Below are 281,674 nucleotides of genomic sequence, written 5' to 3' on the forward strand. Positions count from 1 at the left end.
ACCAAGGTGTAGACAAGAAGCTCAGTGTACCCTAAGTGGTATGATGAGGAGAAGGCAAGCATGCCTAACTCTGTTCACAAAGTTCTTAAAAAAGAAATGACACTTTAATTCTGTAATGGTTTTAATATTTTAAAGCACAATGTCCTAAATATTTTTTTTCTACTTACCTCTATAATCATAACAGACAGTTAAGGGAGTTTTTGAATATCTGGATAAAAGTGTAGAAATTTTTAGTCATGATTTTTCCCACTGATTATTAAGGTTGCTTTGCATCATCATTTTAAGATTTTGTACTACCTGAAGAACTGCCTGTATTTATGCTTTCTGATTAATGTAATCAGTTAAACCATCTTTTTTCCCTCTAAGCCATGCTCCCCCTCATTCCCATAGGTTCTGTAAATATTCTGAATTCTCATTGATATGTAAGAGTTGCTGAAAGATACGACTTTCTTCATTCTCCACTAGGAACCTGGAAATGTTTATTATTAGAAAAGCAAAGCCTTTGGCCAAACTGTCTTTCCTTAGATCAGACTTGCTGGCCAAGAACCCAGCTTTAGGGACCTTGGTAGCACAAAGGAGGGTGGAAAGGGTTTGCGATCTCCGAAGACTTTTTTAATGTCAGACAAGTAAGAGCAAAGCTTTAGTCCAAAACCATCCACAGGAGAGCAGTGAAAACACAGGGGTTCTTTTTATTGTTTCAGGTATTTTAAATGTGTTTTAAGAAGAGTGCCTGTCTGCCTGTTGCCGGCACCTCAGTCCCTGAGTAACAGAGGACAGGCATGATGGAATTTTCTGAGGAAAGCGTCACAGCAGAGCTCCGGCTCGGCTTTAAATACAGTGAGGTTGGGGTCGGGAACTGGAGAGAGCAGATCCTGAAGGTGCGCCCCTCCCTAAGCCCCTCTAGCCGTTTACTCCACCCCGACATCACCAGCAATGACTACCTGTTGGGATTTGCCCTGGAAGCAGGGAAGGTCTTCCCTCTCTCTCCCTAATTCTAGGCTGTGGCGTTGTTATGCCACAGAGCAGAAAACACAAGGAGTGCCAGGTGAGGGTTGGAAAATGGACAGAGCACCCAAGCCTGTTGAGAGACCCGGATGCTGCCATTGCCCTCAAGCTACCATAATTTCTCTGAACCCAGAACAGGAGAAAGACCTCTGCTGGTGCAACTCTCAAAAGAGAAACTTCCCAGTCCCATCTCGGATGGGACTGTGAGGTGTGTGCGGCAAGGGAAACCCTCCTGGGGAGCGGGGCCACAACGAGCCAGACCCACGTAAGTCCTTACTCTACTGCCCCGGCAGGCCCGCATCGCTCTTCCTTGAATGGAGGCCAGTCAGAGAAAGTGGCTGCATTTTGTTGTTACTCTTTGTGTTCCAAAAAGGATTTTAAAATTGTGTTTCTTTTCCCTCTGGTCCTCACACATTTGCTCAATGAATGAATATGTGTGTGTAAGAGGACAAGACGGAGGAGGAGCTTTCTCTTCTTGTGTCTCCTTTCTTGTGGAGTGAGGTACACACAAACACAAGGTCTCAATTAGTTATGAATGAGGGAGATAATTCGGTGCCCCCAAAAGGCTTTGTGTGGTCTATAATTTAGTCTAAATTACTTCAGTTCAGCTTTTCCTCAGGTGACCAGGAAGACAGCGGACGTTCAGAGTGAGCGTGCCTACTCACAACAGCCAAAAATCTTTCAAACTAAGAAGGTCCTGCTTGGAGAAACTGGCAAGGAGAAGCTCCCATGATACTATAGGAACATCGGTCTGGGTTTCAAGGTGCCTAAGGAGGTCACTGAGGCTGCCTACATTGACAAGAGATGCCCCTTTACCAGCAATGTCGCCATCTGAGGGTGGACTGTGTTTGGTATGGTGACCAAGATGAAGAGGGACAGGACCACCAGTTATCCAGCAAGACTGCCGCCACCACATCTGAAAGCACAGCTACTCAGAGAAACACCATAAGAACATGTCCTATACCTGCCCTCCGGCTTTACAGATGCCCAGATCAGTAACATCATCACAGTGGACAAGTGCCAGCCCCTGAGTCAGACCACGTACTTCACCATGCTCAAGGTCACCAAGCCCATTGGCACCAAGAAACAATCTAGAGGTTCTGAGACTGGATGCCTGCCAACGCCAGACAAAAAAAAAAGAGTTATTTTCCCCATTCATCGGTCAGTCAATCAATCACTTCAGCCCAGATAGAATGAGGTAAATTTTGTGGGCATCAATGTTAAGCTAAACCTTAGGAGCAATCTGTTAGTTTGCGATGTGTAATGGGTTCAGTTTTGCTCTGTAAAAGGATATATACAGTCTTAACCCCTCATACCTATGAATGTGACCTTGTTTGGAAATAGGGTATCATTAAGAGGTAATTAAGAATCTTGAGATGGAATCAACTGGATTTAAGGTACCCTTATAAGGGAAAGGAGGAGGACATCGCAGACACAGAGATGTGGAATGGAGGGCCATGTGAAGCCCGAGGTGGGCAGAAGGAGTAGGAGTGTCTTAAGCAGACTTCACACTGAATGTGGACACTGACATGGGGCTTGATCTCTGGACCCCAGATTATGAGCCAATACCAACAGCTGGATGCTTAACTGACTCCACCACCCAGGAGGTCTCAAATATGAGCTTTAATAATAAAATAATGCCAGATTGAAACAGTTTTCAAAATGTTTGATGTAGTAATATTTGTGCTTTTTTATTTGCACTTGAAATAGCAAATAACAATTATAATATTTTGAGGTTCTCATGGGTATTAATATTTTGAGAGATCTGTAACCATGGTTAAGAGCTAGGAATATGGCTGTGATTTCCAATGGCAACAAAGCCACAGGTCTAGCTAATGTGACTGGTCTGTTTGCTATGTAGTATTCATTACTCTGCCAACTGAGTGGAGAATGGATTTTATGGAAACAAGATTAAGAACAGTGAGGCTAGCTAGGGACAGTAATTTAGGTGTGAGATAGATGACAGGGTCTGGACAAAAATGGCAGCAGTGGAGATGGGGAAAAGTAGCCAGATAACAAAAATATACCGGAAATAAAATGGATATATCTTGTAGATAGATTGAAGTGGAGACTGAACAAGGAAAAAATACCTCATCTCTGGCTTGGACAACCACGTGAATGGGATGGCACCGTGGATACCATGAACCATAAAATTGAAAACACTGTCGAGACTGCAAACCCTTGTGGAGAGAATTTTGAGGTGACTGTTAATGTCAGAATGGCGATGTTGAGAAAGCAGTTGAATTTACTGGTTTGGAATTCAAGGGGAGCCCTAGACTGCAGATATAAATCTGTGAGTCTGCCACAGGTGTTTAGAGCAAGGGGTGTGGTTTTGGCTACCTAGAGTGAGTTTAGTGTCCAATATGGTAGTCACTAGCCATACGTCGTTACTGAGCACTTGAAATGTTGCAAGTCTGAACTAGGACATGCTATAAGTGTAAAATACACATTGGATTTCACAGACCTAATTCTTTAAAATGCAAATTATCATAATTTTATCTTTATTACATGCTGAAATTATACATTTTTGGTATATTGGATTAACTAAAATATTTGATTAAACATAATTTCACTAATTTCTTTTTTCTATTTTATTTTTTATTTTATTTTATTTTTCCAATATTTTATTTTTTTTTATATTTTTATTTATTTGACAGAGAGAAATCACAACCAGGCAGAGAAGCAGGCATAGAGAGAGGAGGAAGCAGGCTCCCTGCGGAGCAGAGAGCCCGATGTGGGGCTCAATCCCAGGACCCCGGGATCATGACCTGAGCCGAAGGCAGAGGCTTTAACCCACTGAGCCACCCAGGCGCCCCTCTTTTTTCTATTTTAAATGTGGCTGCTGGAAAGTTTCAAGTGACATATATGGCCAATGTTTGTGGCTTGCATTATATTTCTGTTGGACATTTTTGAAATTAAAAATGTAAGCTCGGCTAAAGACCCTGGGTAAGAGAATGAAAAGACAGGCCACAGATGGAGAAAATATTTGCGAATCATCTATATGATAAAGGACTTGTACCTAGAATATATTTTAAGAAATGCCTGAAACTCAACAGTAGGAAAATCAACCCAATTAAAGAATAGGCAAAAGATCTGGACAGACATCTCACCAAAAAGATCTACAGATGGCAAATAAGCATTTCAAAAGATCCTCAACATAACTGTTATTAGGGAAATGCAAATTAAAACAATGAGCTATTACACACCCATTATTAGAATGGCTAAATCCAAAACGTGACATTGCCAAATGCTGATGAGGGTTTGGAACAACAAGAATTCTCATTCAGTCCCTGCTCGTGAGAATGCTGAGTGGCACAGCCAGTTTGGAAGACAGTTTAACAGTTCCTTATAAAGCAAAACAGACAGCCCAGAAATTGTGCTCCTGGTAATTTTTACCCAACTGTTTCAAAAGTTATGTCAATATAAAACCTGCACACAAATACTTACAACTTTACTTACAATGGCTAAAAAGTGGAAGCAACCAAGATCCCTTGAAATATGTAAATGGAATTCAAGGAGAGCCCTAGACTGCAGATAGAGATCTGTGAGTCTGCCATAGATTTTTAGATCAAGCACAGTTGGTCTATCCACACAATAGAGTTATTCATTATTAAAAAGGATCAATATCGTAATCCACATAACAAAAATGGATAAATCTTAAATACATGCTGCTAAGGGAAAGAACCAGCCTGAAAATCAAAACTTCTCAGCTCCAGAGTTGATCAGGATTCGGGAGCTGTGCAGATACCTGCTGTTTCATAAGGTCTTATTAGGGCAGCTGGGACCCCTGACTGGAGATGATGCCCCCTTCCCATACAATGTGGCACAGATGTTCCATCTATTACCTCCTTCAAGGACTCCCGGCTAAGGCATTCAGAGGTTCTGCAGGGGCATGTGACACTTTTTTCCTATGAATTTTTACTATACGTATTCAACTAAATGGCATTTCAGTTTGTTTTTATTTTTATTTTTATTTCTTGTAAAGAAGATGTATATACATTAAATCTTTCTAAAAAAAGGAAGAAACTAGAAATTAAGAGTCAAACTGAGGATTCTAGCCGAACCACAGGTTTCTGGGAAGTAGTCATAATAATTTGATTCCTTCTTTTTTTGGTCAATTTCCATGGCCCTTTTCACTGATTTTTTAAAATGCTTGTGGGCTCTCTCAGAAGAGTCCAGATAATTATGACAGATTAGATCTTGTACTCAAAGTCTTCTGCCATGATTACTGGGCATCCTATTTTGATAAATTCTGTATGACCCGATTTGGAACATCGTGGTATTTGAGCCCAGTAGTACACGGCACAAACACAATTTAATGATCCAATCACAATATAAAAAACAATTGGCCCTATTATAACTTGTAATAAATGATGCAAAAAAAGAGTGAATGCATTAATGTTACTCGTTTGCCAGTTGATTGGGGTTAGCCAATTATCAGGCTCCAGTGTGAATTAGTTGGCACGGCAAAATGTCCACATTCCTGTCAACCTGCTCTTGATATGTAGCCAGTTTAGAAACCACAATAAGTGTTCAGATAAAATCAGACCAAGAAATTCTGGGCATTGGGCCTCAAATATCAGCAGCTTATGGGCAGCTAGCCTGACCCAAAGAATTTTTTTTTACACACCACAGCCAATGTAAAGAGGAAGTAAAGCAGCTGTTAACTAATGCTCCCATACTAGACGATCTTAAGGTCTGTAAATTCTGTCCACAGCTCCAGGCTTTCACTGTTATCTGATACAAAGCATTTAAAACTAAGATTTTTTAGAGAAAGGGAAGCCATATTCCTTATGGCTCTCATGGCCCATGGAAGGATCTCCCTGAGGACACGGGGAGATCCACATTACTGGAATTTTTTTCTGTTCAAAGGATTCCCTTCTCTGAATTTCAGCTGGATATAAAGTCTCGCTGAAAATGCTGTAAATGCATAAAGAATCCAGTTAGGTGTTTAGTATTAAGATAGTCATGCAACCACTCCGGTGAGACCTCATTATTTCTCAAAGATACGGTGTGAGCAAAGTGAAACTGGCAAAATGGACCAAGAAATCTATTTGCTTGTTACACCAGCAGTTTCCTAGTCAGAACACCTACCCACATACTTAACTAGGAAGAGCCTACAGTCTTTTGTAAAGTGTGGGTGGCTCTTAAAAGAGCCTTTGGGTTCTAAAGCTTGTCTAGTGACTGGAGTCCTTTTACTTGGAGCTGGTGTACTTGGTGACGGCCTTGGTGCCCTCGGACACGGCGTGCTTGGCCAGCTCCCCGGGCAGCAGCAGGCGCACGGCCGTCTGGATCTCCCGGGACGTGATGGTCGAGCGCTTGTTGTAGTGCGCCAGGCGGGACGCCTCGCCCGCGATGCGCTCGAAGATGTCGTTGACGAACGAGTTCATGATGCCCATGGCCTTGGACGAGATGCCGGTGTCAGGGTGCACCTGCTTCAGCACCTTATAGATGTAAATGGAATAGCTCTCTTTGCGGCATCTCTTACGCTTTTTCCCTTCTTTTCTCTGAGTTTTTGTTACTGCTTTCTTGAAACCTTTCTTGGAAATGGTCGTACCCTTCGAAGTCAGCTCTGGCATGGCTGGTAAATAGCTCCAATGTGGCCAACAACTGGCACTCGGGGAAGCCAAGTGTGGTATTTATAGGCGCAGCGCCCAATGACGCATTGGGCAGCCAACATCCGATTGGTCAATGGGTAGTGGCTTGTTTTAAAGTGAGATGATTCCAGGAACATCCTCTCATTGGTAGACTATCAGCCAATCAAATAAATAGGCCTGGTACCTGGCCTGACGGAAATTTTCTCCGTTATCATACAACTGTTCTTAAGCTATGCCGGGTCGCGGGAAGCAGGGCGGCAAGGCGCGCGCCAAGGCCAAGACGCGCTCGTCGCGGGCGGGTCTGCAGTTCCCGGTGGGCCGCGTGCACCGCCTGCTCCGCAAGGGCAACTACTCGGAGCGGGTCGGGGCCGGCGCGCCCGTGTACCTGGCGGCCGTGCTCGAGTACCTGACGGCCGAGATCCTGGAGCTGGCGGGCAACGCGGCGCGCGACAACAAGAAGACGCGCATCATCCCGCGCCACCTGCAGCTGGCCATCCGCAACGACGAGGAGCTCAACAAGCTGCTGGGCCGCGTCACCATCGCGCAGGGCGGCGTGCTGCCCAACATCCAGGCCGTGCTGCTGCCCAAGAAGACCGAGAGCCACCCTCATAAAGTCTAGTGCAAGTAATAACCTCAGAAACAGTAAAGCTTCGCGAGTGAAAACAAACCCAAACTGAACCAAAAGCTCTTTTCATATCCATTCACATTTTCTGAGAGAGTTTAGATTTACAAAAAAGTTAACAAAGTACAGTAACGGATTCACCTGCAATAAATACGGATTTAGTTGACCACAACTCTTTTTAACAGGACGCGGAAAATTATCTAGTTAATGGTGACCATGGCCTGTGAAGCAGTTCGCCTTAATGTGCAGTAATTTTTCCAACGAAACTGTTTTAGCCCTCCAGAGTACACAGAACAGCCATCTGGCAGGCTCTTGGGGCAGAAGTGCCTCTCCTTGGTGGAGCAAACTTAGATTAGGGCTGTTGTGACAACAAATTTAGCACCAAATAAGGGGGATGACTGGCCTTTTGGGCCTTTGTGGATCATCAGAACATTGAGACTCAGTTCCTTGAGGTCATTAACCCAATCTTACCCTCTGCTGCTAGAATCCATAAGACGGTACTGAGATAGGCTAGTCTGTCACTTATGGTTTCTTCTCTTGCCCCATGAGCCCTCTAAAATCCTGAAATTTATCAGAACTGGACCACATTGAACATTCTACCTAATAGAAATAAAACTGACATGTGACTATCTTCCCGTCTTAAACTATACATTCTTACACAGTCCAACTAAACTCACCAGTATGTTAATCAACAAATAATATATGACCATCATATAAGAATGGCACCCAAATAACACAATGCTGGAAATAAGAAGTAAATTTGTTGCCTTCATTGGAAGATCACAATATTATTAGATCACTGACCATTTTCTCTTTAAAATCTAGTAGGAAAATTTGGGTTTCCCAGATGAATCTCCTCTCCCTTTGTTATCACAGACAAATTAAATCCTACATGATATAAATAATTTTATTCCTAACACCTTTCTTTTGATCCTCCTTAATCCCAGCCATTCAGGTTCTGCTTAGATTCTAGGCTGCTATCTGTGTTCTTTTTGGGCAATTTAGGATCTTGTATTATCTTAAGGGCCCAGGTGGAGCCTAAATCCAGTAATAACTGGTTATAAGAAACCAAAGAGAAGGGAAGATCATGTGAAAGTCGAAGGCAGTTATTAGAAGTGATATGGCTACATGGGGTGCCTGGGTGGCTCAGTGGGTTAAAGCCTCTGCTTTCGGCTCAGGTCATGATCCCAGGGTCCTGGAATCGAGACCCACATTGGGCTTTCTGCTCGGCGGGGAGCCTGCTTCCCTCCTCTCTCTCTCTCTCTGCCTGCCTCTCTGTCTAATTGTGAGCTCTCTCTGTCAAATAAATAAATAAAATCTTTAAAAAAAAGAAAAGAAGTTATATGGCTACAAACCAAGAGACACTAAAGATTCCTGGAAGCTACCAGAAACCAGGAGGGAAGCATGGGACAAATTCTCTCCCTAAGCACCCAGAAGGAACCAGTTCTGTTATCACTTGATTTTGACTTCTTCCTGCCAGAAATATACAAGAATAAATTTCTGTTTTAAACCCTCAGTTTATGATTTGTTATAGCAGACATAAGAAACTAATACTCTCTTTTAAGAGATTGCAAAGACAAGCTATAGACTCAAAGAAACTAGCGGCAAAGCACGTATTTTACAAAGGACTAGTATTTAGGATATATAAAGAACTCCCAAAACTCAACAGTAAGAAACTAGTCAACAATCCACTTAAGAAATGGATGAAAACGTAAATGGGCATTTCACCATAAGGATATACAGATGGCAAATAAACACATGAAAAGGTGTTCAATATCATATGTTTTTAGGTAATTTCAAATTAAAACCACAATGAGATGCCATTATACACTGACCCGAATGACCAAAATCCAAAACACTGACACCACCAAATGCTGGTTAGGAGCTGAAGTAACAGAGAACTACTGTTCATTGCTGGTTGTAGTGAAAAAATGGGACAGCCACTTTGAAAGACACAGTTGGTTATAAAAGTAAACATTTGCTTACTATTTGATCCAGAAATTGTGATACATCTATCTAAGATTATGTGTGTGTGTGCATACCTCCCAAATGTTTAAAGCAGTTTTAGTCACAGTACAGTTCAATAGATGACTGGATAAATAAACTATGGTACATCCATAAAAGGAAGTTTTATTCAGTGATAAAGTGAAGAAGCCAGTCTGAAAAGATGACGTACTACATGAGTCTAATAACACCCGGGAAAGGCAAAACAGTAAGAAAGACCAGTGGTTGTCAGGCTTTGCTGGTAAGAGGGGGCAGGGATGAAGAGATGAAGCATGGAGGACTTTTAGGACAAGGGAACCATTCTCTGTAATACTATATGGTGGGTATGTGATTTTAAGCAGTTGTCAAAACCTGCAGAACTAACTGCACAACACAGAGTGAATGCTAATATAAATTATGGATTTTCATTAATAATAATATACCAATAGGGATTCATTAATTGTAACAAATGTGCCACACTAACACAGTGGCAGAGGAAGTATATTAGGTATATGCACTTTCTGCCCAATTTTTCTGTCAACTTGAAACTGCTTTTAAAAATAAAGGCCAGGGGCGTCGGGGTGGCTCAGTGGGTTAAAGTCTCTGCCTTCTGCTCGGGTCATGATCTCAGGGTCCTGGGATCGAGCCCCGCATTGGGCTCTATGCTTGACAGGGAGCCTGATTCCTCCTCTCCCTCCACCTGCGTCTCTGCCTACTTGTGATCTCTGTCTGTCAAATAAATAAATAAAATATTTAAAAAAATAAAAAAATAAAAATAAAGTCCATTTTTAATTTTTTTAAAAGATTTATTTATTTGAGAGAGTGTGTGAGAGAGAGATCATGAGAGGGGGGAGGGATAGTGGGAGAAGCAGACTCCCCACTGAGCAAGGAGGTGAATGTGGGACTCGATCCCAGGACCCTGAGATCATGACCTGAGTGGAAGGCAGATGCTTAACAACTGAGCCACCCAGATGCCCACAAAGTCTATTCTTTAAAAAACAAAACTCCAAAAGATTACCTACTATATAATTCATTTTACATAACATTCTTGAAATGACATAAAGAAACAGAAACTGTATTAGTGGCCCAAGAGTCAAGAGGGAGTGTGGGTGATAGAGAAGTGTCTGTGCTATAAAAAGGAAAATATGAGGGATCCTTGCCATTACGGATTGCCATATTGATTATCTCAACATCAACATCCTGGTGGTGATACTGTACCAAGTTTTGCAAGATGTACATTTTGGGGAAACTGAGTAAATGCTACACGGTATCTGTAATATTTTTTACAATTGCAGGTGAATCTACAATATCTCAAAATAAAGTTTACTTTAAAAATTTTGGGGGGCACCTGGGTGGCTCAGTCATTAAGCGTCTGCCTTTGGCTCAGGTCATGATTCCAGGGTCCTGGGATCGAGCCCCATATCAAGCTCTCTGCTAAGCGGAAAGTCTGCTTCTCCCTCTCCCACTACCCCTGCTTGTGTCCCTCATCCTGTCAAATTAATTAATTAATTTAAAAAATTTTTATAGGATGCAGTTGAAGTCATGCTGAGAGGGAAATCTAGCACTAAATGGTCATGGAAGAGGAGGAAGTTCTCAAATCATTACTACAAACTTCCACATAAAGGTATAGAAAAAGAAGAGCAAAATAAATTCAATGCAAGAAAGAAATAAAGATAAAAAAAGGATTCAGGGCACCTGAGTGGCATAGTCAGTTAAGCATCTGACTCTTGGTTTTAGCTCAGGTCGTGTTGTCAAGAGTCAAAGAGATCCAGCCCCAAGCTGGCTCCACACTCAGCATGGAGTCTGCTTGAGTTTTTCTCTCCCTCTCCCTCTGTCTCTCCTGCTCTTGCTCTCTCTCTCTTTAAAATCAATCAATCAATCAAAAAAAAAAAAAAAAGAGAGAGAGAGAGAACTCAATGAGATTAAAAGCAAACAAACAAACAAAAAAAACCAATAGAAAAACCATGGCAACAATGTTTTAAAAAAATCAATACAATTGAGAAGCTCTATCAAGACTGATAATAAAAGAGAGAAATTACAAATCTCAGAAATAAAACAGGGGTGTATAACAGATCATTAAAATGATAATAAGGGAATACTGCAGGCAACCACAAACTAGAAGAATTTATCCAAGACAAATTAGAAAAACGGAATATTCTTATAACTTTTAAAGAAATGGAAATAGTAACAAAAACCTTCACTCAAATAAGATCTGAAGACCTAGATGGTTTCACTGAAGAATTCTACCAAATGTTTAAAGAAGAAATAGCACTTATTTTATACAGTCTCTCAGAAAAATTAAAGAAAAAATAATTCCCAACTAAATTTATGATTCTAAAATTAGCTCAATACTAAAATCATATAAAAGCAGTATAAAATAAAATTACAGATCAATATCCCTATGAAGACGGAAAAGCAACAATAATAGCAAATCAAGTCCAACAGTGTATAAAGATCAAGGAATGCAAGACAGGTTCAATATTCAAAATTAATCAATGTAATCTACCATATTGACAGTATAAAGAAGAACACTATAACCATAGTAATGAATGCTGAGAAAGTGTTTGACAAAATTCACTATGCTTTCCTGACTAAAAACTCTCAACAGAGTAGTAATAGAATTTCCTTAGTGTGATAAACGACCTCTACAAGTATCCTACAGATAACATCATATTAATGAAAAGAGAGTCAGTACCTCCCCATAAGATCAGGACCAAGGCAAAGATATTCATTTTCACCATTACATTCAACTTCTGAAGAGCACAAAAGAAAATAAAGGCACATGGATTTGAAAAGAATAAATATAACTCTTATTTGAAGATGATGGGATTGTCCATGTGGAAAATCACAAGGACCCTACAAAACAAAACCAAACCAAAACCAAAAATCCTAAAACTTAGTAACTGAAATGTAAAAGAACTATAATATCAGTTTTGAAAAGAAAGAATAAAGTGGGAGGAATCACTCTTCCCAGTTTCAAAGCTTATTATATAATATGGTGATTAAGACTGTGTAGTAATAGGAAAAGGATAGATAAATAGATTAATAGACCAAAACAGAGAACCCACAAATAGTCCAACACAGGTAGGGCTACCTAGCTTTTGACACTGATGAAAAAGAAATTTAAAGGAGGAAGAATAACCTTTTAAACAAACAATGCCAGACCAATAGGCAAAAATAGGAAACTTAACCTAAGCATCACACCTTCCACAAAAATTCACTTGAAACTGATGGTAGATTCAACTGTAAAATGTAAAACCATGAACCTTTTAGAAAGGAGGAAAAATCTTTGGGATCTAGAGCTACACAAAAAGTTCTTAAACATGAAACCAAAATCATCCAGGAGAGAAAAAAAAATTGGTAAATGTCATCAAAAGTAAAAATGTTTGTAAAAATTAAAACGACAAGCTATAGATATAAAGAATATATCTGCAAACTATAAATATGACAAATTTACATTTAGAATATATAAAAACTTTTCCAAGCTCAATAGTAAAAAACAAACAACCCACCCCCCTCCCCCCCAAAAAACTATCCCATTTTAAAAATGGGCAAAAGTCACTAAGGGACATATCACAGAAATTAATAAACATTAACATTAATAACCACTAGGGATATGCAAATTAAGACTCTGATGTGATATCAATATATACCTATCAGGCAACTAAAATAAAGAATAGTGACAACATCGATTGCTGGCACAAATGTAGAGAAATTCCATGTCTCATATATTGCTAGTGAGAAAACAAAATGTTATCGTCACTTTGTAAAATTTCTTGGCAGTTTCTTAAATTGCGAAAGGTATTTCTTAAAATGCGAAAGGTATTACCATATGATCCCATACTTCCGGTAGTGAGCACTCATCCCAGTGAAATGAAAACTGACGTTTACACAAAGACTTCTATGTTCACAGCAGGGTTTTGGTGGTTTATTTTTGTTTATTCTGTAATAGTCGGAAAAGCTAGAATGTCCTTTAAAAGGTGAATGTTAAACCAGCTGTTATCTATCCCTACCACGGAATACTATTGAGCAATAAAAAGGAAGAGCTACTGACACACGCAATGCCCTAAATCCACCTCTGCGGAATTTTGCAGAGTAAAAATATGGTTGGATTTCATTTACAGGACATTTCAAAACAGAATTATTGAGTGTATATTAATGCTCACTTCCAGCTGGTGTCCTTGGTGGACATCACAAGGAAATAGCCATCTGATGAAAACTTCAAGGTCTGAAGAAAGCCTCTGCTTCCAGTGAGACTGCCCAACACGCCCCCAGGACCGCAGAAGAAGCATGACTCCCCAATCACCCAGGTTCCCCAGGAGAAACAACGTCCACGACCATCGCTGAACTTCAGAGCCAAGCTGCTTTAGGATATTGCCCAACAAACAAAACTCCCGTTTACAGTCCTCACATTCCCACTGCCTTCCCTAGAGACTCAGGAAAACCCCCTAGATGATCAACAACAGGAACACACTCGGCCTCTAAGGAAGACTTATGACTTTCCCGGACTTGGAGTAAGGGGTTCCTTTACAGTCCGTGTATTCAAATGAGTTTGACATAGCCATGTCTGATTGGACGAACGGTAATAACAGACTGTAGGTCAAAGCCGAACAGCCCCGTTCGACTCTCTGGTTGGACAGTAGCCTAGGTGACCTCAGCCAATCAGAACATGCCCCAGTGCAGTGACTGGAGGACCCTTCCCTTTAGTTGTGCCTGAAGTGCTCTCATTTCTGTTCCCTGTTTTTGAAGGTGGGAAGAAGTAAGTAGACCAGGCTGAGAGCAGGTGCACCGTGTTTCCTCCGGGGCTGGCAAGCGGCGAGCCTGTGGGGAGGAAGGTGGACTCAGGAGCTGGCCGACCTGGCAGCTGCCAGCCCAGCGCCGGGCAGGGATGGCAGTCTGTCCATCATCCAGGAACACCAAGGGCCACCACCACAGAGGCAAGTGCGATCCAAGTCTTCAGTTAGTAAAAGCCCAGCGAGTAATATGCACTCCTGGGAAAGGACACAACAGCAAAGCAAACATCAAAGGCTCTTTTTCAAAGGTGTGTGCCCAATTTCAGAGAGTGAGCTGTGGCCAGATTCCCAAGAACCATATATATTTCCATAAGTCAACCCATTTAATTATGTTTTCTTGATAGGTTTCCTGTAAGTTACTCTGTGAGAACCGGTTTTACTTGAAACTTCGATTGTCATTAGATTTTTAAATCCTGTTCTAACCTTTTCCATAAAAAAAAAAAAAAAAAAGCTCTAGGTGCCCACTAAGTTGATTTCAAGGCAGGGTAGGGCACTGACTTGAAAAAGTCTGGGACAGTCATTGCCAAAAGATAAGTGCCCACCCCCAACTTTTCAGCCAGTAGAACTACTGTCCTGGGTCCTGGGTCCTGGGTCACAGTTACCCCAAAGGTGGGAACACAGCCTGAGCTGATCTAATGAAAGAACTTCCTGAGATTTTTCAGCTCTGCCCCTTGAACACACTTTTTCTTTCTTTTATGGAGCTGTGAATAAAGCTCTGGAGCTGCTGAGGAAGGTCTCCTGGCTCTCAGAAGATTGAAAAGTGAAATGAAAGGGAACAAGAAAAATGGGTTTGGGGTGTCTGGGGAGAGGAAGAAAGAAAGCAGCCTTGACAACCAATCCCAGCCACTGAGTTCCAAAGGCCCTTAAATTTTGAGCGCCCCAGACTACTTAGCACTAAATCTCCCCTTTGCTTTTGGCCCTTCTTTTAAAAAATGCTATTCAGTTTGACTTCTGTCTCTTGCAAGAGACTGTATCTGACAAATCAAAGCCAAAACTAACTCTGCCCATGGGAAGTTCCACCCCCCATGTGCTAGCATAACAGAAAATTAGTGCATCTGCCCTTAATTCTGTCCCTCCTCTTTTGTAGCAAAAATACTGATGTCTTTGCTCTTCACCCTTATGTTTCATTCAAAGAGAAGTGAAAATCAGAGTGGGAGAGAGAGGAATATGGGGCATTGAACCCAATCAAGACTTTCAAGTAAATGGCTGAAGCAGAAAGTACTAACACAGAGTCTCAGGCTATGCCTGACTTTCCTACACTGGGTGTTAAGAAAAAAGAAATGACTCTTGCTTTGGTCTCCAAGCTAGGATTAGAAGAATGCTGAGGTAGTTGGATGAAGAGGAAGGAAAATACAGAAAATTTAAGGGAAACTCTTCTTTTCTAATAGGTGGCATTATGGCTAAAAAACCCCCCATGAATGTACCTTAATTTTAAAAATATTTTTTTTCCCTTTTTATTAATTTTTTCAGCGTAACAGTATTCATTCTTTTTGCACAACACCCAGTGCTCCATGCAAAACGTGCCCTCCCCATCATATACACAACGGAATACTATGCAGCCATCAAAAGAAATGAAATCTTGCCATTTGCGACGACGTGGATGGAACTAGAGCGTATCATGCTTAAAAATATTTCTTAAAAATGCTAGCCATTATCTGAGCCTCCAGCGAGTTGCAATCACTGATCACAGATCACCATAATGAATATAACGATAAAGAAAATGTTTGAAATATTGCAAAAATTACCAAAATGGAGATACAAAGTGAGCAAATGCTAATAGAAAAATGGCACCAAGAGACATGCTCCACACAGGGTTGCCACAAACCTTAAACTTGTAAAAAACAAAACAAAATGAACCACAGTATCTGTGAAGTAGAATAAAGTGAAGCAGAATGAAATGATATATGTCTAAACGATGAAACTGAGTGAAGGAAACCTCATTTAAAAATGGAGTCAGGAGGCCAGAAGTGGGAACTCTGATGTTTTATTTCTTCTGCTCCACAGAAGAAATTTTCTCCTGCTCCAACAGGAAGAAGCATACTTTACTACTTGGATAGGAGGAAGGAAGACTTTCTCTTTGCCCAGCAATAAGCTCAGCCAGTAAGAAAATACCACAACTCAGCCAGTGAGAAGCTGTTATCACCCTGAACTCTCACTTTCCTCTAATGGGCTTTCTTTCCTTTAAAGAAACCCCTTCCAACCTCCTCCTTTTCTCTACCCAGTAATGTTCCTCTCCTTCGATCTCCGGACTTGCCTATCGTTTGCCATAGCTTGCGTGTCCCAAATTACAATTCCTCTTCTACTCCCAAATAAACCCATTTTTCCAGTAAAATAACTGGTTGTTTCACTTTTAAGGTTGACAAAACCATACATTTGAGAGTGGCCCCTAAGTGAAACACACAATGACAGAACAAGGAGACGCAAAAGAATACTTTTAACACTCACTTTTTCTTTGGCTTCAAATCCCAACATGTTTCCTGAGAGAAGAGAGGCCAGATCATGGGAAGAACTTCTTTTCCCTGCACTAGAGAAAACAGAGAGGAAATAAAATCTGCTTATTATTCCCGTTATAGACTTTCCTAAGTTGAAGGATTTTCTCCAGGCTCCAAATCCTTGTATCTCAGACCTATGGAATAACAATCATTTAAGTAGCAACAACAGATGATATGGCCTCTTTCCAGAAGGGACTGACTCAGGGCTCACAATACTCTGCTCTTGCGGCTGAAAAATCTTTAAAACCAAAATGCATGGGCATCATGGAGGTATTTAACTGGTTTTTCTCATTAGAGCTTCTTTTATTAGAGAAACTGTCTCTCCCATACCTATTCCAGCTAACAAATCCTCAGAGGCTTTCCAGAAACAGTGCCTTTGCACAAGACTGCTTTGGCAGAGCTAAAAGACATGCCGGGAAATAAATTCACATGTCTGACTTAAAGACAGAGGAGATCACTCATGAGCACATTTTGCAGCCCTAAAAATAAGTACAATTAATGTAATCAACCTGGTAAACTCAAGTGTTTATCACATGTGCAAATAATAAATTCAACAAAAAGATGCATCAGGTCTTATCAAAGGAACTGTGTGAATCACAGCCATTATGAACAAGGAAGACAGTTAATCACAGCATGTATTTTGGAAACTTAGCTGTTTTGAGAACACTTTGGTTTCTGATGATCTTTAAGTAGCTTATCTGCAGCTGGAGGTCTTGAGAACTGCCTCCTGGGGTTCCTCCCAGAACACAAGGATGATTCAATACTGGTGCATCCGTAAAGATGATTCACTGACTTAGTGAATCAATACTGCTACAGCACTGAATTCCTAACAATGGTTACTAAAAATACATTTGACAGTGCTTGCTCTAGGTACTTTAAAGTTAAAAACCCTTAATAAACTGGGGATAATGGGATAAACTCTAAAAATTATTGAATGGACTAAAAAAACCCAAGTGTCATATATTTATGACACCACAATGAATGTAATGATAAAGAAAATGTTTGAAATATTGCAAAAATTACCAAAATGGAGATACAAAGTGAGCAAATGCTAATAGAAAAATGGCACGAAGAGACATGCTCCACACAGGGTTGCCACAAACCTTAAACTTGTAAAAAACAAAACAAAATGAACCACAGTATCTGTGAAGTAGAATAAAGTGAAGCAGAATAAAATGATGTATGTCTAAATGATATTTATTTTTATTTTTTTTATTTGTTTATTTTCAGCGTAACAGTATTGTTTTTGTACCACACCCAGTGCTCCATGCAATACGTACCCTCTCTATTGCCCACCACCTGCTTCCCCAACCTCCCACCTTCAAAACCCTCAGGTTGTTTTTCAGAGTCCATAGTCTTTCATGGTTCATCTCCCCTTACAGCTTCCCTCAACTCCCTTCTCCTCTCCATCTCCCCATGTCCTCCATGTTCTTTGTTAGGCTCCACAAATAAGTGAGACCATATGATACTTGACTCTCTCTGCTTGACTTATTTCGCTCAGCATAATCTCTTCCAGTCCCGTCCATGTTGCTACAAAAGTTGGGTATTCATCCTTTCTGATGGAGGCATAATACTCCATTGTGTATATGGACCACATCTTCCTTATCCATTCGTCCGTTGAAGGGCATCTTCGTTCTTTCCACAGTTTGGCGACCGTGGCCAATGCTGCTATAAACATTGGGGTACAGATGGCTCTTCTTTTCACTACATCTGTATCTTTGGGGGTAAATACCCAGCAGTGCAATTGCAGGGTCATAGGGAAGCTCTATTTTTAATTTCTTGAGGAATCTCCACACTGTTCTCCAAAGTGGCTGCACCAACTTGCATTCCCACCAACAGTGGAAGAGGCATATATTTAACAGTGAAGTAACAGTTTCATTGTCATCAGTGAACCTGCAAAAACAGTCCTTGTCACCACTGTATGTCCTGTTGTGGAATATTAGACACTATTATTAAGTAAAGCATGTAACCTGGTCAACTCTAAGACAACATCACACTTTCCCATGACTTACCTGTATACCTAGTGTGGTAGCCAGCTTCCAAGATGGCGGCGCTCCTTTGGCGATCAGGTCATAATAGATAAAGCAGCTTCTTCCAGTCAGAAAGCGTCAGAACATAGCAACTGTCCGATTCCCAGCAATATACTGACAATATGAAGAGATACTTCCATTTGTCGCAACTTTTATAAATTCAGAGTACTCTATAAAAACAATCTTTGATTTGGAAGGACAAGGGCCTCCCAAAGCAGTTCACTGAGACTATCACCGAGAGGAACTCCTGATGCCCGTGGCACGGAGGATGCAGGTAGGAAGTGAGCCCACCCAACAGGGTCTTGAGCAGCACTGCCATCCTTTTTGGTCAGGGCATTTGTGGAGCTACCCTAGGGTAACAGAGCAAAGTACTGTACCAAAGTACTTTTGGAATCATGACAACAAAACAATGCTTGAGAAGGAAAAATAAATATGTAGCTACTAGTAGCTGTATGGGGAACCTTATTTTAGGGCTTTTCTTTCAGTGATGTAAGGAGCTGGGCTTACAGGGTGATGGGATTAGCGGCAGTAGAAGGAGGTGCATCAACTTTCAGCCTTCAGCTCAACTGGCTCATGGCAGAGTACCCCCCAAGGTGGTCCATGGCAGTCTGTTGCTGGGAATCAGTCAGTTGCTATATTCTGACACTCTCTGACTAAAAGACTTATCTATTACAACCTGGTCCTCAAAGGCGGGCCACCATCTCAGAAGCTGGCTACCACACCACCACACTAGAGGCTGGCTACATGACAAGTACCATCTTACCTCTAAGGCTGTATAACTTCTCCAAGTATCTTCCGGTCAGGAATAACCTTCCAAGACACTTAGCATATATTAACATGGGGAAATGTATCATAGGGGACGTACAATACCTAACCAAAATATTTCCTTTCAATTTATCACCAACAGTATTGAGAACCTAGAGGTGGTCCTTATTCCTGTTTTATTAATTATTCTTCTCCATAAAAATTAATTTTGCTCTGGCATGTGGCTCTTGAGACAGTGGTCAAATGAATTATATGACTGTTTTGCTCTGGGTAAATATTAGAATGTAACAACTCTGTCTTGTAATTTTGATATACTGGTCATCAACTTTTAAATTTGAGAAAGAATCTTATATTTAAATGGTCTTAGGTTTATGTACATAAAATGTACTTCCGATTGAAAAAAAAAGTAAAAGATTAGTGATTTGAAGAGAAGGCAAAGCACAGAAAAAGCACAACCTTACAAGTGGTTAAGAAGTATCATGAAACCACAGGTGTCAGTACTGTGATTATAGTTAATCACACTTGGTCCCTAAGGCTACAGTGAATATAGAATCACCTAATATATGCCACATTACTGATATTTTTCCTTAATGAGATTTTAAATATTGCTCTGTCAAAAAGAATCCATTTTATTAAAAATCTGAACTTGTTCTTACTTAGAGGTATATGTAGTTTCTCTGACATAACCTCATTTGAGAGGGAAGTGACTAGGAAGCAGTGCAGGGATAGGACTGATATGTAAGACCAGCAGCTACAAAGACTTCTCAATTCTTCTTTTAGAACTAACATTTGGGAAATCTCCATACTGTTTTCCTGAGTGGCTGCATCAATCTGCATTCCCACCAACAGTTCAAGAGTCAAATATAGAACTACCCTACCATCTTGCAATTGCACTATGAGGTATTTACCCAAAGGATAAAACAATACTAATTTGAAGGAAATACATTCACCTCCATGCTTACAGCAGCATTATCTACAATAGCCAAACTATGGAAACAGCCCAAGTGTCAACGGACTGATGAATGGATAAAGAAGATGTGGTATGGATGTACAATGGGATATTCCTCAGCCATGAGAAGAATAAAATCTTGTCATCTACAACGACATGGATGAAGCTGGAGTGTATAATGCTAAGTGAAATAAGTCAGTCAGACAAAGGCAAACATCATATGATTTCACTCACATGTGGAACTTTAGAAACAAAACATAATGAGCATAGGGAGAAAAAAGGGGCAAACCAAGAAATAGACTCTTAACTCCAGAGAACAACTGATGGTTACCAGAGTGGAGGTAGGTGGGGGATGGGTAAAGTAGATGATAGGGATGAAGGGGGGCACTTGTTGTGATGAGCACTGGGTGTTGTATGAAAGAGGCGAGTCACTATATTGCACATCTGCAACTAATATTTTTTTAAAGATTTATTTGAGAGAGAAAGGGAGAGAATGCACATGAGCCAGGGGAGGGGCAGAGAAGGACACTCCTCGATGAGCAGGGAGCCTGATGTGGGACTCGATCCCAGGACCCCGGGATCATGACCTGAGCCGAAGGCAGATGCTTAACCGACTGAGCCCCCCGGGCAACCCACCTGACACTAATATTACATGTAGGCTAACTACTGACATTTGGTAGAAAGATTTTCATAAATTTGGGGGTTGCTTTACTTTAACAAATTGTTTCTAAAAGTGTTTTCATTTTTTTCCCAAGTGAATGTTATAGTTCCTCAGAATACCCTTCTCATTTTCAGAAGTCATTTTATATCTTAAGTTGCACACAAATAAATCATTTAATTCATTGCCTTCCAATACAATGTCCTGAAGCCCACTGTTCAATGAAAAGGGGCTGTATTTTTGAATATGAAGTACTTTAATATTGACTTGATAGTAACTAGTCTATTTTTTCCAGAAAACAAATTGGATATATATGTATAATGTATAAAATTTACATAGAAATTCCAAATAGTAGACCACAAAAATTACATCTAACTCAAAAATGTCATGATCAAATATCCCCTTCCCAGCCCTCTTGTTCACTTTTTTATTTTATTATTTATTGTTAAATTATAAAAGCATAAATTAAAATAACAGAAATTTTTAACATGGATTTTTGCTTCCAAATGAAATGTGACATTTGCGCTAAAAAAACAAAAAACAAAAAATCAAGATCCAGAAGGTGTTAAATTCAAAATTTGTTGAAAGGTCATATGTGCCTACTTATTACTTATGTTACTGAAAAAAGCACTTAGTAAAACAAGACTAATAGTATTCGTAACATATGGGCCAAAGATATCTCAACCTTAAGTCCAAGATCATGTTTGATGACAAAATATCATAGTTTTCAGAAGAGACGAGATGCAAAATGAATTCTTTATATCATAATCACTATTTGATGACACTTTGTGATTTAGAAATATCAATATTATATTAATATAAATTAATTAATATATTATAATTAATTATAATCACAACACAATAAATATAACCATAATATTATAACAATTGATTATATAAATAATATATTGATAAATATATTAATATAAATATTGAATATTAATATTTAATATTTAGAAATATTAGTCAAGGAATTTTCCAAGTAGTTTATTTATTGCTTGGCATACAAACACCTAAAAAAAAAAAGACATAAAAACCAGAAATGACCATTTTAGCAAAGTGGACAAAGACATTTCTGTGAGGGAAAAAAACCAAACAGACATGAAGAACTTTTTTTTAAACCATGAAGCTCTGAAGTAAGACAATGTAATCCATATACCCCATAAATTATCACACACATCCAAAAGTTACAGAGATTTGGGGCACACATAACAAAAATGTGTAGTAAGGGAAGAAAAGTCCACAGCTCTTTAAGAGGTTTAACCTAAGGGACACCTGTGTGGCTCAGTCGGTTAAGCATCTGACTTCAACTCAGGTCCTGTTTATCCTGGGGTCCCGGGATGGAGCCCTGAATTGGGGCTCCATGCACAGCGGGAGCTTGCTTCTCCCTCTCCTTCTGTAATCTCTCTCACTTTCGTTCCCACCCAAATAAATAATAAAATCTTTAAAAACAAAAAAGAGGATTAACCTAGGATTAGAAGAAGTTACAGAATTTGATAGTTAAGAATGATCACATTTGTGAAAGTCATTTGCTCCTTTAAGCACATGTATTCTCTGTCACACATACATGTGTGTATGTTGGCTGAGGGGCTCCCCCCGCAAAGAGGCAGAAAAATTCTGGAAGATATGAAGAGAAAATGGAACCACAACTAAATTACACAAAAATATATTTCATTTGTATTTATGTAGAAAACATAATAATAGGGTCAAACCTAATGAAGAACATGCTTAAAACTGATCAGTATGGATCAATATATTTCCCACATTAAAGATTGGATGTCAACTCTGGGAGAACATTAAATAATGAGCATGTAAGGCCAACCTGAGGAGAGAACAGAAGGCAAGCAGAGGACAAAGCAGAAGCTGACCCCCCTGCCATCCCCCCCAGCCCCCACTCCCCGGTGGGATATATGTGACGTTCTTCCAGGGATCTCCCAACTATCTTAGTGGTAATACCTTGCTAGAGGGAAAGAAGAACCTTAACTTGACAATGGCAAGGCCTCCAGTATCTTGTAGGTCCTCTTTAGCATAGGAAAGTTCTTTTGAAAACCTCCTTCTTCCTTACCTCCCCCAACCCCACAGTATATAATCACCACCCCCACACCCCTGGCGCAGCAGCTCTTTCTGCCCAGGGGTCCTGTCCTCATACTTTAATAAACCACCATTTTGCACCAAAGATGTCTCAAGAATTCTTTCTTGGCTGTTGCCTCCGGACTTCACCCCACCAAACCTCACCTATATTCCAAAACCCCATCGAACCTATGATCCAAAAGGTTCAATATCCAATAATAGGCGAAAGGACAAGTCAATGGTTGTATCAGTCCCTCCAATCAGGACATAGAAACCCCACAGTGAACTGAATGAGGAAGGTTGCACATGAAGAATTACTCTCTCAGCGCCCCGGAGAAAGGAGGGCGTAGCTAGTGAGAAGTAAGAGAGCTCGAAGTACCAGAGGAAGGGCAGAGGGAAGGGCCCACTGCCACCCCTGGGGCTGGAGGGAAGACCAAGCACGGGGATCCAGACCTTACTAGGGAAGGTGCCTATGGAGCTCACTGGGTTGCAGAGAAACTTCAAGAACTTGGCACTTGCCGGAGTGGCTGAAAACGCAGGCCCTGGGGTATGAGGGAAAGTGCCCCCCACCCCCCACCCCCGGGGTATGAGGGAAAGCTCCCCACCTGGAAGGTTCTGCTGGTGGCCTGAGAGAGCCACGTTCATGAGATGTGCAGCTCCACACCTCTCTGGAGAAGCTCAGGGTAGCCCTGGATCATGGTTGGGAGGGAATGGTGACTGGAAGGGGAGGGGGGTACACAGCCACATCCAGCAAGAAAATGCTTCTCCTCTAGGGTGTCTCTCCAGTGACCCCATCTCATGAGGCTTCGGTACCAGCTGACAAAACCCTAACATTTAATAAGGGCCAAGACCACTGCCCAGAGCAGGCCAAAGGGAATTGCCTCCGAAAGTAGTAAAATCCATTACTGACATCAGGTAGGTGGGCCCCTCTGAGGACAAGTGCGGGGAAAGCTCAGAGCACCCCTGACATCATCTCCAGGGGTCCCTTCTTCCAGTTCCCTCCACTGCAGCTCAGAACGACCCAAGGAGCTGAGACCACAGTTCTACCCCACCTACCGATGATAAAGGCGTCTTGGTTATTGTCCTGTTACTTTTATAAAGCTGCTCAGAACTGAACATTAATTCAACTAGTTTACTTCCAAAGCCACTCTACAGAGAAGAAATAGAAGCAACATTCTACACTTACTCTAGAGGAAATCATACTCCTTTCCCCTGGCCACCCCACATCACCAGCATTCCAGAGTAATTACAAGCCAAATTCAAAAGATATAATGCAGTAAGAGAGCCACAGAGTTGTGTCTTTCCAGTTGTATTTACTAACTCAGTTGAGAATTGAGAGCCCATAACTCTCAATTTATTGTTTATCGACATAAAAATTAAGATCCCTACAACAAAACGTCCTCTTCTTATTGCTGGTCACACCAAGCCACAGCTACTCTGATGGGCAAACTAGAAAAAATACATCTGTTCACCTGCTCAGAGAGACAAAAAGCTTTTCTCTCTTGGCCTATACTCTAGATGGTAAAAACAAAATAAAACAAAACAGACAAACAAAATAACAGAACAAACAAGAAACCCTCCCCAAAATATGAATAACTACAGGGTTCTACAGGCTTTAGTTTTCGATTCACATATATGCTATTTACATAAGTCCAAGAAGACTAAGGTCATAAAATGGACATACAAGTGGCCTCAGGTTGGTAGTACTTAGCAGAAGCAAACACAAAAATCTCTCTGGAAGAATAATCCCTCAACCCCCGACACGATTTCCTTGAGTAAAGTTTATTAACCGTGAGGCCACAATCTGGAATTACACAACACAGCCAGAAACACTCCAGCATGAGCAAGCGCCAGAACACAAACAAGATAGAACATCCTTCCCTAGAACTTCAGATAAGAGAACAGCGTAAGAGGTCTGACAAATTAAGAAAAGAGCACGTAAGAAAGCACAATAAGGACCTGGCGTATATGGGGGAAAAGCAGAAGGAACAAATAAAACAAAACAAAACACGAAAAAAGAGTCACTGAAAATAAAACTCAGTAAAAAAGGTGAGTTTTGTGCCAGATTAGAAACTGCCCACAGAGCAGAGCTACGAGCCACGAGGAAAGATATTCCGGGGGCACTGCTGTCCTCTACATCACCTGCAGAAGCCCCATTGGGAACCATTCATACAGCATGAAATAGCTGCCTACATGATTTCAGATTTCTTCGAACTAGCAACGACCAACGTGTGTTCCCTCTGTTTGCAGTTGCCTTTCTGTGTTCTAGCCTCACACACTGGGTGTGTGTTGAACAGAAGACAACTCGTTCATTCACGGCTTTCAGGAACAAGAGAAGTAACATCCTGTCCTGTGCTGTGCATTAATTTGGTCCATTTTGTCCTAATTTTACTGAGAAGGCTTTGGAAGACGTTAAACCAGTAAACGGTGAGTTTACATATTTACAGATTTATGTAAGTTACAATATATGCATTTACATTTTCAGTATTCTGCCTGCCATGTGGAGATGAACTGAGAAAGAGAGGAGAAAGAGTGGGGCCAGGTAAGAGTATGTTTTATTTGCCCCAGTGACAGGCGACTGTGTCAGGAGCGGAGGAAATGAAAAGCAAAGGCATTTGGGGAAAGGTCTGAAGGCGGAGCGACAGGACGTGCTGGTGGGGGGGAACACTCGCCGAGGGAAAGAACAGACTAACTGAGGAGGACTCCAAGGTTTGGGGCAAGGTGCAGTCTTGCCCCAGGGATGAAGATGGAGGGGGTTGAGACATTCTCCTTGTTGTCATGTGAAGACCGAGATACCTACTGGATACACCAGGAGAGATGATGGTGGCCGAAGAGCTGAAGTCCTGGCTCGGGAAGGGGTGTGAGGAAGGGCAGTTAGAGAAAGGAGACTGTGTGGGCTCACCTTGGGAGTGAGTTTGAATAGGGAAGAAACTCCAGACCACAGTCCTGGGGACACTGACATTAGAGGTTCCAGAAAACATGAGGACTTGCTAAAAGGATTCAGGAGGAAGACACAATAAGGCATGAGGAAAATCAGGTTGGAATCATGGATGACAATCAAGTGAAACAGTCCAGGGGAGGAATGAGAGATGAAAGCTGTCGAGCTTAAAAGGTAAAGTCTCGGGACTGGCCACTGGATTCACCAGAATGGAAGTCAGTGAAGGCTTTGCCAAAAGCTTTCTTGTCTTGAGTGGGGCAGGGAGACAGAGCACAAGTATGTGTGAGTCTTTTGAAATGTTCTGCCAGGAAAGGGAGCAGAATCACAGGCTATGAATGTTCCAGAGAGCTCAATGATCTTCATGCCAACAGCTATCATCAGTAAACCACAAAAGTCACTTGAGTCAACCCAAATGGATATTAAGTCTCTGCTTTGTGGAGAGCCCATTTCTACTAAACAGTTCTGGTGAGACAGGACTCAAAGGGACAGGACATACCCCATCCTAATGAAAAACACAATGAACAGCACTGCAAACACAGGGTATGTGGTGTCGGGATTCTGGCTGGAAGATTAGGGAAAATGGAAGTGATCTCAGCTGGCCTTTAAGTCTGAGGAAGATCTAATGAGTTTGGTCTACTTGTCAACTAATAAAAGTTAAAAATTAAACCATTCACCAAAAAAATCTTTCCATTGGGTAACATAAAGGCTAAAGGTTTTAAGGTAATCATTTACCTCCTGGGGATGTAGGGCCATGTCGAAAATTTTGAAAAGCTTAAAGGAATTTATTGGAAAGGACTGAGGACCCCGCACTCTGACTTCCTCAGGTTAGCCTTCAATCTTTCCTCCAAATTCTGCTTTTGAGATGATAGGAGAGGGACTTTCTTTCATTTGCTGCTCTGGGGTGGACGCTATGGGGTGCAGAAGAGAACTCCTCTTTCCCAAGATAATTCTGGAAAGTAAGAGAGGATATCACCTTCTTCTAAGAGAAACAAGAGCCCCAGAATTCCAGAGAATAAAATTTCAGGGAATAAATTCACCCAAAAGAACAGTTGCAGAGGCAGATTCGGAATTTTCTGAAGCATGTGGAAGTGAACCGGCAATTTTAAACTATGCCTTTAAGGCTTAACATCACCCAGATACTGGGACCAGTCGAGATACCTTCAGCTTAAGGTTGATATATGGGGCTCATTTTTGTGGGATGTGTTAATAATAATCGTAGTAATAAAGCAGTGACTGCATCTGTGGTGAGACAATAAGTGTAAAAGCTGAATTTTGGCAAAGGAATGTTTTTTATCAGGGCTAAAAGACCAAATTAGTCAAAACAGATGAGACCTCCCCAGTGAGCTGATGCAAATGGAATCCCATGGCCTAGGGCAGTAGTAACTGAAGGAAGGGTTTGGGGCCCAGGACTCTGATTTTGGAGCTATGAGTATGAGCCACAAGCTACTTCTTATATGGAGGGAATGTCCAGGGCTGAGACCAGATATAAAAATATGTGAGCTGCCAGGTCATGATCTCGGGGTCCTGGGATCGAGCCCCGCATCGGTCTCTCCTCCGTGGGGAGCCTGCTTCCTCCTCTCTCTCTGCCTGTCTCTCTGCCTGCTTGTGATTTCTGTCAAATAAATAAAATATTAAAAAAAAATATGTGAGCTGCTTACAGCTCAGTACAGGACCTTAAGGAAAAGCCTCACTCCATATGGACTAGTTTAGAGCAGAAAAGCAAGACACGGTTTCATGCAAAGAATAAACACAGAATCAGTTTTGGCCAGGGAATCAGACAGCAAGTTGACAGAATGACTCATTCAATATCTTTGCAGGTTGTTCCTCATTTACTTAGTCTGTAAGTAAACAGATAAAAGTGATGACTTTCAAATTTCTATTTCTCCCTTGGCCCCCTGCCTCAAGGTACAGCGTCATAGACACAATGCCTACTGGGCCATCGTTCCCTTCTGGGTCTAACAGGCATCTCAAAACCAACAGCACAGAATGAAACTCTTATTTTTCTTCTGGAAACCTGCTTCCCTCCCACTTGCTTTCCCATCTCTATGGAGCATAACACCATTTACTCATTTGTATAAGCCGTGAATCTAGAAGTCGCCAATGATCTCCCCCATTCTCTCTTTCCCTACCCATCTCATTAGCAATTCTTGCTGGCTTTCACTCCCAAACAGACCCCCAGTCTGCTCTTTTGCACCACGGTCGGCCTCCCCTATACATCCATCAGCTCTTGCCTGGGTGATTGACCACCACAGCCTCTTCTTGGCTCTCTTGGTTCCTGGTCTTGCCCCATAGAGACCATGCATCCCCCAGCAGCCAGGTGAATCCAGTCCCCTTACCTGGCCTGTAGGAACCCTGTGGTATGGCCCCTGATGACCACTTTGGTCTCCCTACTCATATCAACCTTCTCACTCACTCTGCACTGGACTGGACAAACTTGCTGGTTCCTTTTACTCAGAGCTCCATTCTTCTCATCTTTCCCAACTTAGCTCAAATAGACCTTCCCCAAACAACAGGGTAAAACTCTTGCCCTCTTCTTGCTAGTTACCTGGTGGCCGTCACTGTGACTCTCATTTTCTCCAGAGCAAATGTCATTCTCGCATTTTCCTTCTCATATTGTGCCTCTCCCAGAGACCTCGCTGGGGTTGGCGAGGCAGTGGAAGCTGGTAGTGGAGGAAGAAGGTAGGACACGTCTATGGAGGGCAAGGGACGCAGCCGTGGACAGCATGTGAGACATCGTTTCTGGTTACCAGACCACCTGGCATGTACTTCTGTCACAGTAAGCACAGAGAGGGGGCAAATTTAATGAGAACTAAACACTTCAGTCATAAATGTAATAGAAAGAGCAAAGACGTCTGCCTTTGGCTCAGGTCATGATCCCCTGTCCTGGGATCAACCCCCAATCAGGCTCCCTGATCAGCTGGAGTCTGCTTCTCCCTTTCCTGCTGTCCCTCCCTGTCATTTGTGCTCTCTCTCTCTCAAATAAATAAATATATTTTTTTTAAGAGAAAAAGCTAAGGAAGCATAATATCCACTGGTTCAACAAATATTTACTGAATCAATGAATGAACTAGTGATCAGTGAACTCTCAGGCACTGGTGTGTGAGAAAAGTCCTTCTACTTGTCACTGTGGCAAAAAAAAGAAAATGTTAGTCTGAAAGCTAGGGCTTCGGGTCTTGTGAGCTCAGTTCAACTGACAGCCCGAAATGTGGACAGACGTGATGAGCAAATTATTTTTACAGGAAAATATTCCATCCCTTCATTTGATGGATTTCTTCTCAGAATCACCAGGGCGACTCACTGGTTCCTTTCAGTTTCCAAATAATCTCATGTTGTAAATGAATAGGTCCCGTCTGATGAAAAGCACAAAACTCCAAACTTTATCTAAAAGTAGAGCTTCTCCCTAAATAGGGATTGAGAGCACATGTATCGTGATGAGCACTGAGAACTGTTGAATCACTACAATGTACACCCGAGATTCAAATAACGTATGTTAATTCTACTTAAAAAAAAGGGGGGTTGGTGCCTGGGTGGCTCAGTGGGTTAAAGCCTCTGCCTTCGGCTCATGTCATGATCCCAGGGTTCTGGAATCGAGCCCCGCATCGGGCTCTCTGCTCAAGCAGGGAGAGCCTGCTTCCTCCTCTCTCTCTCTGCCTGCCTCTCTGCCTGCTTGTGATCTCTGTCTGTCAAATAAATAAACCAAATCTTTAAAAAAAAAAATAGAGCTTCTCTCCATCTCCAGCTTGGACTTTGGTGCGGGTCAGTAGTCACTTGGTTTGGCTTCTTGTTCCCTCTCTCTGTCAGCTCCTCCCCACACCCCTCCTGGTAGCTGTGGCTTCTGAGTCTTCTAGTGCTGGGGGTTAGGGAGACGGAGGGGTGGCTGGGAAGAGACCGGAAGTGGTTTCTGGCTGGGACTCTTGTGATCTGGCTCTGGTGCTCTCTGGGCTCCGGTGGATGTTCACTGCTGAATCCTTCAGTCGGTTTCCCTCTGGAGACATCCCACAGTCTCTCCCTTACGGCGCCCGTCAGCCATCTGGCATCCTACGGTTCCTCCACCTCTTTGGGGCTCATGCGGCCCTTCTAGAGAGTTCTCTCGGGTATGGCTGTAAGCTGGATCCCTCCTGAGTCACCCACACCTGGTTCAGAGGAACCTGAAGCTCTGTCTGTGCATCTCTGCACCTGTCGCTGGGGGACGTGGAGGCATCACGACCTCTCAGTGGGGCGGGGGCCTCTGCTCTTCTCTGCCAGCCTCGTGCCTGTGGATGCGGAGGCAGGTGTCACTCACCGGTCTCCTCTCTCTCTCACACACAGGCACACACACAAGCCTCCAGGGGACATAGGTCAAGCTGTCTGGGTGACACCCCCTCCTCCCACAAGCAGCCCCTGTCCTCTGACTTAGAGTGAAGGGCAGCACCCTCCCTGCTCTCCCTGAAGGCAGGGTGGAGAAGTGACAGGCCACACCGGCAGCTTTCTCTAGAGATATTCTCTCCCAGGGTCCCAGGGTTGTCATCTCAGCCAGTTTGTGCCTCAGTGGTGGGCTCGACAGCCCTCTCCTCGAGTCCCGGGGGGTGGTCTCCCATGGCTTTGGGGCAGAGGCAACCCTTGCTGTTTTCTTCTCAGAATGGTCTGGGGGCAGTTGCACTAAGTGAGAGGCACCATTTTTTCTTTTTTAAGATTTTATTTATTTATTTGACAGAGATCACAAGTAGGCAGAGAGGCAGGCAGAGAGAGAGGGAAGCAGGCTCCCTGCTGAGTGGAGAACTCGATGCGGGGCTCGATCCCAGGACCCTGGGATCATGACCTGAGCTGAAGGCAGAGGCTTAACCCACTGAGCCACCCAGGTGCCCTAAGAAGCACCATTTTAACATCCAGTTATATACACAGACACACAGACACACACACTATCACACATGGACAAAGATGAACACAATTTGTAAAGCTGTTGTCAGGAGGAGAGATTCCCATGCCCCAGACACTGTGATCACAGGTTTTATGGTAGTTTTTTCTGTCGTTGTTGTTTTAAATGTATTTAAAAATTTATTTATTTATTTGACACAGAGACAGAGCGAGCGCACACACACAAGCAGGGGAAGCAGCAGAGGGAGTGGGAGAAGCAGGCCCCCTGCTGAGCAGGACCCTGGGATCATGACCTGAGCCAAAATCAGACGCTTAACCGACTGAGCCACCCAGGCACCCCCTAAATGTATTTTTGAATCCCAGTAATAATTTACAAAAACATTATTGTTGTAACTCATTTAAATACCTAAGATAAAGTGAAGTTCCCTCCTGGCCATTCCTCCCCAAAGGGAATGGTCCCCTGTATTCCCTTCTACACATTTGACCAGTGTTATCAGATTAATGTATCTTAATTTAACTTTTCTTTATTTTTATTTTTTAAAAGATCTGAGAGAGAGAGAGAGAGAATGAACATGAGGAAGGAGAGGGACAGAGGGAGAGGGAGACTCGGCACTGAGCAAGGAGCCCGATGAGGGACTTGATCCCAGGACTCCAGGATCATGACCTGAGCCAAAGGCAGACACTGAACCAACTGAGCCACCCAGGCTTAGCCAGCCGTGTATCTTAATCTTAAAACCAGTGCTAAGGACAATGTACAGGAGAGCTGTCATTGTTTCAATGTGAATTCAATGTGAATTCTCTTTTCACAATTTTCTACTCACTTGTAAACACATGAATTACCTAACGTAATGTTGTGTGCATATACGTTTTACTTATCACCTCGGTACTTACTGTTCTACAACTTGCTATTTTTCTTTTAAGTTTTTATTTTAATTCCAGGTAGGTCACATACAGTGTCCTGTGAGCTTCAGGTGTGCAATACGGTGACTCAGCACTTCCATATATCCCCGGGACTCATGCGAGAAGTGCCCTCCCTCATCCATCACCTATTTCCCCCATCCCTCCGCCCCTCCCCTCTGGGGACCCTCAGTTTGTTCTCTGTAGTTCAGAGTCTGTCCCTCCCTCCCTCCGTTCCTTCCTCCCTCCCTCCCTCCCTCTCTCCCTTTTCCCTTTGCATGTTTGTTTTATTTCCTAAATTCCACATAGGAGTGAAGTCATATAGTATTTGTCTTTCTCTGACTGATTTATTTCACTCACCATTAAATTCTCTAGCTCCACCCATGTTGTTGCAAATGCCAAGTTCTGTTCTTTTTGATGGCTGAGCGATAGCCCATATTTATCTATATGCCACCTCTACTTTCTCCACTCCTCCGTTGATGCACACTGGGCTGCTTCCGCATCTGGCTGTTGCAACTAATGCTGATATAAACACAGGGGTGCCCGTGTCCCTTCGAATTTACAACTTGCTTTTTTTCACTTAATATGTCCTTTAAATTGTTAATATGTATGTCGATTTTTAGTTCTTTTTTTTTTTAAATTATTTGACACAGAGAGAGAGATCACAAGTAGGCAGAGAGGCAGGCAGAGATAGAGGAGGAAGCAGGCTTCCCGGTGAGTAGAGAGCCCGATGTGGGGCTCGATCCCAGGACCCTGAGATCATGACCTAAGCCGAAGGCAGAGGCCTAACCCACTGAGCCACCCAGGCGACCCGATTTTTTAGCTCTTTTTGATGGCTGTAGAATGTTCCAAAAATATACGTACTTTGCTTTACTTAACTATTCAAACATTAATGACCACTAGTTAGCTGTTAATTTTTCACTTTTACAAATATCGCTACAAGGACTGTCTTGGGACATGCTTTTGGGTGGCTATGTGGATCATTCCCTGGTAGAGGCCTTGAAGCAGCAATACCAAGAGGAAAGTTGCCCTGACTCCCACAACAGCAGCTTAGTTCCCCACACTTTTGCCTAAACTAGAGAGAAGTCTTCCAAATATTTGTGGAAGTGGACAGGTAAGAAATAATGTCTTGCACTTCGAAGGTTCATGTCTTTGATAGGCAGGGCAGGTTCTGCCGTGTCTGTTCTCCATCTGTGCGTACATATCGTACTGACAGTTTTGTCCTCTTCACTCACTTTCTTCTACTTCGTCTTTTTATTATTATTATTATCTTGAAGTTTAAAAAAGAATACCGCTCCCTTCTCTGGTATTATATTGTAATTACTTTCTACCCCCTGCCCCCCGCCAGTGACCTCATATGGTATGTATCATTACAGATAAGTTTCGTGCTTTTTGTATTCTACAGGATTTTCATGCTTTATCTAAGTATAGCTTTAACTTCATTTTTCTGGCTTTAGACTCACTGTAATTCCTGAATCTGAGAAATCTCATTTCATCTCTTCTGGAAAAGCCCTAACCATTATTTCTTAAAGCATTGCCTCTCCTCAATTCTGTTCATTTTCTTTTCCCAGAAATCTTACTGAACATATATCAGAACTTTTAACTCTATTTTCCAAGTCCCCTAACTCTGCTACGATATGTCATTATCTGCCTGAGCTTTAATCTGTATAATATACTTATTCTGTTTAATATTCTGTATAATTATTCTGTATAAATCACTTTATTCTGTATAATTCTGTTCTATCTTCTATTTCACTCATTCAGTCATTAGCTCATTGTCTTTGTTTCTAAATATTTCAAGTAGTGCCTTTCTTAAATATGCCTGTTCTTTTGGATATCTTCTTACGTTTTGGTCTCTCCTTTATTTCTTCAGTTATTTTAAACATGCTTATAAAAGGCAGTTATCAGTTTCCGACTCTTGGAAGTTCTCAGCAATTTGATTGTGCTACATGTTGAGTCTGAGGACTTGCTTTGGATGGTTGCTTCTCTGAGTGTTTCTAATTTTGGATCTGGAAGTCCTATTAAGCGGAGCTTCATCAGTAACTCTGTGTGATCTGTGTTAAGGAAATCGGCCTGGGCCCAGTTCTTTTGTCCAGTTTTTCAGCCAAAAAAGAGTTCTCTCTCAGACAATGAAAACAGAGAGAATTGCAACCCCCAACTCCCCGAAACATAGTTGTGAATTTTTGGAATTTTAAGCAGAGGCTCTTTCTTTTCAAACCAGAGCTCAGGAGGATGTAAGCTATCACTGTCTCACTGTTGCAATGGACACAGCCTCTTTAGCTCAGTTTTGAACCCCTTTTAGGGTTCTGGCTCTATAATAGGCTCTCCATGATAATCGTCTTCCTGGCAGAGGTCTAAGGCTTCACCCCTCATCCCTAGGCACCTAGATCTCAAGACCCTGCATCACGGAAACTGATGTCTGCTCCCCACCCCAGTCCCAATGTCACTGAGGAGTTAGCTCATACTGTAAACTTTTCATTACATCCATGGGGATATCTCTTACTATCTTTGGAGCTATGTATTTGAAAAGACATTTGCCATATTTTATCTGGTATATCTGGTATATCTAGATGTTCAGAACAGGCAGTTTTCTCAGGTAATTTAAGAAGTTGGAACCTGGGGTGCCTGGGGGGCTCGGTGGGTTAAAACATCTGCCTTCGGCTCAGGTCATGATCCCAGGGTCCTGGGATCGAGCCTCGCATCGGGCTCTCTGCTCAGTGAGGAGCCTGCTTCCTCCTCTCTCTCTCTCTGCCTGCCTCTCTGCCTACTTGTGATCTCTGTCTGTCAAATAAATAAAATCTTAAAAAAAAAAAAAAGAAGAAGCTGGAACCTTCCCGATGAAATTTCAAAGAAGACTGTCAAATTTTAACATCCAGTCAATACATTTATCAGTGGAGAGACAAAGGAACACAGAACTGGGAAGAATATTACAATCCATTACGGCAATCTGGGCCAGACCCTTCATTTCAGAGAAGCAGGGGTAACTGTGACATTCCCAAGGTCACACAATTGACTAGCAATAGAGTCTGGGCAACAGATCCGGTCTCCTGAACCCCAATCAAATATTTCCTCCTAATTCACAGAATTGGGGCAGTGTCATGTGTGATACAGGACATTTGTCGCCCTGTATTTGCTTTTGCATTCTTTTATTTCAGCAGGTGAACGCCAGTCCCTGGGAGAAGAGAACCAAAATGCCTACTGGAGCAGAAGCCAAGGGAGTGGCAGCTATTTCCAGCGATGGTCATTTAAGCACGGCTCAAGAGCAAACCTCCAGGAAAGGTAAAATCATGTACTGGCTACAGATAACACTGGTGTCTGTGTCACCTCGACTTCCCTCTTGGTGACATAGAACATGAGGCTACCCCCAACTGCCAAGGGCTCTACATAGCTATAAAGCCTATTTTATGGAGAATTATTTCACTTCCTGTAAGAAACCTTGAAACTATATAGGACAGGTAGGTGTCAAGACATTATTAATAGACGAATGAAAAACTTCAGAGCAGATGCTAAGTAGAAAGTATGGAAACCAGTCGTGGGTTTTCCGACTCTAAGTCCAGGAGCATCCAGTTAGATCTCTCTGTTCATATAGATTCAGCCCTGCCTCAAAGAGAACAGGCTTTTCCTTTCCACTATGTCATAAAAGTCACTTTTCCTCCTCCACGTTGTCTATGTCACAACTTGGTACTTTTCTATAACATGTCCGAAGAAAACCTGCTGAACACCTTGTTTTCCCCTAAACTCTTAAGGGTTCATAATTACGTGATTCATTAATTCTCCTACAGAAATAGACTTTTCATAAGATAATGCCTTTGAACAGTAAAGCATTAACCAAGGTGGGATGCTTTACAAGCCTCAACATTTCAGCCAGTGTGTCTGTTGGGAAGTGAGCATGTCTCAAGGACAAGAGAATTCTCCTACTCTTTCCCATCAAAGGAGAAATAAGGAGATGTGCATTCTAATACTCTATCTATAGTTAACTAGGAATCATTTGACCTGGAATGCATACTATCCCATTGCCTCAGCTTCCTCATCTAGAAAATGAGAGAGCTTGATTCTTGTATCTCTAAGATCTCATCTACATCTAAGTAGTTAAGAGCCTATCGGTCAAATTCTCCTATCTTAATGCCCGTGTGCACTCTCTCTCTCTCAAAATCAGTAATGTGAAATACTTAGAGATAAAAATTTTCCATGTTTGCAATCCTGATTTTGCCATTTCTGAGCGATGTGACCTTCAAATTTGTATGTCTGTTTCCTTACTCATAAACACAGGATGATAATGGTAGCTGCCTCACAGCATCTCCATGAGAATTAAATTAGTTATAAAATGTAAACCACTTAGAACAATGCCTGGCACATAGTAAACACTATAAATTTTAGCTATGATAATCACTTCTCCCACAGTGTCCCCTCCTCAGTCATCTTTATGGCAGTGGTGGGACTCATGTGTGGTCTTTCTGGATTCTTCTATAGTCTTCTAGAACATCCATCCCACCATGCTGCTTAGTCTGCTGCTGACACTCCAGAAGCTCCAGAAGCTATACCCAATCCTTTCGTAAGCCATTTGACCTGTCATTACAAATGGCATCATGCGAATAATAATCCTTCTTTGGATAAATCTCGTCCCACTTGATAAGGCACAACCCCAACTACCCATGGTCCCACCTGGTTATTTTGTTAAGTCTCCAAGTACTTGTCACGGTGCTTGTGCATAAACCCTACTGGCTGCTTCATCCATAGGTGGCCAACATCAATTTCCACTCATCTCTCTTCCTCTCTGGAGCACACGACCTGGGCACTCCTGGGTCCTCTGCCTCACACCTTCAGGGCACTGCTGGGGTTTTCTCTAGGTCTCTCTGCCCCCAAAGGCTACTGACATCTTTGCTGAGTATGATCGCGCTTCTTAGAAACTCACAGAACCAAAGCCAGCTATTCTGTGGGACACACAGAAATGCCCCTCTCCCATTACAAGTCACATACAGTCACAAGATAGAGTTGCTTATGCTCCTGTACCCCTAGAAACCCAGGGAAAAGCTGAACCTTGACGTTCTGCCAGAGGTCAGTTGTTTCTATTAGGCTCAGTTAAGGGCTCTTGGGACTGAGTGGGGACAGACACCACATTGCCCTTCCTATCCCCTTATCTCCCAGAGGCCTGTGAGCTTCTGTCTGGGTTCATTCAGAAAAACAGAAGGCACTCTAGATATTCCAAGAAAAAAGAGGCTTAATATAGGGAACTGGAAGATTCCACAGACTTCGGAAGGCTGGGGAAGCAGGAGTCAGATTAGCCCTTCCAGAAAATCCAGGAGTCAGGATGGATGGGTCACTCTGATGACCACAGGCAGCCCCAAGTGGGCAATTTTCAAGGTGACTCCCAAAAGTTACAGGCAGAAGTCCCATCTCCACCGTCACCGGTCCTCATCCATGGGCCTCTAGGTGCCTCACAGCCATCATGGCTTCTCACTGCGTTCCCCCTTCCACACCTTGTCAGAAGGCCCTCATGGTTGGAAGCCTGTCTGTGTGAGAGACTGACAGTCGTCACTTCCAGGTATTTGTCTCTCCGTGGAGAACTCGGAAGGGCAAGGATGGCAGGGAGAACTCACAAGCAGCATCAGGCACGGCTTCCTTCCTCCCATCCAAAGCCCACGAGGAGGCGAATGTACTCCAACCCACAGAAAACATGTCACCCAGGGGCCAGGCTACAGTAATATCCCTCTCCGAAAGTTCCAGAATTAAATAAGCAAGCATGTCACTTGGAGAACGTATCTCCATCCAGGTTAAAACTAGGGAATTGCTCCTACAACACACTATGAATCCTAAGGCTCATTGATGGGTTTAATATATTTGGAATGAGATTGAGAGAGGATGCCAAGTGCTTACAAACCTCTCCTCCGTGGAGCATGGTATAGTCATTTAGGAAGAAAGGGAGGACACTCGTTAACTGTTAAGCCTCGGCTCACACTCCCTAGCTCTGAATGGCAGTGTCTAGAGGCCAGCAGCCCACCAGCAAGGTGAGGCCACCACAAGCAAGGGGAGTCTGTTGTGCTGAGATGTGGTAGGTGAAGCTCACATGGCCCACATCCTGCCATCTCCCCCTCCACAGCTTACCCATTTTTCTGAAGATCTGCATCTTAGCATCTTGGGCTAGGACAACAGATCAAGGCAGTACACGCGTGATGGCCAAAATTAACTTGGAATTCTGGGGAACCTGTCCTCAAAATCAACCAGGTCATTGCAAAATTCAAATGAACTGGCAAAAGAATTCTGAGATGTCCTCCTCCATCCCACCAGCGGTCACCTGTGCAATCATGCACGCACCATTACCACCACACGGCAGCAGGCCTCAAACCAGCAAAGGTGGCCCAGTACAACATGTGCCAAGGGTGTCAACATACGGGAACTAAATCATAAAGGACTGACCTTTACGGTCCAAGACCATGGGGAGGAGGTACATGTAAAGATGTTAGCACAAAGAAAAGAAAAGGAAAAGGAATGTATTAGATCAAAGAGTAATTGTGACATATTAAATGCATGTTTGATGTCAGGCACTGGTCTAAGCACTTTATGTGGATTAATTTACTGAATCCTCCCAACATTCCTGCAAGGAAGCTACTCCTTCCGGCATCCTCTCCACTGAAGGAGCCAGAGTTCAAGCAGAAAGGAAGAACTCATTTAAGTCACTGAGGCACAAAGAGGGGTCACATGGACTCACACCAGAGCAGTCTGACTGCTAACCAGCATATTACATGGCTGCACTTATTTTATCTGGGGAAACCAAAGAATATTTTCATTTCCAATTTAACATCTCAAGAATAACAAGAAGCTCACAGTGCAGGAAGGAGATCAACAGGAAAGTGTGCAAGAAGAGCCCAAAGTAAACAAGAAAGGAAACTAAAGAGGAAAATATATGACTTCAGAATTAAAGCGGAATGAGTAGAAGCAAGGAAAGACATGACCACTGCTGAAAATCACATCAGTGACATAGGGCCAAGGCTTCGAAAAATAAGGAAGGACGCAGAAGGGGAGTAAGACAAGTGACTCAAAAGATGATGAGTATGAAGAAGGGAAGAAAAGAGAGAGTGCATAAGAATAAATGAAAGCAAAAAAAAAAAAAAGAAAGAAAGGAAAAAGAAGAATAAATGAAAGCAACTTAATCAAGCATCCAGTTCACAGAGTCTACACCTTTGAGGAAAGGATGTGGAAAAGCAAAAGAGACAACCTCAATGTAGGAACAAAGCCAACTCAAATCATGAATGAAACTGCCATGAAAATATATACAAGAGCAGAGTCTTTGACAGCAGATACCTTTCACGGCAATAAAATAATTCCTGACTTGGATGGATCAGGCGGAGAGAATGAGCACACATAATCGTGGGGACAGAAGCACTTCAAATGTGTAAGGCGTTAAACACAGGGAAGGAGATAATGTCCATGATTTCTATGGAGATAACGTTTATAAATTTGAATTAAAAATTGCACATGTTGAAAAAACATGCAAGAAGTGAAGAAAGTATCAAAAAGCCCTCTTAAAACAAACAAATTGTGTCTTGGTGGTTTCACTAGAAAAATTCAGTGAGATTCTACAGCGCAGAAAACATCTCTGTACCCAGTGCATTTCTGTAGCTTCCCGCCTTAAGGGGGCGGGGCACAGTTCCTCACTCCCTACGTGCGGACTGTGCACGTGACTTCTTCCAGAGCACAGCACGGAACAAACAAGAGTAACTTCACGATGGAGAAACTGGACAAATACTGCCTCAAACCTGTCGTTGAGGGACATTCTACAAAACATCTGACTGGTACTCTTCAAAACTGTAAAGTCATTGGAAACAGAGAAAGTCTAAGAAACTGTCTTAGCCGTAAGTATCCCAAGGAGACATGTCAATTATTGGATTGTGCTATCCTGAATGGGCTTCTGGAACAGAAAAAAGACATCAGGTAAAAACTAAGAAGTCTGAATATAGCATGGACTTTAGCTAATAATCATACATTCTAGTAGGTTCGTCAATTGTGACAGACATACCATAGCAACAGGGGAAAACCTGTGTAAGGTGGACTTCAGGAACTTAATAGTTCAGGGGCGTCTGGGTGGCTCAGTCCTTTAGCCTCTGACTCTTGGTTTCAGTTCAGGTCATGATCTCAGGATCATCGGATCCAGCCCAGCGGCTGGCTCTGCCCTCAGCAGGGAGTCTGCTTGAGATTTTGTTTCCCTCTTCCCTTCCTGCTCTTTCTCTGAAAGTAAATAAATCTTTAAAAAAAAAGAAGAAGAAGAAGAAGAAAAGGAAGAAAAGAAAAAAGAAAAGGACTACATACCTAAAATACTTCAGGTCATAGATTGAGATGAAAAGCCTAAAGTCTTTTTCTTTATAAAGCTAGCATATCAAAAATTACACATACATACATATTCACAATAATATTCACCTGAATTCAATTACATATGCCAAAGTCAAGTTCCAGTCAAGATATTAGCAAAATAAAGCATGTGTTTTCATTACAACAGCCTATTAAGAGATCATTCCAAGAATGTAAGCACAGTCAGATATTATTAATAATTATAATGAACTTACACAAATGTACTCAGTCTCTATTTTTTATTTTAAAGATTTTATTTATTTATTTATTTATTTGAGAGAGAGAGAGCAAGAGCAGAGAGGGAGAAGCATGCTCTCTGCTGAGCAGGGAGCCCAACGTGGGGCTCAATCTCAGGACCCTGGGATCATGACCTGATCCGAAGGCAGGTGCTTAACCCACGGAGCCCCCAGGCACTCTGAGGTAGGCTCTATTATTAACCCCATTTTACAGGTGGAATACTGAGGCTGCAGATAGCTCAGGAATTTGCCCAAGAACATACAGGTCTAAATAGACCAGATCCCGGTGTCTGACTCTATGACTCAAACACGGTTTATAAAACTCCTGCATTCACATCAAAATAATAGGAAACAGCAATAGGACAGCTTCATACAATAAAAGTGCAAGTCCCACCAACAAGTACAACTCCCACGGCACACTTGCTGGTGTGGTGTGAGAAACACGCTCAGTAAATTCAGATAGGCTCTCACCACTCCTATCGGACACTGTTTACAAACTGCCAGTGGCTAAACTGCCCAAGAGGATGAAATATTACAAATGACAAAAATAACCATGTATTGTTTTCCACTATTAGTACTTGCCACCTGCTTGTGTTTGGCTTTCTGCTGTAAACCCAGAGGAAAGAAACATGAAAGTAATAAGGGGAGGACTCAGTTATAGAAACAATAAAAAGTCTCTGAAGAAACTTGTGTGGGACTTAACTGAAGAGAACTAACTGTAAGATTCCAGCTCCGGCCAGAGGAAGAGACCGGAATCCACAGGGAGCCACCCTGCTCTTGGCCGGGAGAAGACAACGCTGTCCATGGGGCAATCCCTCGCAATGTCATCTGCCCTCTCTATACAATGTTGATCAAAACTCTAATGTAAATTCGTGTGGATCGGGGAAGGGCAGTCTCAAGTGAATGCCCCCCAAGTTAAACCAAAGGTGGGGGTCCTGGAACTTGACAGTCTTGTCACCCCTCAACATGAGACAGCGTTGCCCATTTCAACTGCGTTTGCTCCCTCGTAGGAGCCAGGAAACGGGGCACCCACGTGCCTTGAGGGCGGGATCACACATTATCCCTCTGGCAGCTGATCAATCCTTCTAGCTGTTGCCAAACTGATGTACTTGGACTCAAGTCCAGGATGGCCCCAGACCCCTCCTGGACTGCTGGCAAATTTCGTGTGAGCCCAGATTACAGTAGCAAGATGAAGGTGAAATGCTTCTGGAGTCTAACCTAGCCTACCTCTCAAGTCTCATCTCCTCCCAGCCCCTAAACTGTTAATGTGCCTTGTTCCCTGGTAATAGGGTTGGGGACCTTGGGAGTCATGTCCAACAACTCCTCTCTCTTCCTATCCGTCTCCCCTCGACCACTACCTCCAGCCAGTTCTCCGTCCCATTTCACTTCTTTCCAGTCCCACACTCATGAGCTCATCCCAGAGCCCGGGCTTGAAACCCTTCCTAACGCTTGCTCTGGCCAGTTCCACACCTTCTTCAAGTCTCTGCTCTGCTCAAGTAATGATTCTAAGCAAGTGACTGACCCACTCACCTCCCAGGGGTAGGGGCGCTGGGTGTCCACCAGCCACCTGCAGAGCCACTCCCACTCTCTATTTCTCCTTCCACAGACTTCAGTCTTCTTCCTCTTCCAGACTTAGGGAAGGTGGGAGAAAATTACCCCGATCTTAAGACTTTCTGTGCCCCTTCATCCCAGGCTTTTGTTCGGTCCGACATGGGCTGGCCCTCCTTGTGCATCTCTGCAATTTTCTGATTAACTCCCAAAGGATGAGCCTGAGCATCGCCATGCCAGCCATGGTGAACAGCACGGCCCAGCTCAGGCCACTCAATGCCTCTGCAGAAAGGCCTCCTGCCGACTCCCAGGATGGATGGAATGGAACTCTGCAGCAGTCTGAGGCTGTGGTAAGTTTAATGAGACTCCAGACCCTTTCTCGGACTCAGATGGTTTGACCTACAGGGTTATTTATGAAGCATCTACTATGTTCGATGAACTAGACTACACGAGAACATAACAGGTAGCTAAGGAGAAGATATCTCTTCTCTATTTAGTGTCTAGCGGTGGAACCGGACCAAGCAGACTAAGTGAAAATGCAGAAAACCACTTTCATCTTTAGTGGACATATGTTCTTCACTGACAAGGATGAACATTGCAAAATAAGTTTCACAGATGTTTATCTTGGCTTTCTTTCTTCACATGTTTTTCTAGTTACCCCATTGCCTATAATGCTTTCTTATTTATAGTTTTCTTCCTTTACAGGATCTCTTACACTTTAATGGGTCAGTTTATTGTGTCACCAGGGAAACTGTGTAAAAGGAAAGAGTATGTAGTGCATAAGTTTGGGTTTTTGGTTTTGTGTTTTGCGTTTTTGTTTTTTTTTTTTGAATGAAATTGGTAGACTGGAGGAACTGAAGAGAAGTATGAGAGAGAACTGCCCATTTTTTTTTTTCCTCTCAAATTTCACATGATCAAAACTGTCAACTCTCTGGCCAAGATAAACAGTGAGATTCTCTTATCTCCTAGGCTCCCATGTATGACTGGAGTCCTGAAATTCAGGGGATCATTCTCAGCTCATACAACTATGCCTCATTCTTGGTTCCCATCCCTACTGGCTACATCGCTGGAATATTTGGAGCCAAGTACTTGGTGGGTGTTAACCTGCTTCTTTCCTCAGTCTTGGCCCTCTTGATTCCATTGGCTGCTGACGCAGGAGTGCTCTCGATCATTGTCCTGCGGATTTTTCAAGGCATGGCCCAGGTACCAAGATGCTTTCTAATTATAAGTGGAATATTAATTCCAAAATGACCTCAATAGCCAAGAATGGAACTTTCCCCCCTGCCCCCAGGTTATAGTATTAACAAGCCAGTTTTCACTTTGGGTCAAATGGGCTCCCCCACTAGAGAAGAGTCAACTCGTCAACATTGCTGTATCAGGTAATGTAATCGAGGCCCTAAACTGTTAGTTTGTATGCACTGTCCAAGAGTACTCTACAATGGCCTATCAACACAAGCAAGACCTTAGACTCCGACTACCCTGTCTCCCTGCTCCTGCTTGGGTGAGAGAGGACGCTGACTCTCTCACCCAAAACATCCTCACATCTTCTGTTTAGGGCAATTGATGGGATCCTTCATCACTTTGCTCATCGGTGGTTTCCTCTGCCAGACTAAAGGGTGGCCTTCTATCTTCTATATCTTTGGTAAGTTTGGGCTTCTCAGATCTCAGGATTTTTTTTTCTTTTTGTTATTTGTTTGTTTCATTTTATTTATTTATTCATTCATTCATTTAAGAGAGAGTGAAAGAGAGAGCATGAGCAGGGGCAGAGGGAGAAGCAGACTCCCCACCTAGCAGGAAGGCGATGTGGGACTTGATCCTGGAATCCCAGCATCTGGATCTGAGCCAAAGGCAGACACCCAACCGACTGAGCCACTCAGGCATCCTTCAGGATTTTGTTTTGCGATGGAGAATGCTGGGCATGATTTTCGTGATGCAAGTCATCTATGGTTAACCAAATCGTAATAGATATGAATATTTATATAATTATATAACTACAGGTGATAATGTTCACAGCTAATCATGTTGTGAATCATGCAAAATGATATTTAAATCTCAGGAGCCTGGATACATAGTCAGAATAACCTAATGACTTCAAAGGCATCGTAATGTTCTGTCCTGCCTCTAAACCAAACACACAATGAACCGCAGAGGGATTTCTTTCATAAGATGCTGAAAATGGTATCTTGATGGGATGATATTTTTAGTTATGCTTATTTATTTAATTCATTTTTTATAAAATTCTCCTATTATTACAACCAGAAAATTCTAAGACTGTACCTGATCGTAAAATGCTGATTGACACAGAATTAACCAGTAGAACCTGCAAGACAGGGCAGATCGTGGGAGGCTCCAGAGTGGATGTCATACATTAAGAGATGCCGCAGAAGGTCCCAAAGATGCACGGGGTATTCCAGAAGCCACATTCTACTACTTCACTGTTTTGCCTTCACCCAGCCCTGATTGCGATCTCCCCAGCTGCCTGCAGCTCATGTTTGTGTCTGAGTTTTAAAACACTCTCTGAAGTCCCATCTGCAACCTGTGTGATTCCAGTAAGACCAGTGAGCGACAGCGGTGTTTCTGTTAGAGGACAATGCTCTTATATCAAGGGTTCCTATAACATCGGGTCAATATATTCACTAGAAACAAAAATTGTGTGAAGATGGATTACTTTTGCATGGCAACCGCAAAGGCTCTGTCATGGAAACTTCAAAGGGCAGGTTACGAAAATTATCCAAGCAATGAGAGAGGTTTACTCTGCTCCTAGTTTTCGGAAAGGGAAGCTACAAATATAGATCTACAAGGAAGGAATTCAGTAAAATATTTGTTGACATCCTCTACTCGACCTCCAGCGGTGGAAAATTTTCCCATTCCTCTGTACTTGATTTTAAGTTCCTCCATGGCAAGATGGTATCTTTGTATTCTTATACTATCAGAATCTCACAAAACACCTGGTGTATGGTAGTTCTATACTCCATGATAGCTCTTCACTCTCTGTGAAGGCACAGGTAAAGGCCCAGGTGGCAACTAAAAAGAGCTGCTAAGATTAGGGCATGCATGGTGATGAGCACTGGGTGTTGTACACAACTGATGAATCATTGACCACTCCATCGAAAACTAATGATGTACTCTATCTTGGCTAATTGAACATAACAAAAAAAAAGTATTGGGAAAGTTGGTGATGTTTATATAAAATCTGTAGATTAAACAACATTTTCATTAAAAAATAAAATCTATATTCTGCTTCAAAAAAAGACATTTTCTTAAGATTCTAAAAAAGAAAATTTTAAGATGAATTTTATTGCCACTCAATACTGGTAATGTTGGGTTGTACAACACTGTCATAATGTATATACAGGTGGTGGGGAAGCACCCTCCACCAACGATGGGGGCCAGAGCATAGATACAGGTAGGAATGGAATATTGGGGTCAGTGATTCTGTCAAACACAGAGATCAGCTCAGTGCAGAGTCAAACTGAAAGAACTGCCATCAAGGGCTAATGGGATCCTCTTCCTAGGTGGAATTGGCTGTGTCTGCTCTTTTCTCTGGTTTCTTCTTGTTTATGATGACCCCATACATCATCGGTTTATCAGCGCTGATGAGAAGGAATATATTGTGTGTTCACTGGCTCAACAGGTGCGTTTGATGAACTTCTCTGCCATTTCCCTGTGTTGGTCCAGGTGTCTCGGGCTGAAGACAGCATTAGAGCAAATCTCTTGTCTTCTGATGGAGCAGTACTGATATGTGCTTTCTTCCAGGACTGTTCGCCAGGCTGGTCCCTTCCCATTAAGGCTATGATCAAATCCCTACCACTTTGGGGCATTTTAGTCTTTTATTTCACTGAATTCTGGATTTTTAATATTGTGATCACATACCTGCCAACATACATCAACTCTGTACTTCAAGCTAACATCAGAGACGTAAGTATAGAGAAAGCCTATTCTGTTCTTCTGTTTAAATGCCTCATTATATAATCCTCTGTCTCACTTACGGCCACAAAATCAGGGGATTAGGCCAAGGACCTTCGTGTAGGAAATGCAACCTGGTTGTACGAATTCTTAATCATCTCACTGTGACCTACCGATTATTGGGGAAGACTGGGATGTCTAGGTAAGCTTGACTTTCACAGAATGTCATACTTTTTAAGGGACCAATGTAAAACTTTGATGTTCAATCCAACCAACATTTGCAAACAAGATAGTCTGCATAAGACAGTGTTAACAAGACAAACTGTGCCCTCAAGAAGGCTTGACAGGGAGCATAGACATCATACGCTGAAAATAAGAACTTATGACTAGGATATAAAGTTCCAAATAGGACTCCTACCCAAAACTTGCAGATAACGTTCTTCTAAAAAATGTTATTCAAGTATGACGCATACCAAGAAAAGTGTATGTGTACAGCTGAATTTTCACAAAATGAACAGGTGCCCTGACAGGTGGACAGGAGCCTTTAAATTCTTGCAAGATGAAGGTCTTAGAAGTGGCAAAGAGTATATCAGATTTCAGAGCCTATTAACAGCAGTTCACAAAGTTATTGAGTGACTGATACTGTGTTTTGGACTCAAAAAGCAGTGCTCTCATGTTAACTGGGCTCCTCTTGTGAAAATGTGCTAACTGGCCAACAGGAAGCTGATTTTTGGAGCAGAGGTCAGAGTCTGGGGTGCACATGTGCAAACAGGCTGGAGGTAGTGAGGTCAGAAAGCCCAAGGGTTGAGTGGCCATGGGTCTTCACAAAGAAGAGGCCCGAAGCAGGCAGCAAAGCCATAATCTCAGGCGAGACCATCAGGGGACAGGAGGTCCAGACAGACATCTCTGAAGGCCAGCTGTTGAGGATGGTTTGTCTGTGGTGTGAGGCCAAGTGGGTTCCCCATCTCAGAGGCCAAGGCTAAGGACAGGGAGAAGGGGGAAAAAACTGGAGAGACCAGTGGAGACCAGGTTTATCAGCTTGGGAAGTCAAGAGGCCCCAACTCCCGTGGGTCTCAGGATGGCTTCTCCCTAAGTCATAAAACCGTGGTGGCTTCGGTCTACTCATCCATAATGTGAACAGCTGGGACATGGTGACAGTTAAAGCCTTTCCATTTGGGGAGTTTTACACATTTCTTTCCTTATATTTTCTTTAAAGCACTGTAATAGAGAGGCTGAGCTGATAAAACCAGGGTTCAACATTTTAAAAACTCTATCCAAAGAGAGGAGTGAAAAATCTTCCTGCCGTTCCCATCCCTGGTCTGCCCTGTGCCCTCAGCCCGTTCCCAGCCACAGACAACTCTTTTTTATTCATTTCGTAAATATTCTTCCACTGCTTCTTTATCTTCTTTATGAAGTTGCAGGCTTACATGAACATACCTTATTTTGTCACTTTTTTTAAAACACAAAACATTATGTGTTGTGTACATTGCTATTGTTTGTATATTACACCACAGTGATCTCTTCAGATCAGTACACGAGACTCTGACTGCGAGACATCAGGGTTGTTTCCAATCTCTGAGCAAAAAACCTTGCTCGTCAGCCACCCATCTATGCAACTCTTTCTGCATGTCTGAGTTCAGGGTAAACGCAGTACAGCTTTTGTATCTGTTGTTAAATTGCTCTCCACAGGGCACTGATATTTGTAAGTACCCAGTTTCCCAAGCATCCCAGTGGATCAGGTCAAAACACTGCTGGATTTTTGCCAGTTTGATCCATGAAAAAGTAGTTCTTTTCGCTACGAGGTTGGAGCCCCTTATTTTCCTTTTTCTATAAATTGTTCCTATCTTTTGCCCATTTTTCTATTGGGCTTTGCTCTTTTTTAAAATCTTTTTCCAGTTGACTTTACCTAAGATGAGAGCATTAATCTTTTTTTTTTTTTCAATTGAACTATATGCATATTTTCTCTTAGGCACCAAAGTTGTGTTCTAGTAATTCCAGTAACCTGAAATTTGTATTCGAGGAGATAGGTCGATATAGAGAAGCTCTACATGTAGACAAGCCACACAAGGGTCAGTGTGTGTCACGGCATACGAAGTAAGGCAGGCGCCTTCTCTCTGGTCCTCAGAGTGGAATCCTGTCAGCCCTGCTGTTGGGTGCTGCCTGTATCGGCACTATCCTTGGAGGTCTACTGGCAGATTTTCTTCACTCCAGAAAAATCTTCAGACTCGTTACCATCAGGAAACTCTCCACGGCCATTGGTAAGGACCCAGGGGGACTGTGGGATGGACGTGGGAAGCTCAGGACAGTTTTTATTCACTCTGTGTTTGTCCTCCTGCTGCAGGGGTTCTTTTCCCATCTGCGGCCTTCGTGTCCCTGTACTGGGTCAGATTCAGCTTCAGTGCCAGTATGGGCTTGTTGGCACTGTCTTCTGTCACCATCACCTTCTGCCAAACGGGAGCCCTTGTTAACATCTTGGATATTGCTCCTCGGTAGGGACCCCTTGGCCACATCCACATAGGAGCTCAGCTCGGGTCCTGCAACTCTAAACTCGCTCTGATGCTCCATTCCGTGTGTGTGATTCGTGCTACAGGTCACAGGAAATGCCAGCATTAGCCCTACATCGAAATAATTCCTGGAAGGGACCCAAAGCTAGCCCACCACTGTGCACTCAGTTTTCCGGGTGAAATGGGGAGGCAGTGGCCACACTCACAGCTCAGCTAGGGACGGGAGGGGACTCACACCCCCATCTGTTGGGGAATGCAGCGGTCCCGCAGGGTTGGATCGGTGAAGGACCCGTAAAATACTACTGTGCCGGCTCCCAAAGGCAAAGCTTGACTAATGGGAGAGTAAGAGAAACACTGACCTCCAAGAGAGCTAGTATCAAGGAGGACTGGGGACTTCCAAATGCAACCCCCAAGATCCTTTCACGGTCAGAAGAACATACTCTATCCTCAGATAACCAACCACCATGACCCATGGGAGATGCCTTGGTCTCAGGGGAACCAACGTCTCATCCAGTGAGGGGTCTTTTTTACCCAGAAACAAAGCTGCGAGATCAGGTTCCATAGCAGAAACTAAGAGAACATACAAATTGGTGCAAATCATCAATCTGTACATTTTGTAACAACAATGTTGACAAGTTAGTACAAATGACCCTTGGGAGCCTCAGACCCTTACACGGGACTGTACTAATCACTAGTCAGCATATTTCACTCAGGCTTGACCGAGGGTCGCCTCAGGGCACCCCCAGGGACAAGCACAGAATTACAACAGTTTGCTTACACTGGAATATTCTTTTCTGTCTCAGGTACACCAGCTTTCTTCAGGGACTACTGGAAGTCTTTGCGTACTCATCGGGAGCCATTTCTTCCACTGTTGCTGGATTTTTAATCAGTCAGGTGAGGTTGAATGCTCTGATGAAAATATTCATGAGAGACACCTAGAGAGGTCACTCAAGAGAAGTCAGACTGAAGATATTTTTGTTCACTCCCCAATGGAGCTCAGCTTAAAGCTCTAGAGTCCCAAGCCCCCTCAGGATCCCCCCCCCCCAGGCTCAGCTCATGCAGGACAGTTACCACAGGTTTAGGATGTGGAGTGATGAGGAGCGCTCAGACTTAGAGTTTATATTTTAAGAGTTTTTAGAAGTCTTTCATGCTAATCATCAAAATTTCTAGCAATATTCATGGCACTTCTTACAAAGTACAGACGGGTCAACCATTCTGGTTTGCCTGTGACTGCGGGGTTTCCCTTCTAGTCAATAATACTGTCAGGAAACAGCTTTTTTTTTTTTAAATTTTAAAAAGATTTTTATTTATTTATTTGAGGGACAGAGATCACAAGTAGGCAGAGAGGGAGGTAGAGAGGGTGGGTGGGGAAGCAGGCCCCCTGCTGAGCAGAGAGCCTGATGCGGGGCTCGATCCCAGGACCCTGAGATCATGACCCAAGCCGAAGGCAGAGGCTTTAGCCCACTGAGCCACCCAGGCGCCCCAGGAAACAGCTTTTAATAGGGAAATTCTCAAACTGAATTCGTTTCCCTTGTCATCCCTTCATTCATTCATTCGTTAATTCAAACTTAGCGTGTGCCATACACTGTTTAAGTGGATCAAATAAATGAACAGAAATCCCTGCCTGGTAAAGCTTATATTGTAGGAAAGCAACTGGCGGAAAACTAATGAAATCAATAACATATGAAATATACTGAATGATGGCAAAGTGTGAAGAGAAGAATAAAGCAGGAGAGAACAGGGCGTGCAGGAGGGGGTGGGATTTCCATTTTAAATAGGGTGGTCTTGGAAGGTAACATTTAAGTAAGGACTGGACACAAACCAGGGAGTGAGACAAATGGCTATCGGGAGGAGTACTGTTCTGGCACAGGGAAAGGCCAGGGCCCAGGAAATGACCCGCATATTCTAGAAACCACCAGGAAGGCCACAGAGGCTGGAGCGGGGTTGGGGCGCCAGATCTGCACCAGGACCTTTCTGAACAGGAGGACCAAGAGCCAAGAGACTGTTAACACTTTAATTTCCTCCTTCCAGGATTCCGAGTTTGGCTGGAGAAATGTCTTCTTGATTGCAGTTTCTATTAACATGTCAGGCCTGGTCTTCTACCTCATCTTCAGCCAAGCAAAGGTCCAGGACTGGGCTACAGAACAGATGTTCACTCAGCTCTGAGCAAAATGGATGCGTCAGATTCCAATGCTTAGCCATTCATCGTTTGCTGTCATGGACATTCCCCCAGTACCTGCTTGACTGGTTAGCCATTTGATTTGCATTGACTGTTTCCAGTATCTTCTCAGAGAGGTTGGCTGTGTAATACTGAAGGTTCCACCTGCAGAGGTTACGGTGGTTGGTGGGGGAAGGTCAGTTATCTAACTGTAAGCTCTGGAAAGCATAGGTGTGTCTGAATTTCTAAGTGTTCTCCACTCTGCCCATTATTATGACTTAATAAGAAATTATCAATAAGAAATACATATTTAGTCTCTGTCTCTACTTTCTGGAACAGAACTCCGGAATTTCGGATTAGTGAAATCTCAGATCTCTTGAGTGGTAGAGATGATAGGAGTACCTTTTGTCAAAATATTTGGACTTGGTCCCTAGTTCCCAACACAAGAGCTTCTAAGACCCGTGGAATTCCTGGAGTGATGAGAGCATCTTGGGTATTCCATGGAGATGACCGGTGGCTGGGGGACACTGAAGCCACCCATAGCTTCAGGATGGGAGCTGGTCTGATTCAAAGGTGGGAATGTCTAGCTCCACGATCCCACCTCCAGAGACGCGAGAAGGGCTGGAGATTGAGTTTTTCATCAGTTGCCATTTACTCTAATCACACCTATGCAATAAAGCCTTGATAAAAACTTAAAATACGGGGTTCTAAGATCTTTTGGCTTGGTAAGCACAGGGAGGTGCTGGGACGGTGGTGACCCGGAGAGGGCAAGGAAGCTCTGCAGCTCTTCCCATATTCCTTGCCCTGGGCATCTCTTCCTTTTGGCTGTTCCTAAGTTGTATCCTTTATAATAAAGCAGTAGTAATAGTAAGCAAATTGTTTTCCTGCATTCTGTGAATCATTCTAGCAAATTATCAAATGTGAGGGGAGAGGGGTCATGGGAACCCCCAATTTTGTAGCTAAATCAAACAGAAGTGTGAGTACCTTGGGTACCCACTACTTTAACTGGTGTCTGGGTGGGGGCAGCCTTGGGGGATGGAGCCCTTCACCTGTGGGGTCTGCACTAATCCCAGGGAGTTAGTGTCAGAATCGACTCACACGGCACCTGGCTGGAGTCCCCCAGTGAAAGAGAGAACTGTCTGGTGTTGGAAAACCCACACATTTGTTGTCAGAAGTGTTCAGGACAGAAATCCCTTTTGTTTAGTTGTCCTGGCAAAAGCATGAGGGGACAGAGGACAGTTTCTCACCACAGCAAAAAAGGAAGCTGGAACCATGGGAGTGAGGACAGGGGATCACAAGAGGAATTATGTCCAAACAACCAGATGACGAACGCTGAGAGCTACCTTCCAAAGAGAGCCCCAAACAATGGAAGCCGCAGTGTACACAATGCAAAGTCCTAGGCCAGGAAGTCAGAGCAAGTCAAGCTGACCTCACATTTACGGAGGATGGACAAAGGATACCCAGGAGAAAAATACCAAGGAGGGAAAAACGATGAAGCTTGAATCCACTGCATACAGAGAAAGGCTCATGTTTGCCACTAGTGGCAGTGGGGTAAGGAAACGTGGGCCCTTTCAGAGAATTTGCTTTCCGTGGACGACGGTGTAGGAATCAGAGTGGCCTCTGGAAGGTGCGGGGCGCTCGGACATGCCCTGGCCATCACTTTTCCCAGCCACTTACTTTCTTGCCATCGTGATCTCTGCTCCCCATCTTGTTTGTGGATCCCTGCAGATACCTCACACCTCAGGGACCAGACATCTGCCCTCCTGGTGTCACAGCTGCTCCTCTGACCGCTGGAATCCTGCCTACCTTCAGTGAGCCTCACTCCACAGTCGCCTCATTCACTTACCAGTTCTTCCTAACGTGTGTGTGCAAGACTCACGCTGGCTTGACTCCACTCCACAGTCTGCAGGGTGTGTGCGGTGTGTCCGCTTTCATTAATCCCCCAGGTGGGGAGGATCAGGATCATGAAACACAGCAGCAGCACTGAGCAGCGGGAAATGAGTATTGATAAAGATATAACATGCGTTCCTAGCAGAGGCCGAAGTCAGACCCAGCTTCAGGGAAGACAATGTCTCAGGAGAGTGGATGACACAAAGACATGTGGATGATGACTGTAGGAAAGGAAATATAAAGGGGTCCACAGGTGAGGGGTAAATGGATTATCTGCCATAGGGGATACACCTGACAAGACCCAGACACCAAACGGGCATAGGGCAACTCCCAGGTTTTGGTTTGGTACTGTCCAGATGGAGATGCCTAGGAGACGGAGATCATACCCAAGTGAAGAAGACAGGAAGGAAAGTAGACACGTGGGAGATCTGGGCTTCACGTGTAAATCTAGGAAGCTTCTAGATACAGGCAGTGATTGAAATGCTTAGCACAGTGGAGGCTGTCCCGGGCAAAAGGATGGCGTAGGGAGGGAACGCCTGTCGAGAACCTTACAGAAGTCCCAACACTGAATGGCCAGCCTGGGGGATCATTAGCCTTTTTAAGAAAAAGGAAAAAAGAAGAGACCAGAAAGAGAGAAGGAAAACCAAGAGAATATGGTGCTTCGAGAGGGAAGAGAGACATGTTTCAAAAAGGAGTGGAGCAGGAAAGGAGCTTAAAGTGAGCATGATTCAAACCTGGGGAAGAAACGAAGTGGACTCTTGAACACACACGAGCGCGGTTCCTGAGAAGGCTGAGGGTTCGGGAGGAACCTGGGCCCGAAGCCCAGTTGGGTGGATGACTGGAGATGCGTGAGGGCCTCTCCTGCCCTCTCACAGCCAGCTCAAGACCACGTCCTGCCTTCAGGGCACCTCCAACACCTCCCCTAGTTCCTCCCTCTACCCCCAGCCCCCACCTCGGTTCATTTAGGACAGTTCCCTCCACCCCATCTGACTACAGACTCTGGAATTGCGGGAACCACGACACATACTACTTTGTAGTGTCTTAAACACAACAACCACCTTGTCTTGCACACAGTATCAATATATTTGTGCGTGTGTGTGTGTTGGTGTTCAATCACTGTGTGCCTCAGTGCCAGGCCTGTGGTGGTGTGGAAGACCAGTTAGAGAAGAAATGGCTGAGAAGGTAAAGGACCCAATTCTTCTTTAATTTCCTTTGCTTTTCAGAACATAGCATTATCTAAACCTACCAAATCCCTTCCTTATCCCATCTGGTGTTGAGACTGAGAGATTGGGTCTCTCCATTCCATGTCTCCAACAATCACAGAGCCAACCCCAGGCCCTAAGCAGCGAGGATCACGGGGTTCGCCCATCAGGGCAGAGGCTCATACTTGCTTCTGAACGAACCCTGTTGGCATGTAATTCTGCTCCTTTCCTTCAGTGGACTCTTCTGGTTTTTCCTCATCTATCACTTTTCATTGCTTCTAGAAACAAGTTTGATTCCTCCCCAGGGCCTGATGAGTACAGTTTCCCCCAAATGGCTCACTTAAAGTACAGAAACCTTCTCAGACTTCCCACTGACCCACACATTGACAACACAGAGGACTGAATGCTGAAAAGTGGGGAAAGGGTCTTTCAGAAAATCTTAGAATAAAATTGATTTTCTTGCACTTGTTTATTGGTTGACTCAGCAATCATTTATAAAGCAAAGAATGTGGATGGAAGATGAAAAAAATCCACATTTAAAATTCAGACCTGCTAGCTGGTACAAACAATATATGGTACAAAAGAGATGCACACGGGGCGTGGGGTGGGACCTCCCAGGAAGGTGCACGCCATCTTCTTCCTTGGGCCGCTTACTGCCCCTCAGTCCCAGCTCCGGGGCTGGTCCCTCTTCCCTTCAATGAGGAGGTCAGTCCCAGGCTCTCCCAGGGTTCTGCTTTACACGAAGTTTGGTAGAGAAAGAAAAAGTGCACACAAATGTCACTGGTGAGTCCTGGCGGATAAAGGAAAGCTTTCAGAACAATTCAAAGCACCAAGTGTATTTTTCTCCAGCTATCTTCCTTGTCCTGATGACAGCTTATCCCAGGCATGTGCTACTCTGTTCTCCTCCTGACATAAAAATAAATATGACTGGTGAACAATTCCAACATCGTGCTAGGTCCAGGCACACAGCATGAGACCGTCCATCCCCTGCTCCCTGTCTCTGCCGTGTCCGGAAACATTGGGCAGCTTGGACTTTGCAGCTGAAGCCGTCTTATACTGCTGCCCTCTCTTACTGATATGAATACGTGTTATCCACAGCAACAATAAGGTACAGTCTGTGTACTTTGGCAAATGCCTATTTTGTGAAAAAAAGACTTCCGTTTGTGCCTCCACACACTCTGGACCTGCTCGGACGCACCCCGGCCTTTCAAAGAACAAACTGCCAGAGCCCGTGCCGACTGGCAGACCGGACTGCAACCCAGCTTCACCTGGTTACAAAATCCAGAAAGGGCAAGTGTTCTAGACACATCCTTCCTCTGCCTGACAGACGAGTCTAGGGCTGCCCAGCAGGCCGGGATGAGGAGTGTTGGAAGCCACGGGAGGTCAGGACTGTTGGGACAGGACAGCCTGGCATAACGTGCTGAAGTCTGACCAGGGGTGTGGACCATGTCTGCGCTGGCTGACAGCCTGGCACAGGGTCTGGAGGTGACGCAGGTGAGGAAGGCTAATGTCCATGAGCACCAGTTAGCCATCCCAGGTGACCCTCCCATGGGCCAACCCCCTTCCTGTTTTCTGTAATTCTTCACCTGTCTGACTCTCCTGAGCCCCTATTTTTCCCCTCTCCTTATTCCCTTGTCCTCCCTTTAAAATGCCCCTCACCTCTGTATGAATAAAAATTTGAGTTCGGATCTCTCTAGACTCATTTCCTTTTTGTAACAGTATATGGCTGATTAAAATCTGTCCTTACCACTTTAAATAGCGTCTAGCTTTGTTCTTCTTGGATATTAGGGTAGAATGTCAGCACCCAAGAGAGATGAAGAGGGTTTCCATGGTCCAGGAGGGGTGCCCCAGGGTAATGGTGCCAGAGCATGGGAAAGAAAGCAGGGAAGAATATACAATGGGGAAAAGACCCTCACTTCAATAAATGGTGCTGGGAAAACAGGACAGCTACATGCAAAAAAATGAAACCGGACCACTTTCTTATCCCATATACAACATAGATTCAAAATAGATTAAAGACTTAAATGTAAGATCTAAAACCGTAGAATTCCTAGAAAAAGACATAGGCAAAAGGTTCTCTGTCATCGGTCTTAGCAATATTTTTTAAAATCTGTCTCCTCAGGCAAGGGAAACAAAAGCAAAAATAAACAAATGGGACGATATCACACTAAAAAGCTTTTACACAGTGAAGAAAACTACCAACAAACAAAAGAGGCAACCTACTGAGTAGAAGATATTCACAAATGACATATCTGATAGGAAGTAAACACCCAAAATACATGAAGAATTCATACAATGCAATATGTTTTTTAAAAAACTAGGAATCCAATTAAAAAACAGGCAGAGGACCTGAACAGACATTTCTCTAAAGACATCCAGATGGCCAGGAGACACATGAAAGATGTTCAACATCACTGCTCATCAGTGAAATGCAAAACAAAACTATAGCGAGGTATTACAGCATAACTGTCAGACTGGCTATGATCAAAAAGATAAGAGATAACAGATACTGAAAAGAATGTGGATGGGAAAAAAGCCTCATGCATTGTTGGTGGAAATGCAAATTGGCACAGTCTCTACGAAAACAGTACAGCAGTCCCTCAAAAAATTAAAATAGAACTATCACAGGGGCTTCTGGGTGACTCAGTTAGTTGGGCATCTGACTCTTAATCTCAGCTCAGGTCTTGATCTCAGAGTCATGCGTTCAGGCCCCATGCTGGGGTCCATGCTAAAGAAACAAACAAACAAACAAAACAAAATAAATAAATAAACAAACAAGCAAACAAAGAATAGAACTATCACAGACTCCAGCAATTCTATTTTGAGGTATTTACCTGAAGAAAATGAAAACACCAATTCAAAAAGACACATGCATCCTTATGATTTGTAGCGTTATTTACAACAGCCAAGATATGGAAACAGCCCAAATGTCCATTGACAGACAAATGGATAAAGAAGATACGGCATATTTACACAACAGGATATTACTCAGCTATAAAAAAGAATGAAATCTTGTCATTTGTAACAATGGGGACGGAGCTAGACGCTAAATGAAATTAAGCCAGGCTGAGAAAGACAAACACCAAATGATTTCACATATCTGTGGAATCTGAAAAACAAAACAAGCCAACCAACACCACAAAAGAGAACCAGATTCAGAGATACGGAGAACAAGTGATGGTTGCCAGAGGGAAGGAAGGTGGAGGGATGGAAGAAACAGGTAAATGGAATTCAGAGGGATGATCTTCCAGTTATAAAATAAATAAGACGGAGGGATATAATGTACTGTATAGAGAATATAAGAATAATATTGTAACAATTTTATATGGAGACAGATCGCAACTATGCCGTGACCATTTTGGAATGTACATATATATCAAGTCACTACATTTTTTTTGAATCATATGCTTCATACCTTAAACTAATACAACATTGTATGTCAATTATTCCTCATAAAAAATTATATAGATAAAAATAAACAACTGACTTACTAGAGTAAAACTAGAAGGGGCATCTGGGTGGCTCGGTCAGTTAAGTGTCTGCCTTTGGCTCAAGTCATGATCTCATGGACCTGGGATCGAGCCCCACGTTGGGCTCCCTACTCAGTGTGGAGCCTGCTTCTCCTGCTCCCTCTGCCCCTCCTCCTGCCCATGCTCTCTCTCTCTCTCAAATAAAGAAATAAAATATTGAAAAAAGAATAAAACTAGAGCATATGTATTTAAAGGCATAAAGAATAAAAGGATACTAACATTAATCTATTATTTAAATTTGTTCTGGAAATTCTAAGGGCCATGAGTCCAGAAGGGGGGAAAAAAAGAGAAAATATCAAAAGGGAGGAAAGAAAATTATTATTATTATTATTTGCAAATAATGTGATTATCTACCTAGAAACTAGAGAATTAACTCCCAAACCATCCGAAGGAGACAGCTTAGCTACAAGTTAAATTTTTCAGTTAAAAAATAAATATATTCAAACAATACCTTCCCTACATCCCAGCCCAAATATGTAAGAAATTACAATAAATAAAAACACATTCAGGAACTATAAATTAAATTTTGTTAAGAAATGTGTACTAAATACAGGAAGGAAAGTGCAGCACTGGACTCCAAAACTGAACCCATATTCATCATGGCGGGGGGGACGGTCTCGATATGTACTCTTAAGGGAGAATGTGCTGGTCCAGGGAACTTAGCTTCTCCCAAACAGATTTAGTGCAATCTAATGCAATTAAATTGCAATTTGGTGCCATTTAAATACTGCAGTTCAGCCTTTATTATAATGGCCCAATGATTAGAAACTTTCCCAGGAGAATAAACAGCTGATATTATACAATATCATCTTCAAAAATACAAATGAAAAATGTTTGGTCTGGTATTTACATATATTAAAAATTTAAACCCATCTATATATATATATTTTTAAAAGATTTTATTTATTTATTAGTCAGAGAGAGAGAGAGAGACAGCACGGGCAGACAGAGTGGCAGGCAGAGGCAAAGGGCAAAGCAGGCTCCATGCCGAGTAAGGAGCCCGATGTGGGACTCGATCCCAGGACACTAGGATCATGACCTGAGCGGAAGGCAGCCGCTTAACCAACTGAGCCACCCAGGCATCCCATAAACCCATCAATATATTACACAACAGGTCCCAGTACCATCAGATCTTAAACTCTGTATTAAGCCCAGAAACACATATAAATACATATAAGTTTGTTTTACCAAAAGTTGGTATTTTAAGTCAGAGGAACAAATGTGAAGTATTTTAAAAAAAAATGATGTGGTTAAAACTCACTGGTTTGGGAAACAAATCCAAATCCCTACTTCAGCTGTCCACTAAACATCTGTAAGTGAAGTAAAGACGGTAAAGAAACCATCAATCCCCAGGAACTCTTCTTTCCCTGCTTTCCCCTCTGTGTGAGCTCGGACTCCTTGATGGTGGCAAGGCCGGGGCGCTGCCCTAATTGGCTGACACAGCGATTTCCAAAGCTTGTGGGAGTAATACAGAGGAGTCTGCAATCACCCTTTGTACACCTGAAACTAATACAACCTCGATGCTAACTCTACTGGAATTAAAATTTAAAAAAAAAATAAAAAGGAAAGAAAAGTCAAAGTAAAAAGCTTGCAGGAGCTTAAACTCTGCCAACAGTCCTCAGTATCCTGCTGGGCGATATGCCAGGTGGCTGACAGTGTCAGAGGGAGAAGACACAGGACCGAGTTCACCCATGGGAGCCCTGGCGAGGGGAGCCTTTTCTGTCCCTCCAGTGGCTTCACTTTGTCCCCGGCTTCAGAGACAGCTGCAGAACAGCACCTCCTATTTCTGTTTACAGACCCCAACACATTCACCGCAATCTACTGGTCCAATAAAATCCGTACATATCGACAACACATAACACGCGAAACTTTAGAAGATTCCAGGCTCACAGAACTCTGCCTTGTCATGGGCAAACTCTCTAGCCCAGTTTTTTGTTCTGTAGACCACGGGACAGCCTCACGGACAAGGCTCACCCCGCAGTACCAACAGTATCTAAAATCCTGTGCTGTCTTCGGAAGGTGCGCATTCCCCAACCCCCTAAAAAGGCAACTTCAACAAGAGGAAACAAGGAAAACCAGGGAACCACCTTAGGCCAGAACCTACAAGGGCTATATGCTAATTTTGAGACAAGGACCCAAAGAGAAGGTGACTGTCAACTCACAGCTGCCTGCCGGACTCCTGAGCTCGGCTCCTTCCTGGGGGGTTAGCTGGAGAGGGACCCTCGTCCGAGCGAGGGCTGTGGTGCTCAGTCAGCGAGCATGGAACCCCCGCCCACCGCCCGCCTGCCATTCAGCTGCCCAGACTCTTTGGCCGCATGCGCTCTGGGCCGGCGAGGGGGAGACGCCTGACTAAGACTCCGCCCTTTCCGGTTTGCCCCGCAGCTTCTCCAATCAAGACCCGCGGCTGAGGTAGACCAACCGGAACAACGTGTCCGCCTGGACCCGGGACTCACGGACGATGCTGCAAACCGTTAAACACGCAGGTTGTTGAAGAAACCTTCCATTCTCCTCTCAGTGCAGACAGACTCAGAGCGGGGGGCCATGGGAGACGCTTCCTGAGCCACCCCGCTCCCTGAAAGGCCACCAAGGTAAGCGAGAGACGGGAAATTGCCCCCGGGGGGCTGTGTGGGGAATTACAAAGTGAGGCCGACTCGTCCCAGCGGGAGAGAAGTTACTAGAAAAGTCAGTGTGTTCACCGGTGCCTGCTGATGAAAAATGGAGGCATTTTCAAAGATTTCACCAGAGCCTGGAAACACAACCAGCATTTAACATATGCCGCAAACCGGAGTTACTAGCGGCTGGCCAGGGGGCAGGCGTGGGAGGACCACAGAGATGCGGAGGACACTGTTTGGAGGGGAGAGGAAATCAAATGACAGAACATGCAGTCTGTAAGGGTAACACAAGTTTAAGCTGTTGGCTTAAACTCTGCAAAAGAGGCAGCTCTCAGAGTGGGTGAAATATTTGTAAGAAACATGTATTAAGTGAAATGACTCAGGAAGGTAAATTTAAAGTGAAAGTCTGTACCTGAGAATCTGGAACCAGCACACACACAAATTTGAGATCATTTCCTGACGTGAAGGCAGGTGCTTAACTATCTGAGCCACGCACGTGCCCCCCTGTCCCTCGGATTTAGTTCTCATCCTCCTGCATTCTGTGGTGTATTTCTTACAAAACAGTAGCTGTCTTCCCAGGCTTGATTGCACCCAGTTGGTGTTCACAGAAAGACCTTGGTGGTGGTGTGTTCTTTCATCAGGATGTACACAATATGTCTGAATCTCTCTCTGTGATGTTAACAGCTGTTGATTCGCAAATCTGGATCCCTTCATTCCCTGCAGTTTGCAAACTGAGGATATTCTACCAAGACCAATTCTTATTTCTGTATTAGCTGAGATAATCCTACAAAGAGACACATCTACTCTTTATTTACCACAGAGTTTCAGGAAGAAAGGCACAATACTGGATTCTCTTTCGACCTTTAATGGACCCTTTGTTTCCGGTATTCATTCTAGTCGGGGTCAAATCCGTGGGTAAATTCTCAGACCTCATGCGGTTTGATCCCTTGGTAGTGTTTGCCAGGGGTTCTCAGGCGCGCCTTTTTCATTTCTTTTCTGAGCTAGCACATTTCTTCCAACGTTCTCCCTGCTCCATCAAGCGTCCTTCCCATCCCCTCGAAAGCGTCCCCTTGTCAGAGGCCCTGACTCCCAAATTTCTATGTCCTGGACCCACTCTCTCCCCAGAATCCCAGAGCACCTCCTCCTCGGGGCTGAATGTCCATCAGGACACCAGAGAGTTTTAGACTTGACATGGTCCCCTTCTTCCCCCAAATCTGAACTTTTCCTCACCTTAGTACCCTGTCACCCTCAACCCCACCCTATCCTGCACCCCCAGTTTCAAAATCTGACCTCAAGCTGATCACCGCTTACCTTTAGAGGCGTGTGTGTTCTTGTCTGTCTTTAGCCCAGTCCTGAATTTCTGCTTTTCCAAACACGAGACAAAAAAGTAGGCATATCACGTCAATGACTGCCATCAGGAAGAAAATTTTGAACCAGGCAGATTCTGGATCCTGAGGAATTATAGTGCAAAGTGATTATAAATTAATGGGCTTGAGGTATGTTGTAACACTTCTGGTATAATATTAAAAATAGTATAGGTTCAACACAGGTCACTTAATAGACATGGAAAAACACGCTCATAAGGAGCAAAAAATTGATAATTTCACTCTATAAAGATAACTATCATTTATCTTTCTATTTTTTAAAAAGATGTATTTGAGAAAGAGAGGGAACATGTGGGTGGGGGGAGGTGCAGAGAGAGAGGGACAAGCCAGCTCCTCACTGAGCTCAGAGCGGGACATGGGGCTCTGATTCCAGGACCCTGACGTCATGACCTGAGTTGAAATCAAGAGTCAGATGCCTAGCCAACCAAGCCACCCAGGTACCCTCTGTCTTTCTACTTTTTTTTTTTTTTAAATTTTATTTATTTATTTGACAGAGAGAGAGATCACAAGTAGGCAGAGAGGCAGGCAGAGAGAGAGGAGGAAGCAGGCTCCCTGCGGAGCAGAGAGCCCGATGTGGGGCTTGATCCCAGGACCCTGAGATCATGACCTGAGCCGAAGGCAGCGGCTTAATCCACTGAGCCACCCAGGCGCCCCTGTCTTTCTACTTTTTGATTTATGTCTATGTACATATAATTTTTCATGTATAAAAATAACATTATAATGTACATAGTGCTGAAGCCAGAAATGCATTGGTTTTTTATTTAGAAATATAAACATGTTTGCATATCAAGAAATATTTGGCTATATCATAACCTTTATGACTGATTAGTAATCCAGACTTTAGATTTATAAAATTTGTAAAACATCCCTTCTTTCTTTACATTTAAATTGTTTTTCACTTTTTGCAGCTATAAATCTGAATATCTTGGTAGTTAATTACATATCCATCAATGCTTTTGAATAAAATTTATCAAATACCTTTTCCTTATATATAACATTTTCTCTTTAACCCTACCAATGTGATCAGTTTCATTAATAGATTTTGTAATATTGAGCCACTTTTACTTTCCTAGACAATGCCTTAGTTAATCATGGTGTCATAGGCTGGTAGAGTCTGCACACTGGTGATTTATTTCATTTTGCATCTATATTCAAAGATGACATTGAATTTTAATTATGTCTGAGATTTGTTTACCATTTTGCTTTTTACCTTTTTTATCAGCCCAGATTAAATTTTATGTAGTTAAATGTATAATGCATCGTGATTGGGTTTAAGGTGTCTGGTACCAAGCTTTTGAAGGATGTCCAACCCAAAGTTTATCTAATTACTAAGTCTTGTTTTACTTTAGTATCTTCTTTGTTTCCTTTCTTCACTTACATTTTTTACCATCTAGAATTAATTTTGGGGTCAGAGTATAATTGTATTTTTGTATTTTTATATAAATAAGATATAATTGTATTTTTCTACAAGTGGACTTCCCACTATGTTTTTTAAAAAAATAAATCCATCTCCTCTGGTTTGAAATGAAGCTTTATCATACAGAATGTATTTTTTTGGAACTTGGATCAAATCATCATCAGTTTTATTTAAAATATAATTAAGAGTACAGGTGCCTGGGTGACTCAGTCAAACTTAGTTTGACTCTTGATTTCTGCTCAGGTCATGATCTCAGGGTTGTGAGATCAAGTCCCACAAATGGCTCCATGCGGGGTGTGGAGCCTGCTTAAGATTCTCTCTCTCCCTCTCCCTCTGCCCCTCTCCACTCCTACTTGCTCTCTCTTTCAAAAAGAAAATTAAAAATTGGAAAAACAAAATGTAATTAAGAGTAGACATTGAAAAAGTAAAATAATGTTTCCTTCAGCTAAGACATTAAATATATTTAATTATAGCGATTTCTCTAAAACATGCCAAGCTTGACAGGTCATTGGCAAACAGAAAGTCAAGAAAAGGACCAAGATGTGCCCAGAAATTTAATGATAAATAATAGTTTTCAATACTTTTAAGTTAATAGAATTCATTGTGATTTGGACCTGAACTCCAACATAAAAACTTGATATGCCTCCCTCTTCATCCAGTTTTACTGTGTTGCTTTAAAAGGTGTGCAGTTTCCTTCATATGGAGTTTCCACAGTTTTCAGTGTTTTTCCCCCATAGGTACTTTGTTTTTTTATTTTTTATTTTTTTTAATTTTTTTTTCAGCACCCCATAGGTACTTTGTAATATTGGTTGATACTGTGGTTTAGATATTTATATGATGTAATATCTTAACTTTGATTCCCCGCCCCGACGGTCTGTTCTCTGTGTATAATGTTACTTTGTTCTTCTGCATTCACATTGTATATACCTGTAACTTACTTTTCTTGACCAATTGTGTTAGATAGACATTTAAAAGGGTATACAAATAATGATATTAATTTCTGTTACAGGTTGAATACATGAGTGTCTGGCTCTTGCACCCATGATGTGTTTTGGTCAGCCCCTAAGCCCCATGAGGTTTCTGTGTCATTTTTGCCATTTATAGCTGGAGTCACCAGGACGTAGAGAAATGTTTCTGGGGTCTCATACCTCATAAGTAGTGGAGTTGAGATTTGGAATACACACCGAATATATTTTTATGAATATGAATATATTTGTATATTAATATATATATTCATATATATATAAATGAATATATATATCCAGTTTTCCCAGATTTTTAGCATAGAGTTGTTCTTAATGTTCTTAGCTTTTAATCTATGTCTCCAAACAAAATGAGCCACCCGGGCACCTCTGCTCTGCCTTAGCCACTGGGAGTGCCTAGAAGACGAGCTCTCCCCAGTTAGCCCAGTGGCTGACTGGAGACGGATCTACGAGCTGAGAAGGGAAGACCTCTATAGTTTTGGCTGCTGGGGTTTGGGGTTGTTAGCAGTGCCGCTGTGTCTGTCTAATTCATCCAGTGGATTCCTAATTTTGTTTGTACAGTTTTCCATTTTCAAACTTCAGTTTTAGTCCTTTTTTCCTCACATATTCTATGTGACTTCCTGTAGTCGGAGCCTCCTACAGAAACTTCCAAGCTTCACTTATCCTTCCCTGTGCAGTGCACGCGAGCTGTTGGTACCAGTTGTCTTTGGGGTCCCCGTTCTCCTGCCACTGTTGTTTGCTCTTTGTTCTGCCACTTTTCCCCGCTTTTGCTGTGTCTCTTTCACGTGCCTGGTTATCTTTTGTTGTGTGCAGGAGATTGCACTTAAAAAAACTATTTCTAGGGACAGTCGGGTTGGTGATGCCTTTGCCCGAAAGTGCTGTTTTTGATGGCTTCCTCAGACTCCTCTGGGACACTGGTAAGTCTGAAGCCCCTTAAAGTCAGGTTGGCTATGTTCCGGTCTGCCCTAATGACTCAGAGCAGGCCGAGTGAGGACTGGTGTATTCCTCTTCACCTTTACTCCTTCCATGCAACTCTTGGAAGGTCTCGGGCTAAAACAAGAGTTAATATATCAGGGTCCTTGTGCTTGGCAGGTCCTCAAAAGCTGCCCCAAAATCTGCTTTCCTCAGCCCAGTGGAAAATACCCTATAGTCTTTTGCATAATTCTTTCAGTTTCTGGCTTCTCCTACATCTTGCCTGTTAAAGTTTTTCATCTCTCTGGTTCTCTGAAGCTTCACAGAAGACTCTCAACATTTTTCCAACCTTGTAAATTGCTTTTACTAAGAGAATTGGCCCAAATCACTTACTCTCATCAGTGGAATCAGAAACTTCACTAATTCTCTTGTTAGCTGTATTTCATATGAAACTTTTTATTTTGATTTTTTAAATTTTTTATTGCCAGAGGATAGATTTAGTTTTTTGTCAGATCTTATACCTCTTATTTATATTTGCAATCCTCTTTTTGGCTTTAAACATCTGCATAGATTTCCAGTAACTCTGAGTATCTGATGCTAAGGTTCTTTTATCCTCTCACATGACACCTTATTTCTTCACGTGTTTGTTATTTGATTGACTGTAAAATCATTCTCACTAAACCTTTATGCATGAGAAAACCCTAGAGTATGAATTTAGGGTGAGTTTCTCCAGAAAAATCTTACTTGCTTCTACTAGACCTTGGCGGACTACTCGAAATTCAATGCTGGGCTTACAGCGTTGGAAATAGAGTTTGAATTTGGGCCTCAAACCTTTGTGAAAATTGCATTGTTCCAGATGTCCAGAAGAGTCTTTATTCGGTTTTTCCTCTCCCTTTGAAGCTGAGGCTGAGACAGACAAATTTCCTTACTGGGCAGAGATAGTTTTGGGCTATCTGGAGGTATATTTCCTCCCACCTTGTGGAAGTCAGCAGAGAAGTTAGCTCATCTCACAACTTTTGGAAGTCCACTCAGCACATGCAAGTGAATTAAATGGAAGAACAAGCTGAGTGGGCCCTATACTGAGGAGGAGAAATCAGCTTGGTCTCTTGGAACACTGCTTTTCTATTGAGACCACTTCTCGGACCAGGGGGATTCCATGGTTATAGTGATTTTCGTGCCTTTCTGATACCATAAGTACATGGAACATGATGGTGGCAGGTGTCCTTCTTTAGGAAATTTGGCTGTGGTGAATGCAAACCATCTCTCCTTAGCCCAAGTCATAGATAAGGAGCATGTGGAAGAATTGTGTAGACATTGCTACTTCTCAGCTCATAGCTTTTCCTCCAATAAACCAAGTTTGCCTGTAAGCTACATGGTACTGTGGTGTGAAGGTATAGTCTTTTGTGATTACAGATTTTTGCCAGCATTTCCAATCTGACTTTTGTTTGTTTGTTTTTTGTTTGTTTTGTCTTGTGAGTGGTTTGGGGATATTATCTCTTATTCTTGGTTTGTTCATCAGAGCTGAAGCGGCAGATCGCCCAGCAAGGGCTGTTGCACCCGGAAGAGCACAGGGCTTCATCGAGCTTTGACCTCTCTGGGATCAAGCTCTTCCTTCATTAGTCATCTCTGAAATTTTCTTTTACATCTTTTTCAAGATCAGGTATGCACTGAAAATGATTGTTTCAATTTGTTAGGGCATTTTGATATCCTTAAGAGAAGGATTTCAGGTAACCTTGTCCAGGACACTTGTTGAAACACAAGCTGGCCTTTATTTATTTATTTATTTTGCCTTTGTTTACTTTTTATTTATTTTTTTAATTTTATTTTATTTTTTCAGTGTTCTAAGATTCATTGTTTATGCACCATACCCAGTACTCCTTTAGAGAAGGGTTTCTTTTCATCTCTAATTCTATTTGCTCCTGATTTTTCATTCCTTTTCTAACAAAACTGTATCTTGTTACTTATATTACCATTCACCTAGCCAAATTCCTGCTTGGATCAAGCCACATGCTCACTGTTAAAGATCACAGAGGTCCATTTCTGTTCCCAAGACCAATGACTAAAATGTTCCCAGCACAATTACTTGATATCCAATGAGAAAGAAATTACATTATCTATCGATTTGGAGGGATGCCTGATCTGACTAAGGTTAATGTGAGCGAATATCTCATTACTCATCTCCTGCTGATGTCACATCTACAATTGTTTGTATCTATATTGCTTTCTTTCTCTGTATAAGTAATATTAGAAAAGCAACCACCCATGCCTGGAGCTTTCTTACCTGATTAAGGATCACGCCACACAGAGTAGAAGAAGTTAGTCCTCCTATCATCCCAATTAAAGTTGTAACTCCTTTAAGAAATCCGTAATAACTATGCAAAAAAGAATTGACAGGACACAGATATAAAGTCAGACACTTGCTGCAGGAAAAGCCAACCTAACGAAATGAGGTTTAAGAGCAGTAACTGTTGATTTCCTGAATTTTGCATCCCTTCTCAAATTCCATTAAAATGTTGAAAAATGATGTGTATGGAGGTAACTTTCTGGTTTCAGTACAAAGTTAGAAAGGTTGGTTTTAACAGTAAAAATGATTCAGAAATTGAGAAAGTGAGAGCCTAGTGGAGTGAAAGCCCGCACAATTAGGAAATCTGTGGATCCAGTTGAGAAAATCAAGGTGATGTTTACTGGTGATAGAAACTGGTTTAGAGTCAATGCAAAAGTGAAGGACTCTGTTCACCCAGTCTCTTCCCACAGCCCCAGAGCTACTGGTCACAGTGATTGCTCCCAGTACATTGATGAGGAAGCTGGGAGCTTAGCGTCCAAGCAACTGTCCGTGGCCAGTCCTGGGTACCCAAACCCAGCTCAGCAGAAAGCAGGGAAACCATGGAGAATGATCAATAGAGTAAGGGTCAAATCCATCAGCCATAGAGAACAAGGAGGTGCCTTTTGGAGAGCAGAATCTCTGTCTTACCAAGAGATTAGTTCTCTCCAGGTGCACGCGGGGGTGGGGAGTCTTTGCCTTTCCTGTTCAACAGATTTTACCATTAAATGTTCTGTTTTCTTTTCTTCCAAGAGTGAGGGTTTTCTGTTTTGTTTTGGTCTGCTCATTTCATTTCCCTAGGTCTATTTTATTCCTGTTCTGTTTTTACCTATTAAGTACGGGAGGTAGTAGTTTGTCTATTAGTTTCTCTGTCCCTTAATCAGAGAGGCATCATGTACGGACTGCATGTTGAACTGTATGGGGTCACGGGGTGGAAATTTGATTTGATTTTTAGGGGGAGCTGGAGTGTGTTCTAATGTATAAAGAAGAACATTTATGGTTATTAGCAATGACAGAGTAGATTGGTACAGAAACCACCAGTTGTCCCCAGAATTTATAGTTCCCCTTTTCATTTTAGCAATAGGACCCCTAAGGTTTTTGTGGGAATTGGGCTACATATGCCTTTTGTGAGCCTCTGTCACATTTGCCTTCATGAACCCCTTTCCCCAGAAAAATATTAAAAGTTATATTTATGACTGTGTATATGTGTGTTGATATACATTTCAGTTTCATCAAAATTGTCAGACTTACTGGCAGGAAGTTGCTCATAATATTCTGTTATTTCTTTTTCATACTCTAAACTTACCATAATACACATCTGTCATTACTGATACTGATAATTTTTCTCTATTTTTCTTTTCTTTCTTTCTTTCTTTCTTTCTTTTTTTTTTTCTTAAAGATTTTATTTATTTGACAGAGATCACAAGTAGGTAGAGAGGCAGGCAAAGAGAAGGGGGAAGGGAGGCTCACTGCCCAGCAGAGAGCCTGACCAGGGCCGTGGGATCATGACCTGAGCCGAAGGCAGAGGCTTAACCCACTGAGCCACCCAGGTGCCCCTATTTTTCTTAACCAGTTTTCATTATTTCATTACTTTTATTAATTTCCAAAGAACCAACTTTTGACATTGATGATTTTATGTATAATTTTTTGTCCTGATCTTCATAATTTGGGGGGGAGGGTTAATTTGCTGTTTTTCTAGCTACTTGAGATAAGAAACACGGTTATTGATTTTAAGACTTAACTGTTTCTCAATACATATGTTTAAAGCTATCCATTTCTCTCTCGGCATGATTTTAAAAGCATTCCATATGCTTTGAAATGTCCTACTTCATCATGATTTAGTCAAAGTATTTTCTAATTCCAATTGTGATTCCTTTGACTTAAGTATTAGTCTCAAAGCAATGGGGGTTATGTATCTTTTGCTTTTGATGGCAACCTTAATTCACTGGGATCAAAGAATATATTCTGAATAATTTCAAGAATTTAAATCCATTGCAGCTTGCTCTGTGACCCAGCGTATCACCAATTTCAACAACTGTCCTATAGGCAAGTGAAAATAACTTAAATCCTCTCCTTGTTGAGTGAAGTGTGGTCTTCCACATATGTCAATTAGGTCAACTCTGTTCATTTTTGTTGCTGTTTTAGTCATCCATATCCTTACTGATTTTGTATACCTGTTTTTGTCCAAGCCATTGAAAGAGGTTATGAAGAGTTCTTCCTACATTGTAAATTTGTCTGGTTCTTTGAATTCTGTCAATTCATAATGAACATTAATTAAAGCTGTGTTATTGGATTCAAACAGATATAATTCTGATATTTTTCTTTCCACCATTATGAATTAACACCCTTTATTTCTAGTGGTATTCCATTTTTTTCAGATACTAATGTAGTTATTTCAGTTTTCTCTTGGTTAATACTTGCTTGGAATGCTTCTTTATATTCTTTCATTGCATCCTTGCTATATCCTCATGTTTAATGTGTGTCTTTTATTTGCAGCATAGAGCAGCATTTCCTTTATTTTTGACTTTGACAATCTTGATACTTAGAGTATTTCATCTATATTAAGTTAATATAATTACTGATATACTTGTGATTATCTGTTCACTACTTTTTGAACTTTTTCATATTCCATTTTTTCTTCTAGATTCATCCATTTTATTTTTCCTTCTATGGTTTCCTTCTATTATTTCAACTGTTCTTTTCGAGCATTGAAGATGTTATAACATGTGCTTTTTACTTAAGTTTATTATACATTGTACTTTTAGTATTTTCTCTATTTCAGAGCTTAGAACATTTTTAAGTTTTTAATATTTTAACATTTCTGTTTATCTCCCTTCTGCTCCTTGCATTATTTCATCCTGTATTTTAGTTCCTTAATGCAATTTGTTTAGATATGCATTTCAACTCACAAGTTACTCTCTGTTGTTTTTACAGATCAATGGTCTCTGTAATTACACACATACTCACCCTCCCTGATTGCTCCACAGTCCTTCTATCATATTCAGATTTCAGTAAGGATTTCTTTTTACCCAAACATTTTCTTTTAGTATCTCTTTTTTTTTTTTTTTAGATTTTATTTATTTATTTGACAGAGAGAAGATCACAAGTAGGCAGAGAGGCAGGCAGAGAGAAAGGAGGAAGCAGGCTCCCTGCGGAGCAGAGAGCCTGATGCGGGGCTCGATCCCAGGATCCTGAGATCATGACCTGAGCCGAAGGCAGCGGCTTAATCCACTGAGCCACCCAGGCGCCCCTCTTTTAGTATCTCTTTTAGTGAAGATCCACTAGTGACAGTTTTTCTGTTTGTCAGAAGACATTTTTATTTTGCTTTGATTTCGAAGAATATTTTCAATATTTCAGGCATAAAATTCTAGGTTGACATTTATTTATATTTTAGCATGTTATAGAGTTCGTATCATTATCTTATGGTTTTCATGGTTTCTGTTGAAAAGTTAGATGTCAGGCTTATTTATTGCTACTTGAAAGTGACATGCCTTTTTGCACTAGTTCCTTTTAAGATTTTTTTCTTTTCTTTGTTTTTTAGCATTCCTACTATATGTGTGTGTGTGTATGTGTGTATAATATATTGTATGTTATATATTAATATGTTATGTATTTTGTATTGTATGTATTTATATATTATATATTATAATTTACATTTCATCGTGTTTTAAAAAATTTACAGAGCTCTGCGTATGGATGGTTTACTGTCTCATTACTTTTGGATTATTTGGGGCGGCTTTCTCTTAAAATATTGCTTATGTTACATTTTATCTTTCTTTTCCTTCTGAGACTCAAGTACAAATTTGTTAGCCTTTTTACTTCATTCCACATTTCTGTTATGCTCTTTTGTGTTTTTTCCTGTGTATTTCAGTTTAGATATTTGTTTATGATATGTCTTTCTATTTACCAATCCTATCTTCTCTTGTGGCTAATTTGTCATTAAACTTATCTATTAAGATCTCAGTTTCAGATATTTTATTTTTTCAGTTCTAGAACTTCTATTTGATTGTTTTTATAGATTCTAATACTGGTCAAGTTATTTATCTTTTCTTCTCATATCTTCAGTTTTTCCCCTGGTTTCTTGGGTATATTAATCGTAGATATTTCAAAGTTTTTCTTTCCTAGTAACGTTAATATCTGTTTCAGTTGTAGGACTATTTTTTCTTTTTCTTTTTTTTTTTAATTTTATTTATTCATTTGACAGAGATCACAAGTAGGCAGAGAGGCAGGCAGAGAGACAGAGAGAGGGAAGCAGGCACCCTGCTGAGCAGAGAGCCCCATGCGGGACTGGATCCCAGGACCCTGAGATCACAACCTGAGCCAAAGGCAGCGGCCTAACCCACTGAGCCACCCAGGTGCCCCTAAATGCATATGACGGTGTTTAAGAGATCTCTATTTCTACCTCCCAGCCTTTCTAGTTTTAGCAATTTTACTACTACTACTATGAAATTTTACTTTCATTCCGTAGTTGGAGAAATAAACAGAATCCTCAGTGTCAATAATCCTGAGTGCCTTGACAATTCCTGTGAAAACCATTATACATCCATAAGTTAGAGCAGTTCTTCTGATCTGAGAGTACGTGGTAACGTTTTATGGTCTAATCCTCATACCATTCAGTCCTCAAACAGTAGGTATGTGATGTGGAGAGTGAAAACAAAGGTTGTTCTAATGCAGAATAATTTTCTGGACAACAATGAGCTCTAAATTGGCTTATCCTTCAGCCCATGGTAAGAGCCCATGCTAAGAGACCTTGTGAAAGTTTAAATAGCCATTAAAGTAGAATTTCAGTTTTATTGACAATCAATTTTTATTGACTTCATATTTTGGCATACTATATTTAGTAGAGCCCAAATAAGATTCTGATGTCTGAACTCTACTATGGAGGGAAATTCCAAGGGTGTACAATCCATCCAATCAGTCAGAAATAATGAAAAGCAGTTAGTCTTTTTTGGAGCCTCGGTTTAAGAATTTCAAGGCAATGACAGGTTCTTCTTAATGCATTACATAACAACTCTTCAGAGTTCTCTGTGCTTTTCTGCTCTTACTGTCCACCAAAGTGATGGCAGCCACTCCATTCTCGGGTCTCTGTCTCACTCAATCTTATTTCTCAAACAATATCTTCACAAAATCACATATATGTTTCTTTTTCCTTCCAGATTTTTTTCCTGCCACCTTTGTTCTGCTCCAACCTGTGTAATCCCTGACAGACTCTTTAGTTCTAACAAAGACTGAATTTCCCTAAGAGGACAAATTAGAAATTTATTCTCTAAGGGAGCTGTCTGTAATAGGCAAGGGAGGTATATAATTAGGAACATGTCTTGCTTGGTCTCTCTCCCATTAATAAATAATAGTTTAAGCAATACAAATAGGTATGGTTGACCTATAACACACATAGGCCCTAAAGATCGAGGATGAACTAACTTAAGAGACTAGGAATTTTTTCCAGTTTGTATCTTAGTGTATTTATTCTCTCTGACTCTACAAAATTACCTGGCTGATAGGGAATTTGGTTCCATCGGGAAGATGCGATTCAGACCAAGCCCTGTATAACTCAAGCCATTGCTGGTTAAGATTATTTCACATCCTACTGACCAGATGCTAGCAAATAGCCCTGTTGATGGAGTGAGTACAGCTAGTCAGCCGTAGAAGCAGACATACGTAGGTGTGAGTACTCAGTGCTTATTACTGTGTAATTTACATAAATTCTTTTCTTGGTCTTTTGCTTCCCCACCCATACTATGTGGGTAATACCTCATTTACACTGGGATATGACAGGCACATAAAAAGTACTCTGTAAATCCTAGCTACTTGTAATTTCCTTTCTCTATTTCTGTACACATTATTTTTTTAAAGATGTGTTCATTTGTTTTAGAGAGAGAGAGCATGAGCAGGAGGGGCAGAGAGAGAGGGAGAGAGAATCTCAAGCAGACTCTGCACTGATCATGGAGCCCCATATGGGCCTCAATCCCAGTACCCTGAGATCATGACCTGAGCCAAAACCAAGAGTCGGATGCTGAACCGATTGTGCCATCCAGGAACCCCTATTTCTGAATACATTCTTGATTTCAAACTGCATATGGCTCAGTTGACACTGTGCTTTCTGTATCAAATAATCCTTATATATTTTGATATAATTCCAAGTAATCAGGATACCTGTGGGCATTTTAAAGGAGGGTCTTGGAACTGAACAAAACAAGTGAACTCATGTCCTCATTACTCTGGCAGTCACCTTGTGTAGATGTAATGGACAAGACTGTAAGAATCAAGATAAGTAGATTATTCATTGTTGATTTCACCTCTCTACCCCACGGCCACTGCTTTGCTAAACTTCAGAGAATTCTGTTCCTACTGGATCCTTGTTCTCCAGGACGACAAGTCCCATAAAGCATAATGTAAACAGTGCCCCCAGAGTTGTGCAAATGGCCAGACTGCTTCCATCTGTCACAAAAAAAAGTATCTTTTTCTTTTTTTAAAGATTATTTATTTGTTTGACAGAGACACAGAGAGAGGGGGAACACAAGCAAGGGAAGTAGGAGAGGGAGAGGCAGGCTTCCTGCCGAGCAGGGAGCCTCATGTGGGCCTCGATCCCAGGATTCTGGGATCATGACCTGAGTCAAAGGCAGAAGCTTAATGACTGAGTCACCCAGGCACCCCACTTAGTGTATCTTTAAAAAAAAAAAGCATCCCAGTAAAATCAAGAGATCTTTCCAGACAGATCTGGATTAAACTCCCAGGTAAGATCCCAAACCAGTGGTAAGATCTTAGGCTGACGAGTATCTGACCCTCAGTTTCCTTAAGTATTACTACCTGGTGGGTTGTCGTGAGGAGTCATAATATATAAACATGCATTCAGTAACAAGGGCAATGGGAAGCAGGTAACCCATATACAGTGTTTGCTATGGGCCAGGCACTGTTCTGTGTACTTGACCTAATTAACTTATTTCACTCTCTAATAACTCTATGAGGTAAGCATTCCCTTATCATTCCCATTTTATAGGTGTGAAACAGGCCCAGAGCAGGTAAGTAATTTGTTTGAGAGTGGTCATGCTGTTATTAAACTGAGCCTTCTGACTTTAGAATTTGTGCTCTGAATCACTGGGCTATATACTATATATATACACACATATATATATATCTGTGTGTGCGTGTATGAGTTGCAAACATTATTATCATTAGGTATGTAATGATTACTTACATTATATGAATGAACTATATTGATGCTACTTCTGGAAGCATTTTGGCTTGCTGGCCATGAACAAGAAATAGTTGGAATCTTAAAACACCCTTGAGAGCTTGGGTACAGGAAAGAGATTTGTAAAACCCTACCTGGGAGCAATATCCAAGCCATTTATGAGTACTCCGGCCATACAAAAGGCTCCTGTTGAACTGGCAAGTATCAGGAAGATGGTAATGCTAGAGAAGCTGAAACTCCAGTAGAGCAGGCACACGCTGAAGAAGGGAGGCAGGAGAAGTCCTGGGGAGTGATTCAGATACCACAATTAGGGGCATCCCAAAGACAGGGCAACGGGCCGCAAGGTGCTTGAACATCCCGGCTGTTCCTTACCTAGTGTGTTGAAGAGTTTCCGGATGGTAACTAAGCCGAGAATATTCCTGGACTGGAAGAAGTCTGTCAGGTGACCTGCTAGGATACCAAAGCTCCAGGCAAACAAACAGGGGATGGCTGACAGCAGCCCGTTCTGGGAAGTAGACATGAGGGTGAGTCTGATAGGTAGAGTCACCCCGACACTGAAATTAAGTGCTGAAAATTTGTAATTGCCATACAAGCAGCCATCAACGTGCAACCTCAGGATTCCCACTTGGGGCCACAGCACCCATAAGAAAGAGGAAAACAGTTCTGGGGTCAGGAAGAGTTGTTAGAGTCTGTCCAGTGTTCTCTTCCTAGTGTCACAGGACCTGAAAGTACTGGAGCATCAGGATCGGGAGACTGTAGTCGGGAATGGGGAAGACAGGCCCTGGGCATGATGGTAGAGCTAGTAAATGGCCATTGCAGACATTCGTATGGTGCTTGTTTGTCCCATTGCTCTTAACCCTTTCAAACCATCCATGATCTCACAGAGGATAACACTGAATCAGAGAGCTCCTGGCCCTGAGGCTGGATTACTGGAGGTTGGCTAAGGCATGGCACTTTGGGCATTCCATTTCTTATAGGGGTCTTTCTGGTTATTACGGCCTTGAACATAAGGTTCAGGGAAGAGTGGTTTTCCAAGTCGGACAAGCAATGAGAGTGCCCGTCCTTTCAAAGCAAAACCTGAGTCATGGGTTCTCAACTCAGGACTTGTTGCCTTATCCCAGGAAATAGATTGGTTGTGAGCTGGGAAGGATGTCATGGAAGGATCCCAGTCTCTGTAGGGAATGATGGTGTTAAACCTTAACTAATACTAATTAGAGTGATCATGCAGTGAATGGGAGGTAGGGAACCTGTGGGAACATGAGTGTGTCTGTTGTGGAAGGGCCAGATACAGTGCCTGCACCCTTTGTTCTGGGAAATCTTAATGTAAGAATTGGAGACAGTGAGTCTCCAGGTACAGAATGTCAGCTAAACAGTGTAGGGGCGAGCAAGAGCTAGGATTAGAGTCATAAGAAACAAAGAAATGAGAGAGTCCTTCATAAAGTTAAAAGGAGAACACAGGTTGACTTACTTCTTTTATATTCACACGAAGCTTGGAGTTGATAAATGTTGGAGTGTACAAAACCATGATGTTATTTGTCCAGTGAAAAGCAAAGGAACCTAAAGCAATGGCCCAGACTGGGAGAGACTTAATCATAGCTTTGATTGGCAGAGACTGTGTCCTTGAGCTGACCTGGAAGCAAAACAAAAACAAAAAACAAAACCCTTCAACTGTTAGCACATTAAGACAAGTGGGAACACGGTTTCATTCGTCACAGAATCTGGGAGATACCACAGTGGAGCATCTGTGTTCTACCTGCTGGTTGAGGGAGGACAAGATGTATTCCTTCTCACTGATGCTTATACATGGGTGGTCCTTTGGGTCGTCATAGAACAGAACAAACCAGAGAAGACTTAGGGCACAGCCACAAGCACCTATCAAAGCAGGACAGTTAGAATCGAAATTGCTTCTGTCTGTAGTAAGTCTCTTTCCCAAACTGGCATTTGTCATTATCGGTCAGAGAACCTGGACCTCCTCTTCTTTAGAACTTTGCAACAAGGCTTATGTTTTTGAAAGTCCTCTCTGGATCTGCAGCTGCCTCTGCTTACAGTGCGAGTTTTGGAGAGAGCATGGGAAGCCCTCTAGCCTCTCCTGATCGAGCCTCTGTATCCCTGCAGTCATCATAGTGGGACTCCCTGCTCTTAGGCCTTCATCTCTTTAGTTTCCCAATGTGTTTCCACCATGAGAATGTGGCACAGCCGAGCCCTCACAGGGCTTGACAATCACCTACCTTTGAGAGTTACGTCTTGGCCATGCTCTTAAGATTCAGCCCAGACTGGAGGGATTATACAAGTCCTCTGGGAGGAATCATGTGTTAGGACCAGGGAGTATGTACTACCCAGTCAGTCTTCTGGAAATGCATTCATTCATTTGACAAATATTAAATGCTCATGACGTTCCATTCGCTATTTTACATACTGGGGATGTAGCAATGAATAAAACACAAAAATTCTGTCTTCAGAGAGTTTACTTTCTAGTGGATGAGAAAGGGATGATGAAAAGTAAATAAGTAAAAGGTATTAAATGTCAGTGGTAAGAGCTATGGAGAGACGTTATGGGGGCGGGGGTGGCGTGGGGAGTGTCATGCTCAGTAAAGGCTGGGGCATGGATATGGGGCAAGGACATTCCAGACAGAGCAGAGAGTGCAGAAGGCCTAGGGCATGAGGCCAGTGTGACTGGAGAGGGAACAAGGGGATGGCGGGAAAGGTTGAGGATGAGAGGTGATAGGATCAGACCATGTGGAAACCTGGAACCACTGTAAGATCTTAGACTTTTACAACACTCTTTTAAACAGCATTAGAAGGATATTTCTACTGTATACTGTTTCCATGTCATTCTGTGACCTGAGTACCCAGTCCCAAGGCAAAACGTAAATGGAGAGAAGTGACTATCTAGTAAATACATGTGTAATATGTACATTTCAATATATTACTTCAGTTGACTCAGGAACTCATGTGGGACTGTTAGCTCTTTTCCAAAATGAGAATACGGATGTTCAGAAAGGTCCCATCCTTGCCCCGGGACACACAGTTAATAAGTGGTAATTGACACTTAGCATGAATTATATTTTTAGGGCTGGAGTACAGTCCTTGAGGAGCAGCCTAGGACAGAGCTTTGAAGAAAGACAAGAGTTAATGGAAGTAGAAGAGGATGAGTTTGCAAAAGACTGAGACAGAATGGCCAGAAGAACAGGGTCCACGGCAGGGATGGAGGCGTAGGCGCCACTGGTGTTAGCTGCGATTGAGAGCTCAGGTCAAACGTGGACCGCAGAACTTCCGTCTGGTGTATGGGGATGGAGGTTCGGCCAGCTCTAACACTTATGAGGCCTAGGGCCAAGACGAGACATGAAAATCCACATGAATGTTTAAGTTACAGATTTATTAAGAAACTTAAAGTATGTCTTCTTATCCTATGTTGACAAAAATGTAACTTCAAAATGACCTGGAGAGAAACTTCTGGTTTCTGACCCAGCATGTAAGGAACTGGATAGTCATCCCTCCCATCCTCGTGATAAAGATGTGGAACAAAGTAAAAATCAATAACTCTTCTTTGATCCGTGAGAAAATTGAGGTCGTAGGGCAAATTACTGTACCTAAAATTGGAGAGACAGACAGGTGGATACAGAGAATCACAACTTCCTGGAACAGAAGCCCAGAAGCAAAAAAATGCATGGGAAAAAGTACCAGGGTAAGAAAGCCGGGGAATTGATTAATCCTGGAAATTAAGCCGTAGGCTGTATGGACAAGTTTGAGAGTTAAAAAAATCTGGGGTGGGGGGAATCCTGGAGGGATCCTCATACTTTTGAGAGTTCTGCCTTCAGGGGACCTAGCCAGATTCTCACACTGAAGATCAGACAAAAATTCTTACATCCTTTTAGCAGGAAAAAGGAAAAGTGGCTGTTGTGAATTATGCCTAGAGCATTCTGTTCTTAACAAAGCCTGCTATGAAGGGAAACTACCAGAGTCTAACCAGCTTAAGTGAAAGGAAATACTCAACTGCTACTCCCTCCAGCTTCCTGTCTTACCTAATGGGGAGAACACTGGGAAGGACTTCTGAAGGTGAAGCCCAAAGGCACAGGCTCACCAAGACTGAGAGTAACCATAAGACTATAGAACACTGTCTTCCCCACAATCACCTTACCACCACATCAGCAGTTTCCCTGTATAAAAATGGGAATACAAATGGAAAAACTGCATGTGTCAAACCTTATTTAAGAATACTATTAAAAAAAAAGAGTAAATTGTAATCTCTGAAACTAGAGCTATAACAGACAATAAGAAATGCCTAATCCCTAGCAAAACCAGATAAACATAAAACCTCACATTGAAAGACTATTTCCGTTCCTCTTATCCAGTACATCTTATGGAGCTTTCAACAACAAAAAATCACAAGGCGGGGCGCCTGGGTGGCTCAGTGGGTTAAGCCTCTGCCTTCAGCTCAGGTCATGATTTCAGGGTCCTGGGATCGAGCCCCGCATCGGGCTCTCTGCTCAGCAGGGAGCCTGCTTCCCCTCTCTCTCTCACTGCCTACTTGTGATCTCTCTCTCTCTGTCAAATAAAATCTTTAAAAAAAAATCACAAGGCTTCCTAAAAGACAAAAAAATATAGTTTGAAGATAGCAAGCACTGGGACCGATTCAGAAATGGTGGAGATGTTGGAATTATCAAATCAAGAATTTAAAACAACCATGATTATATTGCTAAGAGCTCTTATAGAAGAAGGGGACAACACACAAGAATATATGATTTATGTAAGCAGACAAACTCTAAGAAGAAAATCAACAGGAAATGCTAGAAATGAAAAACACTAACCTAGAAATGAAAAATGCCTTTAATGAGCTCATCAATAGACTAGGCATGGCCAAGGAAGGAATTGTTGAGCTTGAAGAAATGTCTGTAGAAAATTCCAAAACTGAATTGCAAAGAAAAAGAATAAAAATGACAGGTATCCAAGAATTATAGGACAATTACAAAAGGTATAATATATACATATGACACTATAAGGAGAAGAAAGAGAAAGAACAGGAGAAATATTTGAAGGATTAATTAGAGTCTTCCAAAATTAATGATAGACACCAAACCACAGAGACAGGAAGCTCAAGAGAATACCAAAAGGGTAAATACAAAAAAATTTACACCAAGGCATATTATATTCAAACTACAGAAAATCTAAGACAAATTTTTTTTAAAGAAACCTGAGAAAGAATGAGGTTTAAAATTAGAATTCTTAGATTCCACTGGTCACAAATCCCTGGTCACTGTGGTCTGAGGCTTGACCTTCTGTTCCTACCCAGATCTGTTCCCACACCATAAGAAGTTTCACTTGGTTATTTGTTGAAATTCTTGCCTTCCCCATCATTCTCCATTTACATCTGCAAGCAGTTTTGCCTGCCTTTCGTTGGCCATGTCTAAATTCAGTGGATGTGCCGAAGAGTACTGAGAAGTCTGAAAAGCCATTGTGGTTTTTGAGCTAAAAATTTTGCAAGTGATGACTAAGAGTGATGGACATGGGCTCTGGACAGTGTATAATCTTGACCCCACAGACCACACAGAGGGCCTGGCTGGAGGGGGCCAAGAATGGGCTTATTGTGGAATCAGGGCAGCTCTGAGGGAAGCCACAAATGATCTTGTCAAGAGGTATCTCGATGATGGGACACATAGGTGACTCAGTCAGTTGAACGTCTGCCTTCAGCTCAGGTCATGATCCCAGGGTCCTGGGATCAAGTCCCACGTCAGACTCCTTGCTCAGAGAGCAGTCTGCTTTTCCCTCTGCCTGCTGCTCCCCCTGTTTGTGCTCTCTCTCACATACTCACAAATAAATAAGTGTCTCAATGGCAGAATGGGTCAGACACAAGTCGGAAGTTGAGAGGTCTGGAAGGGTGGGGTAGTAGGTAAGGACAGGATGAGCAGTAATTTCTACTGTTCAAAAAGAGGTGGCATGAGAGAGAAGGCAGGCAAAAGGGAACCATTTTTGAGATTTGAGGAGACTAGAGAAGTTTTGAGAAGTTCGAAATAGTCTTTGTGGAGGGAAGCTTAGCAGCCTGGACAGCTGTTTTAAGCACAAATGTGAGTTTATGATCCCATTTGCTCTTCTGGAAGTTTTTCTCCAGCAATTAGAAGCTTCTTGAAGGCAGACATTATTTTTTTCTTTAAAGTGGTGTGGATTTAGATTTATTTATTATTATTATTTATTGAGAAGAATAAAAGATTGAGAAGAACCTTCAGATGGAGCAAAACCATTTTGTTTTCCTCTTGCCTCTGCCACAAACCGGGGCTGGCCATTTGGCCTCTGTGGGCATGGTGTGGTGCCTCATGGAGACTTGTGGAGGCAGATGCCGAAATCCCTAACCTGCTACCCTATAAGCCTTTCCCCCATTCCAGCGCCTCCATTTGAAGCAGTTCATGGGAAAGCTGCTGACTCAGGACAACGCATAGTGCCTCTCTCTGAGCTTCCTGGAGCCACTCAGGAGAACAGCAAATGACATATGTCACTGTGCACATCTTTATGACATTGGAATATGAATATGCCATGAGTGTTGGAGGTCATCCAACCTCTGGTCAGCGCTGATGGGCAGCATTAATTATCGAGCTTGTCTTTCAAGGAGCGCAAACCTCAGCTCCCTGTTATTTCTCTGATTACTTTTAATTTTGTAATACAGAACAGGTGTGCATTTTTCTTCTATGCATGCTCTTTTTCCCAGGCGAGATAGTCCCAATTCTTGTGGCCCCCTTCCTGGTACAGGGTTTGGGTACTGTCACTATACTCATTATCACTTACTACTGATAACTAATTTAGTGATGAAAAGCAATGGCATTTGGAGGACTTGAGTCATGTTTCCACATTATGGCTTTGCCAATTGCTTGCAGTTTGCATTGGGTGTCTTCTGTTTGTCCCTCTAGACCCACTGTTCACGCTTCTGTATCCTGCTGTGGTCACAGATGGCGGGCTTGAAGGAACATCCCCAGGTCCTTATGCTTTCTGCTTTCTAGATTGATTTGGCAAGCAGCCCGAGAAGAAGGTTAAGGAAGAGAGTTGAGTGAGATTGGGGGGTCTTCCCTGACATATCTCCTTTGTAGCATTGCTTCAGTCTGTATGCTCCTTTTTATGAACAATAGTGGCTCATCCCTTTTCCCAAGGGCTTCCTATAAGGGGTATGGATCTCTAGTACCTACATGATAAACTTGCAGAGGTTATGTACAATATAACAGATACATAGTTCTGCTTGTAATGTGAAATTCATGAATGTTGCCTTCTCTCTTTCTTTCAATGAGGTTCATGATTTTAAATGCCATTAGCTTTATATAAATTATTACCTGATAGTTTTTACTTTTAATTTTGTTTCAATTCTGAATAATGACTGGGATGTTATAGAAAGAGACTTACCAAAAATGTAGAAGGCCATGGGCCAGCCCAGGGATTGGCAGATGAATCCAGTCACAAGCAGAACAATGAAGGACCCCAGCAGAACTCCTAATCAGAGGACACAAAGAATACCCCTAAGGAACACAGGCATCTGAGAATAGAAATAACGTAGCCTCACGGTAGCAATAAACAATTTCCAGTGAAATCATTCGTAAAGCAGAAAAAAATGAAATATTCTTTCCTTTTTTTTTCTGTTGTTTGAGATAAAGAAGGCTTTTCTTCATTCTAGACAGTTTCCATAACTTTAAAGCAAGGATGCTGGAAGATGGTTCCCAAAGCCCTGGACACTTCAAAACACACATCTTTTACAGGTCAAGGAGAACATGACAGAATGGCATGGCAGCAGGATTCAAACACTCTAGGCCTTACGTCATTACCTGATAGACTCAGGGAGGTGAGTCGGCCTCGTTCCAAGGGAGGAGCCCACTTGACCCACATGACATGCTGAGCTATGGATACCGACCCCTGCAATCAGAACGATTGGAATATCTGATTTCTGATACTTTCTGTGAATTTAAACCCTGTTCAGTATTTGCATTATCTGAATACCTGGGCTGCTCCTTGGACTACCCGGCATGCCAGGATGAAAGCTTCCCCACCTTCAGCTGCCATTGGCATTAACAGGCTAAGCAGAGAGCTGAGGAGGAGTGCAAAGCCAATCATTTTCTTGATGGAGTATTTTTCAGACAAGTATCCAACAGGAATTTGAGTGATGAGTGCACCATAGAAGGTGGAACTGAAGATGAAGCCCTGGATTTGGGGGTTCCAGTTATACACGGGGTTCTGAAAGAAACAAGGAGACACGTGGAGCCACTCTGCGTCCTGTGAGTTACTGCGATGGAGATGCGGGGGACCTACTCTACTGGCCCACTGGGCGGAAAGGAGCTCCCCTCTGCCTCATTCTCATCATGGGATCCTTGCTGTTCCTTCGACACATCTTTTCCTGTGTGTACTGTCATGTAACAGTGGCGTCTTCAACTATAATGCAAAGTCCTTGCCATTGAGAGCACCCTCTGTGGCCCCAGGGCAGAATGGACACTTAGTGCTTTTTCCTGAACACCAGGTCATCAGCCCTTCTGCAGAGCACTACACCCACCGCAGTCATGAACGCCCTCTTGCCTTTTCTCATCCTCTTACTCCTCCAGTAAGTTAACCTCATCCACAAAACAACATTCCCCACATCCAGACTACTCCCAGAGAGAGGAAACAGTGACAGATCAAATCACAAAAAGGTGGTCATGGGCTGAACCGGAAATGGTTGGATGAAACAGTGAAGGGAGAAGACCATTTCTCTCTTTTTTTTTTGGCTTGGTGCCTCTTCTTTTCTAAAATGTTCTAAATGTCTTTTTTCCCATAATCCTTCCCTGAGTTCTGCCAGCTCGCTTGTCTTCATTTGTCTGTGGCCAGAGCATAGCCTCCTGTTGCCTGACCACCTTGGCTTTGAGCTGCTGTACGTTCTTCCCTGTGGTGACTCCTTCCGTAACTATAATTGCTTCACTAGCTTTTAGGTTTCTTTTGTAATTTCAGGTTACAATTTAGATCTGCCCTTTGGAAAGAGTTTTCTGGTGAGTCTTTGTATTGGGGAATAATTACATGATATATTTTCTCATTTTTTTCATCCAGTGCCTTTGCATGGCAGCAGAGAGAATTCCTTTTCTGTGACTCACATTTGAAGGAGATCAATTTCCCTGCATTACAGAGGGAAGTTCTATAGGACCTCCACAGCTCAAGCTCCCTCTTTTTCTATGGTGAAGGATTCAGTACATGGCCCCTGGAGTAGATATTTCTCTAGAACATGGTTCTCAATATTGAAACCAAAGCATTGGAATAGTACAAATATTTAAAGAATATAATTCAAGAGAAAATTCAGAATAAAAGTTTAAAAATTTTTTGAGAGACAAGTGACACAGTAAACTTCATATTTAATCTTTATAACGTTATAAAGCATACAACTTGATAAATTTTAATTTTGTGTATGCTCACAAAACCATGACCACAATCAAGGCAATGATGCATTATCCACCTCCAGTAGTTGCCTTACTTCTTTTAGAATTCCTCCCTCCTGCGTTTCTCCCACCACTGATCTGCCTGTCGCTATGACAGCATTTTCATTTTCTGGAAGTTTTGTATAAATGGAGTCATGCACTATGTATATAGCTTATTCCACTCAATGTACTTATCTTGAGTTTCATCCATGTTGTTCTGTGTGTCACTAGTACATTTCTGTTTAGTGCTAAGTCATACTCTGTTTTATGGAGGTGCCGTAGTTGGTGCATTCATCTATCTATTGATGAACATATTTATTGGTTTCAGCTCAGGTCTGATCTCAGGGTTGTGGGATCAAGTCCCCCATGGGGCTCTGCACTCAGCAAGCAGTCTACCTGAGTTTCTCTCTCCCCTCTTCTTCCGCCCTGTCCCACCGTGCTCTATCTCTGAAATAAATAAGAATCTTTATAAAAAATAAGTAAAACTAGGGGCACCTGGGTGGCTCAGTGGGTTAAAGCCTCTGCCTTCTGCTCGGGTCATGATCCCAGGGTCCTGGGATCAAGCCCCATATTGGACTCTGGTTCATCGGGAAGCCTGCCTCCCCTCACCCCCTGCCTGCCTCTCTACCTATTTGTGATCTCTGTCAAATAAATAAATAAATAAATATTAAAAAAATAAGTAAAAATAAAGTGATTATTGAGGGGTACTTGGATGGCGCAGCCAGTTAAGTGTCCAGCTCTTGATTTAGGATCATGATTTAGCTCATGCTCTCAGGTTCGTGAGATTGAGGCCTGCGTTGGGTTTCATGTGGGGTGTGGAGCCTGCTTAAGATTCTCTTTCCTTCTCTCCCTTTGCCTCTCCCCTCCACCTGCTCACAGACTCTCTCTCTCTAAAATAAATAAAGTTGATACAGTTGGATTAAAATCTGCCATCTTTAAACATTTCTTTTAGAGCATACCTGTTGGCAGTAAATTACCTCAGTTTTTATTTGTCTGAAATAATCTTTATTGGTAATTTCATTGGATATAAAATTCTAACTTGGCAGATTCTTTTTCTTTCAACACTTGAGTGTTTTCTGTCTCTTCTAATTTGAATGGTTTCTGATAAGTCTTCTGTAATTCTTACTTTTGTTAGATGTTTTCCCCTCTGGCTTCATTCAGGATATTCTCTTTGTTTTGGTTTTCTGCAACATAAATATGTATGTCTGCTTGGTTTTTCTTGTTGTTAATTGGTTATCTTCTAGTGTCCTGTTTGATGTTCTCTGAGCTTCTTGGATTTGTGGTTTGGTTGTTTACCGGTAATTTTGGAAAGTTCTCAGCCATTAATTTTTCAGATATTAACTTCCTGCCACTCTCTCTTTCGTTTCTGGTATTCTAGCTAATTAAATGTTATGCTCCCCCCTTTTAAAAAAGATGTATTTGAGAGAGAGAGAGAGTGGGCGAAGGGCAAAGGGAGTGGGAGAGAATCTCAGGCAGACTCCCTACTGAGTGTAGAACCTGACATGGGGCCAAATTTCATGACTGGGAGATCATGACCTGAGCCAAAAGCAGGAGTCTGATGCTTAACCAACTGAGCCACCCAGGTGCCCCTATACCTGTTGATATTCTCCACAGTTCTGGCATATTCTCTTAAGTTTCCCTCCCGACTCCTCCATTCTCTTTCATTTCAGCCTGAGAAGTTTCTATTGACCCATATTAAAGTTCATTGATTGTTCCCTCAGCTATGTTAAGAGTACTTAGGAGCTTGTCAAGGCATTCTTTATGTTACAGTTGCCTTGATTTCTGTTTCTTTTTTATTCATTCTCATAGCCTCCATCTCTACTGACACTACCCATCTGGTGTTATGTGTTGCCAACTTTTTCCATTAGAGCCTTAACATATTGATTATAGTTATTTTAAATTCCATGTATGGGAATTCCTACATATGTGTCATATCTAAGCCTGGTTTTGTTGATGATGAAAAAAAATTAAGGCGCCATACATTGCATATAAAGTGTTATTTTTAATGTAAAAATGGTGAAAATAAACTGCTTATGTTTGCCTCTGCATTTATTACAGAACATGGGAAAAGTAGAGTGAAAAAATATTCTTCCCATTCATTTCCATTTTTTTCCTGTTCTACATCTTCTGATAAATAACAGCTCATTACCTTCCAGTGTAAATATACCACATACTCAAAAACTTTTAAAGAAACAATATGTCTTTACTTCCACTCTGGTTTGAAATGCTTTCTCTTTTTTTCTCTTATCCAAGCTCCTTAATTCTAGGAACCCTGATGCTTGGTTTTTATTCTTCTTCACATAGAAGGATTCACATAACAAAGCCCTTCACAAATATTAAGGCATGCTGTAATCATGGGGCATGTTTAGTTAGGTTACTACTAGCAAGGTAGATAAAGACTTGAACTTCTTTTTCTAATGATTACTATCACGTCAATTATGGTAACATTCGATTGCCACACAAATCGACTAGCAAGAGAGGATTTTAAACTTGTGACTATGGATAATATTTTTTATATACCTTACTGTGATCCAGATGTTCCTCTGTGGTGGTGTTGGCCAAACCATGAGCATCTGTGCTGTTCACCATGACTACCATTGTGAGGCTCAGACACATGCGCTGTGCGGTTATTATGACATTGCAGAAATGCAAGAGGAGAGATAATCCGTAGCGGAAGGAACAAAAACTTGGAACTAAGAAGTAAAATGAAGTGTCCTTTGTTAACACAGCTGAGATAAAACCATACAGCAGCTTCAGGAAGGGCACTCAGAAATTTGGAACCATATGTATAATACATATTATATATGTATGGAACCATATATATACAGAATCAGTTATATATATCATATATTTTTTCAAGTATAGCTGACATATAGTATTATGTTATGGAACCCTAGGTATTTAAGTTTTTTATTATTAAATTTAAAATTTCATTGTACTTAATAGCATTTAAGAAATTATGATACATAAGAAGCTATGTGGTTGTTATAATAGTCTCATACCTTCCTTCCATATTATCCCAGCAAGAATGTCTCAGAAAATTAAACCAGTCCTCATTAATGGGACTACTTACAAGTACTCTGGGTTAGTCTTGGAAGTAAGTCCCCTTAATAACAACAAAGACTTTCTTCAAGGAAACTGTTTCATTCTCTAAATTTGTATCAATATGTATGAATAGTCATAGAAGCACATTGCAGACGAAAATTACATTTAAAAGAAATGTAATTACTTTTTGAGATAGTTTCAAGCTAGAATAATGAGCATAGTGTTTGTGTAAGACCAAACAAATTCATCAGTGGAAGAGAGTAGGAGGGCCAGAAACAGATGCAAAGACATGGTCAAAACGCTTTTGAATAAAGGCACTAAATGCAATATAGCGGAGGAAAATAAAGTCTTTTTTAACAAATGGCATTTTCCCAAGAGCAATAGCAACATAGGTCTACAAAAAGACTTGTACCAAAATGTTTATAGCAGCTTTATTCAAAATAGCTGAATGGTTAGAATGAACCGTATTATAGTAATACAATGGACATTACTAAAAAATGTAAAGGAAGTACACAGCAATCGGATGACTATCAACAAAAATATGCTCAGCATGGGCACCTGGGTGGCTCAGTGGGTTAAAAAGTCTCTGCCTTTGGCTCAGGTCATGATCCAAGGGTGCGGGGATCAAGCCCCGAATCAGGCTCTCTGCTCAGCAGGAAGCCTGCTTCCTCCTCTCTCTCTGCCTGCTTCTCTGCCTACTTGTGATCGCTGTCTGTCAAATAAATAAAATCTTTTTAAAAAAATGCTTAGTTTAAGAAGCTAGATACCAAAAAAAAAAAGTGCATACTAGAGAGATCTATTTTTATGACTTTTAAAAACAGGCGAAATTAATTTGTGTGGTTTGATACAGCAGTTCCCTCAAGGCAAGAGAAGCAGAAAGAACCTAATGGAACTGTAATGTAGTGTTCTAAGAGTGGTGCTCACAAGTCTATGCATTTGTCAGAACTCATTTAAGGGTACACCTGAGATCTGTGATTTTATTGTATGTAATGATACTTCGATAAATCTTTAAAACATATTGAGAAACTATGATCATGTATCAGATTGGCATAGATCCAAAAACACGTTTGTTGACCAGCCGCAAAGAGGAGAAGAGAGAAGTTACATTGTTACAACCCAGTGGAGGGTAATAGGGTAATTTGGTGTCTCTTTAGTTACATTTTTTGTTTGCCTGTTGTTGGTATAAAGACATGGATTAGGCTTTTAAAGATAGATACTATATCCAGCCAGCTAGCCAAAAGTTCCTATTTCTTAAAAATACATCTGTTGATTTGGGGGAAGTTGTCTATGTTGGGAATATGCAAATAATGACGATTTTATTTCTTCTTTTGGTACCCTCGGATTTTTAAATTTCATGTTCTCCTTTGAGCAGAACCACCAGTGTATTGTTGGTTGCACCAGGCATCCCTGGATTTTCTACCAGTGTTCCTGATATATAAGGAGTGATTCTAATGTTTGTACATTTCAGATAATACTTTGTTGAAGGTTCTGTTGTAGATGGGCTTTACAAAATGTGTTCATTTTCTGTTGTGTAAAAAAGATTTTTTTATGCAAACATAATGGCTTAAAACAACACCCATTTATTAACTCATAGTTTTGTAGGTCAGAAGTTTTTGCATAGTGTTTAGCATGGTATGGTTGAGTTTTCTGCTCAAGGTCTCAACAGCTAAAACTCAAGGGTTCAGTCCAGATGAGTTCTCAGCTGAAGACTCTCAGCAAGGATCCATTTCCATTCTCATTTAGGTTCTTGGAAGAACTCAATTTTCTATGGATGCAGAATGGAGGTTGCTGACTCCCTGCCAGCTGTCAGCTGCTTACTGTTCCAAGAGGCTTCGTGTGACTTGTCACATGGCCTCCTCCAGCTCCAAAACCAGCCAGGAAGAATCTGTCTTAACATTGAACTTTCTCACACTGAGTCTCTCTAACTGCTTGGTCTTTGACCTCTAGACCCAGATTTAAGGGAGGGGTTATTTCCTGGACAATTTCCCTATTTTAAGACCAGCTGATTTGGGACCCTACCTAAATCTGATTAATCTCTGGAGGTAGCGCCTAGCTTAGTGTTTGTTTGAATAACTAGTGAAGTTGGGATTCTGGCTACCATGGCCCACTCTCCAGTCCTTAAAGATTCATATTCACCCACATGCAAAACACACTCACCCCCTTCCAGGGTTCCTTGAAAGTCTCATCTTATAATACAGTATCAGCTCAACTCTGTCTCCTCCTCAAAATCTCATTAGCTTAAAGTCACAAATCTTAATCATCTAAATGATCCAAAACAGATGTAAAGGAGGGTCACACTGGAGCATGATATTTCTGTATCTGTGGACTTGTGAAAGGAGAGGCAAGCTCTTTGCCCCCAGTGGTCTTGCCATACAGAGGTGGGACAGGCATTGGGTCATTGTTGCAGAAGTTCCAGTTCCAAAAGGGGGAGAGGGAGAGTAAGAGGCTGTAGCTGACTCATAGAGTTTTGAAGGTCACCTAGACAAATGTTGGATATACTGCTAAGAGGATTTACACTAATGCCTGGAAAATTCATTTTCTGGACTGATCTCTTTGTAACAGATAAAAATATTAGATGAAATATATTCAAAATAAAATATTTCAGGACGCCCGTGTGGCTCAGTTGGTGAAGCATGTGACTCTTGATTTCAGCTGAGGTCATGATCTCAGGGTCAAGAGATAGAGCCCTGTGTTGGCTCTATACTGGGCACGGAACCTGCTTGAGATTCTCGTCCTTCCCCTCTGCCTGCCCCCAACTAAAAATCAATCAGTCAAGTAAGTAATTTCATTAAAAGTATGGATGATCTGCTAGGAAAAATGAAATATTCAGGCCAAGTGTGTGGTGGGGGTGGGCTCCTAAAGGCATAAACTGATCAATGAAGACAGATTTTTCTCTGAAGACATTTGATACCAGCGTTTTTAAAAAAATTTATTGTTCTTGTTTTCTGCCTCCCAGGGCACAGAGACAACAGGAGTCAAATGCCAAGACCCTGGCAATGGGAGGGTCTAGTAAGAGACGCTCTTCTCAGACAGTTAGATGCCAAAGACCCACTGGCTCAATGAGGGGCTGTGGAAACTTGCCTGCGGTGAATGAGCCCTGGAGTTCAGTGGAGGGAAGAAAGCAATTCAGTCATCAGCCTGTCCTTCCTTTGGCTTGCAGCCTAAAACTCACTGTCCCTGGGCCATCAGAAAAAACGTCTCCAACCACACGCGTACGCACACACACTGAGGATGGCTTGCTCCAAAGCTGATTAAAAGGAAAGTGAATGGACATGGAAAACTAATGGAAAATAGTCCCTGGAAGAGAGAGAGAGAGAAAAATAAAAGTCCTTCTAGAGGAGGGAGGCAGTCCACAGCATGTGCAGAGAAGGACTTGATGTCATTGTCAGGGATTGCCTTTTGAGTTCATGTACTCGTCTCCTTTGCATTGCTCCAGGAAGAACATGAATTAATTCTAAATAAGCCTTGAGTTAAAAAGTAAACCAAGAGAAATTCCAAAGTGCATGGGATGAGCAACACTAAGATGCTGTGTGTCCAACTCATGGACAGTTAGAGCCAAAGGTATACCCTGAGGGTGTTTATCAAAAAAGAACAAAGAATTCAAAGACAGAAAATTAACAAAGGAAAAAACCCAAAGAACCGAAAAGGAAGGAAATGGTAAGAAAAAGGGCAGAAATCAATGATATATGCATATCAGTTTATATGCTTTATATGTTTAAATGTTTTGTATATCTGTATATAAGTTTGAATGTAGGTTAAATGAACAATAGAAAACTATCTAAATCACTAAATATAAAAAAAATACAAGAAGAAATTTAGAAGTTCATAGACCACTCATCTTTACATAATTGAAAAAGAACATAATTCATTGCCCACTCTCTCTCCTTAGATTGTGTTCCCCTGGACATATACATAACTCTAAGACAATAGTGCTAATTTCTTATTGCCCTTCCCTTGCCCTGCTCAAGATAAACTGTGTGGTTAAAAAAAGTTTTCAGGATATGCAAGTGTTGCTGTCCAAGGGTGCAATGACTTCAGAATATTCATCCTGCCCAGCTTCCATCTGGGCATTTGTCTCTTTCTCTTCGAGATGCAACAAAAATTGTGCACCTCTTTCTGATATTCTCCACCAAGTGATTCAACTGACAAATATATAAGAATCAAAATAACTTAGTGAATTCTTTGTATTTGGGCTTTTTCTAATGGAAAAAGAGTAGGACTAATTTTTTTCACATCCTTCCCTGAACATTTCTAAGACCCTTTATGTATATATATTAAGGTTTTATTTATTTTAGAGATCACAAGTGGGAGGAAGGGCAGAGGGAGAAGGAACAAGAGAATCTCAAGCAGACTCCATGCTGAGGACAGAGCCTGACTCGGGGCTCAATCCCACAATCCTGAGATCATGAGCTGAGCCCAAATCAAGAATCAGATGCTCAACTGACTGAGCTGCCCAGGCACTCTAACCCTTTAATATGATTTTTACGGGAAAATCCTCTCACCTAGAATCTATGATGTCTCTCTCTCTCTCGTTCTCTTTCTTTCTTTCTTTTTTTTTTTTTTAAGAGAGACAGAGCTCTCATGCACATGGAGGGGCAGAAGGAGAGAGATAGTCCTAAGCAGACTCCACGCCCAGTACTGAATCCTACATGGAGCTCAGTCCCATGACCCCGAGATCATGACCTGAGCCGAAATGAAGAGTCAGAGGCCTGACTGACCACCCAGGTGTGCCTATGATGTCATATTTAAGAAGAAGAAAGCCTATGCACTGGGATAAAGAAGAATTTGTACCTTTCCTGGGAGGGAACTGGTTATCCATTTGCATAAGGGGTTCCGGTTTCTTCTCTTCTTACTGAAGGGTTTGGTCTCTGCTGCAAGTGTAAAACACATTGGTGTCAGCGTGGTGCAGGGAAGAACTGACCAGAAATCACCCAGTCCTCCTTTCTGATTTAAAACATGCATCAAAGGGAAGCTTTCTCCTCCCACCAGTACCCATTTAACTCAACCACGTGCTTCCTTTGACATTGCACTCTTATGTTTTTTAAGTTGACTAAAAATATAGATGCCCCCCGAAAACTATTAAAAAAGAACAAAGACCCTGCTAACCCATAAATCTACGTCCAGTGAAAATATTCCTCAAAAGTGAAACAAACAAAAAGTAAAGGAATTCACTGATGGTCGACGTGTCCTGCAAAGAATGTTAAAACATGTTTTTCAGGCAAGAGGAGATTGCTCACGGTCAGAAAATTGAATGCACCAAAAGAACATTGGAAGAAGAATAAGTAAAATCAAATAAATTATCTTTTACATCTTAATAGGGCTAAAGAATAACTGCTTATTAATTTTCCCTCCTCGAGGACAGCAGTCATTCTCACATAGCCTCCTTCCTGGACAGACCAGTTGGTACGCTAACAGGCACTGGTCATGTGCTTGTCTATACCTTGAGTTTCAGCCGCATCAGTTTGAATGATGAGATGCTCAAGGATAAATTCTCAAGGTTGCATTTGCAAACTATTTTGAGTGAGCAACTGGTCAACCACCATTATCGCATGCTGAAACATCTTCTGGGTCTGCTATTTATTTCCAAATACACACGTGCACAAGCACACATACCAGCACACCACAAACAAACTACACAAACACACACTCCACACACACACACATCTCAACACAACACATATATATGAAATACATCACAAACATACTACACAAACACACACTCCACACACACACACACCATCTCAACACAACACGTATATATGAATTACACACATCACAAACATACTACACAAACACACACTCCACACACACACACACCATCTCAACACAACACGTATATATGAAATACACACATCACAAACATACTTAATGCATATCAGCTGCCGTGCTCACCACAGACACCTCACACCATTCACAGATACACAAGCACCATAAGGCACACACCACATGCTTCTCTTTCCTTGACTGTCCACACAACTGTCCACGTCACATTGATCCCTAGAAATAGGTTCTTTTTAAAAACTTTTCTTCGGAAAGAATCTGTGGAAATATATATTTTCCCCCAAATTTCCTGAACTTGCTAAACACCCTTGGTAAGATCTTTAACGGAGAAGTCCCTCTTATCACTCTGGGGAATTGTTAATTTCATTTAGTATCGACATAAGAGTAAGACTGACCTGATTCGGGAGAGACAAGCGATTCCTCCTTCCCCTGCGAAGACTTTGAACTTTAAAAAGTACTGATCTTCTGGATTTACCACTTTTAGCCCCATTAATCCGTCACCCAATCCTTTGACTTCATTATATCCAAGTTAAAAGGGTTAATTTTTAACTTCACTTTGACCTTTTCTTGAATCTTCAGATGAGGAGTGTGAGTCTTACCATCTTCCAGCGAATTAGAAACCTCCTGGAAATCCGCCATCAAGTTCATGACCCTACAGCCAGACAGCGTTCATTTCCTCCTGCCAGGAAGGAGAACCAGATTGTTGCGTAAGTGTTCCCAGGGTAGATGTTTTCTCTCGAGCATGGCTCTGGGTATGCAATACTCTTCTGACAGGAAGTCTGTGGCTTTTTAAATGCCCAATAAACACCCTATTAGCTTTTTGCTTTCTGCCATCCCTTTTCCTTCTTTTTCCTTCTCTCTGTCCTGCCTCTCTTCTCCTGTTCTCTTCTCTTCTCTTCCCTTTCCTTCCCTCCCCTCCCCCTTTCTCTCTTTTGCAAAGGCCACATCTGCCTGACACTCAAGCTACTCAGAGAGTTGTAAGTTTTATTAAGGTATATCCTACAAAGAAAGTGACTTCCCCTATAGCTTCTTCAATGACTGCATTCTCCTGGTTCTGCCACCCATCCCTAGTGATGCCCGGGAGCACTTTTACCTTGGAATTCTTTGAAGGGAACCTACTGATCAGATAGGAACATCTAAGCCCTTAAATCAGGGACTTTGTACGACATATAGGTTCTTACATACTTAAGCATTTTTTAAGAGATATGTTATTCTGCTTATAAAGTTCCTAATAAATATTGGGCACATAGAAGATACTCTATTAATTGACCCAGTCATTTTCTCTAAAGAAATGTTGAGAACCTTTAAATTTGCCCCAAAGACTCTGATGTCTTATATAATCCGTTGGATATTTTCTCCATCGGAAATCTAGGTCCTGGCTATCCCTGCATGTTTGTACAGTTTGATGACAAGGCTGGCCATTTCTGGCATTCTCCAGCCTTTTAGTGATGGGAGCCCCAGATCAGCAGCTGCTCAATGTCCGTATTTTAAATAAACAGCATTCCCATCTGGTGTCCATGTCTCGGGTTCTCCTCACTGATTACCCAGAGCAAATGATCTTCTTGTATGCTGACCCCAAAGCTTTATGTTGCTCTGTGATATGCTTTCAAATCACTTCTGGATTCTACATCTGGATTCTGTGTTTCTTATTAAGTTTTTAAATTGAACACTGTATACGAAACTTCCAAACATAGAAGAAAAGTAGAGCAGTTTAATATAACCATGTGCCCATTAACCAGCTTCAACAATCACCTATATATAATTTTATACATACGTATATATATTTTTTTCTCCAGTGGTTGTTTTCTGTAGTATTTTAAAGTAAATCTCAAATATTATGTTATTTTTCCCACAAAAAGTACAGTCTGGGTATAGAACTCATTAGTGCTTTAAAAACATGCCATCAGCCCATCTAATAAGCAATGATCTCTTGATATCATCTCATAGCTAGTCATTATGAATATGTTTGCAATTACTTTAGAGTTATCCTTTAATACTTCCTGTATTTATTTATTTATTTATTTAATCATTTGTTTATTTAAATGAGGATCCAAACATGATCCATGTGTGGTCCATAACTTTTAGGGCTCTTACCTCTCTGTAACTTCGTAACCATTATTTCCTTCATTTTGTATTGGCTGTTACTTAAAAACAACAGTAGTAACAAAACAGGCTCATTTGCAGAGTGACCCTGATGTCTGACTTGGCTAATTGCTTCCTTTCAGTGTCATTTGATAAATTTTTTATTCTCTATGTTCTGGAAGCTGCTGGTGTGTAGAAAGGCTTGCTTAGACCAAGGGCAAGAATACTTCATGAGCTGCTGGCAGCTTGGCTCGTCTTTAGTGAGATAAGATTGCTCGGTGGGTTCAGACAGTCTCAGCTTGATTTATCCACCGATGAAGTTCTCAGCAGCCTTTGCCTGAAGACTTTGATGGTGGTTAGTAAATGCGCCTAGAGCCATTATTTTATTAGAAGTTACAAAATGGTTTCCTAATTCTGTCCTGCCTTCTTCGTGTAAGAACTGGAGCCTTCTGCAAAATAGGACATTTGCCTAATTGAATATTTTGTTAACCTGAAACACAGATTTAACAGGAAAGCTGGGGCGCTTGGGTGGCTCAGTCAGTTAAGCATCTGCCTTCTGCTCAGGTCGTGATCCCAGGGTCCTGGGATTGAGCCCCATGTCTGGCTCCCTGTTCAGCAGGGAGTCTGCTTCTCCCTCTGTCCCTCCCCACTGTTTCTCTCTCTCAAATAAATAAAAAATCTTAAAAAAATAAGAAAGCCAGGATACTTTATGAAGTTGTAGAATAATAATTTGGTGCCTTAATGAAGTTGACCAGGAAAATTATGACTTCATGGGTTTTACTTGATGTGTTTCAATCTGTTGAGTCCCTGTTTTTTGATGCTTAAATTGTCCCTTCTTTGGCCAGTAGGAGGCTACTCCAGCTGGTTTCTATCTATTAAGACCTGACCCTGGTTGTCTGGGAAAGCTTCCTTGTTTTCTAACACACACACACACACACACACACACACACACTCCAGACTTCTCTAATGTATTTCCTGTTCTGGAACCTGGGCTTTCTTATGGAGTGCTGGTTCCTTTCAGTAGCAGATAACATTCAGAGACCACACTCCAAAAATCGAGGTACTCCTTGCTCCTAGGTCTCATTGCTTCTAGGCCCTTTCAGCAGAAGAACTTAAAAGAACTATTTTTTAAGAAAAAAAAAAGTACAAATTCTGACTGATACTTCCAATTCAATTTGAATGTTAGAGTGATTTTTAAAACTTCTTTGACTTTATGCTCCTGAATTTTTGTCATATAGTAAATGTCTTGATTCCTAGTACATAGAAGTACATTTTTGCTTTATGATAATGTACCTATATTAATATTCATCAGATATTTATTAAGTACCTACACCAAAGACTCAGAAGCACATGGCTCAGCCTTGGACCCTCAGGGCCTTCAGCATGTTGGTCCTATCCATTTAGTACTCTCAAGAATGACATTAAGAACCTGTCATTAGCAGGATGTCTGGGTGGCTCAGTAGGTTGAGCATCTGACTCTTGATTTCAGGTCATGATCTCAGGGTTGTGAGATGGAGCCCTGGGTCAGACTCTGTGCTGAACGTGGAGCCTGCTTAAGATTGTCTCTCTCTTTTCGCTTGCTCCTCCCCCAGCTTCCATGTACGGCATGCTCTCTCTCTCTCTCAAAAAAACCCCCCAAAAACAAAAACCTGTCATTAACATGGGACATCCTTACAAGTAGGGGAAATTTTGACAAACAGACATGTACAGAGGGAAGATGATACAAAGACAAAGGGGAAAAGACTTCTACAAACTAAGGAGTTCTGAGGCTCCCAATAGAGAGGCACAGAACTGATTCTCCCTCAGCACTGAGAAGGAACCAAATCCGCTGCTGTATTCAGACTTCTGCAACTGTGAGACAATAAATTACTGCTTTTCAGCCACCCAATTTGTAGCACTTTGTTATGGCCAACCCAGGAAACGAATACACATGCCCACTTGATTACCTCATTATTATCACTAACACAACATGGCCCCATATCAACTCATTGTCTTTCCTCTAAAAAAGACTCCTCTTCTTGCATTCTCTGGCTTAGTTGTTCAGACACTCTATTTGCATTCTGTCAGATTAGAGACCCAGATTCCTCGGCATCTGTCTAACCAAATACCATGACCTTTCAACTTTACCTCCTGAACATTATGGATGTCTCTCCTCTTCTCTCCATGTCACTATTGCTTATAGGGTCTCCCTCAAGCTCCCTAACGTGGCAAACATGACCTTCATGTGCTGGTCATACTCACCCTTCTAATCTCATCTTCTGTTCTTTCCTCTCTGATAGTGGAGGCAGGTCATTCCTTTCAGAATCCCTCCTGTTTCTTGTCTCCATGCTTTTACATGCTTTGGGCTTCAGTGTGAGAAATCTTAGCATAAAACGACCCATTTAGCTCAGGAATTTCTTGTGGAGGAAGATTCTTCACTGTGCTCTTCCACATGGGGTCAGAACCACTTGTGTGGTCCCCCCAAAGTGTCTGTATGTCCTTCTGCTATTGTACCTAAGGCAGTGGACTGGCCGCCATTTTGTCTGTCCTGTACATTAGACTGGAGAATAGTGACTGTGCCCAGTTTATTTTCGTGTCCCAAGTTCCTAGATACTAGATGAGAGCAAGACATCAGTCATGGTCTTTTAATGTACACAGATTTGGCCTCTGTTTACTTGCCCTGGTTTTTCACTCAGAACCATGCCTATCCCATCACCTCAACATGAAATAACCTCATGGCTCTACCGTCTCCGTGGTGAAGATCGCCGCAGGAAGCTACCAAGGAAACAGCCCTGGCTCCCCGTACATGCTCTGACCCATTGACACCTACACATTCCCATTTTACAAAAATACTGCTCCTTCTCCCATTGGGAGCTTTATAGATGATTCAACCACCGAAGCAGTTGGAGCCCAGAAGGAAAATACAGCAGACTCACAGTAGTGCATTTGAAGACAGTGTTAAAAGAGACAACTTACGCAGGACTGGGAATGTTGCACAGGCCAAGAAAGTCCTGACAGGGAAGAGAGAAGACGCCAGAACATGTGGATGGACCAGTGGCTGTGAATTGCAGGGGAAGAATCAGCCACCTGCCGATCCCACAGGGAGGGGCTTTAGAGATAGACACCCCCTGTCCTCACTCTTCAGCCTCCACTGGATATCCAGCAGGAGCCAGGGGACAAGGCAGTGTGGATGGAAACCGTGCAGGTCAGCCTCCTTGGGCCTAAAGGGGATGAAGAGTGGATCATACAAAGGGAGGGTTATGTGGCCAATGTCTAGTCCAACAAATATAAATGAACATTTGCTTTTACAAATAGGAAAAATCATCGTCCTACTGAGGTTACCGCCCTGGACGAAGAGCTTCCAAACATTGTTTCCTGTTTTGAGATCCAGAAACTGTGAGTCTGGCCTGTGGGCTCTGATCTAGCATTTCCTCCGAATCCACTGGTAATTCATTGAGGACGACAACTTTGTGCTTGACTGTCACTTTATTGGAATTTTCATTCTTCTTACATTTTTCTCAGAAAGAAAGCTTAATAATGTAAAGAACTGATATCAGATTTGAAAAGAACCAGACAAAAGAAATTCTTTCTGTTAGTATTTTTAACACTGAAGTCTTCTCATTTGTGCAGGAAGGTGTCCAGTAACTTTCCATCTTAGCAAGGTAGAATAACTAAAGAAGAAAACTGATATCGAACTAAAGATTTAAATAGTGCTTCTGTGATTAAATCCACAGACAAAATCACTATCCTTTACCTTCATAAACGAGTGAGTTTCCTCTCTTTAGCCCAGTCTTGGATAACTGCTTCTCCAAATATAAGGTAGGTGATCAGTCCTGATAGGTTAATGGCAAATAACAGCAGGAAGACATTTCTCCACCCCAATTCAGGGTCCTGAGGACACAAAAGCTCAAGTAAATATGATGCCCTTTCATCATTTCTCTGTGAGGCTGTATTAATAGTTTGCTAGTGGATTTCCGTGCAGAAATTCATTCCCTGCAAGCAGCTTGGTAGTTGGATAGAAATAATATGTTCAAAGTGGATTTGGAATAGTTTTAATAAATGGGATTTAGGGACTTTACAGTTAGCTTACAGAACTGCATTTGTCACGGTTTACCGAAGTGCCATACCTTTTCTCTTTTGTGCAAATCATGACAACATCAAACACACTGAGTGTTTTTTTCTTGCTTTGCAGTGTCATGGTGGCAACATTTCAGGCTTGGGGCTAGACAGGTCTAAAAAGCAAGAATTCTGATTCTATATCCTCTTAGTGGAAAGACTTATTCTATCAGATTTTCTGCTTAATCATCAGGAAGTGAGGGTCATAACATACCATCCTCATAGTGGGTGTGAGAATCAATAATTAAATGAGATTCCTGCATATGATATTCCTCTAATGATGCCTGCATGTGTCCCATACTCCGCCACATCTGTTTTAATTATCCCTTTGCTTGGGGATGGTTGTGCAAGTGAAAAATTCCAGAATGTTGCAGAAGACATGGCAAGTTGCCTCTGTGCACGGAATCATCATCTCATGACACCTGTATGGCTGTGTGGTTTCGGTTTTAAAGACTGAAGGAAATTGTTCTACATTTTTCTTTGCCAGGTTGATCTTCATGACAAAGGGGGCCCACAACTTATTGTGTTTTCTAAAATGAGAATAGCATCTTTATGCGTCTGAAGAATCTGTGACAAGAAAACTCTACCTGATTGAGGAGAAATCCACAGACAGTTGGTGCCAGGATTGCTGCTGTGAACGCGAATCCCCTTGTGGCTCCCATGAGAAAACTGGAATGTCTGTGGGTGACAGAAATGTTCCAGGCTAGATCCAGAGGTGCTTCACAGTGTCCTTCATCCCTGCTCTTCTAATTACATCAAAAAGGACTTGTACTGCGTATGTTCAATGAGAGGCACTGAGACAAATCAAAAAATACCTCTCCCCCCACGTACCTCCAGAAATGGCCACAGGATCAACTGCGGTCCTTGCCTATGATTTATTATTTCTCAAAGTTTGGGGCTCCCAGAAAGCTTTGGGCTAAATCTTTTTCAGAATACATGAATATAAGAGTGGAGATTACCCTCCTACCTTGGGGCAATATCTAAGACATTGATATAGATCCCTGACTGACACAAGGAGCTCAGTCCACACGAGAGGATCAAGAAGGTCATTGTCGTGACGTAGCTGGGGGTGATGTAGGGCAGAACCACAAGGAGCACTGAAGATGGGAAATTTCCTAGGGAATGTGGAACGAATTAAACAACGAGATACATGTTTGGCTGTCGGATGCTTTGTGAATCATCTGACCCTCACACCCTGTTCTTACCTAGAAATGTGGCAGCTTTCCTCACAGTAACGAGCCTAAAATTCTTGGTCAGGAGGAAATCTGCCAGCTGGCCTCCTAGTATACCAGTGACCCCGGCGACGAGAAAGGGAAGGGCAGACAGGAACCCATTCTGAAGGGGAAAAAATCGAGTAAACCATCATAACAGGGGCAGTGAGCCCACACCTTTTGTTGATAAACCACTGATCATCGTACTGACAATCCTGAGATCTCATGGTCTGAAGAAAGCCAGTAGCCTCTTCTGTCATATCCTTCGAAAAGCTGCCGGCATTAGTGTTAGATCCTAGATGATTTTGTGGTAGGGGTAAGGGATAAACTTTTCTGGAAGGAATGATTGGTGAAGACAAAATGATTGGCGGGTCATGCACACTGGAGAAAGGCATGGAAGGAAAGGCACTCACGTCTCTCATGTTAATGTTGAACACAGAGTTGATGTAAGTTGGTGTGTAGATGATCTGTGTAATCGAAAGCCACTGATGGGTGAAGCCGCACACACACACAGACCAAAGTGGTAGCGATCTGAGCATGGCCTTGATGGGAAGAGGCTGCTTACAAGGGCTGACTTGAACACAAATGTACAAATGAACAATGAGATCTGCACCTCAGGCTCCCCGAGAAATCCAGAGGCTGACACAGCTCTCTGGAGATGCTTGGAGTCCTTACGTGTATCTGGTCGGCCAAGGATGATATGATATATTCTCTTTCTGTGATGCTTATCCATGGGTGAGAGATGGGGTCATCATAAATCAGAACAAACCAGAGAGGGCAATAGACACAGCCGATGCCTCCTGCAAGCAGAGGGTAAATTTGGGAACTGAGCCTGGTTCTGCTTTCTGTGTGAATTTCTTTTCTGTCAGGACATTTGAGTCCTGGGAAAAGCCCTTGCTCATAATATCCCCTTTCCATTTCTCAAAAAAACCTCACATGATTAGCACAGCTTTCTAGAAACCTCTTTTAAAAAAAAATACATTTCTTGATTTGTGTGAATGGAAATCACAGACCCTAGGGATAGTGGGAAACTTGGTAATTCAGCCTTTTTAATATTACCAAAAGGAAACTCTTTCTTTTAACACTTTTAAGAAATTCTCCAATGCTCTGTAGACAGCTTTGGCTCGGTTTTGACACTATCTACTGGTAGTTAGCACAGACCCCACAGGGTGAGGGCTCAGTCTCATAAGACTGGCCCTCCTCCTTCAGAGGCCAGTCACAAGCAGGGGGTCCCCATATCACCCACATTTCTGACTTGAATACACAGGTGGAGGTTCCTACAATCCCCATCGGTTTTGATAATTAATTGGAACAAGGTCAGCTCACAAAAGTCAGGAAAACATTTACTTATGCTTACCGGTTTGTTATAAAGGATATCATACAGGAGAGAGACGAGTAGCCAGATGAAGAAATACATGGGGCAAGGTCTTTCATGCTCAGAGAAGAGGAGTGGTATGGGAGAACAGAAGGAGTGTTGGAAGAAATAATGGGTGATAAGTTGCCTAAGTCAATAAAAACCATAAACTCACAGATCCAAGAAGGTCCATGGGCCTCAAGGACAGGAAACATGAAAATGACACACTATTCTGTCCTGATGTTCTCATTCACTATTACTTTATTTCTCAGGGTGGTCCATTCTGGATGATTTATACTGCTAATTTTAGGTACCTTAATTTGTCCTTAACTCCATCCATATAGTATAGTTTTCATCTCCAGAAGTTAGATTTGGGTCTTTTAAAAAAGATTTTTTCCATGTCTCCACTTAACTTCTGAACAAACAGACTTAGGTTATAGCAGAGTTAGAATAACTGTCTATTTTAATGACCTTGTCCGCTAATTCTTAACATTTGCGTCCGTTCTGGGTTGGTTTTCATTGATCTGTTATTATTATTATTATTATTCTGGATTGTGTTATTGTGTTTTCCTGCCATTTTTTTTTCCCCATACCTGGCGATCTATGATTGGAAGCAGACCTTATGAATTACACCTAGTTGGGTTCTGCATATTTTTGAGCTTTTGTCTGGGATGCAGTTAAATTACCTAGAAACAGTTTGATCTTTCAGGTCTTATGCCCCCATTTGCCAGATGGACCCCCAGAGCACTTCCTCTGGAGCAAAGGATTCTGCATTACCGAGGAAGTCAATGGGGAGAGTTCTGCCCAATGGCCTCTGACCTCTAAGTGTTTCCAGCCTGTCCTGAGGTCAGAGACACTATCTCTGATTCTCTGTAAGTCCTGGATACTGTTCTTTAATCTTTCCCAGTGATTTTTCCCCTCTCTGGGCTCAGATGATGTCTTCACACACGTGTCCTGATGAGCGTTCCACTGTGGATCAAGTTGGTGGGGAGGAACCCTACAGAGAACCGGGTTTCCTGTTCCCTCTTTTCTGCCTCACGCTCTCCTCTCCCCAAGCTTTTAGCTTTGTCTCCTCGATTCTGTTTCTGCGGAGTTCCCTTGTCCTGCACCCTGCCTGAGACCTCACCTCTCACAGGTCGTTGTGCCTCACTGTCTTCACCTTGCTGGTGTTCAGTGCTCTCTCCCCATAGGAAGCTTGCCTCTCACCCAGGAGATACAACACACAGTAGTGGCTGCACGTCTTTTTTTCTTCTCTTACGAACCACCTCTCTGAGGCTGGGGAGACAGTAGCTTACCCAAGATATAGAAGGCAAAAGGCCACTCAAGGGTTTGGCAGATCATGCCATCCAGGAGGATGATGGCGAAGGTTCCCAATATTGTTCCTGCAAAGAAAGAGTACGCTGTCAGGCTCCGGACCACCATTAGAGAGACACCGACAGAATGATGGATGTTACCAGCATCACCAACCATAATGAGACAGGCATATTGGAATACGTGAATTCCAGATATATCCCTCCACATGCTCTCCCTTTTTCTGACAGTTCCCTAATAACATGACAGAGGACAGGTATGCTTCTTCCTTCTGTGCTATTTTAATTTATACCTACACAAGTTGTGTGATGTGTGCTTACTGTAAGAGTAAATTACCACAAAGAACCAAAGTTCCCCTCGTGTGCCCCCCAAACCCATTCCCATTCTGGTCTCTGATGTTACCTAGTCCCCATTATGTGGTGTAGAGTTGCATGCCTTCCTTCTCTGCAGACGTCTCTAATATATACTGACACACACACCTACCTCTCTGTAAAGGCATGTGTGCCCCCATGCAGGCAGAAAGCTCAATTTGCCTGTGAAGGGGCCAGTAGCATTGTTTTAATTTCCCTGACCTCACAGAGTGTTCTCATACATAGTAGGGCACACTTCCTTTTTTTTTTTTTTTTTTAAAGATTTTATTTATTTATTTGACAGAGAAAGATCACAAGTAGACAGGCAGGCAGAGAGAAAGGGGGGGAAGCAGGCTCCCTGCTGAGCAGAGAGCCCGATGCGGGGCTCGATCCCAGGGCCCTGAGATCATGACCTAAGCCGAAGGCAGCGGCTTAACCCACTGAGCCACCCAGGTACCCCGGCACACTTCCTTTTTACAACTTCTTTGAAACTAAGGTGCTATTTCTGAACATTTATTTTAGTACAACAGGCTGTCACCAGTGGCCTTGCTTGACCATTTTTTGCATTTTTAATTTTGATGGATACTGTCAAAGTATCTTACAAAAAGGCTGTACCAAACTAAATGGCCAAAAATATTTTTTTTCCTCACCTCCTTGAGAACACTGAACATCTTCAACATTTCAGTACCTTTTCTACCATGAAATCCACCAAATCTTCATGCTCCCCTTGAGCCCTCTGCTTTTACTCCGGTTACAATAGGGGACAAGTTCCCGCAACCATCCAAGACCAGATCCCTCTGGACCCCTGGACCATGTCTCCTCCAGTCTGGCCCAGGCCACTCATAGAGGAAGCACCCTCACGTCTGTACCCTCGCTTAATTCCTTGGCTCTCTGTTCTCACCCATCCACATGTGCAAATTGATCTTCCTTCATACAGCCTGGGCTCAAAACCAAACAAAACTTTCCACCTCTTCAGAACTCCTTCCATGTGCTTTGACACTTTTCTGCGCCTTTTGTGCTTCCACTCCCTGCCCTTCCACCCTTGTCAAGACCTTTCAGGACCTCTGGCTTGCTAAGTCCGCCATCATTTTCTTCAGACCAGCAGCAGGTGGTTCCACGGACCCGTCACCTCAGACTGAATGTTGTCCAATGGCCCCTGGGAGGCTTCCCAGTCCCCGCTACCTCTCCTCCTCTATCTGGGGCCCGGAGATTGGAGGGTCATGGGACTATTTCCTTGGGTTTCTTCTCTGGGTAATCACATTCAACCGAGGTCTTCAAACACCAAATACTATCTGTATCTTTTTTTTTTTTTAATAGAACTTTAAAAAAAAAAAAAATTTGACAGACGGATCACAAGTAGGTAGAGAGGCAGGCAGTGGGGCAGGGTGGGGGGGAAGCAGGCTCCCCGCTGAGCAGAGAGCCCGATGCAGAGCTCGATTCCAGGACCCTGAGATCATGACCTGAGCCGAAGGCAGAGGCTTTAACCCACTGAGCCACCCAGGCGCCCTGGAAGTTGTATCTCTTAATCCCCTTCACACCTATTGGACTGATCCCCCCACTCCCCCACTCCCCCACCTCTGGCAACCACTAGTTTGTTCTCTTTATGAGTCTGTTGTTATTGTTATTTGTTTGGCTGGTTTTTTACATTCCACATATAAGGGAAATCATATGGTCCTTGTCTTTCTCTGACTTGTATCACTTAGCATAATAAAGCTCTGGGTCCATCCATATTGCTGCAAATGACAAGATTTCATTCTTTTTTATGACTAAATAATGTTCCATGATGCCTGTACCACATCTTCTCCAGCCATCCATCTATTGATGGATGCTTGGATTGCTTCCGTATCTTTCGCTGGTGTATAGATTGCTGCAAGATACGAGTGCAAATATCTTTTGTACGAGCATTTTTCATTTTCCTCAGGGAAATACCCAGAAGGGGAATAACTGCGTTGTATGGGACTTTTATTTTTAGTTTTTTCAGGAATCCCTATACTGTTTTCCACAGTTGCTGCACCAATTTACATTCCCATTAACAGGGCACAAGGATTCTCTTTTCTCCACATCCTCTCCAATGCCTTTTTGATACTAGCCATTTTGACAGTTTTTTTTTTCTTTTTAAATAAATGTTATTTTACATATTTGCTGGGATCTCTCCCATGTTTTTTGTTAATCATGTAAAATTTTCTTTTAATTTCTCCTTCATTTGGATTCATTCATACAGTTTTTGAGTTTGGTCTTTCTCTTTTGTGCTCTTGGTTTCTTTCAAGTGTTTGAGGATTGTGGGGAGGGGGGTATTAAACTTAGAAGCTCCATTAGTCAGTTGTGATAACTGATGTGAATTTTCTTTGTCCAAATTGGTGGACTATTCCCCTATCAGTGAATACTGAATACAAGCTCTGGTGATTGAAAATAATCCTCCAAGGTTATAAAGGGCTCTATGGGGGTATGAAGTCAGTCAGGCTGTGTGTGTTTGTGTGTGGAGGGGGCTTGTTTTCTGAGCTGAAGAGTCCCTGGCTCTCTTGGTATCCTCTAGTTAGCTGGAGAGTTACCCTTCTTTTCTTACCCAGCACCTACTTCACCAATTTCATGTTTGTTAGCTCTATTCTTTCCATTTTTCATTCTTCCCCAATATTATGTAGACTTTTCTTCAGAATATTCCTTTCAGATACTCTGCCTAAGCAAATCACAATCAGAAAGCTGTTCTCAGTAAGCTAAGAGAAATTCCAAAGAAGATGAATTTGGATGCACACTTTATACATAGAATTCTAAAATAGACTTCAATATATCAGAAATTTAGCTATAAAAAATGAAATCATGCAAGTTCAAGAAAACACACAGGTGGATGCTTTTATCTAGAAGCCATAAAAGGAAAGAATGATCAATTTACACAAAAACATGTTTCTTTTAGAATAGGAAAAATCATTGTAAGCAAAGTCATGTTACAAATGACAGTTTGGGGAAAAAACAACTAAAAGTCCTGTCACAAAGGATCCATCTCCCTAATTTATAAATACCTGGTCAACACTGAGGAGAAGACAAACATTCAATAGAAAAATTGTTAAATAACCCAGGGTGCAGATGTTGCATGGTAATGTACTCATTTCAGTTCTGTGTTTTTACCTGATAAACTGATGGAGCAGAGTCGACTTCGTTCATGTGGAGGACCCCATTTCTCCCACAGCGCGTGCTGACCCCCTAATACCGATCCCTGAAATTAACATAGTTAGAGCTCTTGATGTGTGGTGCCACGTGGAAACTCCCATCCAGCTCATAGTTGTAAAATATCTGGATACCTGGACTATACTCTGTGCAATTCGAGTTGCAATGAAGAACACTAGTCCCAGCTCGGTTACCAGAGGGGTGAAGATCGTGAAGAGTGAGGTTGCAAACAAAGAAACACCAACCACTCTCTTTGTTCCTACTCTTCCAGCCAGGTATCCACTGAGAAACAGCATCGGTATGAAGCCATAGCTGAGAGAACTAAAGATGATGCCCTGAATTTGAGGGCTCCAGTTGTACACAGGGACCTTAAAGAGACAAGGGAATGCTCTGGTGAGCTATTTGCAGGAAGGTGCCATCATAACCGGAAAAACCTTGTTAGATCTTTCTCTTGCTTTCACATCACTATTTCCCCCAATACAACTTTTTAACATAGAAGCCCCCCCCCCCCCCAAAATAAGCATTCAAACAAATGAACAGCAAGAACAAGAGCACAGCTTCAATCTTGCATTGCTTACCCCTGCAGGGAGAGTGTCTCGGGCATTATTCAGGCCACCAGATGAGTCACCAGACAGCCCCTCGGTAGAGTCATTAAACTGGAACCGATGGTCCGTGCTGTTGACCATGGCTACCATGGTGATGTTTATGACAGTACACTGTGCCGTCACTATGAAGTTGCACATGTGCATGGTGAAGGCTATCCCATAGCCAGTGGAGCATAAGCTTCGACCTAGAACGATTATAATGTGACATTAGGGCTTTCCTCATGAAGCCATCATTTGTTTCTCACAAGTTCTAATACAGAAAAATGCCACAGGCCATCCCTTCATGGTTTAAATGGCACTCTGCTGGCTTTAGGAAAGGAAGATACAAAAGGAGGAAATCACTGCGTTGAACAAAGGTGTTTTTATTTATTTTTATTTAAAAAAAATTTTTTTTTTTAATTTGAGAGAGAGAAATTGAGCACGAGCCAGGGGTGGGGCAGAGAAGAAGATTCCCCACTGAGCAGGGAGCCTGATGTGGGACTCATTCCCAGGACTCTGGGAACATGACCTGAGCCGAAGGCAGACGTTTAACTAGCTGAACCACCCAGGTGTCCCCAAAGGTTTGTTTATACCACAGCTATGTAGACACTGACTTCCTCTGAGGCACCTATCCTTCCTATAGTTCTGTCTCTCCCATTCCTGGGATATTATATTCTATAGTTGATTAAAATTCTCAAAAGTAAATACATATATAGTAAAATGTACGTTTTATATACATATAAATAATATGTATATGTACATATTTACATTTTATAATTTAAATAAACTATGATATATATTATGTGTACTACATTATAAATTAGATATATATAAAACATAATTTTTTAAACTCTGAAGGAGTTGTTCCTTGGCGTAGATGATGATTCTTCTTATTCCTTATGTCTTCAGGCGTTGAGGACAAGCTTTCATTTAAAGTTTAAAATTAAGAGGTCCCTGGGTGGCTCAGTCAGTTAAGTGTCCCACTCTTGATTTTGGCTCGGGTCATGATCTTGGGCTTGTGGGATCAGGCTCCGCACTCAGTGGGGAACCTGCTTGAGATTCTCTCTCTCCCTCTCCCTCTGCTCGCTCTCCTCCCCCGACCCCTTTCTCTCAAATAAGTAAATAAGTAAAAAAGATTCTCTTTTTCCTCTGCCTCTCCCACCCCATTCCTGTGCTCTCCCTCCAAAAAAATAAAATAAAATGAAGTTTGAAATTAAACCCCTAGAAATGTTTTCTCAGGGAAATTCACAACCACAAACTATGAAAAAATATAGCAAAAAAAAAAAAAAAAGTAGAAAAAGAAAGGAGCACAGCATTCCAAGCTGGTTTTGCATTTCTAGGAAAGATGGCTACTACCGGGAAGAAGCTGTTGCAATAATGCAGAAGACAGGTGGACACTGGACGGGGTGGCGCAGAAGAGTCAAAGGTGATCAGATCCCAGATCAGTCCCCAGCGCGAGTCACACTAAATCGGGGTTTCAGTTTTATAGACCACTGGGAGAAGGGCACTGGAGGGATTCTTGTTCTAAGAACTAGAAGCCTGGTTCACTGAGGAAGGAAGTTCTGTGGCAAGAGCAGGTTTGTGGGGAGTGGGGATAATCAAGAGCTTATTGTTAGACCCACAGAGATCCCTTTTAGGGACCGAAGGGAAGGTGTCAAGAATGTTGTTGGAGGGGCGCCTGGGTGGCTCAGTGGATTAAGCCGCTGCCTTCGGCTCAGGTCATGATCTCAGGGTCCTGGGATCGAGCCCCACATCGGGCTCTCTGCTCCGCAGGGAGCCTGCTTCCTCCTCTCTCTCTGCCTGCCTGTCTGTCTCCTTGTGATCTCTCTCTGTGTCAAATAAATAAATAAAATCTTTAAAAAAAAAAAAAAAAAAGAATGTTGTTGGATACACAACTTTAGAGTGTAGAAGAGATATAGGGGTTGAGGTATAAGACTGGGCATTCATAATCTACACGTAATACTTGAAGCCATGATATTTGGGAAAAGAAAACACAGAGGGAAGAGAACCAATGACTGATGCTGGGCCTGTCTGATATTTACAGAGACCAAATAAGTGGGTACAACCAGTGAAGGAAACTGAAAGGGAATGGTCAGAGGGTTGGGAAGAAAACCAGGAGAGTGTGGTGTCCTGGAAGCCAAGGGGAAAAGGGTTTCGGGGAGAAGGGAGTCAGCGAGTGTTTCAGATGGTCCTGATAGCTCATGTAACATAATGAGTGAGGATCAATTCGCTTAATCCTTATACAATCCTTTGAGGAAGCTACTACTACTATCCCCATTTTACAGACATACCTCTGCTTCACATAGGTATAGAGAGACCAGCTAACGGTGTAGGTCAGGTGTCTATGCTCTTAAACATTGTACCACAGTATATGATGGCTTTTCTTTTGCCCTAGATGACACCATGAGAATACGTTTGCTATAAACCAAGTGCACCCATATGTGGGGTTTATATGGCTATATGGTGTAGAATAGGAGGTCGACACCCTGTGTCTTCAAAAAGTCCTCATAACTTCAAGGAAGGAGCCACATTGAGATTACAAAAGAGCCTTCCTCAAAAAGCCATGCTGTCTTCTCTTTAAATGTAGCAGAAGCCTTTGTGGTGAAGGTGGGGGCAGAATTTTGATGAGTGAGAAGCTCAAATATAATATTTTTATAAGGGTTTTCCTTCCTGATTCAGGCCCAAGTAGTGACCTCTATGTCAATCAAATCAACTACTAATTCATGAGTTCTTGGGGTCTCTGATTTCTCCAAGTTGCCCAGGGGTCCTAAAGACCAAAGGCTACTGAAAAGTAGTACCAGTGACCAAGAGGCTAATGGCTCACGAATGAGGGGGGTCAAACATCTGCCCTATTAGATTACTGAAAGACTAACTAGAGGACATATTTAAAAAGTTAAGCCTGATGCTTGCTGGGTAGTAAGTATTCCTTGCTATTATATGTGTCCTTAAGGATGGTTTCTGTCCTGTGTCCATTCTGAATGAATAGTTCTGGCCCCGTCCACCTAATAGGTTGGTGCCTGTGTCATGCTGACTATGAAATATTTTTAAGCGTTGCCCTTAAGGATTGCCCTTTTAAGGATTACCTAAGAATGTATGAGTTTGTGTTCCTGCGTGTGAGAGAGAGTGTATGTGCAAATGAATACATATCTTGGAGTTATGATACTTAACCCCTGGAAGAGAGCCCTGGTACCATGAAGTCATGGACTTTTGAAACTGGAATCTTATGTCAAAGAATTCAATACTATAATCACAGTCAAGGAGACTCGTTTTTTAACTTAATGTGACAAACAGATCCTAAGGTGACTCCAGTGTTGCTCACCTCATGGTGTTCATGAATTTCACGAATCCCCTCCACCTGAATGGTGGCAAGACCTATGAGTTGCTTCTAGCCAGCGAAAGTGAGGGGATGCCCTCTCGTGATTACATTATATAAGACTCCATCTTAGCAAACTGAAGCTAGATCCTTTCCTCATGGGCTTGATAAAGTAAACAGAAAGTTGGTGAAGCCCACATAGTAAGGAACTATGGGCTGCCCCTAGGACAAGAGAGTAGCCTCTAGCCAAAACCCGGCCCAAACCAGGGCCTTCAGCTGTATGACTGTAAGGAGATGAATTCTCCTAACAACTTGGAATGAGCTTGGAAGTGGGACCTTCCCCAGTCTAGCCTCCAGTTGAGAAGGTACCCTGGCCAACTCCTTGATTGCAGCCTTGTGCGATGCAGAGAACAACCAACTAAACCAAGGCATGTCTTAAACTCTGACCCACAGATTATATAACATAATAAATGTGCGTCATTTTAGACCAGTAAGTTTGTGGTAATATGTATACAGGAATAGAAAATGAATACAGTGGGCAAAAAATAATAAAGGTGAGTTATATATATTAATAGACTATACAAGAGGTTTTTTTTTTTTTTTTTTTAGAAGGGAGGGCAAGCATTGAAAGATATTTGCATCATGCTGCAATGAAATTTTCATGAGAGTAAAATCAGGTATCAATAAGCAGAAAAATCTAAGGAACAATAGAAAAACATGCAAAGAAATCACACAGTGAGTAAAGGACATTGTGGCAATTGATGGAGGAAATCTAAATTATATAATAAGTGATTCTGAGATAACTGGTTAACTATATGGAGAAATGGAGTTGGAACAATATCTTATATTGTAAATCAAAGTCTAGATATAATACAGTAGCAGTGCATTTTGTCAAATTAAAGATGCTATTGATTTTGAGATGTGTCATCTTTTGTTCCACTAAAAATCAGTTGATCAACAAATCAAAAAAAATCAAATGTAACAGATTCTAAACTGAATGTCTTGAGTTCCCCTCCCCAGCTCGTTTCACCCAGGTTGTTTCTCAACTCAGTGGACAGAAATCCCAACCTTGCAGATACTTTACAATTATCCTTGATTTTCTTGTTTCACATGTTAGATCCTATTTATCTGGAACATACTGTTGTCTTTCCACTGAAAATGTGTATAGACTCAAACCCCTTCTCACCAGGGCCATTGTTATCTTTTGGTTTGGAGCTGCTTCCGGTGGGTTCTAGCTACCAAAATCTCTTGCTTGGATTTCTGCAATAGCCTTTAACTTGATTTCCTGCTTCCAATTAATCTTCAATACAGCAATTGGAGTGTTCTAGTCATACTATAAATTAGATCACCCCCTCTTCCACTCAAAATCTTCTATGTGGCTTCACTTTTATTCAGATGAAAAACTAAGGTCTCTATAGTGGCCAGTAGAAATAAAATACTTATGCCCTTTGCCTCAAAATTTTAAATTTCTTAGGAATAAACACTGAGGAAATAATTCTAACTGTAGATACGTGTTATTTAAAGGATGCTTATATATATATAATATGGATATTTTATATATGTATAAAACATATATGTAAAATAGCTAAGTAGCAAAACAAAACTATAACTTAAATACCCAACCACAAGATTTTTCAGGTAAATAATGCTTTATCTATTGAACATATTTGAATAATAATATGCGTCATTTAAGAAGAATAATTGAGTATTATAAAGCAATATGGAAAGGTGTGTGTGGTCAAACTAAAATTTTCTGACTTTATGTAATTAAGCAATGCAATTATATTTATAATATTATTATGCAATGACAAGCAGAATACATAATGCTAGGTGTATACAAATTTGGTAGCAATTATCAAAAAAAGGTAAATGCATATGGACCAAGATTAGAAGATAATCAATCAAAAATAAAAGACTTGTTTTTTATTGTATTTATTTATTTGTTTGATTTTTTTTTTTTTTTTTTGGTGGGCAACAAAAGCAAGGTTTATTGAGCAATAGCAAAGTGATAGTACAAAGCTCCTGAGGAGGGAGGGGACCTGAGAGTGTTGCCCAAAAGGCTTGTTTTTTTAGTACAGTGGTATTTCTTTCCTTCACATATTTGAAAAATATGCATTAATATTATCTGATTTAAAAAAAAAATTAAATGACTTACAAGGTAGTATAATTTGTATTACGACACTGCCCATAAAGAACCCACCACAGAATCCTAAAACCAAGCGGTCACAGCTGCATTTACCTTTCTTGGGAACGGGCTTCTCATCCACTTGCCTATCTTGGGAGCACTTCCTCTTCCCCACTGTGGAACTCGACTCTGCCATTGTGTTCTTTCCCCCTGATGTTTTTCACCTGTCAGGGTAATATGCAGGTATCAGCCAAGAGAAAGAGACTGTTTTGAAACATATAAGCAGTCGGCATCAAGCAAACCAAAGCCAGGACATTCCATCAGGGTCGGGTATAGGGAGGGTCATTATTCCCTCTTGGCTCACCACAACAGGTGCACCGCACTTAAGGTGTGGAACTGTCCATTACAAGGGTCTAGAGTGCTTGCTGGGTGCCAGTTTAAGAGTGCTGGCTTTGGAGCTAGGCATTGCCAAGTTCAAATCCAGGCTCATGATTTACGTGATGTGCCAAATGTCACCAGGAGCAAATTTGTGTATTTCGGTTTCTTAACTATTATTAATAATAATAAGCAGCCCCACAACCGCCGCCGCACCGGCATCAAGGATGAGAAGAGTTCCGTAGACTGCTCATGTCTGGCACCCAGCAAGTGGTTGACACATGGTTTATTGTCATCGTTGTTGAACCACCACACATGTGGGTCATCTCAGAGCTGTGCTCTTCTGGAATGCTCTACCACACTGAGAACCTGGTTTCTAGTACCCCTGATGATTACCCTACCTCTTCCCCATTTGACCCACTGAGATTGTTGCTGTATGAATGTCACCAACACTTGGGACTGCAAATATGGTGTGTTACGATATGATAATATCATTTTAATCCCATATTATTTCTGGCCACAGATGATGAAGTGTCTACAAAGTTCTGAAATAACTAACATGGAGATCTTGACACTAGTATTGTTTGGGTCCCTACAATTTGGACCATGACTGCCTCAAATGAACAAAGTTCTGTTGTAAACAGGATCTGTTTGGTTTAAGGTTATAAATGTCGTCTTGTTTAATTAACCAGTATTTGGGATTATAAAGTTGGTTTTAACTGACCTATAGCAAGAAAAACTGAAACCATATATACTAATGTTGGATCATGTTCTTAGTTTTCCCTTCCTTAACTCTTTGATGAGGGCCGTGTAACATCTCACAGTTGTCTCACCAAGAATTCTGGATTTCTGGATGGAGGGTGGTCAGCTTTTTTGTAGAAGCACCTGATGTGGATGTCCAAAAAAAAACAACCAAACAGGCATCCTCAGGAATGTTAATTTATATAGGGAAAACTTGTATAGACAAAGGCATGGCAGAGCTTGAATTGAGACAGGAAAGCAAGAGAACCCAAGAAGTGAGTACAACGTAAGGAGCAGGGTACTGGAGTCAGCTCGCATAGGCCGGCAAAAGCAGAGCGGTACATTTTTAGGAATTTTGTAAGCTGGTTGTTGAAAACAGCCATTACTGGCAATTAAATTATATAAATTCAGAATTAAATAAATTATACTTTTAAAAAGGAAGAAATGTTTATAGCTCATGACTTTGTAATTATTTCACTGCATTTTACTATCAGGTTCACTCTTGGGATCATTCATGTTTCCTGCATCTATGTGGTAGGAAAATGATATAAAGGCATGCTGCTGCCTATTTCTTCCTAACTCTGAATTCAGTGATGTCATGTTAGTAAGTCAAAGTTGGCCATAATTGGAGATTTCACACCCAAAAAAAAAAAAAAAAAAGACACAAATGCTACAGATTTGGGCTTTTTTGTTGATTTCCTGTACTTAAGAGATTTATTGAATAATATTATATTAGAGCTAGACTCACTATTGACGAAGTGAGTGATTTAAAAAAAAATTTTTTTATTTATTTGTCAGAGAGAGAGCACAAGCAGGGGGAGTGGCAGGCAGAGGGAGAAGCAGACTCCTCGCTGAGCAAGGAGCCTGATGCAGGCCTCGATCCTAGGACCCTGGGATCATGACCTGAGCCGAAGGCAGATATCTAACCAACTGAGCCACCAAGGTTTCCCGTGAGTGATGTTTTTGCTTAACTAATTATTAATAAAAAATGTACCTGTGGCCTGATTTTGTGGCACTATGGCTGGGGAGAGAATTGTAAAAGTTCAGAGTGAATTCTGCAAGAAATAGAAAATTACCGAAGTTATAGATGTAACTGGAAAATAGGGTAAGTATTTTAACTTAAAACATGTTATTTTAAAAATGAAATAAAGATATTAGTAACAGAAATTTTATGTTACCGTCAAGTGGTATTATGAGTTTTATTAACATGAACTTAAATTGGGCAATTCATGCATTTTGCAGATAGTAATGTAGAAGCAATCCCTGCAAACACAAAAAAAGCTAAACGGTGGAGAAAGGGGAACCCTCCTGCACTGGTGGTGGGAGTGCAAGCTGGGGCAGACACTCTGGAAAACAGTGTGGAGGTCCAGCAAGACGTTAAAAATAGAGCTACCCTACAACCCAGCAATTGCACGATTAGGTATTTACCCTAAAGATACAAATGAAATGATCCAAAGGGCACCTGCACCCCAATGTTTATAGCAGCAATGTCCATAATAGCCAAACTATGGAAGGAGCCAAGATGTCCTTCAGTAGTTGAATGGGTAAAGAAAATGTGGTATATATATACAGTGGAATATTACTTAGCTATCATAAAGGAGGAAATCTTACCATTTACATTAACATAGATGGAACTGGAGGGTGTTATGCTGAGTGAAATAAGTCAATCAGAGAAAGACAATTATCATATGGCTTCACTCACACGTGGAATATAAGAAAGAGCACAGAGGATCATAGGGGAAGGGAGGGAAAACAGAGTGGGAGGTCATCAGAGAGGGAGAAGAACCATGAGAGACTTTTAACCATAGGAAACAAACTGAGGGCTGTTGGAGGGGAGGTGGATTGGGGGGATGGTGTAACTGGGTGATGGACATTAAGGAGGGCATGGGATGTGATGAGCAGTGGGTATTATATGCAACTGATGAGTTATCAAACACTACATGTACTATATGTTGGCTAATCGAATTTAGATTAAAAAACTAAAAAACAACTAAAAATTTTGGATTATTGTAATTCAGAGTGCTAAAGCTGAGGATGGTTCCAGTTTGATGAATATAATTTGTATGAGAGAGAGATCATTCAACAGTAGATCATCTATGATATTTAATGACAACACACATTGAGAAGAATTGGCAGACGGAGGTTCAATTTCATTTGTCAGACTGTGGTTGAGTTTCAACCTTAGGTTGCCTACAGGTGCAGAGTTTAGCAAAAGTACATGAAAGTTTTACACCTTAAATACATAAAATGTCTTTGTTAATTATACCTCAATAAACCTGAAAAAAAGCACAGTATTCTAAGGGAATCAATTGACTATATAGAACTTATAATAACAGTATTGTATATTTTATTATTATTTACAAACTGTATGCCCCAGATTCTATCAGTAAGATTTATAATATACCCATCTGTGTTTGTGCGTGCATTTTTCCTCCCGTGGAAAGCCAGTTGTGAAATACTCATCAACATACCACCAGGGTAAGGAAACACATCTCCCCCTTGGCCTCTGTACTTGGTGCAATCATTTATTGGTGAACCTACCTTTTTTTACTTGGCCACCAGCATTTAGGCATTTTCCTAGAGGGTTTTCTATCACTTGACACTCCTATTTCAGGAATTCCAAAGAGGCAATTTATAGGGAAGTGGCCCCCTGCAGGAAGCAAACGGCCAGTTTCCGTAGGGAAGGAATAGATATGAAATCTGGTGCCTGTGATCCGTGTTCATTCCTGTAGTTGTTGTTGTTGTTGTTGTTTCTAGCATAAGATACTTGGTCCAGACTCCTCTACAAAAATGAGTATTTTGGGACATTCGTTAGGCCCTCCAACTTTCCATAGAGGGGTGGTTCTCACTGAAAAGTATAAGGAGGGATTCCATCCTACACAAGCACCATAATTAAATTCCAAGTGTTATTCAACTCCACTGACCCATGGCTCCTGGACCAGTTCTAGGAAACAAGGACCCTTACATGCCACAGTAGCTCATCGGCATTTCCAGGGCTGTTGTGATCCGATCTGTGTAACATACTGTCCATCCTTTTGGTTTATGAGCAATCAGGTCATTGCCTGCCTGGACAGGGTTCTCAGACTACTTGGATTTCATGTCCTGCTATCTCCTTTAGGTGGCTTCATTCAACTGTACTCAGCACAGTTTTCTGGGACACCGTAAGAATTGTGTGCTTATGTCTCATGAACTGAAGCGTGTCAGTGATGTCCTATCCAGCCAAACTTTGAACATGATTATTTCATCAACAAGCAAAAGCACAGAGCAATTCCAGAGTGATCTAGAGATTGAGGTTACTTTATTCTCTGCTTTTATGCCTGGACCACCTAGCAGCTGACCTCTTAAGATGGAGAGCGATTTCCTGTCCTGGGGTTTGATGCTAAATTCCATGGGATGAAAATATTATGGGATGTGTATTCCTGGTTTACCGCAACTTTGCCTGTTCTTGGAGGTGTGCCTCTGGGACCTTTCTATCATGGTAGAACTCTCCAGTTCTGAGTCTGTTCATCCAGATGGCAGCCCCAGTGAACCCTCTCTAGTTCATGGAGGACATTTGTCCATTTTCAAGTTACTTTCAAGACACACCCATGAAATAGAATCTCAGTATTTATCCATAGTGTGCTCAGAATATCAGCTATCATAGAAGGAGAAACTTAAATAATAACTTGGGTAAAGTAATCTGAAGTACTTGTAGCCTTCTACTGTCTCTACACTAGAAAACTAGGATGTGCCTTGTTGGGCTGAATGCCCAATCCTAGCAGATGCGACCATATCTATGGTCATTCTCCCAGGAGATTTTGTCAGCATTTACTCACACAGCTAAGCAGGTGGTTGGGCATGGGAAGTGAACGGGAATCCATGTAAGGGAAAGCTCTGAGAGCATTTGGCTGCCAAGGAAGCATGTAAGCAAGCATTACTCCAGTAAAGCTTGGTGACCTCAAAAAGGTGGGATTGCCCACCTTTTTGGTGGGATGCCCCAGCAGGGGGGTCGCAATGGTAACACAGTTGCACCCTGGCTAGCCTTCAAGTCCTAGGGCTGTGCAAAAGAAACAGCTTGAAGTTGTCACACATACATTGTATATCAATATGTCATATATGTGTTTTGCATGGCATATATGTTTTGTGTGTATATGTGTACATGTATATGTACATAGATACGCATATATGAAAAAATTTTAAAGATTTTATTTATTTGAGAGAGAGAGAGAGAACTCATGCACACAAGGCGGGGGGATTCTGCTGAGCAGGGAGCCCAATGCGAGGCTCAGTCCTAGGACCCTGGGATCATGACCTAAACCAAAGGCAAGCGCTTGACCGACTGAGCCATCCAGGTGTCCCCATATGCAATTTTTTTCTATAGCAACCTTGATTTTCCACAACTGCCCAGAAAACTGCTGGTTCCTTGGCACCCTGAGATGTTTTTGCTTCAAAGCAGTGTTCATAGGGAATCACAGTGAAGGTCAGCTTCCTGCCCACCATTAGGTTTAAAGGTTGTGGGTGTCCTGCTAACAGCATCCTATTTATACCATCTGTGAGGTCACAAGTACCGTCAGAAACCTGTAGCTCCCACGTTCCCGCCTTGCAGACTCTCCTGGATTAACTCCTCTCAACTGCCGTCAGCCAGTCCTCCATCTTCTGACCCTAGTGACCCTCTCTGCCCCATCGCTACATTTCCCTTTCCATCCCCACCGTCTCGGTTGGCTTAACTCTCCCTCATCTCCTTGCTTCATGACTCAGCGTTCCTCTAGATGCCGTCTTGGACCAGAGTCACCCCCACCCCTGTCTGTATCAAAGTCCTGGACCCTACTTGATGTGGGAGGGAAATGAAGACTGTGAACTTGATCGCAAAAGGCTGGAGTCCTTCAGGACCCCAGGAATTGCCTGTTGCTGCAGTGAGCTTGTCCAGGAGAAAAGCCCAGTACAGACTTCTCGACTGCAGTGAATCTTGGCATAAGGGATGGAGGTGTGGTTACCCATTTTTTTCTTATCTGAAATATTTATTTGCAACCAACCTACAACTCTTCCTCTGTGTTCCCCCGGCTATTGGTATAAGGAGCTCTCCTAGCTGCTATTGCTAATTATTAGCCATCAACCCTAGATGGAGATGTTGACCCTCTCTGTCCAGGCCAGCCAGTTGGTAAATAAAAGAGCTGATATTTGTTGATGAGCCGCCGAATGTAATCCCTTAAATTCAGCTTTTAAATACCTCATGAGAGTGCCTATTTCTTAGAAATGTCTTGCACGGTTGACATTTTCCACGTTTACGGATGATCAGGCATAAAACTTCAGCTCCCTGCTTATACCTCTCTCCCCCCTGCCTGGTTAGGAAAACAGAGTTTTTTTCACATTTTCACTCACCTTTCAAAAAACCATTATGAGAAAACCTGGGACTCGGGGAGGATATCAAAACTGTCCGTTGTTACACAGAAAGAACCCTTAGAGAGTTTGCATATCAACACCAGGGTAAGTGACTTACCAACTTGGCGTCTGAGGGAGGACTTCCACTGAGAACCCGCTCCTCCTCCACGCTCTGGCCCTTCACCTCCTGGTAGACGCGGAGGATTCTTCGCTACCCGGGGCTGGAACTGCTAATCATTAACGAGATTCGTCAAACTAGAAATTGAAGGAACGGTGCTTCTGATCAGGCAGGCTCTGAGGAAGTTTCCAGAAATGTGTGCTTTCAGAACCTGGAATCTAAGAGCCTCCGCGGCTCTACCTTCTGCCTTACTGATGTGAGCGTCTTGAGTCTCCTCCAAATCGGAGGTGTGTCCTCTAGTTCAGACATCCTCATGAGGCCTTCGCTTTGCTTTGTGGTATCTTTAATGACTTCAGTTCCGTTCTGGAAAGGTGAAAGAAAGAAAAGGATTACAATTAAATGCCAAAGTTGAATATGTTTTTTATTCTTTGTGTTCTTTTTCCCCCTTTGAAATTTTGTTAAATTTTTCTTGGAAATCTATGAGATATAACATTACAGGTAAACTTGGATTTCACGCCTGCTTTCCATGGTCCTCTGCTGCCAAAGTTGAATATGTTTTTTATTCTTTGTGTTCTTTTTCCCCTTTTGAAATTTTGTTAAATTTTTCTTGGAAATCTATGAGATATAACATTACAGGTAAACTTGGATTTCACGCCTGCTTTCCATGGTCCTCTGGTGCGCATACACACTTACACACACACACACACACCTAAGAACAAAAACATTTCACATAAATAGGTTGCTCCATATTCTTTAATTTAATACTATCTATAGATGCACTCCTAAACTATATAAAATAACGCTTTCCTTATTTCCAAATTTGTACACCTGCTATCATGCACTACGGACTTCTCTGTAACTGACTTTGGACAATAGACGGCATGAATTGGGAACACTCACATGGGCACCATGGAGGCCAAGCCCTTTCAATTTCTTTTGCTTGACTTGTTTTCATCTCTACCCCATGTGGTTGAAAACATCCTCACTGCTCTCCAAGCTTGCTCGTAGTTCTGCTCATCCTTATCTCAGAGATGAGGCAACGCTTTCAGATCCCGAGCTTTATGTAGATGGTTCCTTCCCAGCTCCACCCCCCATCTTCCGTGCTTAGCGCCTGCACACCTTCCTCTGTGAGAACATTTGGGTTGATCCCTGGTCTTGGAAAATTAAACCTGGTTCTGACTTCTGGGAGTTCTCCTTGCTTCAAGGCCTGCTTGTCACCTTGACTTTAAGTTCCTTCTTAGTTTCTGGCCCCAGAGGCGGCCTCCTTGTGATTTCCAGTTTGACTCTTTATACCTATTTTGAACTGTGCTGTGGGGGAGTAAACCACCTCCCAGCTCCTTGGTAGAGGAGTGGGAGCCTGGCAGACCATCCCTGAGCTCAAGAATTCAGAAGGAGGAGCCCAGGTCTTAGGGATCCAGAGATACTGTTTTCCAAGCATTCATTATAGGTCATTATCACACTTTTTTTTCAGGTTAAGTTTTTTTAGTCTTCGTAAGAGAAAAGAAAAACGGATTTGTCCATGTGCACTTCGGGACTTTAAGCACCGACAGTCTCGGTTCATTACACAGGGGGAGGGATGTCAACTTCACTTTCCTGTGTAAAAGATTTTTCCCTGAGTCATGTTGGAGGGACTCTGGACCCTGAGATAATGAGTAACAATGCCCGAATTCAAGTATCATGTGAAATATCGCTAACCCCGAATTGATACCCAAGTCAGAAAATGTGGCTTTGGTTTTGTTATTTAATTTTAACTTCATTTTAAAATGTCCTTGGGTTGTTTGTTCTTCCATTCTATGAATTAGACTTGTTAGAAACAGATTCATGTTGCTGTTGTGTGGGGAAAATCCAACTTGGCTAACATCTATAATTAATTTTTTTTGACATTTAGTTTATGGATGCAATTTTTAAAAAGATTTTATTTATTTATTTGACAGACAGGGATCACAAGTAGGCAGAGAAGCAGGCGGGGTGGGGGGCAGGGAGTGGTGGGGAAACAGGCTCCCCGCTGAGCAGAGAGCCTGATGCGGGGCTTGATCCCAGGACCCTGAGATCATGACCTAAGCAGAAGGCAGAAGCTTAACCCACTGAGCCACCCAGGTGCCCCATAATTAATTTTTTAAAACTTGAATATCGGTTGAAATATTTCCTTGATTTAGATGGTAATAGCCACCTTTTAAAAATGTATGTTCTTCTTTTGAAAAGTGTTGGTTTTTGAATTACTTTGTTTTTGTCATGTGAATTATTAGAGAAGATGAAGGGCAAGTTTCTCCTTTGATAGGGTTCAAATTATCCCGAGTTGTTTTCCTAAGACTGTAAACAACTGTTGTTAATAATTAGTGGGATGGCAATGCTGTGCTTCTGGTACTATTTCAGAGGATTCCAGTGCACCATCCTATCGTGAGCATATGGAAGCCTGTTGTTTCCAGTCTAGGAGGCCGGGAGGGGCCTTAGCAAAGGACATACACCTCCCGTGCACGCTCAGTGACTCAGGAAATGCAAAAGCAGCTGTCAAGCAAACACATCAGATGAGTTTAAATCCCGAAACAAAAGACTTTCCTAAATAGTCGTGGTTATTCTCTGGAACGTGGCTGCTTTTGCAAACACAATTAAAACAAAAAAAAAAAAAAAGAAAAGAAAAGAAAAAAGGTTTTATTTAGTTATTTGAGAGAGAGAGAAAGCACACATGAGCAAAGCGGTGGGGAGAGGGAGGGAAAGAAGCAGATTCCCCGCTGAGTGGGGGAGCCCAATGTGGGACTCGATCCCAGGACCCTGAGATCATGACCTGAGCCGAAGGCAGCCACTTCACTGACTGAACCACCCAAGTGCCCCTCAAGCATACTTGAAACCATGAATGCTGTATTGTTACGTCTGCTTAGAACCTTACATCTTCATCTTGGTTCTGGCATATCCTTTTTTCTGCCAGTCAAACTCCTGTCTTGCCTCACTGTCCCCATCGTGAATGGGGTCACGAAGCTCCCAATGGGACCTCATCTCTGAGTTTGGCCTCTGTCGGCAAAGCAGCAAGGTGTGTCTCTGTCAGCTACACAATGCAGCCAGTTACATGCTGGGTTTGCTAGACCGCAAATACTCCTTGCCTTTTCCTTAGACGTGGCTTTCTGCCAGTCTGCTTTCCAGCTTCAATGGCTCCTGTTTTAGCAACCCCAGTACCAGGAGTTCAGGGCTAAAAGTGCAAAATCGTATCCTATTTAGGAGAGCATCCATAGGAAAAACAATACAATGGTGACAAATACAATTTTTAAGAGTAGATATGGAAGAAAATTAGGAATGCTAATGGAATGACATGTACTTCCAGATAGGATAGTAAACAAAGGAAAGTGGCTATTTGTATTATATCATAGCTATCAAGTAAGTAAGACAGTATCACATTTTCTGACCAGCATGAGTAATAAAAATATATCACATTGAGTTTTTATCCAGGGACTTGGAACAAACCTCATTTCCACATTAAAAATAAATAAATTGTAATTTCATTTCCACATTAAAAAAAAAAATTAGGTACATAAAAGGGCTGCTGGTTACCACATTTCTTCTCCAGTGTGTTGGAAGTTGCAACCAATACAATAACACAAGAAAGAAACGTGAAATGATTGGAAAAGAAGTAAACCTATAATTATTGATAGGTGATATGATTGTCTACATGGGAAAACTAAAATTCTATTCGTAAGTTATTATAATTCATAAGCCTTCAGCAAGTTTGACAGATATAAAAGTGACTTTTAAAGTTAGATTGCATTTTTAGGTACCAGCCTGAAACAAAAAACGATCTTATAAAAATTACTGTAATTCAGAACCACAATAAAATTACGTAGTAGCGACAAAAGGAAATAAGACCTAGGAATATATCTAACAAAAATATGGCACATCTTTATGTAGAAAATTGCAAAACTTTACTGCAAAGTATTAAACTAGAACTAAATGCTAAGTGTAGAGACATAACATTTTCATGGACAGCAACATTCAGAAATGTAAAACTCTCAGGTCTCCCTAGAGAACTCATAGGTTTAACACAATTCCAATCAGTATTCCAACATGATTTTCCAGAGAACTTGCTAGCTGGGGACTCCTGGGTGGCTCAGTTGGTTAAGCAGCTGCCTTCCGCTCAGGTCATGACCCTAGCATGCTGGGATCGAGTCCCACATCAGGCTCCTTGCTCGGCAGGGAGCCTGCTTCTCCGTCTGCCTGCCACTGTACATGCCTGTGTGCTTGCTCGCTCTCTCTCTCTCTCTCACAAATAAATAAATAAATCTTAAAAACAACAACAACTTGCTAGCTGGATGTATTTTCAAATAAAGATAATGGTTGTCTCTTCCTTTCCAGTTCTTATTCTACTCTACCCCTAATCCCCTTTTTAGTGATTCCTTCGGATGGGGTCACTTATTTAACACTAAAAATGTACTGGGCACTGTTCTGAACATTTTATATACAATAACATTGTTACTGCTCACTCACAGCAAACCTCTCTGGAAGGTACTGTTACTATGCCCATTTTACAGAGAGGTTAAATAACTTGCTGGTAAGATATAGAATTGGGAATCTAATCACGCAGGGAATCTGGGAATATTTGTCATTTCTAAGAAAGCTTTGTTTTTCATGCTTCTGATTCTTGTAAGAATATTTATAACATTCTGGGGGGATGGGTGAAATAAGTGCTGGGGATTAAAGAGTACATTTCTCTTGACGAGCACTGAGTGAGTAATGTATGGAATTGTTGAATATTGTTGAATATCATACAGTGAAACTAATATAACTGTATGTTAACTATACTAGAATTTTAAAAATTTAAGAAAAAAAAGAATGCTAGGGGCACCTGGGTGGATCAGTGGGTTAAAGCCTCTGCCTTCGGCTCGAGTCATGATCCCAGGACCCTGGGATCGAGCCCAGCATCAGGCTCTCTGATCAGCAGGGAGCCTGCTTCCTCCTCTCTCTCTGCCTGCCTCTCTGCCTACTTTTGATCTTTGCCAAATAAATAAAATCTTTTAAAAAAATTTTTAAAAAAGAATGCTATTCACCAAATATTTCTGTTACGCATTTATCTAATTTAAATATTTATACTAATACTCATCTATTTGAGGAGGACACTAGTTTTTCTATTAATCTTGCTGCTCTATCTTTAAGGTTGTTGAATTGTACTTGCTTAATGATTTTTGTTGATGGTGTTGAGTTACCAAATAGAAGAATATATTTCCACAACCCAAGTGTGAATTACTACTTATATGTGAGTTAAAGGGCTTCCGGATTCCTATAGCTTGTCTTGGGAGAGGAGGGTAGATATTGGATGTGCCCCTGGGCCTGGTCTGTGAAACATTGGCATTTCAAATCTTATCTGAAACATTTTCATTTATTAGTCCTCAGTGACCTTGTCAGTCATTTAAAGTATAGCTAGATTTCAAATCTTAGAGAAAAATGCAAAGGGTAGCTTCCCTCTATCTTCTTTTTTCTTTTGTTCCTTTGCACTCTGCTAATCCTTATGGAGATAAGGAGTTTGCCTCAGGCTTGACTTGGCTTCTTTCAGTTTCCAAAATCTATATTAAAGCTTTCCATGTGGGTCAATCCCTTTTTGATCTTCCCCTCTCCCGCTCAGATTCTCACTTCTTTTCTCAGTGCTGAACCAGGACGAGTGAGATCATAGACCTCCGTTGTTGCTACAAAAGAGGATTAGGGGCCAAACTCATTTACTGGCCATTGCACTGCAAGGCTAGATTTTGATTGTATTCAGTTAGTTGTGACCTCTTGTTGTCAGACACTTGTGCTTCTAAGTGACAGGAATCCAACTGAAATGGTTTTGGAAGAAAAGAAGATGACAAGGTGAAGATTGAGTTATGCCACAGACAGTAAGGAGGTTGTAGCAGGAACAAGCCCAGGTCCGGACACAGCAGACTGTATCTAAATCTCTCCCCGCCAACCACAACACAACAAAACGGGACACACTCATTTTTGCTGTTTTCTTACGTTTCCCTTCCTTTTCTAAATCTTCTCCAAGAGGCAATAGACATGTCTGCAGGCCATTCTGGAGTCTCACTCTTCATATCTATAAAAGAATGAAAAAGCAACTGTGGTCAGGCTCCAGGTCTGAAATCCCAAGAAAGAGTGGGATTTGCTCCGGACGGGAGATGGTGCTACCATTTGATCCAAAGCATCAAGTGGTCTGATTGGCTGTTTCCATCATCCCAAGATTCTTCAATGTCACTACTCTCGGGTAAAATCAATTTAGTGCCTCGTGAACAGCATGTATGGCTGTTTTGTTTTGTTTTTAATAACAAAATAGGATAAAATAGATTGGAATGAGAGGGCATCATACTTAGTAAGAGTAAAGATTTTTTTGTGAAATTTTGATTTTGAAACACGTACATATATCTGTAGAATGAACCTGTATATTAGTATTTCATCACTGTAAAAATGTATATTACTTACTGTAGGTCGAAAGGGTTGAAATTTTCTTTCTTATATACACGTTTTACAAGTCTTAATTTATATTATAATGCCTCTGCTTTATTAAGTCTCCCAGATTTAATGCTTTTGTATGGCATTTCAAAAAAGGACAGCCTGAAGTAGATCTTCAAAGTTCTCACAAGAAAAAAATATTTTTTTTGTAACTTTCTATGAGGACAGGGGGTAACTAGAGTTATCGTGACAATTACTTCACAATGTATAAAATATTGAACCAATATGTTTTATACCTGAAACCAATATAATGTTATATGTCAAATGTAATTCAAAAACATCTGTGAATTCATTAAAATTCAATTTGTTCGTATAAAAATAATAAAATAGTGGTTTAGAACAACAACAAAAAAGGCCAAACTAAAAAATTATTGCTTAACCTAAGGGCACCTGCGTGGTTCTGTCAGTTAAGCATCGGACTCATGATTTCAGCTCGGGTCATGATCTCAGGGTTGTGAGATAGAGCCCTACATTAGGCTTTGCACCAGGCATAGAGCCTGTTTAAGATTCTCTCTCTTCCTCTGCCCCTCCCTGTCTGTGTTCACTTTCAAATAAATAAATAAATAAATAAATAAATAAAAGAAACAAAAACAATTGCTTAACCACATACATACTGCATTTCACAAATATTGTGTCTTTTACAGCTGGAAGTTTTGTGGTGACCTTACGTGGAGCGAGTCTATTGCTGCCATTTTTCTAGCCGCATTTGTTCCCTTGGTGTCTTTGTCACATTTTTGATATTTTTGCAGTATTTCAAAGTCTTTCATTCTATGTATTTGTCATGGTGGTCTGTGATCAGTGATTACTGCTCATTGAAAGCTCAGATGATGGCTAGCGTTATTTACCAGTAGAGTATTTTTTTAAATTAAGGTATGTACATTGTATTTTTAACAAATTCTATGTGCTGGGAAAACAAAAATTACTTGACTCCCTTGATTGCGATATTCATTTTATTATGGTGGTCTGGAACTGAAACTGCAGTATCTCCAAGGTGTGCCTGTAACTGATTTTTGTTACTCTAAGGATTAAAGGCAAGATATATCCATTTCTCCCCTGGACTCCAGATTTTCACTCCTCAACCCCAGATCAGGATGATGAAGCAGCTTCAGTAGCATCTTGTCCAAGGCCATGTGCATCATCGATTCCTTTTGCTGTGGGTCTTTGAGTGGATCACTGGTGCACCTCCCACCTGGCATATTACCACAGGTGACTGCCATTACCTCCAGGCCATTCCAAAGGCCATGTGCTTCCTACAGCCTGGAGAGCTGGCCAAGCAGGCAATATCTGAGGGCCCCAGTACCATCAATAAGTACACCAGCTGCAAATGAGTTCCTTTGATCAGAAATTGAATATCATAAACCAAAGATATTTTTTAGAGCCATCCTCATTTTTTAAAAGTTAAAGTTCTATTTAATGTCTTTTTCACTAATAATTCATTGGCTTTCATTTGCCCAGTCAACTAGCAAATGAACACAATTTCTTTTCTCAGTTTTAATATCTTTCCTTATGAGGAAATAGGTTGTTTGCAGTGCAGTTTTTTATTTTCCAAGGTTGTATAGTAAGTATTATGTGCATGTGCTCCACTTACGAAATGATGGGCTCTACCCTTTACTTTTTTTTTTTTTAAGATTTTATTTATTTATTTGGCACAGAGAGAGAGGGAGAGAGAGAGAGAGAGCGCGCGTGCGCGCACAGGCAGGGGAAGCACCAGAACTGGGGAAGAAGCAGGTTCCCCACTGAGCAGGGAGCCTGATGCAGCACTCGATTCCAAGACCCCAAGATTATGACCTGCACTGAAGTCAGAGGCTTAACCCACTGAGCCACCCAGGTGCCCTCTATCCTTTACTTTTTGATTAGAGGCTGTAAATATTATTTTGTACCATGTTTACACCTTTTCTTCAATGTTTAAATACCATCATAATATTCTCAATCTTTTATGGTATCTCGGTTTAAGCTGTTTCCTAATATCCCAATAGTATAAAAAAAACTATACATATTTCAAACATTTCCAATTTACTAGGGTTTTCAGTCAGTCCTGGAGACATTGGGGCCTTGGCCCAGGTCTCTTGTTTTCCAGGATCATTCTCCTCTCCCAGATCAAAGAGTTCTTGCTCAATCTAAGGATAATCCAGTTTCTGCCAACAGTTGACTGCGGGTGGGTGGATGGATCTATGATCCAAATGAAGCCACGAGAACAGCAACATTCCTCACGGACTTCCATTAAGGAGGTCAGTCTCTCTCAAACGTTCTTCAAAGCATTCTTGGTAGAGGCCACACTCAGTGACCTACTAAAACTTTCAGGTTGCCCTTTGCTTCCTGAGTGGTTCATGCCAAATATTATTACTATCCAATCACAGTGAATTTCAAGCAACTCATTTACATGTAATCATTCTTTGCTTTTCATCCAGAGATTGGGTGGCACCAGTACCTCATTTGAATATAGCAACTATAAGTAGATCCCACTTGGTATCAAATACCATCATTCTCTTTACTCAGAGTAGTGGGAGGCTGGATTCATGATGCCTGCGTCTTTATTTAAGGATATTAGTATCTCTATAAATGACTGCAAGAGAGACTTTGTTATCTCTAAAAAGGACTCTAAGAAAACTTTCACCAAAACTCAGAAGATCTGCAGGAGAGAAGCTCTAAAGTGAAATAATTGTCCATCTAGTTTCATAAAATCTTGAAACAGGTGTACCCCAACATGGGCATTTCATCCAATGCCGTGTGTGTTGAGAACTATTTTGTCAGATATATCTTCAAGCACACAATAGGGGAGGCATCCCACCTGGCTCATTACAACAGGTATTGGACCAGTTGTTTGTGTGCCTGCTCCTGCCTGTGGAATTGCCTAAGCAGGCTATATCTGAGGACATCAAGGCTATTACCAAGTACCTCAGCTCTGTGCAAATGAGCTGCTGTTAAGAGGACTTGAAGACTTAAGACAACATTTCTTTTTAGAGCCATCAGCATTTTCAGTTCATAGTTATCAATTTGTATTTCTTCTTTTTTAAGATTTTATTTATTTATCTGAGAGATTGCTGAGCAAGAGCATTGAACTGCGAGGAGAGGGAGAAGCAGGCTCCCCGTGGGCAGGGAGCCTGATGTGGGACTCGATCCCAGAACCCAGGGACCATGACCTGAGCCAAAAGCAAATGCTTAACTGACTGAGCCACCCAGGCGCCCCTGTGTTTGTATTTCTAACACAAATATCTTTGATGTTACCTCTTTGTGGACTGTCCAGGATCTTGTAAAGTTGACATACTTAGTAAAACTTTTATCCTTTCTGTTTTTTTTTAAAAAAGACTTTTACTGATTTATTAATTTATTTTTAACATAATCTTGACACCTAGTATGGAGCTCAATCTCATAACCCCTGAGGTCAAGAGTCAGATGCTCTATGGACTGAGCCAGCCTATCATTTATATCTACCATTTCTACTTTAAAATGTCTGTTATCTTACCTGGTGTAAAATTAACTTATCTAGGTGCAAATATAAGAAGGGATTTTTCCATCAACTTTTCTCACCACTTTTCTGGGTAGGGATGCTATAGATATTTGTATTGTCATGTTGTATTTGACTGCTTTGCTGAATTCTATCATTTCAGTCTGTTGGGTTTTCCTCGAGGGTTTTCCCGGCAGCAAGCTGTCAAGCAGTCAGGTGGTCTCTAAGCAGCAGCCCAGTGACCCTGCCAGGCTCCCCACATTTTCACACATTTGGTCTGGAGGAAGACAATAAGCCCCAATGGATTTGAACAGTTCATTGCTGATACAGTTACCAGAGATGAGATCAACATGGGGTCATCTACCTGTTTTCCTAGTTTCACAGGCTGACAGTGACCTGGAAGGACCAGATGGCAAATGACACAAGTGTGGTGGGTTGGTCTGTCATTGAAGAGCCAACTAAGCTGTGACTGAGCAAGTTTATAGCCTGCATCTGTACCCAAAACGTAGAGATAGAAAGTCCTACGCCTCACAGAAGCCTCCCACAGTATAGGTAACTTCTATAGGTAGACAGTTTGGGGGGGAGTAGCTAATGAGAAATGGCCTGAGACAGTTCCTTATGAATGCTTCTTGGCATGTTCCAGGGAGGACCACAGGGCACTCTGCCAAGATGAGTCAGAATGCAGCTGAGCCCCAGCTGAGCCCCACCTTTGTGGCCCATGAGGGGATGTGCTGAGTCACCAGGGTGCCAACGGCAGAATCACTCTTCTAGACCAACTATGGGATTATTTTGCCTTATTGTTTTCAGTGGTTAAGTTTCTTTTCAAAATACATTGTCTAGAAGACATACAAATGGCTAACAGACACTTGAAAAAATGTTCCACATCACTAACCATCAGGGAAATGCAAATCAAAACCACAATGAGATACCACCTCACGACAATTAGAATAGCAAAATTTAACAAGACAGGAAAGAAGTGCTGGTGAGGATGTGGAAAAAGGGGAGCCCTCCTACATTGTTGGTGGGAATACAGGCTGGTGCAGTCACTCTGGAAAATAGTATGGAGGTTCCTCAAGATGTTAAAAATAGAGCTACTCTATGACCCAGAAATTGCACTACTTGTATTTACTTCAAAGATACAGACATAGTGAAAAGAAGGGGCACATGCACCCCAGTGTTCATAGCAGCAGTGTCCGTGATAGTCAAACTGTGGAAAGAGCTGAGATGCCCTTCAATAGATGAATGGATAAAGAAGATGTGGTCCATGTATACAATGGAACATTACGCAGCCATCAGAAGGGCTGAATATCCACTATTTGCATCAACATGGATGGAACTGGAGGGGATTATGCTGAGTGAAATAAGTCAAGCAGGGAAAGACAAGTATCATATGGTTTCACTCATATGTGGAACATAAGGAATAGTATGGAGGACCACAGGGGAAGGGAGGGAAACTGAATGCGAAGAAATCAGAGAGGGAGACAGACCATGAGAGACTCTGGACTCCGGGAAACAACTCAGGGCAACAGAAGGGAGGGGAGTGGGAGGATGGGGTAACCGGGTGATGGACATTAAGGAGGGCATGTGTGGTGATGGACACTGGGTGTTATACGCAATGAATCATTGAACATTACATCAAAAACTAATGATGTGGGGTGCCTGGGTAGCTCAAGTGTAAAGCCTCTGCCTTCGGCTCAGGTCATGATCCCAGGGTCCTGGGATCGAGCCCCATATCGGGCTCTCTGCTCAGCGGGAAGCCTGCTTCTCCCTCTCCCACTCCCCCTGCTTGTGTTCCCTCTCTTGCTGTGTCTCTCTCTGTCAAATAAATTTTTAAAAAAATCCAAAAAAAAAAAACAAACTAATGATGTACTATATGCTAGCTAATCGAACATGATAATAAATAATTTTAAAAATGCATTGACTAATAGTTGGATATAATGATTAAAAACAGTAGTAATAGTGGATTTGAGTTTCTCAAGTATAATACACAGATGCACAGACTGAATTTGACATATGTTACTAACAGACTTTAATTAAAATTAAATATAAAGTATTAGCAACTACCCACTTAGCAACTACCAAATGACATGTGATTCTTTTCTTCTTTAATTAATATCATAAAATACATTGATGGTTTTGACCATCAGCAACAAGAGGAGACAGACCAGTGGGATAATATCATGAAATTGTTTTTGAAAAAGGCAAAAACACTTTGTTTTGCAAAGAGGCAAAACTCTTCTCAATTTAGAATTCTATATACAGCTAAACTATAATTTAAGGGGGTGAGATAAAGACCTTTTTAGACAAAGCCTGCGATTTTTGATGACTCACAGAAGGATGTTTAAATTAATGTAAAGTAAGAGAAAACAGCAAGACTATATTCACCATTCAGATTTTAGAAATCTAAAAGTCTGATGACACACTATTGGTAAGAATGTAGGGAAATAAGGAGGGCCTTGGAAGTCATAGTCACGATTAACTTCAGAAAAACAGTAGGAAAATAAGGAAACCTTGAGGAGAAAATCTCCCATTTCATGCCCTCAGCTGGATTCCTAGCCACAGAGGCAAATAGTGGAGAGCTGTGCCCATAAAAATGAAATTAGGAATGCTCTGATGTGTCTCCAAGCTCTTTAATAAGACTACCTCTAAAAAAACAAAACAAAACCAAAAAAAACAAGACTAGCCCTTTTGGTCTTTAACCATAAACTTGTCTTTTAATTTTTTTATGTTATTTCGACAAAGAGCAAAAATCCATCGTCTGACTGGATTTTAAGCTTCCTCTCTACCTCTCCCTCATTCTCCATGTATCTTCCCATGACAGAGTGAGATTAAGAACAAAGTTAATCTCTGGGGCGCCTGGGTGGCTCAGTGGATTCAGCCGCTGCCTTCGGCTCGGGTCATGATCTCAGGGTCCTGGGATCGAGCCCCGCATCGGGCTCTCTGCTCGGTGGGGAGCCTGTTTCTGTCTCTCTCTCTCTGCCTGCTTCTCTGCCTACTTGTGATTTCTCTCTCTCTGTCAAATAAATAAATAAAAATCTAAAAAAAAAAAAAAGAACAAAGTTAATCTCATCATAAGGAGGAGGAGGGTCAGGATGGCAGGCCAAGGTCACTTCACTGGCTCTTGCGCTGGGAGTGGTTTTCATGGTGTCAAGTGAAAGGCCGGGGCTCCTTTATCAGGTGTATGTGGACACACGGTGCAAAAAGCCGTGTTGGACCAGCTTCAGGACAGAAAGCAACCATAGTGGAAGAACCGACAGGACAGAACGGACAACGAGTGAATGAACACAGCTCCACAGACCACATGCCCGGAAGTCAGGATTTGTACCGCATTGGCTCCCGTTTCCTCTCCCATTTCTCTGCCTCTCTCCCGCCCTTTCCCTCACTTCCCTCTTTACTCTTGCTCCCCCTCTCTCTTCTTCCCCCACATTCCTAGGCTCTCATTTCTGCTGTTTTCTTACACATCACTTTCCTTCTCTTAGTCTCCAAGCAGGAAAACCCTTTTGCCTGGCAGTCTGGACCCTTACCCTTGAATCTTCACCATAAGACAAGAAAAAGCGTTCTGTCCAGGCTCCAGATCACAGAATCTCATGAAGGACTCTTACTGGCCCAGCATCCCCAACTCTTGGACCTGATACCAGGGCAGGGGCATTAGGTAGAGCTCTCCCGTGAGCTGAGCCTGCCTGATATGCATCTGTGGTCACCTGGAATGTCCTGGCCAGCTGTTACCACAGCTCCAGAGTAGAGTGAGGAAGGAATCTTGACACACCAGTGACATCAATTTGCATGGCTATGAAGAATCTTCTGGAAAAATGAAATATAATAGGATACACCAAGGCTTTATTCAATAGAACTGAAAATCTCAGAGTATATCTCATATAATAAAGGTGACTGTTCAATAACTATTTTTGTTTCTGGGCACCTGGGTGGGGCAGTCCGTTAAGCATCTGACTCTTGATTTCGGCTCAGGTCATGATCTCAGGGTGGTGAGATAGAGCCCCACGTGGGGCTCAGCGTGGAGTCTGCTTAAGATTCTCTTCCTCTCCCTCCACACCCCTCTCTCAAACATAAATAAATAAATCCTTAAAAAATAAATATTTTTGTTTCAGTTACGTTTGTGTTTATGAGTCTCTTTTGACGGAGATAAAATGCTATTTCTTTCTGTGTGATACTGTCAGGACAGTTTTAAAACGTCTTCTGCACATAGTTTTTATGCTTCACTTGTTAATACTTTCCCACATTTCAGGCACGTATAACGTGTTCTTCACAGTAAATGGTGCCAGTTTTTATTTAGTCCTTCAAAAAGGTTATGTTATCAACGATTGCTCAGTCATGTAACCTCTTTGCTTGCATTGCACACTTTGGTGTAATGCATGGATATACTGGTTTCTCACTCTATTTTTAAACTTTAAACTTTGCTTTCATTTTGTTTCTTACCCAATTCATGTGTCTATATGCCCATTGCTACATTCTGTCTCTTTATTCTACCACCTACCTCAATTTATTTTGTGATTAAAGAATGGGAAATAAAAATAATACATGTTTCTCATCAATGGCTCACACCTGTTCTCTGAGAAATTCAGCTTCAAGAACTTCAGTTTGACACGACTGCAATAGAGATAGCCCAAATCACACGTTTCCAAATTGGTCTTTTGTTTATTTGTCTTCTTGGAACACATCTAAACAAGCATGTTTCTCTCCTATACTGCAGTTTTTATGAAATTCTGGGTGTACTTAAGAGGCTGCCTTGGAAAAATATTTAATTGATTCGTAGTCATACATTGTATCAGTTTTTATTATTTCTGAAATCCATAGGCAACTTAAAAATGATAGAGTTTTAGAACTCTCCTCGGTTGTTAGTAGACCTGTCACATTATCCATAGTTTTTTCCAGCTTTGATATATAATTGACATGCAACATTTTGTAAGTTTAAGTACAACAGCATGATGATTTGGCATACATATATATTGTGAAAATATTACCACAATAAGAGTAGTTAACATTCATCACCTCATATAATTACCATTTTGTGTGTTCGTGTAGTAAGAATATTTAAGATCTACTCTTTTGGAGACCTCAAGTATATATAACAGTATTGTTTTGTTTTGTTTTTTTAAAAGATTTTATTTATTCATTTGTCAGAGAGAAAGAGCACAAGCAGGGGGAGCAGCAGACAGAGGGAGAAGTAGGCTCCCGGCTGAGCAAGGAGCGCGACGAGGGATTTGATCCCAGGACGCTGGGATCATGACCTGAGCCAAAGGCAGATGCTTCACTGACTGAGCCATCCAGGCGTCCCAGGTATTGATAACTATAGTCACCATGCTCTGTGTTAGATCTCCAGAGCTTATTCATCTCATAACAGAGACTTTTTAACTCTTTGACTGATGTCGTCTTTCTCCCACACCCCCAGCCTCTGGCAACCACCACTCTACTCTTTCTATGAATTTGGTTTTTTAAGATTCCACATATAAGTGAGATTATGCAATTCTTGTCTTTTTGGGTAGATCTCAATTGTATATGAGCAATATCCTGTAATTGCCACCTCTACGCAGCTTGCAGATACATGTAATTTTCCGGATATAAATTATACTTCAACAAAAATTATTTTAAATGAGATAATTATTCCTAACTGTCCTCTAAGGACTTGTCAGCTCTAAAATTCAGAATTCTTCAGTACTGAGTATCACATATTTTGAAACAAAAGCGCCATTGTAAATATAATGGATTATTTTGAACATGTAACACTTTCACATGGTTTGAAATTCAGACCTACAAAAACAGATAACAAAAAGCAAGCAAACGAAATAAAAACAAACAAATGCTGCTTAGTCATGTTCTCCAGTCCTTTAATTCCTTCTTGAAAAAGCCAGAGTAATGACTCCTTGTAACTTTCAGAGACAATTCAAAGTATTTTTTCCTTTTTAACAGAAAGGACTGTATGCCATCTCTTTTTCAGTAAATTAATATACATATATTTTTTCTTTTTATTGTTACTTGAAATAAATTTGGGAAATAGAAAAAAATTGCCCAATATTCATCATCCTAACACACCCAAAATTGTCAACTATATGTATTTTCCTTGTTGGCTTTTTTTACCCCACTCGATTTTGTTTGTTTGTTTGTTGTGGTTTTTTTGGTTGGAAATCACAGGACAGAAGAAATTTAAGGCAAGTACTTTAAGATGTTTCCTTTCTCTTTTATTACAAAACTTTGAGAGCACCAGGGAATCTTGAAATATTCATAGTTGGTCACTATTCAAAATATTGTTGTCCCACATCCATTTGGTGTCAGGCTATTTGTTAAGAACCGAGAAGAAAAACATGGCTACCACCCTCTAGGAGCTTACCTTCAGGCAGAACAACTGAAGGGGCAGAGCTTTAAAATAAGATGTGACAAGACTATCTAGGATGACTGATTTTCCTGGCATCCTAGGGGAGGGGGTGCTTGCTAAGAGTTTTCCACATGGGAAAGCACATGCAATGGGAAATAAATATGAAAGACTGGCTGGCTTGGGATTCAGGGAGAATATTTGACTCTGGAGAGTCCTGGGGTTTGATGCCTACAAAGAACTAAGGTTTGCAGGTGCTTCTGGACACATGAGATGATGGGAAGCAAGGAAGATAGAAGTCTAGGGAAAGGAGACTAGTTGGAAGCCAATCAGACATGCGGAGAGGGAAAGAGAGCTGCAGCATCTCAGGGTGTAGATGGCAATACTGAAATCAGAGTATGAAGAGGACAGCGGCAGAAGCTATGAAACCCTTCCACAGGGTGATGGGGCGATGACCCTGGAATTGCTGAGCCAGCAGGAGGGACATGTTCAGTGCCAAATTATATAATGGAAAACAAATCAGATATTGCTGGAGAAAAGCCCAGACCTAGAGAAGAGAGGTGTTTTTTTTTTTTTTTTAAGATTTTATTGATTTATTTGACAGACAGAGATCACAAGTAGGCAGAGAGGCAGGTAGAGAGAGAGGAGGAAGCAGGCTCCCCGCTGAGCAGAGAGCCTGATGTGGGGCTGGATCCCAGGACCCTGGGATCATGACCTGAGCCGAAAGCAGAGGCTTTAACCCACTGAGCCACCCAGGTGCCCTGAGAGTTTTTAATAGTAAAGCAGACAAGAGAACCCACTCACCCTACGAGGATGCCGAGATCCCTTTCATGCTCCAGGAACTCTGGAGAGTTGGTCATGGTGGATCCCGGCATAGAGTCTGTTCACCTCACAGTATAGTCAGGCAACTGCCCTCTGAGAGCAGTTCCTTCCAAATGTGGCTGCTGGTTTAGTTAGGGCTCTCGATAAACTGATCCACTGGGGACTTACTGATTTTAGGAAGGAAATGGAACAATATGCTGGGTAAGTGGGGGTTAGTCTCAGACTGCCTCCCAGACCCTCTTCTCATGCACACCTAGAAAGCGTGCCCACTCAGGTTACTTGGTGCCCCATTGTGTTTTGAAAACCTTTAATTAATCAGTCTGATTAGCCTTTGTTTGAAGTCAAATGCCAAATAACGACCTTCTGTCTTGTAAGTGGGACCATTTTTACTAAAGCCTTAGATCAAAGTTTCTCCTAGCGCTTTGCTACTCTTCTGTAAGTTCCCGTAAAACAGGAGGCACGCACTAAGAAGGCTCTCAGCACCCTACATGAAAAGTAGTAACTTCCATAATGATGTCTACTTATGTGTTTCTCAAAATCATGGCTATCTTCAATTTCTGAAAGGCACCATTTCACATGTTCCAAGATTTCCTGATCAGTAAGATCCAAGCAAACTCCTTGTATTCTCCATCTTACCACATGATGCCTATCTCTGTTGCCTCATTGTATAATGAAGGTAATAATGTTCCCTTGGAACTGGGTGGGACTGGGTGGGTTGTTGTGAGAATTAACTGGCTTAGAATGAGCACACCATAAATGTTGGCTATATTATTATATTATTTTATTATTCATCTTCTCATACATGCTGGTTCTTTTGACTGGAACATACTGTTTTTCTTTATGGAGTAATGCTTGTTAACTTTCAGAGTTCAGCTCAAGTCAGTGTCACTTTTTTTTTTTTAATGTTATGTTAGTCAGCATATAGTACATCATTAGTGTTTGATGTAGTGTTCCGTGATTCACTGTTTACATGTAATACCCAGTGCTCCATGCAATCCATGCCCTCCTTAATGCCCATCAATGTCGCTTTCTTGATGAGGTCTTTCATGGCCACGTGTTGTTCCCTCCAGACTCTCCTGTCCTTTTATATTGCGTTCCCAGTGCTCACCCTAACCAATTTGGGATTGATGATAGAGTTTACCTTTAACGTCTGCCTAAGTACTCTTCCTCCAAACCCATTCCCCTGCTTCTCTTTGCTTCTTTAGGACTTTACCTAAATATCTCCCCTTCAGTAAGTCCTCCTTCCCTGCTTTATTTTTCTCCTCAAAGTTTATTTACCCGTGCCAAAATGTGGTTTACTTACCGACTGCCTTGCTCCCTTTCTTTGGACAGGGACTGTATCTGTTTGCTCACTACCCTAGCCTGAGTAGGCTTGGAGCAGGCAGGGGATGTATATTTTTGGAATGAGAATATTAGTCCCCATTAGGATGTGGACTTCCATGGCAAGGACAACATTGACATCACTTGTCATTGTGCCTCCAGCCCATCACCCAGAGACACATAGAAATGGCTCAAAGCGCTCATAAGTGAAGAACAAAAAAGATAAGCCCACCCAGACGCCAGGCTACAAGACAACTGATCTTTTTCTGAAAGGACACAGAGTGCAGCAACTTGAAGACGAAGGCTAATCTTGAGAAGGAACTCAAATTACTATTGAACTCAAAAATATTGATGATAATTAACTTTAAAGAAACAGATGAATAGTGATGATATCTGCATGAAAGAAAGAGTTTCTCAATTTCATAGTCTCTTACAGATAGCTTTCTAGGTCACTAATCTGAACCTGTTTGACACATTTTGGTTCTTCCCTATATCTGTGAGTGAAGCCAAAGACCCATTTATGTCCAGCCTCGGAATGGCAGCATCTACATGTCCCACACAATGAAATGACTAAGCAGTCATTCCTCAGGATTCTTCTGAGAATCCCATAGAAGCCATTGGGCTTCTAAGAACCCCAATAAAATTTATAGCTCCAAATGCCAAATTGGCTTTTTCAGGCTCCTGGGAGATAACAGGGTAACAGGGTTGTAAGTAAGGATACTGGGCACCAATTTCAATGATGCTCAGCCTCTCTGCTTCACTGAAACATCTGTGTCTGTGGCACCCAGTTTCTCCACTGGGCTCTCAGGAACCGGAACTAGAATTGAAGTTGGATCCTTTGACCACTGGGGATGACTCACCCTTAAAACTAGGGGGCACTTTCTGGAACTGAAGAGTCCCGTATCAACAGGGAGAGGTTATTCCCTTGCTTTCAGAAAAGTAACTAGACGTGACCACTTGGAAAGTGATTTCAACACAAACTGGAAGCCATTACATTCTGGTTGGGGATGTCCATGCACTCAGCAACCTTAGCATACTCATTAACATGAATTAATTATTACGCAAACTGACATCACTTGGGGCAGATCTCAGTCCTAAGAATTGTGGTGGCACCCAGAGCAGCAAAGGGCAGTTCTGAAGAAGAAATCATCGTCACTTCATTTTGGTAAACAGCTGTCTTACTAGAACTGGTTCTCTTCCATAGTAATTAAAAAGGAAACAAAATAGATTTCATATGAACCTATTCCGAGATTTCTTATCCCTTCTTTCTAGTATCGCAACTTTATATTGGGGAATTATCTTTTCCCCATTGTGTAAGAACATATTGTGATGGTGAATCATGATGTTCTGACCTCCCTCTGGAGGGGCTCAGTTGAGACTTAGCCCATCAGATCTTTAGGCTCTGTTAAAGTCAAAGAGCGAGCACATGATTTAAATTCCACCAATTAAATTCTCTCCTGAGACCATAAGTATTGAGAGGGGCTGGAGAATGGAGAATATAGAAGTCAACACCATCAATTTCAGCAATGGAGCAAGCTGCTGTAGCTACCTTTCTTCGGCCTTCACTTTGATCTGTGGAGCAGCCCCATTTTAGTTTCTTGACTAAATCCAAGTTGGCATAAACAATCCAGTTGGTTTCTATAACTACAACCCCCAAATCCTCAGTAGCACAAACATTCTTTTTAGTTCTCTATATGAAAAAGAGGAAATCAATACCATGTACTTCAGAGAATGGACACATTTTTCTCGGGATTTTCCCAAAGGAGTAAGAGTGAATTCCTAAAACTGTGAAAGGACTCAAAACAAATACATATTCTATGAAGCAAGTTATAAAAATCAGAATATGACATTGCACTGAGAGGCAAAAGGGGGTGGGTCCTATGAAAGAGAGACTCTAGTTAATAATGGTATGGAAATTTTTAAAGAAAATCAGGAATAGTAAGCGTCAGAATGGTTACTGCTTAAAAATAGACCATTTATAGAAAGAAGCAGTCTTTAAACTCTTTTGATTTTGTACCACATAAAAGAATTAAAACTTTAGCTACCCTCTTGAACATTTTTAACTGGATATCTAATACTTTTCATCAAAAATATAAATGAGTTGTTTTTTTTTTAAAAGATTTTATTTATTTATTTGAGGTAGAATGAGTGAGAGAGAGCATGAGAGAGGAGAAGGTCAGAGGGAGAAGCAGACACCCCAAGGAGCTGGGAGCCTGATGCGGGACTCGATCCTGGAAGTCCAGAATCATGACCTTGGTTGAGCAGTTGCTCAACCAACCTAGCCACCCAGGCACCCTAAATGAGTTGTTTTATAAATAAAAGAAAACATTAAACATTTTATAAGATGAAATAAGAGGAGAAATGATTACAATTAAACATTTCATGACATGATTTGATTTTAACAGGTTTGAACCACCTTATTATAAAATTCATACCAAATCTAGAAGTAACCACATAACATTTTTATCTGAGAATTTTATCAAATACATCTTGAAACTGGAAAAATATCCTAGCTTCACTTCAAAGAACTGGTTCCCTAACCTGCCCTTGCTCTGAATTCAGAACATTCCAACCCTAGTCAACCTTCACCTACAATAAAACACACACAACAGGCAAGGAAAGGCAGGAAGCCCAAGAGCTAGGTGAATGTATTAATCATTAACAGGTCATCCCCAACCCGATACTTGGAATTATCCTTTTGCTCACAAGCAGGAGGTATTTACACCGTAGGCACGGGCTCACAAATACGGTGTGGATGCCTTTCTTTCTTTACAAGTGGGAAGAGGAAGAGTGTGGACGTTAGCATATTTTCAGGCAATTTTAAGAAATAATTTGGAACTCACAGAAGTTGAAGAAGAGCTTGGGAAATGTGTCGGTGTGATTCCGGCATGGAGAAATCCAGGGAGAAGACAAAGTAAAAGATCCAAGGATGACATCAGCAGAAACTGGAAGATAGATAACAAGGTTGGAGGATACAGATAAATAGATGAGGGATTCTTAACAAATAGAGAAGAATCATTAATTTTTATGAAGTTGAAGGAAATTCTAAGACCAGTAGCCCAAAAGCAAATTACTCATGATATTCAAGGCAACATCAAATTGAAAGTGATTCACACCTTGGACATCTCGGTATGGCATTTCAGGGAAAAGAGTGAATCCTATCACACCTACCTACGTACACCTGCCCTACAAAAATTATTTGGCTGACCAGACTTCCTTATTGCGTTAGATACCAGAAGAGACTCGCAGGAAGTCAATACTGATCAGAAAGTTTTGTGAAATGAAATTTTTCCTGGCTAACTTAATATTTTAATGTATTGAGCTCCATAATGATAGTGTGGTGTATTAAGAAAGAAATTCTCTGCTGTTCTGGAACTCAGGGGATTATCCAAGTACTTTTCCAAAATAATCTCCACTGAACTATTTTGAGGAGAAGAAAAGGGGGAGGAGGGTGGTCATAGAAAAAAATTCAGTGGCCAGAACTAGGCTAGGGAAAAAATAAGAAGTGCCCAGGGTGTGACAATGAAGGGATGCTCACTGTCCTGGGCCAATTCTGTGCTTGCTCAAGCCTGAGAAAGACTATCTCTTTAAATGTTGCTCCATGGGCACCTGGCCTGCCTCACCCTAGGGGAATTGAATTACATCCAAATCACAGTGACGATTACAATACTTAACAGAATGTCATCCTGGAATGGAAAGGACGGGATGCAACACCGACACATTAACTGTCACAAGTTTAGAGCACAAATTCAGAGAATAGTAATGAAACCAAGGAGACTGAACTTGGGTGAGATGCCCAGGTGTCTCAGAGGCCAGTTTCCTCAGACATACACAGCAGGAGTTGACAGATGCTTGTTTTACTCCATGAGTTATTACCTTAAGAAATAAAACATTAAGAAAACAATGAATCTGGGGGCTCAACACAGCAAAATGTAAATCTTCCTACAAAGGCAGACTTAGAGGAAAAGTCTTTGGGGACTTAAGTTCTCTCCATGATTAAATAAAGGTAGATGAAAATAAATGAACTAAATATTCAAAACAAAATTTATGAGATGTAAAACAAGGAAATAGGAAGTAAGATGATGAAAGATAAAGCTAATAGATTCTAAAATAAAAGGACAACTATCTTTGGGGCACCTGGGTGGCTCAGTTGGTGAAGCGCCCCACCCTTGATTTTGGCTCAGGTCATGATCTCAGGGTCATGAGATCAAGTCCCTTGTCAGGCTCCACACTCAGTGGGAAGTCTGCTTGAGATTCTCTCTCCCTCTCCCTCTGCCCCCTCCCCTCTAAATAATAAATAAATAAGTAAGTCTTTTTAAAAAAGAGACAACTATCTTTAAAATAAATATATAACTAAGTGGTCTGATAAGAAGCCGAAAGAAAGCACCCACACCCCATGTCAGAGTCCCAAAGAAGCTCACCCCTCAGAAACAGAAAAAATGAATATTTTATTAAAAGGATCATTTGATAAAGCATTGCAATATCTTGCAAATACGTTTTCAATTATGTATAGAATGAATGATCCTTCAACATAACATAAATTGTCAAAACTGATGGAAGAAATACATAGAACCCCTTCACTGGCTTATAACTGTGAAGGAAATTGAGAGTTATGCCAAGGGTCCCCTCACAATGGCTTTTAGCCTACATAGTTTTACAGGCAATGCTTTCAGGCCCTCAGATAATAAAAGCAATAATACAATTTCCATCCTATTTTTTTCAGATTATTGGGCACTAAAGAGTTTCTCATTCTTTTCTTGAAATGAGCATAAGCTTCATATCGAGACATTCAGAGCCAATGTCATATACCAATAGGACAGCCATGTCCTAAACAAACTATTAGTGAATCAAATCTTATGGTATTAAAAGAATACTCAAGGTATACTTTGCTCAACATGAAGAAATGTATTCATATAATTCATACTATTTACGTCAAAAGAGAAGAAGCATTTCATATCATTGTTAGATAGATGCCGATAAACTATTTGAGTGTGAATTGTTATTTGAGTGTGAATAGTGAATTAATTCGCATGACTTAATATTAGAAAAAGCTCTTTAGGGAAGGGGTTTGGCTAGAGATGCTTCCGATCAACTCACAACTGTACCCATTCTGAGCCCCTGGGAAACGGAAATGGGAACCCTTCTCCAAACCATCAGATGGGGAACAGTAACTACAGAGTGCCTGACCCAGACATGTTGTCTGCCAGGAATCAGTTGTAGCAGCTGCCCCTGGATGCGCAGAACCATTGTTTTTGCCTCTGAAGCAGTGGATGCTTCCAGGGACTCGCGTGAGAAGCCTGAGCTCATTCCTGTTGCGTTTGGCAACTTAACTGTGATCCAAAAGCTGACAGCATCAGTTCTCCAGCTCCCTTCCCTTCTGCTCTGGTGCTGGAGGTTCCCATGGAAGAGGAGGAAGGGGACGGCCAGGAAGAACGTGAAAGTAGCTCCTTCCTGCCTGCTCCACCGATCAGACCTAAGCCCAAGACATAAGAGAGGCTTTGAGATGAATGAAACATTGGATGTGCTTTAAGTAAATGTTTTACTTTTTACCCACATAAATGTCCCACGTGCCTGGCACCCAAGTCACAGGAAATACCAGCACCCAAAGAGCCTCCATTGTTACAACCCCCAGCCCGTCACTGCAGCCACCCCCACCGAGCAGAAGTCCTGACTTGATTTTTAAGAGGATAAACTAGTTTTGTCTGTTTTGAAAATCTTTACTTAAGTGTTTGAAAGAAGATATTGTTGGTCTTCTTTCACTCATTCCTGCGTCTGTGAGATCCGTCCATGTCGCACTCTCCTTACTCGCCTTGCTGTGTGAAGAGACTCATTCTTCTCTTGCAGACAGCTGGGTTGTTTCCTGCTGGGCTACTCCGAACGTTGTTGCACATCTCGTTCTGAATGTGCAGGGAGGTTTCTAAGGGACAGGTCTATACTGCAATGTCTACCTTGGGCTTTAGGGGACGGTGCCAAGAGGCTTCCAGAGGCTTCCAGAGGTTCTACTTCGCACTCATACGCAGTGGGCGAGAGTTTCAGTCACTCCACACCCTTGCCAATCTTTGTTTCCGTCTTCTCTCACTTTCCCTGTCCATTCTGTTGAAGTGCGTGGTGCCATCCCACGGTGGTTTCCACTTTCATTTCTCTAACGTCTAGTGACGCTGACCAGCGTTTTCATCTTGAGGCCACTTAGAATTTCTCTTTCATGAAGTCTCTGTTCGAGACCTTGGCCCATGTTTCTGTGGGGTTGTCTGCCATTTTTAGTATATGTGCTGCCGAAGCGAGCACGGTTGTCTGCCATTTTTAAATCTTTTTTTGTTATTTTATTTTTATTCTTTTATATTCTTTTTTTAATTTGCCCATCCATTATCTGACTCTTCTCTTTTTCTCTTCTTTTTGTTTTCTGCAAACCCCCCTTCTTCTCTATGTTGTAAAATACCCAGAGACAGAGTTTTCTCATCTTAGCAGCATCCTCAGAGCCTGGCCATCTGTTTTCTTTGAAACACCTGCTGAAAATACCTGTTGATTTGGGTCGGGAGATTCTCTTCATCTGCTAGGTTAGCCCAAATTTCCGTCCCTGTGGTTCTGTGGGGCTTTTAAAGATGGTGGGTATTTCTCTTCTAGAACAGTTGCAGCAAAACCGGCATCAGCTCTGTGTCTGAACGAGCTCTCACAGCCTGGAGGATGTCTTAAGAGGTAGGAACCCCAGTTATTTCCTGTTGGAGACCATGATAACTATTTGAGTCCTGGGAAAATAGAAAGAAGGTCAAACGATCTTTTTCAATTGAAAAAGGAACTTCTCTGGCATGTGAGTCATTGTACGGTTTCTTCCATCTTGTCATACCTTCAGTATTCTTCTCCTTATAAATCACTATTTCCTTTGAAAGTGCCTCTGTTTTCTCCCTTCAATTTTCATGACATGGTCCAGACTATCTCCTTGCACCTTCTGGAAGTGCCCGTCTTGCCTCCCCTTGAGCCTTTCAATTCTGTCTTTTCTCTCCCTTGATTTCTAGTTAACCTCATCCGTTTAATCTCTGCCTGGTCATTTCCCAGTCATTGATCCCCGGAACCTAGCTAAGGATAAGTAGGTATCTGTTTCGCCTGATGGAAATAATCGTGATCTAAGTAATTTGAAAATGGTCTGTTTAATTTTAGCACGTGAATTTTAATAGAATTGAGCCACATAAATAAACATCCATGTTTCACACATTGTATACAAATAATAAAAAAGCTAATCCCATGGATTACAGCCTTAAATTTCTGTTCCATGCTGAGCTCTATACTGTATGGCTACAGCTCCCAGCAGGTCTTCTCTGTGTCCATAATCACCCCTATGAAGGGACTTATCCGTGACTATTTTCACATAGATTTTTTATTCAACCAGTACTTTCCAAAGAGGAAACTTCAAAGGCAACAGGAATTGACGTTTCCAGTGTGTCCCGCAGCTGTCGACCCTGGCTGCATGCTAGAAAGCCCGCGCATGTCTGAGGACCTGGGGCCCCCCAGGCTCTCCCACAGACCAGTTCATTCAGAGTCTCTGCGGGTGGCCCCATCATCTGTGTGGTTTAGACACTCCCCAGCGGGATCCAGCACGCAGCCAGAGTTGAGAACCACTGAGCCTATGGCCAAGGATATGAAGAATGACGTTTCGTAAAAAACGTCGCTGCATTTTGGTTTGCGGATCAGTATCCTCAGAGGCGGGTGAGGGTCTTCTCTCTGGCCCAGTCCTGGATTTCTACTTGTCCAAATGTGATGTAAAAAAACATGCCAAACATGTTGACGGCAGCGGACAGAAAGAAGACGTTCCTCCACCCAGACACAGAATCCTGGAGGCGGAAAACACAGAATTATCAGTCTCATGGCATCTTCCCCCACCAGCTCTAGAAATCCTCCGTTTTGTGCTTTGCAAAACTGATCTCCAAGTATAGCGGGAGTGATCTGCACTAGCCAGTTAATACCTTAAGTTATCAAAGAAGGTTTTATGAAATTGTTGGAGACAGAACGACTCTAAAATGAACAGTGGGCTCTGGGTTGAGATGAGTTTTTCTTTTCTTTCTTTCTTCTTTTTTTTTTTAACGATTTTATGTATTTATTTGAGAGAGAGAGAATGAGAGAGAGAGAGAGAAAGCATGAGAGGGGAGAGGGTCAGAGGGAGACGCAGACTCCCCACTGAGCAGGGAGAGCCAGATGTGGGCCTTGATCCTGGGACCCTGGGATCATGATCGGAGCTGAAGGCAGACGCTTAACCCACTGAGCCACCCAGGCGCCCGAGATGGATTTTTCTTTAAACCAAAGTAAATTAACCTACACTAATGTCTTTGTAGAAATCTGGATCTCAACATTCACAAAAATATCACATCACTCATTTAAAATCATACCGAAAGTGACATTTTTAAGATCTCATGCCTGTGTTCTTTCTATTTAGTTTTGGTTTTGGTTGTTGACGTCAGCGTCAACACGCTTGGCTGGGCATCTCCATACAATGCGAATTGTATTTGGGCGGAATGACCCCCCTCTCCCAGCCCTGGTAAGTCAGAGTTCATTTCTCTCATTAGAGTCACAGTGGATTCCTAACAATTTGGTCGAAAATGAACCTGGAAACTAGATCACATAGAGATTTGTTAAAAATGAAACAAAACTTTTTTCGTTAAGTTGGGACGCCTGGGTGGCTCCAGTCAGTTAAGGGTCCAACTCCTGATTACAGCTCAGGTCGTGATCTCAGGGTTGTGAGCTTGAGCCCCGCGGCAGGCTCTGTGCTGGGTGTGGAGTCTGGTTAAGATTCTCTCCCTCTCCCTCCTCTCCTGCCCCCCCTCCTCTGCCCCTGTTCTCTGGCTCTAAAAAAGATAAAACTTTTTTGTACGTTAACACCTGTCATCCTGCCATCCCAGCCTGGCGCTGCTTTTGCTTCTGTTCTCCCAGCCCACGCTTCACACTGGGTGAGCGCGTGCCCACAGCCATGCTCTTGTTACCATGACCTCAGCCCCCCTTTATCTAAACTGGACTTGGAACACTTTATGCTTCCATTTTGTAATTGTTCTATTTAGAATTAATCTAAAGAGACTCTTCATAATCTTTCCCTTCTGTTCCTCTGTCTTCATCTCTTACCATCCCTTGACACGTATCATTCAGTCTGGTCCTAACCCAGAGCAGTTTCATGCTTTTCTTCCTCCAGGAGCTCATCTGTGCTGTTTCCTCTACCTGAACCGCTCATTTTCATCCATCTAGCATCCATTCATTTTTAGAAGTTCAACCTATATTTTCTTTCCCTGGGCAACCTGACCTAACAGACTGCCATTCTGAGTCCCCTGTGAAGAGAGGGACCGCGATGACACCCGCGCTTGCTGTCTCTATCAGACGACACTGTCCTGGAGAGCAGGGCCCCTGCCGTGAGTCTCCAGGGCCTCAAACAATACCTGCCACTTGCAGATGATCAAGAAACCGGCCAACCTGACTGATGAGGAATCCAGTGGCAGTGGAGGAGATAATCCCCGCGATGAGCCCAAACCCCCTGGAGACTCCCATGAGGAAGCTTGCATACCTGTGGGCCGAAGATTTTACAATGATTTTATGGAGAAAGCTGTCTGGGGCTTCTTAGAAGCTCAACTTTAATGTAATTCAATTCCAATAGCAAAGCCAATTTGCCTAATGATGTTTCCTTTACCTGAAGACTTTCAGGGTAATGTCTGTTTGCAAACTCTGAAATCACCTCTCTGTCAAATCAACAACCAGGGGCCATTTCAGTCTCCAGGATCCCAGGATCTACTGGCCACCCCCTCCCGAGGCCACTCAGCAAGGCAAGCAGTGAATGCAGTGCCTGGGACACACTCTGGACAGACTGGCTGGGTCCCAAGCCTGGCTCTGCCTTTGTGTGACCTCAGGTTTGTCCCGTCACCTTGGTGTGACTCAGTCTTCTCCCCTTTAGAGTGAGGATAACAATCAGGCTTACCTCGTACCTCGTGCAGTGTGGGGATTAGATGTGTTGATATTTGTCTATCAAATAGGGCTTGGCTCATGGCAAGAGCATACATATCATACATATGATATTATCAACACTCAAGCTTTTCCGAAACACACGTGTGCAGGCCCTTTCCCAGAGCACACACTTCCATCTCTGGTGGGGAGGCTTGGAAAGCTTTTCATCTAGATGATTCCTGGCCAAGATTGGGAACTATTGTTCTAAAACTGCCCCGATAGGTCATGGCCAGGTCTTGACATTTCTAATTATTTATCATTATTGTGCTATCATTCTGTGCATGCCCTAGCATGAGGGAGTTGCAAGAAGAGGCCTAACACCTCCAGAAGGCCCTGGGCGGGGCGTAGGGATGGGTAGAGGTCTTACCTAGGGGCGACATCTAAAGTGTTGATGATGAACCCTGAATCACACAGGTTGCTGGTCCCAGGAATGAGTATCAGCAAAATAATGGTTGTCACATAACTGGAAGCCACAAAGGGCAAGGCCACGGCACATAGTGATGGAAGGAGGAGCCCTGGGCAATGAGATGCACCATCAGGATCTCTCTCAGACCATGTGTGGGGAAAAGGGGTTTGTTAACCAAGCCCGTGCACTTATCCTTACCTAGGGATGAAAAGAGTTTTCGCACAGTGATTAATCTGAGAAGGTTCCTGGACAGAAGGAAATCTGCCAACTGGCCTCCTAGAATCGTACAACTTGAAGCAGCGATGAAAGGCAGGGAGGACAGAACCCCACTCTGAAGAAAGGAAACACGTACAATGAGTGCGGACATGTAGACGGCCCCAGTGTTTCTCAGCTCCCCAGGCAACGGTTAACCCGCACTCTGGACATCCTGAGTTGTTTTTCGGGAGTCAGCAGCCTTTTCCACAGAAGAGGACTGCCTCAGGGAAGAGGGCTGGTTGCAGGGCAGTACACTGGGCTCCAGAGAGAGTGATAGTAAGCTCTAAGGGACACTGAAGAGTCGGCTGGTGTGGCGAAGGCACTCGGTGGTGGAGGACACAGCTCCTGCAGCTGCTCCGTCACTCAGTGGTTGTGCGATCCAAGGCACAACTGCTGACCTCCACATGTCCCCAGGTCCATGCCTGGGCGATAGGAATCATTACACACCTCCCTCAAGGTCATTGTGAAGGTCAAATGAGTGGTTCTGTGCAAGACCAGAGTGCAGTAGGCAGCATGGAACTCTTTCTCCTCATCGCCATTATTGTTTTCATAGAAGTATTGGAAGGATACTTACGTCTCTGATGTTCACGTGGAGCACAGAGCTGATGTAGGTCGGCAGGTATGTTATGATGATGGTGCATAACCAGAAATGGCTGAAAAACCCCGTGAAAATGGCCCAAAGTGGTAGGCATCTGACCATAGCCTTTATGGGGACGGATCGTCTGGGAGAACTGGACTGAAAGGAAAGATCTAATCAACATGGCGTTGGAACAGGTGTGAGGAGGCCTCTCCCAGGAGGCCCACACCGTGCCCTAGAGGCCTCCACATGGTCCACAGGTAGAGGGATGCACTGTACCTGTTGAGCCAGTGAGGCGACGATGTAGTCCTTTTCCTGGACACTTATGCATGGATGGTGCATGGGGTCATCATAAATCACCGTGAACCACAGGAGACAGCAGACACAGCCAATGCTACCTGGGAAGCCGGGACCCTGTTAATTTTCGGGTAGATCTGTGTGCTGGGGAAGGGAGGTTCCTCTGACATGGCCCACATCCCCTTCAAAACAAACCTATCGATTCATGGTTATTCCACCATAAGGAGCTAAATGTGCCCACTTCTTTATTTCAATTCTTTTACAAATCTCCGTTTTTAAAAAAAGATTTATCTATTTATTTGAGGGAGAGAGAGAGAGAGAGAGACAGACAGACAGACAGCAGGAGCGAGAGAGGCAGAGGGAGAGGGAGATAGAATCTCAAGTGGACTCCTTGCTAAGCACAGAGCCCAGTGCAGGGCTCGATCCCAGGACCCTGAGATCATGACCCGAGCCAAATCCAAGATTCGGAAACTTAACCGACTGCAACACCCAGGTGCCCCTACAAATCTCCTTTTAAAACTCTCCAGATACCACCTCGCAAATATGGAGTGCCATTTGGCAATGGCAGAGCCCTTTGGAGAGAACCTAAGCATGAACGTACCATTGCATAGCTGGTTAATTACTCTTAGGACGCCAGTGGTTTTAGTGTCATGTGTCCTTAGCAGCTATTTCTTATTACCCACACTATTGTCTTATTTTGGAAGATCTGAATAGTCAGAGTAGTAGACATACATACATAAAATGACCTGCCAGAAAATCAGTATGGCAAGGCAAAATTTTTGGCACATTTGCAAAAGATAGTGTTATCTATATTCAAACAATAAGCTCACTATGGATTTCCAGAAGAAATATTTCTTCACAGTACCTGATTACATGTGTGAACCCAAATGACCTGGGATTAACATCATTAAGGAGAGAGCCATACAAGCCAGAACCATATTGAATGACATCACTTGGTTATAACAACAGAACAGAAATGTGTCTCATTGCTAAGATCTGTCATCTGAAGATGGTTAAAGACTGCACCTGATGGGATAAGCCCTGGAAGTTTCCCTAGGGAAGGATGCTTTTTTTTTTTTTTTTTAAGTAGGTTCCACAACCAGCATGGAGCCCATTGTGGGGCTCAAACTCACGACTATGAGGTCAGGATCTGAGCCAAGAACAAGAGTCAGACAATTAATTGACTGAACCATCCAGGCGCCCTAGGAAGATTAGCCTGGTAGAACATAGATTAAGGGAATCTTGGCAGAAATGATAATTACAATAAAATATGAAGACACATTTAAAGTGCGTTCCACCAACTTTTGGTGACACTGATATTTTAACCACAAGGCAACTAGACCTGGCACTCAGATGTGGTGTTGGAGAGTCTACAGACGACGCCTGGGGTGGGAGCGGAAGGGGCACTCCCGGTTCCTCAGAAGTCAGCACAGGGAGTCATTCCCTAGACTGGAGTAAGGGAGCCACCAATCTTCAGCATTCTCTCTTCTCTGGGCATAGGTGACAGGTAACGTGGGCATCCAACCAAAATGGCTGGTCAACAGAGAGCTTGGGATTGAGGGGAAAATGACTCACCAAAGATGTAGAAGATAAAAGGCCAGCCCAAGGCCTGTGAGATTAGTCCCCCCACGCAGAGGATGATGAAGGACCCAAATGCTGCCCCTGAAGAGAAGAGGGACAAAAAGGCACATATGAATACAGCAAAGGGCTGAGACTGAGTGGCCTCCCGGACATTGTCCCGACAGAGAGTTACTGAGTGAGGAGAGTCTCTCTTCCTGCTCCCAAATCTCCCCCAATAATGTCATGTGAAGTACTTGGAATTGGTAAGTAATAACGGTACGCGTCCTGACACTTCAAGAGCTCCTTAACCCCAAGACGCCCAGTTCAAATCCCTTAGTTTGTCATAGAGACTCCCCTCAATCATAGCCCACAAGTATTTCCTTAGAATCAGAGTCGCATTCTGGCAGGGCACAATATGAGATTGAGGACAGGAAGGGAAAGTCGTACACGGATGAATAAGATACAGTCCCTGACCTCAAGAGGCGTTCAGTCCACTTGGGAAGAAAAAAGCATGAGCCAAATTCACTATTATAAATATAATCTAGTATAGACCTTGGAGTTTGAACATACCTTACAGAGACCTACAAGAAGAAACGCATTTTACGGTGAAATGATACACACACAAATACATACACATACAGAAACCTCAGACAAAAATTTCACGAATCAATACTTAGGCTCACCATGTGCAATGCAACTCCAGCATGTTCTATTCTATTCTATTCAGTTTTGTTTTTAAATACTTTTTTCTTTTTTTGACCCACTACATTAATTTTATGGTCCCCGAATGGGTCCCCATCTGTACTTTGGGGGGGAAAAGGATGTGAAATAGAACTACAATTATCGACCCTAGTGTCCTACGGATGTGCACATGGGGAGGGTGTTAAAGCTTATGACGAGACTTACAAATTGTTTACACGAGCTAAGCAGTGGAGTGGATGGATTTTGGGTAAAAGAAGCCAGGAGTAGAGGACCTTCCAGGAAAATGTGCCAGGAGAGTAGAGCCAGAGAGAAGTTAAGTGCCGATTGTAGGTGACAAGAGCCTTGCTTACAGAGGGATGCCGAGTGGAAAAGCAGGCTGGGACCATATGGCAGCTGATCTTTGTATCCACGCCATAAGGAGATGGTTTCTATCCACAGGCATGGAAGAATGCAACTCAAAGTCCGAGCAAGTGAGCAAACATGTCTGATCTGTGCCGAAGGGGGATAACTTGCCTTTGATGGGAAGAGAAGTCTGCCGGGGACAGAGCTGTAGGAATGGGAAGAGTAGCTGAGAGTGACAGGGTTTAGGAATCGGTGAGGTTCTGTGGGGTGAGGTTCGGTGGGCTGATGGCCAAGAAAGAATTCTTGAGCTGTCTTTCGTGCAAAATGGTGGTTTATTGAAGCGCGGGGACAGGACCCGTGGGCAGAAAGAGCTGCTGCCCCAGGGGTGTGGGGGTGGTGATTATAGACTATGGGGCTGGGGGAGGTAAGGAAAAGGGAGGTTTTCCAAAAGAACTTTCATACACTTAAGAGGACCTGCAAGATATGGGAGGCCCTCTAGTAAGGCCTTAACTTCAAGATATTTGGGGGCTTCCTGGAAGAGTATCACACATATCCCACCCAGGAGTGGGAGGGGGGAGTTGCGGGGTATCAGCCTGCGCTTTGTCCTCAGCTGGACTTCTGCTTCCTCATCGAGAGCATTTATAGATAGAGAAGACAGGACAATTGCAAAGGAAGGAGCCGGAATGCAGGAGGGTTGCTTTAGAGTAAAAATTTGTAGGATGCAGCCATACATTGGAGCTGGGAGTGAGAGGTTTGAGGGAACCTCACTTCCGCAAGCATACACTTTCAGTGCTACCAGTTGGGGGAGATGGCAGTGAAGAAGTCATTGAGTCCTTGGTGTGATCTGATCACACGGCCTGGAGGGGCAGACAGTAGGGCGAGTGAGATCACAAAGCTGTCATCCATACACACATCCTTACCTGAGCCTGCAATGCTGGTGAGCTTGCTCCGTTCAAGTGGGGGAGCCCACTTGGCCCAAATTGTAAACTGACCTGTCCATGCCATTCCCTGAAAGGAAAATCATTAAGACCTGTGATCTTGAGTAGAAATCTGGCACCTGTGTCCCACTCAGAACGAGAAAGTAGCTGGGTACCTGGGCCATGCCCTGGACTGTCCGAATCACGATAACCAAAATCACTCCGAAGTCAGCAGCCAATGGCGTAAAGAGGGTGAGAAGAGAGGAGATCAGCAAACCAGCACCGAGCATCTGTTTTGCTCCGAATATCCCTGCTAAATATCCACTTGGGATCAGAGTCACTATAATCCCATAGCTGATGGAGCTAAAGATGATACCTTGAGTCTCTGGGCTCCATTCATATACAGAGGCCTAGTGGGGGGTAGGGAGGAAGAAAGAAAATTATTTGCTAAGAAATTCTGTATGAAAATCTACTTTAAAACCAGTGCTGCTTGGGGTTGGTGGTATTCTAGTATAAAAATCCACTTTTCTGTATTTTTTTGTTTTTTGTTTTTGTTTTTTTTTATTTATTAAATTTTTAAAATTTAAATTCAATTTAACTAGCAAATAGTGTATTACTAATTTCAGAGACAATTTAGTGATTCATCAGTTGTATTTTTCACCTAATACATATCCCACCTCTTCCAAGCAAACAACCAATTATATCCCTAATCTGCTCATTTCAGAGGGGAGTAAAAACAAAAAAGTGAAGAAGGAAAGAGATAAAGAAATGAAGGCATGGTAGGAAGCTATTAAATGAAATAAAGCCATTGAAAGATATGTCATTTGAGAAAGAGCTTCCTTTAACTATTTGTTTCTGAGAAAAGTTGGGTGACATGTTGACTCTCATTTCAAAATTAAAAAAAAAAGAACTTTACTGAATTTCATCAAAATCAGTACTTAAAATCAAGTTTAGGAATTATGGTCTGCCTTGGCGGAGATGATTTCCTAAAACACGTATTGCATATTAGTAAGATCACATTTTCCCGTGATGTAAGCCAATAATTTTTGGTAGCCTACTAGATATGTGACATCATGCTATAAATTGCAGTAAAGAAGCAAAAATATATAGATAGATAATATGAACTATTCTTATTCACTTGTAATAACTACAAATAATGCAAGATATAGGATTCTGGTTAGAATTCAAATTTGAGGGGTGCCTGGGTAGCTCAGTCTTTGGGCATCTGCCTTCGGCTCAGGTCATGATCCCAGAGTCCTGGAATCGAGCCCCACATCAAGCTCCCTGCTCCATGGGAAGCCTGCTCTTCCCTCGCCCACTTCCCCTGCTTGTATTCCCTCTCTCACTGTCGCTCTCTCTGTCAATAAATGAATAAAATCTTTTTTAAAAAAGAATTCAAATCTGAGGATAAACATCAGTAAAATAGGGACTCTGAGAAGAGGGAAGATCAATTTGCAAGGATCCCAGGGAGGAAGCAATACTTGAACCATCCTTTGAAGAATGACAATGATTTGTACGAAGAGAAGTAAGAAAATTCATTTTTACTGAAGAGGAAAAGTGAATTTGTAGCATTTGAAATGATACCAAGTGATGAGAAAATAACCAGGACTCTGAATTGCCCAGAACCTGGACCACCAATAGATCTGAGGGTGTTGAGAAGTGGGGCCAGATTTTGGAGGAGCACAGCACATCAAGAGAGAAGTTTGGCAACTTGAAGTTATCCCGGAATCTTGAACACAAGAATGTGAATGTGTAGGATGAATGATGGAGAAAAGACTGGAGGCAGAGAGGTCATTACAAATAAGCTGGGCCCAAGGTAATAAAATCATGAGATGTAAAGGTGACATTAGGAATGTACAGTAAATAATACTTTAAAGAAAAAATTTAAAAATAGGGTGTAATGATTCTCATACAATATTGGGATAAAGATTGTATTTAACTCATGGATTATTGGAGAAGTTAGTAAGATGTTACAACTGGCCCAAAGAGAATTCAAAGACTCTTAAGCAGGAAGTGATGCTGAATTAAATTTTCAATATATGGCACATTGGCTTATTCAGCTGCGGGGCAAGTCAGGAGAGTATCGGTTGATTTTCCACAGGACAGAATTCTTTTGCAGAGCCATGGGCAAAAATTCCTTGCATGACTATTTGTTATATAGATCTTACAGAGTTGCAGAGTGGCCCTGAGACAATGAAAGGTGCAGAGATCTACATAGAATCCAGCAGAAGGGTGTGCTCTGTGCCAAGTTTTTCATGGAAGACACCTAGTATTCTGTTCCTTTGCAGAAGTTTTCACAATTTCTTTCTATAGTCCCCCTATCTTGTAATCGTAACAATCTCAGTAAAGGATTATTTTTATCACAGAAGTAAGCAATATCTCAAAAACAAAATTCTAGGCTTTTTGCAGTTGTTCATTGAAAGTTCATACTTCTATACTTTGCAGAATCAAGGTCCTTCCTTTCAAACTGGGTTTTCCCTCTCAACAAAGAGCATCGTTCTCCATGATACTTACCCCTGTATTAAATTCCTTCATGGATCTGCTGGGGTTGTTGAGGGTGTCCACAAGAGGTCCTTCTGTGGAGGCATTGGGCAGACCATGCTGTTGAGTGCTGTTCACCATGGCAATGATTGCAATGCTCAGACTCACACGCTGGGTTATCATGGTGAAGTTTGAGAAGTGCATGATGAGAGCCAGTCCATAGCGTAACGAACAGAACTCTGGACCTAGAGGACAATATGGAAGCATGCAATGAGCATCCTGACTGAGGCCACCATCTTTCCACTTCTCCCATGGCTAAAGCTGAAAAAGACATCAGAGACCTCCCTCAGCCCCACTGCCTTTTTTTAACCGAAGTAACCATGACTACACACAACGTTACTTTGTCATATTCTTTAGTTGGCTGCACAACAGTCAATCTGGGATCTTACAGTCAAGTAAAGCAAATACGGTCTTTTTTCCCAGAGGTGTGGGAAGCAATTGGTAGCCATAGGAAAACCTAAGTGAAGGTATTTGTGTCACATTGTCCCAGAATAAAGTGAATGGGGGACACGGGGGCAGAGTCAGTGACAAAACCCAAGTTACCCAGCTGCAAGTCGGAGGTCCTCTCTGTTCTGCATATTCACTCACCATAAAGTTTGGAAGTTTATACTTAGAGAATTGCCATTGAAGGAATCTAACCAAACCTCAGGGATTCTCTTCTAAATATTTAAGATAGAACGCAAATGAGCATCTCATTTGGTCCTACTGATTCCTTCAGGTGATGTTCATCTGGAAACATTTTTGTTGTGTACCAGTAGACCCTGACTGCATAAGTGTTCAGCTTTTAAAAAAACTAATGCAGAGAACCATTTTTACTGAGTTTGTAGAAGACACAATGCTGGACGAGTATTCAATCTGTTACAAGGCAGCATATTTTCCTTAAAGATTTACTTATTTATTTGAGAGAATGAGAGAGAGGAGGGCAAAAGGCAGAGGGAGAGGGAGAGAGTGAATCCTCAAGTAGACTCCCTGCTGAGTGTGGAGCCTGACATTGGGCTCGGATCTCAGGACCCTGAGATCATGACCTGAGTTGACATCAAGAGTCAGCTGCCTGGGGCACCTGGGTGGCTCAGTGGGTTAGAGCCTCTGCCTTCGGCTCAGGTCATGATCCCAGGGTCCTGGGATCGAGTCCTACATCGGGCTCTCTGCTCAGCAGCGAGCCTGCTTCCCTCTCTCTCTCTCTCTGCCTGCCTCTCTGCCTACTTGTGATATCTCTCTCTGTCAAATAAACAAATAAAATCTTTAAAAAAAAAAAGTCAGCTGCCTAACCGACTGAGCCACCCCAGTGTCTCCAAGAACACATTTTTTTAAAAAAGTCCTCACAAAGTGGAACAATGGACCAATATTGCAAAGGTTTCCAAATGAACGATGGATTTGATTTTTTCTGTGAACTTGGAGAACTAGAACTAAAGAGAAATGAAGAGAGGACCTGTGAGTAAACAGATAAAAATATAATGAAAGAGATAATTTGTAATGGCCAAATAGGCTCAACAAATTATTTTCCTGCAAAAGAATTCTTTCCATGCTGCTGGAGGATTCCAAACTCTGGAAAATAGCCAGCTGCTTGGCAATACACTATAGCAAGAATTCATACATAGGTTATTTTTTTTTTAAGATTTTATTTATTTGAGAGAGAGACCATGAGAGGGGAGAAAGTCAGAGGGAGAAGCAGACTCTCCAAGGAGCAGGGAGCCCGATGTGGGACTCGATCCCAGGACTCTGGGATCATGACCTGAGCTGAAGGCAGTCGCTTAACCAACTGAGCCACCCAGGTGCCCCCAATACATAGGTTATTTTTAAATGACTTTTTCAAGACTTATTCCATTCTTTATGTCCCAGTATTTATTGGTCATTTGGCTTGATTTCTGATAAATAACTCAGTGGGGCTCCCTAAACAAAAAAGCAACAGGTAACAGGATGAGGGGCTGGAGCTTGTCCAAAGTTCTACTCAGTCTTTGAGTCTTTCTTATGGGTGACATGATGAAAAAAGAATGAGGAGGAGAAAGCAAGGAAAGAACAGCCCTGGAGACGAGCACCCACTCTTCCAGAAAGTAGACTGCAAACAAGAGGTTACCTTTCCTGGTGGAAGTCTTCTTGTCCATTTGGATCCTTTGGGAAGTGGTGGCGCTGTCTGTGGACTTCCCTTTGCCCCGAATCTCTTTCACCACGACTGGGGTTTATCTGTAGGATGAATAACAGTCCAAAACACAACACACAAATTACCTTTCATGTGAATGTGGCCTTCTTACAGCATCAAAGTTGTGATCCAACACAGCTATGCGAATGACATTTTGCCATACACACTTGTTAGGCTAACGGAGGACTCGGTTTTTATAAGAAAATCGGGCTACATGACTTAGAACTAGTCGTTTAAATTCTGCAGCCGTCCATTCCCTCGTCTGTTTGGTAAGAATCAGCCTTCCTGAGTGGTGCCATAAAGAATTAAATGAGAAAGTTGCAAAGCACAGAGAACTGTGCAAAGTCGAGGAGTATTGTGGCTTGAGGTGGATCAGAGGACAGGAAAGTTAAGTAAACTCAGGAGCTGAGAAAGTTCCAGAACACCCTTTCTTTCCTTCTGACCTTGTTTCTCTCCCTTCTGGACAACGAGAACAATGCTGCATTGTATCTTCTCTGAACAGGAAGGATGACATTGCACAACACGTACGTGTATTACATTTGAGGCTCTGAAATGTTTATTGTTGTCTTTGCCACAGGCAATTTGTTTGCCCAGACCTAAATAGATGCCCTATGGCTAAACCAGACATGGTCAGCTCCAGGAAACATGTTGGCCTTTGTCCTGCTGTGGCAGGCTTTCGAGTCTTGCTAACATCTGGATGATCTCAGGAACCCGGTTCGGTGCTTCTCACTCAGATCTTAGCTGAAGCACAACGGAACGGACAGCTCATTTACCTGGAGTTTGGACCACTTTCTAGCTGATTTCTCTTGTTGGGTAAGTTCTCAAGACTTGCCTAATGGAACTTCTTCGCTGTCCATGCAACTCCTAGTATCCATACTCCACTGAAAGCTTTCCCACCAACCTCACCAGTCAATCTGAACTCTAGAGCGGAAAGACGCTCAGAGATCCTCAGGCCCAACTGTTCATTTTACTGGTGAGAAAATTGGTGTACTGGGAGTCTGAGAGCTTGACACCCTGTCTCACGTTTTACTGAGCCAGCACCAGCATTCCTGATGGCCAGACTGTTGCTTATTCTGTTAATACTGCTTCCTCTTATGTTCTTACTTTAAGCTCAGCTTCGAACACAATAGGGTAGATTCCTTTTGAGGTATTCTACAGGGGAATTTATATGCCTTTAAGTGGTTTTAATCATTTACTCCAGAAGGCAATTTGATGAGGAAAATACTTTCAAGTGGAGCTTGTAATATTTAAGAGAATAAAAATGACTAGTTTTTCTTGCTTTTTGGGTTAGTGGAATGATCTCACAGACCTCTCACTTTGGCTGTCCTTCCCCTTCCACCTGCTGCCATTCCTACCTTCGTTTTCACAATTTCACATACTGTTTTAAATTTTGCCTCAATAGCGGATCTCATTTGTTAATTTCCTATTTCCGTCGCATGAAACAAAGAGAAATTGGGCAGACATTCCAAACTACTCTAAACTAGGGTCCTTCGGTGGTATAATAATGAAAATTACTTTCCCAAAATAATCACAGAAGCATATGAAAATGATGGGGTCTGAGTGTTATCATGACTGATACGCACTCAGAGATAGTGGGAATCTTGGCCCAGTTGTAAACACTGTTAAGGACCCTCCCATTCAGGAGTGACACTTCTGAAAACTAGCGAGTCCTAGCACCAAAGCTATAAGTAAATATAGAAAAATCGAACAGACAGTAAATGAAAATTCGACCTTTTAAAAATAATTTGATGATACAGTATAGAGTTGTAGTTGGTATAAAATTAATAATGTAGACAGTATGGTTTATGCAGAAGCAAAAGAGTAGGGTTTTTTTTTTCCTATTTGTCTCAATCTGGAACCCACTATTTTGTTATAGTGGTCTTTTTATTGCTCCTAGATTTCCCCTAATTCCTGGTCTGTCTTGCATCATCTGTTAGTCGAGTCTCCCAGTTTACTCAGAGTAAATGTCACATGTCTTTGAAGAGTATGAACCCTCAGTTCAAAGGGTATCCAGGGACTAAGCTCTTCTGTCCCATTTACAATCTGAGTAAACCAGTACAGTTTTCATAAGCTACCAGAGCGTTAATTGAACAGGAAACAGAAAAGAACAGGACAAAAAAAACAAAATAAAAACAAAAAACAAGATATATGGAGACGATATTACTTCAGGGGACAGTTGTGAGTAGGGGAAAAAGAAAAGATATTGAGACACGCCTTCTAAACGTGAAGTACACGTTGTGATCTGTTCCTGATATTAACAACCGCGATCATCATCAGCACTCACCAGATGGGCGCTCGGGCCCTTGCAGGTTAATGAGTACAGATTTAGAGCAAATAAAATACATTTCTGTGGAAGCACTTTTGATTGATTGTTCAATTGGTTTCAAACATTTCCTTTGAAAAGCAGGTTCTTCGGAACTAGAATCCACAAGATGGGGGAAGAAGGGACGCATCCTGCTATGAACATCAGAGAATGTGGGAAGAAGCAATGTCTCCCAGGTTAGTAGAGCTGAGGCCCCTTTTTATCACCTGCCTACCTTTCTGAAAGATGGGTAGTGCTGAAATAAAACTCGTTACTCCAGTAGGTCATTTCTGTCATGCTGTCAATTCACTTACTGATTTAGTCGTGAAAAAAAAAAAAAAAAGAATCAAAGAAAAACAATTGTATCAGGGACCAATAGTGGGTGATCCTAGAAAGCAGGGTAAGGTCCAGATCAAGTGCGCCTTGGGGGACTCACAGCTGGGCTCACCAGGAGATCTGTACAGTGTCTGTGCCCCTTTCCTCCAAGTGACAACCTCAGGCTTGTCTTCCAGGCACATACAAGCCCAACTGGGCTTTGGATGAGTGACCTTCTCTGGCAAATTGGGAAAAGGTGCCTTCACTCTTTCCACCTAGGCCTTCCCGTGAGAGCAGCATAATTCTAATCTCTCTGGTCCTTCTCCTGAGCTGGCCGGTGAGGACACCTAAGCCAGGGAGCCCTACAAGCACACAAGTATTCTTGCTTTTACTCTTATTCACAACTTCACATGCTCCTTTTCTTGAGAGACAGTTTCGAATATACACAGAAATCTGAAAAGACTCATTTGCCGCAGTCCCCGAGCCCACAGCTGGTTAGCTCTGACCCAGTGTTTTATCCTACAGTGAAACCCATCCAGCTCATCCAGGGTCACAGCTAACAGGGAATCCTCGGCGAAGGGATCGTCGCCCACGTCCACTGGCACTGGTGGCCTCTCAAGCCTTGTTCGATTGAGTCCGTGAATCGATTGCATGTGCTAGAAAAGGCCCTTCTTCACCTGGAAACAGAAACCATTCCTGCCTGGGATCCTTAGGCTGCCCTTAACGGTTTCCTCCGACTTCCCCTCAAACTGTTCCCTCCCTTTAACGGATCTCTGCTTGATTAGTAATTATCCTCCGACCCCAAAAGAAGAAAAGCACTTACCTTCACCATTAAACCAGTATTTTAAGCCCTAGACTATAAGGCTCCCTGAAGAAGTTTCTGTCCTTTCCTCCCTTTCCGAAAATTCCACAGAGTTTCACAAGGATAAATACTGAGCCATGTGGCAGTGCGACAGCATCAGGTCTGGCCCTGCATCCTCAGAGCAGGGCGCCGGGGTTTGACTCCACTGCTTAATTTTTAACTTCATTTTCAAGTTGTCACCGATAAAATGAGTATCTCAAAAAGTGACATCATGTTTTTCTGCTTTGAACTGTGCATACAACCAAAAAAGTCAACAAGCATTTTTCCTGAAAGGAAGGTGGCATGTTGTGCATGAAAGACCAAGGCTCCCAGGGTTGGAGGGATGAGGTGAACCCCATCTTCACTTCTAGCGTTTTCGGCGGCCTTAGACAAGTCGCTCATCCTCTGAATTTCATTTGTGAAGCAAAGGTTATAACACCCAACTCATGGAGTCATTATGCAAATTAAATGAAATACTTATGCTGAGTGGTAGTCGGTCTTCCATAAATGAGATGTTTCCACTAAGGGGTTCTGCTAAGTTGTCTAGACTTTCCTTAAGTTTTTGGTGCCCACATTCTTATAAACTTTGACTAATCCAATATCTTTTCATGAAGCTACCCTTTGTTGGGGAGCATCATCAAAACTTGTGGCCACTGACTGACCCCTAAGCACTCAGAGGCTCCCTGGCCTCTCCTCTGTCCCGAGAATGTGGGTCCCACTTACCTTTTCTGCTCCCAGAGGCCGCTGCAAGGACATAACCTTGAGATGGTGATGTGGTGTTGAGAACATCTGTAGGATATGTGGCTGAGCCCAGTAAGGGCCTCTTTATAAACTTCTAAGATTTGGAAGGGGGGTGCAGAGATCCTTTTCTGTCACTCATGATAAGGGTCATTCCCTTTGCTGTTATTAAAACAGCCACCGGCCGACCTGGAGCGGCTGCATCTGTCTTCAGTCTTTTCTTGTCCTCTGAATACAGGGGCCGGTTTCCGATTACACTCAGGATGCTCCCAAGAGGGAGATAAGCCAACACCCTACACTTCCTTCCTGTTTCTTAGCTGAGCCTGCCATTCTCCAGTCTCTGCTTGACTCCTGATTCTTGGATTATGTCTTATTTATGAATTTTATTTTTTGGTTTGTGGTTGCTACTGGATATTTCCAGCATGAATTTGACCCTTATAAAATTAGGTGGAGGTCCCCCCTCTGTCACTTTATTGGCTTCAAACTGCCTTCACGGTGTTTCCTTGTGGTGTTGGCCTCACCATACTCCCCCAAAGAGCCTACTGGAGCTAGGACCTTAGTTTAGCTACTTCATTTTTTGGTTTTAGCTTCCTGTCATTGCTGGAATAAATTAACACGAACTTAGTGACTTAAAACAACACATACTTACTCTCCCAGTTCTGGAGGTCAAAAGTCCAAAATGGATTTCACTGGGCCCAAAATCAAGGGGTCTACAAGGCCACACTCTCCCTGGAGGCTTCAGGGGGAGAAGCCATGTCCTTACCTTTTCCAGCTTCTAGAGGTCACCTGCTTTCCTTGGCTCACAGCCCCTTCCCACATTCTGAAAGGCACCAGTAAAACATCTTGAAATCTTTCTAACTCTGACCCTCCTGCCTCCCTCTTTATAAAGACCCTTATACTTATATTGGACTCACTTGGAAAACGCAGGAGAGTCTTCCCATCTCAAAATCCCCTACTTAATCACACACGGAATGTGCCTTTTGCCACACAAACTAACGTATTCACAGGCTCCAGGGACCAGAACGTGGAAGTCTTTGAGCAGCATTATTCAGTCCACTTTTAAATCACAGAGGAGTAGGGGAGAGTTGAAACAGTAGTTCCTTCCTCCCTTTAATGAAAATTCTGGTTACTGACTTATTGTAAAGTCACTGAGTACCTAATCAGCTAAGGAAACTGGTTAAAAAGAAGACATATGAGGACTTCTTTTTTTTTTTCCTAGTCTGCCCAGAAGAAGGTGTGACATTTTCTAATTTGCTTGAAGACACAGCGTGATGTGGCAGTGGTCCCGGTCGAAACGATAGCCACGGGGCGCCTGGGTGGCTCAGTGGGTTAGGCGTCTGCCTTCAGCTCAGGTCACATTCACAGGCTCCTGGGATTGAGCTCAGCGGGGAGCCTGCTGCTGCGCCTGCTTGTAGTCTGTCAAATAAATAAAATCTTAAAAAAAAAAAAAGGTAACCGAGAATGATTCTCTCCAAATAGGAGTAAATATACTAAAGGAATATCCCCAGTGTCCAATGCCAAAGCTGAGATTCAAACTATATTGTTCAAGCTGCCTATTTTGTTTAAATTGTGTAATCATATAGTTGAGTTGTGCACGTTCCTTGCAGGGATTCTGTGTGTTTTGAAAATAACTATATTCACAGCTCCTGGTCCAGTATCTGGCCTATAGTATGTGTTCATTAAACATTAATTTATTGGGTGAATGAATTTTTTAAAGAAATTTTTTTAAAGATTTTATTTATTTGAGAAAGATCACAAGTAGGCAGAGAGAGGAGGGGGAGGCAGTTTCCCTCCCGAGCAGAGAGTCCAACACGGGGCTCCATCCCAGAACCCTGGGATCATGACCTGAGCCAAAGGCAGAGGCTTCAACCCACTGAGCCACCCAGGCGCCCCTGGGTGAATGAATTTTTGAGTCACACTCATCGATAAGAATCAAGATTTCTGTAGCTGGTCTAAGCCTTTCACCCTCCATCACTGTTTTCACGTAACAAAGTGTTGTTAAATCAACTCCCAGAGTTATGTATTAAAAGAACAAGTATCTGTAACTTACGTGTAAATATCAAGAGTAATGTAGCCAAAAAGATCAGAGGTCCTTAGAAAATTAGGTCTTTCTGGCCTGCCATTAGCTGTTTCCAATCAGAGCCAATGCAAACTCTTTTTTGAGAATTTACTATATTCCAGATGTGGTGCTAGCTTCTGAGAACATCTATTTGTTTAAGACCTGACCCATGACTCCACGGAGGTCAGAGTCCACTGAGTGAGACTATACCCAGACAGAGAACTGGGGTGAAAAGTGAAGAAAACAAACAAGACGTGTGTGCACAGAGATACCAGGAGAGAGAGGCCGAGGACCCCGCCAACACAAGAGTGTCAGGGGAAGGCTTCCAGGAGGAGGCACGGCTGTGGTCAGTCTTCACAGGTGGTGTGGGTGAGTCAGTGATGTAGGGGAAGGACCTTCTGGAAAGAGCAAAGGCACAGAGGTTTGGTGTGGGGAATTGCAGTCGTTCAACACGACCAGGGATTAAAGTGCAAAGGCACAAAGGGGATTTGGAGAACTGACTGCAAATATGGGAAAGGTTTTTTTTTTTTTTTAATCAATTGCTTTCCCCAGTTGTAGAAATAACTGGCCAGGAGAGGAAATAGAAAAGCATTTTTGATGTTCTCTAGCAACAAAAACTGTGAAATTTTTCAGAATCGTTTGAGCAAGAGAAGTGTGACTCAGAGAAAGAAAATAATAAAATTTTATTAAAGGACATAAAACAAGTCCTGGATAAATGGAACTATGTACTATATTGCTGGGTGGGAGCACTTACTATAAAAAAAAATGTTGATCCTCTCGGAATTACTAAATATATTCAGGAGTGCCTTGGTGGCTCAGTGGGTTAAAGCCTCTGCCTTCGGCTCAGGTTGTGATCCCAGGGTCCTGGGATCCAGCCCCGCATCAGGCTCTCTGCTCAGCAGGGAGCCTGCTTCCTCCTCTCTCTCTCTCTGCCTCTCTGCCTACTTGTGATCTCTGTCTGTCAAATAAATAAATAAAATCTTTATAAGTAAATAAATTCAATGAAATCCAATTCAAAAAAGGGAAACTGGGTCGGGAGCCTGGTAGCTCAGTGGGTTAAGCCTCTGCCCTCAGCTCAGGTCATGATCCCAGAGTCTTGGGATCGAGTCCCATGTCCAGCTCCCTGCACAGCAGGGAGCCTGCTTCTATCTCTCCCTCTGCCTGCTGCTCCTTGTACTTGTGCTCTCTCTCTCTGTGAAATGAATAAAAAAAATCTTAAAAAAGAAAAGAAAAGGCAAACTGGAAGGCAAACTGGAATGACCTTAAAAGCCCATCAACACTGGGAGCCTGGGTGGCTCAGCGGGTTAAAGCCTCTGCCTTTAGCTCAGGTCATGATCCCAGGGTCTTGGGATCGAGCCCTGCATCAGGCTCTCTGCTCAGCGGGGAGCATGCTGCCTCCTTGCTCTCTGCCTGCCTCTCTGCCTACTTGTGATCTCTGTTTGTCAAATAAATAAAATCTTTAAAAAAATTAAAAAAAACCTCTCCAAAAGAGGGCTTCCACATCTTTAAAAGAAAAAAAAAAAAGCCCATCAACGGGAGACTAACTAAACAGATTGCAATACATCTTTATGTAAGAAAGAAACAGTGAGCAGGAGTTGGAAAGAATGAGTTGCCTCTGTACCATTTGACTTGGATGCTTTTGTATAATGTCATAGAATTTGAGTAAAGCAGATGCAGGCTACATAGAAAGGGACCCCATTTTTTCCTAAATATTTACACATGAAAAACCAGGATCTATGTATAATTTTTGTTTGTATGAGATTCTGGGAGTCAGACCTGGCTGTTAACTTTGGTTATCTGGTTTGGGTAACTAATGAGTTGGTTAAAAAAACAAACAAACAAACAAAAAACTGTAAAACTACACAAAAAGGTAACTACAAAAAAATCAGCATTTCTAGCCTACGCCTGTAGAATTACATGTGTTCATATGTGCATAAATATAGGTATATATGTTTGTCTATGTGTACGTGTATATATACATGTACAGGCATGTATTTCTATGCATACATGTACACACACACACATACATGGAAAGAGGTGAACATAGCTTGGTGGAGAGGGATAAGCCTAATTTTCTTCCTTAGACTTTACCTATATTGTTTAAAGTTTTATACAAAGAATACTTATTTATTCTGTAATCAGAAAAAGAAAAAGAAAAAACCCATTTTGATTTTAGAAAAACCCGAAGCAGCCGGATCAGATACTCTAAGTCGGGGAACAGTGGGATGTCTGGGGGAGAAGTCTGCAAGACCAGGTCACCAAGGCCTTTTATGTAATATCAAGGGGCACTAATTGTATCTTGTTCCTGTACACCCTCAACACAAAGGTATGCACACACAGAAATAGGAATGCATGGGCAGGGCAGCCAAAAAAATGGTTAAAAATAAAACAAATGGGGACTTTTTTTTTTTTTTTTTTTTTTTTTTGCCTAGTCTGCCCAGAAGAAGGCAGGAAAAACACAAAATATTTTTCTGAAGTGCCAGTTTTATGCAATACTTTGAGGAACGTGTATCTATTTATTTATTTATTTATTTGACAGAGAGAGCACAAGCGGGGGGAGTGGGAGAGGGAGAAGCAGACTCCCCACTAAGCGAGGAACCTGACAAGGGGCTCCATCCCAGGGCCCTGAGCCAAAGGCAGATGCTTATCTGACTGAGCCACCCAGGTGCCCCTTTTTATTCGTTTTAAACAATTCCAGTCAAAAGTAAAAATTGCGTGAATTCTACAAGAAAAAATGCAGAGACGTGAAAATGAATCCATGCCAGGCTTTCCTGTGTTACACACCCAGATCCACTCTGCGGTTAAACATAATCTAGTGGGGGAAAAAAAAGTGACTAGGAATGATTAAAATGTTTTAAGCCAGCGTGAGGCATGATCAGGTTTATACTTTTAGGAAGTTATCGTCTGGTGGTTGTGTCTGATGAACGAGAGTATGTATATCCCTAACTGAAAAGTACTACCAAGTGAGAAACTCAGAATGGTACTAACAGAATGACACCAGAATTTTGTTTCCAAGAAGGAGGCAGAGACAGACAAGCAGTGATGAGGACAAAGGCTGAACCACAGAAGTTTCACATTGCATCATAGGATTTAATCCCAATTTTGGCTGCAAAATGACCCCCAGGTAGAAAGAAGTTGGTAAACAGACTTCCAGATCAAGGTCCCCAAGGATTTGAACAGTTGCCAGCATTTGCCTCAAGTCCCCAGGGGTTCTCCAAGTAAGGAAAGAGGAATTATTTCTATAAGGCCAGAGGCCTTCAGTTGGGACCTCGACCTTGGATGTGGCATGCACCGTATAGAAAAGGCTGATTCCACCCCCATTGTCCGAGGTGAAAAGAGGCTATGGAACCTCTTTCTTACCTTTTCCCTAGACCTGCAACCCAATCACAGCCTTTAAGACCTGAGGCCCCAGATGGCAAGAAGAGACAGAGAGGGACCAACCCAAGGGCACCAAGAACAGAGCAGTTTTTGCTAGAATTTTAAGATAAAGAGAGACTCTTAAAAGCTACCATGGAAAGCTGACATAGTATCTGTGCAAGGAATAACTTTTTATCCAAACAACAGATGGGACCAGGAAGGAACACTCAACAAAGTAGAATACAACAAAAGAGAGGCATAAACCTCCTGTATTTATCCTGCTCAGGATTTGTGGTGGATTTGTGATTTGAGAAATCCATGTCCTTGATTCCAAAAAATTCTCAACTACTATCTCTCCAGATACTTTTGTTTTACTCTCTGGATTGACCTATTATTACAGATAAATACAATCCCTGGTCTAGCTTTGGCTCTTACTTGCATTTTCATGTATTTTTTTTTTTTTTTTTGTCTTTTGGTACTCTTCTGCATTCTGAGCAAATTCCTCAAAATTTTCTTCCACTACCCTAAGGCAGCACATCTGAAATTTAGTGTGCATATGAATTACCTGGGGGAATTTATGAAAGTGTTAAGTATCTTGGCGGGTCTGGGGTGGGCCTAAAGTTTCGAGTTTCTGTGAAGCTTCCAGAACAAGGCTGATCCTGAAGCTATTAGCCCTCTGCTACTTTGTGTAGAAATGTTCTTATTCTCTCTTCCACTATATTTTGTCTACAATTCAGTCTGGGAATGATATTTAGTCTAAGATTTATCTCAGCAATAAGGTTTCGTCTTTCAAGGCCTATATTTTTTCTCGTATTTCTAAATTTTTAAAATGGTCAATTTTTCTTATTTAATTTGACCTATTTCAGTTTCATCATTTCCTGGTGTCTTTAAGCAGAAGTGAATCTTTCATTTATCTCTTTGAGCATCCTAAACATAGTTATCTTTGTCTGACTTTAAAATTATTTTTGTCTGGAGAAATTCGCATGCCATTTGTGGAGTTTGATCACTGTCTTTTGGGTTTAGGTTACTTCACGAATTTTGAAATTTTGGTGTGCAAACCGTATTTCAGTGTTTTTACTTGTCTGTCTCTGACTCTCTCTTCTTTTTCTTCTCTCCCTCCCTCAGGGCTTGCCTTGCACTGTCTAGGACTTTTTTATGTTGCCTTCACCTGCATTTTAAAGTTTGCATTCCAGAACCACGCCAGGTCTTATCGTAGCATTCGAGGTCGCCCACCTTGCGATGATATTCCGGCCATCACAAATCTGGTCTCTGATCCTGTAGGCAGCTTGACTGAGATGCTAGTTGCCAGCCTTAGTCTGTATTTACCTCCCTACTTCTTCAGGATTTCATCTTGCTAAGGCCCAGAACCCTGGACACGTGGGGCCACAGAGCCTCCTTCATGATGTAATAGACAGAAACACAAAGATGCCTCCATGGTCCCTGTCTCCTCATGTCCATGTCTCTGTTCATGTCCTTGAGTATGGATGGGACTTGTGATTTGCCTCTAACCAATGGAATATGGCAAAGGTAATGGGACGGCATTTCCATGATCATATTATATTATGTTATATTAGCCTCTCTTGTTAACAGGCTTGCCTCTCTGTCTCTCCTTTGCAGGCTCTGAGGGAGCAAGTGATTGTGTTTCGGATCCCCCATATGGGAAGACACTGCAGGCAACCTCTACCAAGAAATTTAAACTTTCAGTTCTCTAGCTGTAAGGAACTGGATTTTTGTAATAACCTGAGTGAGCTTGGAAGCGGCTATTTCCCTAGTCGTGCTTTTGATGAGCCCTCAGAGTCAGTCAATATCTAGACTGCACTCAGGTGAGACCTTGAAGCAGGGAACTCAGCTAAGTCATGCCTCAATTTCAGATTTACAGATGCTGGATAAAAATAAATATGCATTGTTTCAAGCCTGTAGGACAATTTTGGAAAGCTCTAACATTTGGGTCATCAGAGCCTCAGAAATACAGGAGAAATGGCACAGAGTGGAAAAAAAAAATTTGAATCCATATGGACTAAAAACTCTCAAATACATTGAAAGACATAAATGCACGGGGTCAGGATAATCAGAAAACTCCAAACAGGATAAAGCCCCCCCCCCCCCCCCCAATCCATGCTCTGGATGGATTAGAGTACAACAGGCTGGTCTGGAAGGTCTCCTTTCAGTTACAGAGGGAGAAGAAGATCAAAAAATAAGCAAGCAAACAAAACAAACATATAAGCAACCCATCACAACACAAAGCCATTGGGGCAGAGAGAGTCGTAGACCAGATCAGGGGAGTGATAGTGAGATTTGATATACAGAGGAGTGTGTGGGGGAGAGACAGAGACAGAGAGCCAGAGCCCTAGTCCTGAAGGGAGGAACCAAGCAGCCTGTCTCCTCCTCAGGATCCCTTTATCTCATAGCCTAGAAGGCACACAGTCCCTACTGAATCTGGACCCTGGTGATATGTGTCAAAGGTCAATGGGAACTGTGGTTTTTAAAAACTTCTTCTGAAATAATTTCAGACAGAAAAATTGCAAGACAAACACAAAGAATTCTCCTATATCCAAACCTAGGTTCACCAATTGTTAATACCATGCCACATTTGTTTTCTCTCCACTCATATATCCATTTATAGATCTGTGTCTCTATACACAATTGCTGAAGAATTTGAGGTTAAGTTGCAGATATCATCCTCTATCCTTAAATACTTTATCTCTACGTTTGAATTTCACTAGCTGTCTTAAGGATGTCTCTCCTAACATTCTCTCCTCTGCCCAGTCTGGGATCACACCTTGCATTTAGTTGTCATGTTTCTTCAGTCTCTTTCAATCGGGAACAGTTCCTCACCCTCTTCATCTTCCATGACAATGAGTTCTTAAAGGGTACAGGCTGGGTGTTTTGTAGATTCGTTGTATTTTTAAATCTCACTGCAAAGTGCCCTTGGGCCCCAAAGATCTCTTGGCAGCGGAGTTCAAAACAGGTGGATGGTCATAGGGGCCAGAGAAAAGGGTCTGATCCGAGGGCTGATGGCTTCCTTGTCCCTGCATTGCTGTATCAGGCATAGAGCTAAGGACGTGGCAGCACCTCCGTGACCCTGAATGGTGCTGAAGATGTTGAGGAGTCTTAGGGGTAAGAGACTCTTGGAAAGGGAGACTCATCTGTGAGTGAATTTAGCTGTACTAAGAGTCAGGGGAGGGTTTTAGTTCACCTTGGGGCAGAATCCACCTCGGGGTAGGTTCTATATGTAGGTAACAGGTCCCTAGGACCTGAAGTTAGGCTGTCTGGGCCAAGGGGAAGAGCCTAGCTTGGGATAAGCAAACCGAGCAGATTCTCCACCTTCCCCCAGCGCCCCAGCTCAGTGGTGATTATGAATTTTCCCTCCATGTAAACATCCTTTATAGGAAATATGCAGGGAGAGGGGAGGAAGGAGATATGAGTTCTGCTAGTTGCCTCACTATGTTGGTCCCAGATTTATTTGAAACCGATCTTCCTCATGGATTCCATGCTCTTGGTTCTGGAACCTCACTATATTCACATAACATGGAATACTTTTAATGACTCTTGGCCTTTTCACTATATATAATTCCTGGCTCTCCTCTTCCCCTGGTGAACTTTCACTTCTCCTTCAGATTATGACTCAGAAGTTTTCAACTCTGCAGAAGTATCCAGATTCTGCTGGGAATTGCACGCTCCTCTATTTTTTTTTTCTCAGCTTTAGCACTTTTTACTACCTTGTTATAACATCTAGGATATAATTTTTTTTTACATGTTTTAGCTTTCTGGAAACTTTTATAGGAAATAAATTATCTTTAATATAATTGGTATATCCCCAGGGTCCAGCCTAGTGTCTGCCGTAGAAAAGCTATTCAATAAACGCTTATTGTGTGAATAAGTACATTTAAAAATGACTGGAAGTAAATGCCATTGTTAGCCATTTGAAGTCACCCGTAAGAACAGATTAAATTTACAATTCTTTTTAATATTGATCAAAAAAGTAGTTACGCTTTCTTAAAGGCAAAACCATACGGACGTAAGACACCAAAAACACAAGAGTGCCATCTGTTGATCAACATGTAAGCAAAGAGGTCACTAAGATGCCATGTAAAATACATGTAGTTTCAATAATATGCCCCATATGTAGGTTATATAAAATGTGAAAGAAAGATAGAAACAAAATTAAGAGATGTTGACTATGTTATTTTCCTGGAAAATATTTTCTCCTAATAATCCATGTAAAATGTAATTATTTTTTTATAATGATAATTTAAAATGCAGTAGTAGTATATCAAGAAACAATATATTTAATGATAAATTATTAAAAGCTTTTTCCACCTATGCCCTTCTCCCAGATTAAGAATAAAGTAAGAAGCTAATTCTCACAATTTATGTTCACTATTGTCTGGGAGATGCCAGCCAGTGTAGTATGGGAAGAAAAGTAAAGGTTAATGTTAAATGTTTATGGTCTAAATACTCCAATTAAAAAGTAAAGATTGTTAGAATCCATTAAAAAATGGAAGAACTGAACATAGTCTGCTAGAAGAGAAACATTTGAGATTTTAGTGGTAAGCCACCAGTTTATTTTTTATTTTTTTTATAAAGATTTTATTTATTTAATTGACAGAGAGAGATCACAAGTAGGCAGAGAGGCAGATAGAGAGAGAGGAAGGGAAGCAGGCTTCCTGCTGAGCAAAGAGCCCGACGCGGGACTGGATCCCAGGACCCTGAGATCATGACCTGAGCTGAAGGCAGCGGCCTAACCCACTGAGCCATCCAGGCGCCCCTAGAAGAGAAACATTTGAAATATAACAAAACAGATAAGTTTAAAATAAATGTGTAGAAAAAAGGTACTATGTAAACAGTAAGCATAAAAAGACCAAGCGTCTATATTCATGACAGAGAGTATTTGCAGAGATAGAGTGATATTTTGTATTGGTAAAGGGTCAGTTCAGCAGGATAATGTAACGATCATAAATGTGTATGAGCTTAACACCAGAGCTCCAGGATACGTGGAGTAAAAAATGGAAAGAATTAAAAGGAAAGTAAAGGATTCTACCATCACAGCTGGAGATTTTGATACTCTTCTTTCAATAATGATGGAATAACTAGATAAAATATCAGTAAAGACATAGGAGATCTGAAAAACCATATCCATCACCTGGAATGAACTGACACTTATAAAACATTATATTGAACATCTGCACCTATGTTCTTTTCAAGTTTACATGGTTATATTCATTGTGATAGACCACATTCTGGGCCATAATACAAGTTAATAAGCTTAAAGGGATCTTTTTTTTAAAGATTTATTTATTTATTTGAGAGAGACAGAGAGAGAGAGAGGAGAAAGCACAAGCAGGAGGGGCAGGGAGAGGAAGAGAGACTCTCAGGGAGACTCCCCACCGAGGGTGGAGCCTGATGTGGGGCTCAGTCTCACAACCCTGGGATAAGGACCTAAACCAAAACCAAGAGTCAGTTGCTTAAAATAGAGACTGTAAGAGGGATCCCAGATGGGGAGGGGTGTAACTATAAATAGGTGGTCGGAGTAAGCCTGGTAGAGAAGGGAGCCCTGCAGGAGTTGAGGGAGGGCACCCAGGGGTTACCCTGAAGGACAGCCATTCCCCAGAGAGGGAAGGCCCAGCGTGCATGCTTTTCCAGACTGCGGTGCCCCACCTCCTGTTCCTGCTTCCCAGACTCACAGGGCTGAGCTTAGCCTCACTCATTGGGGAAGGCATTTCCCCTTGCGGCAGCTCCTATGGGTCTCTCTGGGCCCATATTTGGGGGACATATCTCTGAAGGCTCATCTGCATCCCCTCCTCTTCAACACTGCGTGCAGCTCTCTGCAGGAACGAGTGCCTCCTTCACGCAACAGGAAACGGATGCAAGGTGCGGCGGCCCTGGCAAGACAGACCTGTCGTGAGGTCGCTGCTTTTCTCTTGCTGTTGTCTGTAGCAGTGGCAGTTCGCTTTCTTTTCGGCATCCACTGGCTTCCTTTGCCTGATGCTTTGACCAGACAGGTTTGGGAGGAGCTCTGCCTGGGTCCACCGTCACATCCACGACAGTGAAAGTCATGGGGATCTGCGAGGATGCATCATGGGGTCAGGGCCTCATTCTGGGTTTTCGTCTGTGCGCTGGTTGCCTCGGGAGAAGCTACGTCCTGTGCTGGGCGCAGGGCCTGCCACCACCCCATGTGCCGGCGGGACACGATGAGCCACTGGGCTGCAGAGCGGCGGGGTCTCTGTGAGCAGCCCGGGGAGCACAGTGAAGAGAGAACCCTGTCTGGGAAGGGAAGAGAGGAACGTGTCCCCCGGTGTGGGACCGGCAGGAGCCTATCTGGGCGAAGTCCCCGGCCCCATAGCCGGCCCTCCATTGTGCAGGCCCCGTGACGGCCCCCGCTGAGGCCACTCGCAGCCGGACCGCGGCGGGCTCCCGTTTGCAGTGCTGGGCCGCGCGTCGGGCCGTGGAGAAGCGCGCTCTCCGCACCCTCGGAGGGGAAGGAGACACAGCGAGGGGCAGAGAAGTGGGACCGGCGTGGGCCGGCTGCGGGACCCCCGGAACGCCGCTCCGGCCACCACCCCTTCTCCCACGCCCTTCAGCTGTTGGACCACCGCGCGCGACCTAAGAACACCACCAACATGGGCCCCAAAGGCTACGGATCCCCAAGGGGGTCGGCGGCAGAAGGAGAAAGATCTGGACCCTCTGCGGGCTTCCCGATTCGAGACGCGCTCGCTCAGGTCGCAAATGGCGGACGGGGTGATTCATCTCTCGCGTCTCTTCACGGCTGGGAAAGAAGGGTCTTCTCTCCCGCCGTCTCCCCTAACCCCAGTCGAGCTGAGCGCGAAGCTGGCGCCTCCCCCCGGGCGCTCGCGGGCGTCTCCTCAGACCGCCTTCCGGGCGCTCGCGGCCCGCCTCCCACAGCAGTTTCGCTTCTAAGTTCGCGGGCGGCCGGGCCTCGGGCGGCGGCGGCGGAGGCGAGTACGTGGCGGGCGGCGCGGGGGAGGGTGGTGGGCGCGCGCGTCCGGGCGGGGGGCGGAGATGCGCGCGGGGGTGGGGGGCAGCGTGGGGGGTCCGTGTGCGGGTGCCCGCGCCGCCAGGACCCTGCCCGCGTTCCCGGCGGCTGTCGGGCTCCTGCGCCCGCGGAGCGCCCGCCGGGCCTGGGGAGCCGTGGGCTGCGCGGTGAGGGAGGGCGCCCGCCCCGCATGCTCGGGGCCTCCGGAGGGAAGCGCCGCACTCGGCGCCGGGGAGCCGGCTGTGGTCCGGGGGAGAAGCCGCCTGCCGGGGAAGGGAGGTCCCCGGAGGAAATCCGCCGTGACTGCGAGAGACCGGCCCTGCCTCTCAGATGCCGGCAGCCGCCTTGCCGCTGGAGCCGAAGCCCCGATTTCGTGTCTGGCCCTGTCCGTGCAGAGGCTGCTCCTCGGACCTCGGCGCCCCTGCCCGCCAAGGCGCGGGGCTGGGCAGCGGGGGACAGGACGAGGTTCCCCAAGCCGCTGCCAGCCGCAGTGGGTGCCTCAGGTCAGGCCTCCCTGTCACCCGTCGTCGGGTCCTCGCCGCTGGACACCAAGAGGCCGAGCCCCCGGAACACCCCCGGGTCGCGGCCTCCCCCACACCCTGACTTCTGCAAACCCCCCACCCCGAGAACCACGCCCTGGCCCGGAGGGGAGCCGGTCCCCTCCCTCATTCTGCAGGAGCGCTGTTCCTGGGGACAACCCTTCTTTTCCCAACTCTTTCCAGATCTTTCCCTCAGGACTGAAAGGACAACAGCAAAGACAACATTGGTTCTTCCGGTCGCCTAATTTACTTTCGTTATTGGGGCTCCGTTGAGACATTATTAACCCGGTGCCTTTTGTCCCCCGTGGGGTGGGAGTGGGGGCAGAGAGAGAGGCAGTGGGGTTCCCGCAGAGTCACATTTGACGACCTCAGGGGAATCCTTGATGGCCACCCAGTTACTCCAGGGTTGCTACCGGTCGGAAGAAACAGTTCAGGTGTAAGGATTCTTGACGTTCGTTAGAGCAGGAGTTCGCACTCCCTCACTGAGTTCTGTCTTGCTCCAGCTTTGCTGAGGAAGCCTTCCTTGCTCTCTGTCTCTGTCAGTGCTGGGTCTGAGAAAACTTTGTGCACCCGTGGAGCGTTGCAGATGGGCCATCATGGAGCCTCCGTGGCCCCAGCACATGGCTAGCGGGACTGAGAAGCTGAATTTTAAGTTTTATTTAATTTTAATTAATTTAAATATAAGCGGCCACATGGGATCGTGACCGCCGTTTTCCACAACACAGCCTCATTGTATGTACCATCTTAATCCCAGTCCATCTCATCTCTCTAGAGAGAAGACTAGGACCTGTGGAGCCGGTGGCCTCCCATGCAGTGCCTGGCTGGGAGGCTCAGGTGAGGTGTATTTCCATCCCTGTGGATTTTCATCCCTGCCTCTAGATCCCGTATTGGATCTTGTCAGAAAAAGCCATGGCCTCAGCCACCAAGAAGATGAAGGAGGAAGCCACGTGTGCCATCTGCCTGTCCCTAATGTCTGAGCCTGTGAGCATCAGCTGTGGACACAGCTACTGCAATCAGTGCATCATCAACTTCCTTGAGAACCAAGGCCCTGCGGACACATCGTCCAATATGTTCCCCTGCCCCCACTGCCGGGCTCCGTTTCGCCTGGCCAGCCTCCGGCCCAACAAGCAGCTGGGGAGTCTCATCGAAGCCATCAAGGAGATGGAGCACGAGATGTCATGTGAGGAGCACGGAGAGCACCTCCACCTGTTCTGCGAAGACGAGAGCCAGCTCATCTGCTGGCGCTGCGAGCGGTCACCGCGGCACAAAGGGCACCACACCGCGCTCATCGAGGACGTATGCCAGGACTACAAGGTGAGCGTGTGGGTGGGCAGACTTTGGCAGGTGCCGCGCCCATGCTGCTCCCTGGGGACCGAGGTTATTTAGCCAATAACCTGAGACGACGATTCTGAGACAGCTGTCATCGTGTCACCCTTCATGTCACGTCTTTCGTGATACGAGAAATAGTGTATTGTGGGTCCTCACTTGAGTCAAGTCCTGACCGTCCATCCTGACCTTCAACAGGGGGGTCCCATTCTTGCCCCCCCTCCCTTCTTGCTTGCTACGGTGGACGTCTCCCTGCTCCGGATTGCCACGTGCTCGGACGCACACCTGCGTGTGTTATTGCTTCGCCCCATGTATGTCATTTTAACAGTGGGCGAGACCATATGATGCACTTTGGAAACACAGGAGACAAAGACATACCGCCTTTTAGATAGCCTACAGTCCAGTGGGGAAGACAGATCAGTAAAAGAGGCCACGTGGAATCAGCTGGTTGGGTGGGGAGGAGGGTCACCAAGGGACAGGGAGTGGGTCTGAGCAGCCTTTCCTCTGAGCACGGAACAGTCAACCACAGGTAGAGGCCCGGAGAGGAGAAGGCGTTCCAGGCAGAGGAGACCATAGGTGCGAGGGCATAGCCAGGGCGGGGGGTGTGTGGAAAGCCAGATGGCCTCGGAAAGGAGGTTGGCCCGGAACTGTGGTGTTAACTCAGAGTCCAAATTGTAGCCCAGAGTGGTACTGCCCACTGGGGGGTTTTATTTGCAGATTGAAGGATCAGGTTGACATCGAAGAGGGCATTCTGGCCTTTTACTGAAAGTGAAAGGTGTATCCAGGAGTAAAATTCAGCTTATTCCTGTAAGAAGGGGGAAGGGGTAGTTTCAAGCAAGATTCAGGAAGGGGAGCTAAAGAATTGGAAAATGATAGTTCATGGAGGATGAAGTGGAGGGAGAGGTTTGGGGCAACTCGTGTTTCTCACTCGGAAGCAGTAAAGAAGGCTGGCCTTTGCTCTAGGGAATGAAGAAAGGGCACAGTCCTGCTACCTTATTCTCTCCCTGTCCTGCCTAGATTTGAAGAAAATGTCCCCAGTGTGGGGCTCCTTGTTCCTGCCCCCATGAGGTGAAGGTAGGCTTGTAGTGAGGTTCTGGGTCCCCCGGATCGCAATGGCAATACAGTCTTTGACAAGTCTCATAGAGCCCTTTCTCGAGAGTACTCAAGAATTATCGAGCGTGCTCACTGGATTTACAGAAGACAGGAGCTGATCTTTTAGAAGTGATCACAAGCAGCAATTTAGGTCAGCTTCAAATTCCTTTCCATGGAAATGTGAGAAACTGTTTTGAAAAATAACCCCAAAACTTGATATAGATACAAAATCATTTTAGATTGGCTTCACGAATTACCACTCCTCAAAGATAGCAGAGCTCCCCTTCTGCATTTGGCTTTAGCTGACATCCTGGTCTTCCCTTCCCAACTGAACATAACACATTCAGAGTTCCCTGTGCCTCACCCTGGCATTGGTTATGTTTGGTTCAGCACATTAGTTTATAAAATGTTCTTGTAGATGATGATGAGATGTTCTGCGTGAAGTGTTTCCCTGGCAAGACCGTAGTGGATATGGCTTAGGCTCTGGGGTAGCAGACGAGGTTGGAACCGCAGCTCAGCTCAGCAGCCACTCAGAACTATCTATGAGGGGGTTATAGCATTCGGGCAAGTTATTTAACCTCTTTCTAAGCCTCAGTTTCTACTGCCCAGAAATGGTGTTAAGAATCCTACCGATTGCTCTGTGCTGCCAAGGGAATCAAATCTGTGATTGCCCATACAGCCTTCGGCACGCTTCCTAAACTACTGTAATGACTCAGTGTGTATTCGGGGTTATTCTAAGAGTCTTGGAGGCCTGGGGTTCCCCTTAATGTGCCTAATGGAGAGTTACTAATTGAATGGACTTTATTCACCCCATTTTTCCTTCAGGAGAAGCTTCAGAATGCTGTGACAAATTTGAGGCAACTAGAAGAGGAATGTATGAAACTGAAGTTGTTCACAACAAAGCAGATAAGTGAATGGAATGTAAGAATTTGCGTTTATTGATCTCAAGCTCTTTTCTACCCTAGAGTGCAGGCATGGGGGATGGTTGGCAAAACACAATGATAATTTATTTTTAGTAAACCAGACCAGATGAAACCCCAAAAAGAAAACTTTTTTTTTTTTTTAAATACCCCTAGTTGTCTACATCTGTGAAAATTTATTTCCAATCCCTTCAACTTTTCAATAGTAATTGGCTAGGATTCCTGATACCTTAGGGGAAGCAGAATTGGTATGTCTGTTTTAGTTAGAGCCATCATTGACCAGGCTTCAAATTTGAAATACCTCAAAGTGCCTTCCTGGTTTGAAGGCCTTAACTTTATTACTTCGGCACACTTACCACAGTGCGGGCGGTGGCTCTCAGCCTTGCAGGTTCAGAAGTCAATCTTTGTGAACATTAAGGAAATAGAATCACTCCAGGTTGAGACTCGTAGTCGTCAAGCTCATGAGGCTGGCAAGAGAGGTCTATCTGATTTATAAAGAGGGTCACAACTTTGCAAGAACCGATACACTTCAACAGCAGACTCAGAGTCTCTAAGATGATCCCATGGCTGACTAGTTCCCCATGATCAGAGATGCATTCCTTTCTGGAAATATTTATGTAACCCATCAACTTGTAGCCAAATGCCTCAGGCTGATGGACCATCTTGCCTCTCTCAGGGGTCTCTTCCTTCCTCTGCCCTGATCCTTTGTGGGTGGATGCTAAACTCCCCGAGGATGCTGTCACTTCCCTCATTTCTGGGATCTTGGGCCGTGGGTCGGATCTTGATTATAGCTAATATATACAGAAACCCCATCCATGACCCTTCTAGCACATCCTCTCAGTTATCAAAACACTGTCTGAGTTGGGGAAGCACTAGTGGAAATTGCAATTCTCTATCTCCCAAATTTGAAAGCCTGACCCCAAAAGACTTATATCCCTTGGCTTCTGTCACTTTTACACGTGAAGATGATTACTTGGACCCCAGACTGGTGGTGAATATTTCTCAGTTAACTATGATAAAAGCCTGCCACCCAGACCTCCTTTTGCTGAAACCATGGACTTCCCTAGTAGCCTGTTTTTTTGAGTCCAATCTCCATGATGTTTATTACAAGCTGTTGCTTCCAGAAATTCCCTCACACTCAGAAATACCTCCTTACCAGGGCACCTAGGTGGCTCAGTGGGTTAAAGCCTCTGCCTTTGCCTCGAGTCGCGATCTCAGGGTCCTGGGATCGAGCCCCACATCGGGATCTCTGCTCAGCAGGGAGCCTGCTTCCCCCTCTCTCTCTGCCTGCCTCTCTGCCTACTTGTGATCTCTCTGTCAAATAAATAAATAAAATCTTTAACAAAAAAAAGAAGAAGAAGAAAAAAGAAATACCTCCTTACCTCCCAAATAAAAATTCAGTTTTCTTCCTTTGTTACTGATAAAGTGTTTGACCTCAGCTCTAGTTCCGTGATTAAATTATCTGGCGCCGCTGCCCCTCCTTCTTCCTGCATCTTGGCTGAAGAAGAAGGACATCAGTCAGGTGACTTGTGGAGAATCATGACAACTCTCCCACATCTGAGTGCTTGCCTCCTAGGCATGACTCCGCGGCAGGCAATCTGTGACATTCTTCCAGCTCCGATGGCTGAGAAAACATTCTTGTGTGTGTGTTAAAATGCACGTAACATAGGGACGCCTGGGTGGCTCAGTTGGTTAAGCAGCTGCCTTCGGCTCAGGTCATGATCCCAGCGTCCTGGGATCGAGTCCCACATCGGGCTCCTTGCTCAGCGGGGAGCCTGCTTCTCCCTCTGACTCTGCCTGCCTCTCTGTCTTCCTGTGATCCCTCTCTCCCTCTCTCTCTCTCTCTCTCTCTCTGACAAATAAAAAATAAAATCTTAAAAAAAAAATACACGTAACATAAAATTTTCCATTTTAATCGTTTGTAAGCCTGCAGTTCATTGGTGTTAAGTGCTTTATCACCACTGTCAATGAGTGGGAACTAATAGTGGAAACTGAACTCCGGAACTTTTTCATCATCCCAAGCTAAAACTCTGTACCCGATAAACACTAACTCCCCATTCCTTTCTCCTCTCAACTTCTGGTAACCCTGTTCCACTTTCTGTCTCTACGAATTTGGCTAGCATAAGTAGCCCATATAAGTGGAATCATATAGTATTTGTCCTTTTGTTTCTGGTTTACTTCACTTGGCATAATGTCTTCAAGATTCATCCACGTCATAGCGTACGTCAGAATTTCATTCCTTTTTAAGTCTTCATAGTACGTCACTATCTGTATGCCATATTTTACCAATTCATTCATCGATGGACGTTCGGCTTGTTTCTACCTTCTGAGCATACTCTCTTGATTCTAGGAGAAGATAGAGATTGAGAAACAAAAAATCCAGTCTGACTTTAAAAATCTTCAGAGCTTTCTACAAGAAGAGGAGAAGTCTCATCTGTGGAGGCTGGAGAAAGAGAAAGAGCAGACTCTGAAGAGACTGAGAGAGAACGAGGCCACTCTGGAACAGAAGAGCCAAGAACTCAGGAGTCACATCCTGGAACTAGAGGAGAAATGTCAGAGCTCAGCCCAGAAGTTGCTGCAGGTGAGGCTGAGCCTTCGGGGGAAGGAACCCTTGAGCTATTAAGAGAAGAAGAAGGGGGAGGGAACGCGGGCAGATTGGTGAGGCCTGCCTCCCTCACTCAAAAGTGGCACATGGGCATGGGGAATTGAAAGAACTGTTTCTTTGAGGTATACCTCAGCGTTGGGTGGCCTTTGCTAGTCTGTAGTGAATCACAAAAATCTGTTTCTGTGACTCGAAAAAATATAGCCCTTCTGATGGATATGGTGGGGTCCTTGGCTAAAGGGAATCATGGGGTAACTTTTGCTACCATTTGCCTCTGATCCGTGTGCACAGAACCCTGACTGTCAGACTGCCTCCCGAAGCACTCCACCAGCTGACTGGTGGGTCATAGAGTGGGACAGCAGACACGAGGGACAGTATTTTCCCTAATTCGCTTGTAGAGCCCTCCACAGCTCTGTGGGGCCGCCTTTCAGCTGTATGAAAGATCTACCCTATTAAGATAAACTATGCCTGGAGCTATTAGTTCTAGTTCCTTCCAGTAGGACTCAGGTGACACTGTAAATGGGAGATGATAGCATGACTGCTGTACTGCCGGGGGACACCCGCTGCCACCATCTTCGTGGGCCATTCTCGGGGGCCGTGCACGGATTCACCGCTAAGGACCCTTAGTGATAGGCGATGTGGGCTCACTCTGAAAGGAGTTAGGTCACTGAAAGCAAGTCTTGCCAGAGGAAGCATGGGCAAAGCTCCTAGGCCTTTCCTGAAGCATCCCACAGGCTGGGATTGCAGACACCATAGCTGCCCACAGATCTCAGCCGGAAGACAGCAGACTCAGAGGCTGGTGCGCATCCTGCCATGCCGAATATCCCAGACGGCTGGGATGGGAATCGTTCTGCCCGAGTGTCCGTCAGTATTTAAGGCTAGAGTCACTCTCTTCACTTCTTTGGAAAGAGCATGTATAGAGAACAGCCCCATGTGCCAAGCCTCACGAAATACTGATGTTTCCACTTACCTTTTGTCTGTGTTTCTCTGTAGGATGTGAAAGACACTTTGCGCAGGTAAGTCCTATATGAATGCACAAGGGAAGGGGCATGGGTACGTAAAGGTGAATGGGCTGTATCACTGAAGAAGTCCTTGGCCTCTGCTTATTCTAGAAGTTGGGCTATGACGTTGGAGAGACCAGACGCCCACTCTCTGGAGCTTCATGCCGTGTGCAGTGTTTCTGAGCTTTATTTTGATGTGAAGAAAATGTTAAGGAGCTATCAAGGTATGTGAAGAAACTCTAAATGCTATGGATAGAAGGGACTTTAAGTCACAGCCACGTTCACCGCCTGCCCCTGGGCAGCCTCACAGCCAGAGAGGTCGTTTAGTGATTTTCAGTGGCACTGTCTTGCCCTCCCCTTGTTAGCAGGCTCTAGTGCTTAGACAGGACACAGCGTACTGGTTATCTGTGCGGACCTTTCGCATCTCTGATCCCCATGTATTAGCTGTGTCACCCCAGGCACATAACTTCCTCGGTTTCCCCAGCTAAAAAATGAAGATATGGACAATCCCTGCTTCATTGGGTTGTCATGAAAAGTAAGTGTGTCGACATGTGTAAAGTGCTTAGTGCAGTGTCTGGGACATAGTGTTTGTGGTTAATATTTTAGTCAACTCTCAGAGCAATGTAAGAAAGATCAGTGAACTTTATGGGCTTTGATTCAGATGGTTTCAGGACCTTGACCCAGACAACACAGATGGTAAATATTAGAACCATAATGAAAACTGAATTTTACCAATTCCGAAGCCTGAGCTTCCTGAATTATTGATTCTATTAATCTGTGCTTTCTATATTTCTGCAATATGTTATTTATAATTACAAAATTTAAAAAGCTCTGAAAACTGAAAGCTTTTTAAAATTTGTTTGACTACAAAATCAGACTTAACCTAAAATGATTCGAAGACTGTATTATCTCTTCCAGTGAACAGATTTAATAGCTTAAAACAACACACACATATTATCTCATGAATTTTTGGGTCAGAAATCTGGGCACAGCTTAGTTGGTCCTTTGTTGAAGGTTTCGCAAAGCTGCATATTAAGGTGTTGGCCAGGCTGGGGGGAAGGATTCTCTTCTGAGCTCACCCAGGTTGTTGGCAGAATTCATTTCTTTTTTATTACGGGGCATAGGGCCCTGGCTTTTTGTCAGCTGTTTGCTGGAAGCTGCCCTCAGCTTCTAGAAGGTACCCCTCAACCACTTGCACATGGCTTCTCAACATGGCCAGTTACTTCTTCAAAGTGAACTCAAGAGAATGTCTCTAGAGCATGTCTTTTAGAAAGATGGAGTCCCATATAATGAAATATAATCTTTGGAGTCACATCCCATCATTTTTGCCATATTCTCTTGGTCAGAGGCAATTCACAGGTCCTGCCCACACTCAGTTGGAAGGAATTGCATAAGAGTATGAATATCAGAAGGCAGGGACTCTGGGAAGGCCAAACCAAATCTAACAATACATTAAAAAAAAAAAATCATTTGCTATGACCAAGTGGGATTTATTTCTGGGGTGCAAAAATGGATCAATATTGGAAAATCAAGAATGTGATACATCACAACAACAGAGAAAGGGTAAAAAACCATATGATCATTTCAATAGATGCAGAAAAAGCATTTGACAAATTATAATATCTATTCATGATAACAAACCTCAACAAAGTAGGTTTAGAGGGAACATACCTCAACATAATAAAGGCCATATATGAAAAACCCATCACTAACATGCTACTCAATGGGGAAAAAGAGAACTTTACACCTACGGTCAGGAACAAGACAAGGATGTCCACTCTCCCCACTGTTATTCAGATACCATAAGTAGTAGCCACAGCAATCAAACAAGAGAAATAAATAAAAGGCATCCAAATCGATTAAGGAAGAAGTGAGACTTTCACTATTTGTAGATAACATGATACCTTATATGGAAAACCCTACAGACACCACCAAAAAACTACTAGAACTACTAGAACTAAATTTAGTAAAGATGCAGGATACAAAATCAATATACAGAAATCTGTTGCATTTTTCTACACTAATAATGAAGTAGCAGAAAGAGAAATTAAGGAAATAATCCCATTTACAATTGCACCAAAAGTAATAAAATACCTAGGAATAAATTTAACGAAGGAGGTGAAAAATCTGTACTCGGAAAACCGTAAAACACTGATGACAGACATTGAAGACAATACTAACAAATGGAAAGATATTCCAGGCTCATGGATTGGAAGACCAAATATTGTTAAAATGTCTATAGTATCCAAAACAAGCTACAGATTTAAGGCAATCCTTTTCAAAATACCAACTGCATTTTTAACAGAGGTAGAACAACACTGACAAAAAATTCTAAGTCCAAAATGCATTTGGCCCCAGGGAGTTCAGATGACGATTATGGACCTGTATTTGTTTTCCCCTCAAGTTAGCAACGAACAACAATAAGAACAGCTACAAAACAAAGCAGCTCTGTATTTGATCCTGTAAAGAGATTCAGGAAAGGAAAAAACAGGACTCCATGCAAATCACATCCAGATCACTGAGCTGATTTGCCTACTCTTAGCTTTTACAGGATTACAAAATTGTGCAAGTCAGTCTCTTTCTAAAACGACCTCATCTTTTTACTAGATAATCCCCTTTCTTTTTTAGAACGCTTATATTAAAACTTTTCTTGTTTCAAAAGTAATACAAATAAATTATAATCAAACTATATAGATACGAAGAAAAATTCAAGGTTTCCCCTACACTTCTCCAATCCTACTTCTCCAGGTTACAAGATCTATGTCTTTTTCTGTTTTTTATTTTATTTTTTTAAACAAACATTTAGTATATAGAATGTCACTTGTTGCTTTCAAAAACCAATATTCCATGAGTAGATCATAATTATGTGTAACCATAGCCCTACCATTGGAGCTTCGGGCTGCTTCCAGCACTTGGAGATCACAACGTTGCTGCAGTAACAGCGTGGGCCATGCAACCTTCCATCCTTGCGTTTTCATTCTTGTAGGGCGCACATCCAGCCCTGGGCTTGCTGGGTTTGTTAATCCCAGTGCACATTATGCGGGCCAGTGTGGCAACGTACAGTCTCACCAGCACCAAGAAAAGCAGCTTACAGATACCAGGCACTCCCTCCATGACAGATGAGGAAACCTTCACGTATGTTACCTGTTTTGTGCCACGGTCCTCTCCGTAGGAAGCATTTTCACTTTATAGATGAGGAAGCTAAGACAGAGAGACAACAGAGAAGTGGAACGTCAGGTGGTATCTCTCAGAACGCACTCTCTTATTCACTCTGCATTGTGGCAAAAAAATGAATATGTTGTGTTTTCGAATCCATTGTTCAGTGGCGTGGGCGCTGAAGTTTATGTCTAGTTGGTTTTGTTTGCTGCTGGTGCACACCATGCCGCGGGGAACGTTCTTCTCCATGGGTCCTCGTGTTCGGTGAATGCTTTCCTCTGAGGATATACCTTAAACTGAAAATGCTGCTGTGTAGGGGTGCGCATTTAATGTGACTAGATACTGACGATCTTGAAATTGTGTCAGTTTATATCCTGCCGACAACATAAGAGCGCCGACCGTTTCGTATCTCCCTGATTCTTTGCTTATAATTTATAATTTTTGATAATCTGATGGATCTGAAATAGTACCTAATTGTGGACTTAAATTGTGTTCTATGATATCCCTGGCAAAGTTAGCCTTTTGTAAGTCCATTAACCTTTTAGCCTTCTTCTGTGATTTACCCATGATTTGCTCTGATTGAAGCATTTTTCTATTGGGTTCTTTCTCTTACTGACTCACGGGAACTTATCATAGCTAGTATCTCTGGTGTACATATGATATTTTACATTTTCATTCTATCTTTTGATATATAGGGTTTCAAGACACATTTTCCTTCAAAGTCTGTGACTCTTGTTTCCAAAGAGCTCCATCGTCATCAATGGGCATTGAATTTATCAATGAGTTAGTTGCATTGATAGGATCATGTGGTTTCTCTCCATTAATCTGTTTATGTGGTGACTATGATAATTTATTTTCTAATGTTAAACCATAGTTGCAGTCTCAGGAAAAGCTAAATTTTGATATATATATATATAGTATATCAGGAAAAGCTAAATTTGGATAGATATGTCTATATCATACAGGTTTGATAGCCAAATATTAATTTGTCATGAAGATCATTGTTGTGCTGCAGTTATGTTGCTTGATAAGGGTTAGTTGCATAGAGCAGTTAAACAGATAGTCCCCTGGGCAAACAGGAATCCTGACTTGAGAAAGTAAAGAAAGTTTAGCTGTCCCCGCATATACTCTGATAGCATGATAACTATGATGGAGAGATGATGGAGACAGTCGCTAGGTATGTGAGGAGAGGCTGCTTACACACCAGACCTCCTCCCGGTTAAGTGAGTCATATGCTTTCCTGGTAAGTGTCCCTCTGCAAACACCTTCCTTCCCCATTACTATGACTAATACCCGACCAGCTCTGTTGGTGACAACGTTGTATGTTGGCTCCTCACCTTGACTTTTTGACTCTCAGTCTAGTTGGTAATAAAAACATCCCAGTCTTTTCATACAATTAGACACAGAATATTATATATCTAATAATATATATTAAAGCATTTGATATATATAGAGATTTTATTTTTGATATAATATATTCCATGTGACATATAGTATATAATGATATATATCAGATGACTAAATAATAATTATATAACAATTATATAATCAATATGTATAATTAATAATATAAGTTACATAATATATTGTAAAATATGTAATATGTATGATAAACATTAAATATATAACATATACATTTATACATATATAAAAAGTAAAGTAGGCATGTATAAAATACAATTATACATACATGTAAAATTTGACTTATTATCTACATTATTTTGTTTAGCATTTTTGTGTCTATGTAAGTTATAGGGTGCTGTAATTCTCTATTCTTTGAAAGATTTGATATGAGATTACCATTATCCCTTGACTGGTAGAATTTCTTTAAAAACTGACAAGGTCCCTTTTTATTTGGTGTATGTGCATGTTTTATTATCTGTGGGTAAATTTTAAACTCCTTATTATATTTCCTTAATGTTAGGTCTGTTCATGTTTTCTTTTTTCTTCTGAATGAATTTTACAAACTGTTTTTCTAGAAAGTTATTCATGTTGTTGATGTTTTCAACTTTCTTAGTACCATAAAATTTACCATAAATTCTCTTAATTTTTAAATTTCTATATTCATTCCAGTTTTGTCTTTTTTTCTCCTTTGCTAAATCTTTTTTGAGGTATGTCTATCGTATTAGTCTTTTCATGAAAGCTATGGTTGGCTTTTCCCTCTCCATTGCATTCTTATTTTCTTTAATTTCATTGGTTTATTGTTTAAACTTATTTTCCTTTTTAAAAAAAGTTCTCTTTGGGTTTCTCTGTTCTTTTTTTTTTTTTTTTTTTAAGATTATTTATTTTTTTTTATTGAGAGAGCACCTGAGCAGGGGGAAGGGCAATGGGAGAGGGAGAGAGAGCCTGTCAGGCAGCCTTCCCACTGAACACGGAGACCCATGTGGAGCTCGATCTCATGACCCTGAGATCATAACCTGAGCCAAAATCAAGAGTTGGACACTCAGCGTGCTGAGCCACCTAGGAGCCCCATTCTCTGTTCTTTTCCTATTTTAACCTGCATAGTTAAGCTCCTTAATTTCCAGCTTTTTTTCTTTTTCTAAAATAAGTACTTAAAGGTTATAAATGTTCTGGAAAATTCCACCTAGCTTCATTATATAATTTTTTAATATGTAGCATTTTATTATTCCTCAAGTCTGTATATCATCATATTATGATTTAGAAGCATTTAAATTTCCTAATATTGAGAAGATTTTTTTATTGATCTTTTTAAATTGATTTCTAACCTAATTGAATTGAGGTGAGAGAACATGATCTGTGCAATACAGAGTCACTGGAATTTGTTCAGACTCACGTTCTGACTAGTCTTTACTCCGTTAGTACATATTCCATCTATACTGGAGAAAAGTGCATATTCTGTGTTTATTAATTGCTGAGCTTTACATGTATTCATTAGATTGGGCTTGTTGGGTTGTTCAGATCTTCTATATCTTTCCTTTTTTGCCTGCTTGATCTATCAATTATGGAGAAAAAGAATGTTCAAATAGCTCATGATGGTTGTAGAATTGTCACTTTCTCCTTGTAATTCCCTAATTTTTACTTAGTATATTTTGAGACTACAATATCAGTGCATGCTTGTTTGGAATTAGGATATCTTCCTAGTGAATTAATGCATTTTTCTCTGTTAGGTGACCCTTTTCATCCTTGATAATACTTTGACTTAATATCATTTGATATAATTATATACTGTAACAGCTATATTATCCATCCTTTAACTATATTATATATAACTATAACTATATATATCCATCCTTTAACTATATTATCCATCCTTTAACTGTCAACCTTCCTGTGTCTTTTTGTTGTATGTGTCACTTATAAGCAATCTGAGGTAAAAATTTTTTTTAATTTTTTAATTTTTAATTAACATATAATGTATTATTAGGCCCAGGGGTACAGGTCTGTGAATCGCCAGGTTTACACACTTCACAGAACTCACCATAGCACATACCCTCCCCAATGTCCATAACCCAGCCACCCTCTCTCGACCCCCCTCCCCCAGCAACCCTCAGTTTGTTTTGTGACATTAAGAGTCTCTTATGGTTTGTCTCCCTCCTGATCCCATCTTGTTTCGTTTATTCTTTTCCTACCCCCAAACCCCCCTCCCCATTGCATCTCCACTTCCTGAGGTAAAATCTTTAAAATCCAATTGATATCTTCACCTTCAAGTGGTATTGCCAACCTGTAAGCATTTTAATTTCTTAACTTGGGTTTTCCTGTATCATTAAGAGAATATCAATTGAAACTTCAAATTTTTTTGAATCAGGCTCATGATAAGGATGGATCAGATAGCGTTTAATAAAGGAATTACCTACAGAGGTGAAGACTGGGGTCATTACCAAGGAACAGTGAAGCAGCCAGGGCTGGGAATAGGTATGGAAGCATCATGTGCGTCCCTGGACCCTCAGGAGCAGGTGGAAGGCACTGTAATTGCAGGAGGGTGTGACCAGAGGCAGAGGAAGGCAGACCTTCCAAGTGATAGGCGGTAGGGAGGGACTTGGGACTCTGAACTCTGCCTCTTTTTGCCCTGTGGTCTCCTCTAGTACTTCCCTTTGGCTTTGGAGAGGACAGTAACCACGTCAACTCTGGTTAGTTCTTTTCCTTGACTCCTCTGAGTGACTAAGACGGTGGTGCTGATGAAGATGATATTCTTATCATTACCACTGACTGCACACTTACTCTATTCCAGGAATTTTACTCAGCAGCGAGCATACATGATCTCATTCAGTTCTCCCACTATTCTTTGTGCCAGATACGATAATTTCTACTTCCTGTACAACAAAACTGAGTCTTAGAGAGTGACTTGTCTAAGCTGTCATGGCTAGTAAGACACAATGCTCGGATCTGAGGGCAGGCTGGTTTTATTTAAATTAAACTGTGCTCCTGACAACAAGAAATTATTTATTTATCTACTTACTTATTTATTGTTTTCAGTCAATGTGACTCTGGATCCAGATACAGCTCATCGGGAGCTCATTCTGTCTGAGGATCGGAGACAAGTGACCCGTGGGTGCCTCCAGGAGAATCTCGACAATTCTTCTAAGAGATTTAGTATCTTACCCTGTATTTTGGGCTGTGAAGGCTTCATTTCAGGAAAACATTACTTTGAAGTGGATGTGGGAGAAGGAACTGGGTGGGACTTAGGTGTCTGTCTGGACAGTGTTTACAGGGACGTTGGTTTGATACAGCAGCCTCAGTCTGGATTCTGGGCCATTAGACTGTGCAAAAAGAAAGGCTACTTAGCACTTACCTGTCCCATAACTTCTCTTTCTCTGGCGGAGCAGCCTCTGGTTGTGGGGATTTTTCTGGACTGTGACGTCGGACTTGTATCCTTTTACAACATGACCACTGGATCCCACATCTTTACCTTCCCAAAGGCCTCCTTCTCTGATACTGTCCGGCCCTTCTTCCGGGTTTATCAACATTCTCCTTTGTTCCTGCCTCCCCCAGATGAGTAAGGAAAGAAGTAAAATCTCCTTCTTGGTTTAACTAGCATAGAAAATATAATGTCAGTCCTGTGAAGGCAGAAATCTGGTCTGTTTTCTTCACTTCCTGTACTCAGAACAGTGCTGGGCTTTTAGTGGCTACATAATAAATCTGCTTTGAATGAATGGATAGAACAATGGCAAAAATACCACAGATGGTCAGCTTGAGCTGGGGAAGCCAGATAATAGCAATGATCATGAATTGTCTTCTCCAACCCCCAAGCCCCTCAGTGGGTTCAGAGCTTTGATTTCCAAGAGTTTTTGGGTGACCTGCAGGATGACCCGGAGGTCAGGAGGTCTGAGTTCTCCCAGTTTGTTCGATGCCATAGGAACTCATGGGTGGGGAGTGAGGGAAATTGCGGTTGTCTCTACCAGCTGTGAGAAAAAGCTGTGAGAGCCAACACAGTGACTCTTCCAACCTCTGGCATAGCTCTGATGATGCAGTGAGGACAGATGCCTTCCAGACCTGGTGACCTCTGCCCATTGCAATAACACGTCACGTGTGAAAGAGGAGTTGAAATTGGCTTACAGGGGTATGTTTCAAATGGGAAGGAGATTCAGAATAATAGATTTTCTTGGGGGACTCGGTACTGGAAAAGAAGTTGATATTTCCCAGACTGTGCCAAGCCAGCTATCTTGAAATAGTTTAAGATCTCAGCAAATAGTTACCACTGGCGTGATTGTTGGCAGAAGCTGTTATGATTCTTCTATGATCAAATAGACCTTAGCTCTGGCTAGGTCAATTTTGAAGAGAACATTCCATGTTCAACCTAAATTATCATGGCTGAGTTGACTAATGGCAAGATCATGGTAAAGTCAGCCAAGCCACAAACAACATAAATGATTGAGATGTGATGGCTGGGTCTTTAGACGCTGTCCTAGATTCTACAGATGGCGGAAGTGTGGCTAACAGGAAGCTGGGAAATTTGTGGAGTGCCATACCAGCCCTGGATTCTTTGGATTTCCTGGACTTTCTACATTTTCTGGACTGTCTACATGGGAGAGATATGAACTTGCATTAGCCACTATCATTTTAGGTTTTCTGTTCAATGGAAATTAATCCAATCTTCTAGGACACAGTGAGTTGCTGTTCCTTTAAAAAAAAGTAGCCATAAAATCATCTACTCCTTATTTATTTTGTGTCCATGTATTTAACTGGTGTTCTGTAACTTTCTGAACTTTACCTATATGTATGGGTTTGTTTAGATTTTCATTTCCCTTCTTGAATCAGTCAGGTCATTCAGTTTCTTTTAAAAAGCAATTTATCAAAGTTTTCAAATGTATTTGAACATAATTCTTCAAATTGCTCTCAAAACTAATATTTCCTGTCTATGCTCTTTCAGACTTCCATTTAATTTCCTGTTTTCTTTTTTAAAAACCTTCTATTACAGTAGCTAATGGTTTGTGTAATATAGTAGCATTTCTTCCTGTTAAGGACTAGCAGAACTTGTTTTTTGTTCTATAACTTGCTTGCACTCCAGTTTCTCATTTTATGTTAATTTTCCTTATGATTTACAAAGGTTTATTTTGTTAATAAAGCATTTTTTTTGTTGAATGTTTATCATCTTTCTTTCTTGCTTAGCGAACCAGGTGTTTAACGGTATGGACTCTTCTCTGAGCAGGGTACTCGGTTCTAGGCCCTGCCAACATTAGGAGGACACTCCTCACTGGGCAAGACCACATTCCAAGATGTAGGGTGGAGAAAGGGACGTAGATGGAGGGCAAAGGGCCTGCAGGCAACAGCTAATTTTTATGTAGCTTCCGAAAGCCTACCATACAGCTTCCTGCTCGCATTGCTTAGCCAGAAGTAATGGGCAGAGGCTGTGTGCGGTAGCCTGTAGGTGCTTAGCCAGAGAAGAAGAGGGCCCCCCAGCGCCCCTTCTTCAGACCTTCTAGACATCCTCTCCTACTGCAGTGGCACGCAAGGTTAGGTATGTGTGGTCCTGCCCAGAGGACCAGGGACAGGGCACAGCAGGAAGGAGAGGACAGCAATTGAGGGAGCCGGAGGAACACGACTGAGCAACCCACCCAGAGTCTGTGCACCGGAACTCACCACGGTCCAGAAGGCGAATGCTGGCCTCAAGGCCTTGCCTTCCTGAATGAGTCATCTACCTTTCCTGCCTCTCACCTTCCGTACATGGTGGTCTTCCCTTTGGTCCTGGACAGGGCCAAGGTTGTTTTGGCCCCAGGGCTTTTGGGCGTGCTATGTTCTAGGTTCAGAGCAGCCTTTAAGCATCTGTTTTTTCTGCAGCTGGGTGAGCTCATTCTGGTCAATGTCTGGTGCAGACAAGAGGTGGGTGATGATTCACATCCCAGGAGGGCATCTTCAGCCAAGGAGGGAATGGGGTGGATGGATAGAGTCTCCAGCCAAATGACCTGCAGAGGAACAATTCTGGGATGATGACTTCCACATGTTGCCTCAAACGACATCCAGTGAAATGGAACCGACGTGTTCCCAGCGGTAGTCAGGCCAGGTCCACCTTCCCTGTCCCAGCATGCCTGCCCTGGGGGCCCCTCCTAGCAACCACCTGCACCCACTTCCCGGTCTCAGCGCAGCTGTCCAGAGAGAGCAAGCTCCAGCACCTCCCTCTCTCTTGGCTTCTTTCTGTAAATAAATACAGAAATGGATACAGATACCAAGTGATTAAACTCACAGGTATTTATTGTGGAATACTGTAAACTACAGTAAATTATACTCCCAGTTCTAAGGAACAAACACTCCCACCATGGCTTGGAAAACCACCTTCCCCATATGTATGTTAGATCTTGTTTTTCTCAGTGCGAGCTCCTCCCCATGACATTAAAAATTATTTTAATATGTGGTTTTAAATGACTGTAGCAATCTCATAGTCACATATCCTTTTGGGTTGTTTCTTGCAAATACAAGTGACATTCAAATGAACATCATTGTATGTAATTATGTCTTCAGCTCTCTTGTTTTTCCTCAGTGTGGGTTGCCTGAGTCCCAGTATATGAACGTTTGGTTAAAAGACTTGATATATTCTTTTTTTTTTTTTTGAAGATTTATTTATTTATTTGACACACACAGAGAGAGAGAGAGAGAGAGAGATCACAGCAGGCAGAGAGATAGGGGGAAGCAGGCCTCCGCTGAGCAGAGAACCCGATGTGGGCTCGATCCCAGGACCCTGAGACCATGATCTGAGTCGAAGGCAGAGGCTTGACCCACTGAGCCACGCAGGTGCCCCAAAAGACTTGATATATTCTTGCCCCTTCTTTCCCCCTTCCTCCACTTCCTCTATCTGCTCTTCTGTTCCTCTAGCTCTGGCCATCATTGGCTGACCCCTCTAGGAGCTAGGAACCTTGGGGGGCTTTTATAACATGGAAACCGTGGACTGGAGGTCAGATGGGAGAACCTGTCCCAGGAGATGGGGAGTGGAGAATGTTGCAGTTTGGAGATGAAAACATCACTGGAAGGAGATCACTTCATTAATGTTTCCTCATGTAAGAAAGGGAGAGATACAGAATTTTTAAAAATTAGGGTGCTGAAGGGGAAGAGGACAAGAAGCTGGATGCATCTGGGATTTTACTTTGGAAAAAACACCTGCATCTCCTGAAGGAGGGACAGAGCCGTCACTGTTGTAAAAGACTAATTCGAGGCTATCCGCTGAATGCGTGTCAATTTCTGCATGAAACCGCTCCAAAACTTTGTTGCTTAACCCTGCTATCAGTTATTAGACTCACAGTGCTGCAGGTCAGCTGGAGGTTCTTGTAGTCAGGGCTGTATGTGGCTGAACCCTGTTGTGCCTTCTTGTGTGTCCGCAACAACTGGAGAATCAGCTGGCCCTAGGAGATCTTGCATGGCCTCAGCTCGGCTGGGGCTGGCAGGCTACTGCCTGGAGCGCCTCCTCCTGTTAGCAGGCGAGCTTAGCCTCTTTCCCATGGTTGTTCAGGGCTGTAAGAGAACCAAAAGGGGGACAATTTGCTAAGCACCTGGATCTTCTGAGGCATCTGCTTAGGTTACATTTGTTAAATCACTTGGCCAAGCCCAGATCTAAGGGACAGAGAAATACATTCACTTCTTTTTTTTTTTTTTTTTTTAAAGATTTTATTTATTTATTTGACAGAGAGATCACAAGTAGGCAGAGAGGCAGGCAAAGAGAGGTGGGGGTCGGGGAAGCAGGCTCCCTGCTGAGCCTGATGTGGGGCTTGATCCCAGGACCCTGGGATCATGACCTGAGCCGAAGGCAGAGGCTTAACCCACTGAGCCACCCAGGTGCCCCCCTACATTCACTTCTTCATGGGAGAAGCTGCAAAGTCACAAAAGCAAAAGTGTACAAACAGAAACAGGATGAGATGAATTCAGGGCAATTTTTGCAATCTATCGTTAGAAACTTATTGCTTAAAGTCTCTACATCTAAACTAAGGGAGGGATAGAGATTCAGAGACACTCTGAGTCCTTGGCGCGTAGCAGATTCAGTCCCAGTTTCTCCCCAGAGACAGGGTCTACTGGATCTCCTGGCGACATCAGTAGCTCCTCTCTTTGCCCACACAAACAGCCACAGCCCCTGGGACTCGGAACTGATCCTCACACCCGCTCTCTAAAACTCTGCCCCTCACGCTCTTCTATATGCCTAGATGCTTCTCTGATTTGTCCTGCAGAGCCGACCTCCTGCGCTTGCAGGTTCACAGGCAGGCCAAGACATGCCTGAGACTCGTGCTGTGTGAATAACCCTGGGAGCCTGGTTACTTAGAGTTTATGAGCCGGCCTCCAGGTCAGAACTGGCCCTTCTGTTCCAAACACCAAAGGCTACAAATCTTGTCTCACGTCCCCTCCTGCTCCAGGGGGGCTGGCCCCTCAGGGTGGCATCCAGGAGTGGGGGAAGACACACAGCACAGGCTCCTTGAGGACACAGAAACGTGAGCATGGAAAGGCAGCTCGCTCCAAATTACACGTAGGTGAACAAATGTTTAATTTCAAACCCTGTTATGTGCTCTACAAATCTGGCCCTGATGGGGACGGTGAGTCGGAAGTCTTTTTTTTTTTTTAATATTTTATTAATTTGACAGAGAGAAATCACAACTAGGCAGAGAGGCAGGCAGAGAGAGAGGAGGAAGCAGGCTCCCCGCGGAGCAGAGAGCCCCATGCGGGGCTCGATCCCAGGACCCTGGGATCATGACCCAAGCCAAAGGCAGAGGCTTTAACCCACTGAGCCACCCAGGCGCCCCGAGTCGGAAGTCTTGACCGAGGGGAGGATTCTCTGCCCAGGCCTCCCAATCAGGACTGCAGCCCAGCGGTCTCCACCGGGCTTCCCTGGTCGATGCAGCAGGATGTGTAAGGACCCGATCTGATGTAACTCTGCTTCATTCTCATTTATTTGCCCACTGTTAACCTCATCTCGTGAGATTCCTCTGCTCTTCTGTTTCTATCAGCTTTCTGTGACAATAATAAAGTTTTCTTTTCTTTTTAAAACCGAAGCACTGCTGTTGTAGATCTTTGGTTCAGAACACATGCCCACCCGCAACACCAGCCTTGAGCGGAGTCTGCACTGGGTTCTCTGGGATTCTCTGGGACTCCCAGGGAAGGAAAAGAATTACCAGCAGCTGAATTGGAAGTGCAGGAAACACCTCAGGCCCTTCACCCCAAATTCTCTTCTTCACCAAGAATAAGGAAGACAGAGATTTGATGTTCAGGAAGGCATTTGATTAGCATGTTAATGAGCATGTGGCCAAGAGAATCTGCTACACTCCTCGAGCTTATACCGAATTTCTCTGGTCAAGTAAAAGTGATCCAACCTGTTCTATTCTCGGAATTGGGTGTTTCCTCACTCCAGGCCAGAGGCATGGCCTGCGGTCTTCAGAGCTCATTTCCTTCCGCTCCGCCCTACATCTCAGCCATCTGACTCTCTGTGTCTCTTTTCTCCAATCCCTAATCTCTCTGAGGAAGGGACTGTTTTTTTCCCCTTTTACATCTTGGTGCCCATCCTAAGAGCCTGCTTTAGTTTCTTGGACACCTGGATCCATTAAAGATGGTAAGTGAAGTTTAAATGCTCACCTTTCTATGGTACAGCCAGCTCTATGTCTGATTTCTGATTTGATTTACAAGTGGGTGACACCAGCCTTCTGGGCTCTGTTTCCTCAAGGGTAATGCTGGAGCAACAATCAGGTACAAAGCCACAGGTATGTAACACAATAAATGGGCGTCTTCTGTTAATTGAGGTGACAATTGCAAAGCACTTTCTCTGACATGACCTGCTAAAGAGGACCTCTTGGGCCGCCATCGCCATGGCGTAATCTTTGTGGGATCCTGGGTAACTCAATCCCTTCTCTGGGCCTCCAACCCTCCAGAAAAATATTAGCCCGATTTCAGTGATGACAACGAAAAAACATTCACTACCGTGTGGGACTTGGCCCAGATCAGGTGGTTCTTAACTTGCAGCCCACTGTGGTTATCTGGAGAACTTTTGGGGAATACACCAAAGACGGCCTGCCCCCAAGCAAATTAAGATTTTTTATTTATTTAACAGAGAGAGAGATCACAAGTAGGCAGAGAGGCAGGCAGAGCGAGAGGAGGAAGCAGGCTCCCCGCGGAGCAGAGAGCCAAATGCGGGGCTCGATCCCAGGACCCCGAGATCATGACCCGAGCCGAAGGCAGCGGCTTAATCCACCGAGCCACCCAGGCGCCCCCCCCCAGGCAAATTAAAAGGGGATGTGAGCGAGGGGAGTCCGGGCACAAAGTTGACATCTTGAGATTCTGCAGTGACACTAAAGGGACCTCTCCCCAAGAGATGTCACTTCTTTGGCCTTACCCAGGTCCCCTGACCCCATGAGCCTCAAGGAGGACGGGGCACCCCCTTCTCCTGAGGCGGGTCCTGGGGGCCTTCAAGGTCCCACCCTCACTGGAGCCTCTCCACTCGGTCCTGGGCGGCAGGCAAGCCCCCCGAAGGGTGTTTGCCCCCAGCGGCTGCAGGGCCGTGGGACTCCCCCATTCCACGCCGGGGATGCTCTGCGCAGACTCCACCACCGACCGGAGTAGGGGTCAGGGGTGGGGGGAAGACTCGCGAGACCGGATCCGGCGCCAGCATCCACGGAGCGCCCCCGCCCCTCCAAGCCCAGCCCCGGCGTCGGGAAGTGTCCTGGCGTCGGGAAGTGTCCTGGCGCCGGGAAGTGTCCTGGCGCCTCCGGCCGCAGGAGGTCAACCACCAGCGCCGGCCCCGCCCCGCAGCACCGGCTCCGCCCCCTCCGGCCTTCAAAAGCTGCGCATGCGCCATGGCCGCGGCTCGTGTTCCGGCATCTCGGATTGATTGTCAGCTGCTTTCGCTCAGACCCGGCGTCCTCCCACCCGGCGGGTCGGAACCCTGGGGAACCCGGCTGCTCCCCGCCGAGGTTTTTCTCGTTTCCAAGGTGGGGAGCCCTGGCAAAGGAGCTGGTCGTGGTGGACTCGTCAGGGGATAAAGATGGAGACCCCTCGTCTGAGTCGGCAGGAAAGAGGTGAGTCGCGTAGAGACCCCCGCGGGGTGGGTGGTCCGGGAACCGCCGACCCCTCCTTGCCTTGTGCTTGTGGGGTGTCGCCGCTGGGCTTTCCTCAGAGGCTTCAAAGGGAAAAATACAAAAAAATAAGTAATGGAAGCCTGCATATCCAACTCCTAGATCTTTAACGTTCACACCTGACTGTGTTTGCTCCACATCGTGGTGGGAGGAATCCAAGGGGACAAACTGGAGGAAGAACTCACCGCTTATCTCTGAGAGTCAGCAGTGCTTCTGAAGATGGGGTGTCGTCTCCCAGAACCCGTTTTGATTAAAAATATTAAAAGGTACTTTCCAAAATACTAGATGCGGTACGGTGTCATTTAAATGGATTTTAAAGGACGTTCCTCAGGTGCTGTCTTGCTGCACTGCCCATTTATGTCTAGCGTTTTGTCACTTGCTTTTTCCCCCGCGGGGTATTGGTTTTTGTTATCTGTGTAGATACATGCCATAGCGTCCATTCCATTGAAAGAATAAATCGTAATTAATGCCTCTGTTCCTGATGGTGAACATCTGGGGTATTGGTGGAGAGCTGGCCGGCTCTGAGGCTGTGATCTGCTGCTGTCTCGAAGACCCTGCTTTGCTGCTGTGTTTCTGACTCAGCTGAATCCTAACGAGAGCAGCGCACCCCTCCACAGTGTGCATACTTTTTCACCCTCTCAGTGAAAGAATCCTAAATTCCAGCAGTTACTAAGTGGTACCACATACCCCGCCTAGTGGCTTCAGCATGTAGAATCCTGCCTCAGTGCCTGAGAGGGGTTTTTTGTTTTTGTTTTTGTTTTTCTCCCCATGTCCCATTGTTTATGTCCTATGAACTTGTCTGTGCTTGCTTTTATCTAGCTTTCTAATTTGTGCCAGGCAAATAGGGAGTAAAGTGACGTCTCATTGTTTTATTTGTCCATTTCGGGAACTGAGTTGTACATCTCTTTAAATGATTGTTAGCATTGCAGTTTTCTGCCTACTGCCCGATGATATCCTTTGTTGATTTTTCTACTGAGTCAGTTACATTTTTTGTTGCTTTTTCAGATGTTGATAGTTTACCTTTTAATTTTTTGTGCGTTTTTGACATTTCAAGTATCTCCTCACAAATGAGGTAGCATTATCATAGATCCTTAATTGAACAGAAAAACTTAATTCTAACATAATCAAAATTGTTAGTTTAATTATGACTTGTGCCTTTAGGATTTACTTGAAGTTCTCTTTTATTGACTTATTTATGTATTTACAAGCTTTGGAGTTTACCTTATGCTCTTAGGCATTTAATTCATTTAGATTCCACCTTTGCAGGTGATGGAGAGGGTTGGGATCCAGTTTAATTTTTGTCATTCAGTGAGCTAGTTTTCAGCGCACCAACTACAAACGATCTGTTCTTTCCCCGTGGACATGCTCTGCTCGTTTTCATGTTCCATCCCTGGATCTACCCATGCCAGTCTCGAGCTCTTGATTATATTCCAGTGTCTTGTTTTTCTCCTCTCTTGCAAATAATGCCGCACCTTACATTGTAAGTTCAGATCTGTGTGCGTACGTACAAGAATTTTTCCAGGGTGTATACCAAGAGAGAAAATCAGTGACTGTTAGGGGATGCACACTTTAATGGGACTCCAGACTGCCAGATTGGCATCCTTTTTTTTTTTTTTTTTTACTATGTTCCTGCCCCAAGGGTTTGAAATGGTATCTCACTGTTGTTTGAATTTGCATTTCCTTGCTTTTTGCAAGTTATTGGTCATTTTGTAGTTTCCTCTTCTGCTAGTTGTCTGTTCAGTATTCTTCTGGGTTTTCTTTACTGATTGATGTTTAAGAGGTCTGTGTGAATTTTGGGTTCTGATTCTTAGTGATGTAACAGATAGTGTCTACAAGTATATTGTTTGTCCCTTAATTGTGATTAGAATGGATCTCGTTAGATAGAAAATGTTAATTTTGGATTGTTCAAGTTGAATACTATATTCCTTAAACGTTTTTGTATCTGATTTTAAGGAATTCTGCCCTTCTCTGAGGTCATAAATATCCTCCTTATTTTCTTCTAAAATTTTAAAAGATTTTGTTTTCTAGTCTGTGTCTTTGCTAGATCTGAAACTTTTTGTGAGGGGTAGAACTATAATTTTTTTTGGATTCTGTATGAAAGCCAATCGCTCGATCTGAGTGGTCAGCCTTTCTCCCCCCCCTTTTAGTATTGCTGCTCCTGTATGGTCTGTGTTGGCGCTGCTTCTAGGCTTTCTCTTTTATTGTACTGATTTCCTCTTCTGAGGCAGGGCTCTCCTCTGTTGGGGAAATAAAATAGTTCTGCCAACAAAAGACCCGTCTGATCCCCATAACCACGCCATCAATAGGGAAGGCCGAAGTGGCGTAGTCAGAGATTGGACGTACTCTGTGACATGGGCCGGGGGGCTTCAGCTAGTGGAGTGCTTATACCCCAGTCGTCTACCTACTTAGCAGGAGCCCTGTGTGTGTGTGTGTGTGTGTGTGTGTGTGTGTGTGTGTGTGTTTGGTGGGGAGAGTGAGGGGGTGAAGGGAGAATCCTCATCTCCAGATCTTCCCGTTCACTTGTTCTAGTATGTGGAATCTTACCATTAAGTGTTGATGTTTTCAGTTTTGTTTGTTTAAATCAGTATCTTCTTTAGAAATTAAAGTGTTGCTCAGGATTAACATATAATATGTTTAGATAGGAGTGAGTTTATCTCAAAGCCAGGACCTTTGAAACAACCAAAATGATGAAATATGGAAGGTTTGAATGGCCTCTGTCAGGAAGGGCAGCTTTTAAAACTATAGACTAAAATAAAATTTAGAGGTTGTTTTTAATTTTAATTAATCACCCCATTATTTCTCCTCTTTAATTTCCATATATATTTATGAGTTGATTATAGTATTTTTCCGTTTTTACTATGCTTATCCTGATAGTAATTGTCACCTGCCCCCATTCCAGCCAATAATAAAAAATCAGCTTTGAGGAATAATTTATATCCAACAAAATGCACTTGTATTCATTGTATGATATAATGAATTTTATATATCCATGTAGTTACCACCATAATCGAGATACAGCACATTTCCCTCAACCTAGATAGCTTCCCTGTGCCCCTTTGTACACAGTCCCCTGTCCCCTAGACCCAGACCTGCACCCTAGCCCACCACTGATCTGCTATCTGTTATTATACCTCAGTTTCCCCAGTCCTTGGATTTCATATGAATGGGATTTATATCACATATTCTTGTATCTGCTTTATTTTTCTCAAAATGGTTTTGAGATTCATCCTTGTCATGGTATGTGTCCCACTTTGTTCCCTTTTATTGCTCTCTTCTTTTATATGGATACATTACATTTTTTTATCCATTCCCCTGTAGATGGACTTTTGGGTTGTTTCTGATTTATGGCATTGTGAAAAACACTGAAGAAGACATTTGTATACACGTCATGGGTGTAGACATGTTTTCATTTCTCTTGGATGGAATTGCTGGGCTGTACAAGTGTTTGTCTCATTTTATGGGAAACAGCCGAACTCTTTGCAGCGTGGTTATAACGTTGTCCACTTCCTTCCAGTGTGTGAGAGGACTGGTTCCTCCAGACCCTTGCTACCAGGTCAGCGTTTTTAATTTTAGGCCTTTTATTAGGTGTGAAGTGGTATTTCGTTGTGGTTTTGATTTGCGTTTCTGTAATAACTAATAATGTTTAGCATCTTTTCATGTACTTTGCCATTTGTACATCTTTTGTGACGTGTGTGTTGAAAACTTAAACTTTTTTTTTTTTTTTGCTTGTCTTCTTATTATTGAGTTGTAAAGTTCTTTATATTTCCTGGGTACAAGTCTTCTATCAGATATATGTATTATAAATATCTGTGGTTTCTCTTTTCGTTGTCCTACCTGTTTTTTGAAGGATATACCTGATTACTTTTGGTGAGCTAATTTGTCATTTTATCACTTACAGTTTATTGTTTTTGTGTTTGTTTTTTTTTTTTTTAATAAATCTTTGCTTGTCCTGAGGTATTGAAGATTTTCTTGATTTCAGTTCTTATATTCAACCTGTGACCCATTTGGAGTTAATTTTTGTGTAAGGCTTTGTGTGAAGTTCTTTTTTCCCCCGTGGAGGATATCTGGTTGTTGGAGAACCATTTGTTGAAAAGATTGCCCTTTCCCTTTTGACCAGATAGCTTTGGCACATTTCTCAAAATTAATTGACTGTAGATGTTTGGATCTCTTTCTGGGTACTATGTAGGCCGCACCGAAGTTGGTGCAGAAACGAGAAGGGGGACGTAGACGAGACAAATTGCTACCATAAGGCAGAGAAAGGGTTCCTGGGATTTTAGGGCTCATCGGCTCCAACAGAGGAGCAGACACCATGTTTTCCCACCAGTGAGGGGGGAGGGGCTAGGTAGTCCATGTGGGGCCAGAGAAGACAGGGAATTTCCCTGAAACAAAGGGAGTTTCGGCAGCTACTTGGGAATATTCCTTAAAGTCTCCGTCCCGAGGAAGACTAACCACAGTTTGTCAAGGAACAAGAAGAGCACCCTTTGGACCTAACACCCCCCCACTCCAGATTTCCCCGCCAGCGTCTCAGGTAAAAATTGAAAATGGGGTGGGCCCAAGTGGAACATAAATCAGTGTTTGAACTAAGTTAGGTTTGTTGGTAATTAAACTCATCTTTAAAGTTATCAGCACTAAATGTAAAACTTATTCTGTCGAGGTTTACTGAAGGTCAAATAAGCTCATATTATCTCTGTTGGAATTTGTTAACAAGAAGATGACTAAACTGATGGTTAATTGTCTCAAAGTTTTCTTGGGTAATTGCTGAGATAGCTTTCAAAGTCTTTGGTAACCTGAAAGCTTAAAGTTTTGCTTGGATGATAAATGGAATTAAATTTGTTGGACATCTAAGTCTTTTCCAAATGGGAGAAAGTGCTACATCACTGTTAACTAGGCATAGGTTTGTGCTTTTGACTTACTGCAAAGAACTAAGGATATTTAAATCTGTTGGTAAACACACTTTGTGTTCAACTGATTCACAAATTTGCCATCTAAAGAATTCTGGTGTAACAGTTTGCCGTTGGTTACTCCTTAGTCTTCACTGGAGATGAAGGTTTCTTTTTTTTTGGAGATGAAGGTTTCTAAAGAGTGAAAAATTCTACTAACCCTAACTATGACTGATGGAAATAAGGGAAACCACTCTGAATGTGAAAAAGTAGGAGCTATGTAAGAAAGATAAGAAATGGGAGTGCATTTTTGTTAAAGGTAGAAGAAGGTAATTTTGTCCCAAATGAGATGGTTGTTTGGAAAGAAATGGCTTGGGACAAAATCTGAATGCAAAGGAAAGTTGTAGAAGGTTTATGGAGGGAAAACTTTGGAATGGAATTTTAGATGTGGTCGGGATAGACCAAGATTGAAATGAATGGATTTGAAAGTACATTGTTAGAATATTGAAAGTTTACCTTCTCTGTTGAATAAGACAAAGTATTGTGTGGTTGTTGGTCTGTCTAGATAAGAAAATGCAAATAGTTGTTCTCTCCACCTGCCTAGAAAAATCGGGTCTTTAACATCCCTAATCCTATGTAGGCATGTGCTTTAAAACTTTTTAAGGTTTTAACAAACTTCCCCAAGATTTAAATCACGAATAAAGTCTTGTGGACTAATTAGGCTTGCTTGCTTGGTATGTAACATTCTGGTTCTGGCTATTGAAGTGTTATGTGGCACAGAATAACTGAGTTTCCTCATCGTAGTGAACTCTCCTATCAGATCATTCACAATGTCCATTTCTGAGTTTTTGTTTGTTTGTTTGTTTGTAGTTGTTTTTTGCCATTTATAATTGTCCTTATTGTCTTGCAAAAATGAGTTTCATTTCTGGGAGGTTCATATAAAGGACTTTTAGGACAACACAGATATTCAGTATCTTTAAGATCAGAACTGAAATGAGTAAGAATTTCCAGAACTAAAGCTGCATTCAAACTAAACCAGAATTAGTAACATGGGACTGAATGAACTAAGAGATTATAGTGTTGTGGCTCTTGTTTGCTCTTCCAGACTAAGGCAACTTTTTCTTAAGATATCTGTGACTTACAGAAATGTGAAAATACTCATTTGTAAACAAATCAAAGCATTCAACTTTTCTCTCTACCTGAACCCTCAAATTCAAAATGTCTTCACCCGGAAAACATTACACCTAAGTGCGGAAGAAGGATCCTTTAACAAATCAGTGGTCTTGTCCTGATCCTGTTTTAATTTGGGGACAAGAACATGTGTGTATCTTTCCTGGGAATGCTGATGGACCCATCTGGCTCCCCAAGCGGTTCCTACACTCCTGCAGTGGATCACACTCCAGAGGAACTTCTGGATCCGTCCCAATGCCTCATCCCGCCGTTCCGGAGGCCGAAGATACTGACATACAGTCTTACTATATGTCTATAGTATAGCTTTATATAGCTTACTATATGTCTATACTATAGCTTTATATAGCTTACTATATGTCTATACTATAGCTTTTTAATGAAGTCTTAAAATTAGATAGTAATAAGTCCTTGGACTTTTTTCTTTTTTAAAAGACTGATTTGGCTCTCTCTAGCCCTTCACATTTCATGTAAATGTAGAATCAGATTGCCAGTTTTGAGACTCCTTCCCAAATAAAGCTCCTGCTGTATTTTTTTCATTGAGATTGTATTAAAGCTATTATATCAATTTGAGAGAATTGACATCATGACAGTTTTTAAAAATTTTTTTATTTTTATTTAAATTCAAGTTAGTTAACAGATAGTGTATTATTAGTTTCGGGGTAGAGTTTAGTGATTCATCGGTTGCATGTAACACCCAGTGCTCATTCCATCAGATGTCCTCCTTGACGCCCATCACCCAATTACCCCATCCCCTCCCCACCCAAACCTTGGTTGTTCCTGGCAACCCTCAGTTTTTTCCCCATAGTTAAGAGTCTCCTATGGGTTGCCCCTCTCTCTTCTTATCCTATTTTATTTTTCCTTCCCTTTCTCTGTGCTCATGTTTTGTTTTTTAAATTCTACAGATGAGTGAAATCACATGGTATTTGTTTTCTCTGACTTACTTCACTTAGCATAATATACTCTAGTTTCATCCCCATCATTGCAAATGGCAAGATTTCATTTTTGATGGCTGCATAATATTCGTGTGTGTGTGTGTGTGTGTGTGTATGCATGCACACACCACATCTTCTTTATCCATTCATCAGTCGACGGACATATGGGCTATTTCCGTATTTTGGCAGTTGTGGACATTGCTGCTTCAAATCACTATTTTTGTATCCTTTGGGTAAATATCCAGTAGTGCAGTTACTGGGTCATAGGATAGTTCTTTTTTTTTTTTTGAGAGATTTTATTCATCCATTTGACAGAGAGATCACAAGTAGGCAGAGAGGCAGGCAGAGGGAGAGAGTGAAGCAGGCTCCCTGCTGAGCAGAGAGCCGGACGTGGTGCTCCATCCTAGGACCCTGAGATCATGAACTGAGCTGAAGGCAGAGGCTTAACCCACTGAGCCACCCAGGTGCCCCTGGTTTTCTTTTTCAACATTACTTTGGTTCTTTGGGGACTTTTCTGGTTCTGTGTAAATTATAAAATTGTTCCAGCTCTGTGAAAAATGCTGGTGTTATTTTGATAGGGATTGCATTGAATGTGTAGATTGCTGTAGGTAGCATAGACATTTTTTTTAAAAGATTTTATTTATTATTTGACCGAGGGAGACACTGCGAGGGAGGGAAAACAAGTAGGAGAGGGAGAAGCAGGCTCCCTGCTCCCAATATGGGGCTCGATCCCAGGACCCCAGGATCACGACCCGAGCTGAAGGCAGATGCCCAATGACTAAGCCACCCAGGTGCCCCTAGCATAGACATTTTAACAATATTTGTTCTTCCAGTCCCTGAGTGTGGAATATTTTTCTATTTCTTTGTGTCTTCCTCAGTTTCTTTCATGAGTGTTCTGTAGTTTTCTGAGTACAGATTCTTTGCATCGTTGGTTAGGTTTATTCCTAGGTATCTTATGTGTTTTGGTGCAATTGTAAATGGGATCAATTTCTTGAATTTCTCTTTCTGCTGCTTGGTTGCTGGTGTATAGAAATGCAACAGACTTTTGTACATTGATTTTATATCCTGCAACTTTGCTGAATTCCTATATCCATTCTAGCAATTTTCTTGGCGGCGTTTTTCAGGTTTTCTACATAGAGTATCATGTCATCTGCGTAGAGTGGAAGTTTGAGTTCTTCTTTGCTTACTTGGATGCCTTTTATTTTTGTTGTCTGATTGCTGAGACCAGGGCTTTCAGTACTATACTGAACAACAGTGGTGAGAGTGGACATACCTGTTGTGCTCTTGATCTTGGGGGAAAAGCTCTCAGTTTTTCCCCATTGAGGATGATATTAGCTGTGGGTCTTTCGTATATGGCCTTTATGATTTTGAGGTTTTGTTCCCTCTATCCCTACTTTGTTGAGGTTTTTATCAAGACAGGGTGTGTATTTTGTCAAATGCTTTTTCTGCATCTGTTGAGAGGATCATACAGCTCTTACCCTTTCTTTTATTAATATGGTGTATCATGTTTGATTTGCACGTTCAATGAAACTTCCAGTCCAGGAATAGATCGGACTTGGTAATGGTGAATAATTCTTTTAACGTACTGTGGGATCTGATTACTTAGTAATCTTGTTAAGAATTTTTGCATTCATGTTCATCAGGGATGTTTGTCTATAATTCTCCTTTCTAGTGGGGTCCTTGTCTGGTTTTGGAATCAAGGGAATGCTGGTCTCATAGAATGAATTTGGAAGTTTTCCTTCCATTTCTATTTTTTCGAACAGTTTCAAAGGAATAGTTATTAATTCTTTTTTTAAGAAAAAAAGATTTTAGGGGCACCTGGGTGGCTCAGTGGGTTAAAGCCTCTGCCTTCAGCTCAGGTCATGATCCCAGGGTCCTGGGATCGAGTCCCGCATTGGGCTCTCTGCTCGGCAGGAAGCCTGCTTCCCTTCCTCTCTCTCTGGCTGCCTCTCTGCCTACCTGTGATCTTTGTCTGTCAAGTAAATAAATAAAATCTTAAAAAGAAAAAAAGATTTTATTTATTTGACAGAGGGAGAGAGATCACAAGTAGGCAGAGAGGCAGACAGAGGGAGGGAGGAACCAGGCTCCCTGGCAAGCAGAGAGCCCAGTGTGGGGCTTGATCCCAGGACCCTCAGATCACGAGATCATGACCTGAGTGGAAGGCAGAGGCTTAACCCACTGAACCATCCAGGCGCCCCAAGAATAGTTATTTATTCTTCTTTAAGTATTTGGTAGAATTCCCCTGGGAAGCCATCCAGCCCAGTCCCTTGTTTGTTGGGAGATTTTTATTTTCAATTTTTTTAAATTAGCATATAATGTATTATTTGTTTCAGGGGTACGGGTCTGTGATTCATCAGTCTTACACAATGCACAGCATTCACCATAGCACATTCCCTCCCTAATCATCATTACCTGGCCACCCCATCCTTCCCTCCCTCCCCTGCCTCCAGCAACCCTCAGTTTGTTTCATGAGATTAAGAATCTCTTATGGTTTATCTCCCTCTCTGGTTTCATCTTGTTTCATTTTTCCCTCCCTTCCTCTATGACCCTCTGTCTTGTTTCTCAAGTTCCTCAAATCCCTGAGATCATATGAAAATTGTCTTTCTCTGATTGACTTATGTTGCTTTGCATAATACCCTCTAGTTCTGTCCATGCCCTTGCAAATGCAAGATTTCATTTTTTGATGGCTGCATGGTATTCCATTGTGTATATATACACCACATCTTCTTTATCCATTCATCTGTTGATGGACATCTAGGTTCTTTCCATAGTTTGGCTATTGTGGACATTGCTGCTATAAACACTGGGGTGCACATGCCCCTATGGATGACTGCATTTGTATCTTTAGAGTAAATACCCAGTAGTGCAATTACTGGGTCGCAGGGTAGCTCTATTTTCAACTTTTTGAGGAACCTCCATACTGTTTCCCAGAGCGGCTGTGCCAGCTTGCAGTCCCACCAACAGTGTTGGAGAATTCTGCTTTCTCCACATACTCAACAACACCTGTCGTTTCCTTAATTTTAGCGATTCTGATTGATGTAAGGTGTTATCTCACTGTGGTTTTAGTTTGTATTTCCCTGATGCTGAGTGATGTTGAGCACTTTTCATGTGTCTGTTGACTATTTGGATGTCTTCTTTGCAGAAATGTCTGTTCATGTCTTCTGCCCATTTCTTGATTGGATTATTCTTTGGGTGTTGAGTTCGATCAGTTCTTTATAGATTTTGGACACTAGCCCTTTATCTGATATGTCATTTGCAAATATCTTCTCCCATTCTGTCAGTTGTGTTTTGTTTTTGTTGATTGTTTCCCTTGCTGTGCAGAAGCTTTTGATCGTGATGAAGTCCCAATAGTTCATTTTTACCCTTGCTTCCCTTGCCTTTGGTGATGTTTCTAGGAAGAATTCGCTGTGGCTCAAGTTGAAGAGGTTGCTGCCTGTGTTCTTCTCAAGGATTTTGATGGATTCTTTTCTCACATTGAGGTCTTTCATCCATTTTGAGTCTATTTTTGTGTGTGGTGTAAGGAAATGGTCCAGTTTCATTCTTCTGCATGTGGCTGTCCAATTTTCCCAACACCATTTGTTAAAGAGACTGTCTTTTTTCCATTGGACATTCTTTCCTGCTTTGTCTAAGATTAGTTGACCATAGAGTTGAGGGTCCATTTCTGGACTCTCTGTTCTGTTCCACTGATCTATGGGTCTGTTTTTGTGCCAGTAACATATTGTCTTGACGATTACAGCTTTGTAATAGAGCTCGAAGTCTGGAATTGCGATGCCACTAATTTTGCTTTTCTTTTTCAACATTCCTCTGGCTATTCAGGGTCTTTTCTGGATCCACATAAATTTTAGGATAATTTGTTCCATTTCTTTGAAAAAAGTTGATGGTGTTTTGATAGACATTGCATTAAATGTATAGATTGCTTTAGATAGCATAGACATTTTCACAACATTTGTTTCTCCAATCCATGAGCATGGAATGTTTTTCCCATTTCTTTGTGTCTTCCTTTATTTCTTTCATGAGTACTTTATAATTTTCTGAGTATAGATTCTTTGCCTCTTCGGTTACGTTTATTTTATTCCTAGATATTTTATGGTTTTGGGTACGATTATAAATGGGATTGACTCCTTAATTTCTTTCTTCTGTATTGCTGTTGGTGTAAAGAAATGCAACTGATTTCTGTGCATTGATTTTATATCCTGACACTTTACTGAATTCCTGTGTACTCATATAACAGTTTTGGAGTGGAGTCTTGGGTTTTCCACATAAAGTATCCTATTATCTGCAAAGAGTGAGAGTTCAACTTCTTTGCCGATTTGGATGCCTTTTCTTTTTGTTGTCTGATTGCTGAGGCTAGGACTTCTAGTACTATGTTGAATAGCAGTTGTGATTGTGGACAGCCCTGCCATGTTCCTGACCTTAGGGGAAAAGCTTTCAGTTTTTCCCCATTGAGAATGATATTCCTAGGTTTTTCATAGATGGCTTTTATGATATTGAGTATGTACCCTCTGTCCTACACTGTGAAGAGTTCTGATCAAGAAAGGATGCTGGACTTTGTCAAATGCTTTTTCAGCATCTGTTGAGCGTATCATATGGTTCTTGTTCTTTCTTTTATTAATGTATTGTATCACATTGATTTGAGGATTTATTCCTTGCAGCCCAGGAATAAATCCCACTTGGTTGTGGTGAATAATTCTTATAATGTACTATTATACATATTATACAATATTATACATATTATACAATATACTATTATACATATTATACAATTCTTATAATGTACTATTGGATCCTACTGGCTAGTATTTTGGTGAGAATTTTTGCATCCAAGCTGATAGGAATATTGGTCTGCGATTCCCCCGTTTTTTGTTTTTTTTTTAAAGATTTTATTTATTTATTTGACAGAGAGAAATCACAAGAGAGGCAGGCAGAGAGAGAGGAAGGGAAGCAGGCTCTCCGCTGAGCAGAGAGCCAGATGCGGGACTTGATCCCAGGACCCTGAGATCAGGGGGAGCCTGCTTCCCCCGCCCTGCCTGCCTTTCTTCCTGCTTGTGATCTCTCTTAAATCTTTAATCTCTCTAAAATCTTAAAAAAAACTAAAAAACAAAAACCCAACAATGACAACACCACCACCAAAAAACACTAGATCCTGAGTGTGTTTTGGTATGCTCGTTAAAAGAAACTAGGTGCCAAAATAATAAAGTAAAAAACATATATGTGTGTAAATAAAATAAAATACAATGAAAGGAAACATATATATATATATATATATATAGAGAGAGAGAGAGAGAATAGCTGAAAGGAATTGAGAAAAATAGGAAAATAAATGAAAAAATTAGAAAAAAAATATTTTTGAGCGAGAGTGTGAGCCGGGGAGGGTCAGAGGGAGCCGGAGGGAGAGGATGGTAAACAGGCTCCATGCCCAGCACAGAGCTTGATGCCCGCGGGGTGTGATCTCTTGACCCTGAGATCGTGACCGGAGCCAAAAGCAAGAGCTGGGGACTCAACCCGCAGAACCACCCAGATGTCTTGACAGTTGTAAGCCTTCTAATCCCTGAACACAGTACGTCTCTCCCGTTTATTTGGCTCTTACTAAATTGACTTCAGAGGGGCATCAGGGAACTTTTTGGAGTGACGGGAATATTCTGTGTCATAGTTAGAGTGGGAGTAACATGGGAACAGACAAGTATCAAACCTCACCAAGGTGTACATTAGATTCTGTAGTTGACTGTGTATAAGGGACTGCAGTGAAGTTTCTCTGCAAAGTAATAACAAAAATTACGTCAGGTATTACATTTCTTTCACTGACGTGATTCCTGATCATCAGAATCATTTGACTTGCATGTCACTTGAACAGTCGGTTTGATGCTGACGGTGCTGCATTCGTTCACGAACCGTCTCAGTAGCGTAATGCCGACCCCGTCCAGGGAGAGATGCTGGCCCCGGGACATGGCAGGAAGGGGAAATGGGCCAGGCGTGGTGATAGTCAGCAGAGCGTCTGTGTCAGAGATGATTGCGTGTTTACTACTGTCTCTTTCCTCTTCTTCCCTGGACTCGAGGTCAGACTCCTGGGAAGGTTTACTGGTCAGTGTGTATGGCCGAGAGACTGAGTTCTGCTTTGTGGAAGGTGAGCAAAAGTGATGTGTGCCCTTCCAGACTTGGCCCATAACCAGCGACACGTCACAGTACTCCACGCCTTTTTCCTCTTCAGACTCTTGTTTAGAGACCAACTGCAGGGCGGGGTTGGGAGCCGTAACCTAAAGACCGACGAGCCATGGGTTGGAAGGAGCCATGTCTCCCAGGCAGCGCCCCGACTGGATCTGGAGAGAAGTTTCCTCTAATAGCCTCCTTTCAGTCCCAGGTGTAGTCTGCTTCTTTGATTCTCTCAGTACTCAGTGTGCTCTGGGGAGATTCTAGATTCTCACAGCTTGGTTGTGGATAATAAAGAAAAGCTCTTTCCATACAGACACGGGAGGCAGAGCAGATCAGGACAACAGAGCAGGCCAGGAGCGGAGAGACTCCACGGGGAAAGGAAGGCCTTGTGGAAGGGTGCAGCTGTGGTAGAGAGTCAGGCAGCGGAGGGAGATGGGCCCTGGAGTCAGGAAGGGTCCTCAGGGCACACCAGCACCGGCCGGAGCCAGGCAGAGCTATTTAAGGAAATTGAGAAGGATTGGGCTTCGCATGATGGGTAAATCAGGGGTTAACATCTCTGTCATATCGATGAGGAAATTAAGTTTTATGGAGATTAAAATATTTGTATCTAGCCCGGTGCCTAGTTCATAGTAGATGCACAGTAAATATTTGTTGAATGAATGAATAATTTACTAGTCTGACACCTTGAATGCTGAGGCCTTCTACCAGGGATTGAGAACTTGTCCGTTCGGTGGTGTGTAGAGGAGTACGGCTGGTACCCAGGACCGACACCGCTGTGTTTGCGTACGGTGCTTGAAAAAAGTTGGAATGTTAGTGTGCTCCCTGCTTGGCCCTAGGCCCTACCATCCCCGGTTGCCTTATAACTCGCGCGGTCTCCACGTCCCGCCGTCTGTCTCCTGTGGGCTTGGTTGTGTGGAATCCCTCTTCCACTTCCCCATCCACAGGTCACCTTCTAGATGACTCTAGAAGGGGCTCTTCCCTAACCTGTTGTTTTGCCTTCTCCCGCCTCTTTCCTGCCGCTGCCATCCCGTCCTCTCTCTCCCCTATCTCTGTCCGCATATGTCCTCTGGATTTTCTCATGCTATTTAGCATTCTAGGCAGAACTTCTTAGGCCACGAAGCCCAAGAGGAGGAGCTGGGAACGGAGTTCCCCCTAAGCCCGGGATGGAGTTGGACCAGGGGTGGCATCTACAAGTTCGAATTACATGTAAAGAGACAGAAATATTATTGTACTGTGTGGTTGGTAGGCAAATGAGCAGTGCCTATAAATTATACTTAACCAGCCTCTATCCACATGTCATATTTTGTAGTTACTCTGCTCTTACTGGCTGCAGTTAACTTCCTGGGCATCGAGTCATTTTATCGTATTTTCTTGTCTGCTGAACTAGGAGTTAGAAGGTGCCGTGTCCGTTCTGAACAACATATTCACAGCAGCTGTACTCCCTGTTTCGAAGTAGAAAAACCCCTTTATTGGTATTGTCAGAATAGGGTAGAAACAGCAGAAAACGGAAATGTGCACACAGATGGGAGCACAGTAAGCCGTGAAGGCGGGTAAGACCCACCGGATCGGGTCCTCGCACGTGCAGCCGCGTCGGCCGGGGAAGCCCGGCGGACACGGCCGGGCTGCGGTCCTGACTGAGGCCTGGGCAGGGCGTCCTCCCCTCGGCCGAGACTTCGACTCACCGTCCCCACAAGGGCCACCTTCACAGGGTGTGACGGGGTCTGAAGTGCAACGTGCAGTTTGGAGCGAGCTGCCTTCCCGGGTTCTCACGCTTCTGTGTCATCAAGGAGCCCGGCTGTGTGTGCCCGCACTCCTGGATGCCACCCTGCGGGGCCGGCCCCCTGGAGCAGGAGGGGACGCGAGACAAGATTTGTAGCGCTTGGTGTTCGGAGCAGAAGGGCCCGGTCTGACCTGGAGGCTGCTCACGTCCGCTGACCGGGCTCCCGAGCTCACTCATGCCGCCCGAGTCTCACAGGTTGGGGTGGTCAGGTCTGGGGGGACACGTCCCAGGACCCTCCGTCCGGATGGCGCAGCACGTGAGGGGCTCTGGGGACACAGCCAAGGCTCTGTGCACAGTTAACATCCGGACAGCTTCAGCCTAGAGCAAGGGGAGCGGGGCCGGAGGGACGTGGCGCCGCGTGCTGATGGGGCCCAGTTCTCCAGAAACGTCTTCTGTACAAGCAGCGTAAGAACCTCTGTCCCTGGAGGTCACCGGACCCGCCTTCCCTGGAAGTCCTTGGTGCGGAGTTGGATGGAGCTTCACGTGCTCAACCTGTCCCTTTCTACTCCCAGTCCAGACTGTCGCCTTCCGACAACCCTCGCCACAGTTGGCGTGGGCTTGCTTCCTGCTCCTCTGGGGCCCCGGGTGCTGAGGGTTGCACCCCTTGCCAGACGCACACCCACAGGGCCTGTGGGAATGGGCGGGGTGGGGGGATGCCCTGGGAGGGAACCTCTTGCTTCTTGAGGTGGCTCCGGGCCCTGTGGCCGGGATTTGCGGCCAGTCGTGTCCGCACCCCCGCCCCCGCCCCCTTTCCTAACGTTGGCTGGGACAGGCTCCTCCCACTTGTCCTTTCTGTCTGGCCACTAGACCAGATGTTACTTTGACCACAGGACCTTTGTCCTATGTATGGAGAAACCCAAAGCCGCGGGTAGGAACTCCACCAGCATGGAATCAAATTCATTTACCCGCACATCCTGCCGGAATTTGGGAGACAGGGCGAGGAGGGTTGTGTCTGAACCACTGGGAGGGTTTTGTTTGCTTTAGGAGCTGGAAGACAGAAGCTTCAGCTTCATAAGCTTCCTGGGTTCAGCTGAAAGGCGAGCTGGCAGCCTCACTGTTGCCTCGGTGAGTCTCGTCGCAATGCGGGCGGCAGCTCACCGACCTTCCCCTCTGTGGGAGCCTAAATGTGTCACACTTGCTAACAAGCAAAAATCCCATTTATGACATAGGAGGCCATTGTGTTGTCTTTGGATAACAGAGTATAAGGGAGAAATGCATTTGTTGGGAATTTTTCATATTTAGCTTAGCACATCTAGCCAACAGAGACATCGGATGAATTACTAGTTCTGTTAACATAAAAACAGGCATTTTGGGGAAAAGGGGGGTTTGTTCCACTCTTTTGGTTTTTTATACTCATGTAAAATAATACCTTTATATAATAAAACAAGCATGAGGGGAGCATTTATTTCTAATAACTATTTTTAAATTACATGATAATCTAAGTGATGAGGCAAATGGCTTCATAAATTCGGAAATTCTGATAGAATCAATTCAGTAATACAATGAAAACTTCATGAGTGTCCATAACCATACATATTTTAAGAAACCAGTTCTAAAAGAGCCAGTCTGAGGAATATTGTAAAATGAATTAGGGCAGCTAAAATAGTCTGTATTTCCTCCTGACAAGACAGGTGAGTGACTCTGTAAGTGTAATCAGACCAACAAGTTTGAGGAATGTGCAACAGAATCAGTGATTATTATGAGCACACAGTAGTCTAATAAAAATGTTCAATTAAGTAAAATAAGCAGAAAAGAGAAGTACTCTGACAAACGATGGAAAATATACTTACAGATTAAAAAATTTATAAAAACTAGAATTTAATGTACAAAAGTAAATGTAGTTCTTCGTTTTGTCCTGAATTTGTTTTTTTCTTTTTTTTAAGTGGGTTTCCTTTTCTTCTAAGCAGGAGCAGGGAACGTGAGGATGGTCAGAAGCGCCTGCTCAGCGTCCCCTGGTTTCTGGCCGGAAACACCGAAAATCCGTCATCCCATCCCTCCCTCCCTCCTTGTTGCTGGTGAGTGGTTCCCTTTGGGTTTCCATACGGTGCCCTCCGGAAGCCCAATACCTTGATGTTGTCGTATCACCCGTTTCACCTCCAGTTAGAGGTCAGCTTGTTGTCCCTAAGTCGGGTCCCCGTAGCTGCAGATCTCGTTCTAAGTCTTGTTTTAGAAAGATGCCCTGCGTGCGGGCTGGGGTGGGTTGTAGGCTTTGTGGGTGCCATTGGCAAGGCTTCTGGAACGTCAGTGGGGGTGCCGGGTGAAGAGATGAAGTGGGCTGGAGGAAGGGGAATGCCGAGGTGGAGGAAACTTCTAGAAGCTCAGAGGATGAAGACAGAGCAGCATGTACGGAAAATGCACAAGCAGGTCTCCGTGGCCCCGTGCGGAGTGACAGTGGGTCCCACAGGCGGTGGCGGCGTCTGTCACTAGCGGAGGGTCCCTCTTGTTACACCAGGAGATCAGCAGCAGTTCTGCAGGAAATCCCGACCTCTACAGCCTGGAGGAGGGTCTGCCCTCCCAGCTGCAGGCGGGCCCTGTGCTCGCTGGCGTGGGCCCCAGGCACGGCCACGCGGAGCTGCGACTGTGGATAAGCAGCAGCACTGAAGCACTGTGAAACTGCCGGAGGCGCGAGGGTGGCTCCTTTCTGGGGCACGGCTTGGCCAGCTGCCCCGGTTCTGACTGTTGTCGGGAGGGGAAGAGCGAGCCCCGAGACCCCAGTGAGACCGAAGCTCCTCCCCAGTTCCAGAGCACGGGGCAGGCTCCCTGACGAGGCCCTGGGGTTTCCATCTTCGGGACCGTTGACCCCTCGGTTTGTTCCTTCAGTTGAAAATTTCAAGACCCTTGGATTGTCCCACGTTGTCTCCGCGGGGTGCCGGCAGCGGGGGCGTGGTCTTCACTCTCTGTGCTTGCCGAATCCCGCCTGAGAAGTAGTAAGAGCTGAGTGTAAGTGTGGAAAAAGTCCTCCAAGGAGGAACAACGTTTTACTGATGGCTGAAAAGTGAGGGAGTTGTGGTTTCGTGGGACCTGCTGCTTCCCGTGTTCTCTCTCGTCTGAAGCTTGAGGTGGCGGGATAGTCCCTTTCCCGGAGCTTTGGGGCTCCCTGACGCTCACTTGCAAATATACCCCGTTATCTTCCAAAGTTGCACCTTGTACTGAAATTCCCAGGCCTGTGGGGAACAGCGAAGATACTGCTGCATTGTCTCCTTGCCCCATGCCCCTGCCGAGCTGTTTTTCAACCTTTGTTCGTTTTTTTTTTTTTAAGAATTTATTTATTTATTTGACAGAGAGAGATCACAAGTAGGCAGAGAGGCAGGCAGAGAGAGAGAGGGAAGCAGGCTCCCCGCTGAGCAGAGAGCCCGATGCGGAGCTCGATCCCAGGACCCTGAGATCATGACCTGAGCTGAAGGCAGAGGCTTAAACCACTGAGCCACCCAGGCGCCCACTTTGTTCGTATTTTTAAATGGAGTTAAAGTCAGCACGTGTCGAGAAGGGGATCCCAGCCCTTGGGCTTCGTGGAAGCTGGTAAAGGATGACACCAGGGCCCCTTGGATTCGAAGCTAGACTAACCGAGTGACCCGCCTTACAGAACTGCGAACCACGGTAACCGCATCAGACAGAAGCCACATGGTGTTTCAGTGGCATCTGCACTCAGTCGTGGCAGTCTGATCCTGGACTGGTTCGGTGTGGGGCATGGACCGCCGCGGGGATGAGCGAACAGCCAGCCCGCCCTGCTAGTTTTCGCCCGCGTGTGGGTGAGGGAGAGCCCGGAGGAAGGCAGTTACTGAGAACATTCTCTGAAACTAATGGCATGGCCATAAATGCTTAATAGTCAGCTCTCGTGAAGACAAACAAGGAACCCCGCCCCCATCGCACCACAGACAAAACCCCTTCAATCTGTAGCAGCTCGCCCATTTCCGCAGCGCACCTGTTCCCGCACAGCGGGTGTCGGGCTAAGTGCGCCCGCGACGGAGTCTCGCCGCTCCACGAGCCGGGTGCCTCCCGGTGGGTGAGGATAGTAGTAGGTAAGTAGGAGGTGTGGGGGATCTGTTGACTTTTCTTCTTCTTCTTTCTCTTTTTTAAAAGAGTGTGTGAGCAGGAAGGAAAGGCAGAGGGAGAAGCAGGCTCCACACCGAGCAGGGAGCCGGATGCGCAGCCCATCCCAGGACCCCAGGACCAGGACCTCAGCTGAAAGCAGACATTTAACTGACCGAGCCACCCAGGTGACCTTAACTTTGTTTTTCATGTAAGGTATTTAATTGTAAATGTATTTGATTTCATTTGTAATGTTCGTTGAGTTTAAATAAGCAGCTCACAAAATGCCTGAAAGCTTAGCAGTTGGCCCTGGTGAGCGGCGTGAACCGCCCCCACTCGGCGGCTTTGTCCTCCTCCTCCTTCTGTGTAAACGATCTAGTCCTGTGGCGTGGGGATGCTCTGAAACTCCAGTTGGCAGCCAAGAGTTCCAGACCTGTGAGACATGAAGCCGACTGTCAAAGGTCCGTGGCCAGGAAGTGCTAGACTCGGTATCCGAGCCTCAGTCCTTGTGTCCCCTCACTGCCCCCCACCTCAGAGTCCCAGGCAGTTTCTGTCCCCTGCATCCGGTCAGCTGGCCAGCAGCTGCTCCCTCAGGGCGTCAGATTCTAGAAGTAGCTGTCCTCTGGTGGTCTTCCAACCCCAGCTCTGTCCTGGGGCAGGAGGGCCTGGGAAGCCAGGTGTCTTTCCAAGGCCTGGTACTGAAGGCTCTTTTTAGGTCTGATGAGTTCTGGGGAGGATGGATGCTGTTTCAGCCGGAGGGGCTGGACACTGAGGTCGGGGATAAAGGGAGCTGCCTCACTGACGACACTGGGGTAAAATCCGAAAGAAGGTGAGGGAATGAGCTCTTGTGCTTTCTGGGCAAACCATTCCAGGTAGACGGGATGATCCATGCAAAGGCCCCAAGGCAGCTGTGTGCTCCCGAGGCTCCTGGGAAGGGCAAGGCCCCGGGCTGCTCCTGGAGGCGCGGTCAGGGTGACAGTGTGAGGTGCTGGGGGGCGTCAGGGTGCAAAGACATCCGACTACAGAGCCGCGCAGTTTGCTCTGCTGGGCGCGACCCGTTCCGTGTTTGTGGAATCAGTCTAAGGGGCTGCTGCCAACTGTTTCTTTATGAAGCACGGAAGGTAGAGAAACTAGGACAGGAAAAGTAAAGTTACGGTAAGTATTGTTTAATGAAATACTTGTTTGCTTTTGTGTCTTTGCTGTGACAAGTAGTTTTTACCGAGTGGAATTATGAAAATAAATGTTCGACAGGCCTGGCCGTGAGACCTTGTAGGACACTGGGTTTTCTACTGCATGAGGAGGGAGGCTGATGGCAGGATTTGAGTCAGGGGACACGAGAAAACACCTGCCCTCTGTGCTGGGAGAAGACCGGAGAGGATGGGGGTAGAAACGGGAAGACCGGTTGGGAGGCTGTTGCCGTAGGTCCGGGGGAGAATTAAGGCGATGGAGTGACTGTCTGAGGACAGGGGAGGGCCTGCGGGTGCAGCAGTCTGGAGAAAGACTGAACGATGGCTGTTGGACATCTGTGCGGCAGTGTAAGTCAGCAGTTTCTAGAAGTGCGCATGTAGTATCAACCTTACCCAAAGAGAGCTCTGGCCTTTGCCCCTAGCTGCTAGGAGGTGATCTCGAGGCCCTTGGAGAGTGCCTTTGTTTACCTGGCGGCCCTGGCCACTGGACAGTCAATGGTATAATTCATAGTGGGAGCTTTGGGCCACACAGAATCTGCTCCTCCTCCGGGGGGCTGGGATGGCAGGTCAGCCATGGGACATCAGCGGTGGAGCGCCAGACCTGTGAGAAGGAACCTTTCGGTGGAAGCCGCCCAGGCCGTGGGGTTTTGCTGGGGCGCACAGTGCGATAGAACAATGGGCAAGAGATGCAAAGGAAAACCGCGCATCCGCCACGATGGATAACATCGAAAAAGACAAACAATTTTAATTTAAAAAAAAAACCCCAAAACTAGAAGGATGTGAAACAGGGAATTTCATCTAAATTTTACAGTATTAGGTTTGTGAGGTTCATCTGATGTTCGTAACTATGGCTTTCATTTTCGGTTTTGATTTCAGAGCAGGGAGAAGTGTACAGCCACTTTGGAAAAGTTTAGGGTTTGACCCAGTGATTTCTGACTCTAGGAATGTAAACATCCTCGTGTCTGCACAGGCGCCGAACCACGTGCAGGAGCGCTCGTGGCACTGTGATCCCTGAGAAAGAGGTAAATGTCAGCCAGCAGTGGAACAGACGCCTCAGCTGGGGTATAGTCACAAAATGGAAGCTGATACGACACAAACGAGTCACACGTCTACACAGCAACACAGACGAATCTGCCGAACCGAATTTTCTGCGTGAAAGACACCAGGCACAAAAGACTGCTTGTCGTTTGATTTCCATTTAATGTAAGATCCCAAACCAGCTAAACGGAATGACTGTCGGACATCAGGAGGAGGGACATTCAGGGAGGATGGAGGGCGGTGAGTGACAGAGAGGGTGAGTAGCAGCTGGCGGACCGTCTGTGCTCTGACCGGCGGGTGCTGCAGGGCTGTTCGCTCTGCTCGGTCAGTGAGCTTTACAGTGCTCTTTTGTCACGTTTTGTTACGATTTTCTCTTTGTAGGTTATGTTTCCTGATTCAAAAAGCTTGAAGAAGGTTGGGATCTTCTAAGGACTCTGTTTTCCATGAGAAGAGTTTTCAGCACCAGAAGGAACTTTACAACCCCCAGTTTGCTTTCTGGGTAGGTTCAGGAGCTTCTGGACTGCTACTCACTGTTTCCGTCTCCCAGTATCAAAATACTGAGTGAGTATTTGCTGCATAACCATGGAGCGTGTAGCGTATTAGCAGCTTTATAAATAAAAGGATAAAATCAACCCACAAGATTTTGGGGGGAGCTGCTGCCGCCATGGACTGAATCCTATTTCCAGTGGTCCCCTTTCTGTGTGGGACATGGGATAGTGCGGATCTGTGGGTCACTTCCCACATCGCTCAGCTCTACCTTAGAGCAGCCAGGCAGCGCTGGGTTCTCCAGGGGCAGAATTAGCAGATGGGTGAGCGATCCTTTAAAAAACACAAAACGCTATGTGAGTGTGGAAGAGAGTGGCTGCTCACAAAAGCTCCTTCGTCTTCAGTGCACGGGAGTGAGGATACCTTACCTGCCTCCTTATCCGTTTCCTCTGTAGTTAGGATTCCCCATGTGGAAAGGGACGGTGCCCTGTAAAGAGTTTGGAGGAAAGAATGATAAATTAGTTCAAAGAGAACACCCACTGATTCCAAGATCATAAAACTTAATCTAGTTTCTTCTCACTCATTGACCTTGAACGTGGCCTGACATGCCAAGTGAAAGCACAGTGCTCTGAAGCTCCCGTGGGCCCTTCACAGCTGGTGGGGCTGCTGTGGCCTGAAGTCAGAGCGCAGCGCTCCCTGCGGCTCGCCTGCACGGAGACAGACGCTAACGCACCTCCGAAGCTTGTCTGGCTCTAAGCATTCCGCAGTTCTTTGAGAAGCTGGAATGGTCATGGTTGCCCTAAAATTGGAAAATAAGGACAGGAAGGGTGGATGATCTTTGCCCTCTTTTGGGAAGGATCGTCAGTCCTCAGTTAACAGTGTGGTGCCAGTGCTTGGACAGAGGGACTGACGCACAACAGGAAGCACAGAAGCCGACAACACGGGAATTTTGTATGCCATTAAGACGGCACTTTTTTTTTTTAATAGGTTCCACACCCAGTGCAGAGCCAAAGGCAGGGCCTGAACTCATGACCCTGAGACAAAGACCCGATCTGAAATCAAGAATCGGACGTTCCACCGACTGAGCCCCCCAGGGGCCCGACCAACAGCCTCTCTTATCACTGGGAGTAAAGATGGACTTCATTAGTGTGAGACGATGGGATAGTCGTTTGTAAGACACCATATGTACTAGGATAAACTCCAAATAGATCAAAGATTGACATGTTAAAAAGAACAAAACAAAAACCCAGATGAAAATAGAGGTGAATTCCTTTGGTTCTTGAAGTGGCAAAGACCCTTCTTAATAAATTGCTCAAAATCCAAAGCTGTGAAAGAAAATATTGACACATTCAATTACTGAAAGATAAGGCTGGGTCGCAACATTTACCAAAGTTAAAAGACAAAGGACTATCAGAAAACATTTTTCAACACCTGATACAAAGGGCTCAGCTCTCTGATAACAGACACAGAGCCAACCTGAACTATTGTTTTATGCATTGTGTATCACGTACCTGTGGGGGAGATGGAGAGCTCCGTCCCGCCGCAGGCCCAGGACAGACTGCTAAGTGAACAGCGGCAGAGAACTTGTATGCATTCTCCTGTGAAAGGGCAAGGAAGAAAAGTATGTTCTGTGTCTGTTTGCATAGACACTGGAAAGAGGGCTGAGTGGCCAAGGTCAGTGACGTGGACAGTGTGGATATCTCCATGTAATTTTTTTTTTAAGATTTTATTTATTTATTTGACAGAGAGAGGTCACAGTAGGCAGAGAGGCAGGCAGAGAGAGAGGGAGAAACAGGCTCCCCACGGAGCAGAGAGCCCGATGCGGGGCTCGATCCCAGGACCCTGAGATCATGATGTGAGCCGAAGGCAGCGGCTTAAACCGCTGAGGCACCCAGGCGCCCCTCTCCATGTAATTTTGATTTTTGTGGCAAACTATTTGTTATAAAATGAAATAAAATAGATGGTGACCAGTGAGAGTCGAAGTCCACTCACATTTCTGTCTTTAGGTATTTGTATTTAAGATTCTGTGATGATGATTTTACTGTAAACTGCAGCTTGCCGTTTACCCTGGAATCCCACTCCTGGAGACCCATTCTGAGACACCCTTGGAAATGGCCATGTAGTTTTTGTTAAATAAAATTTTAAGTCCAGCAGGTGACTGGTGAGCTCGATAATGGTGCACACGCGATGGGATACTGGGGGAGCTCCGGGGGCAGCGCTGTACGCAGTCACCACGTAGTAGTAATACTTCTAGTTTAACCTAGTTCTGGTTGGTTGTTTTTTTTAAGATTATTTATTCATCTGACAGACAGAGATCACAAGTAGGCAGAGAGGCAGGCGGGGGGCGGCGGGGGGGGGGGGGGAAGCAGGCTCCCTACCGAGCAGAAAGCCTGATGCGGGGCTTGATCCCAGGATCCTAAGATCATGATCTGAGCCGAAGGCAGAGGCTTAACCCACTGAGCCACCCAGGTGCCCAATCTAGTTCTGTTTTTGTCCACAGAGTAATTTTCCCCCTTAGATTTGCGTGTACACATTGTCAAAGATCTGAACAATAAGTTGTAGTGTAAAGAATAGAACAAACTCACCCCCCACCCAACGTTCCTCCTTTTCCTTTGGGCACATAGGACGCACAACCGGCAGCATCCAGATGCGAGATTTCCCCTCTGCTCTTTTTCCCATTTATGAGCAAATGTAGGACTTACGGAGCCAAGGTCACGATTTGTCACCATTACTTTAAAGGGCCTGCACTGATCACCCACCAGTCCTGGAAATCCTGTAACTCCTGTGCTTTGTGCCTCTCTTTTCTTTCCTTTCAAAAGTCCTCAGGGGCAAGGACAATGCAATCAATTAATAAATAATAGAATTTGTATGGCACCTCTTACCCACGTGTTTCTGGAAGACCTGGGACAAGGAGACGGATTTCAAGTCTCTCTACTGTCTTATTCAGATGTTAGATCTGATTCTGTGGTCAGAACATCAAAACAGCAGATTTTTGGGATTGTGAGAAAACCATAAGGGAGCATCTTAACCACTGGTTTTCACACTTGATTGTGACCCCAATAAGATACTCAGTCTTCTTCATGACCCAGCGCAAACATACATATGCCTAACGACGTTTAAGTGCCCCAAACCCAAATCCCAGGAAGCTGTACCTACCTTTACAGGGCGGCACGCTCTAAGATGTTCTCATCTCTTCTCTTCCTGACAGTCCATGAAAACCACTGCTCTAATGCAACTTTTACATTAGCAAACAGAAGCACAAAGAACAGTCGCTCAGTTTTATCAGTGATCAATGGTCAGGACTAGCTATCCTCTGCCCTGGATGTTTAATGCCTCAGGACAGTACTTTCCCATTTATACTTTTCTCTACCAAGGTCATCCCCTTGATGACCTCACCCAGGTTCATGGCTTTACTTGCCATCCATGTACCAATGATTCCCAAATTTATACTTCTAGCTTAATTCAACTCCGTCCTCCCCAAAACTATTCTCAAAGCTACCAGTCACCTCCATACTACTGATCTACATCATTACTTAACGAGTCTCAGGCCTGTACTCAGTTCAGTCAGCAGCATTGGAATCCAGTTGCTAACACCCGCATCCAGTTGGTTTCTCAGGGACTCGGAATTTTGATGGGGGAGCAAGAGGCTGGCAAAGGACAAAGCAGCAGCTGGCAGCCTAGACCCCCTCCCCGTGACATCTGTGACGTCCTCAGAGATCACGATCCTGCAAGACCTGAGTCTCCCTCCGCTTACAAATGTCCTAATGATTCACAAGGAAGAGGCTTTCTTACCAACAGCCTAACTTCCAGAGACCCGGAACTCCGTTCCTGAAGCCCTAACATCGCCCTCCCCTCCCTAAAACTGAGGGAGGCTGAGGCAGAGGGAAATGTACATAAAGTTAAATTTCTTCTAAACCTAAAGCTCACTGACCAGGACATGAGACAGTAGAAATGTGACATTCCACCAGGAAGCTCCCAACTGGCACCTCCTTAGAGAAAGCAAACAAAACACAGCTTGGCTTGACAATAACCAGGCCTCCAATATCCTGAAAGTTTTTACCATTTCAGTCCTTCTGAACACCTCTTTGTCCTCACCTCCCCAACTCCCCAGTATATAATCACCACTCCTCGGAGTACAGGGCAGCAGCTCTTTCTGGCCACGGGCCTGTCCCCGCACTTTAATAAAATCACCTTTTTGCACAAGAGACGTCTTAAGAATTCTTTCGTGATCGTCGGTTCCAGACCTCACTTCTATTCTAAAACTTCATCCATTTGACTTGCCCTCCTCCAGCTCTACCGTAGCACACCTGCTTCTCTCCTAGATGACCACCTTGGAAAAACACACACCTTTTTCTAGTTCATTCTTTCAGCCACATGGAGTTTGAAGAAAATTATATATCAATATATTAAAATCTAAAAGCTATTGAAAAAATTTCAAACAGCAAACTTTGAAGGTATTTAAAATAATGAAGATGCCAAAAATTAACAAACATCCCAAAGGACAAACAATAGCTTAAAACCAAAAACTAAAGAGGAATTCCTGCTAAATTATTTACTTTGGAAATTCTTAGCAAATGCAGTACAAACGGGAAATAAAATGCTTGGTATTCACATCAAGGAAGATATAAAAACCAATAAAAGTTATTTCGGTGATGACTAGGAAAAACTCAAGGGGATCTATTTTTTTTTTTTTAAAGATTTTATTTATTTATTTGACAGACAGAGATCACAAGTAGGCAGAGAAGCAGGCAGAGAGAGAGGAAGAAGAAGGCTCCCCGCCAAGCAGAGAGCCCAATGCAGGCCTTGATCCCAGGACCCTGGGATCATGACCTGAGCCAAAGGCAGAGGCTTTAACCCACTGAGCCACCCAGGCGCCCAAGGGGCTCTATTCTAAAAAGTAACAAGAAGTGGGACTACAGAAATTGGTAAGTTCACTGGATACAATATATCAATACATTTCCTCCTTCCTAGCAGTTAAGTCCTAAAAAAGGAAATGAGGGCCTTCCATTCACAGTGGAAACAACCATATAAGTTAATAAGGAAACATGACTTATACGGAGAGATCAATAGAAAAGAACAGAAGAAATCCCATTTGAGACTTTAATAACAGAGGACATACAGTGGGAGGAAGGGATGGATTATTTAATAAATCATGTTAGAACAACAGGCCATCTATCTGGGAGAATATAAACTCGGATTCTATAAAAGTACATAAAGTTTTAGATGGGTTAGAGACTAAAATAATTTTAGGAAGCAATTTTGAGAGGAAAACCTAGGCTGTTGAATGAAGAATGGAGGGGTGGGGTTCAGTTTCTTAACCAAGAATAGAAATCTAGCTTTATAAATTTCTAACATTTAATATTTGGAATTTTATATAGATATCTATAATATATTTAAATGGAAAATTTGCCATAAAATATAGTAAAAAAAAAAAAAAAAAAAGCCAGGGCGCCTGGGTGGCTCAGTGGTTTAAGCCTCTGCCTTCGGCTCAGGTCATGATCTCAGGGTCCTGGGATCGAGCCCCGCATCGGGCTCTCTGCTCAGCAGGGAGCCTGCTTCCTTCCCCTCTCTCTGCCTGCCTCTCTGCCTACTTGTGATCTCTCTCTCTCTGTCAAATAAATAAATAAATAAATCTTAAAAAAAATAGAATTTGACTTGAAAGAATTTTCGAAAGGTTTCAAGAAGGAATGTGTATAAAGCTACCGTTTTGTAATTAGCTCTCATTGAAAACCAAATGAACCATCATGCATGTGTATGATAGGTGCTCCTAGATGACTGAGTTCAAAGAAAGCATTAAATAGCTACGTGCCTGCGCGGAGCAGAGATGCGAAATGCCTGCAAGGCAGACATCGGATAGTGGGAGCCCAGCAAGACGGAGGAGGAAAATATCACCTGAAAAATGGAACAAAGGGTACGCAGGGACATGAGTAAAAAATAAGGCTTTACGACCAGTTGAGCTGATTAGTAACCCTGGCTCACCATTTGTTGTTTTCTCGGAGGTGAAAGACGTGATTAAAATCTGCATCCTAGAATTAAATTTTAAAAGCCTAAAGAGACAATTCTGCAGAAGTGTCCTTTCCTACCTAACATGGTAGGCACCTCCAGAATAGAAATCCCTGAGGGCGATAAAATACGCTCTTAGGTAGAGTGGATTTGTAGATATTACCCAAGCAGGGCAGTTTTGTTTCCTATATATTCAGAAGCCGGGTAAGGGGCTTTGGGGCTTAGTCTCCCAAACTCCGTTGCAGTCAAGCTTCGTTGGGACCAGCGCCAGATACTTGCCGGCAGCGCGCAACCCGACCCGCGCGAAGGCGCCGCGCCCGCAAAAGCTTGCGTTTCCAGACCCGGGCCCGAGGCGCTGCCCGAGGCGTGCGGGCCCTACCTGGTGGGGCTTCTCGAGGACACCAACCTCTGCGCCACCCACGCCAAAGCTCGTCACCATCATGCCCAAGGACATCCAGCTGGCGCGCCGCATTTGCGGAGGGTGTGGCCAAGCATTCGGTTTCACTGGTTACCCCACAAGCACTTCTCAGGGGAGCCCAAGTCCACAAAAGGCCGCTTTAAACACTTGTCCCAAATACCGCAGGGCCCGGCTTTGAACCCAACTAGGGCAATCGCCAGGTGCGCACGCTTCCAGCTGGGGCCGGGGCGGGGCTTCTGCCACGACGGCAGTCCGCGGGGAGGGCAAGCTGTGGACTTCAGCCGGGGACAATTAGCTCCCCAGGTATCGCCGACGTAGTTACTAGGCAAGACAGCAAGGTAGGCCGCTGGTTGCCAAACCGTTAAGTTTCGCCTAGGAAGGTTAGGTACGTCAGCGAGAATATAACAAGTCTCTAAGAAATTGCGGTGTAGGGTAAGTACTAGCCCCAAACCGTCCTCGCAAGTGGGTGGCAACCCCACGTGGGAGCCGAGATACACGTACTAAAGCTCTTTTCTCTGAAATATGTTGGTGGCTCTTAAAAGAGCCGTTGGGTTACTGGAACAAGTTCCAACTGCAACTCTACTTTTTCTTGGGTGCAGCCTTTTTGGGCTTCGCAGCCGTCTTTGGCTTGGCCACCTTCGCCTTGGCCGCTTTGGGCTTCACAGCCTTGGCTTTGGCGGGGCTCTTGGCTACTTTCTTAGGCTTCACAACCTTGGGCTTCTTGGGACTCTTGGATGGTTTCTTGGCTACAGCCGGCTTTTTGGCCTTTTTCGGAGTCTTGACCGCTTTTTTAGTAGCCGCTGTGACCTTTTTGGGTTTCTTAGAAGCGCCCGTCACCTTGGCTTTCGCCACCTTTGGGGGGCTGGCCTTGGCCTCGCCGGAGGCCGCCTTCTTGTTGAGCTTGAAGGAGCCCGAGGCGCCGGTGCCCTTGGTCTGCACCAGGGTGCCCTTGCTCACCAGGCTCTTGAGGCCCAGCTTGATGCGGCTGTTGTTCTTCTCCACGTCGTAGCCGGCGGCCGCCAGCGCCTTCTTGAGCGCCGCCAGGGACACGCCGTTGCGCTCCTTGGAAGAGGACACCGCCTGCACGAGCAGCTCCGACACCGAGGGACCCACGGGCTTCTTCTTGGCGGTGGCCGCAGCCTTAGCCGGCTTCTTGGTTTTCTTGCCGACCGCCGCGGGCTTCTCGGGGGGAATGGAGGTGGCCGGAGCGGGCGGCGCGGTCTCGGACATGGTGAGATCGGAGCGCACCGAGCAAGCTGCGAAGACCTGACAGAGAAGGAAGACGCCGGAGGCCCCGGCGCGGCGTATTTATAGGGCGGGGCCGCGCTGTGATTGGTGCTCGCGCGCGCCCGCCTCTCGCCCCCTAGCGCCCCCTGCGCCGCCGCCCTAGCGCGGCCACGCGGGACCTTGCGGCGGTTCCCCTGTCGCCTCCAGCAGACCGCACTTCTGGGCGGGCAGGGGTCCGGCTCCGCAGCCCAGTAACGTCGGAGGCTGCCACCGCCCTTTGCAAAACAAGCCTTTTCTTCCCGGGCGGAGGAAGAGCTGTTTGTCCCGGAGGCACCCAGATAAGAATGCCGGGCGGTGTCAGGAGGGGCGTGCGTTCCGCGTCTGTCAGGACCGTGAAATGGCCGGGGAGGGGGAGAGGCCGGGGGCCAGCCCTCGTCTGCGCCGCTGCCTTTCCCGGCGACGCCGAAGAGGGACACGCCTGGTCAGGACCTTTTCTGCGTTTTGGTTTCGCGAGCGCACAATTAGACCCTCCTGCTAGTGCAGAACAAGCTGTTGCCACCGTCCCGTGCGCTTGACCCGCCCCGGAGGCCTTGACCCAGCCCGGAGGCGGACGGGCTGCCCCGTGCGCTGTCGCGCGCTCTTCCCAGCAGGGCAGCTCCCAACCCCGCCCACGAGGGGCGTTCAGGAGGCGCCGGCCGGACTCAACGTTCCCGTCCCCCACGCCTCGGGCGACAGCGAGAGGGCACGGCTCCCGTGACTGCTGCGGGCAACCCTCCTGTGACTTCTTTGTGGCTGGTCGGGGCATTTAGAAGCGTCAACAGGGCTCCAGTGAGTCCCCAGTGCGAATCAAAGGATAGAACAAAATGCTTCTTCCAGGGCTGCGCCCGGGAGCCCACACGCCCTGCCACAGGCTCGGGGACGTCGCCAGGGGGCCGAGAGAAGGCAGTGACGTCTCCTTCCCGCGCCGCGCTCCTGAAGTTCTCAAACAAGTCCGCGCGGCCTAAGTAACCCGAGCTTCCCGGCTTCCCCCGAATATCCGATGGCCCTAGTACTAGCTGGCGGCCGGTACTGGTATGTTCCCACCTGAATCTTCACAACCACTCCCAGCTACGTCCCATTTTCCCGAGTCTGTGTTTTCAAAGGCAACCTGTAATTTCTACCAATCTGTAAATAGAACAATCGGAACTGGGCGTTTGAAGGACACTCCATTACAACAGGTGTAGAGCCTTCCTCCAAGACAAGCTTTCACAAGTGAACATCTGGAAATCAAACTTTTCTTAGTGTAATAAACGAGGACTCTAATTAAATGCAGCTTTTAAAAAGGAAACACTGGGTTCGGGGATTTCTTACGGTTCCAGCCTCCTGCGTGTCCATCGGATTAAATAGGCTTCAAATAAAACACAAACGTTCCGCCCAGATGAAGGAAGCTAGATTTCTTACTGGCTGTTCAGTATAAAAGTACTCAGCCAATGAAAAGGTAGAATCTGGCCTACCTACTTACTCAGTACAAAACGGTCACATTTGGTGTTGTTAAGCCCCCCAAATTTTAAGAACTATAAGGTTAGGTCTTGGCAATGAGAAGTTGGCCCTTCTTGTGTCTAGGAATCCTGTTGATTGCGCTGAGTACACGCCTGCTCCGTAAAGTTCAGAGAGGTTGGTGCTGGAGAATTTAGTCACTGATATTTTACATCTGGCAAAATATACTCTAGACGTGAGAAAACATAAGATCCAGAAAGCTCCAAGTTTAGAAGTCAGCATTAATATTTGACAGAGGTGCCCGATTACTGGGAATATTTCTGTAAACTCCAGTGTAATTTTACTATGGTTGAGGTAGGATTCGAAGGAGTTCCTTCATGTAAGCATTATAAAAGGATCTCATTTTTGAAAAAGGTTTCAGAAACTTGTAATATGATAGGGGATTGCTGGGGTTATTGAATAGGGAAAATAAAGAAGACATTATCAGGGGCAATATTTCTCAAATTTCTCCCCCCAAACTACAGAAATATAGAGTTTTGAACTACAGTACCAACGGAGCAAATGTTTAGTTTTTTGAAAAGGTAATGTTCAAAGCACTGTATCCAGACTACGAAATCAGATTTGAAAGAAAGGAACAAAAACCTGAAGAGACGGGATAACGTGGTAGCCAATGAAATTGCGCCGTTGTTAGAAAGCTAAAAGGTAGACCAATCAGCCTGTAACCTTACACGTCAGCATTTTCCTCATCCAATCACTACACTTTGCATACTATAAATACCGGCAGGCATTCTAGCGTAGTGCATTTGTGAGAGCTTGTTGCGTTCCTGTCATGGCTCGCACGAAGCAGACGGCGCGCAAGTCGACCGGCGGCAAGGCCCCGCGCAAGCAGCTGGCCACCAAGGCGGCCCGCAAGAGCGCGCCGGCCACGGGCGGCGTGAAGAAGCCGCACCGCTACCGGCCCGGCACGGTGGCCCTGCGCGAGATCCGGCGCTACCAGAAGTCCACCGAGCTGCTGATCCGCAAGCTGCCGTTCCAGCGGCTGGTGCGCGAGATCGCGCAGGACTTCAAGACCGACCTGCGCTTCCAGAGCTCGGCCGTCATGGCGCTGCAGGAGGCGTGCGAGGCCTACCTGGTGGGGCTCTTCGAGGACACCAACCTCTGCGCCATCCACGCCAAGCGCGTCACCATCATGCCCAAGGACATCCAGCTGGCGCGCCGCATCCGCGGCGAGAGGGCGTAAACTAAGGCTGCTGTCTCTGGACTTTGAAAAAGGCTCTTTTCAGAGCCACCCACGTTTTCAAGTAAAGTGGCTGTAAAACTACCAACGAAACAGTTGACTTCTGAGTGGTTATGCACTTAGGATATCGGTTGGTAACACTATAGTGGGCTACAGGTCCTTTAGTGTAAACATGACGTATGCGAACAAAGAAAGACCTTTACAAGGTTAGAAAACTGTTCCCCGAAGTCCTAAGGAAGCGTCAGAGTCTCAAGAGGCGCATGAAACAGTTGGCTATCGGAAGGGCATTAAATGGGGCCTCCTGAGCATTTCTAAAACGAACAGGAATGGAGGAGTTTCATCACAGATATTAAAAGTAAAACATCTGAAAAAAATCTGGTTTATCACTAAGCCACTCAATTTATGTTTCTTTGGCCTTGGTATTTTTGCCATTACTGAAATTACTGGAAAACAAGCATTTTTATATAAGGATTCTATTAGACTTTTTGGAATCATACATGAGTTTACCATAAGCCCGGTTCGTTAGAACAAGGTTAGTCCAGTGACGGGCGTAAAGACTAGCGGTCAAGCTGCGTTCTGCACCCGCCCTCCCGGAGTCTCGGGCTTGGAGGAGGGGCTAAGGGAGGGGACTGCTTGCGTCACATTTCCCGCCTGCGCTCTTTCCATTCTCTACATCTGCGGGGGGTGGGTTTGGGAGGGGGGACGTCGTTATATAAGGACCAGCTCTCGCTTGCTTTGTCACTTGCTGTGGGTTTGCTTTTCTGAGAGCCATGTCTGGTCGCGGCAAGGGCGGGAAGGGCCTGGGCAAGGGGGGCGCCAAGCGCCACCGCAAGGTGCTGCGCGACAACATCCAGGGCATCACCAAGCCCGCCATCCGGCGGCTGGCCCGGCGCGGCGGCGTCAAGCGCATCTCCGGCCTCATCTACGAGGAGACCCGCGGGGTGCTCAAGGTCTTCCTGGAGAACGTGATCCGCGACGCCGTCACCTACACGGAGCACGCCAAGCGCAAGACGGTCACGGCCATGGACGTGGTCTACGCGCTCAAGCGCCAGGGCCGCACCCTCTACGGCTTCGGGGGCTGAGCTCTGATTGCACCACCGGGAAATTGCATTTCGCTACCAAAGGCCCTTTTCAGGGCCACCCAAACGTTCAGAAAAAGAGCTGACCTGATACACTCCACTGGTTAAAATTAACATTTAATAGCCGAATCCTGTAGTATTTCGGAATTTTTAAAAGTAAAAACTCCGTGCAATATCCGATTACACCAAAAGGACTCTTAGCTGAGCCGGACTTTTTGCTCCTCTGTCCTCAACATTGACTGCATTACGAGTAAGGGAGGGATGATACTCCCAACTCAAACGTGGGGGAAACCAAGCCGAGCAAGGAACTTGCAAGGATTTCTAGGAACAAAGAGGGACATTGTCCAATCAGCAAGTCGCATCCGTTTTTGTCAACCAATCAGAACTGATGATCTCATGTGCCGCCTCTCCCCCACCCCCCCCATCTCCCAGGCGAGCCAGACTGGGGGATGGGAAGGTTGGCCAGAAACCCCAAAGCTCTGGGTAAGGAATTTGTGGAATTTATCATTTTGTGCAAGTGTCCTTCAATCGGGTCTTGAATGTTGTGCCTGAGTTTTCGCGTCTGAGAGACCACCAAGGAGCCAAGCACCGATGCAATCACACCAGGGTTTATTTGACAAGCTTAAGCTGGGGCCCAAGTATACCCAACACAGTGGTGTAGGGATTTGGCCCCCGAACCAGAACCAGATTACAGAGTTTTTAAAGGCAGAGTAGGGGTGGACTCTCGGTGGGTGAGGACCAAGGGGATTAGGGATGGCATAAGTCTCTAAGGAATTTTGGAAGCAAGGTCTCCAAGACTGTGAGGAGCCAGCTATTGTTGGGAGAAAGGTTATTTATTACCAATAATCTTGGAGATCTAGAGATAAAGTTTCACATTTCTCCTATCAAGTGTCCTTGTTAGTGAGATTTGGGTTTAGAAGAAATTTAACTTTATTTAGGGCTTGAGGTACTGAGTTATTTGTCTCTGGAAATTGTGCTGTTGTTAAGATAGCTTCTTCGTTGTGTATCTCTGGGACATTGGTAAACCAATGGAGACTCCTGCCTTGCAGGATTGTGATCTTTGCAAGTGAACTATTTGCTTTTCCCCCAGGGCAGCCAGGGGTGGCCCAGGAATGCCACACATACTACTGAGGGGAGGGGAGCGTGTGGAGAGGGGGTGCAAGGTGCCAGCTTTTGCTTTGCCAAGATGGCTGTACTTATGCTAAAGCTAAACCTGAGGTGGGATGGCCTGAATTTTCTCGGCCTCCACATTGAGCAGTAGAGGTTTCACCACTAACAAAGTCCAAAAAATAGTCTTTGGAAATGGGCAGGGGAGAAACCAGATTCCGGCTGCCAGAAAACCCGGGGCACTGGATTCCGGGCAAAGTAACACTGTTTATGGGTGGAAAGTGCCTCTTCACTGTCAGCAGAGCCCGTCGGAGTTCGCCATACTTTTCCTCCCTTCACAGAGAAATGGAAATTAGGGCGGCTAATTTGGAGTGAATTTTATGGTGCATAAACGATATTTCAATAAAACTGAGCGAGTGCGACAGAGCCTGCGGGCTGACTGCAAGCTCAGTGTGTCAGCTTCAGCCAGTGTCTCTCCTAGCTTTTGGGGGCCCCCTTTCCATCTGATAACTGTCCTCCAAGATTTCTTGGGGAATATAAAAGTACCTAGTCTGGCCTAACTTAAATTGACAATGAGGAGAATTCAGAGCCGCATCCTGCTGGCCAGAGGAGCAAAATGGGCCTGGTTGGGAGAGTGGTCATTTTATGTTCTCCCTAGTTGGCGTTCCTTCAAGAGATATTTATTGAGCTCATGTAATATGCCCGATACTCTTATAGGCAGTGGGGTACCTCTGTAAGCAAATCAAACAGAATTCCCCGTTGTGGATCCCGAGTATACATAGAGAGGTGTGTGGATACAGATTTTCTTATGTGAGAGGAGAGCGGTACTTGCTACAATAGACAGGACTAGCTTCTGTGATGGCAGGCCTGGAATCTGTATTAATAGCCTTGTAGATAGTACCGTGCCCATTTTAGTCAGGCTCACTGCCCTGGGGGAAAGCCTCTGAGCCTTCTTCAGCCTTAACACTCATGCAGGCCTTTTCAGAACAGAGGTAATGCCGCCCGATGTTCTACTCCGCATCATTCCTCAGATCTAGAGGAAAAACTGTCACACTGAGGGATTCGGGCAGAGGTAAATCAAGGAACAGTACATAGAGAATCAATTGTGGCAACACTCTGGTGAGCCTAGGGTCTTACGTAGAAAATTCATGCACGCATTCATTCAGCTGATGGGGTTCAGGCCATGTGATCCCCTGATAAGCCACCTTGGCATATTAAATATGTTAAATTCAAGGAGTTTAAGCTTCAGAAGCAGGAAATTCACCCTGACATTCCCTCTGCCCCACATCAACCCCCACTTCTTTCTTTTTCCAAGAAACCAGAAGATAAATCTTTTATCTGAAAGGTACCCTCCTGCACCAGGAGGAGGAAAAATATCCTTATCACCAGAGATGAGGAACTCAGGGCTGAGAAGTCTCTATGAACAAACCTTGTTACTTCTTTACCATTTAGTACTTCTAGTCCAAAGCGCGTTGTCTTTTCACTTCTTCAGAAAGGTATTCTTTGTCTAACAGATATAAAAGCTTCCTGCTCTGTTCATTTCCTTGAACCTCATATCTTTGTGGGGCTCCTGTACATATGCACATAATTTAATTTGGTTTTCTCCTGTTACCCTTTTTTTTTAAAAATTTTTTTATTTCTTATTTTTTTTTATAAACATATAATGTATTTTTATCCCCGGGGTACAGGTCTTTGAATCGCCAGGTTTACACACTTCACAGCACTCTCCATAGTACATACCCTCCCCAGTGTCCATAACCCCCCTCCCCCCTCCCTACCCTATCTTTTTATTACAGGGAGATCTCAGTTAAGAACTTAGAAGGGTAGAAGGAAAAATACTTTTCCTCTCCCCACACAACAAGCCTTCAGAGACTACCTATTAGCTGTCAGCCCTGTTCTAGGTGCTAGAGACACGTCAGGGACAAAATAAAGTCCCTGCTCTCAAAGAATTATATTCTAGTTGTGGGAGACGGAACAATTAAACATATACTGATACACGTGGGGATGCATATACTATTTTAAAGAATAAGCAGAAAGGGGTATTACTTTACATAAGGTGGTCCGGAAAGTTCTCTTTCATAAGAGGGTGTTTGAACAGAGACCTGAATGAAATGAAGTCAGCAGCCATCCAGGGACAGGTAGCAGAATATGCCACACAAAAACTGACTCGGACCTAAAGATCAAAGGCACTTGAAAAGCAACAGGTGCCAGGAGGCACACTGACCTCTCCTTTTTCTTCCTGAAAGCAGGAGAGAAATTCCCCATATGGAAGATGTCATCCTTATATGATGAGGAAAGTAACATTTTTCTCACCTTGGGTGAGGGTTTGAGGCCAGGAGAAATCTGTACAAACAAACCTTGTAAACTAACCCTTATCTTCCTAGTTACTTTCCCACAATTCACTATCCTAGCCCCAGCCTCCTTGCCTTGTGTTTTCAGTTTACGACGCTTTGTCCAGCTCAGTACAGAGTATTCAACTCTAACTGCTTCTTTGGGTCTTCATTTCCTTAGGAGTACACCTTTGTCATGGAAAGCATATTGGCGTACAATAATGTCTCTCTCTACATCTGAATAAATATATATATATTTATATAAATGTAAACGAATTGTATGTTTTTCTACTGTTAATTTGTTTTATGTCATGTTAATTCTTAGGGCAGAAGTAAAATCCTCCTCATGTACCAGGATAAGATACTTCCAGGAAGACAGAGAAAGACATACAAGGGCTCCGAGACTGGAACATGCTCGGTCTGTTCTGCAAACAGCAAAAAGGTCAGTGAAGACAAAGAAATGTGATAGCAAGTGAGATCAGAGGGTGGCCAGGGCCCAGAGCATGTAAAGCCATCTAGGTAGGGTGACAAACTCATCCTGTTTGCCTGGGACTTTCTCCAAGTTGTAGCATTGAACGTCCAGCAACCCCTCACACTCAGGCAAACTGGAATCACTGGCTACCCTCCTTATAGGCTGGGATGAAGAGGAAAATCACTGGAATGTTCTGAGGGTAGAACAACTTTTGAAATGATCACTTTTGTTGCTGGGTTGAGAGAAAAACTATCAAAAGCGGAAATAGAAAGGCTAGTTAGAAGTCATTATGGTCATCTGGCCAACAGGCGAGCGTGGCTTGCCCTGAAGCAGCAGCACAGGACGTAGTGAAAGGTGCTTTCACTGATTTGTAACAGAGATGACTGGGTTGGATGAAAGTTGTAAGAGAAAGAGATTCAACACGACTGCAAGATTTCTGAGCTGAGCCCCTACAAGAATGGAGTTCCATTTTTTGAGGTGGGGACCACTGCGGAAAGAACAGATTTGGTGTTTCTGTGTTAAGATATCTAATTTGGACAAGTCAAGTTTGAGATGTGCATCAGACACTCAAGTCGATATATCAGAGATGCAACTGGCTATGTGGCAAGTTTCATTATGAAGCTTGAAGCGACTAGAAGGAAACTGAGAAAAGTTTAGAGGTGATTAAAGTCTAAAACAGCCATTGTCTCTAAAAACAGCCATTGGGATCGAGAAACATACAGAAGCGGACACAATCGTAGGCATTGTCACTACAACCTGACCTGACACCTAGGGCTAGGTCACGGAGTCTTCCTGTTGAGCATAAACCATTATACAGAACACAGAACATATCAATAGTGAGACCAAGATCAGAGAAGGGGCCCAAGAAGTGAGCCATAGGTACTTGAGCCCATACTGGAACAGACTTTCCCTCTTTAGCAGGGCTGTATAGTATTTCAGTTAAGGCCTGTTTGTATTCCTCACCTATTCACATGTTGACATTTTAATTCCCTAGATGATGGTGTTAGGAGTTCTGGCCCTTCAGTAGTGATTAGGCCCCGAGAATGGAGCACTCATGAATGCAATTAGTGCCCTTCCTAAATAAGAGACTTCAGAGAGCTCTCTGGCCCTCGCTCTGCCACAGGAGGACACAGCAAGACAAGTCTACCAACCAGGAACTGGGGTCTCACCAGACACCAAATCTTGTCTGAAACTGCCAGTGCCTTAACCTTGGACTCCCAGCCTTGAGAAATCAGTTTGCTGTTTAAGCCAGTCTATGGCATTTTCTTTATAGCAGCCTGATTAAGACAGGGTTTCTGGGGGCGCCTGGGTGGCTCAGTGGGTTAAAGCCTCTGCTTTCGGCTCAGGTCATGATCCCAGGGTCCTGGGATCGAGCCCCGCATCGGGCTCTCTGCTCCGCAGGGAGCCTGTTTCCTCCTCTCTCTCTGCCTGCCTCTCTGCCTAGTTGTGATTTCTCTCTGTCAAATAAATAAAATATTAAAAAAAAAAAAAAGACAGGGTTTCTGGTGACAATTCACATTTCTACTCATTTACTATTACAATGCATTGCAATAAATGGTGTTTGAATTCCTACTGATGGGATACAGACTCATTATAGGCCGTTGATTCCCAAACTTTCCTCTAAACCAGACCTCTCACTTGAACTCGAGAATCTGTTTGAACTGCCTATCCGGTATCTTGTGTCGGAGAGACACATTAGAGTAACTTGCTCTAGCCAGTCGTCAATATATTTCTCAATAATTAAATCAAAGATGCTATTCACGTGCCTGATTTACCAATGAAGCCATACTAGAAAACCTTTATTTTTTTAAGTTTACGGATTTCAAGAATGCTCAAAGTGTTTTGAGGGGCGCCTGGGTAGCTCAGTCGGTTAAGCGTTTGCTTGCGGCTCACGTGAACCCTAAACTTTACCATGTACAGGAGGCGGAAGAGGAGCTGGGAGGAGGGACGAAGGCGGAAGGTCCAAGACAGTCGCCCGAGAGCCGGTGACCTCAAAGGACGGAGCTCCTCCCTAGGGGTCCGAGAAGCAGAGACCCGAATCCGAACAGACCCCCTTCGTCCACTAAATGGCACTTTCCAGACCCCGCTTAGGCAGGGGCGGAGGGAGGCCCCTAGAAACCTGCGACCTCCGGCTGCGGCCTCACGGGTTCCAGCTCCAGGGCAACGGCGGCGGCCCGCGGGGACCTGACGCCAGGAGACACTCCTCTCTTCTCACACCACCAAGGAAAGCGACACGCAACGTTCGGCGTCTCTCCGGTGGCGCATTCTAACCCACCTGGCTTCCAGCGAGGCGGGGGCGGCCTCTCGCAAATATATTTACCGTACCTTCCCAGGCGAGCGAGCTGGGCGGCCGCTGAAGCGCTGCCACAACCCGAATCCCCCCGGACAGAAGGCATGGGTCGTTTCACTCCTTCCACGGGGCACAGGCGGGAGGGAGCAGAGGTCTGGCGCCACATCTCTCCCGGGAGGCCCGGGGCCCGCGTCGCCTCCCCATTGGCCTCCCTCAGGCAACCCCTAGTCCTGATTGGTGCAGACCCCTCGCCACGCGCTGTACTGGCAGCTCATTGGTCGAGCTAGCATCCGGCAGCCAACGCACCGCCCAGCTCGTTTAGTACCGGAACCTAAGACCCCAAACACCGCGAAAACGCAGTAAACGCAAAAAGCAGGAGCACAAAACGCGTACAGCCCTTCTGGAGGTTAAGTGGGCGGCCCTGAAAAGGGCCTTTAGAGAGCTCTGGGAAATAAGTGTAACCGCGGAAAATTCTAACCGCCGAAACCGTAGAGGGTGCGGCCCTGGCGCTTGAGCGCGTAGACCACGTCCATGGCCGTGACCGTCTTGCGCTTGGCGTGCTCCGTGTAGGTGACGGCGTCGCGGATCACGTTCTCCAGGAAGACCTTGAGCACCCCGCGGGTCTCCTCGTAGATGAGGCCGGAGATGCGCTTGACGCCGCCGCGCCGGGCCAGCCGCCGGATGGCGGGCTTGGTGATGCCCTGGATGTTGTCGCGCAGCACCTTGCGGTGGCGCTTGGCGCCCCCCTTGCCCAGACCCTTCCCGCCCTTGCCGCGGCCAGACATGTCCGCCTAAACGCTCTGTGCGAGTTCCACACAGCGATAGCCCTTTTCGTCTGTCAGCGCTACTTATAAGCACAGGTCGGACCTCGTTGAAGACTGACAGCGCGGGCGGGCCCGCAGGTTCCGCAGGTCCCGCCCCCACCCCGGCTCCCCGGCTCCTCCCACCTCTGGGCGGAGCTCCGAGGACTGCGCGGGAGGGAGCAAGGTTGGGGGGAAGGTCTGGCTTCTCCGGAGCCTGTGCGTACTGGTGTCTGCAGAAATCTCCCCCGTGAGAACGTTACCAGGGGCTTCTAGTTTGCAACAAAGTACTGTCCTCTCTCATTTGGAAGGGGAATGATTGTTGGCTGGGAAGGGAACCCTAAGATGTCACCCCAAAACAGGAGTGTAGGGGTTCAGGACGTACCGTCTCAAAATAGGCCTCTTTGGTATGGAGTGTAGCGGAAGACGCCCCCCCCAACCAAATGCGCCTCTCTGGCATAAGGACTATATGCGAGCAGATGATTTTTAAGAAACACCGACACGGGAGAACCTCTAAAATCTTCCTAACAGGAAGATTTAACATTTATGAATGTTATTTAACATTTAGGAAGATCTCAATCTCTAAGTGTCTCCCTCTAGTACCAGGAAGAGAAGGATGACTAAATCACCAGACATTCCTGTCCTTGGAGAAAGCCCCAGCTTAATTGGGCTTCACAACCTTGTTTCCCATCCTTTTCCCGCCAACCCCAGGCTGGCTCTCTGTGCACCCCGTTCCCACACCAACATCTGTTAGCGGAAGGTGGTCTTTCCAGGGGTGACTGGGGCCTCTTTCGGGGGGTTCCCCTCAGTTCCTCAGAGCATCTCCCGTGTACACACGAGCGGTCCATGTCATTCAACTGCTCTTCGTTTTTCTCGTAGATCTTTTTTTATAGGGACTCAACTGAGCATTCACAAGAGTAGGGGAAGTTATTTTCCCTCTTTCGCAGATGTGTGACCTTGTAACTTTGCCTTCGTTTTCTTCATCTGTAAAGGTGCAGTGATGATGCTACTACTCATGGAGCTTTTGTGAAGATTTAAATTAGCTAATGTAAGCAAAGGGCTAGAACAGAGATTGGCGCAAAGAAGTCCTACGTAAATGTGCCTGCTTTTTAGCTAGTATTATTACTTAAAGTCTCTGTCTGGAGTTGGGAGATTGACCTGAGCTCTCATTTTTAAGCTTTTACTCCTAACACAATATAGGCAACACAGACACATATATAATAGTGAAGATTTTTTTTTATTTTTTTTAAATCACAGCATTCAATAAAGTATAAAGTGTTGATGAATCACGTTTTTTTTGGTTTTGTCTTCAATTAAAGTATGGCTGACATACAATATCACCCTAGTTTTAGGCGTCCAGCTAAGTGGACTGAGTGAGCTGACGGTTCTATACATTATGAAATGCCCATCACGGTGTGTTACCATCTGTTACCACACAAAGCCATTATAATATGATTGTATTCCCTCTGCTGTACATTGCGTGCCTGTGACTTATTTATTGTATAACTGCAAGTTTGGACCTCCTAATCACCTTCACCTATTTTGCTTCTTACCCCACACCCCCACAACTACTCATTTGCTCTCTATATCTGTTTTGTTTTTTTGATTGCACATATAAGGGAAATCATATGGTATTTGACTTTGTCAGACTTATTTAGCATATACCCTCTAAGCCCATCCATATGAATAAAAAGATTTCATCCTTTTTCATGCTAATATTCCACTGTATATACAGTTGACCCTTGAAAAATGCAGGGGTTGGGGTACTGACCAGTACACAGTTGAAAACTCACATATAACTTTTGACTCCCCACACCCACAAAAGTACCAATACAATACTGTTGATTAGACAACAGTTATGTTATGTTACTGGTAACATAAAGTCTATTAAAACATATTCTGCATCTGTACTATATGTTGTATTATTATGAACCAGAGAAAAGAAAGTACTATCAAGAAAATCACAAGGAAGAGAAAAACATTTACAGTAATGTATTATGTTTGTTGAAAAAGGAATCTGCAAGTAAGTGGGCTCACCCAGTTCAAACCTGTGTTGTTTGAGGGTCAACTCTATTCCTTTGTGCCCTTTCCAAGCGTACATTGACAACGTCTTCTTTCTGTCTTGTGGCCATGTCTGGAATGCAGTTCAAATCTCTTAACTGACTTCCCATTGTTGTGTTGTCTCCTAAAACACTCATTGATTAGTAAGTCACTTCTGGGATGACTGGAAGAACTACTACTAAATTTTTAGTCTGAAAAATGCACCCTGACCTTGGCTTCCTCCTCTCTTCTGAAAGACTGTAACAAACCAAAAGTGGTTCTAGACACCAACAACATTACCTGCAAACTTGTGCAGGTTTAGTGGTTTAATTACCACTTGTGTGGTAATATCACTCCTTGGTGCCTGGGTGACTGAGGACCTTCCAACAGCCGTTTGAAAGATACAATCTGTGTGTGAAACACCCCCTTTTCCCCCTCCAGCATGACCATAGTCACTCTGCTAATCCAAAGTAATAAATGCTTAAAGCACTGACGTTAAAAGACTGGCACTACATTTGGTCCAATATGTTCTGTAAATTTTTTTTTTACAAATGTGAATTTCTTCCATTCTTTGTTTTTCAAATACCTGCTGAAGTTTTCTTTCCAAACAGCAACAAAGTAATGCCGAGTGAAAAGGAAGTTTAGAAGCTAAGGTTTGCATTTTTATTTCAATTAAAAAAAAAAAAAAATCTGAGGGGTGCCAGAGTGGCTCAGTGGGTTAAGGCTCTGCCTTCAGCTCAGGTCATGATCTCAGGGTCCTGGGATCGAGCCCCACATTAGGCTCTCTGCCTGCTTCCCCCTCTCTCTCTGCCTGCCTCTCTGCCTACTTGTGATCTCCTCTCTGTGTCAAATTAAAAAAAAATAATAAAAGAAAAATCTTTTTTTTAAATCTGAGAATAAAAGGGAAAATAATACATAGCTCAGAAAAATTAATAGCATTTATACAATGCTCTGTGTCCAAAAATCAACTGCTATTATCCCAATAACGGTTCTGAGGTGGGTACTACTACCCCCATTTTTCTGACAATGGAGAAATCAGTTTGTGAAAAGGACATGTTAAGCAGTAAACTGGAATTTGAATGCTGGCTATCTCTCACCCAAATGCTGCTCTGGGCCGCCAGCTTCCAAAGGACTCTTGGAGAAAGAGTAACAAGGTTGGATTCTAAGATGGTGCTAACCTTACTTTCCTAGACAGTGGGCAATTACTCTATTGAGGAGCTCAAGTAAATGAAGACAGCCAAATCCTTGATCCTTGGCCAGGAAAGGGGTGACAGGTGGTGGGAGAAGCACGGTGTGAGCCACTGTCCCCTGGCCATCTAACCCTCTGACAGTAATGGGTACTTTTACTTTTTAAAAGCTATCCTCCCGAGCCCTGTACCTAAAACACCCTTTTTGTAACAGATACATAAAATAATAGGGGACAAATCCAAACAATGCATATAAAACCCAGCACAGCTATAAAACTCCAGATACTTGGACTTCAGCTGGGGCCCAGAGCTAGAGAGCAAAGTCACCCTGGTTTAAGCCAAAGGCCTTGGTGCCTCTGACAGTCCCTTTATATGGATAGAAAAGGTGTGTGCCGGAGTTTTATGGATAAAACTGGAAAAATAGAATGCTAAAAATTCAACACAGTGACACACATTCACAGAAATGTCCAACCTTATCTTTAAAATGCAAATATGTTGTAAAGCAAAAGTGCTTTATTAAATTCCTGGAATGTAAATAATTCCAAGTAAACCACACAATTCAAGTTCAATCTTGTTTTGTGTCTATTGTGAAGAGCTGCCCACATGACTTGCCATCAGCTCCCATCTCAGACATAGGCCCAGAATTTTAGGTATTAAGACCTAGTGTGTAGAAAACAAGCAAAGCTATTGGAATTTGGGTGGCTAGCTTGTAAAGAACCTACAGCCAAGAATCGTGAAAAGAAATTGAGGCTAGCCCTAGAATGAAGCAACGCAACCAGCCACAAGCAGGGGCAAAAATATAAAATGACATATTAAGCAGCAAAGGAACTTGATAAATTATGCGGTATCAACTGATTAACAATGCGTATGTAGTTACATAATATACAGTTGGGTTCTTACCTCGGTTGATAAAATCTCAGGTTAACTTACTAACTGAATAAAAAGGTTATGTTAAGACTACACTGGGTAAGTGTACTTTCTTGCCTACTCCATTGTTGAACCTGATCATTCCGTTTAGATGCCCATGACCCCATGACCAGGATAGCGAGAATTCCAGTTTGGCATGTCAGGGTGAGTTAGCACTCAAACGGTCGCAGCTACTTTTGTTGAGCTAATTGGGTGGCTCTGAAAAGAGCCTTTGGGTTTAAAGTTGGCGCTCCCGTTGCAGAGACTTAAGCCCTCTCGCCGCGGATGCGGCGCGCCAGCTGGATGTCCTTGGGCATGATGGTGACGCGCTTGGCGTGGATGGCGCAGAGGTTGGTGTCCTCGAAGAGCCCCACCAGGTAGGCCTCGCACGCCTCCTGCAGCGCCATGACGGCCGAGCTCTGGAAGCGCAGGTCGGTCTTGAAGTCCTGCGCGATCTCGCGCACCAGCCGCTGGAACGGCAGCTTGCGGATCAGCAGCTCGGTGGACTTCTGGTAGCGCCGGATCTCGCGCAGGGCCACCGTGCCGGGCCGGTAGCGGTGCGGCTTCTTCACGCCGCCCGTGGCCGGCGCGCTCTTGCGGGCCGCCTTGGTGGCCAGCTGCTTGCGCGGGGCCTTGCCGCCGGTCGACTTGCGCGCCGTCTGCTTCGTGCGAGCCATATCCCGAGTCGCACGGAGAGTGTCTTCACCGAAGCCGGTAAAGGGCTCACAGCCCTCCTCCTTTTATACAGCCAGACCAACAACCATTGGACCCACCAATATTCAAAAGTTCCCGCGCCCTCCCCGGATTGGCCCAGCCCCGTGAGGGCCCCGGATTAAGAGCGGCTTTCGGATTGGTGAATGACTCCTAAACCCTGCCCTTCACCGTAGCTACTCTGACGTCATTTATTTACCCTTTCCATTCTTATAGCCACTGTGGACAAAAATCTCGTAAAGGGAGCTTCAGGTATTTTGAAATGTCAGATAATCACGCAAACCAATATAGGAATTTCCAAGGGGTCTTTTCTTAGAGAAACCGTCAAGATAACTTGCAGGTGCTCAGGGAAATATACAAATGAGCTGCGTCTACAATGGAGGTCAACATTTTTTGGGGTCTGGTACAAATACTGTGGAAAATTAGGAAAACGGTCTTTATTCACAAGCACTAGTTATCGAGGACCTGTGAGTTACTCTCAAATGCTTCGGCAAATGTGCAGCGTTCTCATCAACTTGGATCTAGATGGATAATGTAATGTGGATATCCTTCAACAAATGTTTTAGTTAGAAACTGAGATCGCAGCGCTTTTCACTTAATTCTTTTTTTTTTTTTTTTCCAAAACGTGAAGCTATTGCCCTTGCGATAAACTTTGAAACTTCATCTGCACAATAGGGGCCTTTCCGTTTAACGCACCTATTGCCAAACACGGTCAATACCGTTACCCGCAATTCCACTAAATCCACGTGTGGCTTTTATCTCCAAGCGAATATTACTATTTTATGGGGAAGGGCGTAATGCTTTCTGGGGGTTAATCGCGACATTTCACTTTGGTTTTCAACACTAGTCAGAATTCAAAGCAGGACAGCTCTTTCAATAGAAACGGTAGGTGGCTCTTAAAAGAGCCTTTGTTGTTAGATTAACTCTTTCTTGATTAGGAAAAAGTCCGTGTTAGAAAAAAACAGTCAGCATTTTACTTCCCCTTGGCCTTGTGGTGGCTCTCAGTCTTCTTGGGCAGCAGCACGGCTTGGATGTTGGGCAGGACGCCGCCCTGCGCGATGGTGACCTTGCCCAGCAGCTTGTTGAGCTCCTCGTCGTTGCGGATGGCCAGCTGCAGGTGGCGCGGGATGATGCGCGTCTTCTTGTTGTCGCGCGCCGCGTTGCCCGCCAGCTCCAGGATCTCGGCCGTCAGGTACTCGAGCACGGCCGCCAGGTACACGGGCGCGCCGGCCCCGACCCGCTCCGAGTAGTTGCCCTTGCGGAGCAGGCGGTGCACGCGGCCCACCGGGAACTGCAGACCCGCCCGCGACGAGCGCGTCTTGGCCTTGGCGCGAGCCTTGCCACCCTGTTTCCCGCGACCCGACATGACTGATGAAACAAAAACCAAACGCTTTCAAAAGAAAACGCAAGGATAGGAGCCAGAGCGTGCGCAAGAGAAGTATTTATACTAACTGGAGGTAGGCTGTCTGCAAGTTTCCTATTGGCTATTTTCAATTAACCAATGAAAAAGCAGAATCAGAATCCCTCATTTACATACACGCTCCCATCTGGCGGGAGGTTTTTGAATGCTTCACTGTAATCCGGTATGAAGAACTTTTATTTTAATACTAATAATTGAACAATTTGGTGCTTTAAATAATACTCTTTCAAAATACAATTAGAAGCAGAAGTTATTGTCCTCATTGCTCCGTCTTTTCGCTGCTTGTCCTTGTCCAAGTTTGTGACTAATTGTGGAATGGAATAAACAAAAATTTCTAAATAGGTAACATTTAAGAAGTATATCTATGCCAGCAGTTGCTTTAACGCTTTGAACCTCGCAACAGAAAAGAAAACAAGGAACAAAATAATTCCTTGGGACCACTTGAGTGGCGCAGCCGGCTAAGCATAGGATTCTTGGTTTAGACCCTGGTCCTGATCTCAGCGTTGTGGGTTTGAGCCCCGAGGAGCCCCAGCATGGGCCTCTCCTCTCAGGGCGGGGTTGGCTTCAGATTCTCTTTCCCTCAGTCCTCCCCGACCCTTGCGTGCTTGCTCTCAAATAAATAAATAAATCTTTTAAAAAAAATCTTTGTCAGACCCCAAGTCTTAAAATATCTGAACCATGAAAACTGAAGGCAAGAACTGGACCATCCAGCCTTTGCCCTGGATCAGCCGCCTTTTCTGCTTCAGCCTTTATCTAAACAGGAGGCGTTAGAGGACCAACCACCCTCAAGGTATATAGAGTACTGTTGTCACTTTAGAGACCAGAAGACTTAGAGACAGATGTTTGTTTGTTTGTTTGACCTTGTGCAGGCTTTGCTGAGCTAATAAGGTGGAGGACTCCAGACTCCTGACTGGGAAAGTCATCTTTACCGACGCCATTTCCAATTCTCCCGCCTTCTCTCTTTTCTCATTTGGCTACAACAGAAAGGATTCTAGTCGGTTCAGGAAACTCCTCTGTCATCAAGAGAGATTGCCAGGAGAAATGTTGCTGTTTTTCCTTTTACAGTCCATGAGACAAACTAGACGGGGCCCAGATGGAGGTGAATAATTATTACAGGAATTTTTGCAGGCTCAAGTCCAAACGTCTTCTGATTCCCAAACAGGATGGTAAAAAGCAAGAGAAGAGCCTACGTGTGAGAACATCTACTCATTAGCCAGCTCTGTCAGAGAACCATCCTTTGATCCAGGGAACCTGGCAGGAGAGTAAAGATACTCGTCTTCTTTCTTTTTTGCCTTAAGTCTTCTGACTCTTTTGACTGTTTCTCTTAACAATAGTTAGCCACCTTTTTATTTTTTTATCATTATCTTCACTATCAACAACAGTGATAAACACTAACCACTGGCTTAATGTCTTTGCCAGACCCGGATGGAGACATGAAAAGATTATCTCAAGGGGCGCTCGGTTGGCTCAGTGGGTTAAGCCTCTGCCTTGGCTCAGGTCATGATCTCAGGGTCCTGGGATTGAGCCCCGCATCGGACTCTCTGCTTGGTGGGGAGCCTGCTTCCCCCTCTCTGCCTGCCTCTCTGTCTACTTGTGATCTCTATCTGACAAATAAATACATAAAATCTTAAAAAAAAAAAAGATATCTCAAATCCTGCCTTGAAGACTTGATGCTCTTGAGAAGGGAAGACTTGTATGCCCAAACGCTAAATAGTAGAGCATATGCTTCCTCCAAAAATGAAGGTTTAAATAATCAATAATATAAGAGCACATGAAGGGGAAGAGTAATGAGTGAGTTGGAAGGAAAAAAGAGTTCGTGAAGGAGGCGAGCACCCAGCATTCAGTCAACGTCTATTTACTGAATACCTGATACATGCCAGAGTTCCAGGTATGTGGAACTTTCGTGAAAAAAAGCAGATATCAACCTGTTCGTTCGCTCGTGGTGATGCTGTCATAGTGCAGGGAAGCGTACAATAAGCTATGCTCACAGTAAAAGTGCAGAGTGCATTTTCTGGTGATGAGTGGTCTCGACAAAAGGTAGAAAAAGGGCATAGATGAGACATACAGGGATGGTCAGGGAAAATGTCACCAAGACGGCATCATTTGAGGTCAAACCTGAAAGGGCTGAAGAAACTAGCTGAACGAGAAGAATAAATGCTTCAATAAAAGGCCACATGCAGGGGCACCTGGGTGGCTCAGTGGGTTAAAGCCTCTGCCTTCGGCTCAGGTCATGGTCTCAGGGTCCTGGGATGGAGCCCCACATCGGGCTCTCTGCTCAGCAGGGACTCTGCTTCCTCCTCTCTCTCTGCCTACTTGTGATCTCTGTCTGTCAAATAAATAAATGAAATATTAAAAAAAAAAAAAAAGGCCATATGCATTCAAGGTCAAGGGAATGTCAGGAGCCAAGGGCCGGAAAACAGAACTGTTCTAATTTCCTCAATACAGTAGGTCACTTAGGCTGGAGCCGTGGGCTCGTACAGCGCTAGGTAAAACAGAAGGCAAGATTAAGGCTTGTTTCAAAAACCCAGAATAGAAACTGGACTGCAAGCAATCACAACATCAAGAATCTGTACTCCATTGAATCATGGATGAAAATAAGTCCTCTAATTATCAACGTCACCCTGTGTCAAACAAAGCAACAAACACTTGGCCTCTGCTATGAGTAGAACAACTTGATGAAATCCTATCAGCGAATTCTCAAAATCAGCAAGATCTAGGCATTTGACTCTGGAAAGTAATATGGAGGACAGATATTGGTGAGGGAGATGATGAGGGTAAATTCTTCCACAAAAATATGAGAAGAAAAGTAGCTGTCCCCCGAACCCCTTTTCCTTCCTTCTTCTTTGAGCCAGGGGAGGGACAGAGAAGAAGACTCACCACTAAGCAGGGAGAGCCTGACACGGGTTTCAAACCCAGGACCCCAGAATCATGATCGGAGCGGAAGGTAGATGCTTAACTGAACCACCTAGGGGCCCAAGAATCCCTCATTTTAAGATAGAAGTTAACAATGACAACAGATCTTGAAAGACAGCTCGAGTTGACTTGATCTAGATCTGTACATTGTATTTATCTGACAAAATTTTTTTAAAGATTTTATTTATTTGTGTGAGAGAGAGTGAAAATACTAACAGGGGATCAGGGGGAGAGGGACAAGCAGACTCCACCCTGAGCAGGGAGCCCAATGTGGGGCTCGATCCCAGGACCCTGAGACCATGACCGGAGCCCAAACCAAGACTCCAATGCTCAACAGACTGAGGCACCCAGGAGCCCCTCATCTAAGAGAATTCTAATAAAATCAGGTTTTTTCCAGTACTTCAAAAGCCACTTAAAAAAAAAAAAAAAAGGATGATTATATCCAGTTTTGTTTCTTATCTCGTAAGTATAAATGTCTTTTTAATGCCCAGGATGTGTTCTTTGTGGCAGTATGTTTGAAAATAGTAGCTGGAAACCTTTCTCACATCACATGGAAACAATGTATGAAAATTATTTCAAAAACATAAAACCTTCTGTTTCTGGACCACAGTGAAGTACACACACTTATCTCTATTCGTTCTGCTAGGTACAACTAGAAATCCCAGACATTACATGTAAACCAAAGGTGGAGAGAAGGCAGCTTGGCTAAGTGACGTTGAGAGCTGAAGAACAAGAGAGTTGTGTGTTCTCTGGATTTTCTTTTTACCTCCCATATCCTGGATTTGGTGCTGAAGAAATTGGCAATCTCGAAACGCCAAGGAGAGCAAACGAACAACAGCAACAATAAAGACACGAAACAAGAACCTGGTATCTCTACCCAAAGGCCAAGGGTTGACCTAGAAAGTAGAAAACTTAAGACATTACCACTGTACAGCGAAACACCATGGAACACATTGTGCCTCTGCCTCCCCAGCTCCACAGGTATAAGGTTTCCATGGAGGCCAGATGGGGATCTCAGGCTTCACTTACTCTGCGATGATGGGGTGCTTCTCCCTTCCCGGCAGGTGGAAATTATCCAACTAGGATTTTAAAGCAGCCGTCATAAAAATACTTCAATGAACAGATAACAAACCCACCTGAAACAAATGAAAGACTGCAAAACCTCAGGGAAAAAGTAATAAAAGATGTAAAGAAGAAATAATTCAAATTTCAGAACTGAAAAACACAATGACTGACATAGAAAACTCCACTGATGGGCTCAACAGCAGAAAGGAGAAGACAGAGGGGGGAAAAATATCAGGGAATATGAAGATAGAAAAATAGAAATTACCCAATTTGAACGACAGAGAGAAAATAGACTGCGGAGAAAAAAACCAACATCAGAGACCCATGGGACAATAACAAAAGACCTAACGTTCATGTCTTTAGAGAATCAAAAGGAGAGGAGAAAAGAGAGTGGAATGTCCAAGAATTCCTAAATTTGGCAAAAGATGTAAACCTACAGATTTCAGAAGCTTCACAAACCCCCAAGTAGAATAAACCCAAACACATTCTTGACATAAAACACATCATAATCAAACCCATGCAAACTAAACACACACAAAACATCTTGAAAGCAGTGAGAGAAGAAAAAGGGAAGGGGGGAAAAAGGGGAGAAAAGGGAAAAATCAATTCAAATGACAGCAGATTTCTCATCAGAAACCACATACCAAAAGGCAATGTCACATTTTTTTAAGAGCTCAAAGAAACCGGTACTGTCACTGTGAATTTCATGTCCTTTAGGAATCAGTGAGGGAATAAAGACATTCTCAGATGGAGTAAAGTGGAATTTCTTGCTGGCATATCTCTCCATAGGAGAATGACAAAAGGAAGTTCTTGAAAAAGAAAGGAAATGATATGAGATTTTTGGAACATTAGGAAGGAAGAAAGGAAAGAAAGAAATATGGGTAAATACAATTCTCTTGAGTTTTCTAAATTATGTTTAGAAGCTAAATTTCTTATATTATATGATGTGGTTCTTGATGTACATAGAGGAAATATTTCAGAGAGTTATATTATAAACAAGAGAGGGTAAAAAGATTTAAAAGAAAGCGAGCTTTCTAAGGTTGAACTGGCAACATGTAGATACCAGTAGACCGTGATGTTGTATGTATGTAATATCTAGGGGAACCACTAAAAACCTGTCCAAAGACCATAGATGAATCAAATTCAAATTGTCTCAAGAAAATATTCAAGTAGCCCACAGGAAAGCTGGAACTAGAAAACAGAGAAATGAACAATAGTAAGGGAAAAAGTAAAAACAAACCAACAAAAAACCCACCAGAAAACAAAAATTAAAATGGCAAATTTAAAGCCTAACACATATGGGAAGAAAATTTTTCCTAAACCCTTTTAGAGTCCCTGGCTGGGTGTGATAATTAAATTGACAAAGATAAACTGGCAGGGGAAAAGCATACAAGTTCTATTGGAATTTTTACATGTACGTGAGAACCTTCTTTAAAAAATGAAGACCTAAAGAAGTGACCAAAGCAGGAAGCTTTTATACTTTTAGACTTGAAATAAATTTCTAAAGAACTGAAAAGACAAAGGGGGTTGGGCAATGGTGGTAATGGCGGAGAAGTAACAAGGTTTATTCATAGCATCTTCTCAGTCCTAAACTCCTTGTTTTTCTGGTGATGTTTTTCTAATCCTGCCTTTAGGGAAGAGGGGTGAGGGAGAGGAAGTCAAAGTAAACCTTGCTTTGCCGGTTTCCCAGACACTCCTAGCTGAAGATATTCAGTATGTCCAAGTGCCATCTTTTGGGGTGATATGTCCTGAATCCCCTCAAGGTCAATCATTGCATTAAATGTATATGGTCTAAATACATCCATTAAAAAACAGAGACTGGGTGATTTGATAAAAGTACAGGCTCCAAATGTATGCTGTTGTAGGGAGGAAAAATAGTTTCCCTCTACCCTTCTAGATTGTTAGCTGAGACACACCCGCCCCCCAGTAATACAAGACAGGTTAACAGGAGGAAACAGAGCTTTTAAAAAAAGGAACAACAAAAAAAGTTGAATAATGCGTGTACCTCCTGTATACAAGGGGGAGACCCAAGAAGTACTGAGTAATGCCTCAAATGGCCCCAAGCCACCACCTTAAATACCATCTCCAGCTAAAGGCAAAACATTTTCAGGGTGGAGGGTGGGGAGGACAGTTTTGGGAGGTTACCAGGCAAAGCACAGTAAACAAGGTTATGGTTGTTAGGCAGATTTAAGTTTTTGCCTTCTCCACTGGGTTCTTACAGTTTTAGTCATCCTTCTTTTCCTGGCACAGAGAGGGAAACACTCTTGCAAACTCAGATTTCCTCTGTAAATGTAAATTTCTCTTACAAAAGGCTACTATTAAAAAAAAATCACTTTAGGTAATCTTTCTGCCAAAGAGGCATATTTTAGGGTGTCAAATAATGCTCCCCTTCACTGTTGACAGGAACTCATTTCAAATATAACTATCCATACAGGTTGAAATGACAGGGTACAGGAAGAAAACCTCGCAAATATCAACAAAAGGAATCAAGGGTGCCTATATTAATATCACGTTAGGTAAATCAGAGCAAAGGAATTTACCAGAGATAGAAAAGGACATTACAGAATGACAAAAGGGTCGGTCTAATTAGAAAATCAAGAAATTCTTTTTTTTTTTTTTTAAGATTTTATTTATTTGTTTGACAGAGAGAGGGAAAGAGCACAAGCAGGGGGAGTGGCAGGCAGAGGGAGAAGCAGACTCCTTGCTGCCTGAGGAGCCCAACACAGGGCTCATCCCAGGACCCTGAGCTCATGACCTGAGCTGAAGGCAGAGGCTTAACCCACTGAGCCACTCAGGCGTCCCAAACCAAGTAATTCTAAACGTGTAAGCACCAAATAGCAGCCTTACAAAATACGTGAGGCAAGAACTGGAAGAACTGCGTGGCTTACTGAGCAAATCCACAATTACAGGTAGGCAGGTCAACGCCCCTCCCTCAACAATTGATACAGCAGGTATATGAAAAGTTAGCAAATACACAGAACTCAGCAAGTGCCTTGTTTTCATCTGTGAACCAGCAATGGTAACGTAGAGGTGGAAAAATGTTCCCTTCCTCCTTTCTAGGTGCTTTGGCTGGTTTAATAATTACATTTCGACGCAGGTCAGATTAATAGGAGAAAAGCAAATACAATTTCTTATGTCTGAGAGCAGCACAAAGGACACCCAAAAGCCAGTCAGGCAGTTGAGGCTTGTAGGCCATCCTGAACTAAGGAATGGGGACCCGGGGCTTCAGAGGAGAGACTGGCAATTCACAGGAAGGTACGACTAGATGTTTGGTTCATCAGCTGTACACCCGCCCTGCAGAGGTCTTTCGGATTAAAAAAAAAAGAAAGAAAGAAAAGAAAAAGTTATCCTTGACAATAGCTCTCTTTCTGGTACTTTTAGAATAGGCAGTTACTGAGGCTCTCATGGGAGGCCCGGAGGCCAGCAAAGAGCCCACGGCCGGCTGTGGGGAAGGTCGGGCCCGTCCCGGCAGCGTCCGCGAGAAGCCGGATCCCACCAGGCAGGCCCAAGATGGCGGCGCCACGACCGGAAACCCCTGAGCCAGTGAGGTGGAAAAAGCAGGGGAGCAGCTCCTTTTCCCTCTCTCATATCTCAAGGGTATAATTTTAACTTTAATAAACCTTTTCGCCTGTGTCCCTTGTCCGCTGTGTTGCATGTCTGTCCTTGAATTCCTTTTTGTGACAAGACCAAGAACCTGGTCACCTCTTTGGGATGCGCGGAGTAGAGGCCCCATGGCCCGGGGTTTCCCCGTTCACCTGGCAACAAGATCTCTGTTAAATTTTAAAGGATAAGAAAAAGTATGATCTCATATGACATTCATATATCTATCTGCATATAGACCCGTGTATATATGTAGACAAAGTAAAATTTCCAGAAGATTGATGGCAAAAATGTCCTGGGTAATGGAATTACAGTTGATTTTCATTTGTTTATTTGAAATTATTTGTGGTGGTTGTTATTTTAAAATAACGGGCAGGCGCATCGAGCTCTCTGCTTGGCAGGGAGCCTGCTTCCTCCTCTCTCTCTCTCTGCCTGCCTCTCTCCCTACTTGTGATCTCTGTCAAATAAATAAATAAAATCTTTAAAAAAAATAAAAAATAAATAAAATAAAATAACGGGCAGGTATTGTTTTACAAGGAAGTTAAAAAGAACTGACTTAAATGTGTATATTATTTAACGGAAATGAAAAGCCAAGAAGAAAGACATGAAATGTTGCAGAGAGATGCTGAAGGCAGAACTGAGAATTCTGTGTCCTCTCATCTGCCAGGAAGCAGGGCCAGGGCATTCCATTTCTAGTTGTGCCCTCTTTCCCAAATCATGAATACTTTCTGGACCTCCTGCTATGTGTCTTTTCCAAATTTTCAACCTCCCTCCAAATTAAAAGTCTCTCCAGCCCTACCCCCTCTGTCTTGTTCTTGGCACCCAGAACTTAGCCCAGAGCATCTCCCCTTTCCCTCAGGGACAGATCCAGATCGGGGACAGATCGAGCTCTTCCTGTCTCCAGCTCATCTTTGTTGGACAGAAAGGCAGGTAAAACTTCCCCGTGGCTACAAGGATAATCAGGAAAGTTATACAAGCTATTTTTTTCTCATTTGCTTTTTTACCCAGAAATTGCCTTTCTGGAGAAAAATGTGGGTGTTTTATTAGGGAAGAGGGTGCATAAAGCCTTGTAGGATTTCACTTGGCTGGCTCACCTGCTGGCTCTGCTGTGTCCAAAACTGGCCCCATCATATGCAGCTGGAGAGATTTTGAGTTTTTTCTGCTTTCTCACCATTCCGCACTATAGATCCAGAGTCTACCCCACAGTCCAGGCATCTGATTTTTTTTTTTTTTTTAATTCTACTTTCACTTGCTAGAGATCAGCCAGGTATTCAGTACAGATGGCAAAAAGGCCTAGGTCTGAGTCTACAAACCCCAGTTTAGTTTGAACTTGTCAATTAAGGGTCAAGTTTTATGTAAAGAATCAAATGTTAGGAAGGAAGGGGAGCATGGAAGGAGAGAGAGAAGGGAGATGAAAGGTAGAAAGCAAACCGGTAGGCAAAAGTTTTGAAGGACAAGATGAGGAAAAAATTATCCCTACCTCAGCCCATTTTGAACAGGATGAGAAATATTACCACTTAGATCTCACCTTGCCAGGGTCAGAACATAAAGGTCAGTGATTTTTAACGAGTAGCCTGAGTTTGATAATTAAAAAAAAAGGGGGGGGGTTTAGGGAGAGTATGTCTTTTTATAATTATTAATTTTTAAGGCCAGGGTCTCATTCACAACTATATTTTGTGTTGCTGAAACTTGAAGTATTCATACAAGTGGTGGGCTGACATTTGAGATCTGGGAAAAGATCATTTAAATTTTCTTCATAAAGGGGTCCTTTTAAAGAAATTCTATTGTATATTTTATTTCTTCATCCAAAGTCACTGTTGTGTGTCAACTACATAAAATGTCATACACTGATGAAAGAAATACCGTTTTCCTTTTTTTCACCGGCAGTCAACAGCTGAGTCCTACCCATTCTCCTCCCCTCCCCCAATCGCCGACCCAGACCTGCCCCATTACCTCCTCTTCATCAAGGCATTTTCTGTCTTTGCAAATTATTTTTGGAGTCTGGTTTCTTTGATAAAGTTTTGCCAAGAAAACCCAGCACATCTTCCTCTCCAACCCAGGCCCTCCTCGCCAGCCAGTAAGGCGACGCGATAAGAAGAGCGGGAAATTCAAACCTTTTGTCCTTTCTAGAACCGGAGGGCCAACCACCCCCCCGCCCTTGTAGTGGCATTCCCGAAAAGCCATTAACACTCAGAATGGGAAATGGGACCTGGGAATCTTGGGACTCAAGAAAAATTGAAACGGGTGTAGATTGGCTGTTGCCATCGGTAAACAATTCTAGTGTGAAACTAGAGTAATTACCTTTAAACTGCGCAAAGAGCCTGAGGTATATCTCAGAAGTGCCCACGAGAACCACAGGCGTCTACTCAATGTTTTACGCAAGGGAATTTGGGGTCCAGGTATATAAGTCCTATCTCTTTCTCGCAGCCCAGACCTCACCCTCCTCCCAAGAGTGAGTCTCCATTAATCATGCCCTGAGGGTCGCTATTCTGAAAACCTTTACCTACTTCTTTACCCTGCAGGAAAAATCCCTTTTTTGGAAACGTGAACACTGGGAAAAGAGTGAGCACTTAAAAGTATCCTGAACTTTAGAGGAAAACAGAACCTGGGCTGAAAATAAGAGGGGAAATAGCCCTTTCGCGCATTACAACTCCAGACTAAATTCCGCTTACAGTTCACGATTCTAAAGTTACGTCAAAAATAGTCGGATTAGATTCCTTAGGACCCAAGGTGTAGTGTCACAGACTTGCACTTAACACCGCCACGAAGTAGTGGTTACAGGTCTCTACTGATAAAGTGGGTGGCTCTGAAAAGAGCCTTTGGGGTTGAGTCACAAGACGCTTACTTGGAGCTGGTGTACTTGGTGACGGCCTTGGTGCCCTCGGACACGGCGTGCTTGGCCAGCTCCCCGGGCAGCAGCAGGCGCACGGCCGTCTGGATCTCCCGGGACGTGATGGTCGAGCGCTTGTTGTAGTGCGCCAGGCGGGACGCCTCGCCCGCGATGCGCTCGAAGATGTCGTTGACGAACGAGTTCATGATGCCCATGGCCTTAGACGAGATGCCCGTATCGGGGTGCACCTGCTTCAGCACCTTGTACACGTAGATGGAATAACTCTCCTTCCGGCTGCGTTTGCGCTTCTTGCCGTCCTTCTTCTGCGCCTTAGTAATGGCTTTTTTGGAACCCTTCTTCGGGGCGGGAGCAGATTTGGAAGGCTCAGGCATGGCTTTTCCCTAAAAGTAGTAGAAATGCGAACCGCACTCACCACAACAAAGGTTAGTGCCGTGAAAGGTCCAGAGCTCATTCTTTTATAGTTCCTCAATGCAAATGAAGTTTCAAGAATTGTCACTTCTGATTGGATAAAATCGGAGATTTCTCGTTCTGGGGCGGGGTTTATGCAAATAAGGGATAAACAGTCTCTCTTTCTATTGGATACACAGACTAACATAGTTTGACCAATAGGATAGCTTGTAGGCTCATCCCTGAGATGTCTATAAAAGGTTTTTGGGGGAGGGGGTGGTAGCAACAAACGCGTTCTCAGTTTTTGCGGAATTTTGGCTGTCGAATTGAGTTAGCTTGGCATGTCTGGACGCGGGAAGCAGGGCGGCAAGGCGCGCGCCAAGGCCAAGACGCGCTCGTCGCGGGCGGGTCTGCAGTTCCCGGTGGGCCGCGTGCACCGCCTGCTCCGCAAGGGCAACTACTCGGAGCGGGTCGGGGCCGGCGCGCCCGTGTACCTGGCGGCCGTGCTCGAGTACCTGACGGCCGAGATCCTGGAGCTGGCGGGCAACGCGGCGCGCGACAACAAGAAGACGCGCATCATCCCGCGCCACCTGCAGCTGGCCATCCGCAACGACGAGGAGCTCAACAAGCTGCTGGGCCGCGTCACCATCGCGCAGGGCGGCGTGCTGCCCAACATCCAGGCCGTGCTGCTGCCCAAGAAGACCGAGAGCCACCACAAGGCCAAGGGCAAATAAAAATCTAGCTCAGACAGCACGTGCTTTATACTATAGCAAATAAAAGGCTCTTTTCAGAGCCATCCATATTTTCACAAGAAAGGCTGGTAACCCAACTTGTGCTACCTTGGTAAAACCAGTGCTGAAAATATTTGTAAAAAACGAGAAGTTAAAACATTGTATTGTAATCTAAGGAAACAGGCCATCTATTATGTGTTTAATGTATACCAGACATAACTTAGCTACAAAAAGCTCATGGAGCTGAAGTGTACAAGCAGGAAAGGAATTTGCTTTTTTTTTTTTTTGAGATTTTATTGGACAGAAATCACAAGCAGGCAGGGAGAGGAGGAAGCAGGCTCCCCGCTGAACAGAGCCTGATCAGGACTCGAACCCAGGACCCTGAGGTCATGACCCCAGCCGAAGGCAGAGGCTGGAAATGTGATTTTGACCAATAAAGTTGCACAAGCTTTTCAAGTTTTCAGTTTAGGGAGAAATTTCATCCTTCAAAAGTAAACTACCATTTATTGCGGTACAGTGTTGTATGTATCATTAGCAGACCCGGTGCTTTACGTGTGATATTCCAAATACAGCTAGGAACGGTGCCATTTAGTTTAGTATGAGAAAACTCGGTGTTAGGAGAGCTATAATGACCTAAGATCTAGGGAGAGGCAGTCCAGGCTACCCGAGATCTACTTCAGAATAACTAGCCCAACAGTCTAGAGGAGAAGGTAACAAGACAAAATTATACTCAGTGAAGTGTGCAGACCGGCAGGATTGATAACCTCCGAGCCTGTGGAGAACTGGGGGAATCTCAGATTCCATTTATATTTGCAGAACCACACAGATTATATTTAACATGTTTCTTAAAAGGCTGGTTAGGGCTCCTGTGCTAAGTGAAAACATAAAACAAGCTTTGAATATTAATTCACACTGAAAAGAGGGAGGGAGGTGGAGTTATTCATCCAATCGGATTCTCTAGTAACTCTTCAATGTGGCTACGGTTCAACCAATGGTTTCATCGCGCGGTTCTTTTGAAAAACTCCGAGGCCAATCAGAATGCGTCTTACTGTATATAAAGGAATCTTCGGCTTTGTTCCCCAGGCTGTGTGTCTTTAGTTTCTCGCAATGGCTCGCACGAAGCAGACGGCGCGCAAGTCGACCGGCGGCAAGGCCCCGCGCAAGCAGCTGGCCACCAAGGCGGCGCGCAAGAGCGCGCCGGCCACGGGCGGCGTGAAGAAGCCGCACCGCTACCGGCCCGGCACGGTGGCCCTGCGCGAGATCCGGCGCTACCAGAAGTCCACCGAGCTGCTGATCCGCAAGCTGCCGTTCCAGCGGCTGGTGCGCGAGATCGCGCAGGACTTCAAGACCGACCTGCGCTTCCAGAGCTCGGCCGTCATGGCGCTGCAGGAGGCGTGCGAGGCCTACCTGGTGGGGCTCTTCGAGGACACCAACCTCTGCGCCATCCACGCCAAGCGCGTCACCATCATGCCCAAGGACATCCAGCTGGCGCGCCGTATCCGCGGCGAGAGGGCGTAAGACGCTACTGGGTTGTTAGAGCTTCAGCCAAAGGCTCTTTTCAGAGCCACCCACCATCTCTTGAAAGGGGTTGTAACTTCTGGTTCTAACTACAAAAACGCAAGTTCAGTTGCCACGAAAATGGTTTCTGACCTGGACGTTCTTAGTACAAGGTGTATTTGAGTGTTAACTGACCAAATATTCTAAGTCCCTTTCTCACGCTTCAGTTAGACCTGTTAGAGTTGCTGTTGAAATTTACCACTTACGGGGTGACAAGAAAGCAGTTGTAACTTTCTAGAGCCGTTACACAAGCTTCACGTGTGCTCAAATAGGGTGCAAAGTAAGCTTGTACTTGCACTCCGTCTCCAGGGAGTTTTCTCTTTACGTTTGCTGTGCGGTTCCTCGAACCCTTTCTTTATATTGGTTTAGACTTAATGGAGAATAGCATTTAGTCAGGCGAGTTTGTAGAGGGTCCTGACCACCCCCTGTAAAAGCCTTTATTCCATTTAACGTAACAGAAGCAAATCTAACAGCATTCTCAGTATCAACGTTTCCAGTAATCCGCAGAACATTTCATGTATCCTGACTTCAGAATCTTGTGTTGGTCTGAGGAGAGACTGAAGCTTGGGTGACAAGAACAGACTTCTGCACTCACCAGAGGACAGTCACTAAATGCATATATGCTATAAGACAAAAGACTTACCGGTCATTATCCGAAGTTTCTCTGCCTACGCAGCCTAAAATCAGTGGGGTTTGATTCTGACAGACTGTTACCTAGAGTTTTTCTCCTACCCATGTCCCCCCCCCACCCCGCCTTTTTTTAGGTTTTTTTTTTTTTTAAGGTTTTATTTAATTGACACAGAGAGAGATCACAAGTAGGCAGAGAGGCAGGCGGCGGGGGAGGGGGGGAGCGGGGAGCAGGTTCCCCACTGAGCAGAGACCCCCAATTCGGGACTCGATCCCAGGACCCTGAGATCATAACCTGAGCCGAAGGCAGAGGCTCAACCCACTGAGCCACCCAGGCGCCCTCCATGCCCCCTTTTAATAAATGCAAAGTCATTCACTAAAGTGATACTTTAATTTTCTAAGTATGAAGTTATAATGAACTGATGGTAGTTCAAGGTTTTTTGAGGCCTAAAACTTACACAACTTGGCAACTCTTAATAATCACAATTCAAAATTTAAAATACAAAACTAGAGAGTGAACATTTATAATTGAAAGGATGCAAATTCCAATTTTACCAAAATAAAGCTGTAGCTATCACAAAGTTCAGTAAAATAGCACATTAATTTTCGAATACAACACTATAATTTTTTTGTCTTAGAATATTTTTGATGGCATACTCTGATTCCATTTTCATTTGAAAATTATTTTAGAGGGCAACCCTCTTGGGTTGCCTCTTTCCTTGGAAACTTTGTGCTATTGCTCAATAAATCTTGTTTTGCTGCCCACCAAAATACACACACACGTATATATATATATATGTATATGAATATGAATATACACATATATATGTATGAATATTTTCTATATATACAGTGGGAAGAGAAATCAGTATTTCCTCCCAGGTAAATTGATCACAATTTGTTTTGTTCTCTTGATAACTTAGAACTGAGTTTCAGCTTCCAAACGCACTATTGGTAGTGTCATTTTTTTTTTTAAAGATTTTATTTATTTGACAGACAAAGATCACAAGCAGGCAGAGAGGCAGGCAGAGAGAGATAAAGGAGGAAGCAGGCTCCCCGCTGAGCAGAGAGCTCGATGTGGGGCTCGATCCCAGGGCCCTGGGATCATGACCTGAGCCGAAGGCAGAGGCTTTAGTGTCATTTTTAAGACTGTGTTCAAAGTTGGGAACTCCTTGCTCAACCTTCTTCCATACGTGAGTTGTAAGATTTGGAAGGATTCTTCATGGACCAGCTTTCAGCTCTAGACGTTTCCAATCTGGATTCATCCGTACTATACACCTTTACGGCCACTGCAGTTGCTCCAAATACACAGACGTCATCATGTGCCATGAAGCTCGACATCGTGTCTGAAATCGAGGTTTGTCAGTGAGCAGTGGGAGCGCACACCATGAAACCATTCTTCCAACTGATTGGCTAGAACTGAACTATATGTGAGCACATCTGCGAATTTTATATCTTGTTAATCCTAAACCAAACATATAGGAAGTAAATTTTCTCTTACCTAAATCTAAATGTGTTCATCGGAATCCCCATATAATCAGGCGAAAGGTGCACTGGAATACAAAAGGGCAAATCGAGTGGCAACAAACAACAGGTGTAACCTGCTGTGAATAAAATATCTTAATATTGAAATTTTTAAAAAAGAGAGAGAGAGAGACCAAGTGAATACACTCCCAAGGGCCTAACATTTGAGTTTCATTAGCTTCAGGGTAAATGTGCTTCTGAACACTTTCTGTGCTTTTCTAAATTATACACGGCCTTGCCCTGCTCTCCCATCACTCTCTTCTAGCACTAGGAATTGAGAATCGCTAGTTTGGGATGACCTGTAGGCCTCTGGGATAACCCAAGCTTGGCTTTGCATGCTGCTTCGGATGGTGGGACCATTCTCAGAGGTACCAGAAGGACAAAACTTACCGGGAAGGATCTAAAGTCAACTCCGAGCAATTTGAACCCTTTCGGTGTAAATGTGAGTTCCCTGGGACAATGCTGCAGGGTGTTATGGTTCTATTCTGGACTGAATGTCATCTTCCTTTAGAGAGGTCCCCATGGGAGGAATAATAAAAACCAAGTTTTCACTGGGGACAGTCGAATAGCTAACCTTCATAGTTTTCCATAGGTCAAGTACCATATGAACTGATTGGCCTGAATTGTTATATACATTTTTTTTTTTTTTTTTTTTTTTTTAAGTAGGCTCCATGTCCAGCATGGGGCCCAATGCAGGGCTCAAACTCACAACACTGAGGTCTAGACCTGAGCTGAAATCAAGAGTCAGATGCTCAACGGACTGAACCACCCAGGCACCCCGATATCATTCTTGATACAACACTGAAAGTCTCTCACTGTGTCCATTTTACAGAGCAAGAACTTTAGCCCCAGAGATTTGAGTTAACTGGCCAAATTCACACTACTAATAGATATCACTGACAGGCAATGTCACACCAAACCTACACTCTAAATATCTTCTGATCAATAAGATTGCCCGGAAAGGGATTCTTAGAGCTAGCTGCTCCTGTCACAGAGATTAGGCTGGATGGCTAAGATATGCGGTGGGCTGGACTTGGGCTACCTTCTCTTGTCAGAGTCCTCTGCTCAGTGACCTGGTATGAGACGAGGTGGATAGGATGAGGAAAAGAAACATCACTTCGGGATGCTCTCTGGGCTTTGGGACCAGCTCGGAATAATCATTTCCTTGGAAACATCTGGATTCTGCTACAGAGCAAGTATTTGTTTGTGTCTTACCCACAGTATTTACTATGGAGCTATATTGTCCACGATAGTAACCACTAGCCATGGATAGCTATCATGCACCTGAAATGTGGCTAGTTTGAATTGGGATGAGCTTTAAGGGTAAACTGTATACCAGGTTTCAAAGAGCTGTCTCAAAAATAGAATAAAAAACCTCCTTAATATTTTTTATATTAGATAACTTGTTGCACTGGTATTTCTATTATAGTGAGTTAAAATACTATTAAAAGAGATTTATGTGTTTCTTTTCTATTTCTTTAAATGTGGCTACTAGAAAATGTCAAATAAGCAATACAGCTCTTACTGTATTTCTCAGGAAACGCACTAGCATACAGAGGGTAGTTAGACTGGCTCACTGATCAGAAACTAACAAGCTACATTCTTAATATCACCAATCTCCAGTATTAATGACACCTATGTGCTGCGACAAGGTGTTTGACAGTAAGTAGAGAGTGACAAGCAACAGTGTTTGGCACATTGTAAATTAGAGCTGGGAAAATGCTAGCCCTCAGCGCTCTTGTTCCCACTGGGCCCTAAATCCCTTCTCCACTGTGAAATCCTCTAGTGATGTAATCCTGCTTTTCCTGGACCGCATCATCTCAGGTACGAATTTCAACCCAAAGTTACTTTCTGTACTTCCCTGAGGCATAGAATGATACCTAGAACTTTGCTTATGAGAGGTAATAGGATATTTAATTTTTCAGCCATGAGAGCTCTGTGTATGGGCAGGAGAAAAAAAAAAGTTTGTTATAATGCATTATAATGCATTACAAGTAGCCTTTAATTTCTGTGTTACTCACATTTTTGTCATACATGGACATGAGATTGTGAATTTTCATTGTTGAATTATCAACCAGCAATTTAGTTTATGCAGTATTCATTGCCAGTTTTGGCTAATCAGGCATGTTTGGGCAATTATTTGAATGTATTATTGCCATTATCAATATGATCATAGTAAGCAGAACGTTGGAAATGATAATATTAATAATGTCAAAATAAAATATAAACTTCATAAATTAGAAATCAAAGGCAAGGACTTTTTTCTCAAAGCGGCCAAATTGGAGTCAAATGAATGGCTTACAGTATCAGACTTAAGCCAAGCCACTTTGTGAACACTGGTGAGGGAATGGAACAAAATCGAAGAAAAATTAGTGAAGATTTTATCTAAAGTCTATGTGACATTAGAGATTTTTACAACTTTCAGCTCTCCACGCATGAACTCTCCCTACACCCTACTAGAGAAGGGCGATTGTTTGTTCTTGAGGAATACATTTCATTTGAAAGTAAAGGATGCCCGTTACCGAAGCAGACATGTTTGCAGGAGACGTTCAATGTTAGGGTCAACTGCAAGTTTATAACCTCCAAAGGTGTGCAGACTTAACAGCATCTGAAGGGGAAAGGAAGCATGGAAGTACACTACGGTCGACTGAGGACGAACTGTGCTTCTATTTGGAGAATCTTAAGTCTCCTGATTGCTACAACTTGACCCAACCTGAGCCAAGAGAGGTGACAAGAGAGTGGCAGGAGTTGAGATGGCTAGCACAACCAAGAACTCCAATGTCAGGAGCACAGACAATAACCCTCTAGGCATCTCTTGGCTCCATTTTGGTCTTTTTAGTCACCAGCCCTCTCTCTTTGTCCTAGAAAGTGTCTAAGAAATCAGTTCCCTGGACATCAGTTCACCTCAGTTTCTGTAACTCAATTCCAGTTTTTGGAAGACAATTGTTGATGGTTCATTTTGGCGCAGTGCCCTGTGGACCAGTCAACCATCATTTAAGGTCAGACACTTCACCAAAAATTTAAGCGCAGAAGATAGTATATATGGACACCCTGACATGCAAGCTTTAAGCCAAAGACCAGGTTAGAGAAGACCAGGATTATCTGGGACCAGAGGGCATTCTAGAGTTTCATTGTTCATATGGTTGCCAGGAGCCACATATAGTTAACTGAGCTGTTGAAACACGTTAGCAGGAACTGAGATGTGCCGTATGCATAGAGTTTTCCAAGACATAATATGAGACGCAAAAAAGAATGTGAAATATCTTATAAATATTTTTCCATTGCTTTTATGTTGAATCAGAATATTTTGGATACATTACGTTAAATTATGGTATTAACACTGATTTCGCCTGTTTCTTTTTTCTTTATGTGGCTATACACGGCATTGTTCTAGAGGCTGTTAATTCAGAGGCATAGATCTCTTCCAGAACTGGGTATCTTCTTCAGTGTGCCCTTTATGGGATTCTGGTCCTCGAGGAATCTCAAATCTCGCAGGTTGACATTTCAACAGTAGAAAGATGACAAAATATCTGGGAATAAAGGTAATAAGAAACATGAAGATATAGTTGGAGAAAATTTGAAACATTCTCCACAGGTACAAAATATTTGAAAAAAAAGGGGGGGGGACAAAAATGTTCTTGAATAGGAAAAATTCATTGTCTCCCCAAATTAATTTGTAAATTTAACATCATCCTGAAGAAACTACTGATAGGGCTTTGAGGGTTTTTTATGCATAATGGAGGGGTGGAGAGGTGGAAGGAAGCATCTTAAATTACATTTGGAAAAACAAAATTAACAAAAACTAGAACAACCAGTAAATTCGGAGAAAGAGCAAGGACAGGGAATGAGCTCTATAAGCTATTAATCACAACACCTCAGTTTATTAAACATTCAATTTTTATTTTGATACCTACTATAGGTCATGTATTCTCACAATTGAACAGTCCTGTGAACAATATTTCGTGTGATCACACTTGAGGAATGACAGAGACCAAAGGAACAAAGTAGAAAACCAAGAATTATTCCACCTACCCAAGGAATTTAGCCTTTGATAAAGGTGGCATCTCAAAACGAGGGTGGGGCAGGGAGGGGACAGGGGGAAGACATGGAAGGGTTGTGTACATTTATTAAACCTTACAACAAAATACAGAGGGCTCCATGGTTTTACATGTGAAATTAACAGCACAAAAATTACTTCGTGTAATTTATGGAAAATTGGGAAAATTGTCTTCGTGTGCGCGCGCGCGCTGCGCCCTAAAAGTGGAGGTCGTTCTACGCACAACGGACACTAGTGTCCCCATTCCGTGGGAGGGGCGGTGCGGGTAGGGATGAAACCCGTGATCGCTACCAGTAATGCGGGAACAAATCTAGATTAATTAACCGCTAGTTCCGTCATCGTGGCAATGCACGAAGAACTGAGCGGCAGGTCCCAGAAGCCCCTGTTGCTGGAACTTAAGACAATCCGTGTTGGCCAGAATAGAAGCAGGACTAGGACTCTGTCCGGAAGAAACGCCATGAATATCAAGGAACCCGCAGATAACACCGTGAATACAAACGAAAGCCCTTCGTTAGGCATCACCCCCGCCCCCCGCACACGTTTCCGAACAGTTTACCCATATTTTGTTCCTGGCGCCGAAACTGCTGGACTTGGGACCGCCGCACAGAAATGCGTTTAAAACGTCTCCGGCTTTAGGAGTTGGCGTCTGCCTAAAGTGAGGCTCGGGGACCCGCTGCCAGGACAAAATGGCCGACGAAAAGCTGTTCTGGATGCCCTGAAATCCATCACACCTGTGTCCAAAGGTAGGCGAGGCGAGGCACGGGAGGGCGCGGGTCGGGCCGTGCGCCGGGGCAGGGTCGCCGCGGCCGCTGCGCGTGGTCCGGCCGAGGTACTTGGGGGCCGCGGCGCACCGGCTTGCACACCAGAGCGCGGGACGCAGGCGCCCGCACCCCCTCCTCCCGGGCCGGGGACTGCCCCCGGACACCCCCACTTGACTTCCCAAACCATGGGAAGTGTCTGAAATAACAGATACACGTTTATCAACCGGAAAGGCCCAGTTCAAACCACCAGAAACAAAACAGACCGAGACTACGCGCGAGGCCGGCCGCCACCCAATAAAACACACGACGAAGACCACGGGCTGGAGGAGTGGGCCAACCCGCGCGCAGGGCGGGACTTTTGAATGACTTTCCAACCCAATCGGGGTATTCCTGAAGCCAAACTGGCTGGCTTGATTTGTGGTTGTTTTCGGTGTACCCGGCGCGGGGCGGGGCTGGCGGACGAGTGCGCGCCTCGGGACAGCGCTTCCGCACCGCCGCGGGAGAGGCCACCGGGGACACCGCAGAGCAGGGGACAGGCCCCACAGCCGCGCCGAAACCCCACCCCCCACCCCTTTCCGGTTGGCCTTAAGCCCAAAGTTACCAATCACACCCCCGCAACCCTCTTCTAGAGCTGAAAGTTCAAGGGGAAAAAGGAATACGACGCGCAGAGAATGCCCAGCTCTTTCTCGGAGATGGTGGTGGCTCTGAAAAGAGCCTTTTTGGGTTTCAGAAGCAGACGTCCAACAACCTACTTCTTTTTGGGTGCAGCCTTCTTGGGCTTGGCAACCTTGGGCTTGGCAGTCTTGGGCTTCACAGCCTTGGCTGGGCTCTTGGCCGCCTTCTTGGGCTTGGCAGCCTTGGCCTTCTTCGGACTCTTGGCCACTTTCTTGGCGACAGCCGCCGCCGCGGGCTTCTTCGCCTTCTTGGGGGTCTTCTTGGCGCTCTTCTTGGGGGCGCTGGCCCCCGCGGCCTTCTTAGGCTTCTTGGCCGCCCCGGCTGCCTTCTTGGGCTTGGCCGCGCCCGCCTTCTTGGTCTTGGGCTTGGCCTCGCCGGAGGCCGCCTTCTTGTTGAGCTTGAAGGAGCCCGAGGCGCCGGTGCCCTTGGTCTGCACCAGAGTGCCCTTGCTCACCAGGCTCTTGAGGCCCAGCTTGATGCGGCTGTTGTTCTTCTCCACGTCGTAGCCGGCGGCCGCCAGCGCCTTCTTGAGCGCCGCCAGGGACACGCCGCTGCGCTCTTTGGACGCGGCGACGGCCTTGATGATCAGCTCTGACACCGGGGGCCCGGACGCCTTGCGGCGCGCCCCTGCGGGCTTCTTGGCCGCCTTCTTCTTCACCGGGGTCTTCTCCACCGGGGGGGCGGCGGCGGGAGCGGCAGGAGCGGTCTCCGACATGCTGAGGATCTGGGACTGGGTACAAGTGGCAGAGCGCCGTGGGTGCGCCGCGGCCGGGCCGCCGTATATATAGAGCGCAGGCGCGCGCTGATTGGTGCTCCGCTCGCCCGCCTGGCTGGCAGGCTCCGAGCCGCCGCCGTGCGCCCAAGTTGTGTTTGTTCCACTTCACAAAAAGGGGAAAATGTTAAAATACCCCGCACCAAATCTCCCGACTTTGGTCAGGAAAGGATCCGAGAAGCCTCAGGCTTCGTGCTCTCCATTTATTTTTTCCGCAAGCCCAAAGACAACGCGTCCAGGCGCCCCCAACTCCCCCAACTCCCAGGGAAGTCCAGGACGGTCGGAGACCACTTTCTGTTTTTCTTCTAAATTACCTGTTCGCTCCTTTGCCCCTGAAAGTTCTTTTTCCCAGGGGTGCTTGGGCACATGCTGCCCTTCTTTGGGATACAAAAATGAAATGGTTTCCACCTAAGTTTTCACGATAATTCTGTTTCTTCGCAAGGGAAGTAACACAGGTCCTCTGTAAGTTCTGCGCACAGACCCACAAGAACCGTGGACTGGGACAAGGATTCCCGGGCCAGTCCAAAGCAGTTAGGGCTGGAAGAAAGGGGATCCAGAAGCCTTGGGGACTGTCCTGGGTCGTGGAGGGTTAGAGACTTAAATCTTAGACTTGAAGACATTGAAATTCTTTTTCAAATCCGTCTTTTCACAGATGGGGGCGGGGCACTCTTCACTTCTCCAAGGGCGAGAAATTGGGCAGTTTTTCAAAAGGTCTCAGGTTCCCCTCTGGGTTGTGCAAGGCAGGGGGTCTGACCCTCAAGAATAGGGATAATGAGGGAAAAAGGGAGACCCCCTAAGCTTGCCAAAAAAAAAAAAAATCCTCAATAGACTTGGCAGCTATAAACATTGAGATGATCTGTTTTCAAAGAAAACCAGCGTTTATTATTTTTATATGCTCCAGTAAAGGGATGAATTTTAGCCCATGAAAATTCTGGGTTACTTCCAGTAACAATATCTGAAGACATGTTATGCTATAGAAGGACACTCTCTAGCTGGGAATTCAGAGATCTGGATGACTTTCATGTGATACACTTTTATCAGGCGAACTATAGATCTGAAGTTGAGCAAAACCGATGGCAAAATTTCAGATAGAAACAGGGGGAAAGTACTGGAACATATAAATTATTACACCATTTTTTTGTTGTTGATAAGAACACCTCTCTCGGCACCCCTCCCCCCCAAGCAGGTCTTACATATTCTGTTCTCAAGTTTGCTTTACTTCTTTAAGGTTCGTTATTTCAATTCTCAGCCTTTGGTTGCCAGCAGTTGCAAATTTTCTTGAGCTGAATAACGTTACTACTCAAGTATTTAATAGAATTGTATGTTTGTATTTAGGGGCAAAGGAAGTATTACAACTTACCAGAAATTCCCATTCAAATATACAGCGAATGAAAATATGTATTGAAGGTGTTTGCCTTAGATTGTGATCAAGAACTGCAAATTAAGTTCAGTGATGAAGAAAAAAATGAGTCATCTTTTAGACTAAAGATAACTCAAGGGTTTTACTGAACAATATTTGTTCAACATTTAAAATTGTGTCTAGTACTGATCATGTCCTCTGGGAATTAACAGCTTAATAAGATTAGTGATGGATGAATTACCAGCCATGGAAAACTACGTTAGACCTGCCATCCCTCACTGTGACTCTGGGTATAGAATTGTAAGAAGTTATTGAAAGTGTTTGAACAACTAAAGTACTTTTATCACACTAATATACTTTGGTACCAAAATAACAAAACAAAATAAGAACATGCCACTTTGCTCTGATTCTCTGTGCAATGAGACCCCCCCAACCTCCCCAACCCCATCACCACCCCGCCCTGGCCCCCCACAGCATCTGAAATTCAGTTAAGTGCGCTTAACCACCAGGAAAACAACAGTGGAAAGTCTTGATTGCCAGGTCACTGGACTTCCCATCCCGGTTTATAAGTCAGCAACGTGTCAGTTTGATTACTGTGATTCAGTTTTCTAATATGATCACTCAGGTTGAATCAATCAAAACGCGTCTCCCTGCATTCAAATCTGATGTCCAGATCTCAAGTCATTAGGACACCAGCCTCTCAGTCTTGCTCCTAACCTCCTGGCTGCATCGAATAGGTCAGAAGGCAGAGAAACAAGTAACCCGCCTCCAGATCCCTGTAACTTATGTTGAGAAAAGTTATCCAAAACTTAAAAACAAGGGAAAACTATTTCTTTCTGTCCTTCTGAGCTGTATTAGAAAATTGTCTGGGTTCATTTCCGGGTCATTTGATGCTCTAAGGCAACGTTCTACAATAAAACAGAATGTGAGTCACATGTGTAATTTTAAGTTTTCTGGTAGTCCCACTGACAAAAGTAAAAAGAAACAAGTGAATTTCATTTTAATAATGTATTCTGCTTCACTCAGTCTATCCAAACTCTGGCCATTTCAACATGTAATCACTATTTTAAAAAATAATTTATGTTCCTTTTCTTTAAATCAAATGGCAAGGGGCGCCTGGGTGGCTCAGTGGGTTAAGCCGCTGCCTTTGGCTCAGGTCATGATCTCGGGGTCCTGGGATCGAGTCCCACATCGGGCTCTCTGCTCAGCAGGGAGCCTGCTTACCTCTCTCTCTCTCTCTGCCTGCCTCTCTATCTACTTGTGATCTCTCTCTGTCAAATAAATAAAAAATAAAAAAAAAATTTAAAAAAAATCTAAATCAAATGGCAAGTCTGTCAAATCTAGTGTATTTTACATTTGTAGAACATTCCATTTCAGACTAGCCACCAGTCACTAGTGGCCACATGTGGCTACTAGTTATCATTCTGGATGGCCCGGCTTTCAAGAAGGTAAGTGACTTCATGTTTACTCTTTGATTTGGCCCAGAGTATGTGAAATTTGGCATTCACTTGTAGAAGACTGATACGTTAGTAAGGGTTTTGTCCAGTTGAGAGGCAAGTGAACTCTTTCCAGTAGAAAAGATAACCTTAAAAGTAATGATTGCGTTTTTTTCTTTTCCTGACTGAATATGTATTTCATTTTCCTGTATCCTGCCTTGACCTAACTTTGTCATCCTGCTGGCTTCCTTGTTAATGACTTTTATCATTATTTGCCCCATGCATGAGCCTGCTGTAAATAGTACTTGTAGGAGACATGTGGGTTTTATGTGTGGGATTTTTTTCTTTTTAATCTTTTATTTATTTATTATTTATTTATTTATTTGTCAGAGAGAGAGAGAGAGAGCACAAACAAGGGGAATGGCAGGGACAGGGAGAAAGAGACTCCCTGCCGAGCAAGGAGCCCCACACAGGGCTCCATCCCAGGACCCAGGATCATGCCCTGAGCGGAAGGCAGATGTTTAACCGACGGAGCCCCCCAGGTGCCCAGGCGATGCGTGTTTTTAACTTTTTGAAGCTTATACTTTGCCACTTTGTTAGTTGGTTTGTCCTAAGTGCTCCAGATCAGAATCTTTAGAAACCGTGCTAAAAACCGGAAGGTGTAAAACTTTTGGCCGCCGGCTTTAAAGTCACCTTAGATCTGGTAGGTGTGTCATGGAGTCTCGCGCTTTGAAATAAGATTGAACAAGCCTGTGAGCAACAGAAAGCCTCCTAAAATCAGCTTCGAGGGAGAATTCAGGTCAAGGGTGTGGTCCTCCCACTCAAATCGGTGGCCTCAAGGTAGCCAGCAATAAGCCGACAACACAAATATCACAATGCAATGAATTGTGTATTCTTGTATTTACACACATTCTGAAAAGTATGGATTGGCTAACTCTCTTTCGTGTTCATCAGGTCTGGAAAGCTGGTGAACAAAATTAAATGTGCAGAGCCGAATGTCACGTCCAAAAGGCAGTAATGGCCACGGGACAGAGCGTGGCGGGGAGAGAGCCTTTAGCAGCGTGAAATACACAAGGACGATGAGAGGAGTTGCTGGAGCAGGTGTGGGCATCAGCCTTGCACCGTGCCAGAGTAGGGTTCTGTCTGCTTCCGGGGTAGCTAACCTGGCGCTCGTGAACCTTGTTACAGGTTCCCACTGGGAGCGATTCAAATCTGCTTCTTCCTGACTCACCAACTGATGAGGTTAATAACAGCAGCCACTCCACTAGCCTCCTTGCTTGAGGGTACAGGGCTACAGCTTTGCTCCATTGTGAGGCTGACGATACAGGGCAGCCTGAGAAAAAGTATACAGAGAAGAGCTTCAGGAGATTTGCAGCCTAAAGAAGATTGTAGGCTCACTGACTCTTTCAGCCCCACGGACCATCCTGACAAATAACCCAGTCTCTGCAGGCAAACGGCCAACAATGACGCAATCAGACCTGAGCCAGCACAGCCTGTGGGCACCTTAAGGGCGGAGACCACTGTTTCTGTCTGTTTATTCCCTGACAGATCCTTAAAAGACATTGGGGAAATAGACAGAGAACATAATGGTACAGCGCAGAAGAGGAGCTTAATAAATACATAGAGAATATCACCAAGGGAGCAATACTTTCCAAAACGTATTTGGCTAACATTCTGAAATTTCCGCTAGAACCACATAAGTGAGACGAGAAGCAAGGTCATCCAGAGCCCCCTTATTCTTTAAGCTTGTCTTCAGATGACTTTAAACTGTCTCAAAAGTCAAACCTACCCTCAGAAGAAAAGGATTTATCAATAGTGAGAATATATACATTTTTATAGCTTCCCAGTCAAGGCCCGTAATAAAGGTGATTATAATCCACAAGCTGCAGACATATTTTAGGCGGTAGCCTTAATCGCTGTAAGCATAGAGCCTTACCCTGTAGTTATTTTGGAGGAAACGTGGACACACAAGTTTTGATAGATTTGTTAAGATGTTTTACCGCTTTTTTTATTCCGAGCCCATCAGGACGCCATGCATGAGCTCTGCACGTGCAGGGCACCTGTTAAGCAAAAGATACCAGGTGAGATCATAAAAACAAACATTAGCCCAGCAAAGTGCCTCCTCTCAAGGAATTACAACTGGGTGACAGACGCAGACCGGGTAACTGTCATACTGGGCGATAAGTCTCATCGGAAAGACCCCAACCACGGAGAGAACAGAAGAATAAAAAAATTAAGATGTTCGTGTGCTGGTTACACCTTTGCCTTCAAGTCCTTACCAATCCAGTTGGGAAAATAAGACGTCCGAGTTCAGCCTACGGCCATGGTTCTCAAACTTCTAGACTTTAGGACCCCTTTACATTTCTAAAAGCCAGTAGGCCCCCCAAAATTTCATTAAAGCAGGTTACTATTATAGACATATTAACTACTTTAGAAATTAAAACTGAGTGTTAAATTAATTTAATAATGTATGTCTATATTTACTTGGTAGTTTTCATTAAACACAAGATTGTTTATAAATATATATAATTAACATAGCACATATTCACTTATACTGCATATTATAGATTTGTATGTATAACGTGTAGTATAGAATATCATATATAATATTATGGAATATTATATTTTATATGTTATATATTGCATATATAAATGATGGAAGGTCAACTCAAAAAACCTTCCGCATTCCCTAGCCCGTTGGAAGCCCTGCCAGCCCCAGGCTAACTCAAAGCTTGTCAGGCTGTCCGCAGGTAGAGAACACAGCTGAGCTCATGGTGCAAAAGGGTGGGAAGATAGCAGTTTCAGAGCAAAAACATTGTTTCCAACCCCAATTCTTCCACGCAGCAACAGGGGGACTCTGCTAAGTCTCAGACTTTCCACTTCCATTTCCTCCTCTGGGCCAGGGGAAAGCCCTCCCCCCCTCACCCCGCCCAGACCCAGGAATATAGTGAGAATTAAATTAGATCACATGCATACAGTTCTTGAGACGGGGCTGAACACACAGTTGCCTCTGACTTGAGGTTTCTTTCCATGAGATCCATCCACCATGGGATTCTCCTGTTTTGGAGTGACCCTGAGAAAGTTGGTACTCTCCTTAATTTGGAAGAGGGTGATAAGAGACCATCGAACAAGCTTGTTCACTCTTTCCAATTATGTGTGTTGCTCCTGGAAGCCTCTGAATGGTAACATGACTGGGTGTTAACTCAAGGAAGAGTTTGATGAGAAATTCTAACAGGAGATGAAGCCGGACCATCAGAGAAGAGAGATAAGTGTGGGTGTGTGCACATGATGTAATTTTGTGTGTGTGTGAGTGTGTGTGTGTGTGTGTGTGTGTGTGTGTAGTAGGCGAGCATACAACCCAGAACCATCACTGTCACACAGAATCTCCGCCCTCATTGCTGTTCTTGGAGCTCACTCCTTGCCTAAAACTCCACGGGAAGAGATGATGTCACTCACACAGTCACCCAGTCCCCACCTTCTGCATCTCAGGTGCGTGTGCACTTTCACTGACAGCTATGGCTGTCAGGGAGAACTATGTGTAGCCGATACATAAGAGGGACCCAGGAATTCCATCACCCTGCATTTTTTACTAATAAACTCACCAAACCCGCCTAAGTTCAACAGAAATCCTTGTTGGGACCAAATTCTTATGACATCAGCTCACCTACGGATTTGTAGCTATGCTTCAGTTAATACATAGACTTCTTATACTTTTCATGGTTAACAGTAGTGGCATTTATATTTCCTCTTTTCTAAAATAATCCAAGAAAAAGACAGAGGTGGCATAGTATATTTACCAAAATGACTGCCTCAGAGGCCGAAATGTCTGGGTTTAAGTTCAACTTTACCATTGGACAAGTTAATTAATTTCTCTCTGTTTCACTCTTCTCATCTATAAATGTCAGTAATACCACCTGATTATAGGTTGTTATATGAATTTACAAGTTAATATTATGTAGCTCTAGAATAGTACCACATTATAAGAACAAAATTTTTATATACATATTAAATAAAAATAACGTTTAAAAGCACACATATGTTATTATAACCACAGCACAGCAGAATCGTGCCCCTGTTGGTTTAAGACTGTCGATAATACTAATAAGGACAAGTAACTGAACATTCTGTATGGACCAGGAATTATATGCACAATTTTCGTTCTGTCTTCACCACCGTCCTATACATCCTTTACATCCATTATCATTTCATCAGTAAGAAAACGGAGATTGAGAATTTAGATTTCTCCTGGGATAGCCGTACAGTCCAGGTCCCCAACACTCGCGCACACACAAAAATACCGATTGAACTACAGTCGAAGATAAGGCTTGCTTTTTAATCTATAAAGCGCACAAATTAAAATACACCCCAACTATTACTTACGAGCGTGTTTAGTGAGTTTTAGGTAAAAGGCCTTTTCACACGCGCCAAGTACATCCCTTTTGGACCTCTCACTTTCCCCGCAGAAGCAAATTTACAATACATCGTGCTGTTGGTCCTGGTTGACACTAGGTGGCGCTCCGAACCAACCAACGCTTATCTAGAGGCCGGTGTACTCCAATTTCTCCAGGCCTTTCTCTGAATAATTATTAACGTCTCATTATACACTTAACAGTTTTCTTTTCCCTTCTGGTGAACAGAAATTACTATCCCCATTTGGCAGATGGTGATCCGGGGGTCCCTGGGAAGCCCTAAGCCTGCAGGAAGTCCACAGGCAGGAAAGAGCGCGAGAGGAACAAATTGAGCGACGAGGACTCTTGCCTAAGTGGCGCAGAGACATCACGCCGGATAATTCATTCATTTCACGAAGAACTCAGCAGCCCCTTAGAGAAGACCCGCACAATGCTGGGTTCGGGGAATAAGAAAGTGAGGAGGACAGGCTCTCCCCCTGATGATGGAAAGGTTTGCGGGAGGGGAAACGAGGGAAAAGCCCACACTGGTTTGTTCAGAGGACCGTCAGAGGGGCCTGAAGGAGGGGAGGTTAAGCCTCGAATCTTGTAAGGACAACTTTTAAAATACTCAATTCCTTCTTTTCCTTCTCAAAGTGCAACGACCACACAGAGAAGGAGGAAAGTCTTGTGCAGAGATGAGCACTGGAACGGGCTCCTCGACTGCTGCGTTGGGGAAAGAATTCTGAGATTCCTGGGTGAGTGTATCAGTTATGACCACGACGATAGTCCAAACAAGAGTAATAATAAACGTATTAAGCACCGCGTATTGAAAGAGAAAGTGTAGGTTCTTCCAAGTCCCACAAAAGATGCCCCTGAGATGCAGAACATTAATTCATTGATTTCAGAACACCCGATTGCTAACGAGTAACTTTAAAGAGTTTTAGATAAAGAATTGACTATAAAGGTTATGCACTTAACCTTTGAAGTGTCCAGGGCTGGTCGAGTGGTTGAAGGGTAACAGTGTAATACACAGGTTGACTTGGGCCTCAACCCTTTCCTGCCCAGAGGAATGTAGGAGGCAGGATGCTGTTTGCGCGACTGGACACTAGATGGCGCTCCACACTAAAACGACCCGCGGCGGGACTGCGGCCTCTGGGGTGCCCGACAGTCATTGATCATTAACCTCGGGTTGACATTGTACTACCCAGATTTCAAATCTCATTCATATACAGTCTCCTGACGGACAGAAATGATTATTACTTACAAGTGACGATGACAGCATTGAGAAGCGGTGAGACTGGAGTAAGGGCCCAGAACAGTCGAGAAAGTAGGGAGGCCAGCTGCAAGGACCTCTGGGGTCAGTACTCGTCATAAAAAGATACATTGTCCGGACAAGAAGCCCGCGCGGCTCGATCCACTCACTCCCCCAAACAGTGACTGAGGAGGAGAAACGCAGATGACTAGGCTCGCACTGCCTGCAGTTTGGAATAAAGAAGAAAACACGCGGGAAGAGAAATGGGCAAGAGTGCAGAACCGAGGCACAGGTAGGGACGGGCCTGGAAATAATCTCGGAGCCACGACACCTGTGTCCTCAATGGGAGCAGCAAATTAAGCTTAAGAAGCCCAGAGACATGGAGAGGCTGCACATGCTTTATCCTTAAAAAAACTATTATTGTTTTATAGTGAGAAAACCACACTACAGGCAATCTGTAAGAGGGTAATGACCTGTCCTCTGGTAGGGAGTGACATCCTCAGGTCAGCAATGTCATTGACAATATTATTATTACGGTATTATATAAAAATACTATTTTAGAATATATAATAATATATAGTATTTATTATATAATATTGTATTAGAATATATAATAGTATATTATATAATATATATTTTAGAATATATCCTCATCATCATCATGGCTTAGCTCTGATTATATACCAGACACTGTACTGAGGGCTTCATTTATCAATTTTTGCTTTTTAAAAAATTTAATTCTAAATACCATTTTATGAAATAGCTATTGTTATCAACTCTTTACAAGTGAGAAAACTGAGACCTAGAGAGTTGAATTGGCCTTGCAATATAACTTTGCCTTGAAGACTATACTTCACGTGCCTTTAAAGCACACTCCAGTGCTCATCAGAAATGAGACACGATAGAGAAGTTTACAAAAATTCGGGTTGTACCGAAGTGAACAAGTCTAGGTTCGGCTGCTTTTCTCATCAGTCATGAAAAATATGTATGGACAGTTTCCATAGGAAGATATTAAATATGAAGGACACTTCCTCCCTCGAAGTTTCTAGGGCTGCCAAGGGAGCTGAAAGATAACAATTAACAGCACTAGTCACTGCGTTGACCGCCCACTCTTCCCAGCTGAACTAGACCTTTACACCGTGGTCTGTCGTGAGCTCCAGTGGCACTCCAAACCAAAATGTACTGCATACAGTTCATCCCCAACCTGCTGGGGAATTATTACCTTCCATTGGTGTCCATCTCTGTTAATAGCTGTAGGAGGTCATTCATGTAAAGAATCGACTGCGATCAGAAATTATTGCCTACATTTAACAGGTGAACAGACTGACGTTCAGAGGGGCTGAAGTAAGGCCATACAGTAGTACAAGAGAAATCGCAGTAAACAGTACAGTAAAAAGCCGGGAGTAAGCAACCAGGTCTTCGGACTGGAGTTAGATAACGTTTGCACCAAGAAATGGAATTGTCATTCTGCTTATGGACCTTTCCACCTTCACCTCTTTCCCCTACTGGTTACAGACGCAGCGGAATTCCAGGGCCCTGCTCTTTGGTATATCTTTTCAACCTGACTATAAACTCCTTGACAAAGGGTGAGATATTTTTGAAAATGCAGTGAGATCATATATACAGGAGGTTCATACACGGTTCCTAGCAAATAGAGTTCATCCTACCACTATTACACTGCGTTATTTGCTTTAAAGATTTTATTTATTTCTTTGAGAGAGGGAGAGAGCAAGAGCAGGAGGGAGGGCCAAGGGAGAGGGAGAAGAGACTCACCGCTGAGCAGGGAGCCTGAGGCGGGACTCGATCCCAGGACCGTGCGATCACGACCTGAGCTGAAGGCAGATGCTCCAAAGACTGAGCCCCTCAGGCGCCCCCACACTACATTATTTTTTATTGAAAGGAATCAGCTTGCAGTTAACCATGCTGCCGGACACATGTCAGTCTCTGCTCCTTCTCCAAGCTCCATTCGTTTACAGTAAAGGATTTTACAAAGAAGGCATAAACGTTCAAAGATGAAGGGAATGGGAGACAGAGCAACCCATGAGAGAGGTCAACAGAATTTTGGAAGCTGGAGAGCAGAGGGGTGAACGTCTTGCCAGAGCAGAGAAAGTTGCACTCAGCACTGGCAAGGGGACAAAACCATTAAGAAACACATAAATTTCCCACCGCAGAAGCCTAAAAAGTTGTAAGTCTGGGAGACACCAGGTGTCTCTGAGGTTAGGGTTGTGAGCGGGACTGGAAAGGGATAGATTAGTTAGAGAGCTGTGGAAGAGACACCCTGATGCCCAGATTACTCCCCCACTCTAACAGACAGGCCCGGCAGGAGACCGAGGGTTCTCCTTGGGTGATACTCACTCAGGGGGACTCTGGACTCAGATGTCTCAGTCGTAGCCGACTACGAGGGTGCAGCAGCAAACTGAAAACAGGGTTTGGAAAGAGAATCTGCATACTCAATTCTCCCAGCTCCTTCCCGCTTTGTCTCCTAGAACACAAATACCCAAGCTTGTGTCTCCTATGATTTCTTACCTCAACCAGTTTTTCGTTGAGTGTCTATGGAGTGTGTAAAGCACTGAGCCGGGTATTGTAAATGCTTTAGCTTATAATAGTTTGTTGCTATCACCAAGTACCACAGACCAGGGGCTCTTGTATTGTCCCACACTCTGGAGGCTAGATTTCTAGAACAAGTGTGTAGAGAGGGTTGGTTCTTTCCGAGGGCTGAGAAAGAAAACCTGTGGCAGGTCTCCCTTCTGGGAGCCTAAGGCATTCCTAGACTTGTTGATGACTGTCTTCTTCCCTCAATGCATGGGTATCTTAGTCCAAATTTCCCGTTTTATAAGGACACCAGTCATAATGGTTTAGGGCTCACTCTAATGACCTCATTTTAACCTGAGGACCTCCATGAAGACCCTATCTCTGCCAATTTCTGTTTTTAATTTAGGTATTTAATTTAGGTATTTAGACCATCTACATTTAAGATGATTTTTGACATGTGAGGGTTTAGGTCTGTTATGTTATTCTTTGTTTTCTGTGTTTTTCCTGTTTTTCTTTTCTCGTCTTTCTATAAGTTATTTGGACAGGTTTTTAAAATTCCATCTTTTTTGGAAGATGGATTTATTTATAATATTTTTTAGTGTATTGCTTTGTACAGTTTTGTCAGTGGTTACTCTCGGGTCTTACAATGTATACGACTTTTCATAGTCTATTAGGATCAGGTTTTATGACCACAAGTAAATCGTGGACACATCATTTTTATCCTCTCTATTTAAAAATATTGTCTTGAATATCAAACTGCTTTACAACTTTTGTATCAATCACCAAATACGATTTAGAAAACTCATGAGAAAGGCAATCTAATGTTTGCCTATATGTTTACCCATATTTCTGGTCTTGCCACTGTAGTTCCTTCTTCTTGGTACCCTAAGATGCCTTCTCTTATTATTTCTTTTCTGTTTCAAAAAACTTCTCTACTCATTCTTTAAAGATAGGTCTTTTAGTAAAAAATTCTTTCAGTTTTCCTGCATCTGAGAATGTCTTTATCTCCCCTTCATTCCTGAAGGTAGGTTTACCTAAAGGATATAGAATTTGCAGTTAACAATTATTTTCTTTCACTGCCCCAGAAGCATGTGCCCTTTCCTTCTGTCCCCCGTTTCTTCAGAGGAACAATGCTCTGTCTCCCAAGTTGTTGTCCCTACATAGTTTGTTTCTTTCTCAATGCTTTTTTTTTTTTTAAAGATTTTATTTATTTATTTGACAGACAGAGATCACAAGTAGGCAGAGAGGCAGGCAGAGAGAGGGGGAAGCAGGCTCCCTGCTGCAGGGAGCCTGATGCAGGGTCGATCTGGGGTCCATCAGGTCTGGGATCATGACCTGAGCCAAAGGCAGAGGCTTAACCCCCTGAGCCACCCAGGCACCCAGGCACCCCTCTTTCTTGATGATTTTAAGATTTTTCAATCTGTCTTTAGTTTCTAGAATTTTAATTACAAAGTGATTGGCAAGAGTTTCTTTGGTTATATGTTACTTGGGGTTTATGCGATTTGTGTCTTTTCACCAAAGCTTGAAATTTGCGGGCACTATTTCTTCGAATACTCTGTCAGCCCTGCACTCTTTCTCTTGTCCTGGGAGCTGATGATATGAATGTTAGGTCATGTGGCTAGAGCTACTCCAAGTGGTAAAAGTAAACATGTTCATTAACAGACCCAAAGATACAGTCTCTCTAGGGCATATGAAAATGAAAAGCAAAAGCATATGAACTTAAAGGAATGCTTAAGAGGTGTCTCAGTGTTTTATATACTTAGAAATGTAGTTAAGTGGGGCGTCTGGGTGATTCAGTCAGTTAAGCATCTGCCTTCGGCTCAGGTCATGATCCCAGAGTCCTGGGATCGAGTCCCTCATCAGGCTTCCCACTCAGTGGGGAGTCTGTTTCTCTCTGGTCCCCCTGTTCCTGCTCTCAATCTCTTTTTTTTCTTCAGTTTTTTAAAAAAATTATTTATTTGAGAGAACATGAGTGGGAGGGGAGGGTGGGGAAAGGGGCAGAAAGGGAGGAAATAGCGGGCTCCCCTGCTGAGCAAGGACCCCCGACGACGACGACTACGACGACGACGCAGGGCTTGATCTCAGGACTGTGAGATCATGACCTGAGCTGAAGGCAGATGCTTAACCCACTGAGCCACCCAGGTGCCCTCCTCTTTCTTTTTCTCACATGTGCTCACATGCTCTCTCTCTCTTTCAAATAAATAAATAAAATCTTTCAAAAAAAGAAATGCATCAAAATGTCTACCTAAGGATCATCCATCAATTAACAGAACTTCAGTGCAAAATTAATGAAAGATCCACTCTGAGTGTGTGGGGGTGGGGTGGGGGAAGCAGGGAAAGCAGGGGAAAACTCCTTCCTTTCGTATACCTGTTCAACAGTTTTCAGTCGTCTGGCCCCTCCTTGTTTTCCATGACCCCTGTTGAATGTGAGTGTATTTTTTTTAAGACTATGAGGTTTTTCAGGAATATATGTACTGGGTTATGGCGCAAGCAACTGTGTAGATCTGTGCCGGTTACTCTGCAAAGGATCAGGATTATCAGGAAGCAAAGAGAGGGTCTCGGGCAGTGAGGAATCGAGTGAGAGAGGTGGTATATTAGCATATACGTGTAAGTCCATGCAATGTCTTCTGGTGTTCACAAGCACCAGGGGCGCGGGGAATATGGACAGCCAGGAAGTCTTCCCAAGTGGGTTTCAGGTGGCTTCACGGTCTGCTGTTGGACATTCATTCACTGGCTCATTTATTGACTCAATCCACACATATTTATCGAGGACTTCCACTCGGCAACAGTGCTGAACGGTATGGGCAAGGTCACTGTGCTCACTGTTAGCGGGAGTTCAAAGGAAAGAGGAGAGAGAGGAACAAACATTCTTGGCCTAGAACGTGACCGTTCCTGTGGACAGAGCACGAAGGGGCAGGAGGAGGGAGAGAAGTCAGGGGAGCGAGCGGATGGAAGGCGCCTACACGGGCCCAAGACACGTTTCCTTGCGTGAATGTATAGACGAAGATAGGAAAACAAGCTTTCCTAACAAATCTTGGTGTTCCTAGGAATTGATCCTGCGTTTAGATTGCCTGTTTCAGAGGAAGACAAAGAAACGGCCAGGAACCAGGGGGAATGAAACAGTTTCTGTTGAACCTGGCCTGGTACCTCTCTGATTCTACTGAAGTCGTTAAGGTGAGAAGTTATTCATTTCTGTGAGTTCACAGAGTTGTTCACCTCAGTGAACTTGGGCAAGGCCCTAAGTCCCTATTTGCAAATAGAGGTTATATATCTATTAAAGATTTTACTCACTTACCCGTTACATGTAATGGTTAAATGTAAATGGCCTAAATACCTAAATTAATACCTAAATTATTTGAGAGAGATAGTGAGGGGAGGGGCAGGAGGAAGGGCGAGGGACAAGCAGACTCTGCACTGTGGACGGAGCCAGAGGCGGGGCTCGATCTCATGACCCTGAGAGCAAGACCTGAGCCAAAATCAAGAGTTGGACGCTTAACCAACTGAGCCACCCAGGTGCCCCAGGATAATATATTTTTAAGAAGATGTTGAGAGTAATTTCTCCTGTATAGACAGCCCAGCGTGATCCTTCGTACAGGCCTGGCATTCTGCAGATTACATTTCCCTTTCCTTTTCTCTTCTCGGGTAATAGTCAGGACTTGGACACTTTGAAGTCACTGTTCTGGGGGTTAATTCTGAAATGAAAGTGTTGGCAGGGTTGATTCCTTCTGAGCAAGGCGAGAGAAAGTCTGTTCCAGGTCCCTCTCCTCGCGTCTAGGCTGCTCTCAGGTACCCTCATGTCTTTATATCCCTTCTCCTTGAACTTCTCTGGGTTAAAGTCAGTCCTATCGGATTAGATCCCATCCTAATGGCCTTATCTTAATTTGATCATTTGCAAAAACTCTATGTTCAAACGAAGTTACGTACAGATACTGGGAGTTGGGACTCCAACCATTTCAGTGGGGGACACATTTCAACCGCTAACACCTGCCCATCTACAAGGGTTTCCAGAGACTGGAGGGGCTGAGGCCAGCCTGCAGGTGGTTACTGGTCCCGTGGAGCGAGCTAATACTTCAGAAGGGAAGGCCCAGGGACCATCTACCTCCTACTCCTGCTCCTCAGACCTGCCTTCAATATAGGTGACCGGCCACGAGACTGCTCGGCAGGAAGCAGCGGTGCAGCGCCCAGCGCGCGTCTCTTCCCCCGCCATCACGCTGATACCCGTTCTCCCTAAGGGGTCAGGGAGGCTTGCACTCAGAGCACAGAGGGTACCAGCGCAGCAAGAATCGAACCAGTCAGCGCTGGGTGCATGTCCCTTGGGGAGAAGCAGCCGCCTACCCCTGCCATACTGAACACTGAGGCCTGAAGGGGGCCACCATGGGCACATGAGGAAGGAGCTAGGCCGTTGGTAGACCCGGGAGGGTCTGGCACATCCCTGGAAGCAGACGGTTGGGACAAGGGACAAAATCTTACACTCTGGGGAGGGGCGCAAAGAAGCCAGGAACCTCAAACAGAGCTTTCGTCGGACTCCATGAACACCACTGCTCAGATGCCCATGTTAGCAAGCATTTCAGCCATGGCGCCATCGGAGTTCTTTGGAAAAAGCTATTCTAATCAGACAGGAGAGCTAAGAAGCAGCACAGTGGGGCTTGCTGTCAATCTCTGCATGGCCGGCGGCTGGCGCCCCAGACCAGACAGCATTTATTGTCTGAGCGCCCCTCTGTGCAGTGAGAGCCGACTAGATGAGTCAGAAGTCAAGCGTTTTGTGTGAGCAGAAGAGGAGACATGCAGGATAGAAAATACAATGCGGGGGCGCCTGGGTGGCTCAGTGGGTTAAGCTGCTGCCTTCTGCTCAGGTCATGATCTCAGGATCCTGGGATCGAGCCCCGCATCGGGCTCTCTGCTCCGCGGGGAGCCTGCTTCCTCCTCTCTCTCTGCCTGACTCTCTGCCTACTTGTGATCTCTCTCTCTGTCAAATAAATAAATAAAATCTTTAAAAAAAATAAAATAAAATCTTTAAAAAAAACAAAAACAAAAACAAAAACAAAACCGATGCGGGAGAACTGGTTTTTTCCCCCTACCCACAAAGGAAGAGCTGAGATTTTACTTTTACACACATGAAAAAGAATGACGTTGGGCCTCAACCTCGTACCATATCCAAAAATTAACTCAAAATGAATCAAAGACATAAATGTAAAAACTAAAACTACAAATACGTAGAAGAAACCGTAGGTCTAAATCTGTGTGACCTTGGATTTGGCAATGATCTCTCAGTTATGACACCCAAAGTACAAGTCACAAACGACAAACTCGGTAAGTCACACTTCACCAACATTAGCAGCGTCTGTACCACAAGGCACGCCACCAAGACAGTACAAAGGTAACACACGGAACTGGAATTCCCAACTCAATATCTGGTACTGAACTTACCTCGAGAATACATAAAGGACATTTATGACTCAGTGAGAAAAAGCAAATAACCCAGATTTTCAAATGACAAAGGATCTGAACAGACATTTCTCCAAAGAAGGTTCCTAGATGGCCAATATTCAGGTAAAAAAAAAAAAGATGTTCAGTATCACCGGTCATCAGGGAAAGGCAAATCCAAAGCGCAATGAGGCATTCCTTCTCACTGACTGGGACTGCTAGCATTATAAAGGTGAACCGTAAGACGTGTTGGCAAAGGTGTAGAGAAACCGGGACTGTCATTCACCACTGACAAGAGCACGAGATGGTGTATCCACTTTGGAAGATGGTCTGGTGGTTCCTCAAAAGGTTCATTAAACATAGAGTCATCATAGGACGCAGCAATTCCACCCCTAGGTCCATACTCCAAAAAAAAGAAAATGTAAGTCCACACAAAAATGGGTACACACGTGTTCAGAGCAGCATTCTTCTTAATAGACACAAAGTTGAAATAACCTAGTTTCCATCAATTGACAAAGGGAGAAATAAAATGGGGTGTGATGGAATATTATTTATCTGTGAAAAAAAATGTGAAAACATTATGCTAAATAAAAGAAGCCAGTCATGAAGAATCACATCGTCTAGGAGTCCATGTGTCTAAAATGTTCAGAAGAGGTAAATCTATTGAGACAGAAAGTAGATTCGTGACAGCCTACGGTGGGGTGGGAGGCATTGCCCAGTGCTGTCTAAAAGGCACAAGGTTGGGGTGCCTGGGTGGCTCAGTGGGTTAAAGCCTCTGCCTTCAGCTCAGGTCATGATCCCAGGGTTCTGGGATTGAGCCCTGCATCGGGCTTTCTGCTCAGCAGGGAGCCTGCTTCCTCCTCTTTCTCTCTCTACCTGCCTCTGTGCCTGCTTGTGATCTCTCTGTCTGTCAAATAAATAAATAAAATCTTCAAAAAAAAAAAAAAGGCACAAGGTTTCTTTGTGGGGAGAATGAAAAATGTTCTAGAACTGTGGTAATAGTCACAAGCCTTTGTAAAAATGCGAACACTCACTGAATCTTACACCTTAAGTGGATGAATTGTACAGTATGTGAATTAAATCTCAATAATCAAGCTGTTGCCAAGAAAAAAGAATATTACAATCAACCCCAATGGATTCATCCACTGGATTCAACATTTTTCTGGTTGCCTTTCATAGCCCCCTGCAGTTAGGCCCCAGTTTCCAAGTTTGATTTATTTTTCTTAGGTGGCCAAAATTGGCACACATGCTTACAAAGGTATTGCTCATTGGATTTATTAGGTATTTTAAGGTTTTTAGGAAAATCAGATGTATTAAATTTGATAAAATATTTTGAAATATCCAAAGCAGTAGTTCCCAAACTTTGGGTGTGTGGGGTTGAG

The 281,674-nt window shown here is 43.5% G+C and overlaps 17 protein-coding genes, 1 long non-coding RNA gene and 1 pseudogene across 34 annotated transcripts; 9 read left to right on the forward strand and 10 right to left on the reverse strand.

Annotated features, from left to right (window-relative positions):
- Positions 1-782: 782 nt before the first annotated feature.
- Positions 783-2,197, forward strand: LOC123942256 (annotated as a pseudogene).
- A 3,979-nt stretch (positions 2,198-6,176) lies between these two features.
- LOC123942021 (histone H2B type 1-A-like) lies at positions 6,177-6,584 on the reverse strand. The gene has a single exon (XM_046005945.1). It carries the CDS (start codon positions 6,582-6,584, stop codon positions 6,201-6,203), a length of 384 nt encoding a protein of 127 aa, XP_045861901.1. The 3' UTR covers positions 6,177-6,200.
- Positions 6,585-6,802: 218 nt separating this feature from the next.
- LOC123941183 (histone H2A type 1-H-like) lies at positions 6,803-7,221 on the forward strand. Its single transcript, XM_046004098.1, has one exon. The coding sequence runs from the start codon at positions 6,835-6,837 to the stop codon at positions 7,219-7,221; it is 387 nt and encodes a 128-aa protein (XP_045860054.1). The 5' UTR covers positions 6,803-6,834.
- A 9,284-nt stretch (positions 7,222-16,505) lies between these two features.
- Positions 16,506-91,115, reverse strand: SLC17A1 (solute carrier family 17 member 1). 5 transcript variants are annotated; one of them, XM_046005014.1, is made up of 12 exons: positions 91,032-91,115; positions 85,716-85,888; positions 81,760-81,993; positions 81,588-81,675; positions 81,172-81,258; positions 75,545-75,663; positions 75,260-75,421; positions 74,164-74,296; positions 73,926-74,073; positions 66,561-66,651; positions 60,894-61,033; positions 16,506-16,524 (listed from the first exon to the last, which is right to left on the reverse strand). In XM_046005014.1, exons 1-11 carry the CDS (start codon positions 91,063-91,065, stop codon positions 60,896-60,898), a joined length of 1,407 nt encoding a protein of 468 aa, XP_045860970.1. In that variant the 5' UTR covers positions 91,066-91,115; the 3' UTR covers positions 16,506-16,524; positions 60,894-60,895. The 5 variants fall into 5 exon arrangements, with proteins under 5 accessions (XP_045860970.1, XP_045860969.1, XP_045860966.1 ...); XM_046005013.1 differs by lacking the exon at positions 16,506-16,524 and adding an exon at positions 18,367-18,385; XM_046005010.1 differs by lacking the exon at positions 16,506-16,524 and adding an exon at positions 53,891-54,170.
- SLC17A4 (solute carrier family 17 member 4) lies at positions 25,267-50,653 on the forward strand. Of its 6 annotated transcripts, none has more exons than XM_046005004.1 (12): positions 25,267-25,391; positions 34,809-34,932; positions 41,925-42,130; positions 42,750-42,983; positions 43,072-43,159; positions 43,336-43,422; positions 45,296-45,414; positions 45,537-45,698; positions 47,812-47,944; positions 48,028-48,175; positions 48,994-49,084; positions 50,222-50,653. In XM_046005004.1, the coding sequence occupies exons 2-12, from the start codon at positions 34,845-34,847 to the stop codon at positions 50,354-50,356; spliced, it is 1,491 nt and encodes a 496-aa protein (XP_045860960.1). In that variant the 5' UTR covers positions 25,267-25,391; positions 34,809-34,844; the 3' UTR covers positions 50,357-50,653. The 6 variants fall into 6 exon arrangements, with proteins under 6 accessions (XP_045860960.1, XP_045860959.1, XP_045860963.1 ...); XM_046005003.1 differs by lacking the exon at positions 25,267-25,391 and adding an exon at positions 26,657-26,726; XM_046005007.1 differs by lacking the exon at positions 25,267-25,391 and adding an exon at positions 26,657-26,726 and having other exon boundaries at positions 42,069-42,130.
- A 1,551-nt stretch (positions 91,116-92,666) lies between the features above and the next one.
- Positions 92,667-119,199, reverse strand: SLC17A3 (solute carrier family 17 member 3). 2 transcript variants are annotated; one of them, XM_046005002.1, is made up of 14 exons: positions 119,098-119,199; positions 118,198-118,560; positions 111,720-111,829; positions 106,162-106,373; positions 105,718-105,951; positions 105,545-105,632; positions 102,059-102,145; positions 100,085-100,209; positions 99,823-99,984; positions 99,404-99,533; positions 99,166-99,313; positions 98,786-98,876; positions 97,837-97,973; positions 92,667-92,700 (listed from the first exon to the last, which is right to left on the reverse strand). In XM_046005002.1, exons 3-13 carry the CDS (start codon positions 111,799-111,801, stop codon positions 97,839-97,841), a joined length of 1,494 nt encoding a protein of 497 aa, XP_045860958.1. In that variant the 5' UTR covers positions 111,802-111,829; positions 118,198-118,560; positions 119,098-119,199; the 3' UTR covers positions 92,667-92,700; positions 97,837-97,838. The 2 variants fall into 2 exon arrangements, with proteins under 2 accessions (XP_045860958.1, XP_045860957.1); XM_046005001.1 differs by lacking the exon at positions 92,667-92,700 and adding an exon at positions 97,574-97,612.
- A 24,458-nt stretch (positions 119,200-143,657) lies between these two features.
- Positions 143,658-159,866, reverse strand: SLC17A2 (solute carrier family 17 member 2). Of its 3 annotated transcripts, none has more exons than XM_046005597.1 (12): positions 159,715-159,866; positions 156,212-156,318; positions 154,111-154,322; positions 151,773-152,006; positions 151,672-151,687; positions 149,651-149,737; positions 148,058-148,176; positions 147,776-147,937; positions 147,145-147,277; positions 146,908-147,055; positions 145,982-146,106; positions 143,658-144,394 (listed from the first exon to the last, which is right to left on the reverse strand). In XM_046005597.1, exons 2-12 carry the CDS (start codon positions 156,237-156,239, stop codon positions 144,093-144,095), a joined length of 1,566 nt encoding a protein of 521 aa, XP_045861553.1. In that variant the 5' UTR covers positions 156,240-156,318; positions 159,715-159,866; the 3' UTR covers positions 143,658-144,092. The 3 variants fall into 3 exon arrangements, with proteins under 3 accessions (XP_045861553.1, XP_045861552.1, XP_045861554.1); XM_046005596.1 differs by having other exon boundaries at positions 151,600-151,687; XM_046005598.1 differs by having other exon boundaries at positions 144,225-144,394; positions 146,016-146,106; positions 151,600-151,687.
- Positions 159,867-171,343: 11,477 nt separating this feature from the next.
- On the forward strand, positions 171,344-190,049 carry TRIM38 (tripartite motif containing 38). The gene is made up of 7 exons (XM_046005447.1): positions 171,344-172,846; positions 174,192-174,733; positions 176,663-176,758; positions 179,108-179,338; positions 180,353-180,375; positions 180,472-180,584; positions 187,951-190,049. The coding sequence occupies exons 2-7, from the start codon at positions 174,329-174,331 to the stop codon at positions 188,472-188,474; spliced, it is 1,392 nt and encodes a 463-aa protein (XP_045861403.1). The 5' UTR covers positions 171,344-172,846; positions 174,192-174,328; the 3' UTR covers positions 188,475-190,049.
- Positions 190,050-195,235: 5,186 nt separating this feature from the next.
- On the forward strand, positions 195,236-219,197 carry LOC123942410. 4 transcript variants are annotated; one of them, XR_006818411.1, is made up of 6 exons: positions 195,236-195,950; positions 196,110-196,273; positions 212,845-212,952; positions 215,018-217,447; positions 217,573-217,752; positions 218,665-219,197. It is a non-coding gene; the product is annotated as an uncharacterized LOC123942410 (long non-coding RNA). The 4 variants fall into 4 exon arrangements; XR_006818410.1 differs by lacking the exon at positions 196,110-196,273; XR_006818412.1 differs by lacking the exon at positions 196,110-196,273 and having other exon boundaries at positions 215,018-217,431.
- Positions 219,198-224,677: 5,480 nt separating this feature from the next.
- Positions 224,678-225,328, reverse strand: H1-1 (H1.1 linker histone, cluster member). Its single transcript, XM_046006258.1, has one exon. The coding sequence runs from the start codon at positions 225,326-225,328 to the stop codon at positions 224,678-224,680; it is 651 nt and encodes a 216-aa protein (XP_045862214.1).
- Positions 225,329-227,630: 2,302 nt separating this feature from the next.
- On the forward strand, positions 227,631-228,041 carry LOC123942364 (histone H3.1). Its single transcript, XM_046006268.1, has one exon. It carries the CDS (start codon positions 227,631-227,633, stop codon positions 228,039-228,041), a length of 411 nt encoding a protein of 136 aa, XP_045862224.1.
- A 764-nt stretch (positions 228,042-228,805) lies between these two features.
- Positions 228,806-229,120, forward strand: LOC123942404 (histone H4). Its single transcript, XM_046006317.1, has one exon. The coding sequence runs from the start codon at positions 228,809-228,811 to the stop codon at positions 229,118-229,120; it is 312 nt and encodes a 103-aa protein (XP_045862273.1). The 5' UTR covers positions 228,806-228,808.
- Positions 229,121-235,728: 6,608 nt separating this feature from the next.
- LOC123942401 (histone H4) lies at positions 235,729-236,107 on the reverse strand. Its single transcript, XM_046006311.1, has one exon. The coding sequence runs from the start codon at positions 236,099-236,101 to the stop codon at positions 235,790-235,792; it is 312 nt and encodes a 103-aa protein (XP_045862267.1). The 5' UTR covers positions 236,102-236,107; the 3' UTR covers positions 235,729-235,789.
- A 4,048-nt stretch (positions 236,108-240,155) lies between these two features.
- LOC123942360 (histone H3.1) lies at positions 240,156-241,007 on the reverse strand. Its single transcript, XM_046006263.1, has one exon. It carries the CDS (start codon positions 240,924-240,926, stop codon positions 240,516-240,518), a length of 411 nt encoding a protein of 136 aa, XP_045862219.1. The 5' UTR covers positions 240,927-241,007; the 3' UTR covers positions 240,156-240,515.
- A 386-nt stretch (positions 241,008-241,393) lies between these two features.
- On the reverse strand, positions 241,394-242,331 carry LOC123942375 (histone H2A type 1-D). The gene has a single exon (XM_046006280.1). The coding sequence runs from the start codon at positions 242,324-242,326 to the stop codon at positions 241,934-241,936; it is 393 nt and encodes a 130-aa protein (XP_045862236.1). The 5' UTR covers positions 242,327-242,331; the 3' UTR covers positions 241,394-241,933.
- A 10,468-nt stretch (positions 242,332-252,799) lies between these two features.
- On the reverse strand, positions 252,800-253,199 carry LOC123942395 (histone H2B type 1-B). Its single transcript, XM_046006304.1, has one exon. It carries the CDS (start codon positions 253,178-253,180, stop codon positions 252,800-252,802), a length of 381 nt encoding a protein of 126 aa, XP_045862260.1. The 5' UTR covers positions 253,181-253,199.
- A 310-nt stretch (positions 253,200-253,509) lies between these two features.
- Positions 253,510-253,959, forward strand: LOC123942371 (histone H2A type 1-B). The gene has a single exon (XM_046006276.1). It carries the CDS (start codon positions 253,538-253,540, stop codon positions 253,928-253,930), a length of 393 nt encoding a protein of 130 aa, XP_045862232.1. The 5' UTR covers positions 253,510-253,537; the 3' UTR covers positions 253,931-253,959.
- Positions 253,960-255,034: 1,075 nt separating this feature from the next.
- Positions 255,035-255,445, forward strand: LOC123942365 (histone H3.1). Its single transcript, XM_046006269.1, has one exon. It carries the CDS (start codon positions 255,035-255,037, stop codon positions 255,443-255,445), a length of 411 nt encoding a protein of 136 aa, XP_045862225.1.
- A 5,461-nt stretch (positions 255,446-260,906) lies between these two features.
- LOC123942351 (histone H1.2-like) lies at positions 260,907-264,083 on the reverse strand. 2 transcript variants are annotated; one of them, XM_046006254.1, is made up of 2 exons: positions 263,206-264,083; positions 260,907-261,165 (listed from the first exon to the last, which is right to left on the reverse strand). In XM_046006254.1, the coding sequence occupies exons 1-2, from the start codon at positions 263,841-263,843 to the stop codon at positions 261,036-261,038; spliced, it is 768 nt and encodes a 255-aa protein (XP_045862210.1). In that variant the 5' UTR covers positions 263,844-264,083; the 3' UTR covers positions 260,907-261,035. The 2 variants fall into 2 exon arrangements, 1 of the variants encoding a protein (XP_045862210.1); XR_006818401.1 differs by having other exon boundaries at positions 261,030-261,165; positions 262,249-264,074.
- Positions 264,084-281,674: the final 17,591 nt, after the last annotated feature.

Source organism: Meles meles, chromosome 5 (genome assembly GCF_922984935.1).
Source record: "Meles meles chromosome 5, mMelMel3.1 paternal haplotype, whole genome shotgun sequence".
Classification (NCBI taxonomy): domain Eukaryota; kingdom Metazoa; phylum Chordata; class Mammalia; order Carnivora; family Mustelidae; genus Meles; species Meles meles.

Coding starts and splice junctions, on each gene's coding strand:
- LOC123942021 (XM_046005945.1), bottom strand. CDS start 6,584: ATGCCAGAGCTGACTTCGAAGGGTACGACCATTTCCAAGAAAGGTTTC.
- LOC123941183 (XM_046004098.1), top strand. CDS start 6,835: ATGCCGGGTCGCGGGAAGCAGGGCGGCAAGGCGCGCGCCAAGGCCAAG.
- SLC17A4 (XM_046005004.1), top strand. CDS start 34,845: ATGCCTACTGGAGCAGAAGCCAAGGGAGTGGCAGCTATTTCCAGCGAT. Junction 42,131..42,749: donor TGCAGCAGTCTGAGGCTGTG/GTAAGTTTAATG, acceptor CTTATCTCCTAG/GCTCCCATGTATGACTGGAG. Junction 43,160..43,335: donor CGTCAACATTGCTGTATCAG/GTAATGTAATCG, acceptor TCTTCTGTTTAG/GGCAATTGATGGGATCCTTC.
- SLC17A1 (XM_046005014.1), bottom strand. CDS start 91,065: ATGCAAATGGATAACCAGTTCCCTCCCAGGAAAG. Junction 81,676..81,759: donor TAGTCCAAGGAGCAGCCCAG/GTATTCAGATAA, acceptor TTCTGATTGCAG/GGGTCGGTATCCATAGCTCA. Junction 74,074..74,163: donor GAAACTCTTCAACACACTAG/GTAAGGAACAGC, acceptor ATCACTCCCCAG/GACTTCTCCTGCCTCCCTTC.
- SLC17A3 (XM_046005002.1), bottom strand. CDS start 111,801: ATGGCAGAGTCGAGTTCCACAGTGGGGAAGAGGAAGTGCTCCCAAGAT. Junction 100,210..102,058: donor TTTTGCCTTCTATATCTTGG/GTAAGCTACTGT, acceptor CTCTGCTTGCAG/GAGGCATCGGCTGTGTCTAT. Junction 99,985..100,084: donor CCTTGGCCGACCAGATACAC/GTAAGGACTCCA, acceptor ATTTGTGTTCAA/GTCAGCCCTTGTAAGCAGCC.
- SLC17A2 (XM_046005596.1), bottom strand. CDS start 156,239: ATGGACAAGAAGACTTCCACCAGGAAAG. Junction 149,738..151,599: donor CACCAGCATTGCAGGCTCAG/GTAAGGATGTGT, acceptor TCTTCTCTTCAG/GGGCAGCATTTGGGTCCTTC. Junction 144,395..145,981: donor TGATCATCTGCAAGTGGCAG/GTATTGTTTGAG, acceptor TTCCGCCTCCAG/GATTCTGTGTCTGGGTGGAG.
- TRIM38 (XM_046005447.1), top strand. CDS start 174,329: ATGGCCTCAGCCACCAAGAAGATGAAGGAGGAAGCCACGTGTGCCATC. Junction 174,734..176,662: donor ACGTATGCCAGGACTACAAG/GTGAGCGTGTGG, acceptor TTTTTCCTTCAG/GAGAAGCTTCAGAATGCTGT. Junction 179,339..180,352: donor CAGCCCAGAAGTTGCTGCAG/GTGAGGCTGAGC, acceptor GTTTCTCTGTAG/GATGTGAAAGACACTTTGCG.
- H1-1 (XM_046006258.1), bottom strand. CDS start 225,328: ATGTCCGAGACCGCGCCGCCCGCTCCGGCCACCTCCATTCCCCCCGAG.
- LOC123942364 (XM_046006268.1), top strand. CDS start 227,631: ATGGCTCGCACGAAGCAGACGGCGCGCAAGTCGACCGGCGGCAAGGCC.
- LOC123942404 (XM_046006317.1), top strand. CDS start 228,809: ATGTCTGGTCGCGGCAAGGGCGGGAAGGGCCTGGGCAAGGGGGGCGCC.
- LOC123942401 (XM_046006311.1), bottom strand. CDS start 236,101: ATGTCTGGCCGCGGCAAGGGCGGGAAGGGTCTGGGCAAGGGGGGCGCC.
- LOC123942360 (XM_046006263.1), bottom strand. CDS start 240,926: ATGGCTCGCACGAAGCAGACGGCGCGCAAGTCGACCGGCGGCAAGGCC.
- LOC123942375 (XM_046006280.1), bottom strand. CDS start 242,326: ATGTCGGGTCGCGGGAAACAGGGTGGCAAGGCTCGCGCCAAGGCCAAG.
- LOC123942395 (XM_046006304.1), bottom strand. CDS start 253,180: ATGCCTGAGCCTTCCAAATCTGCTCCCGCCCCGAAGAAGGGTTCCAAA.
- LOC123942371 (XM_046006276.1), top strand. CDS start 253,538: ATGTCTGGACGCGGGAAGCAGGGCGGCAAGGCGCGCGCCAAGGCCAAG.
- LOC123942365 (XM_046006269.1), top strand. CDS start 255,035: ATGGCTCGCACGAAGCAGACGGCGCGCAAGTCGACCGGCGGCAAGGCC.
- LOC123942351 (XM_046006254.1), bottom strand. CDS start 263,843: ATGTCGGAGACCGCTCCTGCCGCTCCCGCCGCCGCCCCCCCGGTGGAG. Junction 261,166..263,205: donor AAGGCTGCACCCAAAAAGAA/GTAGGTTGTTGG, acceptor CTTTATTCCCAG/ATATTTTGTCATCTTTCTAC.